At 50.6% G+C, this 269,368-nt stretch overlaps 3 protein-coding genes and 1 non-coding gene across 6 annotated transcripts; 2 read left to right on the top strand and 2 right to left on the bottom strand.

Annotated features, from left to right (window-relative positions):
- The first annotated feature begins 34,978 nt into the window (after positions 1-34,978).
- Positions 34,979-154,842, top strand: PEPD (peptidase D). Of its 2 annotated transcripts, NM_001080318.2 has the most exons (15): positions 34,979-35,024; positions 43,625-43,808; positions 45,607-45,734; positions 53,052-53,115; positions 58,594-58,641; positions 59,950-60,011; positions 68,395-68,439; positions 79,172-79,247; positions 80,324-80,370; positions 130,198-130,266; positions 131,730-131,807; positions 142,358-142,506; positions 150,335-150,519; positions 153,688-153,879; positions 154,316-154,842. In NM_001080318.2, the coding sequence occupies exons 1-15, from the start codon at positions 35,008-35,010 to the stop codon at positions 154,451-154,453; spliced, it is 1,482 nt and encodes a 493-aa protein (NP_001073787.2). In that variant the 5' UTR covers positions 34,979-35,007; the 3' UTR covers positions 154,454-154,842. The 2 variants fall into 2 exon arrangements, with proteins under 2 accessions (NP_001073787.2, XP_010813106.1); XM_010814804.4 differs by lacking the exons at positions 130,198-130,266; positions 131,730-131,807.
- Positions 154,843-158,234: 3,392 nt separating this feature from the next.
- On the bottom strand, positions 158,235-167,987 carry CEBPG (CCAAT enhancer binding protein gamma). Of its 2 annotated transcripts, XM_010814806.4 has the most exons (3): positions 167,797-167,987; positions 166,250-166,447; positions 158,235-161,770 (listed from the first exon to the last, which is right to left on the bottom strand). In XM_010814806.4, exon 3 carries the CDS (start codon positions 161,673-161,675, stop codon positions 161,226-161,228), a length of 450 nt encoding a protein of 149 aa, XP_010813108.1. In that variant the 5' UTR covers positions 161,676-161,770; positions 166,250-166,447; positions 167,797-167,987; the 3' UTR covers positions 158,235-161,225.
- A 10,530-nt stretch (positions 167,988-178,517) lies between these two features.
- On the bottom strand, positions 178,518-178,589 carry TRNAW-CCA (transfer RNA tryptophan (anticodon CCA)). Its single transcript has one exon. It is a non-coding gene; the product is annotated as a tRNA-Trp (tRNA).
- Positions 178,590-243,439: 64,850 nt separating this feature from the next.
- On the top strand, positions 243,440-244,670 carry CEBPA (CCAAT enhancer binding protein alpha). Its single transcript, NM_176784.2, is given in 1 exon segment — positions 243,440-244,670. A coding segment is annotated over 1 exon segment (1,062 nt). The 5' UTR covers positions 243,440-243,607; the 3' UTR covers position 244,670.
- The last annotated feature ends 24,698 nt before the right edge of the window (positions 244,671-269,368 follow it).

Here is a 269,368-nt window from a genome sequence, read left to right as displayed (position 1 = left end):
TCATGTCCATGGAATATTATTCAGCCATAAATAGGAATGAAGTACTGATACATACTACAGCCTGGAAGGACCTTGAAAACAGTATACTAAGTGAAACAAGCCAGACACAAAAGAATAAATATTGTATAACTGCTCTTATATGAGGTTCCTAGGGTAGACAAATTAGTAGAAACAGAATAGTGGTTACCAGGTGCTGGGGGAAAGGAGATGGGGAGCTGTTCTATAATGTAGAGTTTCTGCTTGGGATGATTAGACTGTTCTGGAAACAAATCGCGGAGATGGTGGCACAACATAGTGAATGTAACACTGAGAGCTGCTGAATCGTGCACTTAAAAATGGTTACAATGGGAAAAACGGTTAAAGTGACACGTTTTATGTTATGTGTGAAAGAGAAACTGTCACAATACTCTATGCAGTGAGAAAGGGAAAGTGTTGGTCGCTAAGTCGTGTCTGACTCTTTGTGACCCCATGGACTGTAGCCCACCAGGCTCCTCTCTCCATGGAATTCTCCAGGCCAGAGTACTGGAGTGGGTAGCTGTGCCCTTCTTCCAGAAGATCTTCTCGACTCAGGGATCAGAAACACAGATCTCCTACACTGCAAGTGGATTCTTTACCATCTGAGCCACCAGGGAATTTTACTGCAATTAAATCAGTCACAAACTGTATCTAGGAAAAAAAGAAGGAAAAGCAAGGGCTCTGAGGCATGTGAGAGTATATATGTGTGCAGTATTGTGTATCAGAGTGAGTGTGTGTGTCTCCACTGAACCAGGCAGTCTGGAGAGCCAGGAGTCCCAGGAGCCAGCTGGATGTTCTGGCCCCAGCATCTCTCTTGGTCCTTCCTTCCTGAGCAGTGGACCCATCAGATAAGCCCCGGGAATGGAAAGCATCGCTTCTCCCAACCCACCGCAGGTAGACACTGAGGCTTTCCCTGCAGCTCCCACTGCCATTTAGGACAGAGACAGGGCGTGGCTCAGAAGTTAAAGCATCTGCCTGCAATGTGGGAGACGTGGGTTCGATCCCTGGGTCAGGAAGATCCCCTGGAGAAGGAAATGGTAACCCACTCCAGTATTCTTGCCTAGAGAATCCCATGGATGGAGGAGCTTGGTGGGCTACAGTCCACGGGGTCGCAAAGAGTTGGATACGACTGAGCGACTTCACTTAGGGCCTGAATCCAGCAAAGAGAGAAGGCTTCCTTGGGGCAGGGTGGTTAGGCTCCCACTGCCTGTTAGCAGCTTGGACAGATGTGGTGTCCTGGGGCAGAAGCTGATTTAGGAGAGAACACTTGCTCGGAGTAGGTGGGAGGGGTTCACACTTCTGGCCACAGTGGCTGATGGTGTTGCAGGGCTGGTGGGCACTCAGACCTGCTGGGCTCTCAGTGCAGGGCCTGGAGGCTTTGCGATGTGGAGGGAATGCTGAGGTCCATCTGCTCAGCTGAGACTTGGAAGATGCTGAGGAGCACCGCGGGCTGAGCACCATCAGTTGTGTTAGAAGCCCCCAGGAGGGGCCCTGATGGAGAAGGAGAGTGAGGTGTCTACACCGGGAGAAAGCTGCTCCTACCACCCACGAGCCTCCCAGTAAGCCCCAGGCCCCTCCTGGGCTGCGAAGTCTTCTGCTAGACCCTCCCTGCTCTCTCTTTTCACATACGTTATTTTCTATTTTTTCCCCCCATCTATGAATAGGCATGTGGTATTATGTAACATAGTTTGAGTCTTCCTGACAGACTGTTGGCTGCCTATTTATCAATGGCAACTATTTATTGGTTGACAATGGGAAATAATGATATTCACCTGACCAGTGTTCTCTTAAAGCCGTTTCTGTGACAATCAGATCAGATCAGTCACTCAGTCGTGTCCGACTCTTTGCGACCCCATGAATCGCAGCACGCCAGGCCTCCCTGTCCATCACCAACTCCCGGAGTTCACTCAGACTCATGTCCATCGAGTCAGTGATGCCATCCAGCCATCTCATCCTCTGTCGTCCCCTTCTCCTCTTGCCCCCAATCCCTCCCAGCATCAGAGTCTTTTCCAATGAGTCAACTCTTCGCATGAGGTGGCCAAAGTACTGGAGTTTCAGCTTTAGCATCATTCCTTCCAAAGAACACCCAGGGCCGATCTCCTTCAGAATGGACTGGTTGGATCTCCTTGCAGTCCAAGGTACTCTCAAGAGTCTTCTCCAACACCACAGTTCTAAAGCATCAATTCTTCGGCACTCAGCCTTCTTCACAGTCCAACTCTCACATCCATACATGACCACAGGAAAAACCATAGCCTTGACTAGATGAACCTTTGTTGGCAAAGTAATGTCTCTGCTTTTGAATATGCTATCTAGGTTGGTCATAACTTTCCTTCCAAGGAGTAAACGTCTTTTAATTTCATGGCTGCAGTCACCAATCTGTAGTGATTTTGGAGCCCAGAAAAATAAAGTCTGACACTGTTTCCACTGTTTCCCCATCTATTTCCCATAAAGTGATGGGACCGGATGTCATGATCTTCGTTTTCTGAATGTTGAGCTTTAAGCCAACTTTTTAGCCTTTGACTGTGTGGATCACAATAAACTGTGGAAAATTCTGAAAGAGATGGGAATACCAGACCACTTGATCTGCCTCTTGAGAAATTTGTATGCAGGTCAGGAAGCAACAGTTAGAACTAGACATGGAACAAGAGACTGGTTCCAAATAGGAAAAGGAGTTCGTCAAGGCTGTATATTGTCACCCTGCTTATTTAACTTATATGCAGAGTACATCATGAGAAACGCTGGACTGGAAGAAACACAAACTGGAATCAAGGTTGCCGGGAGAAATATCAATAATCTCAGATATGCAGATGACACCACCCTTATGGCAGAAAGTGAAGAGGAACTAAAAAGCCTCTTGATGAAGGTCTGTGACAATAATAGGGCCCAATTACATTTTTTCTTTCAGTCACTTCTAATAGATAACATATTGGAAGAAATAAAAATATCTGCGTTCCACGCTGCTCCTGACAACAGCCACGGCCGCTGATCGGGGGGACACTGTGCTTGGTGCTGAGTAAGCACTTCCCTCTGCATCCTTGTAACACACCCAGGAGACGGGTGCTACTGCCCTCCGCCTTCATAGAAGTTACATCAGCTATAATTCTTTAGATCATAGGGACTAAAGCCTGGCTCAAATAGGCTTAAACAAAAATGGGATGTGCTGGCTCCTAACCACTGGGAACAGCCCTAGCTCTAGGGCTCTGAATGGACACATGCTTGGCCCTGAACCAATCCCAGTGGCTGGGGAGTGTGACACTCTGATTGGTTACTCCAGAGTTGGCATCACAAATTCAATGGACATGAACTTGGGCAAACTCCAGGAGATGGTGAGGGAAGCCTGGCGCGCTGCAGTCCATGGGGTCATGAAGAGTCGGACGCAACTTGGCGACTGAACAACCACAACCAGGGTTGGTAGGGGCCATCAGCTGCTCCAGAAGCAGGACAACAGAGAGTGGGGGGTTCCCAGAGAAGAATGAGTCACCAGAAGGCAGATGACTCCGGCTGGGTGGCAAAACCCACCATGAAAGCCAGATGTGAACTAAGGTTTGGGCAGCTCCAGAAAGCCCCACTTCTCCAACTTCCTAAGGTGTTCTGGGGTCACTGGGCTGGCATTTGTTGTTGCTGTCTAATTGCTAAGTCATGCCTGACTCTTTTGTGACCACATGGACTGTAGCTGACCAGGCTCCTCTCTCTATGGGGATTCTCCAGGCAAGAATACTGGAGTGGCTTGCTGTGCCCTTCTCCAGGGGATCTTCCAGACCAGGGATCAAACCCACGTGTCCTGCGTTGGCAGGCAGATTCTTTACCACTGAGCCACCAGCGAAGCCCCTAGATCTTTACTATTTGGCCCCTGACTGTGGCCCAGGCCTTGGGGACCTGTTTCTGTCAGCATCTCTTCTGCTCTCTCTTCTGGGAGGTGCAGGATGCTGGGGCGGGACAGCTTCGTCTAGCACAGGGAGTCCCATCGTCTAGCGATGGGGAGTCCCATCGAATTGTCACTGCAGTTACATAACTTAAGTATATGAGATGTCATTATTTTTTTAAATATACCAATAAAATTGTCTCTGATTATTTTAGTCACAATACAAATAGCCTCAATTAGAGCAGAAATAGGGCGCGGGTTTACGGCTCACATGAATCTGAGAGCAACCTCAGTTCTGAGACAAGAAAGCCAGAAGCTCCTGCCTGCCCCTGCCATGAATCCTGCGGCAAAATGTTCCCGATTCCAGCGTGGGCTCTGCAGTCACCTGTACAAGGCCCGGACTCCCATTGCTGGACTGAGACAGGGAAGGTCTTCAGCCCTGCAGGAAGTCTGCACGCCAGGCTAAGGACTCTGGTCTGTTTACAGGTCCGCACCCCTACCCTGCAGCCCGATTGTCTGTCCCTCTGTTACAGCCTGAGACCTGCAGGGCCTGGACTAGCCCCACTCTGGACCATACTCCCAGGCTCTCCTAGGCGTTTAGCTCTGTTCTGGCCCACCCAGCCCTCCCAGCCAGCCTGACTCCCAGCTTCCGTTTTACAACACAGCAATTTCCACCTTCTGCCTCCAAAGGCAGCCCTGTTGGAGAGGCCCAGGCCCTGATCCAGCCAACCCCTCCGCACCACCTCCACCCCACACACATTACAGATGGAGAAACTGAGACATCAACGGAAAAAATGGGCCAGGGTCAAACAGCAAAAGACACAGCTGACCAGGCAGCCTCAACGTTCTGCCCCCGTCCTGGGAGCCACAGGAGAGGCCAGGGCAGAGGTGGGCAGCCAGCCTTTGGCTGGAAGCCTCACGGTCCTCCCCACCCTGCTCTCCTCCGTCCCTCTCCTCTGAGAATTGGCACAGCCACTGAGACCCTGGAGAGCCCAACCCGGCCCCTTCTATGTGGTCAAGATGGAGGAGACCTCATCATGCAGTTATCGTCACAGACCGAGACTGTAAGCTGGGCTCAGCCATGGAGCCCCCAGCCCTGGGCGCACTGCCTCTCCCCTCAGGAGACTCACTTGTGTATTGCAGATTCAGTACATACAGCGGGAGATCCCACTTGACCGGAGCCACCCACCCAGGGAACAGCATCAGGGCCTGCGGACAGACAGCCAGCGCGCTCCCGTCCCACGGCGACACTGGCTGTGTGTGGCCGTGTGGCTTCTGCGGGGCTGCGGCAGGGGAGGGGTGTCTGATACATGGGGAGAGCAGTGCCCCTCAGCCCCACCCCATCTGCTCTGTCTGATGAACTTGAACCTCTTTCTCTCAAACATCTGTGAAAATGTGTTGGGGATTTTTAAAACTGGAAATTGTAGTAGCAACACAGATGAATCGGGAGAGAACTGAGATCTTCACAAAGCGACTTTTCCCATCCCAGAAAGGATCATTTCTCTCTAACTGGGCATGTCTGTTTGTCCTTTCAGTGTTTCAGGATTTTCTTCATCTGGGCCTTGTGTGTTTCCTGTTCAGTTTATATACTTTGTAGCTTTATTGATGTTGTGAATGATCCTCTTTTTTTCCCCTCCCATTTCATTTCCCAGGCAGCTATTCCCTAGTACTGGGCAACTTATGGTTTTTCCTCCATGTACCCTCCCTCAGTCCACTTTTCCAGGCTTTCTCCATGGATCAAATTGTTGTGCAATTAACATTCTTGGATCATTTCAGTAAACATAAACATATTGTCTGCCAATAATGAGAATATTGTCTTCCTAATTTGGGGGTTTTGTTTTCTCTCCATTTTCAATTTTATTGTGTTGGCTAAATACCCTTGTTTATATACACAGCTATGTATAAATTGGATAACTAACGAGAACCAACTGTGCAGCACGGGGAACTCTCCCCAGTGCTCCGTGGCGACCTCAATGGGAAGGAAATCCCCAAAACAGGGAATATATGTAAACATATAGCTGGTGGCTCAGACGATGAAGAATCTGCTTGCAATGTGGGAGACTCAGGATCGGTCCCTGGGTCGGGAAGACCCTCTGGAGAAGGGCATGGCAATCCACTCCGGTAGTCTTGCCTGGAGAATCCCATGGACAGAAAAGCCTGGTGGGCTACAGGCCACGGGGTCTCAAAGAGTTGGACACGACTGAGCAACTAACACTTTTGCTTTCTTCACTTTTCATAGCTGATTCACTTTGCTGTACACCAGAAGCTAACACAACATCATAAAGCAGCTCTGCTACACTCATTCCCCCAAGAAAACCTCATGGATAAAGGGACTAGCCTCCATCTTCTCAGTGAGGCCCTGGAGATGGACCCTTATGAGCCCTGTCAGCGTTGCCCGGGGCTGCCCCTCTCAGCACATCAACAGTTTCAAATGCCTTCCCTTCCCCCAGACTCTCTCTTTCTTCTCAGGGATCTCCAGTATCAGGCTGGGAGTGTGTGTGTGTGTGTGTGTGTGTGTGTGTGTGTGTGTGTGTGTTAGTTGCTCAGTAGCGTCCGACTCTTTGCGGTTCCATGGACTGTAGCCTGCCAGGCTCCTCCATCCACGGAATTCTCCAGGCAAGAATACATGGCATGGAGTGGGTTGCCATGCCCTCCTCCAGGGGATCTTCCTGATCCAGGGATCAAAGTCTAGTCTCCTGCATTGCAGGTGGATTCTTTACCCTCTGAGCCACCAGGGAAGCTCCAGGCTGGGGGTGGAGGTGGGCAATCCTTCCAGCCCCTTGTGCTGGAGACTCCAAGGGAGATTTTCCTGGCTTGTCCCCGCGTGTGTCTCTTCTTGAGGACCCATGGCCCCTGGGCACCACAATGCTGACCAAAGGGATGAACTTCTTTCCTGAATTAAGACCAATCTGGATATCTCCTAACAAGAGCTGTCAGGCCAGGGGGCTTCATGATCCTGGCCATAGAACCATGGTCCCTCCTCCCAACTGTGCTTTCTGATCCTCCATCCAAAACGTGTTAGTGGGCACTCATTGCTGGCCACACCCAGCACAGCGACTGGGGGTCTAGGGAAAACCAGATAAGGATGGGGGAGGAGACTCACCCTCTGTACAATGAGATTGGCTGGGTACATGGTTTAAGAATGGTGGGGGAAGCTGTTGGGCTCGAAGGTAAGAGCAGCCCCTCCTGCTTGGCTTTGCAGTTGGGTGAAGCACCCTGGGGGCAGGTGGGGGGTCACCTGGTGGAAAGAAGGGAAGAGTGTGACAGGTGAGCAGACAAAAGCCCAGAGTGTGAAAGAAACACCTACTGCCCAAGTCCTGGGTCCCAACAGGATTCCAGGTTGGACGGGAGAGGACTTGAGGCTGTGGGCAGATGGGAGTTTGGGCAGGGAGGCTTAAGGTAATGAGCTTGAACTTCATCTGGAGTGTATCAGTCTGGGGCTGAGGAGCCCATGTAAGAAAGATCACAGTTGAGGGGAAAGGGAGACAGAGGACATGCTGGAGGATTCTCCACCATCCCTAAACTAATGGTATTTTAAAAAATAATTTTACTGATTTATTTTTGGTTGCACTGGGTCTTCTCTGCTGCTTGGGTTTTTCTCTAGTTTCAGAGAGTGGGGGCTACTCTGTAGCTGCGGTGCATGGGCTTCTCATTGCGATGGCTTCTCTTGTTGCAGAGCGTGGGCTCTAGGCAAATGAGCTTCAGAAGTTGTGGTGTGTAGGCTCAACAGCTGCCATTTCTGGGCTCTAGAGCACAGACTCAACAGTGGTGGCACACAGGCTTAGTTGCTCCACAGCGTGTGGGATCTTCCCGGATCAGGAATCAAACTTGTGTCTCCTGCATTGACAGGTAGATTCTTTACCACTGAGCCACCAGGGAAGCCCCAAAGGCATTTTGATTTGACCAGTTAGAAATCTGAGATAAAGTCAGGTGATTTGGTTCCCACCACACTAAGGGAAGGGAAACAATGACAACCCCAGCTTTGGCTTAGCTCTGGCTTCCAGAGATCAGGGGAGGATACACCACAAGGGCAGTTGCCTGCTCAGATAAACCTTCATCATAGAATTGCATCATACACTAGTGATATTAAAAGGAAAAGTGTGCAACTATTAATTAGGGTAAGAAAAGTTAGGGTGACCCAGATTGCAATGGTAGCAGCACCGACATTTTAGCAGCTGCTGGCAGGATGTCTCTCCTCTCTCAAAGTCCTGCACTTTCTCTAGGAAGTCCTTGGTACTCAGCCAGCCAGGCCCTGGCAACCATGCCCTGGACTCAGGCCTGGCCAAGTGGATCTTCTTTCCTGGGAAACAGAGGTGGTGAAGCTGAGTGCCCTGTTCACAACCAGCCCCGGGAGAGGAGGAGCCTGGAACTCTGGCCCCAAGGCCTTTGGGCCACCCTGATTTTGCTCTGCCCCGTTTTTGATCCAGGGACCACCTTCATGGTATTGGTGTAGGACTGTCCAGCACCCATTCCCTCCTCTCGGGGTCTTGATTCCTCCTGTGTTCTCAGCCTGCACGGCTGGAGCTGTGCCCTACATGGGGCCAGCTTGTGACCCAGGACCCAAACCCGTCAGAATGCTGTTCCTCTGTGATGTGTCCTGTGCTGTGTGTGTGACTCTGGCCACATGGTCAGGCACCATTAGAACTAACCCCGGGGTTTTCATCTGAGCCACTGCGATGCAGTGCCTACAGTATCTCAATGGATCTACACCTGGATGGATGTGAGGAACTACCTGACCACCACCTGGAGCCCATGAAGGTCCTCAATGGGGTCAACCAGAGCCCAGAATCCATATTCTGGTGACAGTGGCTGAATCCAGCCCCGCCTAAGGCTACTCTGCCCAGGACAGGGTCTGCTTAGCTCATAGTGGACTGGTGTCTTGCCCCTTGCCACCCCAAGAGACTTTCCCATGCCCAGCATCCCTCCAGCAACCCCTTCCTCCACTTCTCTGGCTTAAGTTAGCCCGAAGGGGTTTCAGCTTCTGGGCAGAGAATCCAGCCCCAGAGGACAGCTTTGTTCAAGTTTACAAGAATGGGGAGACTCTAGGACCTCCCTGTGGCCCAGTATCTAAGACTCCATGCTCCCAATGTAGGGGGCCTGGGTCCAGTCCCTGGTCAGGGAACTGGATTTCCCATGCCTCACCTAAGAGTTCACATGCCTCTACTAAGACCTGGTGCAGTCAAATAAGTAAATGAATAAAAATATTAAAAAAAAAAAAAAAAAGAAAGAATAGGGAGACCTAGCTCTAGGAAGGCCCTGGAGCTGGCCCCAGTACAGGAACAGATAAACCCAGTGTTGTCTTTGGGGGGAATTCCTCCTAAGACAGACCCTGGGATGGGCCTCAAGATCACCTGGGGTACATGATACCCTGGGGCAAAGTGGCTTGAGCGGGGGGGCCTTGGTGGTGCTTGGAATGGAGGCGAGCATGCTGGTGCGGGACACCCAGGGGCCAAGGGCCTGAGGCAAGACGAAGTGAGGAGGCCTGGGTCCTGAGGCCTGGCTGTGTGGAGGTGGGTGCAGGCTGGCAAGCAGACGGGGGAGTCTGGGTTTGACACCCAGGAAATAGGACATCATGGCGGTATGATTTACTCCAGATGGGTGATCATTGATTTAGGACTCCTGACAGGTGTGCTATTCTGAAACTTGACAGAGAGAAACATTAAGTCCAGGAGTCCCCATTCTGCATGGAGCAATCCCATTTCTCTACGCCTGGTCAATTCTACAGCCAAAGCACTTTTGTCCCCTGGAGGGAGTCAGGATGGATTTGAATTAACCAGGAAGTTCTTTGACTGCTATTTTAAAACTTCTCTCTGCTACCTGGCCTGACATAATAATTACCTGCCTGTGATTTATCTCCAGCAGATTATGAGCGATGATAGGGTTTGGGGTGATAATTGAGTGTGTCAAACACCTCACCTCCTCCCTCGTCATTCAAGCTGAAACAGCGCTGGTTTTCTCTCTGGGCTGCTGGTGTTTGCTACCACCTTGCCGAGAGTGGGTTACAGAAGGAGGTGGGCATTTTGCAGTGAGTCCCGTCAGCTCACCTAGCACCCTGCTGTGCTCAGTCAGACTCAGTGGGGGTCTGTCCAGCTTGGTCTTGGACCAGCATCTTGTAAGTCACCCCTTAGATGGAGACCCACAGCCCAGATGCTAAGCCACACCTCTGCTCTCACCTTCTCCCAATATTTCCTGGGTTCCTACTGTGTGTCTGGCGCTGTTCTGGGGACACCTCAGTGAACCAAATGGAAAGATCCCTGCCCTCAGGGAGTGGGAGGGAGCATGAGGGGCAGGGCCACAGAGACTCTTAATCAATCAACAGGAAAGGACCTTCAGAGATAGATGTGCTAAAGAGGAAATGCGACAGGACTCAGGAGGGCCCTGGAAGGCAGCATTGGAAGTGGGAGCCAAGGATCCAGCCAGGAAAAGGCTGGGAGGAACAGATCAAGCAAAGGGAACAGGGAAGGGTGGGGGAGGATGGGAAGGAGATGGGGGGTGGGGGTGAGGGGAAAGTGGGGGGTGTGAGCTCAGAGAGGTTGATGGGGGCTGAGAGCAGTCTCCTGAAGCTGGGGGTGAGGTTGCCCCAGAAGGGAAGCCCCCATCCTCCCCTAGAGGAAGCCTTGGGGAAGGGGTCGCAGTGTGGCCAATAGGAAGCCCAGGATGGAGTTCTGGAGAGTCTGTAACCAGCACCATCAGCGGCTCCTGGAGGCAGAGAGGCTACATAATTGCAGGGCCTGGTAAGGAATGAAAATGCTGGGCCCCTTGTTCAAAGAACAGGGAAAAACCTTTCCCATTCTTCCGCAATCTCTCTAGCCACCTGTCATGGGGTTTTAAATTTTGCTACTTAATGCTGCTCTCCCTTGGGCATGGGGAAACATGTGGGGTGAATGCAGATCCTCATGGGTGCTCAGCATGCCACCCTGAAATTCAGAGCTTAATCTGGCCTCCTGCCTATGCTCAGACCCCCAGGAGTGGAGGGTGACAGCAGTCGCCAGATAGGGCACAGATTAGGTGGCTGGGAAGTGGGAGGTGGTGGAAGGAGGTAACTCTGGGCCCCAAAACATGTTCCATTATCCCTTTGCACTTCACTTTACAAAGCGCAAGTTCAAAGATAAAAATTATTAAGACTCTCAGGAGTAGGGGACTTCCCTGGTGGTTCAGTGGTTAAGAATCCTCCTTCCAAGGCAGGGGACACTGGTTCCATCCCTTGTTGGGAATTAAGATCCCACATGCCTTGGGGCCACTAGAGAAGCCTCCTGGCTGCAACTAATGAACCCATTTGCTCTAGAGTCTGTGCACCCATGTTCCACAACTACAGAAGCCCCTTCCCACGCCACAATGAAAAGCCTGTGTGCCTTGACAAAGGCCCAGGGCACCCCCCCCCCCCAAAAAAGAATCTCTAAAGTGGGAGGTTCAAACAATGTGGTATAAGAAAGGTGTTTTCAATGCTGTCTCAGCAGTGGCCAGTAGGTCTCTGTCCACACAGGAGACTTACCTCCACCCCTCCCCTGCTGAGGAAGCTTGCAACCCTTAAGCCCTGCACCCTGAACCCTGGCTGGCTGCAGCAGGGGAGTTGGATGGGGGTGCCTGGCTTGTTGGTGCTTGTGGTCTGCTGGGCACAGGGCCATAAACCATGGGGTGGTCCCACAGTGGGTATATTTCCTAAAAGGTCTCAGACCTGGGCTCTGCCCTGGTTCTGCCATCAGCTTCCTATGAGTCCTTAGGAGAGACATCATAATTCATCTTGGCCTCAGTGTATTTATCCATGAAACGGGCATAATGCCTTCTTTGTTCGAGGGTTCTGAGAGCTATGGTGAGTGTTGTGAAGGACCTGGGGGTCAAGCAGCTGCTTGGCTGGAGCTGGACTGCTGGGTCACTGGACTTAGTAGCCACATACATTAAGTTTCCATTGGCCCATGGGGAAGGGAGAGAAAAGAACTTAGAAAAATAATAATATGTAACTTCCTGGCTCGAAGAAGAGAGCAGTTGGTAGGTATCCCATTTATCAGGATGGGGAAGCGTAGGTGAGAGGGGGCAAAATCCAGAGTCTGGGTCGAGACATTCTAGGAACTGGGGCAGCATCGGTTTCTAGAAGTTTGCTCAGCATGGTTCCTTCTGCATCCTCTTCTGATGACAGAGCCTGTCCTTGATGGGCTGTGGAGTTGGGTGAGGCTGATTCCTAGCCCTGGCTTGAGTGGGTGTGACCTGACCTAGACCTGGCCAATGAGAATACCTCATTCTCTAGGCCACTCTGATTGGCTCAGTGGTGGGCACGTGACCCAAGTCAGCCAACCAGAGTCTTCCCCAAGACTTCATGGGGTGAGGCTTTCTCTGTCTTCGGAAGCTGGGATGTGGAAGTGATTTTGAAAACACGTGTGGCTTTGTTGGCTGCCAAAGGGAGTCAGCATGCCTGAGAATGAAACTGATAACACAAGGAAGCTGAGCCAAAAGAGGGAGGGTAGACACCTGATGAGGTTGCTAGAACCTCTAGATCCTGCTATACCTGAAGGAACGCAGGCCTTTGGACTTCCCAGTTGTGCAAGTCAGTCCGTTCCTTTTTTCATACAACACTATCGAGCACTTAGTAAATGTCCAAGACTGTACTGGGCACTGTGGAAAGAACATGAGTGCCGACAGACGTGGCAGAGCTCTTCAGAAGCTTACAACTTGATCTAGAGAGTGTCTGTCCAAGCCATGACTCTAACCGGAGCTTGTCAATTGAATCTTTGAGACTGTTGTGAACAACAGAGCAGATAGTATCCGTGAAGAGCAGGCTTATGAAAATGCAAGAAACTAAGGGAATGATATAAGGTGTAGTTTTAAAACAGTTCTGTGTGAAAGCAGAGAAACAGTGCTGGTGTGTAACTTTTCAGGGCCTAGAGAATCTGTGATAGGTTGGCTTGTCCTCTGTGTCAGCTCTTCTGAATGATGATTATCCTATAAAGATAATATAAGCATACTAACAAACATTTGGAACACAGAAAAATATCCCTTTTAAGCCCACAGTCCTAACACAGCTGTGGTTCAGTTCAGTTCAGTTCAGTCGCTCAGTTGTGTCTGACTCTTTGTGACCCCATGAATGCCAGGCCTCCCTGTCCATCACCAACTCCGAGTTCACCCAAACCCGTGCCCATTGAGTCGGTGATGCCATCCAACCATCTCATCCTCTGTCGTCCCCTTCTCCTCCTGCCTTCAATCTTTCCCAGCATCAGGGACTTTTCAAATGAATCAGTTCTTCACATCAGGTGGCCAAAGTCTTGGAGTTTCAGCTTCAACATCAGTTGTTCCAATGAACACCCAGGACTGATCTCCTTTAGGATGGACTGGTTGGATCTCCTTGCAGTCCAAGGGACTCTCAAGAGTCTTCTCCAACACCACAGTTCAAAAGCATCAATTCTTTGGCACTCAGCTTTCTTTATAGTCCAACTCTCACATCCATACATGACTACTGGAAAAACCATAGCCTTGACTAGATGGACCTTTGTTGGCAAAGTAATTGCTCTGCTTTTTAATATGCTGTTTAGGTTGGTCATAACTTTCCTTCCAAGGAGTAAGCATCTTTTAATTTCATGGCTGCAGTCACCATCTGCAGTGATTTTGGAGCCCAAAAAAATAAAGTCAGCCACTGTTTCCACTGTTTCCCCATCTATTTCCCATGAAGTGATGGGACCAGATGCCATGATCTTCGTTTTCTGAATGTTGAGCTTCAAGCCAACTTTTTCACTCTCCTCTTTCACTTTCATCAAGAGGCTCTTTAGTTCTTCTTCACTTTCTGCCATAAGGGTGGTGTCATCTGCATATCTGAGGTTTTTGATATTTCTCCTGGCAATCTTGATTCCAGCTTGTGTTTCTTCCAGTCCAGCGTTTCTCAGGATGTACTCTGCATATAAGTTAAATAAGCATGGTGACAATATACAGCCTTGACGTACTCCTTTTCCTATTTGGAAACAGTCTGTTGTTCCATGTCCCTTTCTAACTGTTGCTTCCTGACCTGCATTCAGGTTTATCAAGAGACAGGTCAGGTGGTCTGGTATTCCCATCTCTTTCAGAATTTTCCACAGTTTATTGTGATCCACACAGTCAAAGGCTTTGGCATAGTCAATAAAGCAGAAATAGATGTTTTTCTGGAACTCTCTTGCTTTTTCCATGATCCAGCGGATGTTGGCAATTTGATCTCTGGTTCCTCTGCCTTTTCTAAAACCAGCTTAAACATCTGGAAGTTCACAGTTCACGTATTGCTGAAGCCTGGCTTGGAGAATTTTGAGCATTTCTTTACTAGCGTGTGAGATGAGTGCAATTGTGCGGTAGTTTGAGCATTCTTTGGCATTGCCTTTCTTAGGGATTGGAATGAAAACTGACCTTTTCCAGTCCTGTGACTCCATTATTTGGAGAGTATGATGGTAGAGACTTTGGTGTGGTTGATTAGCCAGTGTGGTGTATTCATTATTCCATACTTGGCTCACTCTGGGCCCCAGGCCTGGCCTCAGAGGTGAGGGTACGGTGGTAGAGTGACTTGGAGGTCAGACCCACTGGGTTTGAGTCCTGCCCTATCTGTCTCCAATGCTGGAAATTTGGGTTAGATCCCTGGGTCAGGAAGATTCTCTGAAGGATGGCATGGCAACTCACTCCAGTAGTCTTGCTTGGAAAATCCCACGGACAGAGGAGTCTGGAGGGCGGGCAGCAGTCCATGGTGTCTCAAAGAGTCGGACATGACTGAGTTACTAACACTTTCACTTTCTATTTGCTTAAGAACTGTGTGATCTGGACAAGTTGCTTAGCTTCTCTGAGCCTCAGTTTCTTCATCTATAAAATGGGGATAATAATGGTACCTATTTCATCAATATATCAGGAGACTGAAATGAGATGGAACTGAGAAATGCTGGTCCTCTCCTTGCCCCCCTGCCTTAGCCACTGCATGTGCATGGCCACACACCTCTGGTCCTAGCTCTGCACCATATCCTGAGTCCTCCAGCAAGAGCCACTGATGGGGTATCAGGGGGATGTCACTTCCATAAGGAAAGGCTGCCTATCTCATGTAGGGATGTGGTGGACAGGTGTGTGCTCTCTGATTCTCTCTACACTCTTTAGGATGGGTCTGGGGTCAAAGCAAATGTCAGGGATGAATCTCCTGTTTCCTCCTGGGTCCCTGCTGCCCTATAGGCTCCTTTGAAGGCAAATCCCCTGATGTACTGATATGGAAAGCATCTCCCATGTATGGCTTTTCAGGAGGCCCAGCTATGAGGGCTCACAGTCCCACCCTTGTTACCAGAGAAACTGAACTCCTCATGGCGCCTGGCTGACTGCATCCTGCTCTGCACCTGGTCATCATGTGTCAGCCTTCACTGTCTGCAGGGAACTCAACTGATGCTGGGAGAAATTATTTACACACAGCCACCATGGGGACACTATGAATTAGGAAGCTCAGGGGCTTCACAAAGCCTGCTGTGTGCCCAATTCAGGCATGTACCACCCCCAAGCACACGGGGCCACTCATTCAATACCTTCCTAGGTTGGGGTCTGTGCAGGATGCCAGGCTCTCTGAGATGTCAACAGAAGATGCTGTAGTCCCGGAACCCGGGCTACAGGAGGGGCTGGAGCATTGTCTCTGCCCAGAGAGGGGACTTGCTAGCCAGAGATCACACAACAAGTCGAGGGGCAGAGCCAGGCCTTGAATCCAGGCCCCTTGACCCTGAGCCGAGTGCTTATCTTTAGGAGGAGTTGACAAAGACAAGGAGGGTGTGTCGGCCAGAATTGGGAGGGGGCTCTCAGGTTCCTTTCACACTCCTGAGACTTCCCTGGATGGCCCTCTTCCCCATGATCTGTCTTATCATCCTGGAGATGCCAGCATGAGTGCCAGGGAAAAGGGTGGGTGCCTGCTGAGCCCAGAGGTAGTGGGTGGAGTGGTGGTTCCCCCAGAGATATGTCCACCTGGAGTCTTGGAATGTGACCTGATTTGGAATAAAGATCTTTGTGGATGTTGTTAAGGATCTCAAGATGAGATCATAAACCCAATGATGGATGTCCTTATGAGGACAGAAATAGAAAAGACACAGAGCCTGAGGGAGAAGACCACGGAAAACCAAAGGATACCAGGGCCTTCCAGCTAGGAGAGAGGCAGGGAACCATCCCCTCTCAGAGACTATGGAAGGAACCAGCCCTGCAGACAGCTCAATTTCAAACTTCTAGCTTCCAAACCATGAAAGAATAAATTTCTGTTGTTCTAAGCTACCCAGTGTGTGGTAATATGTTACAGCAGACCTAGGAAGTCAATACATCTGGGGAGTCCAGCTGAGGGCAGGGTCTCAGCCAGCCCAGCTCCTCCTGAGTCTCGGAGGAGCTTGGTCAAGGGCAAGAGCTTCATTCTGGTAGAGGTGGGGATGAGCTCGCTTACATCCTGCCTGCCTTCCACTCAAGCGTGAGTTCTAGAGGATGTCCAAGAAATGCAAAGCCAGACCGTAGATAAAGGCAGTAAAGCTAGATCTTCAGGAACCACTGCAGTAGGAGAAAGGGACTCTAGTGTAAAACTGAGCTTGGGTCCTCCATGTAGAGGCCACGGGGCGTTTTAGAGGGAGGATGAAGGGGTAGGGAGGGCTTCCCAGGTGGCGCTAGTGGTAAAGAACCTGCCTACCAACGCAAGAGACATAAGAGATGTGGGTTAGATCCCTGGGTCAGGAAGATTCCCTGGAGGAGGGCATGGCAACCCACTCCAGTTTTCCTGTCCAGAGAATCCCATGGACTGAGGAGGCTGGTGGGCTACGGTCCATAGCATTGCAAAGAGTCGGACACGACAAAAGCAACTTAGCATGCAGGCACGCACGCGTGAGGGAGTAGGAAAGGGGACTGGCAGGGGTGGGGAAGAGTCAGGGAAGTGAAAAACTGCAAAAAACAGGCAGGAGCTGGTCAGAGTGATTAGGCCCCTGGGTTTGCTCACTGGAGCTTATGGAAGTCAGCTCCTATCCTCCCCCAGACACCAGGAGACACGGGTCCCATCTTCACCATCAACTGGAACACGTAGTAAATTTATTTGGCAGTCTTGAGCTTTCCCAGACAGGAGCTTGAGGAGGGGCTGGGCTGTTCCAGGGATACAGTCTTGAGCTGGTTTTTTCTCATCCTCTCCCGTTGGTGTGGGAAGTGCATGAAGTTGTGCTAAGAGGTCGCATTCCTTACAGGCCAAGGTGGACGAGGGCTCAGAGGAGGCTGAGTTTGGTCAAAGAGAGAGTCTTTGTCAAGGAGATAGAGGCAGATGCGAGCCCCCTCTCAGCATGGAGGAAAGACAAGTCAATAGGCCTCTGGAGAGAGTGGGGTGAGTTAGAAGGAAGGACATCTGAGCAGACAGGGGGCAGAGCTGTCAGGGAAGGAAGGAAAGTCCAGACTGGACCTGAAGATGATGAAGGCAGAGCCAGCAGGGAAGCTGGCCGGGGAGCAATATATCTGATGTATGAGACTTGGAAGCACAGGAGCCAGTGAATCAGGAATGTGGAATTAGGAGAGGTGAGTGGGGACCTTGAAATATGGGACCTGGGCTGACCACAGTGGGCAGGTGGAGTAGTGCCAACAGCCGGGGTCCCCATGTTGGGACCAGATGGAGCATCGTTAAACCCTCTCCAGGTGATGCTAAGATGTAGCCCTGCTTGAGACTTGACTGATTTATCCTAAGGGGAATGTGCCCCTCTGAACAGCTGTGAGCAGCTGGGAGGGACGAGATCAGATCTCTTTTATTTAGAGGATCCCTGGGCAGAAGCTGGGAGAGTGTCATTGAAGGTTCTGGCAATGACCTAGGGAGAGAAGAGGAAGCCTGGTCCAGGGCAGTGGGCGTGGGAGCGGGGAGGGATTCCAGTGGTACTTGGAGGAGAGCTGGCAGCATTTGGTGACATGGGATGTGCCTGTGAAGGTGAGGTTGAGGCAGGAGGTAGATGCCCCTCCCCCCATCTCTACCCAGAGTAAAGCGATTGGAGATGCATTCCCTGTGGACCGAAACTCTAAAATATCAACAGCAGGACAATTCAGAGAGGAGATTGGCCCCTGCCCAGATAGAAGATCACTATTTCTCATTCTCGAAGTCAGGAGACCTCCCTGACTACACAAGGAGCAGAAAGGCTCCTTGGAAGTCAAAAGAGGAGTGATGCTAAGATGCTCTACCCATAGCCCTCTTTGGTAGACTCCATCTTGGCTAAGAGATGCATGTGCATCCTCATGGGAGGATCCAGAGATATACCAAATATGGACCTTGAGCCAGGCAGATCAAAATGATTGACCACAGGAGACCTGGAAGGAATGCACCATAAAAGGAATTCAAACTTCCATAAGCGTGCAGTTCATGGACTTTCCTTCTAAGTCTGCCCATGTTTCTGTCTACATGTATTGTACTCTTTTTTCCTTCTAATAAATACTTTACTTGTTTTGCTACTTTCCGTCTTTGTGGGAATTCTTTTTCTGCAAAGCTGAAGGGCCAGAGTCTTGTTCCTGACCATGGGTGTTTGGTGGTGCTCTGATCACTGAGACCTGACCTCAATCTCTGGCTGGGAACCGAAGCCCTCCTTCAAGCTGCTGCAGGCTGAGGTCACTCAGGATCAAAGTGACACCAGATTTCTTTGTGGACAGCTAACTGCATGGCTACTAAGACAGAGAATCACGATGGGCAGAGGGGCCATCAAGGAGTGACTGTGTGAGGCTATTTATCTTGCATGCCTGACTGGTGCTGTTGGGAGACACAGAAATAGAGCCAAAGGGAGTCTGACCTGGGATGAAGCTGCGGTAGTTGCCAGCACGCAGGCAGCAGTTAGAGATGGAGGACCTGCAGTAGCATCCTGGGGGGTTTCATTTTTTGAGGAATGGCTTGAGTGTCAGCAGTTGGAGAAGGTCCAAAGAGAGGCAGAAGGAAATCAGGAGAAGGTGGGCAGCTGGGAGACAAAGCAAGAGAGAGTTTTAAGAAGGAGAGAGTCATCCCCGTCTCCCTAAGATGCCAAGAAGCCGGGTAGGATGAGGCTTAAAGATGCCCAGTGGATCTGGAGGGACAAAGAGCATGGGCTGGACCAGGTCGGGCTGGCTCTCCTCCTGTCTCCTTCTCCTGGTCCCCAGGCTGAGGCTTGCCCTCTACTTGGAGCTTCAGGCAGCCCAGGTGTCAGGGGAGAAGGCAATTTTGGGGGCTCACAGGGAGAGATTTCCAGCAGGATGTAAATGCTCAGCTGGCTTTAAAACAGGAACTTCAGAGGTTAGGTTTCTTCTCCTTTCCTGCCTTAGGAAGAGGGAATGCAATTTTCCCCCTCATCTTCATGTCCTCTTCCAGGACAGCCTGATTAATTATAGGAAACGTTCATTCAAGTGTCATGTACAGACTGAAAAATGAACGCTTCCTAAATGTACAGCTCTGTGCAATTTCACAAAATGAATATGCCCATGGAGCCACCCAGATGAGTCCAAAAACCTCTGTAGCTTCAGAAGTCTCTCCAGGCACTACTGGCCACAGGTTACCATGATTTTGACTTCCAACAATTTAATGAGTTTTTCCAGTGTTCTTTTTAACTTTTTTCTTTTTCGCTGATTTTGTTTTTATTTTCTTATGAGCAAGTAACACATTCCTCCCTAAATTCTCTGAGGAAAGAAAAATTCTACCAAGTAAATTTAGAGATCTAACTGGCTTAATTCAATGAAACAGGGACCAGGCATCATCCCATCCAGCAGATAAAAAGGAGCTCCAAGGAGCTGCACAAAATGGAAGACTTTTATAGGCAGAAGGAGGCAGGCAGGAAAGTTATTCTAGTAAAGGGCGAGTTATTTCTAGGCAAGGTCACCTCCTGTTGGGGAGGGGACCCCAATCTCAGGAGTGCTGGCCAAGTAATTCCAGATTGACTGGTCAAAGGTCACCTTCCTGGGAGAGGCTGAAACTGCAATGAGGTTAGGCATTGTCTTAGTTTGTTGATGTTGGGGCTTAGCATAAGTGACTCCATTTTAGCCTTTAAAAAAAAGTGCAAACCCAAAGTGATATAAAAGAGTGTGTCTACTGAAAATTCTGGCTTCTATCCCTGTTCTTTTCCATTCCCCCTACCTTACAGACCACGAGTTGGCAAACTTTTTCTGAAAAGGGCCAAAGAATCAATATTTTAGGCTTGCAGTCCCTGTGCGCTCTGTTGCAATGACTCAGTTCTGCCGTTGTCATGGAAAAGCAGCCGAAGAATCACACAGCACGTGCTCTTCTGTCAGGCTGATCTCGCTCACCATCATGTTTCTGAGATTCATCCTCCCCGTGGCATAGATTCCACTGCATGAGAGTACCACTCTATTTATCCAAGCCACAGCTGATGAGTGCTTGGGTAGTCCTAGTTTGGGGCTTTTCTGGACAGGGCAGCTATGAGCAGTCTTGCCTAGGTCTGCCATTTGACAGATGCTCATGTTTCTGCTGGACGAGCACCCAGGAATGGAGTTGCCGGGTCAGAGGTGGGCACTCCATTTTAAGGTCTCAGATGAACAGCTTCCTAAGTCATCCAAGCTGAATGTGAAGATGGAGACACAATTTGCAATGACTGGTGGAGGGACAAAGACGATGAGAGAGCAGGGACCGTGGGCAGCCTTCAGGAGACAGGAGCAGAGTGGATGGGTGGGGAGTCAGTGGAGAACTGGTGTGAAGTTGGTTGGGAGACAGAAGATCCTGCCTGGGGACCACCCTTGCCTTCCCTCTTGTGGGACTCCATTGTCCCTGTCAACTGTGCTGGGGAAGTCTGTCTTAAAGTTTCCTTGATCTTGGCTGCCAGGAGAATCAACTGAGATTTTCAAAAATCCCAAATGTTCTACCTCCATTCCTGGAAATTCTGATTCAGTTGTGGTGTAGTGAAGTGCAGGCACTAGCAGCTTTTAAAGACTGTCTGGGAGATTCCAGGGGAGCCAGAAAAGAGGACCACCGGGCCTCATGTAGAAGTGGTCCCTAAGATCAATCTACCTGCCCACTGAAGACCACCCACCCACTGGTAAACTTTGTGTTGGGCAGAGCTCCCGGATATAAACAACAAGACTGGACTTAAGTAAGTGTATGCTGAAAGGATATCCTTGGGAGGGTGTGAGGCTGCTCTCAGACCTCCTGGGACCTGGGCTGGAGAGGAACCCATGGTGGGCCGCCTTGGGGACTGCTCACTTCCTGCCCAGCTGCCTGCTCTGGCTCTGATGGCAGCTCTCCTGCAGCCTCTGTGAACCTTTTCTGCCTGAGCTGCACCCTGGACAGGACAGTGGCCGGGCTGTACTTGGGGCCTGCACACCCAGCAGCCCTCGAAAGGAGATGGGGGAACAGGGCAGCCCCAGTGACAGTGCCCAGGGGCCCTGGCAGTGTCAGGGAGGGGTGGAGAATGCTCTGCCTGTTCTGGAAGGGGCTAAACTGGGCAGGATGGACACTCCCTGGTGGACAATGGTCAGTGGCTCCCCACTGTGGACCTTTCTCGCCCTCTCTCCAGTGGCCTGGATTCACCAGCAGCACTAAAGCCCTAGACACACAGGACCCAAGTGAACTCTTGCCTGGGCCCCTGGATCCAACAGAACAGAGACTGAACAGCGGTGTCCTTGGCCCCTTCCCTAAACTACCCTGCTCTTCTCACCAACAGCGTGACCTTTACCAGCCAGTTTGCATGGTTTCCCCCTCTTGCTGTGGTCACTGCTGGCATTTGCTGGCTGAGGGTGACAGTCCCTCTGTGAGCTGGCTTTGAGATAGGTCAGGGTAGAGCATGTTTCCCCCTGGGGCCACCCAGGAGGATGAAATGTGTCAGGTCCCCAAGGAGTCCCCAGAAAGCCCTCTGGAAGCCCGGTGCCCCTCCAACCTCTGAGGTCTATGGGAAGAAGTGGGGGCTGGCAGGGGGGCCTGTGGAGCAGCTCCAAACCCCCACCCTCCACGGACTGGGCCACTTCCCTCACTTCCCTCCCTCTCACTGTGGGCTCAGGTGCTAGGAGCAATCTCTGAATCCATGGAAACCACACAGGAGACAGAAATCAGAAGGGAGGAGGGGGCTGAGCACTGTCTTGAAAATCCTGGGGAGGGAGAGGGGAAATAGTCCTTTCCTCATTAGTTAAAGCCTGAAACACCACATTTTTCTCCCTGGCAGTCACCCCATTGAGGATGGACTGGCTCCCCTTTCTCACTGGGGCATAGAAAGGACAACAGGGAGATTGCTGCTCTGGGAAGAGCCAGTAGGTCAGGAGGGTGGGGAGATGGGTCAGGGGAGGGGAGGAGGGCCTGGGGAGCAGGTGTTGGGGGGACTGTGGATCAGGCCGTGGTGGGTATGTGGAGGTGGGGGTCAGGGCTCAGGGCTCTAGGGCTGGAAAGTTGGGAAGCAGGGTTCAGGAGTGGGGAGAAGCAGAGGTGCGGAGGTAAGGATGGGAGTTGGGATGTCGCGGGGTGGAGATACGAGGTTGGTCATATAGGGTCTGGGCTCCTGTGAGCCAGAGTCGTCCCCCTGTCCAATGGCCCCAACTTTCCAGCTGTCCTCTAGCACTGCTCTGGAGTGCTGTCTGTGATCCTCATCAATAATATTAATAACCAGACCTCTTCCTGCAAAACACAAACCAACCACCGGTATCCCCTCCCAGACAGAGTCTGACTGTGCGACTGGGGCCCCAGGAACTGGGAGGTGGGGTTGGACCAGGCTAGAAGCTGCAGAGGGTGTTGGGGGCAGCTTTAGCAGAACGCATGGCCCCACCTAAAAACAAGCTCCCCAGTTTTCAAAGGAGCTCCACAGAGTACAACTAAGATATGTTCTTTTTTAAAGTGATTTTATGTATTTGATTTTTTTAATGTGCACCCCTTTTTTTGAAAGGTTTTATTGAATTTGTGACATTATTGCTTCTGTTTTATGTTTTGATTTTCTGGCTGCGAAGTATGTGGGATCCCAGCTCCCCAACCAGGGATCAAACCTCGACCCCCTGTATTGAAAGGCAAAGTCTTAACCACTGGACCTCCAGGGAAGTCCCTACTACTTTTTAACGACACCAATGCCTGAATATAGTCTCCTTAAAAAAAAAAATTCGGCCGTTGGAGAGAGGCACAGCCCCTCCAAGTTGCCTCACAGCCCCTTCTGCTGTCTCTGAAGACAGCACCGGTGTATCTTGTTCCAGACTTCTTAAACACTTTTACAAGATAAACACATGTCCGCAGTGAATTCACAGAACTGTCTATTGTTTTACAGGCTTGTGAACATAATGATACAACACAGGATGCACTGTTCTTCAACTTTTCACTCAACAAAATGCTGTTGAGATTTTTCCAAGTCGATACCTGTAGATCTAGGACATTCCTCTTAATGCGTCTCAAACGTGAGAGCGGAAAAGGGTTCACGTGTGGATTGAACGTGCCAGACGGCTTCTAGTTTTTCGCTATCACAAATAATCCTTCAGTGAGCTTGCTGGTTTATGGCTTCTCCCTTTTAGGAGGCAGAATTTCTTTAGGGTAGATAATGAGGACTGTGACTATAGGTCAAAAGGCTTTATTTATTTTTAAAATTTTGTTTGTTTATTTTTGACTGTGCTGAGTCTTTGTTGCTGCGTGGGCTTTTCCCTTGTTGCAGAGAGTAGGGGCTGTTCTTGGTTACAGTTCATGGGCTCCTCGCTGCGGTGGCTTCTCTAGTCACGGAGCACGGGCTCTAGGGCATGAGGGCTTCAACGGTTGTGGTTCCCGGGCTCTAGAGCACAGGCTCAGTAGTTGTCTTTCTAGATCAAGGATCTAACCCGTGTCTCCTGAATGCAGGAAGATTCTTTACCACTGAGCCACCAGGGAAGCCCAGAAGGCTTTATTTTAAATTTGGAGGGGGGCAGGTTATAGCTGTTTGCAAAGGGCTTCCCTGGTAGCTCAGATGGTAAAGAATCCGCCTGCAATGCGGGAGACCTGGTTTCAATCCCTGGGTTGGGAAGATCCCCTGGAGGAGGGCATGGCAACCGACTCCAGTATTTTTACCTGGAGAATCCTCATGGATAGAGGAGTCTGGCATGCTATAGTCCATGGGGTCTTAAAGAATCAACATGACTGACTGACTAAGCACAGCACACAGCACCAAAGTAGGTTTGCCGATTTATTTTCCCACAGCCTTAGAACACTTGATGGGTTACAGGTTCTTTAGGCAATAGGAACAGGGTGTCCATGGGCACCAAGGGTCCCTTGGCCAGTCCACTGTGCTTTTCCAATTGGGCCATGGGGAGGGCAGGAGGAGGGGCCTCACGGGAAAGTGGGGCGTGAAAGGGCCCTCACCGAGGGGAAGGGAGGAAATAAAGGTGTGGATGATGGAGGTGATGAGCTCAGGACCAATGCCGGGTGCCCATGCCTCATCCCTGGAGAGGCAGTGAACAGGCCCGGCATAGGAGTGCATGTGACCTGAGGGCACAAGAGAGGCTGAGCCGCCTTGGGTTACCATCCACACAGTAAGCCCCAAGTTGGCCACGAGCCACCAGTGATTGGAGTGCTGATTAAAAGTCCACGTGCCTGAGCCACACCTCAGCCCACCAAATCCAGATCTCTGGGGGGTGGGCTGCATGTCTGCCCCACCCTTCACCGCCCCCAACAACCACAGTGAGAGAGCTTGGAGCCTGTCCTGTGCTGGGCAGGCCTTCCCCAGGGGACTTGGACCCCTTTAGAAGGGGGTTGTCTTAGTCTTCACACAGCTAGTGCCCTTGATGATAGAAGGGACAGTCTGCTGTTGGTACCAGACCCAAAACTAAAACTGGTTCTCCCTACAGCCAGTTCTGTAGATGGGTTCAAGGAGCATCTGCAAAGATTCTGGGAGCTCTTCTCAGCCCAGTTTGGGCCTCCCTGATGGCTCAGATGGTAAAGAATTCACCTGCAATGCAGGAGACCTGGATTCAAACCCTGGGTCGGGAAGATTCCCTGGAGAAGGAAATACCCACTCCAGTATTCTTGCCTGGAGAATTCCATGGACAGAGGAGCCTTGTGGGCTACAGTCCATGGAGTCACAGAGTCAGACATGAATGAGCAATTAACACTTTCACTTTCTCCTCTAAGCAGAGGTGGTGTCCTGGGTAGATGATAGGTTGTTTCTTCTCTCAGGCCCCCTTAAAGAAGGCCTTGCTGCCCACCCCTGACCAGCCCTGCTGCCCTGGTCACTGCCCAGTCTCCCTGGGAGGAAGCTGGCAGAGGCCCCAGGCTGGGCGGGCAGCTGGCCCTCTGGGTGGATTCGTGGTCTGGGAGGGGCCGCATGCGCAGAAGCTCCTGCCTCCAGCATTTCCACTGTGAGATGATTTTCAGTAAATTCTCCTTCAAGCCCTAAATATTGATCTCCAAGCTCTGGAAATAAAATTGTAATTTTCTCAAAGACAGTTTGAACAGAACGTCCACGCAGGATGAGGAAGCAAGTGAGACCCCTGCCGGCTCCTGAAGCTGCCGGTGAACTTGGCATCGGCTACGCACCGTCTGAGACTGAACACAGTGGTAGCAACATCTTGGGTATCTGTTAGTCTTTTTTTTTTTTTTTTTTAATTTTATTTATTTATTTGGCTGTGCCAGGTCTTAGTTGAGGCACTTGAGATCTTAGTTGTGGTATGTGGGATCTAGTTCTCTGAGCAGGGATTGAACTCAGGGGCCCTTGCATTGAGAGTGCAGAGTCTCAGCCACTAGACCACCAGGGAAGTCCCTCTGTTAATCTTTTCAACTGATACTCTGGATAGAATGACCAGCACTTGGAAGTGGGGCAGGTGTTCAGCTTGGACCGTCCGAGCCTTGGATGCAGGCAGGCGTCTCTGCAGCAGGAGGCTGGTTTTCATCCATGTGAGAAGGTGCTTTGCTTTGAAAAGAGCAGAGCTCACCTCATGTCCTGTGCTCGACCTCCCTAGAGGTTTGGGTCTGTCTGAGCAAGGGTAGCTGGGGCTTCCCAGGTGCGCTAGTGGTAATGAATCCGCCTGCCAATGCAGGAGACATAAGAGACATGGGTTCGATCCCTGGGTTAGGAAGATCTCCTGGAGGAGGGCATAGCAACACACTTCATACTCTTGCCTGGAGAATCCCAAGGACAGAGGACCTGGTGGGCTTCAGAGTACAGTCTATAGGGTTCCAAAGAGTCAGACATGACTGAAGCATGCACACGTGAGCAAGGCTAATCTAGGGGTGAACTCCCTGCTGACTGTCACCTCTCAGCTACCCCTCCAGACTACCCAGCTACAACCCCAGGCTATATGCGCCCCACACTAGCCTCGCTTTGGGGTGTGACAGTGCTGGCCAAGTTCCCAGGCCGGGCTCACTGGTTTTTGGCTCACAAGAAGCTCCATCAACTTAATCATTTGGATTTAACTGGTTCCAGTACAATCTCTATGACAGGAGCCCTCCATCCCCCTTAAAAGTCTCTTTTAGGCATTTCTCAGCGGCGGGGGGCGGGGGGCTGGTCCTCAGAGAGAGTCTTACAGAAACTCAGAGACCTCCCACTTCCTGTGCTTTAAGTCGGTTGCCCAGGAAGCCCCACCAGCGTGCCCCTGTCTGCACCACCACTGCCCAGCCTGCCTCGTGCAGCCACAGAGCCATGTGGGGGGTGCAGCCACATGGTGCGGCGACCACCTCTGGGTGCCGAGGTCCCTGCAGCCAGACTATGCTCCAGGTAGGGCTGAGGTGATGGTCACACTTTCTCCCCAGGGCCCCACAGTGGGTACTGCTGGGACCCTGCACTTCCCAGAGCTCTGTGTGGAAACAGCCCCTCCAGCAGCTGTCCCCAGCCTCCCCCTGGGGTGGGAGTCCCAGGCTCCCCTCCCTCTGCCCTGTGTGATAACCAAGGGTCACAAACCACCCAGTGCAAAGGCTCCAAACAGCCAGTTAGATTCTGGATTCAGGGTCTGGCTCAGCGGGTTTCTGCTGGACTCATTCATGGGTCTACAGTCAGTTCTCAGGTTGGCCGGGAGCTGATAATCCAAGCCAGCCTCGCCTGTGAGTCTGCTGGTCAGCAGGCTGTCCAATGGGCATCTTACATTCTGGCAGGCTGACCAGGGCATTGTCACCCAGTGGCGGGGCTCCCAAGAGCAGCAGGAGGATTCGGCTCCAGTGGGTGAGCCCCTTCTGAGGCCCCAGCTTTTTCGGATGTCTTATTATCCAAAGTCACGTGGCCACTCCAGATTCAAGGGCTGGTGAAATAGACTCTGCTTCTGGATGGGAGGGGCTAAGCATCACTAAGCAAGGATGAGGACGCAGCAAGGAGAATTTGAGGGCGATTTTGCAATCTACTGTGTGTTCCTAACCCCTCTCACAAACCTCCTTGTAGCCCCTCTTCCCTACAGGCAAATCCAGGCCTACAGGCAGAGCCCTGCTGGCTCTACAGGCGGGACCAAAAACCCCAGGTCCAGCCAGGGAGACCCTCTCTGCAGCCTTCCTTGCTCATCTATTTCCCTGCATCGCTTAAGCATCTCTGTGTTTGGCTGGACTGCCAGCTCACATACAGGGACCAGGACTGGCTCACCATGGCCAGGCAGCCCCAGGACCCAGCCAGTCCTCTGGAAGGGGTAAGTGCTTACCACCTTGGCTTGCAGATACGGACTCAGCCATTTGTGTCAAAGTTGCTCTGTAGGTGGGCAGGGCTGAGAGTGACCTCATAGGGCATCTCGCCCACCTTCACGCCTTAAGGATCAGGGTCCTGGTGCTTTCCTGTTGCCCCTACTTCTCACATGACCACTGAAATAAGGACAACAGCCATCCTGAGTTGGGGACTGTGCTGAGTGTCTCGTAGAATCACCCAACTAATCTCTTCAACAATCTTCTTAGCTAAGACCCATCACCCACAGTTTATTGAGGAGGAAGCTGAGGCTCAGAGAAGTTGGGTAACTTGCCCAGTGCCACATAGTGAGTCAAGTTTAAGAAAGCCAGGAATGGAACCTAGACTTCTGCATCCACATTCCCAATCTCTATATACATGCTATTGGATAATAAGCACCACAATAAATATCAGAAGTGACCCCCGCCACATTTGTTTAGTGCTAAACTGTCGCCCGGGCTTCCCTGGTAGCTCAGCTGGTAAAGAATCTGCCTGCAATGCAGGAGACCCCGGTTTGGTTCCTGGGTTGGGAAGATCCCCTGGAGAAGGGATACGCTACCCACACCAGTATTCATGGGCTTCCCTAGTGGCTCAGATGGTAAAGAATCTGCCTATAATGCGGGAGACCTGGGTTCGATCCCTGGGTTGGGAAGATTCTCTAAAGGAGGGCATGGCAACACACTCCAGTATTCTTGCCTGGAGAATCCCCATGGACAGAGGAGCCTGTTGGGCTACAGTCTATGGGGTTGCAAAGAGTCGGACATGACTTAGCGACTAAGCACAGCACAGCAAATAGTCCCCCAAGGGCCCCAGAGTTCATGGCCTCCTCTGCCCCTTGGAATTGCCTTGTTAAACAAAAGCACCTTTTCGTCTCAAAATGGGGAAGTCAGGGGACCCAGGCTTCTGATTTTGAAGTCCACATGCACTTCTTTTCTTTCTTCACTGCACAATTTCTAACTGGCTGTTCATGCTTGGGGATATTTGCTTGGCAATGTTACAGAGGCAGGACCAGCTAAGGCCTTTAGAGTTGAAGAAATGAAAAAATGATGTATCCTCTCATGTAAACTGAAAAAAGAAAAAAACCATGAAACAAGAAAGTCACTGTTGTGTTGAAATGAAAATTGCTGCCTTCTAGACTTTTAAACTGCAACATTCAGGACTAGTCTGTCCAAGTTGAACTTTTCCAGATACTATTCGGGGGCGGCTGCCGGCCCATTGGGACCTGCAGTACTGTGTGTCACAGGGACTTATGTACATCTCCCAGCATTTTAACCATCACCTGTTTGGAGAATGGGACTCAGTGAGATGCCAGGCACTCAACCCTTCCTTCCCCATGGCAGAAATCCAGAGGGACAAGATGGTCAGAGTGTGGGCATGACTCTTGGGCTCAATCAGCCGCCACCTTGCCTTCAAAGAGCTTTGGTTGTGCAGAGAATGAAGCCAGGATGCTGTGATAGTCCAGGGTGATGTCCAAGAATAGGGGTAGTGGTAACAGTTTGGGGCAGCAGTGTGTGGTGTGGCCTGGCTGTGCACTTAGCTACCAGCCTATCTGGTCCCCTTCTGTTTCCTGAACCTGCCTCTCCTCCATATTGTTTCCTGACATCCCCCTGCCACATCCTCCTCTACTTGAGGTTGGCCAGACTCAGGGACTCTTGGCTACCAAGAACCCTGATGAGCATGGAGCTTAAAAAGGGAAGAGACTGCGAAGAGGTAGGTAGGCAGCCAGCCAGCCTGGGAGACTTGGCAGTCACAGGAGGGGAGTGGGAAGGGGCTGCCGGAAGGGAAGGGTGAGGGGGACGGGGGGAGACAAGGCACTGAGAAGGAAGGGTAGACAGGTGTCAGGTCAGGAGAGTGAGCAGTCACAGGTCACTCCAGTCCTGCAGGTGGCGCGGACAGGCTAGGTGGCCACTGGGGACATGGTCTGTGGGTGATTTCATGAAGAGTTGAAAGCAACTCCCTGACAGTAACCCAGGAGACAGGCAGTTGTGAACGTCAGAGAGGATTCAGTAGCTTGCAGCTGGGTAGAAGGAGAACCCATCCCCCCAGGAGATTTCTCTCCAGGACACAAGCCACAGAAACCAATTTCCCTGCGCTGGGACGCAACACTCCTACCTCTGAATTTTGTTCATTTTATCAAGATTTTGAAATGTGGTAAATAAAGTTACACCAATGAATAGCCTCGCGCAACATGGCAAATGCAATAAAGGTGAAAGCAATAAAAGGTGGAGAGACCAGCCACTAGGCACCGATATGACTCCTAAGAAATAAAAGTAATTATCACCTGCACAACCCGGCCAGCCCATTCCTCGTGCACGAAAGAAAACCATTTCAGAACTTTATTTCCTATATTGAGTGTTGATAATTGGATGTATTTATAAGTCTCTCTGGAAGAAAACAGCTTGTGATTTCAAGATGAGAAAACAGTCTTCCAAACAGTGAAAAACAATATATCCCCCATTTTCACACACACACACACACACACACACACACACACACACACAAAGAGCTTGTTTCCTCCTCTGTTTTTAAGGTGCTGTTGGAATGATTTGCCTTTCCGAAGGCACGGTTCCATTTCTCATCTTGAATTGCCTCATAGACCCTGGCAGAGCACACAGAGGGGACCACTTCATCTGAGCCGGTGACGGGGCTTCCTAGGGAAGGCCCCCGGGGCTGCTGCCTGCCTCTTTTCTGCAGGAAGATGGATACCCAGGTGGGCTGGGCGGGGCCAGCGAGGGCAAGAGGAGTGTGAGGTGGCGTGGGGGCTCCTCGGGGGGCTGAGGGATGGTGGTGACAGTTGTGGCGTGGCCTGGAGGAGGCAGCAGGCCAGGCTGGCCCCCGGAGTCGGAGAGCTACGGCTGCTGCTGCTGCTGACGTTGCAGAGGCTGAGGGCTGGGATCTGCCAGAACCATGATGGAGAGGTGGCCTCCTGGGCATTTCATTTCCATCAGACGCCTTGCTTCCCCACTCGGGAAGAGGTTGGGTTAGACTATACCACCCCCGCCTCCCCTTCTCACAACCCTCTCTTCTTTCTGTTCAGTCTGTTTACTACTGGTTTTCTGAGCCCCATCTTCCATTGTCAGAAAAAACAGAAACACAGAAACCTCACATGCCACCCCGTGTGGGGTGTCACCCTCTGAGGCTGGTGCCCCCATACAGCTGGCACAGAGCCTCTTGCCAGCTCCTCCAGCCCCAGACATGGACTCAGACCCCACTGCTCTTCTGCTCAGAAGCCCTCAGTAAACCCCCACTCATCACATACCCCCTGCTCTAGGCCCTCCCAGATGGTGGGCTCCTTGGGGATAATGCTGGGGGCCCCTCTTCCTCCTCTGCTCCCAGACCTCCAGGATCTGCACGTGGGACAGCTTGATAGCAGGGGCAGAGCCAGCATCCAATGTGGTGACAGAGAGCCTTCCGGCAGACCAGCATCCTCAGTATGTAGTAGAAGATGGAACGCGCCCAGGTCCTGGCTCTTCCAGGGATGCCCCCGTGAGGCCCCGAGTCAGAGTCTGGCCAGTGGCCACCTTCGGCCAACCATCTCCAGGCAGCCAGCTTTCAGTAGTGTCCATGGAGCTGCAGGAGCATGGTGCCTGGGTCAAGCAGGGTGGGCAGAGCAGGGAAACCTGGCAGGACATGTTCTCACAGGGACAAAGGGAGCCCTGGGAGATCCAAGGAGAAGGTTTCCTGGGGCCAAGTTCCTTTGTGGGCTCTGGCTGGGGCGGGGCACTTCTCGAGAGTCACAATGCCCCGGCCACCGGACCGGCTGAGCGCAAACACCTCTCAGCCACTTGTAGGTCACAACGAGGGACGACTATTTCAGCCAAGGGTCTGTGACCTCAGAGGGGACGCTGCGTGAGGCCTGAGAGTGCTGGCTGGAGCTCTCCCTTGCTGATTTATACACTCTCACTCCAACCCTCTAAAATCAATCTTTCCCCAATTGCCTCCTGGCTCCCAGCAGTGTTCAGGGTCGGCCCTGCATGAGTAACTATGCAATCTTCTCCCATTCCCAGGGCTGCTTCTCTTGGAGCCCCTGCCAGAGCCCTGATAAGGAAGGGGTGGGAGTGGGGGCAGCCCTGCCAGAGCCTCTGATGGGGAGGGGTGAGCAGTGGCGAGCAGCCCTCTGTGCCAGGCTCACTGGCAGGGCAAGCCCACCATCCAGACAGATATGGGTGGGCAGGAATTAGGGGCAGCCCTCTCCCTCCAGGACTGCCCGCAAACAAGGGCATTCCACTCAGTCAGTAGGTGCCCTCCCCCTATTATTTTGTGACTGTTTAGGATAATTACTTCTTTTTCATATTAATAAACGCTCAGAGCTGGCAGCTGGCTTAATTCTGACATATTTTCTGTCAAAAGAAAAGGTGGAGGGGTGGTGATTAGCTCCGGGGCAGGTTTTCCTTCCACAAAAGAGCATGAGAAGCTCATTCTGCTCAGTCTTTGTTGTTTTTAAAAACTGTCTCTTATTAGAGAATCAAGTTTCTCCAGCTGACGGTAGAAAACTGCTTAATGGAAAAGAGGGTGGGGGAGTCCACATTCTCAGGGCGCTGGGCTGGGCAGTGGGTGTGGCGCTTGCATCTCTGCTCAGCTCCCTGGAAACGGACAAGAGGGCAGATAGATCCTCTCTGGGGTCCTGCCTGGAGGAAGTGGGAGGCGGGAGGAAGGATGGGGGTCCCTTCCTTCCATCAAGTTTCCTTGGCTTTATCTGGGTCAGGGAGGTGGGGAGGGCTGTCTGGAGGAGCCGCAGTCTTCCATATGACTTTGGCCATTTTAGTTGTGCCACAGGCTGAAGGTGACTGGATGTTTGCTTGTGAAGTCCAACAGCAGCCCCATGAGGCAAGAACCATTAGCTCCCACCTGACAGATGAGGAAACCAGGGATGGCGCTGGGACTGGAAGCAGGCATGCTTCAAGTCACCCACCCTGCTTATGCTTTGATTTGCCCTCTCCACCTATTTAAGCACAAGCTGGAATCAAGATTGCCGGGAGAAATATCCATAACCTCAGATATGCAGATGACACCACCCTTATGGCAGAAAGTGAAGAGGAACTCAAAAGCCTCTTGATGAAAGTGAAAGTGGAGAGTGAAAAAGTTAGCTTGAAGCTCAACATTCAGAAAACGAAGATCATGGCATCCGGTCCCATCACTTCATGGCAAATAGATGGGGAAACAGTGGCAGACTTTATTTTTAGGGGCTCCAAAATCACTGCAGATGGTGACTGCAGCCATGAAATTAAAAGACGCTTACTCCTTGGAAGGAAAGTTATGACCAACCTAGATAGCATATTGAAAAGTAGAGACATTACTTTGCCAACAAAGGTTCATCTAGTCAAGGCTATGGTTTTTCCTGTGGTCATGTATGGATGTGAGAGTTGGACTGTGAAGAAGGCTGAATGCCAAAGAATTGATGCTTTTGAACTGTGGTGTTGGAGAAGATTCTTGAGAGTCCCTTGGACTGCAAGGAGATCCAACCAGTCCATTCTGAAGGAGATCAGCCCTGGGATTTCTTTGGAAGGAATGATGCTAAAGCTGAAACTCCAGTACTTTGGCCACCTCATGTGAAGAGTTGACTCATTGGAAAAGACTCTGATTCTGAGAGGGATTGGGGGCAGGAGGAGAAGGGGACGACAGAGGATGAGATGGCTGGAAGGCATCACTGACTCGATAGACGTGAGTCTGAGTGAACTCCTGGAGTTGGTGATGGACAGGGAGACCTGGCGTGCTGTGATTCATGGGGTCACAAAGAGTCGGACACGACTGAGCGACTGAACTGAACTGAACTGAACCTATTTAAGTGGCTGCTCTCTTCCCAGCTTTGTGGGGGCAAACAGCAGCTGTTTCTCTGTCTCACAGTCCCCGGTGGTTCTTTAGCTCAGCCACAGTGACCCACATCCTCGTCCTGACAAAGAAACAAGAGGCACCCCAAATGCCAGGTCTTCAGACAGAAGCTACTTCCAGCTGTGAGATAGCTAGGGGCTGTGGGCATGTGCTGTGCTCATCCTCCTGTCCACCCACATCTGCACAACCTCGTGTGGCCCAGGACTCAAGGGGTACCCCTTCCCACCAGTCCTGAGCCCCTTCCTTTACTGAGCAGGCGTGAGTTACTCCTAAGTCTGCATGAACTCAGCCCCTGTGTGAATTTGGGTGAGTTATTTATCTCTCCGAGCCTCAGTTTCCTCATCTGTAAAATGGTATTAAGGACAAAGCCTACTTCACAGGGCTATTGCAAGTATTCAGTAAACTGACATTTGCAAAGCACTGGGGCACAGTAAGTGCTCTATACCTGTTAGTGTTACTATTATTCTAAGGTACCAGCAGCGTAGGGAGCTGCCTTGTGTCAACTACAAATTGGCACTTAACAAGAGCATTGCCAACAACTGAACGACAAAGGCATTTGCCATCTACCTCCATGGAGATTGAACCCCACGCTGCCATAGCTGTTGACCTTCAACAACCCCTGAGGGAGTTCAGGTTGGAGTGAGGCACTCCTTGCTCCAGGGAATCTGGTGGGATACGTCTTTAGATAGCTGGATGTTTTTAGAAACAGATTTTTATGATCTCAATTCTTGCATCTTCTCCTGTTTAGAGAAGCACTGAGTCCCTTTATGGTGACATCAGATCTTCATGACTAACAAAAACCCTTTAGTAAAATGAGTGCTTCAGGGTATTGAATGCCCCCTTCACCAAAACCTTATATATTGACCTTCCCCCACTGCTGCTTTGGAACAGTCTCTCAGAGCTATCTGAGACGCTGCCTCCCAGGCTGCAGTCCTCATTTTGTTCCAAATAAAACTTAACTTGTAACTCTCAACTGTGCATCTTCTTTAGTCAACACTTGGAATATCTACTCACCATTCCCCTTCCTGCCCCACTTCTCAACTCTTTGGAAGACCCTGCACCCAACAAGAGTGCACAGCAGGGCAAAGGCGGGGAGGGGGGGGGTGGGCGGGGGAGGGGGGAAGTGACCCTCTGATAGATTCTCCATCCTGAACTGTGCTCTCCCTGTGGCTACTTCTCCCTATCCCTACTCACTGGCCACCCTGCCTTCAGGTTCTTCTCCACCATGCAATTGAGTGAGCTTAGAAAGGTCCCAACAGATCTAACTCCCTAGCCCCGTTTTCAAGGCAGTGCAAGATCTGACCCTTGCTCACCTCTGAGGCTGCACCTCCCCTCTTTCCTGGACACTGAACTTTTAGGTTACTTCATTTGCCCTGGCCTTTGCTCAAGCCATTTCCCTTCTTAAGCCAACCACTGTCACCTCTGCCCGTTACTAGACTGGGTCAGAGGCTCCTCTCTCAAGGTGTCTTTCCCCCTGGGCAGGCTGAGACGTCGAGTCAAGGGCAGCATCAAGGTATTCACTGCCTTGGGTATGTTCGCTTCTACTTTGAAAAGGCCTCTCTGTCCGCACCCCAGCCGCACCCGTCTCCTACGGGCGACCAGACAGATTCTCCACCTCCTCCAGGGCTCCACCTCCTCCAGGGCTCCGCCCCTCCGGGTCGGCGGGGAGCCCTTCGCCAGAGGGGACTGGACAGGGGCTCTCGGCCCCGCCCATCAAGCCCCGCCCTGGCCCCGCCCATCCAGTCCCGCCCCCCCGAAATGGGACCTGGTAGGGCTCAGCTGACGCCCCATTTCACGTGACGCTGGAGCTGGGGAAGCATGGCGGCGGCCACCGGGTGAGTGCTGCCGCTGTCCCTGGCCCTTGGCCGGCGGCGCGGAGCGGGGGCCTTGGGCCTGCCGATTGGACAGCGGGTGAGAGCCCCGCGCTGCCAGGCCGCGTACCTGCCGGGCGTGCAGTATGGCCGTGGGCAGCGCGCTTCTTCGCGCGGGTCGGTCCTCCGAGCGCTGGGCGTCTGGCTGCGAATCCCCTCCCTGGCCGCTGCCCATTGCCTTCAGGGCCGCCGTGGCGCTCAGGCCCCACCCGCGTGTGTGGTGTCCCCACTGTACGGCCGAGTTGGGTCTCGGATCCACGCTCGCGTTCAGTCACGGAACTCCGATGGGAAGGCCGCGTTGCCAGGGTGCTGGGGACCTGGGGATCTGGGGAAGAGGCAGCATTTGAGATGGCCTTGGAATCCTCTCCCCTAGCTAGGCAATTCCACTCTTCCTTCAGGGCCCAGATGGGACCTCCTCAGAGAAGCCTTCTCGAAGTACTTTTCCCACTCTTAGCTGCTGCTGCTAAGTCAGTTCAGTCGTGTCCGACTCTGTGTGACCCCATAGACGACAGCCCACCAGGCTCACCCGTCCCTGGGATTGTCCAGGCAAGAACACTGAAGTGGGTTGCCATTTCCTTCTCCAATGCATGAAAGTGAAAAGTGAAAGTGAAGTAACTCAGTCGTGTCCGACTCTTGGCGACCCCATGGACTACAGCCCATCAGGCTCCTCGGTCCATGGGATTTTCCAGGCAAGAGTACTGGAGTGGGGTGCCATTGCCTTCTCCACTCTTAGCACCACTTGGTAAATAATATAGTACCTTAAAAAAAAAAAAAACCAACGAACCTGTTCTTGTCTTCTCTCCGTTTAGAGTGTGAGATCAGGGCCTTTGTCTCCTTCACCCCTGGCCTCATTTGCCTTGCACACATGCCTCATAAATTCTGCCCAATAGAAGAATGGTGAGTTGTCTTGGTGGAAGAAAGTGTGGACAGATGGGCCCACTGAAGCGTTGGGGAGTGTCCCAGATGAAGGAACATTCCAAACAAAGGTTGAGAGTGTTCCAGGGACAGGGGACAATGGCGTGTGTCCCTGTGCTGGAGGGCATGGTGTCCTAGCTGGCTTTTCTAGACTTTGTCCTAAGGGACTGGGACATTCCAAGGGTTTTAATCTGCTCAGATCTGCCTTTTAGATAACTATCTTCTGAGCTATGTGTGAGTTCAGGGCAAGACCTGGGCCTGGAGATGCTGGAGCTGGAAAGGGGTGTGGTAGATAGAGCGAAGGCATTGCCCTAGATGCTAGGCCAGAACTGAGATCAGAGTGGGGAAACTGGTGAACTAAATGGGTGTCTCTCTTTGGAAGGTAGGGAGAATGGCAACAGAAAATGGCCCCCTTAGTTGGCCCCCGAGGTTGGGAGAGCTTAGGACATACAGATCAAACACATAATAGGCCCCTGCTGTATTCCAGAAAGTGTACTGGGCCTACCCCTAGGCGTTCACAGGCCACCTGGGTATATGTCATCCATCTGTCTGCCTCTAGTCTTGATGAGTGCCTTGGACGGGCACGGGTTCTGAGCTCAGGGGAGAGTGTGGGTGGGCTTCACTCCCTGGATGGCATTTGTGCTAGTCCTTGAGTAACCCTCAGGCAGATAACTGTGCTTGCTAAGTCTCACATGAATGTCACGGAATCCTTGAGTACCCCTCAGGCAGATAACTGTGCTTGCTGTTTCACATGAATGTCACGGAATCCAGGGTCAGATCCTTGAACCCAGCCTGTGACCCTGTCTTAAAGAGCAGAGTGAGCAGTAGGTGCGGGCCACCCAGATGTGGTTCTATTCCCACTGTATCTGGGCTACCGTGTGGTCACAGGGAGTTCCAGTTGCTACATTTGGGTTCAGGGCTCCGTGCTGGTTTGAGGTCTGCTGTGCTACCAAAGGTACAATGAGCCAGGCTGGTGATTGGATGGGCATGAGCCTAAAGCTGGCTGAATCCTGGAGGGAAGGACTTTATAGCAAAGCTGATTCTCTGGGCCATGTGCAGTAAAAACTGACTGACAGAGGTCTTGGAGAGGTGTGTAATTGGCAGGGAGACCTGAGAGGTAGCTTCCAGAGCTTGACAGGCCCTCCTTGGCAAGAACCACCCTAGGCTGGTATTGGTTGCCCTGCTGGACACTTGGAACCCAGCAACTTCCTTAGGTGGAAGAGGCTTTGAGTGTGTTTCCAGCAAAGCTGTGTCCTAGTATGTCTGGGGACCTTGAAGAATGGCTTTACTGCTGTCATTATAGTTCTTCAAGGTCCCCAGACATACTCAGGGCATATCAGAGCATCAGGCATAATGAGGCACCGTGCCACCGAGTCATAGCCACAGGCTCCCCAGGAGTTGAATTTGGTTGCCTATAGAGTCCTCCCTGAACATGGAGCTTCCCTGGTGGCTCAGTGGTAAAGAATCCACCTGCCAATGCAGGAGATGTGGATTTGCTCCCTGCATTGGGAAGATGTCCTGGAGAAGGAAATAGCAACCCACTCCAGTATTCTTGCCTGGGAAATCCCATGGAGCCTGGTGGGCTACAGTCCATGGGGTCTCAAAGAATTGAGCACGACTTAACGACTAAACAACAAGAGTCCTTCCAGATCCTGGGCCCAGGGAGGCCAGGAGGCTGAGGTGCTTTTTTGTGCTCCATGTGATTTGGGGAGCAGTGGAAGCCCTATGCTAGCATCTCAGGTTCAACTGGAAACTTGAACTGCTACTCTGAGGAGTGTTTCAGGGTTGATCCTGCTTTGCCCTACCAGCCTGGGCGAGGACTTCAAGATTGAGACAGGGTTCCACAGCCCCCAGAGGGTCTGCTGTGAAGTCACCTCCACACCCCCACCTCCATCCCAGGACACTTGGTGGAAGGTGTCTTCTCCTTGAGTCAAGCTTTGCATGGACAGAATTGAAACTGCTCAGCTTTAGCCAGAGCTGCTGTATCGGTACCCTCCTGGCTTTTTCCTTTCTCCTCCTCCCTCTGGCCATTCGCTGGCTGGCCCTGGACTGCCCTCCTCCTCTCACATATTGTTCTCATACTTGCAGGCTCAGCTCAGGTGGTACCTCCTAGAAGCCTTTCCTGACCTCCTTCCCCCCACCGCCTCCCTGATTTGGACCTCCAGTCAAAGCTTCCTTCTCAGAACTTCAGAGAATCCCAGTTTTTCCCTGCTGGCAGGATGCTTTTCTGCATCTGCATGCCTGCCCATAGTGGTCAGGTGAGGGGTTGCTCCCCTTCATGCCTCTGCTGGCATCCTTAAGCCCAGGGACTACTTCAGTGTGTGTCTCTAGGGCCCCGTGGCCGCCTTGTGATTGGTTCTGGGTGACATGGTACCTAATGATTGCTCTATATTGGTCCAGCATGCCATCCTGCGTTCCATGGAGCCCTCAGAAATTGAGGAAGGGAGCTGTGGGCGGGAGTGGGGACAGAACTCTGAACAGGATGAAGGAATATCTTTAAGCTCTGTGAGTGACACTGGGGGTGGAGGGCTGCTGCCCAGAAGGCTTTTGCCCAGCGAGGAGCAGCAGGTGAGCTGTCCTGGATATGTCCCTGTGGGTTCATAGGTCACACTGGAGTCAGCATTTCTGGAGAGCAAGTATCTGGAGGAGTTAGATTCTGAATCAGAGCCTGTCTCCACCCTGATATGAACCTTGTGCTCTTGGAGAAGAGACAATGGGCTGACCTTGGGGGCTGGGGTGAGGGGTGGGTCTGTGGGAGGCAGACTGGCTAATGAGGGCCCCTTTGCTCTCCCAGGCCCTGTCTGAGGCCTGGTCTGCCTCCACACAGGTCCCTGGGTGTGCTTAGCCCTGCTGACCTTCCTCAGGAGAAGGGTAGGCAAGGGTGGGAGATGCCGGCCAGCTGCTGGGAGGCCCCTTCAGCCAGGGTGAGACGGCCAGCCTTGCTGTCAGTCAGCCAGAGGGTTCAGTGCCTGGCCTGAGCTGGAGGCTGTGGCTGAGGAATTAGGCTGGTCCTTGGCTGGCCTCTCTTGCTGGGAGCTTAGCAGCATGGCCCCATTCAGAAGTGGTGTCACATCACAGGGCAAGGATGTTGTTCTTATCCATGCTATGGACCCATGGGCATCCATGAGACCTTTTTATCCCTCCCAGCATGATTCCCAGGTGGCTCAGTGATAAAGAATCCACCTGCCAATGCAGAAGATGCAGGTTCAATCCCTGGGTCGGAAAGGTCCCCTGGAGAAGGAAATGGCAATCTACTCCAGTATTCTTGCCTGGGAAATCCCATGGACACAGGAGCCTGGCATGCTGTCGTCCATGGGGTTGCAAAGAGTCGGACACGACTGAGCGGCTAAACAACAACAACAACATGATGAAATAAACTACAGAGGAGGACTTCCCCGGTGGCTCAGACGGCAAAGCGTCTGTCTACAGTGCAGGAGACCTGGGTTCGATCCCTGGGTTGGGAAGATTTCCGGGAGAAGGAAATGGCAACCCACTCAGTACTCTTGCCTTGAAAATCCCGTGGATGGAGGAGCTTGGTGCAGGCTACTGTCCATGGGGTCGCAAAGAGTCGGGCACGACTGAGCAAATTCACTTCACTTCACAAGGAGAACCAATTATATAGGAACACAGTTACTAAGATGTTAGGAAACAAATTTGTGGTATAGTAATATATGCTTCTTTATTAACACCTTAAATAGTAAAAGCAGCAGGTCTAATCTTAATGTTGAAGTAGTGATGAGTAAAAGTGGTAATCTTGAGATATGGTGACATCAATAAGGTGACATGAAAATACTTCTGATTTCTGTTGATAGATTCTTGCACTGCTGATACTGTTGTGGCTTTTGCTTATGTTAATAACTGAAGAAAATGTTAATTTGAAAGAGAGATTAGAGAAAATAAAGATATAACTTTTTTTTTTCCCATTCAAGTAAGTGGAGTCCCTAAACTCTGTGCATTAATCCCTTGGGTGAGAACCCAGCAGGTAGCCATTGAGGGAAAGGAGAGGTGGCTCGGTACTGAATTGGGGGACAGGAGAGGTTTTCCTGGGCATCAGTGTCACACCTTCCATGGGGCAGGTCACTGGCTGTTTCCTGGGCTCTGGCTGTTGACGGGGTGGGCTGGCCCATGAGGGCTAGAGCTTGTTCTGTGGGTCTCTGTGATACCCTGGAGTCTTTATCTGCCAGCCCCTACTATCTCCCCGGGGCGTTGCCCCTGCCCTTGGCTGCCTGCAGTAAAATGTGCCTTATTTACACTTGGACTTGGAGATGACCTGGCTTTTGCCTTTTAAATTCCAGATGCCAGTTAGCAAAAGCTCCAGCAGAAACCAGGTGGGGATGTTTTATTAGTGCTGCTTTTGCTGAACTTGCAGGGAGAAGCCACCTGTGATGGCTCTGAGCCCAACATTCTCTCTGAGGGTTGGTTTATGCCATGAGAAATCAAAGGGCATGTCTCTATACCCCTGGATTCTGGGGTGCCCTGCAGTAATAAATGACTGCAGCCGTCGGCCTGCCTGGGGGCTCTGGCCAGGCTGCCCTTCTCTGTTCTGGCTGAGCCCATGCAGGATTAGGTAGTATTGTCGATTTCCTTTGCAGCAGCAGCTCATGCTCCCAGGGAGGGTAGCTTGTCGAGTTTCCTGTCTTGACCTGGACTGCTTGGCCCTTGGGCCAGAAAACTCCTGTCCAGGTGCCCTGGGGAGTTTAGGTCTCTCAGAAAGTTCTGGATAAGATGAAGTGAAAGTCGTTCAGTTGCGTCCAACTCTTTTCGACCCCACAGACTGTAGCCTTCCAGGCTCCTCCGTCCATGGAATTCTCCAGGCCAGAATACTGGAGTGGGTAGCCATTCCATTCTTCAGGGGGATCTTCCCAACCCAGGGATCAAACCCAGATCTCCCGCATTGTGGGAGGATTCTTTACCGTTTGAGCCACCAAGGAAGCCCAGATCAGATGACGCCTAGCCCTTCTGAGAGCCTTCCAGGTTCCAGGGATCCAGGGATGCAGTGTCAGCTGGTTTTGTTGTTGTTTCGTTGCTAAGTCATGTCCGACTCTTTTGCAACCCCATGGACTGTAGCCCACCAGGCTATTCCATCCTTGGGATTTTCCAGGCAAGAATACTGGAGTGAGTTGCCATTTTCCTTCTCCAGGGGAGCTTCCCAACCCAGGGATCGAGCTCACATCTTCTGTATCACAGGCGGATTCTTTACCACTGAGCCACCCCAGGAATTGGTACCTGGTGTGTTTAAGGAGGGAGGTGGGGCGGGGGTAGGCAGAGGGAGCTTAGGTGGGTGGGCTCTGCAGGCTGGGGGCCGAGGCTGGGCATTTTTAGGCACTGGTGCTGTTGAGGCTGCATGGGTCTAGGCAGCTTTGGCCGGGGCCTCTGCAGCGGTGCTGCCCCTTCTGTGCTGTCAGGAGTCCAAAAAGACGAGGCTCTTTCCTGAGCCCACCCTGGCTTTGCTGAGTGAGGGGAAAGAATTGGGGAACACAGGGACTCTGTGCAGGGGTGCTGGTGGCTGCACTTTCAGTTCCTGACGGCATGGCCAGCTGGGATGCTGGCCTGTTTGTGAGCCGTCACCCCTTCCTTTCATCCTGGTGCTGAGCATGGCAGGCAAGTGGCCTGGCTGAGAGGAAGCCCTGGCCCCTTGTGTCCACCCTCAGGCTCTAGTCCCGTCAGCATGTTGGGGTGGGCAGGACCTCCCTACCCTTCCTGGACAGGCTGGTCCAAGGGTGGGGCTTCCTTCCCCTCTGGGGCTGATGTGGCAGCTTTGCACAGCTGTGTGGGTGGCCCCACGCTACGACAGTTGCTCACTCAGCAAATCTTTATTGAGCACTTGCCACATGCCCAGCACAGAGCTTGATGTGGAGCGGCACGGACCAGAGCAGACCCAGCTCTCTGGGCTCGTGGGGTTTCTGTTCTAGTGGACGGAGGCAGACCTCACCCATGAGCACCGTCTCTCACTGCAGCCCCAGGCAGCGCCCCCTCTCTCTGGGCTGTCCCTGCCCTCCTGGACCTCCGCTGGCCAGAGAGCCTGCAGGGCCTCCCCCCGCACAGGTCACAGGCCCCTGCCTAACTCCTGCCCCCTGGCCCCGACCTTGCTGGCCGCCAGCCCACGCACTGGGACTACCCTTCCTCCATTTAGTCATTCATACAGTGCTGTTTTGGGCTTCGCAGGTGACGCCAGTGATAAAGAACCCACCTGCCAGTGCAGGAGATGTAACAGACCTGGGCTTGATCCCTGGGTGTGGAAGATCCCCTGGAGGAGGGCATGGCAACCCTACTCCAGTATTCTTGCCTGGAGAATCCCATGGACACAGGAGCTTGGTGGGCTACGGTCCATAGGGTCGCAAGGAGTTGGACACAACTGAAGTGACTTAGCATGCATGCAGCACTGTTTTAGGGGCCTGGAAGGAGGCGGTCCCCACCCTCACGGAGCTTACATTTTACCTGGGGAGACAACGAGCAAGTAAACTATTAGTCAGTGATGCGTGCTCTAGAGAGGTGGGAAGAGGATAGGTTTGGGTGGGGTTGTTGGAAAAGCTTTGGGGAAGAGGGGGTTTTTCTGCAGAGGCCTGGATGAAGCGAGAACATGAACCTGGTCGGCACTGGGAGAGGGAACAGGAAGGTCCCAGGTGGGAGTGTTCTTGGGCTTTAGGGAAGAGTATGATGCCTGTGCGACCCGCCTCAGCACCTTGTGGCTGGGAGGAAGTCTGCACAGGGTTCTAAGTGCGCTGGGGCAGCCAGGACATGGGGAACGGCTGGGTGACTCTTGAGAGGACTTTATTGCACAGAGAGAGAAGTAGATGCTGGTGGGTGTAGGGGTCAAGGGGTGTATTTTTAACTTATTTATTTTAAAGATGGGTGAGGTTCCTGTACATCTGAATGCTGAGAATGGTCCCCAGAGGGGAAAATTGATGCTGGAGCAATTCAGGGGATTGGGGGGGTGGGGAGAAACATGAGGGGTAGCACAGGCCATGCCCAGGTGGAGGGGAAACCTCAGCCCAAAGGCCGCAACTTCCAAGTCCATCTTGTCATGGTTCCCCCTCAGTCATTTGGCACATACAGGCCTGGCTCGCTCAGTGCCTGGTGCTGAGTGCCGTGTGTGTGTGTGTGTGTGTGTGTGTGTGTGTGTGTGTGTGTGTCTTGTGCTGAGTGCCGTGTGTGTGGTGTGTGTGTGTGTTGAGGACAGGAAGGTGTCCCAGCTCAGGTGAGGAACAGCCTGGGCTGCCGGGTCTGTGACCTACAGAGAAGATGCAGCCTGCAGACATGTGGGCAGGGATCCAGTGTTGTCTGGGCCAAATATAACATGGATGAGAAGCTCCTTGATGGCAGGAACTGGAGGGTAGGGGATGTGTCTGGGCATCGTTATAGAGTTTCCAACCGTGGGCTCATCTGTCTACTGATTAAACAGACCCAGCTGCTCCTCATCCCACTTGTCTGACGCTCAGGGCCAGGAGGGGAGGGTGTGGCTGACAGCCCCTGTGGTCCATCGGCAGCCCCACGAGGAGCTGTTCCCGGGTCACACGCAGATCGAGCTTGGATCAGCTTGCCACGTACTCGTGGGGGTCTGGTGCCAGGCTGGGCCCTGCGGCCGCCCCAGACTGTGCATAGGACACGTGCCTGGCGGTGCTAATAGAAGCCTGCTCGTGTCTTTGCAGACCCTCATTTTGGCTGGGGAACGAAACCCTGAAGGTGCCGCTGGCACTCTTCGCGCTGAACAGGCAGCGCCTGTGTGAGCGGCTGCGGAAGAACACGGCAGTGCAGGCGGGCTCCGCGGTGGTGCTGCAGGGTGGCGAGGAGACGCAGCGCTACTGCACCGACACCGGCGTGCTCTTCCGCCAGGTGAGCCCTCCCGGCAGCTTCCCGCCTCTCTGGGTGTGCACTGGGCCTCCTGTGGGCCGTCTGCCCTCTTCCAGCATCAGGCTCGGTGGGTCTGGGCAACTCTGCGCTCCTGAGGGACCTGGAGGAGGTTCTCTGAAGGCAGGCCAAGGCTGAGGTCCCCAGGGGGGCCCCACTCCGGAGGGCAGAGCTGTCACCAATTAGCCTCAGCTCTCTCAGATCAGAGTACAGAGGGATGATGTTCCTGGGGAGCAAGCAGGCAAGGCTTCCTGGAGGAGGCAGTATTGGGTGTGGATCCTGAAGGCCAGCATGCATTCTGACGGGTGGAGCTGGGGATGGGTGTTCTAGGTCGGGGAATGGTATCCACAGGACTAGACCCAGACAGTGGGCTGGGCAGCCTTCCCTGGGCCAGGAGAGGTGCTGATGGGGAGGGCCGAGTTCCTGCGACCAGATTGTGCCACAGCAAGGAGAATGGACTGGCGCTGCAGAGGTCCTGGGAGGAGGAGGCATGGGAACAGGGTCTGAGCAGGAGTCCAGCGCCCCGGCATTCATCCCAGCTTCGCCAGTGCTGACCTCTTGGGTTTGGTTTCCTCCCCTGGGAAGTGATCCAGGGGCTCCGCAAGGTTCTAGAGCCCTGGGGGATGGCGGCGGGTGGCCAAGCTGTAGAAAGCCAGCCTGGACGTGATGGCCTCTGGCATCACTCAGTTCCCAGGGACAGGAACAAGGACAGTCATAAGAGGCTCACCCAGGGGGCCCTAGGCTGGCCCCACTTTACAGATGAGGAAACAGGAGCTGGGATTAATTAGAACCCATCTGCCAGCTCCAAGTCTCCCAGAGCAGGGGTCTGACTGTCGAACATCCAGGTCAGGGAGCAGGCAGAGGAATGGGAAGGGAGCTGAGCATGGATCGCGGGCAGCAAGGCATGGCCTCTGCAGCTGGACAGTGTCCACCCTGTGGGGCACAGGCCTATATCCACTGCTGCGAGCCATGGTGCACGCAGCATCTTCCATGGAAAGAAAGTGTCTCCTACTGGAGGGCTTCCCTCTGCCTCTTCGTTCCTGTCGTCCCCGGGTTGCTGGAGACGTGGAGGTCTAAATAAGTTTTCTCTGCCTCGTCCTGATGCTTCTTGAGGTTTCCATAGTCTGTGGTTTAAAAACCAATCTCCTAAATTCAGCTGTTGGCTCCCTTACTGATGTTTTATGCAAGATTAATTTTAGAAGGGCGCCTCCTCCACTTCATACCTTTACAACGATATTTTAGCTCCATGTTTAATGCTAAACACTGAAGTCATCAGCTGCCCCGGGGGCGGGAGAAGGAAGGAAGAAGTCTTAAATGGAGGAATCTACTTCTGAGCAGATGCCTGGCCTGGGCGTCTTAAGTCAAGGTGGCACCTTGCCTGCCTGCAGGCAGTGGGGGTGGCAGAGAGGTGGGGAGGGACGGAGGGATGCGGGTAGGGCGTTGCCAGATCTGTGATGCTCATGGGCACCCGTGTCTTAACCTGTCTCGTCTGGGATCTGAGGGAAGTGGCCGGGGAGGTGGGGGTGGCGGGTGGGGCTGGGACACGGGCATGAAGCAGGGTCCGAGCAGCCAGCCAGAAGGAAGGAGAAGATGGCAGTTGGTTGGAGGGGGCACAGTGCTGAGATGCAGGGCGGTGTGAGCCTGGGGTCAGACTTTAAGAGCCGGTGAGCCCGAGCCGACTCTCTGGGGTGTGGGAAGGAGGGCGCTCAGACTCTCCACCTCTCTCCTTGTGCTTTAAGTTTCCATCCTGCCGACTGGGTGACCTGCGTCCTTGTTCCCACAGGAGTCCTTCTTTCACTGGGCATTTGGTGTCACCGAGCCGGGCTGCTACGGCGTGATCAACGTGGACACCGGGACGTCGACTCTGTTCGTGCCCAGGCTTCCTCCCAGCCATGCCACCTGGATGGGAAAGTAAGGAGCAGTCTGGGGCTGCGACCGTGCCGGCTGACCACTGGCTGGCTGGCTGGCTGGGGGCGGGGGCAGGGCCTGGCCTGTGAGTGGCAGCGGGGGAGGGTTAGCAAGGGGCAAGGGTTAGTGGGCAAGTGTACTGACAGTCTGCTCTGGGCCGGAGCCCTGTGCCCTTGGATGGGAAGGAGCGTCAGAGCCAGAGCTGCAGACTGTCTTCACGTTTGTTTGGAGGTGCTGTTTGTTAATACTGAAATTCCGGATTCCCAGCTGTGTTGAGATGCCTGAGGCCTTGGCTCTGGGTAGGGGAGACCTTCACTCCTGTGTAGCGTCCATGGGAGGTGGCCCCACCCTGGTGTGCTGGGGTTGGCTCTGGTCAGGGAGGACAGCCTGGGGTCCTTCTCTGAGGCCTGTTACGGATTGCATGCTGTCACGGCGTGCCTCCCATGCGCCGGCCTCTGGGCTAAGCCATGAGGGGCTGAGGATGTAGGTAGGCCCTGGCTCCGGTGGCTCAGCTGGGAGACAGGGTCATGCTCTGGGGCTATGCTGTGTGACAAGCTTGGGGCCAGAGGCCTGGGTGAGGCTGAGAGGCTGCCACACTCATCATCTGGGGTGTCTGCCAGCGTCAGGACCCTTGGCCACATCCACTGCTCCCAGGAGCCATTCCTGCTGGCTCCAAGGTGCTGAGGCGGAGGCTGTACTTAACTGCGTATGCTTGAGGCGATCAGAGGATTCCGCTAGATGCTCTCCACCTTCTAGCGTGTCATTTCTGCCAGGAGAGTGCTTATTCTGGGCTAATGTACAAATTGCAGCCTTGGCTGCCTCGTGGTCCCAACGCTCATTGCCAGGTAGGCTGGCGGGTCTGTGGCTGGTTTGAGTGACAAGGCATCTGTGCAGAGGGCCAGGGTAGGGCCCCCCAACCTCAGTGGGCTTCTCCGGGAAGCAGGTCTGACCACTGTCGGAGCCTCCAATGCCTTATCTGTGGAACAGCCATGATGCCACTCACGAGGCATCACGAGGGCTTTAGTCCATTAGTCACTGTGCATGGTTACACTGTGGGATGGTCACTGTGCCGTGACACTGGAGTGAGGCAGCAAGGGTGCTGGGGACAGGCAGCTGGTAATGTCCACAGTATTTATGGCCATTCCCTATGGAGAGTTGGAATCGTGTCCCTCCTGCCTGACTCGGTCAGGATCTGGGTCACAGCCTCAATGCATAAACGTGCCTGGGTCACTGTGTGACTTCTGAGTGAAGTGAGTGTTAGTTGCTCAGTTGTATCTGACTTTTTGTGACCCCATGGACTGTAGCCCTCCAGACTCCTCTGTCCATGGGATTTCCCAGGCGAGAGTACTGGAGTGGGTAGCCATTCCCTTCTCCAGGGGATCTACCCAACCCAGGAATTGAACCCAGGTCTTCTGCGTGGCAGGCGGATTCTTTACCATCTGAGCCACCAGGGAAGCCTGTGACTTCTGAGGCTAGACTGTAAATTATGCTGTAGTTTCCACCAGGCTCTTGCTCCTCGAGCCCAGCTGCCATGTGGTGAGGAACCCAGACTTACCTGTGTGGAGGGCCCAGAGCCTGGCTGCCAGCCAGCACCACCCGCTGGAGCCTCAGCCCTCTTGAAAGTCTGTCCCGAGCCCTGACCGTCAGGGTCTGTGAGCACGATACATGGTTTTTTACTCCACTGTGGGTCAGGGTGGCTTGTCACAAAGCCCTGGTGACTGCAGGAGTTTCCTGGTGAGAGTTTAGATCTAGTCTGGGTGAGAAGATTCTCCCAGAGCCCTCCCTGCACCCTGAGGTGATCACAGAGCTGTAGCCTCAGCCCTTCCTGCCAGTGGCATGTCCGGGGCCCCTGTGCCTGGGCGGCCCCCGTGGCCTTGGCCTGCCTACCCTCTCAGCCTCCCCATGGCCCTGCCTCCTGGCCCCAGGTGTGCTGAGACGCCCATAGTGTCAGAGATGCAGCCCCATGAGACGTGGGTGTGGACAGTAGTGAGTTTCCATCAGGAGGCGTGGCGGGGCTCTGAAGGTGTCACCACTTCTGACCACTGATGCTACTTACACAGGGCTGACTCTTGCCAGAAGTCAGGGAGTGCCTGTCCATGGGGTGGAGTGGACATCCTCCAGGCTGTGGCTTCTTCCCTGGGGATCCTCCAAACAGCTGAGCAGGTCTCACCCTGCCTCCCCACAGCCAAATGGCATTTGGGGGGTTTTGTTTTGGCTGCTTGGCATGACATGTGGGATCTAGTTCCCCGACTAGGGATCTAACCCTTGTCCCCTGAAGTGAAAGTGCCGAGTCTTAACCACTGGACCACCAGGGATGTCCTAATATGAGGGTTTAAAACTCCAGACCTTACTGGTCAGGGAGCAGCCGTTAGCGGTTGCCTGTTCTAGAGCATAGTCTTCAGTAATACAGGGATGATCTTCTGCACTTTGACCATGGCTGTGTTTCAGAACTGCTGTTAAAAGTTCTTCTCTAATCTGTCCCTGCTTTGCCAGGGCAACTGACTGTGTGGTACGGATTTTGGAGGGTACACATGGGTCTGCAGGGTGCATCTCCCTGTTGGAAAGGCTTTAGGTGGTCTGGGCAGGCCAGATGGAGCAGGCCGGTCCCCAGGGGCATTCTGGCTCCGCAGCAGAGAGCTAGCCCCTTGTCTCTGGCAGACCTGGCTCCCTTCCGTGCCTACCCCATCCAGCCTTCCCCTCTCTCTGCTCTGGTGTGACCTTCTACTAGTCTGCGTGTCCCAAGCCTTCGGGAGAGAAGGCGGCATGTTGGGAACAGGGCAGTGGAAGGGGTGGGCTGTCTGGGGCTGGAGTGGGGAGCGGCCTAGTCTGATGTGCAGAGCTGATCTGACACTCCTGATCAATAGGGCGGGAGCGAGGCTGGCGGGATTACCTGGCCTTTTCGATCAAAACCCACCAGCCTGAACATTTGACCTTCAGCTCCTCAGCTTCCTCCTGAGTCTCTCTCTGATGGCTTTTGAAAATCCTGCTGGCAGATACTGCAATCCGAAGTCGCCCAGGGAAACAGCACCCCCGTCTTCACATTTGCCGCTTCCTGTGTAAACAGCCTGTCCTGTCATCAAGGCTTCAGATGTGAGGGGCCCGTGGGAGCTGGGGGCTCAGGCTGTTCCTCACCCCAGGCCGTTGTGGGGACGGGAATGCAGTAGCTTCTATTTTGTTTTTATTTGGCATTTTTGCTTGTACAAGTCTGGTGGTTTTTTTGATGTGAGAGTGTTTCCTTTCATTTCCGTCAGAATCCAGCTCAGCTGATGGCAGTTTTGGCCCCCGGGCTGTCTGGGGTCCTCTGAGCAGGTGGGAAATTGGCACCCTGGGGAAGCTTCAGCACGGTTGGAGGGTGAGCGACTCTGGGCCAGGTTGGGGGACCCCTCCTAGGACCTCAGCAGCCTGGCTGTGTTCTGCTCCCACCCCTGGCTGAGACCTCTGGCTTGAACGTGAGAGAGTGTGGCTGGCCTGGGGTTTGTAGGGAGGAGGGAGCTGTGTCTGGGGCTGAGGCTCTGCACATGGCACTTCCTGGTGTGGGAACTGACGTGTGTGTGCTGTGTGCTATGGCGTGTGTGGTGTGGTGCGTGTGTGGGGTGTTTTCACAGCCCCTGTCCCCGACCCTGTACACACAGTTGGGTCACAGGATGATGGCTGCCTCAGCCTGTCTGGTGGCCTGGTCCTGGCTCCCTTGCCTTCAGGGTAGTGATGACGGGTGCAGGCCTCCCAGAGGAGGAGGACCAAGGGAAATCCTTTGGCTCTGACCCCAGGCGGTTTGTGAGGAACCTGACCCCAGGCAGCCTGAGGCCTGGTGAGGGGTTTTGCTGGGACACTCAGCCAGGCTCCTCTCCATCACCTCTGCTCCCGACACCAGCCTCTCTGAGAAGTGCCGCCTTGCCCCCAGGATCAGTGACCCGCACTATGGAAAGCCCTGCCCTTCTCTCTCAAGCTAACAGAACCCCGACATGGTTGCCCCCTTCATTCCGGAGCTGGGGCGGGGCTCTGGGCGGTGAGCAGGAGAAGACTGCAGGCAGGCTCCAGCCCCTGGACGTGGATGCTGACGGCTGTAATTCGGCCCTGTTACTGGTTCATTAGCCACGTGCAGGTGGTCAGCTTGCCAGCTAGACCTGTGCTTGGAAATTTCATTTTCTAGAGGGTCCCACTATGTCTGCCCATGGGTGTTAGTTGAAAGCTTCCTTCTCAGGGGAGGCCCCACAGAGGGTGCTGGCACTCACCGCGCCCGCCCTGACCCTGAGTCGCCTGCTGGGCCCAGCTCCAGTGGAGGAGGCCTGCATGGGCCGGGACCGCGGACACTGGCTCCTTCCTGAAGACGTGAACCCCTTTGAGAGGGGGCCCTGCCTCCTCTCTCCTGCCAGAGCTTCCCCTTCCTTTTTTGTAAATTTTTTTTAAATTTTTTTATTATTAATTTTTTATTACCAAAAATATTTTGCATTGAGGTATAGCTGATTAACAATGTTGTGGGAGATTCAGGTCGCCCCTTCCTTTTGAAGGGAGAGTTTCTGGGGTGGGGTTGGCTTCCCTGCTGGCCCAGTCTCTCGCATCCAGTTGCTGCCACTTGGATCTCCCATACGACGGGATCTGGCCAGAGCTGCCCTGCTGGGCTCCAGACTGCAGTCAGGGCAGCGTGCACCTCTCTGTGTGGCCGCAGCCAGCCCAGCGCTCAGTGGGCATGGAGTTGCCCAGGGACCTCTCCTGCAGGGTTCCTGTGGACGTGCCGGTCCTTTTCCTGTCAGTCCCTCTGGTGGCTGGCTTGACATGGTAGCCTGGCACACTTATCTCTTACGGTGCCATTTAAATGATTTTTACTAGAATTGGCCCCAAAACATGAAAAATAAGTACTATTCAAACTTAACTATCCCTGTCCTTTAGGAAGAAATGGCATGCTAAGTGCCAGAGGAGATGCAGTTGGTTATTCCTGCTGACAGCCAGGCCTGTGGCTCGTTGGGTGACTCGGGGCCCTTGAGGCCCGTGTGCACTCTGGACTTGTTGAGGGGGGCAAAGGGCGTTTGGTGGGGCTGACTTCCAAACTCGCTTCCTCCTGGACATCAGAGCAGCAGCGTCTGGCTCTCCTGTGGGCTGGCTGGCCCCTCGTGGCTCCTTGGCTCCTGTGGCAAGTGGAGTGGCCCATCGCTGGTGGGTGAGGGGTGGACAGGCAAGCACACAGCCCTGGGCGACCCATGGGGTCCTAGCTGCCTTGTGCTTCTCTCTCCTTTACTCCCTCCTCCACCCCCTCCACCGGTTCCTCCCTGTTAAGACCTTGACCTCAGGCTGAATACATGGAAATGTTCCCAGGTCTCCAGTCTCCTGGGTTTCTGCTGAATCCTAATTGCCAAGAGCCGCCTACCCCCCGCCCCTCCCTCCCTGCTCCAGCCCCGCACCCGGGCAGGGCCAGCAGGAGCACGGTTCCTGAGGTGTCCCTTGGCAAGATGGCTTGGAAGACCTGGGAGGGTTAGGGTCCCCGACAGGAGGTGAGATGAGAAGCTCGGTGTCCAGGCTAATGGCTGAGACTCCCCTCTGTCGGATCATCCAGGCCGGCCTCGGAAGCAGGCCCTTAGCTCTTCCTGACTCATTTGGGAGTTTGCTTTTGATGCCTGTCACAGCTGGAGCAGATGGAGTGATGGGGGCCCACAGGTGAACTGGGGACCCGCCGAGGATGTTGAGTGTCTGTCCTTAGCTGGGGCTGGAGTCACAGCAGTCAGCAGGAACATGGTGACGACACCAAGGTCCCTACCCTTTGCCCTTCTGGCCTGTGCTTCTGTGTGTGGCTGGCCTGTGCTGAGAGTGTCACCCCGTGGTAGCAAAGGGTCTGCGAGCTCTTGGCAGTAAGCCTTGGAGCCAGGACCTTCAGTGTCCACGCGGGGTGCTTGTCATCAGTTCCTGCCCCATGTAGCTGCTATGGTTGGTGCTAACGGAGGCACCAGACTTTGGCCATTTACCTTTGAGTCCTGTCTCAACCACAGAAGCTGATGCAAGTGGATCGTGCAAGTTTAATTAATGATGGGAGCTTGACACCCAGTGCCCACATCAGAGAAGCCAGAAGGGAGGTGAAGCAAAGAGGGTTCTGGAACACTGAGCTGCCCATTGCCAGGGACCACTGTCTCCCCAGCCCAGCTCACCCCCTGGGGCTGTGAGTGCCCTTCTGCTAATCCCCAAGGCCACCTGTCTCTGGATCATGCTCTGTGTTTCCTGGCCACAGTCTGGTCTGGGATGCCTGTTTGGGTGAAAGGAAAATTTCCACTCAGAGAGGGGATGGAAGTCTGTTTTCTGGGTAGTGATGCTGGTACCTTGGAGGTATGTGGGGCTTGCTCTCAGAGGTGGTTGTCTCCAAGTGCCCTCTCTCCCTTATCCCCCGTGCCTTATCCTCCCAGGCACGCTGTCCTTGGCACCGCCCCCTGCCTGTCTGCTCATCCTTGAGAGCCCAGGAAACACTCTAAAAGCCATCTGCTGCTTCCTCTGAGGCCTCCTTTGGATCTGACACTTGGTGACTAGAGTACCCCACATCGCAGGCAGGAGAAGGGTGAACCCTCTGAGCTGATGCAGTGCCCAGGCATGGGATGGCACAGGGCAGTGTGTGTGTGTGAGACTAGACTTGGCTGGGACACCCTTCTCCTGGGTGGCTGATGCTCCTGATGTGAGCTGTGTCACCAGCAGTGACATTGATTCATTTTCCCACAAGAGGCTGGGGGGTGGGGTGGTGCTTGCTGGACCCGCCAGCCCTGCCCAGCACAGCCGTGACCACGGTCAGCACACGCGTGGCCGTGAGGTGGGCGGGGGCGACTGAGCCGCCTCCGCTCTGGGTCTTTGTCTCCTCACCAGCTGACTTTTTAGGGACGATGAGGAAGCTTGAGTGTTTCTCATCACAGTGAGTAATACTGTTATTGACTTCTTTAAAATGTTAATTTTTGATTTTTAAACTTTCTTTTAAAGAGGCTCCGTGGGGGCCTGGGAGGCGGCTTATTTCACTCCCCAAAGAGTAGGGTGTGCTGGCGGGCTGCCCCATGGACTCTCCCTGGAGGGCGGAGGGAGGGTCGTCCTCAGCTACTTGCTGCAAGCGGTGAGGGTCACAGACTCAAAGGAAGAGCAGAGGTCGGCTGGGAGAGGTGGAGGGAGGCAGGCGGGGTTCAGCGGTCTCTCTGTGGCCCATTGTCCTTTGCCCCCCTTCCCCGAGTCTGTGTTGGGCGGGCTGGCTTGGTGCCAAGTGCTGGATAGGGTAGGAATGGGCCCTAGACTGGGGGTGGGAAGGCAGCCGGGGCCCAGCCAGGGCCAAACCCTGACCCTGGCCTTCCTTGTGCTTCTTTTGAGGATCCACTCCAAGGAGCACTTCAAGGAGAAGTACGCCGTGGATGATGTCCAATACACAGACGAGGTCAGTAGTGGCGACCACTCCCCCTGCCGCAGCCTGGCTTGACATCGCGGGACAGCATGGTCCAGCCACCAGCTCCCTTAGCAGTGCCGGAAGCGTCTGGTACCTGGGAGGTGGCTGCTGAGCTGCTCGGAGGAGGCTATCTCTCAGGCTCGGCTGGGCCTTCACGTGTCAGGAGGCCCTCTCGCAGGCCCTCATCAGCTGCAGATGCTGCTGTCAGAAAAGCCCCAGGCTGCGAGAGGCCTGTGGTGTGGGATGGACTTGGAGGTGCCCTGGCTATACTTTTATTTATTTATTGGCTGTGTCACACAGTTTGCGGGATCTTAGTTTCCCAACTAAGGATGGAACCCGGGTCACGGCAGTGAAAGCGTGGAATCCTCACCACTAGGCCACCAGGGAACTCCCTGCAGCTTTAATCTTTTCCCACTGTGCTTGGCCAGTAGTGTGTGGCCAGGATAGGGATGCAGCTGTCCTCCCGGGGCTCTGAGTCTGTCCGCAGTCCAGGCAGTCGGAAGGGGCTGCCCCTGACTCCGGGGCTCTGAGTCTGTCCGCAGTCCAGGCAGTCGGAAGGGGCTGCCCCTGACTTGCACTGCTGTCAGAGCAGGGGGAGACGCCCATGCTTAGATCCTCTCCTTTGGTGAGTGTGCCCCTCCTGCCTTTGTAAACCGCATTGTAACATTATTGCCCTTTGGGACCTTGACCTTCTGGGTCTCTTGGGCGTGAAACCTGGAGGTGGGCAGCCTGGGCCTGGCCCTGGGGCTCAGCCCACCGACTCAGAGCCTCCCAGCCACTATCTGATGGTTTTGCTTCTATGACCAGGGGGTGGGCAGTGGCGGGAAGAGGGTGAACTCAGCTCCACTTACCCTGTGATTTCTGGGGAGAAGCAGAACTGGCCTCTAGATGAGGTAAAACAGAAGAGGTCTCGAGTGTCAGGACAGGAAAGCCTATAATGATGGTCTAGGATTACAGCCCCACAGACCAGCTCATTCTGAGTCTGTTTAGGAAGCAGAATCTTAAGTGAAGGCGTCAGTGGAGTTGAGAGCAGGGAGCTTTCTGCAGGCCCCCCCGTCATCTGTGTCATCGGCTTTGTTGTGCCTGTTATTGCTGTGGATCTTACTGGAAACGAGGGCTCCTGGGGACTGGGAGACAGGTGCTTCACTTTGGGGTAGCACCTGCAGGTTCCAGGAACCTCAGTAGCTCACACGGATTCCCTCCTCCCTCTGCCTTGTGCTGTGGGGGCCAGAGTCTCACCCTGATTAGAGGAGGAGGCCAAGGCTCCAAGCAGTGAAGGGCTTCATCCACAGCCCCACCAGTGTGGAGTACTAGACTTGGATGTGACCTCAGAGCCTGTGGACCCCAGAGGCGCACCCTCCACCCCTGCCTGTGCCCTGTCAGAAGTGATCGGGTGCTGCTGGACATGCCTGTAGAGCTGACAAGGCTCCCAAGTGCTTTGGATTTTCTGTGGCTTGAATTGGAGCCCAACCAAAGTACAGATGCCTGAGCTGGGAGGCACTTGAGGTGCCTGGGGCTGCTCCATCACGGACCGTGACAGGAAGCCCTTTGTGTTGGGCCGGTTCTATGAGGCTCGGCTCGATCTAGCCCTCAGACAGCCTTGGCCATCTGCACAAATCATAGACAGGAAGCCGCTGACACTTGTCTCCTCTGCAAGAAGGCAGGAAGCCCCCACCCCAGGCCATGTCACTCGATACCACACGCAGGTGGCTGATGTAGCAGACCTGGCTGCCTAGTTCCCTCCTCGTACAGGTGATTCTGAGTTTAATTGTTGAGAAGGTCGACTGAACGGTGGCTCCCCTGAGAGGGTAGGGCTTAGGAAAACCTTGAGAGGGGCTAGGCATTGCCGTCAAGGTGCAGTGCAGAGGCTGTGTGCCTGGTGATGGGAGCTGGCCTGGCAGAGGGCAAGTCTTGTGTCCTCTTTTGTGGCACCAGACAGGTGTTGCCAAGGTCACTGACTCAGATACAAGAGACCTTGGTGGCAGCCACAGCCAAGGCAGTGGCTGATACCTCCCATCTCCCCACCTCAGTGGGTAAAGGCATCGGGAGTGGTGTGCCCCCGATTGCTCTGTGGGACTGCTGGCCCCAGGTTACCAGATACCCCAGTTGTTCATGAGTAGGTGCACATCCATGTTGTTTGTGGTCATTCCCCACATTTAAATTTTGGGAACAATTTGACAATTTTAAATGCATTGCTGCATTGAAAAACCATCGTGCAGCCCTGTTTCAGACTGCCATGAAGAGCTTTGCTTTTTGCACAGTGAACCCAGCTTCCTGGAACAATAGGAGCTTGTTTTGACAGCACTGGTCAAGGATCATCCAGCTCCCTTTTCTGGATCGTCACCCTTGAAGAGTGGCCAGCAGGCCTGGTGGAAGCCTTGGGTGCGAGGGTGCAAGAGGGAAGCCTCTGACTGTCCCCAGGGACGGATCCTTGTCCACAGGGCTCTGAAGCATTCTGTGTTTGCTGTCCACCTCAACCTGCCGGAGAGGCCAGGCTACCTGGGAAACAGGTGCTGTGGCATGAAGCAAGGCAGGGGTGTTTAACAGCACTGGTTTGTGAGAGCTGGTGGGTCTCCAGTGACCGCTGCTCCATGGAAACGAGGCCCTGTGTGGCCGGAGCTGTGTCATCCTGTACGTGGAGTTGCATTTCCCGCTGGTGACGCATAGCTGCCTCCCGTCACCTTAATTTCAGAGGCGTGGAATCAGGGTGTGCCGATGAGAGTGTAGCAATAATGGGTCTCCACAGGGAAGGGCGGATGCAACTGCCCAGCTTGGGGAGGTTTCGCAGCCGCAGAAGTAAGCAGAGCCCACTCAAGAGGTTGTGATCGATAAAAGACGCTGTCCTGCCAGGACCATCAGACGCCTGGCCCGCCACGTCAGACCTCCTCCATCCGTCTGCTCCTTCTCCTCCATTATTCCCCACCAGCACATCCTGAGTCGTAGCTGAGAAGAAAACCAGCAGCCAGCACATTTGTCATCCTCCCCTCTCCCAAGGACAATAGCGCCTACAATCCCCAAGTGCCTGCTCGCACTCTGGCTCTGCTGCAGCAATTGACAGACCCGCTCCACGCTGATGAATGTAGACCCTTCAGTCGCCGTAACAACACACCCAGGGCCGACAAGCACGGCTCCGGTTCCTTCTAATGAGCCGCCCCCTCCTCAAGGAGGGCCTGGGGAGTGTCAGTGACTCAGCGTGCTGTGGTGCGTGCAGCTCCGGGGCCGGGCTTCAGTCATTCTCAGAGCAGTTACTGAGCAAACAAGGAGGGCCTGGGGAGATGGAGCATCGGTGGGAGGGTGGTTGGTACACATCTGGGGCTCATCAAAACCTTGACAAAGTGTGGGGCTTGTCAGACAGCAGTTACCCTAAATCAATTTTTTTTAAGAAAGCCATTTTTTAAAGGTAATTTATTTTAAAGAAATAAAGACTCTATACCAGGGATGTCCATCGTCATGATTTATAATAATCATTAGGAATAATGTAAGTGCCCACAGAGGAATGAGTAAATAAACTATGCCAGCTCTGTTAAGAGACTAGGACATGGCGCAACTCTGTGCTCTGCTGTCTTTTAACTGGTGAACCTGGGCAGATGAAGTCTTAAGGTTTTTATTTTATTTTACTGTTTATTTTGGGGCTTCCCAGGTGGCTCAGTGGTAAAGCATCCACGTGTCAATGCAAGAGATGTGGGAAGAGATGCGGAAAGAGATGTGGGTTTGATCCTGGGGTCGGGAAGATCCCTGCAGAAGGAAATGGCAACCCACTCAAGTATCCTTGCCTGGGAAATCCCAGAGGAGCCTGGCGGGCTACAGTCCATGGGGTCACAGAGTCGGAGTCTACTGAGCAACTGAGCATGTGTGCACACAGTGTTTCTTTATTTGGCTGCATCAGATCTTGGTTGCAGCACACAGGATCCTCACCGCGTCATGCAGAGTTCACTGCGGTGCACGGACCCTCTGGTTGTGGTGCGAGGGCCCTGGAGTACGCAGGCCCAGTAGTTATGGCGCGTGGGCTTGTTGCTCTGCGGCATGTGGGATCTTAGTTTCCTGACCAGGGATTGAGCCCACATCCCCTGCATTTCAAGGCAGGTTCTGGGGCCACCAGGAAGTCCCCCTGAAGCTTTTTCACTGGTGAAACCTGAATTTGCAGCACTAGTTTCACGGGAGGTTACATGAGATGAGTCTGCAGTGACTGACGCAGGCCATGATCAAGGTCTCCCTGGACGTTTACCATCCCCCTCAGTAGTGACTGGTAAAAATGGCATGCTTGAAGAATATTTAATGACAGGAAATAAACGAAGCGCGTAACTTCATATGATCCAAATGTCATTACAGATCTGTTTTTATGTGCATAGGTAAAAAGTCTCAGGGGATGGTTTTGTAGGTGTATTTTATCTTTTTTATAGTTTTCAGTATCTTCCAGGTTTTCTCTGGGAGCCTCTCAGTATTAAAAAGCATGTATATTACATATGTCAAAGCTTATCAAAACATGAGCTTCAAATAATGTGCAGCATAGAATATGTCAGTGATGGCTCCATAATGCAGTTGAAACAACAAACAAATCCCTCTAACTCTCACCCTGTGTCAGAGTGTCAGAGTTTAGGGTGGGAGCATGGGGAGGGGGCTCAAATACAGTGGGAGCTGCCGTGGCCAAGATGCAGAGTGGACTGAGGGGTGGAGCCAGGAGAGGAAGCAGGTGGTCTCACCAGAGTGGCAGGCACCCTTGGATGTCATGGCAGATGCAGTGTGATGGGCATGTTGCCAGGGGAATGAGGGCTGTTAGGGGGCAGTAGAGGAGGGAGTGAACCAACCTGCCTGGGAGAGGGCAGGGACCCAAGTCTTGAGTACAAATTGAGGAAGCAGCTGAGATGGGGAAAAGTGTGCCAGGCAGTGGTGAGAGCCCAGGCACAGGCACAGCGGTGAGATGGGGATGAGCCTATGTGGCAGGGATGGGGATGGGCTTGTTCAAGGGGGTTGGTTAGGAAGCAGCCAGCAATCAAGGGCCTGAGTGGGCCATGGGAGGGATGGAGAGCAAGGATGTGGGGTCGGGAGTGGCTGAGTCCATGTGGTCAAGGGGATGAATGGGGGCTGGGAGGCGGGTGTCCACCCAGAGGACCAGAGCCGGGTGGGGCCATTGCCTAAGAGCTGGCTGGAATGGGTCTTTTGCAAGGGACCAGGCAGATGAACAGAGGTGCTGCCCTTGGCGGGCGGGTGGGTCTGGCTGTTTGGAGCTGGGGTCCATGTGGATCCCGGAGGCTGGGCAGCACATGGGGAAGCATGCCAGGTTTAAGCTTGAATCCCTCTCTGCCCCGATAGCTCTGTGGCTTTCTGAAGTCCCTTATTCTCTGTAAGTTTCCTGTTTGAAGGATGTGCTTGATCAGCGTGAGCTGTCAGGCCTGAATAACCCTGGTACGTCACCTCCATCAGGCTTCATGCAGTGGCACTAAAGTGGATGTTTTCTTTCTGACCTTTCAGATCGCCAGTGTTCTGACATCTCGGAGCCCCTCTGTGCTCCTCACTCTGGTAAGTGGCTGGTGTTCAAGGACCAGGCAGAGTCTGTGTATGGAGAGGGGCTTTGGGGAGCCGGTTGACTCTGCAGAGGTCAGGGCCTTGGGGTGGGATGGAAAACTGAGAGCAGCAGTCACTGGTGATCAGTAGTGACACCTCAGTCTGGATTACTAATTGTGTCCAGGATCACACCCTCCCTTCTTCAGTCGCCTTGGGCTGCGTCCTGTCCTGAGGCCACTGTGGACGAGGCACCGTGCATATTCCAAGAGTTAAAACCGGACTAGAGGATGTAGTTGGGTCAGGTTGAGCTCTCGGGGTTTGTTTATCAATTTTCTTCCACCCTGTGTCTCCCTCATTGTTGATAGAATTTGGGAAAACACACGCTTTGCATCAGCCCATGAAGGTGCTGGGCTGTGTGGCGTCAGATTTTGGACCGGGGGCGCTGAATGACAGAGGACCTGCAGCAGCCTGGGGCTGGCAGAGGTGCACAGTGCCCCTCAGCGGGGCGAGGGATGCTGGGGCTGTGAAAGGCTCCGAGAAGAAGCCTGCCTTCATACGCTTCTTCAGCTTGGGGAGCTTCCATTATGAAGAGTGTACAGAAAGTGACCCTTCTCTCCTTTGTTAATTGATTTTTACAGGAATAGTTTTTTCTAGGTTATTTTTGTTAGCACTTCACATGGTCTCTTTTTTTCCACCTGCTGTTTTGATGGCTGAGAAGAAAAGTTAAGATTGTGGTCACAGGGGGTCCAGTGTGTTTTATTTGGGGGGACGCAATCAGACATCCACCTGAAGGTCTTGAGGAAGAATTAAAGGGAGATTTAAAAGGCCTGGCCTCTCTGGGGACAGCATGTTTTCCTCTGAGTCTTTTGTTTTCTCTCCTTCCCCGTTTGAGTTCTACTTGGAGTCTCCTTACAATTCAGGAAAGGAGAGGAATGTAGCAGAGTCCCTGCATCACCGGGTCAGGTCACACCGGCATCTCTGGCAGGGTCAGATTTGACAGTGTTCTTGGGACACTGTCCGTGAGGAGCGTGTGTGCACACACGTGTGCAAGGGAGATGGGCCAGGCCTGGAGGCGGGGGCCTGTGGTCGGTGGTGGTCCCAGGCAGCCTGAGCCAGGGTCAGCAAAGTGCTTGGACTGAGGAGACCTTGGTTTCCTCTGCTTTTCAAGCTACAGCTAAGAAGGGGGGTTGCCCTTCTGCTGGGGCCTGGCCTTTCAGGAAGGGATGGGTTGGCTGGGCCAGAGTGGGGGCTCCCGGTCCTTACCCAGTCCCACAAGGCCCCGTGTGGCAGTTCTATGCTCTCACTCTCCGTCTCTCTCCCCAGCGTGGCGTCAACACCGACAGCGGCAGCATCTGCAGGGAGGCCTCCTTCGAGGGCATCAGCAAGTGAGTCCTGGGGCCCCGGGAACATCAGCTCACATCTTCCCCCGCAGGCCTGACCCAGTCTATTTATATAAACTAGACACAAAGCACACAAGCAGGGGACTTCCCTCGGCGGTCCATTGGTTAAGACTCCCTACTTCCTATGCAGAGGGCGTGGGTTCTATCCCTGATCAGGGAGCTAGATCCCACATGCCGCAGAGCATGGCCAAAAAGTTAAAAAGAAAACCCAAAAACCAGAAGGATGTTTATAGAAAGGGGCTCAATTTGGTACTTTTGAGGAAATGCTTAGAAAAAAAATTTGCTTACATTCAGTTCAAGTTTGACTTTAAGGACCGACACTACTTCCCCATGAAGCTCCATCATCAAAGCATCAGCGACCGAGTGCTTAGGGAGCCCTGGCCGCTGGGCACACTCAGGGGGCTGTGCACACTCAGGGGGCCGAGTGCACGCAGTGGGCGGCTGTTTTCCCTCCAGGTACCTGCTCTCAGCCCCCTCCCCTCACTCCTGGCCGATGAACCTCTCCCAGTCTGGCCCACAGGTTTCTCCTGTGCCCCCTGCTTCCCCAGTCCTGGGCAGGGGCCCCTGCCTTTCCTGCCCTCACTCCCCAGCATAGCCCCAGGCGGGGCCCTGGAGCCCTGCTCCCCCCTTTAGGGCTCTACACACAGGAGGGCAGATGTTGGGCACAGAGCACAGTATCTCGCCTGTTTTGCCACCCTCACACTCTGTCCCCCAAAGAATGTGGCCAGCCAGCCACCCTTGTGTCTCTGGGCTGGCTGCTGACCGGCCCCGGCACGGGGGTATCTGTGGGGCCCCAGGCTGCAGCAAGTGAGCCCTTGAGGAGAGCACCTACCGCTCGGGGCTGCCGAGTGTGGCCGGCTCGCTGGCCTGTTCCTCCGGCCCCAGCCCCTCCCGCACCTCCCGTGCTCTGCACCAGGGCGGCCCCTGTCGTCCTTTGGTGGACCGCGGCGGTGGCAGAGGAGGCGCCTTATAACTATGTATGAGCCCGAGCCTTGGGAGTTTGTGCATGTGTGTGATGTCGGGTGATTAGCAGGGATTATGAGCTCATAAATATGTATCACTTCCCCCAATGATAAGAGCGGTGGGGTCGGGGGAGCGAGTATCAGGTTTGCTGCTTTTCATTGCACGAATCTCCGCATCCTCTCGGGAGTTCCCCAGAGCGGCCTTCCTCCCACACCAGCAGGTGATTAGCCCAGCTCGTTGAGATGCTGGCCATGGAGCCGCCGTCTCTTCCCCGGGCCCTTGAGAGGGTAGTGCGGGTGCAGCCAGCTGCTTCCCGTCCCAAGCCTCTCCTGGTCCCCCAGCACCGCCCGATGCCAGAGCTCCCGTGCCCTGTTCACCTGCCTCTGCCAGCACCATGGAATGTCTCTGGTCCCGCGGGCTGGCCCCTCTGGTCTCAGCGTGGGTCGCCACCTCATGGGGGGGCCCCAAGCTGGGAGGAGGGAGGGCTTGCTACGTGATGAAATGAGACCCCGCTCATCCAGAGCCTGGCTTGGAGCCAGTGCTTAGTAAACAGTTACCCATGAGCAAACCCCCATCATGCCCCAGTGCCTCTACAAGCCTCAGTTTCCCCAGCTGTGTAGTGGGCCAGTGGACTTCACGATCTCCGATGACAAGATTCCCTGATGTCAGTGAGCTGTCGGACTTCTCGGCTGTGGGGTCTTTGCTTGCCCAGCCCCCAAGCCAAGGTCTCTGTTGTGGAGAATGCCTCCTTAGCATCCTGGGCACAGGTGGTAAGGCTGGAGTGGCTCCTGGCTATTCCCTAAAGTTTTCTAGGGGGAGAGGCAGGGGACCCTAGTGACATCATCACTGTCAGTGAGCAATGAAAGCTGAGGCCCCCTCCCCACTCCCCCTGGGAGGATTCCCGCTGTGGACCAACCCCTCCCTCCATGGAGTAGACCCAGCCTCTGTTCCCTGCTGCCCCCGGAGTCCCCACGGTCCCTGCCAAGAGCCCAGAGGAGCCTGTGCTTGGCCAACACCCCACCCCACTGTGGGACGCTTTTTGGAGAGCCAGGGCCTGCCTTATCTTTGCACACGCTCTCAGGCACTAGGTGGGCCCTCTCCAACCCATGGTCCAGTCCAGACAGGCTGGCTACGGGCTGCTCCCCAGGCCCCTCACTGCTGGGCTGAGTGCCACCCCCACGCTGGGGGGATTCATTTCCATGCCCACGTGGCAGCAGAGTTCTCTGACTTGGCTGCAGGTGAGAGCCCTCCCTGTCTTGGGGTCCCCAGGCCCACCTACAGTGCTCACCCCTCTCCTGTCACCTCATAACTCCCTCTGGGCCCAACACCCCATTGTGGCACCCTCATGTAGCTCTGCCCTCGGGGTTGCTCCGTTTGGGTACCCTCACCCCGCACGCCGTGGTCACTGACCTCGGGTCCCCTGCCAGTGCCTTCCCTGTGGAAAAGTCACGTTCATCTTCCTGGGGTCTGGGTGCAGTCCAGCCACTGCCAGCACTCTAGTCCCGCCATCTCTCGGACCCTGTTGCCGGGCTGGAGGGGCCCTTGTCCTCCAAAGCCACTGGGCTCAGTGACCGAGTTCACCTGCCTGCTGCGAGCCTCTCCAGCTGTTTTCGGGGATAATAATAGCCTGTTTCCTAAGCAAGATGAATCTTGCTGTCGTCCCAGTTTCCAGTACTAAGCTGCTTCTATCTTCGGTCACTTCTCACCGCCCTAATGAAGCGGCTCATTCCTGGAATTTTGTTTTTAACCATTTTGAACTTCTCTGCAAACCCTCCTACCTTAGATCCTTATTTGACCTCTGGCAGAAGTTCAGGATCTGGCCTCTCAATTTGTCCTAATGGGCCACCCCCTGCCACCTTGATTCCTTGACTTGGGGTAGGAGGGAGCTTGTGGCAGAACAATGGCCTCACCTGTCCACCCATGCCCACCCTCCTGCCCTGGTCTAGCCGAGTGGTCAGCCTGGGACCTTGTCTCCAGGTGTGGCTCCTCAGGGTTGGCTGCCTCGGGCTTGTCACCTTGTCGGGGTGGGGGGGTGGGGATGTGGGTTTGATTCTGGGAGCCTTTAGGCCTCCCTCAGCCTTCCCAGGTCAGGGCCAGGCCTCCTCGGCCCACAGCAGGGTTTGTGCCAGAAATCACAGTGGTGGCTTTGGCAGAGGACTGGGAGCAGGGAGGCAGAGGTGGGCTGGGGGTGGTAGACATGTGCTGGGATCTCCCCATGGCCTGGGGCCTCTGGACTCATCAAGGGGTTACCCTCTGCTTCTGGGACACTCCCCACCCTCATGGGCTCTGGTGGGCTTTGTTTTTTTTTTTTTAACATAATTATGACATGCTCGTGTAGAGAGCTCTTAACGCATAGAGGCGAAAGCAAGGTGGGGCTCTGTCCTTCCTGGGGAGGAGGGAGTGCTGTACTGGGCTGAAGCTGGACTCCGGCCCAGGCCACAGCTCCCACGAAGGTGTAGGAGAAGCAGGCCCCGCGGGGGTTCTGGACACAGGATAGGGTCCAGCGTTCATTGCCAGGTGTTGGCGAGGGCAGGGCGAAGGCTGGTCTGTGGAGAGGACAGCCCCGCAGTAAACACGGCTTGTTCCCGTGGGTTGCACGTACCACCGTGGGCTACCGTAGTGGATTTCTGCACCCTGGGCACCAAGGCAGACATGATAAGTCTCTGTTAGCAATCTGAGAGGGTAGACTTGATTTTCCTGAGAAACAGACAGACCCCAGCTATGAAGGGAACGAGATTGTCTGTGGGGGCCACCTTCCTGGCCGGAGACTGTTCCTCCCGAGGCAGGCAGGCTGCCTGGGAGCCTCGGGCGGGGGCCAGAGTACAGAGCGCTTTGTTTCATGCCATTGTCTGACAAAGAAATATGGTCGATATTTTATATCAGCTGGTAGTTCAGGATAAGCATATTTCTTATCTTTTGGCATTTACTTAAATTGCCTTGCGTACTTGAAGACAATCGGTTACAAATTAATTCCATTTAAATAAGTGGTTAAATATGAAATTGCTGAATTTGGGGGTTATTAATGCAGGAATATTAATGTTCAGAGATGTGAATTTTTAAACCCAAGAAATAGAAGGACATTATTAAAACTTGACAGTTACAATAAAATGCCAGTCTGTGATGTGGGGACCAGCGGCTTTCTGGTTCCTGTTAACTTATGTATCAAGGTAACAGTTCAGATTGAGGTTCTGATTATGGCTCATGGAATTTCTGTGAGTCTCCTGAAGAGACAAGAGCCCGTCCCAGCCCCCAGAGCTGGTGGAGTGGGAGGCCTGTTCGGGGCCTGCTCTCCATCCTCAAGTTGGAAACTGTAGGGAGGAGTCTGGGGGCTGGGGCAGGGCTGACTGGGCCCACACTGCTCACTTTGCATCATCCAGCCCACAGGTGGAGCCCACCAGGGAGGTATCCTCTGCTTCTAGGGTACTCCTCACCCTCATGGACTCTGGTGGACTTTTTTTTTTTTAACATAATAATTACATGTTCTTTCTAGAAAGGTCTAACTAGCACAGAGGCAAAAGCAAGGAGCGTTCCAATTTCATGACCCTGAGTTAAAAATTGATATTGTAGTAAATATCTTTTGGACTCTTAAGTGTGTGTCTGAGTGTTTCTCTGAGTGTTTTTGTGTCTGAGTGTGCCTGTGTGTGAATCTGCATATTTCTGTATGTGTGTATATTTGGATGTGGACCTTTGTTAGTTTAAGTGTATGCCTTTGTGTGTCTGTGTGTGTTTGTCCGTGTCTGTGAATATACATCTGTGTGTGTGTCTGCGTGTGCCTCTTTCCTAAGCAAATGTCTGCCTGTGTGTGTCTGTGTGTTTGCATCTGGGTCTTTGTGCTGGGTCACCTTGCTGTTCGTGTGTGTGTGTGAGCATGTGTGTATGTGTATGTATGTTTTGTGATGTGAGATTTTATTGGCATGTTTGGCTTTTGAAGAGATGGGCCATTGCTTTTCCCAGCATCAAAGTGACATTTGGCAGAATGGGAGACAGAGTCTCTATTGCCGTCTTTATTTATGTCATCTGCTTCTCTGTTCTTCACTCTGCGCCACATTGGCTGTCTGTGGTCGCTTTGATATTTCACAAGTAGGGCTTGATTCTACAACATTTTGCTTGACTTCTCAGGAAGTAGTCTTATTTTTCTAGTTAGGGATCCTGAAAGCTTTGATACTGTGGACACCTCTCAGCCTGCTAGCGCCTCCTTCTCTCTCCTCTCCCCTTTCCCTTCTTCAGCCAGGAGTGGGGGTACTAGCTACACAACGGAGGCATTAGATAGGTGCTTTCCAACGCCCGACACTGAGGCCCTGGAGGATTTCTGATTGGTCACAATCCTGTACGCCCTGCGTGCAATCTCCTGGCTTGAGATGGAGCAGGACTCAGAATCCCGAGGGTCGAAGGCCGGCCAAGGCTTCTCTGCTGAGGCCCATACGTTGTGCTGGGCTACATTGCACTTCCCCCGCTGTCTCACTGACAGCTTGAGCTCTGAGTCATATGTGACACCAGTGTCAGGGATTTGCCCCAACCTGATCTTTTTGTTTCTTGGGTTCCCTTTCCAATTATGTTCATTTTACCAAAGAACAACTTGGTTTTTCTCAGTTACGTGTTTGCTTTCTATTTCATTGATTTTTGCTTTGAAAAGTTTCTAATCTCTTTACATTTTGTTTGTTCTTTCTCTAGCTTCTTGAGAAAGAAGAAGGCATTTCTGGGATAGAAGTTTAGATCACTGGTTTTCAATTTTCTTTTCTACTATCTACATTTAGAGCTTTAAATTTTCCTCTAAGCACTGCTTTAGCTGCAGTTCACCAGTTATGATATTTCATGTTTTTATTTTCTAATTTTATTATTATCTCTTCTTTGAAGAGTGGATATTTAGAAGTTTATTGCTTAATTCTCGATTTTGGATTTTATATTTTTCTTTCTGTTACTGATTTCTAGTTTAATTCTATTGTAATCAGTAATGTTCTCTGTATTTCAGCCCTTTGAAATTTATTGAAACTTTCTATATATGTTCATTATGATAAGTGTTTCATGTGTACTTAAAGAGAGCATAGTCTGCAGCATGTAGGCTGTAATGTTCTGTATATGTCAATGAAGTTAAGTTGATTAATATATTGTTCATATCTTCTGCGTCTTTACTGATTTCTCTGTTTGCTTGTACTGTCCTCAGAAGAGGTAATGTGAAAATCTCAAACTATTCTTGTTGATTTATCTGTTTCCATTTCTGTTCTGACATTTTTTATAAATCAGTTTTATTAGAATAAAATTTGTATGTAATAAAATTAATTATGTATATAGTCAGTACGTTTTTAAAAACAGCTTTGTCAGGACATAATTCGTATACCTTCCAGGTGACTCACTTAAACTATACAATTAAATGCTTTTATATGTTTATAGATTTGTGCAATCATCATCACAGTCAACTTTAGAATATTTTCATCATCCATAAAGAAACCCTATATCCATTAGCAATGATTCCCTTGCCCACCACTAATCTACTTTATGTCTTTGTAGATTTGCCTACTTTAGCATTTGATATAAATGGAATCCTGCAATACATGGCCTTCTATGTCTGGCTTCATTCACTTCCTGTTTTCAGAATTCATCCATATTGTAGCATGAATCAGTACTCTGCTCATTTTTATGGCTGAAAAATACTCCAGTCTCTGGATGTATTGGTTTCTGTTTGCATAATATGTCTTTTCCTATCCTTCCACTTTCATCATGTGTCTGAGTCTAAAGTATCTCTTTAGAGCATGTAGTTGAGTTATTTTTTGCATCTGTTCTGTCAATCCTTGTCTTCTAATTAGAAATTTTAATCCATTTACATCTAAATTACTAATAAGGAAGACCTTTTTTTATGCCATTTTGTTTCTAGTTTTGTGTGTCATATATTGTTTTTATTTCTCAGTTTCTCCATTACTCTCATTCTTTGTGTTTGAGGTTTTCGCAGTGTTGAGTTTTGGTTCCTTTTTTATTTTGCTTTCTGTCTATTTTATTTATTTTCTCAGCGGTTACCCAGAGGATTACAAATGATCTCTTAAACTTATAATAATATAGTTTGCATTAATAGCAGCTGGTTTCACTAGTACACAAGAATTATGCTGACTTCCTTTGTGCCGTCACTGCATACAGACTGCATCTTTATCATCTTGTGGTGATCTACACAGGTTTATAATTATCGCTTTATGCAACTGTCTTTTAAATCAGATAGGAGAAAACTAGGACTTACAAACAAACAATGCATTTACCCTTTCTATACTTACCTATGTGATTAACTTTACCCCTGCCTTTTTTCTTCTCATATGGATCCTAGATACTCTCCAGTAACTCCTTTCACTACAGTCTGAAAAATCCCTTTTGATATTTCTTGTAGGCTAGATCTTCTAGTTATGACTTCTCTGAGTCTTCATTTATCTGGAACTGTTTTTAATTTCTCTCATTTCTGAAGCATAGCTTTGCTGGATATGGAATCTTGATTGACAGATTTTTTTTTTTCCCTCTGTATTCTGTCTTCTGGCCCCCGTAGTTTCTGATGAGAAATCAGCCATTAATCTTACTACTGAAGATCCTTTGTATGTGATAAATTTATTTTCTCTTACTGCTTTTAAGATTTTCTTTTGACAATGTGATTATATGTCTGGGTGTGGGTCTCTTTGAGTTTATCCTACTTGGAATTCATTAAGCATTATGGAAATTAACACTGGTGTTTTTCATTAAATTGGGAGAGTTTTTGGCTATGATATTTTCAAATATTCTGCTTCACTATCACTCTCCTTTTCTTCTGGGACTTCTATTATGTATATGTTGATATACTTGATGGAAGCGGCTATGCTACCTGTCTGTGAGGGTGGAAGATTGTGTTTTGCAGCCAAGCAGCTTGTTCTCCAACTGACTGCACTTGGAGAACACAGTCTGAGCTGCCAAGTCTGCTGCAGGAAGTGAGCAGCAGGCCTTCTGTTGTCCAGAGAGTCACGAAGTTAAAGTTCTCTTGATCAGATCTTCTCTCCGTATGTCTTTTATTTATTTACTTATGGCTGTGGTGAGTCTCCATGGCTGCATAGACTTTTCTCTAGCTGTGGCTCGCGGGAGCTACTTTCCGATTGTGGGGCACGGACTCCTCATTACGGTGGCCTCTCTTATTGCAGAGCATGCGCTCTAGGACACTTAGGCTCAGTAGTTGTGGCTCCCGGGCTCTAGAGCATAGGTTTAATAGTCGTGACACACGGCTTAGTTGCTCCGAAGGATGTGGGATCTTCCTGTATCAGGGATGAAACCTGTGTCTCCTGCATTGGCAGGCGGATTCTTTACCACTGAGCCACCAGGGAAGCCCTCTTGATATGTCTCGAATTAAGTATTTCTTGCTGGGAGATGAATAGACCATTGAACTAATGGACTTGTTTTCTCTCTCTAGGTTCAATGTCAACAATACCATTCTTCATCCAGAGATCGTGGAGTGGTGAGTATGGCTTGTGGCTGTTTGTTGTGCTCAGCCCAGGAAGGGGAGAGACCCCGCTGTTCCCACCCACCCTGTCTCAGGGAGCCCCTTAGACAAGCTGGTCCCTAGAAACTCTTCTCTCAGCCTCTTCTGTTTTGTTCTTTTTGTCAGTTGGTCTATTTTTCCAGAAGGGCACAAGTCACTCGAATGTCAATTATATTTCTCCCTTTCTTTATTTATAACTTTTTTTTAAAAAAATTTTACCATAAAGGAGCCAAACTTACATAGCTCAGTTGAAGTCAATAGTGAAAGGAATAAAAATAAACATCATACATAATTCCATTACCCAAAAGGTAAACATGTTTTCCTTATGTCATGCGTATGTCTTGACTCGTTGGCCTCCTTTTTATGTGTCTTATGTTGCCCACTTTATCCCCTGGCTGGTACTGGTAGTCCCTACCTGCCGTGTTCTTTCTGTGGGGTCACAGCGGGGCGAGGTGCCTCCACTTGGGTCCCAGAAGAGACCCTTCAACTCTGATTGCTGCCAGTTTTCCTAAGCCATCGAGTTGCTCTTGGATGGCACTAAAATGTGTGTTATTTGTCATATGGCTGCACTTATTGTGAAGGTAGGAGAGAGGAGAGGCAGTGCCTTTGCCACGTCACCCCCTGACTTCGAGGCGTGTGGGTGCCTCACATCTGACCCTAGGGCCATTCGTCAAGTTCACCATCTGGTTGGGAGACCTCGCTCATCTGGTCTTGGGGCCTGGGAACACTGTGGCCTGAGGGTGAGCACGGGTCAGCTCATGAGGTTGGGGGCAGTGTAGAGAGGGGGAGAAGGAGAGCGTGATCCAGGCCAAGGGGCCACTTGTTGAAAGGCTGGAGATGAGAAAGCTTGGTGGCTCCGTGTGGCCAGCCTAGGGCCACACACTGTGGAAATGGCCCCTCAGAGAGAGGGGCAAGGGCCGGGCGGCCCGTGCTGTCTGCCCAGACTTTGTCTTGAGACAGTAGAACCAGGAGAGTGGTGGGATCAGGTTTGCATTTTTTTAAGTCGTGGGGCAGGAATGGGAGCTGCCAGTTAGGAGGCTGCTGCAGGGTCCAGGTGGCTGCTGGGGAGCGGGGGATAGGTGGCAGAGTTGAGAGGAAAGGGCAGGCAAGCAGAACGCTCCTGAGAGGAGCCGGCCTTGATGCCCGAGTGAAGGGCACAGTTGAAGGTGACTCTGGGTTTTTGTCCTAATTAGCTCTGGGTATTGTGTCACTGAGAGGGTGCCGGTGCTGTGGCAATTGAGGGACTTGTTTGTGGTGTGTTGAGTTTGAGGCAGGTGCCGGTGGGAGAGAGGTTGAGCCAGAGGTGAAAATCTGAGGGCTGTCGACTGGCATCGGTACCAACCCTTGGGGGAGCTGGGGGCGGGTGGGCCAGCAGCTCTGTCGGCAGCCCTGGCCCAGTGCCCGGCCCGGCCGCACACTTGGAGCATGAGGGCCTTTGTCCTGCCAGTTCACAGCCACCTCTTCTAGTTTTCTTTTTATTTTTAAAATATTTATGTATTTCTTTGGCAGCGCCGGGTCTTAGTTGCAGCAGGCGGGATCTTCCTTACGGCATGTGGCATCTTTAGTTTCAGCATGCAGGAGCTGTTGCAGCATGCGAACTCTCAGTTGCAGCCCGTGGGACCAAGTTCCCTGACTGGGACTTGAACCCAGGCCGGCTGCATGGGGAGCACAGAGTCTTAGCCAGTGGGCCACCAGAGAAGTCCCCCATCTCTTCTTGTTTTTATGAAGTAACATGCCCGGCCCTTCTGTAACCCGCAGCTGGTAGAAGAATAAATCCTGGATGCCCAGGAACCGTGTCCACTCCTCCACATGACATCCCCCACAGCTGCTGACACTCCGGATGCTTTGGAGGCCAGGGCTGGGTTGTGCACCTCACATCTCCCGAGGGACAAGTCATTAGTTTGTAATTTTGGAACAAGCGCACTTTAATTCTAGTGACATTTCCACTGCTCTGAGGTAGATCCTGCACTGATAAACTACTTCCTGGTCTTATTAAAGCCTTCAGCAGAGAGGACTTACTTGGCATTTGATGGCCATGGAACTATTTTAGAAATGTCACACCATGCTTACGGCCTCAGGGGTGTGTTTAGCAGCGTGGGTTCCGGCCTCTGTAGTGACTGCGGTCATTCTTGGCAGGCTCTTTGGGAGTCACCACCCTCGCCCTCCTCTCTGGTTACTGACGGAAGGACTCTGGGTGGGATGGCTGGTAGGCCCCTCATTTACAGGAGAGACTGGCCTTCCGTGGTGTTAAATTATGGCTCATTGATGTGTCTTCGGGCCCTGTGTCCTGGCTGCTTTTACCACCCTCTTTCTCTCGGCTCCATGGAGAGAAGTTACCTGCGTTGATGGAAAAAGTGTCCAGTCAGGTATATCCAAATTCTATCCCCAGCCACCCCCTATATGCCCCCTTGCCCCCTGGGAAGTCACTTAACTTTTGTGAGCCTCAGCTTCTTCATCTGTAAAATGGGGATGTAATGCCTGACTCACAGCATGGATGTGAAGATGCATGCTGCCTAACAATTACCACAGACCGAGTGGCTTATAAGCAACCAAAGTTTATTTCCCCCAGTTCTGAAGACTGGGAGGTTCAAGGCCAAGGCACGGACCCACTGTGGTTCACAGACGGCATCTTCATGTTGTGTCCCCAAGTGGCAGAAGGGGTAAAGGAGTCCTCTAGGGTGTCTTAAGGGTGCTAAGCCCCATTCGTGAGGGTTCCACCCTCATGACCTAAAGCACCCCGCAAAGGTGCTACCCCCAAATACCATCACATTGGAGATAGGTTTCAACCTATAAATTTGAGGGGAACACAGCATTTAGTGTATAACACACCACACCTCAGTTTCCTCCACTGCAAAGTAGATGCGGTCTCCCTTGGTGAATGGCTCAAAGACTGAGGGCAGAAGTCAAATGACAACACATCCTAATAACAACGGCAGTCGCTTTTTTGGGGCTGCACTGGGTCCTCAGGGCAGCCCACAGGCTCTGTAGTTGTGTGGCACCCGGCCTTAGCTGCCTCCCAGCGAGTGGGGATTATGGCTTCCCAGGTGACACAGTGATAAAGAATCTGTCTGCCAATGCAGGAGATGCAGGTTCAGCCTCTGATTTGGGAGGATCCTGTGGAGGAGGAAGTGGCAACCCACTCCAGCATTCTTGCCTGGGAAACCCCATGGACAGAGGAGCCTGGTGGGCTACAGTCCATAGGGTTGCACAGAGCCAGACACGACTGAGCAACTGAACACGCACATGTGGGATCTTAGCTCCCCAACCAGGGAGTGAGCCCACGTCCGACGCGTTGGAAGGTGAATTCCTAACCCCTGGACCACCAGCTGGCACCTTTTGAGGCTTCCTGTGTGCCACCCCTCACCTCATTTGAAGAGACATTTTATTTGTGTTATAAGGTAGGATTCTGATCATCCCCATGCTGCAGGTGGGCAGACTGAGGCACAGGGAAGTGATTTGCCCAAGAAAAAGCCGGGAGCTAAGCCCAGGCCAGTGGCTCCAGGCTCAGATGCCGCCCCATGTGGCTCTGAGGAGCCTCTTGTGGTGTGCGGGTGCTGCCTGAGTGTCAGCCACTATCAGCTGGTTCATTCTTCGCCACCCAACCTGCTCAGAGCCCCTGGAATAGATCTCATGTGAGGCCAGGGTAAGGTGGGGTGGAAGAACCACACCGTGCCACCCACACGCACCCCAGCTCCTAGGTGGCAGCTGGCCTGGGGATTTGGGATCCTTTCCAGAGCCAGTCTGATTTGGAGGCCTCTCCTAGCACAGGAGAAGCTTCCCTTCCCTTTGGGTGTCATTCATTTCCTTTCTGTGACTGCTTTTATTGTTTTCCATTCACTCGAGCAGTACCTTTTTGATTTCTTGTAAATTCCACTGTAATCATACTCTTCTTCCCCCACAAACACGAGATCATAACTGATCATTTCTTTCCTTGCGCTGGGTATTACAGTGGGAACATGGAGGTCAAAAGTTGAAACTTAATAAGAGCAGACGTCTCACTTCCATAATTTAGGCTGTGGTTCTACTTTCCTGTTCGGCGGATGATTAAATTGATCTGAAGGTGGATGAGGAAATAAAAGGAGATGCCTCTGTGCTGTCTAATAGCTCCGTGCTGTGGGTTTCAGTTCAGCACCTCTGGAAGCGTCACAAAAGAGCAAGCATGTCAGCCATCGTCACGCACCTTCTCGGGTTTTAAGTGATACCACGCTAGCTTGAGTCCTGTGCCAGTGCTGGACACCCAGCAGAGGTGGCCCGTGCGTATTCATCAGGCAGTGGGGAGACCCTTCTGTTTCTACTGCCCAGGAGACAGTGAGGTGTGGACGGTTTGGGGCCGACGTGCACCAGGATTCTGCATCCTGGGTAACATGTCCCAGATTAGAAAGGGTATGTGGATGATGACCTAGATTCTCTGGTGTGTATATGGAAAGTATTCCGGTAGGATTGCTGTCTTTGCCTCCCAATGAGTAGGCATTTAGCCCTAAGTCAGCCAGAAAGCGGAGTGGAAAGTGGGGACCTGAGGTTAGAGGGAGAACCTGGCTTACTGTGGGCCAGAAGGCTGGACACAGGATGTCGGGGCGTCAGGCCCTGGTCCCAGCCCTCCCCGCACGTGGCACACGACTGCCTGGCCCCGGTCAGTTCTCAGGCACTCTCAACTCACAGCTGAGCTCAACCACTGTTTTCTTTCTTCGCGGCTCTGGTTTCTCTGAGAAGACGTATTGATCGAGCCTCCTGAGAATATGTAATTCCAACCAGCTCTTTCCTTTGCCTCCCTCCTGTTGTTCCCGGATTTTACCCTTTGCATCCCTGGGTCGCGGCGTAGGGAAGGAATGTCCTGGGGGTCCCAGGGTATTGAATTCCTGTCCACGGCTCCCTCAGAACTTGCCTCTGCACATCCATCTCCGGGAGACACGGAATTCCTGTCCCTTTCAAATTGGTTTTTGTTCAACACTGTGGCACTTAGATGCTTAGAGACTGATTTTGGAAATCCTTCATCCTGTCTTACTACTGTTTTAATCAGTGGAGCATTCAGACCTTGCTTAATTGATGTCTTAATCCTGGGTTTAATGCCCAGAGGCAGTTTTGTGACCTGTGAATATTTAAGGGAAAGAAAAAAAAAAGGACTGCACAAATGAATCTCAGCCTGGTCCAGTTATTGTCGTTTCAGGCCTGTGGCCAGGGATTCTGGACCTTCAGCCCCTCCTCTCCCTTCCGCTCCCCTCCGCTCCCCTCCGCTCCCCTCCGCTCCCCTCCTCTCCCCTCCTCTCCCCTCCGCTCCCCTCCACTCCCCTCCTCTCCCCTCCGCTCCCCTCCGCTCCCCTCCTCTCCCCTCCGCTCCCCTCCGCTCCCCTCCACTCCCCTCCGCTCCCCTCCTCTCCCCTCCGCTCCCCTCCTCTCCTTTCCTCTCCCCTCTGCTCCCCTCCGCTCCCCTCCTCTCCTCTCCTCTCCCCTCCTCTCCCCTCCTCTCCCCTCCTCTCCCCTCCTCTCATGTGGGGCTTCCTTTCTCCTTGAGCGGCCTCCTGATGTGGTGGTACTCACAGGCCTGGCCACGAGCAGGGGCTCTGCCTGAGTGTCCTCACCTCCTGCACACATTAAGCACCTCCTCTTGCTGCTAGAAGAGCCTGAACTGCCTTCTGCCCAGACATCTGAAGGGGCGTCAGTGCCATCCTATGCTGAGCATTGTTGGTCCTCTGATGCCTCATGGAGGAGGTGACCTCCACCCTCTCCTGGGGATGGACACTTCGCAGGTGATGTTTCTAAGCCCCATGCCATATATCCTCGGGCTGGGCAAAGCTGGGACTCAGTGTGACACTCAGCATCCTTCCGTCACTCCAAGGCTGCTGGGTCTGCAGAGGCCAAACCACAGCAGAATCACCTTTCTTGCCTTTTTGTGCTCGGCAGTAGAGGAAATAGCTTTCTCAGTCTCAGGGCAGCGAGTCTTCTTGCAGATGAGGAGAAACTGCGGAACACTGGAAAGTCTTACTGCTTCCTGCCACAATCCTAAAAACAGTTTCTCATGCTTGTGTTGTGCAGTTAATGGGGCCAGGCTGAGACCCCCAGCACCAGGGCGAGACATCAGCCCTAGAGTACCCATGGGCAGTCGGGTTAGCCAGCACATGCAGCTGTCTACTTTCAGGGCCCTTAAAACTTGGATTCAACAGGGCCAGGCCTGGGCTCAGCCAGGCTGGCTTCACTGGAGAACTGCCCTCTCGGGACAGTTCACCCTGGTTCTGCTTGATGTTTTTTTTTCTTTTTTTTTTTAACATGACTGAAAATATAAGTCCTGAGTAAATCAACTAGAGGCCGAGTTTGTCATCTTCCCCAAAGTGAAATTGGAAAAGAAAACAGGACTCTGGGCCTCAGATGGCTCAACATGCTTATCACTTCTGTTGGAAGGGAGCTTGGTTTTGGGCTCCCAGCGCCCTCTCTCCTTGGCTGGTGGAGTCTCTTCCCTGTTTATTTCAAGACTGAGGGTGTCCAGGCTGCAGAGAGGAGGGGAGTGGAGAGCCTGGGAAGTATATATGCTGCCAAAGCAAGTGTAAGAGCCTGTGAGGTGGGCTCCTGGGGCTCAACCCCTGGGGCTGCCTCTTCCTACCTGTATGGCGGGGGGCGGGCAGTGGTGGGGTGGGGGTAGGCTGCTGAGGCCTGGGGAGGCTGTGTCTCCCCGTCCTGCCTCGGACTTGCCAGGCTGGGCGACATCCCACGCTGACCTGGGGAACAACCCAGGGTGGGCGAGATGAGGGAGGCCTCTTTTTCTTTTTGAGATGAGCCATTCTCTCTCCTGATTGGAAGTAAGGTGTTTTCCAGCTTTGGTTTTAATGCCCAGGTCCTGTCTGTCTGCTCTGGGCCAGGCACTGTTCTGACTCTGGGACCCTGCTCTTCAGGACTGTGGACTTTAAAGGGAGACTTAAGTGAAAAAGAAATTACAAGCATGATCGCTTACTGCACAGGGAATAGAGGGAGGGAATTTTGCCTGGTGAGGGACTGGATGGAGCCAGCCCTGAGAAAGGGGCATTTCAGGTGGAAGCCAGAGAATGAAAGGGCAAGAACCAGTTCCAGGCAGAGGGGTCCCTGGTGGGGGACGGGGAAGGAGGCTGTAGCTAGGTGATGGAGATAGGTCATGTGGGCCCTGGAGAGCCTCAGGGTCACCAGATGGGGTTGTTGAGACGCTGATGATGGGAAGGATTGAAGGCAGGAGAAGAAGGGGACGACAGAGGATGAGGTGGTTGGATGGCATCACTGACTCAACGGACGTGAGTTTGAGCGAACTCTGGGAGATGGTGAAGGACACAAAAGCCTGGCGTGCTAGCAGTCCACAGGGCCACAAAGAGTCGGACACGACTGAGCGACTGAGCCACAACAATAATTGATTTACAGTGTCATGTTAGTTTCAGGCATGCAGCACAGTGATCCAGTTATTTTTCACACACACACATATATTCCCTTGTAGGTTATTACAAAATATTGAGTATAGGTCCTTGTTTTAACTTCGTCTGGACATCTGGGGACTACTAAAGGTTTTAAGCTGGGGAATGCCTGGCCATATTTGCATTGCCTGAAGAGCCACAGCTGTGGTCCAGGAAGCAGACGGGGCTGGAAGCCAGAAGAGCTAGGAGAGGTGGTCCAGGCTGGAGAGAGAGGGGTGGGGCAAAGAGAAAGGAGCAGCACGAGAGGTTGTGGAGTTGGGATCATAGCCCTTGGTCATCAGTTGGACGTTGGAGTGATGAGAGAGAGGTTGCCCAGGTCTGTGTATTAGGCAGTAGAGATGGGGAGCTGTGGCTGGAGGTGGGAGCTCATGGAAGTGTGGGAGTCTCTCCCTCGCTGAGCTGGGAGTGCCTTGCGAGTCCTGCAGGTAGAATGCAGCTGAGAGGCCTATATCCAAGCCAGGGGTTTGGGAACAGGTTGTGCGGCAAAGCTTGGGGGTGGGGTGGGGGGGTAGGGAGGGGATGACCCAAGAGAGACGGAGGAGGTGAGGCGGCTGAGGATGGGCCAGTGGAGGCAGGCGTCATGGTGCCTCTTGCTTTCAGGAGGTCACTGATGCCTCTGGGCTTGTGAGAAGGTCATCATCCCACACATTGGTGGTTGGGGAACTGGGAGAGTGGCGGGGGCCTGAAGGAGACAAGGAGAGGGGACAAGCCAGGGAAGAGGCTCATAAAAGCTCTTCTCCCAGGGCAAGGACTGTCCGGGTTTCCTTTCTGGAAACGGGGCTAGGGGGTGGGGAGAAAGCTTGGCCAGAGGAGGAGGTGAGCAGTCATGGAGCTTCCAGGAAGAGTGGCAGGTGCTGAGCCCAGGCTTGCATCTTGCGGGGCTGAGTCTCACTGATAAGAGGGCACGCTTCCCTTGTACCGGGTTGGGGCGCGCACTGGAGGGATGGCTTGGGAGTTTGGAGGAGAGGCAAGAGCACACCTGCCCACCGGCCTCTGCGTTCTCCGGGAGGTAGGGGGTGAGTTCATTCGTGTGCGAAGGAGCCCTGGGAGGTCTCCGTGGTGGGGGAGGTTGAGAGCAGCCTGCACGCTCTGCTCTGAATCCTGGCAGACCTAGAGACTGGAGGCCGGTGGCGGTGGTGCCGTCTGTCCACCCAGCCGAGTGGTTTCCATTCAGCCCTCCTGTGCTACACACACAGGCCTGGGCTGGGGCTGGTGCCTCTTGGGGCTTTGGCCAAGCTCGTGCTGATGGATGGGCACAGAGCCTAGGGGTTTAAGTGGCAGCAAGAGTGTAGCTAGAGCGCTGGACCAGGCTGAAGAGAGGTGGAGGGCCAGAGGCTGGGCAGCCTGGGCCTGGTCCCCACGGGTGTTGTCACTCTGGTCATCACTGCATCGGAGAATAGAGAGCTCCGCTCCCGTTCACAGATCTTAGGGCTGGTGTTAAGTAGGGCAGGATCAAAGCACCAGGGACCCCTGGGTTATCCTGCGAGTGGATTTGGACCTCACCCTCCGGGGCACAGGAGCCAGCTTTTGGTTCCCCAAGGTGGCACTGCTCACAGCACCTGGAGGTGGAGCCAGAGTACCTTTATGATGATAAAGAGCAGGCTGAGACTTCCGGGTCTGGTCCTCAATAAAGAAGGAGTGTTTGTTTGGACAGAGTCTCAGCGGGTGGGTGGTTGATCTTTCCCGCGTTCCCCCAGAAGGTTTTATAGGCTTAGGAAGGTGTACTTGTGCTGTACAATGCCTTCCTTCCTTCCTGATGAGAAATGGCTGGTGGCTGTCCAGCTGGGCACCATGGAGACAGCGTGTGTTGGGGATTGCATCTGGTGGAGATGGGTGCTCCATGCCATCCTCAGCCACCTTGGCTGAGACTAGCTCAGAGCCACTGGGCTTCAGAGGAGGAGAGTGGTTAGACCAGGTGCATTCTGGACAGAGGGGCAGGCGTTAATCTATCACCATGACAGTATGCGGTGCTGATCTTGTTTTTGGCTGTGTCGGGTCTCAGTTGCAGCACGAGGGATCTTCCATTGCAAAACGCGGACTCTCAAGTTGCGGTGCACGGACTCTCTAGTTACAGCGCACAGGCTTAGCTGCTCTGTTGCATGTGGGATCTTAGTTCCCCCACCAAGGATGGAACCCGGGTCCCATGCATTTGAAGGCAGATTCTTAACCCCTGGGCCACCAGGGAAGTCCCCTCCCATGCTGATCTTGAGGGGGCTTGAGCATGTTCCCATTGTGAGAGGAGAGGTGGCCGTGTGGGCTCTTTGGTGAAGCCAGGTCACCTTTCGTAAAGTGACCAGCCTTGGCCATCAGGGATGTACCAAGGACTCCACGCACGTCAGGGCTGGACCGGGCTGCTGTTTAAACGCTCATGAGCTGCTGTTTAACCGTTCATGACCTACAGTTGCTTATTTCAAATGAGTAGAAATAGAAAATGAATATTTATTTAGCTTCTCTACAGGAGTCTGACTTAGGCTCCTGATTGATTGCAGAGACCAGAAACCAAACCAAATTTGGGCAAACTAATGTGAGTTTATAAGGAGGACCCCCCCTGGAGTGCAGCTGGCAGGAGGCACATTTGAACCTTGAGGGGATGGCAGGGTGTCTTTGTTGCATTTCCCGCCCCGTCCTGTTCCCACCATGACCCTGTCTCACGCTAGGGGCCTGAGTCACGTGGTTTTCCAAGGCTGCCTGACCTGTGGGCTAGGTGAGGAGGAAATGGGAGAACTCTTGAGCCATCTGGGCAGAGTGCTGGAGTCAGCACACTTGAGATTCAGGTCCAGCAGCCTTGCCATGCTGGAGGAGGGCACTTCAACCCATTCTAACATTCTTGCCTGGAGAATGCCGCGACAGAGGAGTCTGGCAGGCTACAGCCCATAGGGTTGCAAAGAGTCACACACAGCTGGACTTAGCATGCATGCGTGCAGTGTTACCATGCAGCTGTATTCCCATTTAATGGATGAGGAAACTGAGTCCACATGAGGCAAGCTGTCTCTGGCCACAGAATCTGGGCTTCTGCTACCCACAGTGGCTTTCCAATGTCATCACTGGAAACAGCCCACACCCCTGAGGCTGGCGTTGGGTCTCCAGGGCCATGCCTAGCTCAGTTTATTATCCCTGAGGCTTGGTGGCCCATCCTCTGCCCACCCCCACGCCCACGCAGCCCGTCTGCAGCCCCAGGCTCCTCTTCAGGTGGTGCAGCGTGTAGTGCAGGGTCTCCCTGGAGGGGTCAGCCAGCTCCCACTGGAAGTCACTGACTTGCTGCTTTGTTTCTCTCCTCTCTGCAGCCGGGTCTTCAAGACGGACATGGAGCTGGAGGTTTTGCGCTACACCAATAAAATCTCCAGTGAGGCCCACCGGGAGGTAAGCTGGGCGCTGGCTCGTTGGACCTGCCATTCGGGAGGGCCAGGGAAGCAGCCTTGCTCTGTGAGGGCCGAGAGGGGAGTGTTGAGATGGACGGTCTCGGGGTGGCACTGGTCCCCAGGCCACACCAGCAGGCAGGGGTGCCCCTGCAGGCTGGAAGCACAGTGCTGGCTCCTTACTGTTCCCCAGTAGGGACAGGACACGCAGGACAGAGGCTCTGCCCCAGTTTCTCACCTTAAAACTCCCACTGTCAGAGAATTTCCCAACAAGAAGTACCCGCTTCTGGGAGAATAGGACTCTACCTCCTGGCATCCTGACCGTCCCAGCTCCTGTGAAAGAATCTGTGGTCCCTGGGACTTCCCTGGTGGCCCGGTGGGTAAGAGACCACCTTCCAATGCAGGGGGTGTGGGTTCACTCCCTGGTTGAGGAACTAAGATCCCACATATCACAGGGTGTGGCCGAAAGTTTAAATAAATAAATAAAACCCTTAAAAAAAAATAATCTGTAGTCCTTATCCACGAATCAAGCACATTTGTTACCATCAAACATTTTCTGAAAACACCCTCACATGTTTTTTCCCCAGACCTTTCCACTTGACCCGAAGAAAGTTTATTTCCCAAAATGAGTCTGGCTGAGTGGGCTAGCCCCTTGCCTACTCACTGACCTCTGTAGCCCTGTGTCAGGAGACGGACGGGGATCCTTGGGAGCAACGGAGTCTGTTGCTCCAGTTCTTGTTGTCTGTGTTTTATAAGGAGGGAAACCTTCTAGGATAGTGGCCATGGCCTTCTGAGCAGTAAGTATTCACCCAACACTTCTTGGTTAAATCTTCACTCGCCTGCCGAGGTGTTTATTGACTGCTGAATAGAAGTGCTCCGGAGTGGTTTAAATAAACTGTATGACTTTGGAGCTTTTAAAAAAAAAGAGTTCTAATTTGTCACATTTCTGCACCACTGTGCGCACATATCTTTCTTTTTTTTAAAGAAGTGATTCTTTGGAAAAAGTGCTATACATTATTTATAAGGCAGTGTTACTTATCTCCTTAATACAAATGTCTTTGCTTAATATCCGTCCTCCAGGTAATGAAGGCTGTAAAAGTGGGAATGAAAGAATATGAGATGGAAAGGTAAGCTGCCGTGTTTCTCTGGGTAAAGATTAAAATGTAAAAAGCGGTAATTGATGTTCCCAGAGCGAGTTAACAGATGAGGCGCGGCGGCCGGCGCACAGATTGAGCGGGGATTAGGGGCAGACTCAACGTCGTGGGCAGAGAGGATTTCTCTCCTCAATGGGGCCACCTCCCTGCCTCTTGGCAGAGTGTTTGATGGTAATGGTCTTTGATTACTTTTCAGGGTGGTTTAGTGCCCCAGCATTCCACTCTTGGACTTTCTGCCATTTGTGGGAAACTTTACCAAATAGCTGCTATTGTGACTCTGAAAGCCGCTAGTAAAACAGCTTGCCATTTTTATGTGTAAACACTGCCATTATGTCTGCTGTGCTTGGACGACTGGGTCAAGGGATGGATAAGTGGCTCATAAAGCGTTCTGGAGAGCTCCGTCGTCCTGTGGCTGAGCCCGTTGCCAGCCGGGGGCCGTGAGGTGGGGCGGGGGCTGCCCCTCTATCCTGGGTGTGGCCCGGCCAGTTCCTCAGCCCCACTCCGGGACCCAGGGGTCAGCAGGCTGCTCCCCAGGGCATGAAGAAGCCCTGGAGTCAGCCCCAAGCTGCCCCAGTGGCTGCCTTCCCACCCGCCTCCTGGGGCAGGAAGCCCCCATTCCCAAGTCTCCCACTAGTGGCCACACGACCTGGGAGCCCCTATCCTGTGGAGAGAGGACACTGAAGAGGCTGCCATTTTTCCGCGAGTGACATAATAAGAAATACGTGTTTTGTCTCTACCACCAGTTCCTGGCACAGAGTTTGTAAAACCTTTGAGATCCCCTCATAGAGAGGAGCATATGGTTATTTACAATAAGCCCCTCTCCACCACACCTGAGTTTATACTAATGAGTGAGTGAGTGTGAAAGTTGCTCAGTCATGTCTGACTCTGTGACCCCATGGACTACACAGTCCATGGAATTCTCCAGGCCAGAACACTGGAGTGGGTAGCCTTTCCCTTCTCCAGGGGATCTTCCCAACCCAGGGATTGAACCCAGGTCTCCTGCATTGCAGGTGGATTCTTTACCAGCTAAGCCACAAGGGAAGCCCAAGAATACTGGATTAGGTAGCCTATCCCTTCTCCAGCGGATCTTCCTGACCCAGGAATCAAACCGGGATCTCCTGCATTGCAGGCAGATTCTTTACCAACTGAGCCCTCAGGGAGGCCCCTTATATTAATGAAGGACCCTCAGAGTGGGAGGAGAGAGGCACTAGAGATGAGACTGAGTTCTGACTGTGATTTAATCAGTCGTGTATCCAAGGAGGTAATGGCACTTCCATAAAAGCCCTAAACCACAGAGTTCAGAAAGCATCTCGGTTGGTGAACGTGGGGAGGTGGTGGGAGGGTGGTGCCCCTGGAGAAGGTTTGGAAGCTCTTCCCTTCCCCTGACACCTGGCCCTGTGCTGCTCTCCCATTCAGCCCTTGCTGAGTTTTATCTTTCATAATAAAGTGGTTGTAGCAAGTAAAGCACTTTCCCGAGCCTGCAAGCCATGCTAGCAGACTATGAAACCCAAGGCAAGGCTTGGTGGGAACCCCTGATTTCAGGCTGATCAGTCAGAGTTTAGTAAAAGGGGCCTGGGCTTGGGCTTGGTGCCTGCAGAGGGGCCAGTTTTGTGGTATGGAGCCCTTAATCTGTGGCGTCTGCAACTAACTCCTGCAGTCAGTGTCAGAAGGTGTCACAGAGAACTGGAGAATTGCTTAGTGTGGAAAACCCACTTATTTGATGTCAGAAATGTTGTGAGCACAAAAAAAATGTTTTACCCTGTACCATCCATCCTGGGCTGCGCCTTCCTGCCTGGCCTTGTAAGAGCTCGGTGCTGCTCCCCTTCCCCCCTTGCAGGGCCCAAGTCTACCCGAGGTGCCCTTGGGGTTGGCCTGCCTCCACAGCCCTAGCCTATTCTGACAGCCCACCTCATCAGTTCAGGGTGAGGGTGAGGTGCAGACAGAGTCAGCTGTGGGCATCATGGACATTCATGGTCATTGTCATCCTGGGCTTTGGAGGTAGGCATCTTTTTCTCCAGTATAATAACCTGTAAAGGAGTCCTCTGTATTTCTCTCCTCTTATCCTGGGAGATAAGAGGTTAACATGGCCTCAGAGGCCCCGCTGCTGTGCCTTCCCACGAGAGGGCACAGAACTGGTGAGTGTTCAGGGACCCAGCTCTGTCACTCCTGCCAGAGGAGGACTCTTGGCTCCCTGTGGTCTCCTGCTGCAACATGGTATCTGCCCTGGGATTCCTATGGGTGTGGGCCCTGGGTCAGGGGCCAGCCACTTGAAATACCTCCTCCTGCTCCCTCACTCCCTGACCCCAAGCAATAGAGGCCTTTTTTCTTTTTCTTTCTTCTTTTAATGAGAAATTTCAAATACTCCCCAAGTAGACTCACTGGAAAAGACCCTGATGCTGGGAAAGATTGAAAGCAAAAGGAGAAGAGGACTGCAGAGGATGAGATGGTTGGATGGCATCACCGACTCAGTGGACATGAGTTTGAGCAAACTCCAGGAGATAGTGAAGGACAGGGAAGCCTGGCGGGCTGCCGTCCATGGGGTCCCAAAGAGTCAGACATGACTGAGCGACTGAAAAACAGCACCTACAGAGGAGTGTAATGAACACCCAAGTCCCCATCAGGGCTTTTGTTTAGTTTTGTTTTGCTGGAGTGTTTAAAACCAAACCCCAGACATGGAGTCATCTCACCTGTAAATACGTCAGCGGGTGTCTTAGCAGATGAGGGTACTTTTTTCCTTTTCACATAACCACTAAGTTAACAGTCATCTTTAATATTACAAGTGTCTAGGTCACATTGTCTAAAGCTGTGCTTTTTGAGTTGGCCTGTGTGAGTTGGGATTCAACGTCTACATGTTGCATTTGGCTGTCATTTGAAGGAGAGCCTCTTGACAAGCTGAGCTCTGGTGAGAGCTTACATCTGACTACACACTGCTTGGTCTCCCACCACCACCCCCCCCCCCCCTGCCCCCTACCTGTCCCAGGCCGGCCCCACTGCCACCTCCTCTGGGGATCAGGGCACACCTCCGAGAAATGATCCTGAGGCTCTGGGCCAGAAGCAGCCATCCTGAGGGTGATGAGGGGCATTAATCCAGCTCAAGTGCCAGGTGGGTGCACTGTTGTGCACCTACTGTGTGCTCTGCCCACCCTGCGGCTGGCCATGGGGGATACAGATGGGAAGCAGTGCCTGCCCTTGCAGCCTCAGCCAGGCAGGGCAGGGGGGCATCTGATCTGTGGGTCCCTGAACCCTGAGAGCAGGGGGTTCCTGGGGTGAAGGGTGGGGGCGATTTTCCCCTTGGAGAAAAGCTAAGGCAGAGATGAGAACACGAGATGGAGTCTGTTCCTGAAGGGCAAGGGGGATGGGAGAGGCAGGACAGGTGACCCTGGGGAGCAGATGATGTTGCCCCCCGACTAGAGGCAATGGGAAGGTGGTTGTCCTGGGAAAGATTGAAGGTGGAGGAGAAGGGGACAACAGAGGATGAGACAGTTGGATGGCATCACCAACTCGATGGACGTGAGTTTAAGCAAGCTCCTGGAGTTGGTGATGGACAGGGAAGCCTGGCGTGCTGCAGTCCATGGGGTCGCAAAGAGTCAGACATGACTGAGTGACTGAACTGAACTGTCCTGGGACACTGTTGCATCTTGGGGTGTCCCTGGCCAGATTTGAGGAGGGTACCCCCTACTGCCGGTGCCACCACTCAGTTTTCAGTGGTGAGGTGGGCCCACATCTCTGCCTCAGGCTTGCTGTACCCACAGGCACATGTCTGTCATGGCCCGGGATGCTGTTTTGTGGCCTGTGTCCTTGGAGCCTAGGAACTTCCCCTTAGAGGGCCCAGCATCTCATTAATCTGCAGCGTCCGCCCCACAGTTGGTGTCAGGAAATACACTTGGGTGAGTTAGATGGATGGGTGCACAAGAGAAGAAAATGTCCTGAACTACTTTTCTCCTGTCCCCTCTGCCGGCTGTAAACTTCAGCGTTCTTCTCTTGACTGAGTGGGAGTGTGAGATCTCGTCTGAAGTAGGTGGAGGTTCCCCTGGAGGTGTGGTGCTCATTACACAGGCTGGACTGATGCCTGGGATGGTCCAAGGCAGCGACTTCCCTGCAGGCCACTGACCCCCGGGTTGGAAGTGTCCCTAGAATCTTCTGGATGTTCTTCTGGGAGCATGGCCAAGCCTCAGCCCACAGAAGGGGGGACTCAGGGCAAGAAGCACAGGGGCCCTTGCATGTCAGGATTGAAGGGGGAGGAGACAGGACTGACTTTCTGGAAGGAGGGCACACCACCCCCAGCACGATGGTGCTCAGACCCAGACAGGGGCTGCTGGCCAGGAGACCCAGTTCTAAGCCTCGTCTTCTTGTTTTATCATCAAAGGTTTGTCATAAAATCTTCAGGGCACATTAGAAAAATGGAAGCGACTCACTGCCATTTATTAAGACTCCCCCCTCCTCCGCGCTGTGCCTGTGAGCAGGGTTCCAGAGGAAATGAAAATCAGTTTCCGCAATTGAGGTGTCGTAAATTGTATTAAACCGATGAGACGTTAATGTTTGGGTAAATCGGGCGCTAACGGCATCTGACTGCAGGCCCAGTCAGGCAGCGCGCTTTCCCGCCCCGTATTATTTCATGTTAGTGGCGTCACCGGCTTGTAGCGGCCGGCGTGGGGCTGGCAGCTGAATCAATTACCTGCAAACACTAATTTAGAGCACGCTCAATTGGCTGTGTAAGCAGGTCCAGGTTCACATTTGCCACGAGGAGATTAATAACTTGACGTTTTTTGACAGTCTGGGACCTTAATTGAAATTGCGCTCTCTCTCTCTCCAAGCGGTGAATGGGGGCGTTTCGGGCCCTTTCCCGGCAGCTTCCCGGGGGTTGTGGGTGTCACTGACTAGGCAGAGGGGTCTATGAGGGCCACAAGAGACAAGCACAGTGCTGTCCTCCTCCCCTGGCCGGGGTCCTTCTCGGCAGACCCTGTCTGGGGACCCCCGTCAGGGCCTGATTTTCCCTGTGCCCCGTCACAGACGGCAGCCCACGGTAAGAGTCTCCTGTCTTCTTTGAGTCACGTGTTGGTGACCAGCTGCCCGGCCGGGCCGCTCTGCACTCAGAGTGGCCTTGCTTCTCCTGCCCTTTGGTCAGAGGGAGGAAGTCACAGTTCTGTGTGTTCCGTGTGCCCGCTGGGCCCGGACTTGGGATGGGGAGACGGGACCTGGCCTGAGGGGCTTCTCCCCAGGGCTGCAGGGGGGCTCCCCCCATATGCAACCCCTGCACATACACGTCACACAGACACACCGCACCACTCATATCACACACACACACACACACTCTTACCACATGTCCTGTCTCACAAACACCCCACCACTTACACCACACACACATTCCCCACTGCTCACACCACATATCCCACACATGCACACACACTCCACCACATACTCTGCAACACATCCTCCCACAAACTCCCCATCACTCACACCATACACACACACACACACACCCCACACCATATATTCCACAAACTCACATCCCGTCACATATGCGCACACACCCAGCACTCATACCACACACACACACACTGCCACACATTCTCTCACACACACGCCAGCTCTCACATCACGTCACATACCTCACACACACACACACTCCACCACATACTCTCACACACACTTGCACTGCAACACACACTCCCTCACAGACTCACATCCCGTCATATGCACACACACCCCACCCCCCACACACACAGCACACATATACCCCACGCCACACCATACACTCACGCGTGAACTCCCTCCAGCCATGTGTCGCTCGCTGGATCTGGTGGTTGAGCTTTCAGTTTACCCACCCCAGGGAATGGGCTGCAAAAAAGAAAAAAAAAAAAAAAAACCTTGCTGTGTTCTTGTTAAACAAGGCCTGTTGTTTGTTTTTCCTGAGGATTAGAAAATGTTACTCCAGTGAGGATAATTGGAAGGTGGGAGAGTTTACCGGAAGCCTCACAACCCTATGAACCCGTGGTGATTGTGGCCGCAGAGAGCGTAGGCAGGTGTGGAGAGGTCTCTCTCCCACCCAGGCCTTGCCTGCACAGTTGATCCTGACTGCCCTGCACCCCACTGCCAAATTCTCTGCAGTGCCACCCCGCCCTCACTGGTCTGGCCAGCTTCTCAGATCTGCAGAAGCTGCGTCTCCCGCTCTCGACCTGTGGCCCTCTTCTTTCTCTGCCCGTCCCTCGTGGTGCACCTCGTGGCCCCTGAGGGGCCATCTCATAGACTTGGGCCTGCATGGTTCTCCTCTTGCTCTGGGTCTTGCCCAGGGCTCTCCCTGCCCAGCACGGTGGTCAGGCATGGCCCTGTGTGTCTTTGGCCACCCCGTGGGTCTCGCTGGAGATCCAGGTTTCATCGATGATGCAGACACCAAGAGGCCCTTATTGCTTCCTGCTTTCCTGGAGGGTCTGGAGATGTTACCTGGAGTGGTCCAACCCAATGTGGTCTCAGCCTGGACAAGCTTGGGCCTCCGTGAGACTGCCCTCTGTTTATTACCCTGGGAAGCTACTAGACTTTTGCCTGGGGCCTCTGGGGCAGGCCTGGGTCCAGGCAACCTCTGAGACTAGAGCTGCCAGGTAAGTACATGTGTAATGGGCCCTCTCCGTGGGTCTGGCTGCTGTCTGGGCAGTGAGTGTCTCGCACCCTCCACAGCAGACATGATTCACTGTCGCCCACCATCCTGAGGGATGCGGCTGTGGCCTGGCCCGCTGAGACCCCCAGGTCTGGTGTGGCCAAACCGGCTCTTTGCCTTGTGCTGTGAGGCCGGTGCGGGTTTCCTGCCAGCACTTCCTCGGCTGTTGGAGATGGACCACACACAGCCCACCACGAAGGGGTCAGGAAACCCCCGTCTGTTCGGTGCACCCCTCAGGAAGGCCGTCCATGAGTCCTGCCCCCCCACCAGCCGTGCATGCCTTGGTATTCAAGCTGAGCCCTTTCTGAGAAGTCAGAGCTGTCTTGGGTGGAGAATTCCTGGAATTCTGAACAGACTTGACCTCACCCTGGCCCACCCAGTATCAGAGAGGGGAACTATGAGGCTCTGCAGAGTCTGGTGTCTGGAGTGTAGGTGGCCCTGGAGGCTGGAAGGCTGTGGGGATCTGTGGCTTGAAGCCTGGATGGCTCGTTTTGATTGAAAAATAACTGAGAAATGGGCACATTTAGGACATAAACCAACTGTCTGGTAAGTGGCTCAGACTGTAAAGAATCTCCCTGCAATGCAGGAGACGCTGGTTAGATCCCTGGGTCAGGAAAATCCTCTGGAGATGGGAATGGCAACCTACTCCGGTATTCCTGCCTGGGAAATCCCATGGACAGAGGACCCTGGTAGGCTACAGTCCATGGGGTCGAAAAGAGTCAGACATTACTGAGCGACTAACACTTTCACTTTCAGGACAGAAACTAGACTGCTTGCTATTCAGCCAGAAAGCTCAGCAAAGAACTGGAGGGAAGGGCTTCTGCAAATATGCACCCTGGTTAATGCAACTGTAATTAGGGCTTTTGGGGGCAAACCCAACAGAAATAGGCATTTTCTTTTCACATGCCAGGGGAATTGCCCCTGGAGAACCCATTAAATAACAGTAGTGCTGGTTGGCATCTTTATGGATTTGCCTCTTGTATGTCACCATTGAACCTGGTGCTGACTGTTGATTTTCGATAAATATTTATCATCAGTGTAAGGAGGTAGTGTTTTCTTCCTGGCTTGCTAAGAGATTTTATCAGGAAAGGATGTTGAATTTTATCAGCCTTTTGTCTCTGTGTTTTAAGCAGTTAATAAACTTTTGACTTCAGAACAGTTTTAGATCACAGAAAAGTTACAGGAATATTACAGACAGTTCTCTTTTTCCCCTATCACTAATGTGCTTGTGATACACTGTCACAGCTAATGGACAGTGTTGATACATTATCATTATTGAAAGTCCATACTTTATTCCAATTTCCATAATATCTTTTATTTCTTTTATTTATTTGCACTAGTGCAACATGCGGGGTATTAGTTCCCTGACCAGGGATCGAACCCGTGCCCCCTGCAGTGGAAGCCCTGAGTCCTAACTACTGAACCACCAGGGAATTCCTTCCTTAGCTTTTACCTAATAACTTTCTTCTGTTCCAGGATCCCACATTACATTTAGGCTCCCCTGCTGCTGCTGCTAAGTTGCCTCAGTCGTGTCCGACTCTGTGCAACCCCAGAGACGGCAGCCCACCAGGCTCCCCCGTCCCTGGGATTCTCCAGGCAAGAACACTGGAGTGGGTTGCCATTTCCTTCTCCAATGCATGAAAGTGAAAAGTGAAAGTGAAGTTGCTCAGTCGTGTCTGACTCTTAGCAACCCCATGGACTGCAGCCTACCAGGCTCCTCTGTCCATGGGATTTTCCAGGCAATAGTACTGGAGTGGGGTGCCATCGCCTTCTCTGTAGGCTCCCCTGGCTTGCGGCAATTTCTACAACTTTCCCTGTTTTCAGTGACCTAAAGTTTTGAGCGGTCAGGTATTTTGCAGACCGTCCCTGTTTTAGTTTTTCTGATGTTTTTCTCCTGGTTAGACTGGAGGTATGTGTCATTGGGAGGAGGACCCCAAAGGTAAAGGGCCACTTTTATATGTCATCATTGTGAGAGTACATGCTCGTGACCTGACTCATCACTGATACTGACCTTGATCACCCGACTGAGGCAGTGTCTGTCGAATCTTTCCACTGTAAACATACTTGTTTTCCCACTTTCCGTACTGTATTCTTCAGAAGGAAGTCACAGTATGCAGCTGATGCTTAAGGGGCGTTATGCTCTGTCTCCTTGAGTGGGGAGTTTTCTACATACACTGTTTATAATTCTTCTGTAAGGGAGATTTGTCTCTTGTTTCCTGTTTATTCGGTGGCTTATTTGCTTCTATCTGTATGGATTCATAGATATTGTGTTTTATACCTTGGGTTATAAACCAGTATTACACTATGTTATTGCTTAAATCGTTCCAGCTTGGCCATTGGGGGTTCTTTCATTAGGCTCCTTTGTCCCTCTGATATACCCCATAATTTTGCTTCTTGAGTGCTTCCTTCCTTTCTGGCCCTGCAGGATGCTCCAGGCTCATCTTGTATATTTCCTGCTCCATCCCTCAAATCAGCCATTTCTCTGACAAGCCCTGGTTGCTTTTACTGGAGCACAGTATCAGATACCAAGACTGGGTGTCCCTTAGATGAATTTTGTGAGCAGACTTCCCAGTGGAGAGCCAGCCTGGCATCCCTGGTACGCCTTACTTTGTTGTGGTAGATTCCTGTTTTAATAAGCTGCAGGACTGAAAGGGGAGGCAGGGTACTCTGGTGATTAGGGCATGGTCTCTGTAGACTGGTGTCCTGGGTTAGGGTCACAGTTGTGCCATGGTTTCCTCGTCTGGAAGAAAGGGTAGTAATAGCACTTCATAGGATGGTTGGGAGGATTTGGTGAGTTGATTAATACATGTACACTATATAGAACAGTGTAGGTAGTGAGCATCATAATGGTGGTTTTGATGATATTCTTTTACTAGCATTGTATGTAGGTTCCAAAATAAGGGATTGAGGTATACTTCTATTTTTTCTTTCGCTGTGTTGTTTCTTTGAGATCATGATTTGGGAAGCGCTCCACTTTCTAAATTGATCCATCTTAACAATTTAGAAAGCGTCGGGGCTGTCTGCTCCTTGAAGGTGTAAAGAAGTCTTCTGATGCTGTCAGAACCGATTGTTTCTTTCGGGAGAATTTCTCTGATACCTTTTTAAGTTTCTCGCAGAGGATGTTTTATTCTGACTTTATCCCTCTTCAAGTCAATACAGTACATTTTCCTGGAAAGTTTTTGTTTTCATCAAGAATTTTGAACTTCTTAGAAGCAAGTTATCAGTTTTATTCTCCTAATTTTAAAAACGACATTCTCTAGGGAATTCCGTGGTGGTCCAGTGGTTCAGACACAGTGGTTCTCTGCCAGGGCCCAGGTTCAATCCCTGATTGGGGAACCAAGATCCTGCTAGCCACAGAGCATGGCCCCCACCCCCACCCCCAAATCTCTGTAACTATAGTTGTATTTCCTTTCTCATTCTTGTTCTTTTTTATTGATTAGCACTGCTAAAACTGTATCAGTTTTATTGGTATTGTCATAAACCAGCTATTAAACATATTTATTGGTTCTGCTCGTCTAACTCATGGATTCCTAGTTTCAATATTGGTTCCTTTCTCCCCCCACTTCCTCACCTTGTTTTGAACATCTGTCTTTTAACTTGTTTAGCTGAATCTTAGTTTTTTGTTTTTTCTTCTTTAATAATATGTGAATTTTAGCTATTATGTTTTTAAATACTGTCTTGACCATATCCTAAGAGGTTTTGATTGACTCATGTTTTAACCCCAGAAATAAACGAAAAGCATTTCTTTTCATTTTTAGGTAAATGTGGTTTGTTAACTTTTTGTTATTAGTTTCTGGTTTTATCACCGTTGTAGTGACAGATTGTGGTCTATGTAAATTTTGAGATTTTTCTTTGTGACCTGTGTAGACGTCTTTTTGGTCAGTATTTTATGGAATACTAGAAACTATTTTTTTAATTTGTATATTACTGACTTTGGTGTACATTAAATCAGGTTTCTTATCTTATTCCAATCCTCTGGCTCCTTCCTTATTTTTTATATTTAAGATTAAGAGAAATGGTTTTATGATTCTCTTTGTGACTCTTAGTAGCTCTTGTTTTGTTCATTTCCATCCCAAGTTGTTTGATGCCTAAAGCTTGATGATTATGACATTTTTGTGATATTTTACCTTTTTATGGCTTTTAAGAACCATTTTGACCTAATTAATCCTTTTCGTCTTAAATCTGACTTAAACTGATACTGGTTTTGCCATTAAATGTTTTCTTTGTGAAATTTGCCTAATATATCTTTGCTTACTCCTTTATTTTAAACTTTGTTCATTGGTTGCCGTTTATCTGTTCCAAATGGAGCCCCTCTAAGTGTTAGGAGAGCCAATGCCATTTGTGGTGATGACCAATATGTTTGATTTCTCATCAGAGTCTCCTTTGGCACATTCTGGTTTCTGTTCTGGCTTTGGGAAAAAAATTTTTTTGTCTTTGGAAAGTTGGTGAAATTTCCTTTGTTCTTTTTTATGCATTCCACTTTTATTGTAGAATATATCTTTAAATTAAGAAAAAATGACCTGTATTTCTCTCCATTCTCTACCTCTGTTAAAAAGTTAATTAGGTTCATAGTTATTTAGTTGTCACTGTTGCTGAATCCAGTGTGGAACCGTATTTTGCCCTGTGTTCCCCCTTTCCTCTAAAGCAGCAGTCCCCAAGCTTTCTGCCACAAGGGACCAGTGTCATGGAAAAGAATTTTTCCACGGACCAGGGTGGGGGAATGGTTTGGGGATGATTCAGGCACATTACATGTATTGGGCACTTTATTTCTATTATTATAACATCAGCTCCACCTCAGATCATCAGGCATTAGATCTCGGAGGTTGGGGACCCCTGCTTTAAAGCATTTAGTTTAACCTTGAACGTCAGAAGATCCTTTCCTTGCCTCCTATGTGAAGGATGGCTTCCCAGGTATTGAATCTCTGTTCTTTGAACACATTCCCTTCATTGTTGCTGAAGACCTTAGGCAAATTATATGGTTTTCCTTTCTAGGGAGCTGTTAATTTTCTTGCCGTATGCATATAGGATTTTTTTTTTTAATTTTCTGTTTATTTATTTTTGGCTGTGTTGGGTCTTCGTTACTGTGCAGGCTTTTGTCTAGTTGTGGTACACAGGCTTCTCACTGTGGTGGCTCTTGTTGCGGAGCAGGAACCCTAGAGCGCACGGGCTTCACCAGTTGCATCTCTCGGGCTCTAGAGCACAGGCTTAATAGTGGCCCACGGGCTTAGTTGCTCCACAACATGTGGGATCTTCCTGGATCAGGGATTGAACCCATGTTTCCTGCATTGGCAGGCAGACTCTTTACCACTGAGCCACCAGGGGAGTCCCGCTTACAGGATTCTTGAGTGCAGCAGTATCTCCCAAGGATCTGTCTCTGCGCTGTTCTGTGCTTCAGCCGGACTCCAGGAGTAACTGTTCCGCCAGCCTCACCAGCTGGGTGGGAGCCCTGTAGGCAGCACCTGGAGAGAGGTGTGAGTGGGCTTGGTGTTAGCTGACCGCTCTCTAGCCAGGCGGCGTGTGTGTGTGCAGAGGGCAGCACAGCTCAAGTGGCAGGACTCCAGTCAGGTGTGTTCTGACTTGGGCCAGTGAAGCGTCAAGAAAAGAAGCAGTCACACCTGCACACAGACCAGACAAGGTGCTGGAGGACACAGCCTGTCGACTGTGATCCAGGTGACAGGTCCGGTGATGTCATCAGCAGCTCTGTGGAGTCAGGAACAGCTGGGCCACCAGCAAGGACAGGCCAGAGGCGGTGGCCGCACGCACTCTCAAGTGAGTGTGTCACGCGCTCTGTATTTCCTGTCTGTTATCCCGCTGGTCACTCCCCATGCTCAGGCATTTATCCCCCAGGTCATGTTATCTGAGACCTGTGATGGAATTATTTATCATGTCACCCTGGACAGGTTTCACGCCCCCATCTTTCTGTGGCTTCCTTTCTTCTTAGTAATAGGCGCTAACGTGGTGACCCATTGGGTGCCAACAGCTGTGTAGACAAGCCTGGGGTTGTCCCTACGAGCTCCCGAATGGTCTAGAAACTGATTCTGTAATCTGAACAATGAAACCTTTCTTCTCCTCAGGGCCTTCATTTAGGGCCTCATTCCACAGGTATTGGGTCACTGGCCATTGTCTTGGGGCTCTCATCTTTTCTCTTACACTTCTGCATTGGTGGGAACTTGGCAGGCTTGTCTTCCCATTCACTTCCTGCCACCCCCTTCCAGAAGCTTTGCTCCTCCCAAATACACCCATCTTATAACCTGGCCACCATGCCTGTGGTCTTGGAGAGCCCCTCCCTATTACGGCCCCTTCTCCATCCATGACTGTCGGCTCTTGCTCTTCAGATGTGCTGTCCTTGTGGATCCCATAAAAACATGGGCTCGAGACTCGCTTTTAGACTTCCTCCCGTTTCCCACAGGGAGATTCACTTTGGCTCCTTCTGCGCAGCTGAGAGCCATCTGATTGACCCTGAGATGCTGGGTGCTGTTGAAATGGCTCAGGCCCAGAAGAAAAGGAGAGGAAGGTTAGGGTTGTCTGTGGATTCACTGTCAAGATGAGCCACTCAAAGGTGCTGAGGAGGGCGTGAGCCACACCGGGGGTGCAGCGGGCTTCCGCCCTCTGGCAGTGGGAGACATCTCCCCAGCCCTGGCTGCTGCTGGAGTTGGTTTAGGCCATACCCCCGAGCTGGCCTGCCTCCCCCTGGGGCCCTGGTGAGATTGGCCTGCAGCCCCTGTGGGCTTCCATAAACTTCTGTCAGATTAAGGTCTTGTAGGAGAGGGGTTAGAACCTCTGGTGTCCCCACTATTTTCTACCCTGTCCAAATCCAGAGGTTTATACTGGTGGGTAGCCCTTTGGGCTGGACCCAGGCCATAGGCAGAGTTAGTTAACTCACACAATGAGATTTTGTTTTGTTTTGGTCACTCTAGTTTAGCAATTAAAAATCAGGAAACTTCTCTGGGTTTCCCTAGACATTGAAATTAATAGTATTCTTGGACCGGAGCTCCCACAGAGCAGCAGCCCATAGGGCAGAGCCCTGCTGCCTCCCCCAGCACTAAGGCAGACCCCGCCCCCGCCTTTTCTCGTGGCTCTCATGCCACTGGCTGTTTCATAGTTGAGAAAGATTTCTCAGATACCAGTGTCTCTATAAAAACATGGGAAGAGAGAAGATAGTCAAAGGGGTCATGTATTTCAAGAAAAATGGAAAGACTATGGGAGAAAAAGAAAAAAAAAAAGGCCACTCTCATTTTGTGGATAAATCTCTGGTCAACTTCACTCCTTTACAGGTTACCAGGCAGGTGCCCCCAGGCCTCTGAGTAGGTCCTGGCCCTCAAGCACACCAGGGAGTAGCTTTTCTGCTTTTCTGTATAGGAGAAACCCCATGGCAGATAGATAGGAATGGGGAGGGGTGCTGTGTGTGGGTCAGGGGCCCACCTTGGAGGGCAGTCTTCCCTGCCTGGGTCTGATGATCAGAACAATCACTCAGGGTCTCAGGAGCGTCCAGTGAGAAATTACCCTGCAAGAGCCATTATTTCAGTTTGGATCCCCAAACAACCAAACAGTTGCGATTTTGCTGCAAGGTTTGGTACAGTTTTTAGAATATTCTCATCCAGACCTATTACATTCTGGTGCACAAAGATGCTCCCTGTGGGATCAATTATTCTGGGCTGGGAGTTTTTCCCTGCCAGCTCTGAATTCTGTAGATGTCATGAAGGGTTTAATCCAGGAACTCTGAAAGCCCGTTTCCGTATCTGCCAGCTGACTTGTGTGCTTTTAAAACCCAGAGGCAATTGATGGTGGAACCACAGAGAGGCTTTCCCGCTTAGAGGTTCCAACATCAGGTGCCATGCAGGAGTGCCCCCACCTCCACCCACGCTGGGCCAGGCCGGCCTCTGTGCCCTGCGCCCGGGCTCCCCTTGGTCCCTGGCCTGGAGGGTGGGCAGGTGCACCTCTGAGCTTCTCTGATTGTGGAAAGGCCTGCCATGGCCTTTCCTCCCACAGCTGCCCCAGAACAGGGGAAGAAGGGTGCAGGGTTGGGTAGACGGTCAGGAGATGGGCTCTTGCAGCTCCCATGGACCTGGGACTTTCCGCATGCTGTGCTTGAGGCTTGGAGGACATGAGGATGTCTGGGAACCAGGCTGCCACTGCCTGGCTGGGATCCAAGGCCAGTGTTGGTGACCGACCTCAGGCCAGGGCTCTGGGCTCACCTGTTGTCCCTGTGGAGCGTCCTGGGTTCCTTCAGGCCCCTGCACTGTCACGACTCAAGTTCCCTCTGTCCCTTGCTTCTCCAAGGAGAATAAGACGATGGCTCTGCCCTCGGTCATGGCCCTGGGCAAAAGGTTGGTATCCCCCAGCCAGCACCTGCAGGAACCTGGTGTGGTTACCGCTGCCCCCAGACTCAGCGGGCTGCGTTTATGTTAATTCCACCATTTCGCTGGAAAGGCCAGTTCTGCGGTGGCCACTCCTCATCCCCGCTCTGCTCCAGCATCCTGCATCTGTGCTTCCCACCACCACCCCCTGCCTGGCATCCTCCTCAGATGTGTCTCACCCACAGCACCGGGCTGCACTCCTGACTGCTCCTTGGGTCCCCTCGCTTGCTGAGTGACAGTCCCCTGCCTTCTGTGTCCAGGCCTGGGGTGCGGCCCTTCTCATGTCCTGACCTTCAGGAGCAGCACAGTGGCCTGGGTGTCCCGGCCAGGGCTGGGCGTGCTGTACCTATCCCTCCAGCCTGGGTTGACCATGGCTTCTTGGTGGACATTCCTGCCCATCCAGCCCCCTACACAGGCAGGCACCTGGTAGCTTTTAGGGTTGGGGCCTGCTGGGCTTGTTTTTCTGTTCTACTTTGTCTTGATGTTCATCCCAGCAAGAGAAGTGGGGTTGGACTGCTTGATCTAGAGCTGGGCTGTTGGCTGTGGAGATGGGTACCCTGGGTGGGGGAGGCTGCTGTTGGCTGGGCCCTGCCCCCTTGGGTGGTGAGCAGCCCTTTCGTGGGTAGGGGTCTCTTGGGAAAGAGTTACCAGCTGCAGGACTGGGGAAAGAGGGTCCTCCTGCATTCACAGTTTGAAAAATGGGATATCTCCTTGTTCCCACTAGCCACAGCTGGCGTATATCCCTAGGGCCATGGGTGACATTCTGCTGAGGGGTAGGAGGGGCTTGACCGAGGCATGGGCAGCTGGTGCTGGCTGCAGATGGACCAGTGTCACTGTCGTGCAGGTGAAGGGACACAGGAAGGAATGTGCAGGGGCCCACCTGCCAGCGTTACCCGTGGGATAACAGTGTGGTCGGAGCCTTTTCCCCCAGCGGGGGTTATTCTGAATAGGCTCTATGCAGTCCATATATTTTCAGCATGAGCTGGAGTCTTTGAATCATTTATCTTGGCAGCTCTTCTTGAAACTGGAGAAAGGTAAAAATTCATCTAGGTGCTGAGAAAGGAGCCCAGAAGAAGAAAGTGTCTGGTGGCTGCCGTGATGGGTGGCGTGCCTGGAGATAGTGCTGGTGGCTCAGAGATCAAACAGCTGAGAAATGGTTTCCCAGGAAGAACTCGGGGAATTCTAAGTAGGTAATGAGTAGTGACTTTCTTTTGATTTACAGCAAGACTTGGCAATCAATCCGTAATGCTTTGAAGAGGAAAGAAATGAATCTCCGAGAGGCTGCAGTCTGGATGGTTCAGAGTGGCCGCCCTTCCCTGGGGTGGGAGTGGAGGGTGTTGCCAGAACACCAGCCAGGGGCCGGCTGGGTTGGGGGGCAGGGGTGGGGGTGGTCTGCTTCTCTCTTCTGCTGTGGAGACACAGGACCCTACTGGCAGGCGACAAAACTGTGGCTGGAGCTCGCCTGCGGGCTGGGCTTGTCACGTCCTCTCTCTGGCCTCTGAGGTCTTGGCTCTGTCCTGATGGGACTCTGGTTCAGCTTTCAGGACATGGGCAATTCAGGCCCTGGTGCTCTGTGGCCACAGCCTCCCCGAGAGCTTCTGGGGACTGCTCAGCCTTCTGCCTTCCCTGGGGTGGTTTGCTGGCACTGCCATAACAAAATATTCTGGGGTCTTCAGCCACAGAAATCTATGCTCGTATAGCCTTGTAAGCTGTGAGAGACCAACATCAAGGTGTGGGGAGGTTTAGTTTCTTCTGAGGCCTCTCTCCTTGGCTTGCAGACAGCCACCCTCTCCCTGTGTGCTCGTGTGGTCTCTCCTCAGTGGGCAGATGTCCCTGGTGTCTCTCTGTGCCCTAATCCCCTCCTTTAAGGATGTCAGTCAGATTGTATTAGAGCCCCCATGATGGCCTCAGTTTAATTTAATCACCCCTCCAAAGGCCCTGTCTCCATACAGTCACATTCTGAGGCACTGGGGTTTGGGCTTCAGCATAGCAATTTGTGGGGCACAGAGCTCAGCCCCTAAGAGTGCACCGCTGACATTCCAGAGAAGACAGACAAGCAGGAGAATTGTACGTGGTGACAATTTGGAATCTAGGAAGGAACAGTGAGCCGATGGCCCAGCACGATGGTTGTGTTGAGGCCGAGAAGGGCTGAAGAGCCAACCTGGCACTGACCGTGTGGTGAGGGGTGCAGGGACCAGGGCCCGGTGGGTGTGAGAGAGCAGCGGTGGGCCAGGTCTCAGTGAGACACCCTTCGGGGGTGTCTGTGAGTGGGTGACGTGACCTACTGAGGCTGTGGCTTTGGGTGGCGAGCAGACAGAGGCGGCCACCGGAGAGCAGTGATGGGGCTGCGTGGGGCCAGGCTGGGCGGCGGGGCAGCGGGAGGAGAAGGTGGGTTGGAGGATGTTTGGGGCTGGAGCTGAGGGTCTCGCTGACGAGTGGCACATGAGGGTGAGGGGGAAGGAGTGGTGGAGTCCCAGGCTCCTGACTTGCCTCCTGGCAGTCCCGGGCCAGGCTGGGCAGGCCGAGTCACGCCTCCCCGACGTCCCTCACCTGTCTTCTTACAGCGGAGTCCGGTCCAGGTAGCTGCAGGTGCCACTCCCCCAGATGCCCGCTCTTCTCTCTCCTGCCTCCTACCTCCCAGGCACTGTAGTTTCGGCCCCCAGCATGCAGAGGCTCCGCCTTCAGGCTGTGCTTTTATGACGTCCTGAGTTTAGATGGGAGAGAGACTCCCTTGGGCACTGCACTTTCATTCAGGGCCTGGCTGTATTTCACGTTTGCCTTGAGTGTGGTGTGTGAAAGAGAGTGTGTGTGGGTGTGGTGGTGGGGTGTCGGTGTGTGTATAGGGGTGTGTGTGTTTGTGTGTGGTGGTTTGTGTGTGTGTGTGTGGTGGAGTGTGTGTGAGAGTCTGTGTGTGTATGGTGGTGCTGGGGTGTGTGTGGGTGTGTGTGTGGTGGTGGTGGTGGTGGGGTGTGTGTATGTGGTACGGTGTGTGTGGTGGTGTATCTGTGTGTGTGGTGGGTGGTGGGGGTGTGTGTGTGTGGTGGTGGTGAGGGTGAGTGTGTGTGTGGTGGTTGTGGGGTGTGTGTATGTGGTATGATGTGTGTGGTGGTGTATGTGTGTGTGGTGGGGGGGTTTGTGTGGTGGTGGTGGGGGTGAGTGTGAGTGTGTGTGTGTGTGGGGGGTGTGTGTGTGGTGGTGGTGGGGTGTGTGTATGTGGTATGGTGTGTGTGGTGGTGTATGTGTGTGTGGTGGGGGGGTTTGTGTGGTGGTGGTGGGGGTGAGTGTGAGTGTGTGTGTGTGTGGGGTGTGTGTGTGGTGGTGGTGGGGTGTGTATATGTGGTATGGTGTGTGTGGTGGGGTGTGTGTGTGTGTGGTGGTGGTGGGGTATGTGTATGTGGTATGGTGTGTGTGGTGGGGTGTGTATGTGGTGGTGGTGGGCTGTGTGTGTGTGTATGGTGGTGGTGAGGGGGTGTGAGTGTGTGTGTGTTTGTGGTGGGGTATGTGTGGTGGTGTATGTGTGTGTGTGGTGATGGTGGGGTGTGCGTGTGAGTGTGTGAGTGTGTGGTGGTGGTGGGGTGTGTGTATGTGTATGTGGTGGTGGTGGGGTGTGAGTGTGTGTGGTGGGGTGTGAGTGTGTGTGTGTGTGTGGCGGTGTGTGTGGTGGTGGTGGGGTGTGTGTGTGTGTATGTGTGGTGGCGGTGGGGTGTGTGTGGTGGGGTATATATGTGAGTGTGTGTGGTGCTGGGGGGATGTGAGAGTGTGTGTGTGTGTGTGTGTGTGGTGGGGTGTGTGTGTGGTGGTGGTAGGGGGTGTGTGTGTGTGTAGGGTATGTGTGTGAGTGTGTGTGGTGGAGGGGTGTGAGTGTGTGTGTGTGGTAGAGGGGTATGTGTGTGAGTATGTGTGTGTGTATGTGGTGGTGGGGTGTGTGTGGTGGGGTATGTGTGTGTGTATGTGGTGGGGTGTGTGTGGTGGGGTATGGGTGTGAGTGTGTGTGGTGGTGGGGGGATGTGAGTGTGTGTGTGTGTGTGTGTGTGTGTGTGGTGGGGGTGTGTGTGTGGGGTGTGTGTATGTGTGGGGGGTGTGTGTGTGGTGGTGGTGGGGGGGGTGTGTGTGTGTAGGGTATGTGTGTGAGTGTGTGTGGTGGAGGGGTGTGAGTGTGTGTGTGTGGTGGGGGGGTATGTGTGTGAGTATGTGTGTGTTTATGTAGTGGTGGGGTGTGTGTGGTGGGGTATGTGTGTGAGTGTGTGTGGTGGTGGGGGGATGTGAGTGTGTGTGTGTGTGTGTGTGGGGTGGGGTGTGTGTATGTAGGGTGTGTGTGTGGTGGTGGTGGGGTGTGTGTGTGTAGGGTATGTGTGTGAGTGTGTGTATGTGTATGTGGTGGTGGGGTGTGTGGGGGGGTATGTGTGTGAAAGAGTGTGTGTGTGTGTGTGTGGTGGTGGGGTGTGTGTGGGGGGGTATGTGGTGGTGGGGTGTGTGTATGTGGGGGGTGTGTGTGTGTGTGTGTGTGGTGATGGTGGGGGGGTGTGAGTGTGAGTGTGTGTGTGTGTGACGTGTGGTATGTGGGGTGGCGGCAGCAGCAGTCCCACAGGTGTTTCCAGAGGCCTGGGCCCTTTTGCACTTCCCATATCGAATGAGGAGGGGACAGTGCGTTTCGTCCTCCCAGCAGCCTTCTGCATGTAGGGACAGTTGCCTCTTTCATAGGCAAGGAAAGCGAGGAACAGAGAGGCTGGGTGACTTTTCCAAGGCCCTACCATTGACACTCAGAGGAGCCAGGACTGGAGCCCCAGCCGATGGCTCTAGAGCCTGCAGCCTTTGCTGCTCAGCCGAGGCGACCTCTGCCCGGGGGATGGGGGCTGCTTCTTTCACCCTGGCAGTGATCACTGCACAGTTCAGGGGACCGGAAAGGCCCACTTCTCTTCTGTGGGAGTTCTTATTTGTTTAAATATCTATGCAGATTAAAAATGATGGTACCTATCACTTTACGAATTAATTATGATGACATATAACCTAATGCCAGAGTTAGGGGGTGGGTGGGATCTGGAGCCAGCTCTAGGTATGGAGGAAGCTTCTGCCCCCTAAATTGGAAAGAGATTGCCTAAGAAGTGGCAGGGCATTCAAAACACCCCCTACCCACTCACACTCAGTCAGGGTCAAGGCCATTGTCTGGAGGCCAGGGCGTGGCCTTCAGAGGTTGCTCCAGCATCTAGAAATGTTCTCTGTGGCCCTTTAGAGACCACAGGTCCAGAGCAAAGGGACAGGCTGGGCAGGGAAGTGGTGGGGTAGGCATGGGGGAGAGGGCAGAGGTCACCAGCAGGGATGGATGGCTCTGAACTGTAGACAGAGCGGGAAGGACAGGCCTGGTACACAGCAGGTGCTCAGTAAGTGTTCCTGAGGAGGAGGAGGACTCCACAGGCTCCTCACTTAACTTTTGGAGCATTCAAGGTCCAAGGAGTGTCCAGGCTGGACGGGGCTGAAGGCAAGGTCACACGCCACCCCCACCCCGCCCCGCAGCCACGCACTCTTCCAGGCGCCTCGCTTCCTGTGGATGTGGTCTCTGGCCCTGGCGAACCTGACAGCCCAGAGGTTATCAAGGAATCGGGTCCGCGCCCCTGGGCTGGCAGATAAGAGGCCTGATGGTGTCGCAACAAGGCGCGTGTGGCAGTCGTTCACAGGTGGTCTCAGGGCCAGACAAAGGCCAGCCTCATCAGAAGGATGTTCAGACGGCAGGCTGACGAGGCCATCTCCAGGGACCCAGGAAAGCCAAAGCTGACCTCTCTGGGTTTGGTGGAACCTGCCAAGCCAGGTTCACTGTCCCTTCAACACCAGGATTTTCCAAAGTCATTTCCAGATGTAGTGGGGGTGTCTCGAAACTACCTTTAGGGTTGTGCACTGCAGGGAGCTGATGTGACCACGCAGAGGCTTCACCGGAAGGGCAGCGAAGCCCTCTCACCTGTCTTGGCCGAGCAGGCTGACAGATGCCCCCCACATACTGCCCATCCTTGGCAAGCAGGCACCGCCCCCCCCCCCCCGGGCCCATCCTGCCCACTGGCCAGCAAGTATTGGCTCAGCCTCAGCTTGCCTGTGCCAGCTGGTTGGATTATAGACCTTTATTGGGGAACCACAGGTGCCAAGCAGTGTTCTAGGAGCAGGGAGATAGAAGAGAGGGAAACCTGTCTGTGGAGCTCTGGAAGGAAGATAAACAAATAAATAAAATGTACAGAATATTTGATGGTGACAAATTCTACGGAAAATGGAAAACCATGGAGAGTGATAGAGGGAGTCCTGGGAGTGATTTTGTGTGTTTGTTTTTTGTATTTTTATTTTTGACAGCACCCTGAGGCATGTGGGATCTTAGTTCCCCAACCAAGGATCAAACCTGCACCCGCTTCCATTGGAAGGGGAGTCTTAAGCACTGGAGCACCAGGGAAGCCCCTTCTAGGATTGACTTGCAGTTTTGAGTAGGGTGGCATCACAGCCTTCCAGAGAGGTTGCATAGGACCCAGAGGGGCCCCTGGCCACAGCAGAGTGGCAGGGAGGAGAGGGCTGGGGGTGAGGGCCAAGAGGTGACGGGTTGGGCAGAACAGGGAGAGACTGATGGCAAAGAGTAGCCTTGGGCAGCTGTGCTGAGCCGAGACTGCAGTGGGGCGAGAGCACCAGGAGGGGCCTGGAGAGGAGGCCCCTGCAGCGGTGAGAGGTGACGGGGCCTCAGTCCGGGGTTGGAACGTTCAAGGGGAGAAGCGGGCAGGTTCTGGGCGTGCCTTACGCTGGACCTGGTGAACCCGAAAGCTCAGAGGTTATCGAGGAACCCTGTCTTATTGGAAGGTAGAGACCAGCAGGGTTTGTTGTCAGATCAAGGTTGGCTACTGGGTTTTTGACATGAGTATCTGGAAGGATAGAGTTGCTATTAAACGATGGAGAAGAAAAACATTAGAAAAAAGAATCAGGCTCATAGCAGCTATTGTGTAGAAATTCCCATTACTTCTAATTTACTGAATGAAGGGGAAAAAAATCTATCTGTGATATTTTCAGGGACTTTTGCTCTAGTATGGGTATTTAAACAATAAAAACTTAAAAGAAAAAAATAATGAATGATGGGAGGGGGAAGTCTGGCTGGGAGAGGCCAGACTGCCTCTCCCTGTAGAGATGGAGGCAACAGAGGGGAAAAGTTCATCTCTAGCCAGGGTCACCGGGCCTGTGACAGGTCCCTCTGGATGTCATTTAGAATCTTTATAAATGAACCATTGCTGTGCTTCAGGAGAAGCCAGCATAAAGTCATTCAGAACGTTTCTCGGAACCGTTTTCTTGTGAAGTTCGGCATTTTCTCTGGGGAGCATATGAAAGGCATTCAGCGAGGTTCAAGGGTGGCGGTGCCTGAGAGGCCATGATCCGATTTAATCGCAGGCGCTGACAGTTGGGGTCGCCGGCCACCCTTCACAAGGACGGCGCCAGGCTGTGTGGCCTGCAGACCCCTGACGAGCCAGCTGTGGTGGGCATCTCGTGGCCGAGGCCTCTCACCGGGCGGTGTTTTTGAAGAGCCCGCAGGAAGCTAACACACTGCCTGGGCCCAGGAGCCCTGCTGGGTCCCCCTCCCGAACCCCCGCCAGAGCCCCAGCTGCTTGGGGAGGCTTGCCAGCCTGTTCTGTGTCCTGCCCCCCAACCCTACCGCCCCTGTGCACGGGGAGAAAGCCTTTCTCTGAGGCTTTGGCTCCTCCATGAGAGAATTTGGAGGCTCTGGGACTGCTCCCCAGTCCCGACAGAAGTCATGGCCACCAACAGCTGGGGCCCCTTGTCTTGGGTGCCCAGCCAGCAGAGGCGGAGCCAGGAGTTGCAGGAGGTGTCGGTGCCCCCTGGGACCTGTGGGTACATGTGAGGTGAGGCAGGTTATGGGAGCCCCGGCCAGGTTATGATTTTCCCTCCCTGGACCGTGACCTGTCTGGAGCAGCCCCTCAAACCTCCCCTCCAGTTCCCCTCCAAGAGCAGCCACTTTTTAAATTTTTGGCCATGCCACATGACATGCAGGATCTTAGTTCCCCGGCCAGGAATTGAACCCATGCCCCCTGCAGTGGAAGCACAGAGTCCTGACCACTAGACCGCCACAGAAGTCCCAAGAGAGCAGCCTCTCTTGCACTGCCAGGGAGGAGAACTGTGTCACCGGCCTGTCCTGGAGCACAGGCTCCTTTTGGTTAGAAAGCATCTTAAATTCTTAGAGCGAAACGCCTCAATCCCAGAGGTGTCTTTGGTTGGGCTGTGGAAGTTCTGCTCCGGGGAGAGCAACCAGTGCTGGGAGAACATTTTGCTTCAGTGTCGCTGCTCTGCCAGGGCCAGCTGTTGATGAGAGCAGGACCCTGCCATTCCCACCTCCGTCTCCCAGGGGCCACTCCAGTTTGGCCTGGCCAGCTGGGCAGTGGAAGAGCTCCCGTCCAGCAGGGCTGGGGGCACAGCGGGCCCTGGCGGAGGGAGGTCTTGGCCTTGCAGGAAATAGGACTAAAGGGACCCTTTGACCTGCCTCTCTCTCGAACCCCGCAGGCTCCATTTTCTGGCAGCCACTAAATCATGCTGGCCTGGGGCCAGAGAACGGAGCAGCCCAGTGTGCTGGCTGAACTCTGAGCTGGGGCAGGATCCTAAGACAGGTGTTGTTTCTCCCGCGGTCTGGACACAGCACGTGAGTTGGGGTGTGGCATCCCTGCCTCTGACAGTTCTTCCCCAGACCTGGGGGCAGATGGCCGTGTTCACCGTGTACCCAGCTGAATGTCTATACCAGAAGCCCGTGTGCTCCGGGGTGGTGGTGGAGGGGGGTGGGCTGCCCTCTGAGCACCCACCCCAGTTCCTGGATGTTGCGCAAAGTCTCGCTGGTTGGCGACACCCTTGAGGGCTTGCCTCCTGGCAGTGGGTCAGCCAGTGGGACGTGGAGGGAGATTTCCAGCTGCCCAGGAGCATCAGCCATTGCTTTAATGCGTGTCTCTCCTTATATTTCACGGTTGGACACTGCACTCCATCATTCTCTGTATTTATTTTTTCTTCCCATTTCACTGGCTCTGCTGTGATGTGGTGGTTGTTGGGGAGAGCTGAGTATCGGACCCCACGTGTTATCGAGGGTTGGAAACTGACATGACATGACAGGAAGTGGTGAGAGTCAGCAAGAAAGCAGGCCTCTCTCTGCATGGCCCACACACCTCCAGAAATCACTGTCTGAGTGGCTTCTGATACCACCACCCCCCCCAAACCCCCTGTCACTGCCTGCTTACCTGAAGTGGAGAATTTGGTTGGATTTATTCCGATGGGCTCTGTGCACTTAGCAGTTGAGAAAGATATTTGTCATTTTGCTATACAGCATCAGACACACGGTGGCCTAGACGATTGTGACAACAGAGAGTGCAGCCGCCGTCTAAAATTTCAGCATTATTTATGATGCTGAGAACTCCCGGGTCTATGGTATCTCCTTAATCCAGTCTAAATCTAGAGCCCTGTCTCCCAGGCCCGCCCGCGTGTCTCTAATGGCTGTTAATAACAGTCCTCCAGGCGCCCCGTTTGCTGAAGGAAAATCCATCTGAAGCTTTTGCATCTCATGTGGCTGTTAAAAATTGACGTTTCTTTATTGATGTAACTGGTTCCTGCCAAATACTTGGGGACAAATAAAAGTGATTGAACTCAGAGATAAGCAGAGAGCCATTTGTTCATGGAATGGCTGGCCAATTGATGCTGCTAGTTAAACAAGCTATCATTTCAAAGAACCTTGAAAGAGGAAAAAGTAGACTGTTTTGAGAAGTTGGTGTTCAGAGTGCCAAGGGCGGGCGACACACGTATTGTGAGGGTCAGACCCTGTCCCCTTCGCCCCCTGAGCTCTGGCTGCCTCCTGGGCCTTGTTGCTGACCCCTCACGTGTTCTGCCTCTGGATTTCCCACTCGCTCTGCCCCCTCCTCCGGGAAGTCCTCCGGTGAGTTCCGTCCCTTTGGCTGTGCTTTGTCCAACTTCTCGTTGCCACGGTTAATCAAGTAATGTCCACCTCTCCGTGGATGAGGGCCCAGGTCTCCCTCATCCTGTGGTCAGAGTGTGTCACAGCTGGCATATAGTAGGTGTGCAACAATATTGCCCACAGACCTAGTGGACAAACACAGGAGCTGGGCATGATGAGTCTCTTCTGGCAGCTTCCCATCCCGGGCCCTCCTGGGATGCAGGGGTGGGGGCAGGCAGGCGCTCCGGGGAGCACTGGCCCGGTTTTGGCCTGTTGCCTTGCGGAGAAATTACTTTAGAGCAGCAACAAGTGTGGAAGATCGAGGAGACAGTATCATTGATTTTCCCATAAAGGTACAATTTATAGTAAGTAAGAGGAGCTTCCTGGCGATTCCTCACCAGTGGGCCCCGAGGCCCTCTGGGAGGAGTGGACCATCTCTGGGCTGACCTCATCGGGGGCAGCCACTGAGACCGCCGCCCCCCCTCCCCCGGCCCCCGACCCTGCGATGGACACTTGGCTCATGGCCCACGCCAGGGGAAGGTGTCTCCTTAGCGTGCAAGAGCACTGGAGTTCTGGACTGGGCTGGTCTCAGTCAGGCAGGAGCAGCCTGGGCTGGGCCAGTGGAGATGCTGGCGAAGGCTAAGTCTAGCCTCCAGGTGGGGTGCTGGGGGCCCGCTGGGAAGGCTCCAGTCTGAGCCCTCCTGCCCCTCCCTTCCCTTCCCCTCTCCTGGTTGCAAGCCCAGAAGTCAGGAGGAGCTCTGAGCCACTTTGACCTCAGGCTTCTCCTTGCCGCCCCCAATTCCATCCACCTTTCCTGCTCCTCACTGCTCCTCAGTGGCCAGCCTCTCTCCTCCACACCTGCTCTGCCTTCCGGTGACACTCGTTGAGGGGTACTGGGTTCCAGGCCCTGGGAAAGCAGAGGAGCTCCTGAGAGCCCAGAGCGGGGCGGGGTACCCACCTGCAGGCTGGAGGGAGCTCGGGCTATTGGGAGCACCTCCCTGGGGCCAGCGTCGGAGGCCAGGCAGGGGCCACCGTGGGCATGTGGTGTGGGGACCCCCGGGGCAGCCCTCACCTCGCAGCCCATGGCTGTTCGGACCCCAGGATGCTGACGCGAGTGAGTGGAGGGTCACAGGATCAGCACGGGGGTGACGACATCCAGGCTAAGCGTGGTCCTCATTCCAGTTCACGGCTGAAGGGACCTGGGCCTGAGAGGCGCGCTCAGGAGCCAGGACCCCTGCTACCACCAGGGCCGGCCGGGCCTGCCACTGAACCAGGGGGAGAGTTCTGGGGGCCTGTGTCTCCCACCCAGACCCAGACCCGATTGTTCTTTGTTCTGGGCTGAGGCCAGGTGAGGGAGGGGCCCGGCGCCCCCGCCTCCTGACCGCCTGTCCTTTGTGAGGGACTGGGCAGCCGGAAGTGGCAAGGGAGGCCGCCTGCTGAGTCGCCCGCCCCGAGGCCTCCGCTCGGCTTCTGTTTTCCATCACATTAATTGCATTTATTATTCATAAACTTCTAAAACTGGCCTCTGGGGCCTTAATTTTCCAACCTCCCCTTGCCCCCACACCCGCTGGCACAGCTGAGCCTCTGTGTTGGGGCTCACCGGGGATCTGCTGTGGCTTTGAGTCAGGATCAGACACTGGCTGACGCCAGCCCAGGGCCCTTTGAATCGGGAAAGGAAAACAAAGGACCCACAGCTTGGCGTCTTTCCAGCAGCCCTGGGAGGCTGGGCCTCTTCTCTCCTCTGCCTCTCCTCTGCCTGGAAGTGCAGGGTAAGTAAGGAGCTGTCACCTCAGCCGCCTGCACTTGGCCGCCCACAGCGCCCAGGGCTGTCCACCACCTCGGCCGTCCCACATCGTCCCTCCCACATCGTCCCTCGGCATCTGTTCTGGCCCATGCTCTAGTTGTCCCTGTTCCCTCGTGCCGCAGCGGGCCTGCGTCCTGAGGCTCCTTCCCAGGGAAGCTAGTGTCTCTCTGCTTCCTCTCCCCGGCTCGTCCTCACACGTTTGCCTGTCCAGGGTCTGCACGCCACCCCCACGCCCGCCCTGCCTCAGTCCATCGTTCAGAGTAGGGAGGGCTGGACCTCGCATGTTACTTACTGGGCTTCCTCCTGCTCCTTCCTGACTCTGTTCCCAAGACTGAGCGGCCACTCAGAAGACATGACCTTCCCAGCCACTTCTGGATGCCCCCAGCGGACACGTTTCTCTCCTAGCTGGACAGCTGTGTGTTGTTCACTCCCTCTCCCTTGTTCTGGATCATGGGTCCATGTCTGCAGAGGTCTCTACCTGTAGATGAGGGGACCTCAGAGTCCACCTGCAGCTCTGTTTCTCAGGAACGTGTGGTCCTGCTTCTGGGGTTGGGGGAAGGCCAGTCATGCCATCATCCCGTGGGTAGGTCTGGCTTTGCGTCCTAAATCACTCAGTCATGTCCAGTTCTTTGTGACCCCATGGACTGTAGCCTGCCAGGCTTCTCTGCCCATGGGATTGTCCAGGCGAGAATACTGGAGTGGGTTGCCATTTCCTTCTGCAGGGATTGAACACGAGTCTCTTATGTCTCCTGCTTTGGCAGGTGGTTTCTTTACCACTAGCGCCACCTGGGAAACCCAGGTCTGGCTTTCAGAGAAGGCAGTTTCTTCCAGCTTTGCCCAAAATGACCGAGGGAGGCAGGACCCAGGCCTGGTGAGGTGATGAGGCTTCACCCTTGGGTTCATTCCTCTAGTTCATAAAGTGATGGGCTTGAAAGTTTCTTCTGCGTCAGGGAAAAAGTAGCAAACGTGAAAAACAGAGGCACTGGAGGACTGTTGGCTGCATCCACGGAAGCTGAGCATTCCTTACCTGGTGGCTAGCAGGCCCGCTCAGCTCGCAGCAGACACGCCTAGAGCCGCACAGGAGAACGCTGTACGGCTGGGAGTTCCTAAAACCAGCGGGACCCGAAGCCTGCCTGTGGAGGTGGATAGATGATGGTGCGTTCACACGATGAATACCATTGCGTCGTAAGAACCAAAAGGTCTCTGCACACAAGACCAGGGTCGGGCAGCTCCCATGGGGGCAGTGTCGAGAGAAAGGAGAAACATTCCATTCCTTCAGGTTCCCCAGCAGGCAAAACTCAGGTGATGGAGGAGCAGAGGGCAGGGAGAGCCGTGTGCCCTGCCAGGGGACTAGAAATGTTGAGCGTCTTGATCTAAAGGGTACATTTGTAAAGTCTCGTCTGTCTGGACCCCTACAGTGTGAGCATTTTTTCTGTGGTGGTGGTTTAGTCACTAAGTCATGCCCAACTCTTATAGCCCCATGGACTGTAGCCTGCCAAATTCCTCTGTCCATGGGATTTCCCAGGTATGAATGCTGAAGTGGGTTACCATTTCCTTCTCCAGGAGATCTTCCTGACCCAGGAATTGAACCTGGGTCTCCTGCATTGCAGGCATTGTACTGTATGTATGTTCTATTTCAATAAATAGGGTTACCAAAAGGAAAGAAATACTAAACAACTCTACACAAGGCAGGCTGCTGCAGTATCTAGGCAAGAAGACTGCTGCACGTCTCTTGTCCTGAGTGGCCCTCGTACTTTCTAAATTTATAGGCGTCTCGGGAGCCACAGGCTGACACAGTAAGATGACCATTTGTGTGCTTCTAGAATGATTCCCTTGGCCAGTGACAGGGAGAAAATGAAAAGTTAAGTGTAATTTGGGTAAGCACCACCCGGGCTGTCTACTAAGGCCGGGACCTGAATATTGAGTCTATTAGAAGCAAAAAGGGACAGCATTTTTTTTAATGTTTCTCGTTTGACAGGAAGGTTTTTAAATATGGGACATTAGTTAATAAAAAGTCCCCAGAAGCCTATTATAATATATTACCTAATTCCTATCAGTTCGTAGTCACTGAAATAGGTAAAAAGGGAATGCAAAATTAATATATAGTTATTATTAAAATTGCCTTATAAATTAGTTAAGTCCCCTGGAGGTACCAAGTGGGCATCATTATTCTAAGACCGTCTGAAGGGCCTCCGTGTGCCCCGTGTGTGTGAGTGTGAGTGTGAGAGTGTGTGTGTGTGTGTGTGTGTGTGTGTGTGTGGAGTGGGAATGCCCAGCCAGGACAGGAGCACTCCGTCTCCGTACTTTAAGGATAAAACCCCTGCTCACCCTGGAAGAGGCGAGAACTAGCAGCCAGACCACAGACATTTCATAGAGAAATCTCTTCTCTAGTTGGTGAAGTTTCTGGGGAGGCTGGCACTTTGTGGCCTCACCAAGCCTGTCCTATACCCGAGCGAGGAAGGCCGGGAGAGACAACCAGATTCAAGTGATAGAAGTGGTTGGAAGCCACATACAAGTGTTTGTGTAGCTCCCTAATCCCTGGGGACAACCAGTTGTCTCAGAACTGGGGTGGGAGGTGTAGGCCCAAACAATTCCCTTAAAGTATCCTCCCCCAGCACACCCTGCTTGTGGCAGGCCGGGGGAAGGGTCTGATGGCATGCTCCCGGCCACAGCAGCAGCTGGGACAGCAGAGAGGGACCAGGGGCCTCTGGGAGACGTGTGTGCATTTGACTCAGGCAGTCGGGGGACCATCTCCAGGCTACAACGTGCAGGGAGCCCCCGCTTCCTACCTTTGCCATGCAGCAGTGTGTTGCATTGGGGATTTAGAAGCTATGAATGGAAATCCATTCGACTCTGAGCTACTTGCTGAATTCAAGTGCTCTTTCCAGGGGCATTAGGTGAACGTCAGGTCTTCCCTGGTGGCTCGGACAGTAAAGAATCTGCCTGCAATGCAGGAGACGCAGGTTCAATCCTTGGGTCAGGAAGATCCCCTGGAGGAGGGCATGGCAACCCACTCCAGTATTCTTGTCTGGAGAATTCCATGGACAGAGGAACCTGGCAGGCTGCAACCCATAGGATTGCAAAGAGTCTGACACGACCGAGCAACTGTCACTTTAACTTGTTTTTTCACTTTCATGCCTAACGCGCGTCCTGGGTAGGGTTTGACCTGTACCTGCCGACTCTGTTTACACTAGCAAGCTTGCCTCCACGGGACAGCCCAGTCCCCAAGGCGTAGAAGCTTCCTTTTTCTCCCAGGAGAGAGAGAGAGCTGGGGTTTCCCAGCAGTTCCCTCTACCCAGAGAGAAGCCAAGCCCTGTGTGTTTCCCAAGGGGGTGGGCAGGTGGTCCAGGAAGGGCGGTGTGCACGCTGGGGGCAGACAGAGGGGGTCCAGCCAGTCCCTGACGTCCCCAGCTCACACTGCAGGGTGGGTGCCTCCTCATGCAGACAGAATCCCGTTTCAGAGAAGACAAGTAAGTGGGCTTTTGAAGCAAGACTGAGCAGACATTCTTGTGGCTTGAATTCTTCACACCCCATACCCAGGAGTTCCTGCAGAGTTTGTTTCTGAACCGTGGGTCCCTCAAGCCAGACTGAAGGTTTCTCAAGGTACTCAGTATGGGCAGCACGCAGTGTGCACTAGCGACCCCTTGTGGCGGCTTTGTAGCACCATCCTAGTTGGTGGCTTTGCGGGTCGTGTCCACTGAGCCCAGCACATGGGTCTTTCAAGAGGCCCACTGGGGCTGGTGCGGCAAGGCTGGCTGCAGGGGAGCTGGTCTTTAACAAGTAGCTTTCATTTCTTCCAGAAAATATTGTCAAAATGAAAACAGCTTTCTTGGATGAAAAGATGAAGAGATATTGTTCGTGCCAGCAGGAAATTCAGTCAGCACAAAACATTAGAGGCAAGCTATGAAAAATCTCCTGTGATGCAAAGGTTCACTCACCCCTGTTGCTTCAGTAAACATGTCGTGGATCTCTCCGGGGGCACAGACACACAGACTCAGGTCTGCTGGGATCACACCGGGCAGAGTTTTCCCTCCTCCTTCTGGGAGGTGGAAATCTCTCCCATCAGTGAGCCGGGGCCTGCTGCACCTGCCAGGCTGTGTCATAATCCGCTTATCCAGCCCTCCGCCAGGGCGGCCGGGTGCTTTCCGACTTTACGGTGTGAATGACACTGTGATGATCAGCCTTATCTATCCCCCTCTTGGGTGTTTAACTGATAATCTCTTCAGGGGTAAGTTCTGGGGTTGGGGCGGGGGTAGGATTTTGATGCGCGAAGCGTAACTGCCTTCTCACTGTCCCCCCACACAGCTTGGGTGACCTTAGTGTCTGGTGAGCACATGCTGCGTGCTTCCTGGGGATTTTCTCATTTAATCCTTAAGGTGGGGATGGCATCCTCTGAACTTTATAGCACACTTTATAGCACACAGAGCTTTAAGGAACTGGCCCAAGATCCCACAGCAGACAGATGGGTCTTAGAGGAGCAGATAGCCTCTGTTCAGAAACCGAGTTCTCACCTACCGAGCTGGACACACACACACGCAACGCATCCGTCCTTAAGTGCCCGAGTGCCCGCCTGGGCTTCAAAGTTAATTAGTATTGTTTTTATTATTAACCATCTTACCAGCCTGATAAAGTATCCCACCTTTATTTGTACTTCTTTCTTTGCTGGTGAGATTAAAGTTCTCTTAAAGGTATTTTCCTGGGCATTTGGTTTTGTGGCTTGTGTGTCCTTGGCACAGTTTGCCCTTGGGACATTTGTAGGTTGACTTTCTACAAGAACACTTTATAATAGGGCTCTTTGTGTTACTGTTCTACCCGTTAACATATTTTTCCCAGTTTGATATACAGAAAATTCAAATGTAATAGTCAGATTGGGCTTTTCTTGTATAGGTTTTGCCTTTTGCATAGTTAGGTCATGGCTACCACCTCAGCACAGTTCAGTTGTTTGCCTGTGTTTTCATCTATCTTTATGATTTAATGATTTTTTTAACAACATTTTCCGTATGATTATGAAGTATTTTGATACTGGTAGGTGTAGTTTCACATATCCATGTATCCGTGTGATTTCATTTTTTACTTTTAACTTTTTATTTAAAGTGCGTTTACGAGTGATGAGCAAGCGAGGATCCTGGCCGTTGTGCCCTCACAAAGTGACTAGTTGATCCGCTGTCTTTGGAATCATGTCTTTTCCCTCTTGATTTATAATTTCACCCTTGGTGTTGTCGTTCGGTTGCCAAGTCGTCTCCGACTCTGTGACCCCATGGACGCAGCACACCAGGCCTCCCTGACCCTCACCATCTCCTGGAGTTTGCCTAGTTTCATGTCCATTGAATCAGTGATGCCATAATTTCACCTTTACCGTGTTCTAACTCCCGTGTGTGTTAGTCAGCATAGGATAGGCTTTGCTGCAGTAACAATAAAACCCCAGATCTCAGTGACTTAGCCCAGGAACAGTTTGTTTCTGGCTTATGCTGAGGTCTGATCAGGCCCCGTGGCCTTCCTCCAGAAGTGTTGGGTCAGTTGCATTGTCCGACTCTGTCCCCTTTGAGAGGGGAGAGAGAGCACGGAGAACATGCGTCCACTTAAGTCTCGTAGGAAGCAGCACACGTCCCTTCCCCTCCTACCGCCATTGACAAGTCAGCCCTTGGTCCCAGCCTAACTGCAGGGAATCTGAAAAACGTGCCTAGAGAGAGGAAGTGGAGTGGTAAACATGTGGCCAAGTCTGCACCCGGGGCTTCACTTGGGCAGGCGAGGCTTAAGGCTGTGAGTGTGTACTCGTGTGTGTGCATGTTCTGTTTTGGTCATTAGGCATGTGCGGGCTGACCATCCATGCCACCTGTTACCCTTTCCCCTAGATGGGGACTGACCGCGTGCTCTTCACTGTGCCCAGCCTTGGGTACATGGTGACCTGGGCCTGCCTCTAGGAGCTCCCTCTGAGCCTTATAGGGGGAAGGACAGGCACTGTGATGCACGCATGTGCAAGACTACCAGCCATGAGGGCGTGCTGGGGAGCAGGGGGTGGGGAGAGGAGGAGGAAAAGGCTCACCTGTGGAGGGCTTGTGATGGGGAGAGGAGGGGGAGGCTGCAGAGTGGGCAGATGAGCCCTGAGAGAACCTGGTTAAGGCTAGCAGGGCAGCCACGTGGCCTGGAGGGAAGCACGAGGAGGGGCTGCAGTGGTGCTGGGGAGAGGAGACCTGGGGGGCCGAGGGGCTGGCAGGGGGCAGTGCTGGAGGTGGAGCCCAGGAAGGAGAGCTCTGGGCAGGCCGGGCAGGGTGAAGATGCTCCCTGCGGTGGTCAGCGTGCTGGGACGGGGAGGCACGCCTCTCAGAGTGGCCCCTTCTTCCTCATGCTCCAGGCTCTCGTGAGTTTTTCTGAATTTTGGTGACTGATCTGGTGGCTCGTGCAGTTTGCTCCGGTGAGATGCTTTGCAGGGTGTGCCGGGAAGGGAGTGCAGACGTCTAGGGGCTTTTCTGCCTCGTGACTGCGCAGCAGAAGGGGAAACCCTGACCCTTATCACATAATTGGCATGTCTGCCTCGCTCAGACCCAGAACCAAGAGAGCACTTCCACACCAGGCAGTTTGCTGGAATTAGACTGCCGTCTGCCAGGACCAGGGCATAAGAGCTCCTCTAAGCACCTCTGCTGCACTCCAGCTCCCTGCAAGGGGATTTCACACCAGCTACTAGTCTACTGGCTTTGGTTAGCAGCATTAGTACCATGAAGAAAGATCATTTAACTTTGCATCAATAGGCAAAGAATAATTAAAATATAATTAAAAGCATGAATTCTTCTAATTATTGGCTTTATATAATGTAAATTTAAAAACAAGACATCTGTTAAGGCTTTCTTTTGAATCTATCCAGAAACCCAAGAGAGGGGTAGCATTTTAATTAAAAATGGATTATTTCAAAAACACTTCAATCACTCTGTCATCACAGGACTTGGCCCTTATTAATTAGCTATTGATAAATAGGTTCCAGTTACCAAAATATTTAATTCATGGGGCTTAGAGGACTGCTTTTAGGAGCCTGCCCTGCAACTCTGGGATGGCATCAGCGGGAGGAAGGTTCAGACCGCAAGAGTGAGTTGTTTTTTTGTGTTCGTTTTTTATGGGTGTAATATCTTTATTTTATTTATTTTTGGCTGTGCTGGGTCTTTGTTGCTGAACAGGCTTTTTCTGCTTGCGGCAAGCGGGCGTCTCACCGCAGTGGCTTCTCATTGTGGAGCATGGGCTCTGGGGTGCTCAGACTTCAGGTTGTTGCGGCCGTAGGCAGGCTTAGTAGGCTTATTTGCCCCAGGAGTGACTTCTTAAGTCACCTCTCCTGTCCCCTTGGGCCCCGAGCAGACATCCCAGAGCAAGTTGGGAACAGCGGGGGGCGCTGTAGTGGTGGGAGACGGCCGTGTCCTCACTGTGCTGAGCTGTGGCCGCAGCCCCACTCATCAGTTTCCGAGGGAGCACCTGTGTGGCCCCTGCCGTGCGCGAGCCAAACCTCTGGCCCCTTTGCCCCCCACCCCCGACCACACCCCATGCTTGCCGAGCATCCCCACAGGCAGCACCTCCTCTTTCCAGGGCCGATCATTTTATAAGGAGAGCTTAAGTGCAATTCCCATTTGTCATCCTAAGCAGATGATGACTTTCAAAGTGATACATAACATCCTCCTTTGTTCCTTCAGCTGAGTGTGCCTAAAATAACGTTTGGAGTCCCGAGTGAGGATGGAAAGGGTCACAAGAAGAGGGGTCTCGGCAGCTCACACCAAATAGTCAACCCTTGTTGTCCAGTTGCTAAGTCGTGTCCAGCTCTTTGCGACCCCGTGGACTGCGGTACACCAGTCTCCTCTGTCCTCCACTGTCTCCTGGAGTTTGCTCAGATTCATGTCCATTGAGTAGGTGATGCTATTTAACCATCTCATCCTCTGTTGCCTCCTTCTCCTCCTGCCCTCAGTCTTTCCCAGCATCAGGGTCTTTTTCAGTGAATCCGTTCAAAGTATCAGGTGGCCAAAGTATTGGAGTTTCAGCATCAGCCTCAGTCCTTCCAATGAATATTCAGGGTTGATTTTCTTTAGGATTGACTGGTTTAATCTCTTTGCAGTCCAAGGGACTCTCAAGGGTCTTCTCCATCCAACACCACAATTCAAAAGTGTCAATTCTTTGGCACTCAGCTTTGGCACTCAGATGGTCCAACTCTCACATCCATACACGGCTACTGGAAAAACCAGAGGGACTAACAAAGTGGTGTCTGCTTTTCAATACACTGTCTAGGTTTGTCATAGCTTTCCTTCCAAGGAGAAAAACTCTGTTAATTTCACGGCTCCAGTCACCATCCACAGTGATTTTGGAACCCAAGAAAATAAAATCTGCCGTTGCTTCCACTTCTTCCCCTTCTATTTGCCATGAAGTGATGGGACCAGATGCCATGATCTTAGGGTTTTTTTAATGTTGAGTTTCAAGACAGCTTTTTTTAGTCTCCTCTCTCACCCTCATCAAAATGCTCTTTAGTTCCTTTTCACTTTCTGCCATTAGAGTGGTATCATCTACATATCTGAGGTTTTGGTGTTTTCTCTGGCAATCTTGATTCCAGCTTGTGATTCATCCAGCCCAGCATTTCACATGATGTACTCTGAATATAAGTTAATCAGGATGACAATATACAGCCTTGAAGTACTCCTTTCCCAGTTTTGAACCAGTCCATTGTTCCATGTTCAGTTCTAACTATTGCATCTTGACCTGCATTCTAGTTTCTCAGGAGACAGGTAAGGTGGTTTGGTACTCCTGTCTCTTTAAGAATTTTCCACAGTTTGTTGTGATACACACAGTCAAAGGCTTTCGAGTAGTCAGTGATGTAGAAGTAGATGTTTTTCTGGAACTCCCTTGCTTTCTCCATGATCCAACGGATGTTGGCAATTTGATCTCTGATTCCTCTGCCTTTTCTAAACCCAGCTTGTACATCTGAAACTTCTTGGTTCACATACTGCTGAAGCCTACCTTGAAAGATTTAGAGCATAGCCATACAAGCATGTGAAATGAACACGATTGTACAGTAGTTTGAATATTCTTTGGCATTGCCTTTCTTTGGGATTGGAATGATAACTGACCTTTTCCAGTCCTGTGGCCATTGTAGAGTTTTCCAAATTTGTGGACATACTAAGTATAGCATTTTAACAGCATCATCTTTTAAGATTTGAAATAGCTTAGTTGGAATTCAGTCACCTCCACTAGCTTTGTTCATAGTAATGCTTCCTAAGGCCCACTTGACTTCACACTCCAGGATGTCTGGCTCTAGACAATAACCCCATTGTGGTTATTCGGGTCATTAAGACCTTTTCTGTATAGTTCTGTGTATTCTTACCACCTCTTCTTAATCTCTTCTGCTTCTGTTAGGTCATTACCATTTCTGTCCTTTATCATGCCTATTCTGCCATGGAATGTCTCCTTTAAATCTCCAATTTTCTTGAAGACATCTCTAGTCTTCCCCATTCTATTGTTTTTCTCTATTTCTTTGCACTGTTCATTTAAGAAAGCTTTCTTATCTCTCCTTGCTATTCTCTGGAACTCTGCATTCAGTTGGGTATATCTATCCCTTTCCCCCTTGTCTTTTGCTTCTCTTCTTTCCTCAGCTATTTGTAAAGCCTTCTTAGATAACCACTTTGCCTTCTTGCATTTCTTTTTCTTTGGGATAGTTTTGGTCACTGTCTCTCGTACAGTGTTACAAACCCCCATCCATAGTTCTTCACGTACTCTCTACCAGATCTAATCTCTTCAATCTATTTGTCACCTCCGCTGTGTAATCACAAGGGATTTTATTTAAATCATACCTGAACAGCCTAGTGGTTTTCCCTGCTTTCTTCAATTTAAGCCTGAATTTTGCAATAGGTAGCTCATGATCTGAGCCACCGTCAGCTCTAGGTCTTATTTTTGCTGACTGTATAGAGCTTCTCCATCTTCAGCTGCAAAGAACTAGTCAGTCTGATTTCAGTATTAACCATCTGGTGATATGCATACGCAGAGCTGTCTCTTGGGTTGTTGGAAAAGGTATTTGCCATGACCAGCATGTTCTTTTGACACAGCTCTGTCAGCCTTTGCCCTGATTCATTTTGTACTCCAAGGCCAAACTTGCCTGTTATTCCAGGGATCTCTTGACTTCCTAGTTTTGCATTTCAATCCCCTGTGATAAAAAGGACATCTTTTTTTTGGTGTTAGTTCTAGAGGGTGTTATAAGTCTTCATTGAACCAATCAACATCAGCTTCTTCATCATGAGTGTTTGGGACATAGACTTGGATTATTATGATGTTGACTGGTTTGCCCTGGAAATGAACCGAGATCATTCTTATTGTTTTTGAGATTGCACCCAAGTACTGCATTTCAGACTCTTGTTAACTCTGAAGGCTACTCCATCTCTTCTAGTGGATTCATGCCCACAGTAGTAGATATAGTGGCCACTTGAATTAAATTTGCCCATCCCTGTCCATTTTACTTCACTGATTCCTAAGATGTCCATGTTCAATCTTGCCATCTCCTGTTTGACACAACTTATTTGCCTTGATTCATGGACCTAACATTCCAGGTTCCCATGCAACATTGTTCTTTACAGCATCAGAGTTTACTTTCACCACCAGACACATCCACAGCTGAACATCATTTCTACTTCTTCATTCTTTTTGAAGCTATTAGTAGTTTCCCTCTACTCTTCCCCAGGAGCATACTTGACACCTTCCAGTCTGGGGGATGCATCTTCCAGTGTCACATCTTTTTGCCTTTCCATACGGTTCATGGGGTTGCGTGGCAAAAATACTGGAGTAGTTTACCATTCCCTCCTCCAGTGGACCATGATTTGTCAGAACTCCTCACTGTGACCTGTCTGTCTTGGGTGGCCCTGCATGGCATGGCTCATAACTTCATTGAGTCACGCACCCCCTTCGCCAGGACAAGTCTGTGATGCATGAAGGAGAAATAGTCAATATGCTGCTCCCCCAGAACACACAGGTTGGGAAGGGCCATTTCTACCAAGGGTCTGCCTGGGTCCTGCCAGTGTCCAGGCCTCCCTTCCTGGTTCTTTTGACTTCAAGCTGGGCTCTGTGCTTTCTGGGAGCCTGGGAGCGGGAGAGGGAGCCAGCGCTTGACATGAGAAAGGCATTGACATAAAATGGTGCTTTCCAGAGAAACTTCTATTTGAAATGACACTTATGAAATATTTTAAGATTGTAAGGCTGAAAAGGAAATTTGATGTTTGGAAATAAAGTGGCACTGGGCTCTGTAGCACCCTAGAGGGATTCAGAAAGCAGAGCCCAGAGGGATTCAGAAAGAAGGGCTTGCTCTAGGCATGCTATCCCGACTGCACTGGGCAGAACCCAGGACCCTTGTCTCCCGTAGGGTTTGTATTTAGGAAACACCTGTTTGGTGAAAGATTCCAGGTTTTGTTTTTTCCACTGGGGATGGGAGGAGAACTCATGGAATGGGGACAGTTGTGGCAAATGGTGCCCCAGAGATACCGCAGGGTGGAGTAGGGCAGCCTCCAGGTGGCATGCAATGTGCCATGCAACCGTGGTCCTGAGTAGGCATTCCGAAAGGCGGTCACTGCCCTGACCAGGCTCCGTCAATGATCCGGCCTGATGAGGAGCTGTTGAATAAAGGAACGTGGAAAGCAAGGCTCTAGCCAGGATCCTGGGCTGAAGGGAAGTTCTCACTAGCCTGCACGTGATAGGGAGCAGAGCATTGTGATAAGAGCTTGGCATCTGCTTGTCTGAGGCCCTCGGCAGTCAAGTTTGCTGGCTTTGTTCCCTGAGCCCCCTCAGTACCCCCAGGGCTAAGGACAGAGGGCCCGTTTGTCCTTTGGCCTTTGTCCACGGGGTCCACAGTGACCTGGTATCCAGGCTGCTGAGCGAGGCGCAGGAGCAGGTGGGGGCATGGGTGAGAGCCTGGGTTCTGTTGGAGTCCATCCCACCAGCTGTTTTCCAAAGGCCGGCAGATTTGGGGGACACCTGGGAACGGGGAGCATCTGGACGGCATCCTCCCACCCAGAACTAAAAACAGGCTTTTCCTCAGAAAACTTCTGCCCTGTTCTTGTATTATTTGCTTAATAGTTGACTTACTTCTTTCTTGAAATATACTTTAAAAGAAAGCTTTGTATTCCTATCAGTGTAATTTGCCATAAGTAGAAGGTGACTTTAAAATAAAAACCTAGGGTAAAACGTGTTTATCGGTGTACCCCATCCCATCATGTCATCTCATGGACCCTTGTCATGCTTTGGGAAACACCAGCTGAAAGAAAATCCCTTCCCTCCTCTCTCTGTGTAAGGCCGGCCCTGCCTTGCGCCTTTCTGGGGAGGGGAGGAGTGGGTGCTGGCCTCCCTTGGAGGGAAAGTGGCCTCTAGATCCTGCTGAACAAGGATCCTGTCTCTCCACCTCTTCCTGTCGTGCAATTTGAGCCTCCCTGGCTGATTCCTAGGGCGGCCTGGTGCATTTTTAAAGGGGAAGTTTTCGGTTTGGGGCCAAGAAAGATATTCTTGCTGACATGGGGAAAAACTAGTGAGATTGGGTCAGATGAGAGCAGACCCTGTTGATCTCTGAGGAAGGCAGAGAACAGTTAGCAGATTGTGCCTGTGTTTATAGGGTTCTTCCAAGGCCTTCCAGAGCTGGGGGCTCTCACTTGCTCAAGAGTGCCACAAGTTCAGTTCAGTTCAGTCGCTCAGTTGTGTCCAACTCTTTACAACCCCATGCACTGCAGCACACCAGGCTTCTCTGTCCATCACCAACTCCCAGAGCTTGCTCAGACTCATGTCCACTGAGTCAGTGATGCCACCCAACCATCTCATCCTCTGGCATCCCCTTCTCCTGACTTCAGCCTTTCCCAGAATCAGGGTCTTTGCCAATGAGTCAGTTCTTCGCATGAGGTTGCCAAAGTATTGGAGCTTCAGCTTCAGCATCAGTCCTTTCAATGAATATTCAGAACTGATTTCCTTTAGGATTGACTGGTTTAACCTCCTTGCAGTCCAACTGGAGTGGATAGCCTTTCCCTTCTCCAGGGGATCTTTACAACCCAGGGATCGAACCCAGGTCTCCCGCATTGCAGGCAGATTCTTTACCAGCTGAGCCACAAGGGAAGAAGCCCAAGAATACTGCAGTGGGTAGCCTATCCCTTCTCCAGCAGATCTTCCCGCCCGAGGAATTGAACTGGGGTCTACTCCACTGTAGGTGGAAGTTAATTGTTATTTTAAAAATCTGTGTTTCTGTGTTTAAAAGTGTCTGAAAAGATATTCAACAAAACATGTGATAGAAGTGATTTTGCGGGGAGAAGATTATGGGCGATTGTCATTCTTTTTTTCTTTTGTGTAGAAAATGTCTAAAATCACATATGTGTATATGCCGACTCTATATATGTTGATGATTAGCAGTCTGAGGCAGCCAGGGCTTTGACAGCTGAGAGGATATAGTGCTTTATCCAGGAATTGATGTCGAGGAACTCAGAAACTCCAACTAATCGAGCATGTCAAGAATAAAAGGGAATATTTGTTAATTGAATGTCGTGTTATGTCTTCAGTCATGCCTCATACAAGATAGGCAATTCAGAATTCCCAGTTACCCAATTAAAATGCTAATTATCTCATACCTTGATAAGGCCACTCTCTCTGGGGGAGGAAGAGTGGCCTCTCCCTGATGCGGCCCTGCTTCCTGCCCTGACCACAGCCATCTTTGCAACTGGTTGGATCTCCTTGCAGTCCAAGGGACTCTCAAGAGTCTTCTCCAACACCGCAGTTCAAAAGCATCAATTCTTAGGCAGTCAGCTTTCTTTATGGTCCAACTCTCACATCCATACATGACCACAGGAAAAACCATAGCCTTGACTAGATGGACCTTTGTTGGCAAAGTAATGTCCCTGCTTTTTAATGTGCTATCTAGGTTTGTCATAGCTTTTCTTCCAAGGAGCAAGCATCTTTTAATTTCATAGCAGCAGTCACAGTCTGCAGTGATTTTGGAGCCCAAAAAAATAAAAGCTGTCACTGTTTCCCCATCAATTTGCCATGAAGTGATGGGACCTGACGCCACGATCTTTGTTTTCTGAATGTTGAGTTTTAGGCCAGCTTTTTCACTCTCCTCTTTCACTTTCATTAAGAGGCTCTTTAGTTCCTCTTCATTTTCTGCCATCAGGGTGGTGTCATCTGCATATCTGAAGTTATTGATATTTCTCCCGGCAGTCGTGATTCCAGCTTGTGCTTCATCCAGCCTGGCATTTTACATTATGTACTCTACATATAAGTTAAATAAGCAGGGTGACAATATACAGCCTTGACGTACTCCTTTCCCAATTTGGAACCAGTCCATTGTTCCATGTCCAGTTCTAACTGTTGCTTCTTGACCTGCATACATATAGATTTCTCAGGAGGCAGGTAAGGTGTTCTGATATTCCAATCTCTGTAGGAATTTTCCAGTTTGTTGCGATCCACACAGTCAAAGGCTTTGGCAGAATCAATAAAGCAGAAGTAGATGTTTTTCTGTAACTCTCTTGCTTTTTCTATGATCCAACAGATGTTGGCAATTTGATCTTTGGTTCCTCTGGCTTTTCTAAATCCAGCTTGAACATCTGGAAGTTCTTGGTTCATGTACTGTTGAAGCCTAGCTTGGAGAATTTTGAGCATTACTTTGCTAGCGTGTGAGATGAATGCAGTTGAGGGGTAGATTGAACATTCTTTGGCATTGCCTTTCTTTGGAATTGAAATGAAAACTGACCTTTTCTAGTCCTGTAGCCATTGCTGAGTTTTCCAAATTTGCTGGCATATTGAGTGCAGCACTTTAGCAGGATCATCTTTTAGGATTTGAAGTAGCTCAGCTGGAATTCCATCACCTCGACTAGCTTTGTTCATAGTGATGCTTCCTAAGGCTCACCTGACTTCGGATTCCAGGATGTCTGACTCTAGGTGGGTGATCACACCGTTGTGGTTTTCTGGGTCATGAAGGTCTATTTTGTATAGTTCTTCTGTGTATTCTTGCCACTTCTATTTAGTATCTTCTGCTTCTATTAGGTCCAAACTGTTTCTGTCCTTTATTGTGCCCATATTTTCATGAAATGTTTCCTTGTTATCTCTGATTTTCTTGAAAAGATCTCTAATCTTTTCTATTCTATTGTTTTCCTATATTTTTTGCATTGATCACTGAGGAAGGCTTTCTTATCTCTCCTTGCTGTTCTTTGGAACTCTGCATTCAGTTGGGTATATCTTTCCTTTTCTCCTTTTGTCCTTTGCCTTTTGCTTCTCTTCTTTGCACAGCTATTTGTAAGACCTCCTCAGTCAAGCATTTTGCCTTTTTGCATTTCTTTTTCTTCATGATGGTCTTGATCACTGCCTCCTGTACAATGTCACGAACCTCCATCCATAGTTCTTCAGACACTCTATCAGACCTAATCCCTTGAACCTATTTGCCATTTCCACTGTATAACTGTAAGGGATTTGATTTAGCTCATACATGAATTGTCTAGTGGTTTTCCCCTACTTTCTTCAATATAAGTCTGAATTTTGCAATAAGGAGTTCATGATCTGAACCACAGTCAGCTCCCAATCTTGCTTTTGTAGAGCTTCTCCATCTTCAATTGGAAAGAATATAATCAATCTGATTTTGGTATTGACCATCTGGTGATGTCCAATAGAGTCGTCTCTTGTGTTGTTGAAGAGGGTGTTTGCTATGACCAGTGCATTCTCTTGGCAAAACTCTGTTAGCCTTTACCCTGCTTCATTTTGTACTCCAAGGCCAAACTTGCCTTTTACTCCAGGCATCTCTTGACTTCCTACTTTGGCATTACTGTCCCCTTTGATGAAAAGGACATCTTTTTATGGTGTTAGTTCTAGATGGTCTTGTAGGTCATCTTAGAACCAACTTCAACTTCAGCTTCTTTGGTATTTGGCATGGACTTGGGTTACTGTGATATTGAATGGTTTGCCTTGGAAATGAACAGAGATCATTCTGTCATCTTTGAGATTGCATCCAAGTACTGCACGTCAGGCTCTCTTGTTGACTCTGAGGGCTAATGTATTTATAGATCTGGACTATCCCACTTGAGCCGTGTGGTGTGGGGATCCAGGGTTTCTTCCTCCTGTGTGTTGTCACCATCCTGGGAACCAGTCATGTCCTGCCCCAGGCACCTCATTCTCCCTGACAAAGAAGGTGCTGGAGAGGGTCAGAACCAGCCCCTTGCCACGTAGGTGATGGTCCAAATCTTCATATGTAAATCCCTTGAAGATCAGTAAGGAAAAGGTGAACATTCAGTTTTCTTTTTTAAAATACTTTTATTTTAAAGTAATTTACCTATTTATCGGCTGTGGCTGGGCCTGTGCTGCGTGGGCTTTTCTCTCGTGCAGTAAGTGGGGGCTACTCTCCGGCTGGAACGCGTGAGGTCCTCATTGTGGTGGCGCTCCCTGTTGTGCGCGCAGGCTCCAGGTGCCGGGCTTCAGTGGTTGAAGCATGTGGGCGCAGTAGTTCAGCTTCTGGTCTCGAGAGCACAGGCTCAGTCGTTGTGGCACACTGGCTTAGTTGCTCTGTGGCCTGTGAGATCTTCCCAAACCAGAAATCAAACCCATGACTGCTGCATTGGCAGGCGGATTCTTTACCACTGAGCCAGCCACCAGGGAAGCCCAACGTTGAGTTTTCTAAATGAATGGAAGGAATAAATATGAGTAAATAAACATGTAAACATGTTCAAACTTGCCAGTTAATGAGACAGCGAAATCCTGTTTGTTTTGCCTGCCAGACTCTCAGTCCAGTGGCCGACAGGCCCCGTGGTACATGGCTCAGGACCCTGGAAATCCTCATGAGCTTTCTGGGGCCTGTTTGGCAGAACATTCCCTGAGATCAAAACTACTGTGCATATGATCAGGAATTCTAGGAATTTAGCCCGAAGATAGTAAAAAGGCATATGGCCACGGGTGTCCATCATAACACGGAGGTGGAAGCAACCTAGATATCTAACAGCGTGAAGTGAGTTAAGTAAATTATAGGCTGTGTTCCTGCTCACACAGCCACTTACTTATTCAGTCATTCAACAGCTATACGAAAATCTCCTGTGTTCCAGGCACTATTCCAGGCTCTGGGGGTTCTACAGTGAACAGAACAGACAAAAGCTGGCCTAGCAGGAGGCTAGAGAGGATGGAGGGATGCAAAGATGGATGAAGGAATGGATACTGGTGAAAGAGTGTTCTTTCCCCCAGGGAGCTCAGGACAGGTGTCCTTGAGGAGGAGACATGAAGAAGCCTAAAGGAGAGAGAGCAAGCTATAGACCTCTGGGCCAGATGTTCCAGGCAGAAAAAACAAGGCTCGGCTGGTGGTCCTGCGGTGGGAGCTTGGCTGATGGTCCCATGAGTAGCAAGGAGGCATATTGAGAACGTGAGCCGAGACTCAGGAACGAAAGGAAGTGGATTGCTCATGGGAAGGTGGGGTCTGAGCAGAGGAGTCCTGGGAGCCCATTTACACTGTTAAAGGGCTGCACTCTGGGGGTGAGGGCTGAAGCAGGGGCTCCAGCTCCGCCACTGTCAGCGTGTCCCAGGCAAGAGAAGGTGCACCAGGGACGAGCCCTGGGGGGAGTGTCAGCTTCTTGTCATGGAGACAGTCGCGTAGACATGTATCTGTTGACTGGGATCGACACTCCAGCCCTCATCCTGGCCTGAGTGGGGCCACTGGGATCCTCTTCAGGTCAGTTGGGCTCTGTGCACAGGTATGAAGTGGAAGACACCAGTGAACACATGGATCCAGCTGCCTGGAAAGACTGGCTTTATCTGCTAAAACTGGACCTACACAGAATCCAGCAACACATAGCATTTCTACTCCTGGCTATGTGCTTGACAGGGATGTGTGCATGTGCCCCAAAAGACCGCATGAGAATGTTCTCAGCAGCACTATTCATGATGGCCACGATCTGGAAACAACAGGAATGCCCAGCAACAGAGTGGGGCACATTCACCGGGCGGAACACTGCCCTCGATGAGAAGGAGCAAGTGACCATGACTCATTGTTGGGGGTTGGTTCACCCGTGACGTGGAGCAGCTGGGGAGGCCAGACTCAGAGGTCTTGCTGTTTGATTCCATTTACATCAAGTTCAGAAACAGGAGAAGCTAACCCACAGTCTTGGAAGTCAGGCTTCCCATGGGTGTGAAGACCCAGGACCTCTGGGTGCTGGGTACAGAGACACTCACTTTGTGGCCAGCTATTGTGCCCAGCCCTCATGATTGTCCTTTTCTCTGTGTGTGTCAGACTTCAGTCAAAAGGTGACTTTATTTTTTATAAAGTTTGAAAGTGAAAGTCGCTCAGTCGTGTCCGACTCTTTGCGACCCCATGGACTATACAGTCCATGGAATTCTCCGGGCCAGAATACTGGAGTGGATAGCCTTTCCCTTCTCCAGGGGATCTTTACAACCCAGGGATCGAACCCAGGTCTCCCGCATTGCAGGCAGATTCTTTACCAGCTGAGCCACAAGGGAAGAAGCCCAAGAATACTGCAGTGGGTAGCCTATCCCTTCTCCAGCAGATCTTCCCGCCCGAGGAATTGAACTGGGGTCTACTCCACTGTAGGTGGAAGTTAATTGTTATTTTAAAAATCTGTGTTTCTGTGTTTAAAAGTGTCTGAAAAGATATTCAACAAAACATGTGATAGAAGTGATTTTGCGGGGAGAAGATTATGGGCGATTGTCATTCTTTTTTTCTTTTGTGTAGAAAATGTCTAAAATCACATATGTGTATATGCCGACTCTATATATGTTGATGATTAGCAGTCTGAGGCAGCCAGGGCTTTGACAGCTGAGAGGATATAGTGCTTTATCCAGGAATTGATGTCGAGGAACTCAGAAACTCCAACTAATCGAGCATGTCAAGAATAAAAGGGAATATTTGTTAATTGAATGTCGTGTTATGTCTTCAGTCATGCCTCATACAAGATAGGCAATTCAGAATTCCCAGTTACCCAATTAAAATGCTAATTATCTCATACCTTGATAAGGCCACTCTCTCTGGGGGAGGAAGAGTGGCCTCTCCCTGATGCGGCCCTGCTTCCTGCCCTGACCACAGCCATCTTTGCAACCGTCCTTGCCTCTAGTCGGCTGGTTCTCCTTTTCCAAGGTCTCCGCACCCCAGGGGCCTCTTCCAGAGCGCCAGCTCCTGGTTTCCACTGGCCGGCCTCAGGCACTGTCCCTGGGGTTGTGTCCTGGCAGACCCGTTCCCACTCCATCTGGGCTGCCTGCACAGATGCATCCAGAGCCCTGGAAGGCCCAGTGCAGCATCAGCCAGAGCAGAAGGCCTTGCCCCGCCCAGGCAGCTGCTGTTCTAGCGCCCCCATCACTGACAGACCTGAGGTTTAGAGGCATCAGGGTCAGAAGCCCTGCATGGACTCCAGGCTCACAGGACTCCTTCAAGAGGTTCTCTGACCACAGCACATCACCATGCTGACCCGCAATTTTCCTCATTGGCAAAGTCGGAAACCCTCTCCTCCCCCCGAAGGATGGTCGGAAACACCAAAGGCTGCAGGAGGCTATTGGGTCTTTCTCGATGGCTGGGCCTGTGCCGGGTCGTGGTAAAAGCAGCAGCGGCCCCAGTCTGGTCAGGGCTTGTCCTCTGTCCCTGGTGGGGCTGCATCGGTGCCAGGGGAGGTCTTAGCCTGCTGTTTGCTCTGTTATTGGAAGTCAGGGGGGGCTGCTTCTCAGCCTTCTGCTTGCAGTGTCTGACGACTCCTGTGGACTGTTTTCAGATCCCGAGTTGTGTATACGTACCTGTGTGTGAGTATATGTGTGGGTACATGTATTTACATGTATGTACACGTATGTCCGTACATGTGTGCTCTCCTGCCTGGGTAGAGGTGCGGCCAACAAGTTTGGCTTTGTCCGTTTGGCTCCAGGTATCACCGGTCAGGGACTAAGTTTTTTGTTGATTTCCTGGCTTCAGGGTTTCCAAAACCACGCAAGTCCTTCACCCTTGAACCTGAACCCCGTGGAGGACAGACCTATGCTGCGAATTCTGAGGAAACCTTCACTGTTTTTCCCAGAGCCCAGGAACACTTCTGCACTGCATCCTGTGACGCTGGTGAATTTTCTCCAAGTCCATCCTTTTGCAGAGGGTGCATCCTTGCCCTGCCCCCAGTGTTATGTCACAGGAGAGCTCAGTTCTGGCCCCCAGCTCTGGTTTGCCTGAGGTCTCCTCACTGTCTCCATGTGGCAACGAATGCCAAGGCCTCCAGGCTCACAAGACTGGCAGCTTCCTCTTATGGCCTCACCTCTCTGCTTGTCCTGTGGACATGGCTCTGCTTCTCACATTTAATCTTCAGCTCTGCGGGTTGGGGGTCAGAGGGTTTCTGGCTGCAGACTCTGCCTTCATCTCACCGTGGCTGCGGATGGGCTCAGTGGTAGCTCACAGCCGGATTCAGCCGTGGACGTGCATCATCAGCAGTTGGCCCCTGCGGCAGCTGGCTCCCAGTTTGCCCTCTTTTCTGTAAAGATCGAGTGGGTCTTTATGGAGCGTCCTCCCATTGCCACCTGGTCTGGGAGCCATCCGTGGGGACCAAGGTGGCTCTGCTGTTGCTGCGATCTGTCCTCCAGACCCGTTCCCACCGAGCTCTGACCAGGCCGTTCAGGAGCCTCAGGTCGAGCCTGTAGCCCCAGTTTGGAGCCTCCTCCCACCCCCACCCCTTGAAAATCAGAAAATTGTTAAGACTTGGGCCCTGGGCCACAGCACTTGCCCCAGAATGTGGGCACCTTTGCATGTCCACAGCCAGGGCTGAGGTCCTGGGGAGAGGGGTCCCTGAGGGGTGTGAGCCAAAACAGGGCCTATTGTATCTGTTATGCCCCCAGAACATGGGGTGGCTTTTGTGTCACTTCAGACAAGTTCATCTGAAACAAGATCAGGTGCTGGAGTCCAGTGTGAAGGACTGAAGTCCTTTTGCCGGAGACTGGATTTCCAGCATTGGTGTTTGCAGCTCTTCTTGCGGGTGTGGAATCGTGTGACTGGCAGAGGCAACCCCAGCTGCAGTTAGCTGATGAAAACTGGGTCGGCCATTCCTGAGTCTGGCACTTCCGTGAGCCGTGCGTTTACTCTAAAAGGCTTTTTTTACTTAAGCGGGAGCCTGAGCGTGCGATGAAGGCTGTTTCTATCGAGTAGATTACAGGGCAGGACAGTCCCCGCTGCTGAGACTGGGAGCAGGTGGGGGAGCCCGTGCCACCCCATTCTAGCAGGTTCTGGCTTGTTCATCTGCCGCCCTTCTGCCTGTCCCCGTCTCTCCCCATCACCCGGAGAGCAGCTGCTGCCCCCTGACCTGCTTCTGTCTGGGCAGGGCCTTGTCCCCCAAGGCTCAGGGAACCGTGCAGCTCCATGGCTGGTCAGCATCCCCCAGTCTCTGGCGGGCAGCTGCACGGAGTCCCGGTGTCTGAGGCCCCAGCATCTTGGCAGGCCATGTGGAGCCGCCGTGGGGCCCAGGCTTGGCCCAGCTGTCCTGTGGCCTCAGTAACGGAGGCTGAGTTGGCAGCAGCCGCCTGAGCACTCCCACCATGACTGCGGGGGCGGCTGGTACCTCACACGGCTTTCCTCACCTCCCTGGCAGTTCCTGGATTCTTTTGTGTTGAGGAAATATTTCACTTGCAGATACCCAATTATCCTGTGAGATTTGTAAAGCCAGTCTGAAAGCTGACTGAATAGAGCAGAACCCTTCCTGCATAACAACTATTTTATACCCAATCATAACAATTACACGTAATTCGTGTTTACAGTGCCTGAAGATTAGACTCCTCCGCACAGACATTCTCTTAAACAGGCCCAGAACATGCAGGGCAGAACTGCCACTTAGCGTGCCCACAGGCGGCCTTGGGGCTCTGAGCACAGCCCCGTGGTCGGTCTCCCCCGCACTGGTGGTCAGTGGGTGGGGTGGGGTCTGCCTGGACCTGCTTCTCAACTGGGGCCATCCAGAAGGCTGGGCCCAAGCTCTGGTGAGAGGCCTCAGGGAGGGGGCAAGGGCAGCCCCCCAGTGTCACCCCCTTTCCCAGCTGGGTTCTGTAGAGATGGGGCCCTTGGCACACTGAGGCCCCTGCCCAGACAATTTCTTAACCTGCTCAGGTCCTAGGGTGTGTGGTGAGGGGAAGGGTCAGGGGCCTGGCCTCTGCAGAGCCCTGGGCAGCGTGGTCTCCCGAGGGTTCCAAACACTGCTCACGTTTGTTGATGTGGCAAGTCTGGTCCACCAGTCACCCCCAGGATCTGCCCCAGGGGGACAGGGTGAGGCTGGCTCATCCTCTGACCTCCCTCACCCCTCCACTCCTGCCCTTGCTGGGCTCTGCTGACAGCCGAGCTCCCGGAGGCCTCCACTGGCTCTGAATGTGTCTGGGCGCAGCCTGGAGGCGGGCTTCCAGTTGCCAGCAACCTGCTCTGGGCTCTCATCTTCCCTCCAGACCTTGCTCCTGGCCTCCTCAGCTCAGGGAGGGAGCTTGTCTAGGGGACCAACTGGTCGGCGCCTGCCCCCAGACTCTGCCTCTCTTCCCCTCCCTGGAGCCCACCCAGCCCTGCTCATCTACACACCGACCTGCCCCCCAGCCCCAGCCCCAGGCCAGAGCCCAGCAGCCCCTGTTCTCCTTCCCCTGCACCCCCCTCCAGGGTCAGGCTCGGGGTCCCGGGCAGGTCCTGCACTGGGACCCAGAGAGCTCTCATCCCTCCCTGGCTGTGCACCCAGCCCCTCCTGGTGGGGGAAGGATGTGACCACTGGAGGAGGGAGTCGCAGGGACATGCCCCCTCCAGCCCTGCAGAAACAGGGGGCCCCCCCAGCCCGTCTCCCCACAGGACCAGACCTGTCCTCCCGATGGGCCTGAAAGGCTGGCACTGGAAGTGGCCAGCTCCCCCAGCCTTGCTCCCTCTCTGTGCTGACCTCTGTGCTTCAGTGGCCCATGGCCTCCAGGCTACCAGCCACTGACTCACGCTGGGGAGCTCAAGCCTTCCTGTGGGCGCAGCCGAGCAAGGCCTGGGCTGAGGATTTGCACGTGGGTGCGGGGCGCACGTACTCTGATGACCCCACTCTGACCCGTCCTCCTTCGCCCGCAGCCTCTTCGAGCACTACTGCTACTCCCGGGGTGGCATGCGCCATAGCTCCTACACCTGCATCTGCGGCAGGTAAGCAGCCACCTGGGCCACGTGGGGATGATGGAGGGAGGGGGTTGGGGGAGAGTGAGGGACCCCACCATCCTCCGGCCTAGATGCCCCTGTCTGCTCCCCTGCCCACGGCACCTCGTAAGCCTGGGAGTCACTCCCCGCTCCTAAGGCTCTGGGAGCGGAGGTTGCTTCCTGCCTGCCCTGGGCAGTTCAGGGTGCAGAGGGGAGCCAGCCCACCACTGCCTTGCCCTCCCATCCCATCTCCTGCTGGCGGCTCCTCCTGGGCCCAGCCTTCCTCTCCCCCTCCACACTGGCAGCTCTCAGCATGTGGGGACCAAGCCGTGTCCTCAGACTGATGGCTTCTGTGTGCAGGGTGTGTGGAGGGAGGTGTATCAGGGAAGGAGGCTGTGGTTGTGTGTGTGTGTGTGTGTGGCTGTGTGTGCATGCGTGAGTGTGTGGCTGTGTGGGAACAGCACAGCCGTGGGTGGGTCTGGGTCCCTGCCATGGGGGCTGTTACTGTAGGTGTGTTTATGTGTGACGTGGCTGGGGGGAGGGGGTTCTGTGTGTGTGTGTGTGTGACCTGTGCACTTGGCTAGTGTGCTTGCAGGTCCAGGGTAGAAGTGACCATGCATATGGGGCAGCTCATAGCAGTGAGCGTGCAGGCCTGTGTGTCTTTGAGGGACACGTCCTGACCGTGGGGGCCCCCAGGCTCACCCCATCTCATCTCCCTGTGTTCTCCCCTTGGGTCAGAGGGTCAGGCCTCTGCCCAGCCAGGATGGAGCCGGCAGCTCTGCTGGCGTGCACGTCCTTGGCACATGAATAATACATGTGAACATCTCAGTCCTTGGAAATGTTCTTCTCTGGTGGATAGAGAGAAAAATCATTATTTCTACTTTTATGATTCCTGAGACTCCCAAACGGGGCCATAAATATTATACCCAGGTGGTTTTTTTTTTTTTTTTTTCCCTTTGGACAGACTTAAAAGTCCTTTTTTCTTAAAGGTATCGCTCATTAGAGAAGCGCTCTCAAGCTGCGGAGTGGGGAGCCGCTGGCTCCCTGGCTGTGGTCCTGGCCCGGCCCAGCCAATCTCCGTGCAGCCCCGACATAGTCCCGGCCCTTCCCACTGGGCCTCCCCTCCCCCTTTAGCCACCAAGACACCCGGATTCCTTGGGGTCCCTTCCCCTGGCCTGCAGGCCCTTGCTCCCACATCAGGCCCACATCCTCAGCCCCAAGGGCACCTAGCTGAGCAGCACTCAGCTGAGGTGGCCCCATCCTGAGCCCAGAGGCTGGCCACCAGCTTTGTGGCTGCAGGACGCCAGCCACTGTGCCCCTCACCCCATCTCAGCCTATGGGCCGGGTCCACCTGGCCCTAGACCTCTGCTGCAGGGTGGATGGTACTGCCCACGGGGCAGGGGGTTGGGGCGCCAGCCCCTGGGGCCTGCTGGGTGAGAATGGGCTCTTGACCTGCCCCTGATGCTCCGCAGTGGTGAGAACTCGGCCGTGCTGCACTACGGACACGCTGGGGCCCCCAACGACAAGACCATCCAAGACGGAGACATGTGGTGAGTGGGGCCAGCCCCCCGCTCCCCTGGCTGGTGTGTGAATGGTGGGGCCAGGTGGGACCCAACCCCAGGCGTGGCTGATGGGGGCCCCTCAGTTCCAGCCCGGAAAGGCTGGCCACAGCACGGTCCCTGGGCCTGCTCTGGGTCTAGACTTCGCTGCCAAAGCTTTGTCCTCCATATCATCTCCTCTCCAGGACCAAGGAAGCCCTGAGAGGGGAGCAGGGGCCAAGTGCTGTGAGAGTAAGGCCCCACCTCAGAGGAGGACCTGCCCTGTGACCCAGCACCCACCACGCTCGCGTCTCCGGCTCTGTGCTGGGGGGGTGGGCACGTCAGTTTGGAGCAAGGGAGACCCCTAGGGAGTCCCCTGCCCTCTGAACCTGCCAGGTCCTGCCTCACGACTCCTTGGCACCAGCAGCCACTCGTTCAGGAGGTTAGAGGGGGTGCTTGGCCCTCAGGACTGTTTGCCCACGTGCTCACCGCTCCTCACGGATTCCTGACTGAGCAGATGTGGGCAGGACCCACAGCCTCCAACCCTCCAGTGGTTCTGCTTCCAGACCCCCAGTGTGTAGGGCTCCACTGGGCATACACCCCTCCCCTCTGGGCGGCCCCTCTGGCCTTGGCAGGGGCCATGGGCACCCTACTGACCGGGAGCGTCCCTGTCCTCAGCTCATGGGCACTTGTATTCCCCACCCGTACTCTCCACCACCCAGACGTCGGGCAGGGCCAGTCCAGGCTGCCGGAGGCTGAAAGCCACCCAGAGGCCACAAGTCCCATGGGGCCTCCTGTCTTGTCCTTGAGTCATCCCGCTTTGGCCACAACCTGCAGGTGTGGGCCGGAGAGCTGGTGCACACTGACCTCAGTTCAGTTCAGTCGATCGTGTCCGACTCTTTGTGACCCCATGGACTGCCGCATGCCAGGCCTCCCTGTCCATCACCAACTCCCGGAGTTTGCTCAAACTCAAGTCCATTGAGTTGGTGATGCCATCCAGCCATCTGATCCTCTCTCGTCCCCTTCTCCTCCCGCCTTCCATCTTTCACAGCATCAGGGTCTTTTCCAGTGAGGCAGTTCTTCGCATCAGGTGGCACGTTGCCCTGTCTGGTCCTTTGGTCCTTTCCCTCTTGCTCCTAAGGCAGCTGAGCCCCTCTCCACCACTTCCCACCAGCACCTCATCCGCCTCGGTTCGCACGTGCCGCCCCGCAAGGCCTTGGCCCCACTCTGGTATTCTGGTCATGCCTGCACACCGGCCAGGACCCGGCCTCAGGCTGGGAGTTGGGGGACCTGCACGTGGGGGCCTCGCCCACAGCCATCAGGGGATGTGAGCCAAGAAACAGCCCATTCCGAGCTGTCACTGCCCAGTGTTCTCAGAAACCCACCCAAGCCCAGGGTGCCCCCTGCCCCAGGGCGCCCCAGCGCCACTGGCTGCGGTGTCCACTCGCCTGGGGTCAGTAGCTGGGTGGGATGTTCTGGCTCAGGACCCTGTTGGCGGGAGCCCCCCTCAGGCTTCTGGGAGGAAGCAAAGCCTCCGGGTTCCCTCTCTGAGCCTCAGTCTACTGTCTGTCGGTGGAGATGGCATGCAGCACTTGGCCCGCACGGGGCAGTGGCGGGGACGTGTCAGGACCACAGGTGCTGGTGGACACACGCTCCCAGGGCCTGAGCTCACAGACGGAGCGACAGGAGCACGCAGAGGGGGACACCAGCGTGCTCACAAAGGTCACGGCAACCCTGCTCACTGCTCTCTCCACCCCCAGAGAGTCTAAAGCCCTTCCTGGTGGGGGTCAAGGGCGTGCAGCAGCCTGGATGGGGCTCTGGCCCTGCCTGACACGAGGTGCCACTCATGATGTAGATCCTCTCACTCTGATCCCAGGAAGTGGGTGTCTCCCCCTCCCCCCACCACGTGTAGCGGAGCCACTGAGACACAAGGAGCGTCCAGGTGCAAAGCCAGAGGGATTTGGGGAGGGGTCAGCTGCCTCCAACTTGACTCAGCTGGAGACTAAGGAAACAGGGGGAGCGGGTGCGGGGGGCATGCCCCCTGGGTCACTGGTGGCCCCAAAGGGAGACCAGCTGGTGTCTTCAGGGACTCACGCCTCCTAGAATGTGTCCTAATGCTTTTGACTCTGCGGCATGTTCCTGGCTAAGCCAGGACGTGGGAACCCAGCCCCCTGGCAGGCAGAGCCCCGGTCACACAAGCAGCCACAGCTGTCCCTGCGGAGGGTCCTGCGCCAGGGCCGTGTGGCTCCGAGTCTGTCTTCTCTGTGAGTTCACATAGCCCAGAGGAAGTGGTTGCTTCTCCTCTCTCTATCTGTCCCAAGAGAGTCCTCACCCATGAGAGGCTTGTTCCAGCTGTGTTCTGGGGGCGCCTGGCGCACTGGGGCCTGGCTGACTAGGGGCACCGTGCATCAGGCCTCCATGCGTCCAGACGCTGTGTCCCCGACCCTTCTGGGCAGCGTGTGGCACCCGAGTCGCCTGCCACTTGAGAGTCAGGAGTGATCCAGAGAATCCCACAGATGTTAATGCCAAGCCCAAATGGGCGATTTTATTTTTCTAGTGCTAACTTTGAAATGTAGCCAGTAGAATAATTATGAGTTTATTATAGTCAATTTATTATGCAGCATTTAGAACAACATGTTTTGTTGATTACTGCTACTGCCAGATTGCTGGCGGCATTTATAATCCATTGTTTTATTGAAATTGATCTGCCGAGCGCCTACTGTGTTCGGTAAATAATAAATCACTCTGTTATCCCAACATAAAAGTCACAGCACTTCATCGTAAGGTATGAAACCAAAATATGAGCCTGGTGTAGAATTTTTCCTGAACTTGAGTGTCTCTCTCAGCCGTGACTGTTCTCCAGGTGCCCGTCATGTGGTACGCTGTGGGTCTCAGTTCCTTGATGTCAGGCGAAAATGCCCCAGGGATATTTAACATTTAGGAATGGGCTGTTTGGGGGCCAGGAGCTGATCCAAGGCAGTCAGACTCTGCTGGAGAAGGTGGGGAGTGGATGCCAAAGGGCATCCCTCTCCCTCCAGCCCCAGATGTGTGGCGATGAGCACAGAAGGTCCCTGGTTCAAATGCCTGCTCCCTTCCCCCCAGCTGAGTGATCACCCCTCTGAGCCTCAGTTTCTCCATCTGTCTTTGTGGGTGAGAGCACCCAGCTCTGGGAGGACTCACTGATCATAAGGGTGAGCATGGAGCCTGTACAGGAGGCCTTGGTGGGATTGCTGCTACACACCAGAATTCCTAGAGCCAGCAGCGTGCCTGTGCCCCGAGGCCCGCCTCCCAGCAGCGCTTCCTGACAGAGACTGGAGGCAAGAGGCCCCAGCGGAGCACAAGATGGGCCGGTTTATTCACACAACTCTCGGGTCACGTGGTTGCCTGCTCTGTGTTTTCAGCCCCTAAACTGTCCTCGAGGCGTGTGGGGCATGTAGCTGGCCAGGGCCGCATTCCACTCCTCTGTCCTTCCGATGCCAGGCTGCCTGGGAGCTGGGCCAGGAAATCGGGGCCTGTATGTTAGATGCGCTGGTTCTTGCTCCATGTCAGACGCATCACCCAAGAGCTGAGAAGGGGATTTTGAGGACCACTCCTGACACCACACCAGCCCCACCCACCCCCGTTTATCTCAGCTGGATGATGCCAGGCTTGCTCTGCATGGATCCGAAGGTGTGGGGGGAGCAACGACTGGACTTTGATGCGGCCTCGGGTCCCCACGGGCCTCCCTCTTGGCTGGTTCAGAGGCGCACAGCCTCCTGTGGGGCTACCCGGGGCTTATCTGTCGCCTCTGAGAGCCCTTTTCCTGCTGTGGCCCTCAGGGCTCACCATGAACCCCATCACCAAGTCGCTGCCCTCCTAAGCCTTTAGTTGCTTTGTTTTTATTTTAAGGCAAAAGCAAGCAGACCTTCTAAAACACGGTCCCAGAAGTGTGGTGCACTTCTGATGAACACCCTTCCCAAGCTCACACGGGACCGTGTCTGAAGCCATCAGAAGCCTTCCTGGGTGGGCACCCCGGAAGACCCCTCCCCACCAGATCAGCCCCGAGCCTGTGGCAGTGAGGTCATCGTCCTCACCGTGCTCAATCGTCCTTGGCTGTGGCCGAGGTCATCATCATCTGAGCCCTCAAGCACTGCCCCGTCCTCCCAGAACCCACCTGGGCTTTCCCTCCCAGAGTCTCCATGGCGGGTGGAGGCACCCAGGGCTAGTGCCCTGCGCACGGGCCAGGGAGTGCCACTGTCCCCAAGGAAGCCATGTACTCAGACTTGGACCCTATCTTGTGCTAGACTCCCTGCCTCCCCCTTGGCGCAGCAGGCACACCTCAGGGGGCAGAGGTGGGGAGGGTCCAGGGTCTGCCTCTACTGGGCTCTGATTTGAAAAACAGCTGAGACACCCCCTTCTCACCTGCCACTGCCTCCTCCTACCATTTGATTAGGAGGCAGGGTGTTGGTTCCTGGGGTAGGGAGCCCAGTGGCCGCCCTCAGAACCTTCTAGATGCCCCAGTTGAAGCATGCTCAGGCCTGGGTTGCCCAGCTGCAGGCAGGATGTGGCTGGTGGATGGCAAGCCGGACCTCCCAGCACTGGCCAGAAGAGGGCAGCGTTGTTTTAGGACATGCCAGCCGGCCAGGCTCATCTCTGCTGGCTGTGTGTGTTCTGTGTTCTGGGGCCTGGGAGCCGGAGGCCATCCTGGTTAGTTGGGGAGAGGCGTGTCCCAGCCCCACTCAGCAGCCACTCAGCATGCTGCTGCTGCTGCTAAGTCGCTTCAGTCGTGTCCAACTTTGTGCAACCCCATAGACGGGAGCCCACCAGGCTCCTCTGTCCCTGGGATTCTCCAGGCAAGAACACTGGAGTGGGTTGCCATTTCCTTCTTCAATGCATGAAAGTGAAAAGTGAAAGTGAAGTCGCTCAGTCGTGTCCGACTGTTAGCGACCCCATGGACTGTAGCCTACCAGGCTCCTGCGTCCCTGGGATTCTCCAGGCAAGAGTACCGGAGTGGGTTGCCATTGCTTTCTCCCACTCAGCATGCTAAGTTGCTTCAAATGTGTCTGACTCTTTGTGACCCCATGGACTGTATAGCCCACCAGGCCCCTCTGTCGGTGGGATTCTCCAGGCAAGAACACTGGAGTGGGTTGTCTGCCCTGCTCTCCAGTTAGTCCCCTGATCATTCCACAGGTTTGATGTGGACTAGACATCAGTTTAAACTGCTTGGGGAACTCCCCCCACCACCTGCCCCTCCATCACACCAAGCCTGGGGCTACAACCTGCATCTCCATCACGGACATCCACCCCCCCCCCCACACACACACAGGCTTTGGGGTGCCTGCTGCTCACTTGGGGCCCAAACAGTCCCCTTGGCATTTCTGGGGCTCCTCTGGCAGGAGTGGGAACAATTCTGCCTGTTCCTGGGGACCCCTTGGTCTGATATGTGTCTGGCATCTGTGTGCTGCTTCCTGGGGGCAGACAAGTCATGCCTGGGTCTCCTCCCCAGCTAGCAGAGGGGCCGCAATGAGGGGTCCCCAAGTCCTCCCTTGTCTTGGTGCCTGAAGCCTTGGTCAGCTTTAGAGAAAAAGTGTTCCCTCCAAGCCCAGCCCAGGGCACCACTCCCCCGACTTTGCTGTCTTCTTAGAGGACACTTCTGGAGAAGGAAATGGCAACCCACTCCAGTATTCTTGCCTGGAGAATCCCATGGACAGAAGAGCCTGGTGGGCTATACAGTCACCAGCCAGCCCCATCCTGAGGAGTTGATAGTCTTTGGGACATGCCCCAGTCCTGGGGGCAAGAGAACACTCTCAGAAGGGCATAGGCCCTGGTGAGCCATCTGTCCAGACCCGTGGCCGTGGCCTTCAGCCTGCCATCTGGGTTGAAGCAGCCTTTGCATTCTAACCCAGTACCACACAAGCAGATACACCCAGGCAGTAACCAAGCGCCCTCACCATGGGATCCGCCCCGTGCTGTCTGTTTCTGCTGCTGCCTCCACATCCCACATGGTTGACGTCACAACCCACAGTGTGGAAGCCCCAGTCCGGTCAGCCGGGGTGCTCGCAGACACCATGGGACACTGCTTACCGAAAAGTGGAACGAAGCATGTGCTGTGCGCGTGACACCGACTCACTGCCTCCCCCGGCCCCGGGGAGGCCACTCGGCAGCAAGCCCAGGGTCCCACCCACACACGGGGCCGGGGGCCGCGTTCTTCCTGGGGTCGTGGCCCACACTGGGCTCTGCATCTCCCCACATCCTCCGCAGAAAGGTGACAGCAGTTCCATCCAGACACCGGGAGGCCCGCAGCACGTGCCGACTCTTGGCTCTGGGCTCCTGGGGCTGGTTGCCTGGATGACTTCCTGTCTACCTGGGCCCCACAGGAGCAGCTGTCCCGTGGCTGGGATGGAGAGCAGGGACGCCCAGAAGGCAGTGGGAAGAGGTCGGCCTGGGGAGTCAGTCCCAGAGCTCCAAGTGGAGGCCTTCATCCCAGGGCTCGGCACCGCACGGAGGGTCTGGCTGGGAGCCAGTGGGTGACCTGTGGGCCTTGTGTGGCCACCACCAGTGGGAAAGTCACCAGTTCACCTTCCTCTCTGTCTCAGGCTGAGGTCTGGAGGGGAAGCAGGAGATTCCTGCAGCTCAGAAATCCCCCAGCCTGGTCCAGAACGCCGACTGGGGCGGGTACACGTCGGGGTCTGAAATGGTGCGCTGCGGTGAATAGACGTACAAGTGAGTGCACATGCGTGGGCATGTGTGCACTGTGCCTGTCTGGGTGAGAGGTAGCCGAGAGCGAGGCCACAGCCCTGGGGAGTAAACCAGAGCTGCAGCCTGTGTACACAGTGACCTTGCCGTAAAGACCACAGAGTCCCCCCACCAAAACTCTTCCCAGGCCTCATATCAGAGGCAGAACCAGCTCGTAGGTCTTCTGCCTGCGGTGGGGCGGTGGGGCGGAGGGGATGGAGGGGACCTGAGGAGGGCCTGGGTGGGCTGATGGTGGCAGGTAGCCCGGGCCTGAAGTTGCCCGGGAGGAGCCAAGGGAAGACAGAACCTCTCCTCCAAGCCAGAAATAGAACCAGATGAACACATGTGAGGAATGAGCCACCAGCATATTGCTTGGAGATGTGTAATACCTCCCCAGATGGCTTAGATTATCACACGCGTTCACTCGGCCAGAGATGGTAGGGTCCCCGGTGGGTGTCCCCAGGCAGCTGGGAGGAGGGCTCCTCGTGTTCTCTGTTGAGCCAAAGTATGAGCGAATTCTCCGTCATCAGCCTGCGTTCAGAGGACGAACGGAGTGGACACAGAGGAGCTGGGGGAGATGATTTATAAAAGCGATGGTTTTCATCCCTGGATTCCAGAATGACTTGAAATCTGAATAACTAATACATGTAGGAACTCTCCGAGGGAGATTTAAAAACAAAAAAAAGGCAGAGAAAGATGGGGAACTGAGAGTGCAAAAATAGACGTCAGCCCCGTGCCCGAGCATCGCTGGGCAGGATGGAGCTGGCTGGCTGGGTGTACACTTCCTTCTCCAGAAAGTGGATGATTTTAAAACAAAAAAACCCAGCCGAAGGTTTCTAGAAGCTGAACAATAAAGCCAGACTGGCTGGGGTGCTCACCCCCGCCTGCCGTGTTTTTGTTTTTGAGAACTTGGTCAGGAGTCATGCCTGCCCCGGGGAAGGGGCCTGTTTTCACTGCTCCGGATGACTCCAGCATTTGGTGTGCTCTTGTGGGCTTCCTGGCTATTTAAATAGTTTAATTTCTGTTTTCCTTTGAGTCCTGCACAGCCTCATAGCACTTTCTGCCTGGGGGGTGCTGCTGCAGGTCTCTTTCTGATGTGGTGGCCCCCAGGAATCTGTGTCCCCACGCCCCTGGCTCTCTCCCATCTGCTCAGGCCATTCCTGGTCCTTCTGAATCAACAAACCACAGACCATTTTCCTTTGTTGCCTCCAAGGACCCCAAGTAAGAATGCTCTGCTCCCCGGGTGAAGTGGGGCCATGGCCCCACGCGGTTCCACTCCCAGGCCTGCCTGCGTGCCGGCCGCGGAGGACGCAAACCCGCAGCAGTGGTGGCAGCCATACGGTGAAAGTGGGACAACCCTGAGGCGCTTGAGGCCGAGTGCCGGAGCGAGCACAGGAGAGCCCATCTCCGGGCTCCCAGCTGCTGGCCCCAACTCGTGACTTTGCCAGGCCAGTGTTCAGAGCCTCGGTTTCCCTGCAGTTTAAGGTTCTGATGTGCTCCGCCCTCCTGGCCAGCTGGTGGGAGGGGAATGTGCCCGAGGGCACGAGTAAACCTGCAGACAGCTGTCACCCCAACCCCCTGGTGCAGCAGAGTGCCCTGGGGAGCAGATGCTAGGCGTGTCTGCTGGGGCCTCTCGCCCTTGGATCCTTGGCTCCCACACCTGGGCTGGGCGGGTCTCCTCTAGTGAGCCCCAAGTCCCACACACACACATTGGCCCACCCCAGGGTGGGTCCCCCAGAGTCTCTGACCTTGACCCAATCTGAAGTCCCTCTGCCGTCCTGGTGGGCTCTCCCCACCACCACCTGAGAATCACCTGAGTTGTTATCTGTTGACACTGTTTATGGTGTTTTGCAGTCGGAAAAAGACAGGAGATTAAAAAGTGCCCAACTGGGGACTTCGACTTTCAGCAGAGCGTCTTGAGATCCTGAGCATTCATGATTTTCCTTTAGAAACAATCCTGTTTCTGTGGATTCCCTATTGCTGCCATCAGGCCGCGTGGCCGACCCCCGGCTCCACCTGTAGGTCCAGTTGCTCGGGGTGGAGGTCCCCTGAGACAGGCACGCAGGCAGCTCCTGGAATGCAGGTTGAGCCGTCGTGTTTACCATTGAAATTTGAGGGTTTCAGGAAAATAATTTTATTTCTTTATTTTTGGCTGCGCTGGGTCTTCATTGCTTTGAGGGCTTTTCTCGAGTTGTGACAAGCGGGGTCTACTCTCTAGGTGCTGTCCAAGGACTTCTCATTGCAGTGGCTTCTCTTGTTTCAGAGCATGGGCTCTAGGGCATACAGACTTAAGCAGTTGCGACTCCTGGATTCTAGAGCACAGACTCAATAGTCGTGGCGCACGGGCTTAGCTGCTCCGAGGCATGTGGGATCTTCCCAGACCAGGGATTGAACCCGTGTCTCCTGCGATGGCAGGCAGACTCTTCTCCACTGAGCTATCAGGGAAGCCCAGCATTGGGGTTTGAGAGGCTCTTTGCATGGCAGGTGGGGCTCTGCCTCGGGGCTCCAATTTTCCGACAGTGGCTGCAGACTGCCCCCCATGGGGCGGAGCCAGGCACAGAGAGGGCAGCGCCACCCACCTCCGCCCCTCCCGACTCCTGGTCCCTAGTTCCGAAGGTACTGCAGGGGCCTGGGCCTGAGGCTGAACTGTTGTCCCCCAGTCTGTCTTGTCACCATCAGCATCATGAGTTGACCCTGACCCCATTATGGTCCAGCCCTGGGCCTGCTGTTCAGTGTCCTGCTGGTGAGGGGACAGGACAGGGAGGCTGCTCATTCTGGGCACCCCACTACTGTCTGTGGGTGCCCTGGTGAGAGCCAAGCTTGGACCCAGCAACACCTCCCTCATTTTGTCTTATCTCCGTGTGGAGGGTGTGTGAGGCAGGATTCTCACCTGCCCTTGACAGTAGGGCCAGGCGGCGAGGGTGTGGGAGCCCGGCTCCCCGCACTCCGGCCCAGGCCCACGGCTCGGGGCCCTGTCACGGGGTGTCCAGAGGGCAGCCCAGAGGCCCGGCCTCCTGACTCAGCAGCCTGCTGTCTGTCCCAGCGCCGCCCTGCCTCTACTGGCAGGGGCTCCCGGCTCCTGCTTCTCCCTTCCTCCCACACTCTCCACGCCCGCCTCTGTGCCTCCTGGTCTCTGCTCTGTGACCCAGGGATGCTGGGGGCCAGGCAGCCCCCAAGTTGGGGACTTGCTGGCCAGGCCCTGGCAGAGCACACTGCCTCTCACCACCACCCAGCAAGGAGAGGACCATGCTCCTTGGACCAAGGGGACCTCAGAACTAGAGCAGGGCTGTTGGCTGGGTTTTCACTGGGGCCTTTGGGGCTGTGAGAGCTGGGCGCTGCGCGTCAGCCCACATCTTCTGTTAGGCAGGTGCATCTGTCCTGAGGTCCCATCCGGCTCCCATGAGCATTGCCCTGTGGCTGCGGCTGTGCCCATGCTGGGTGCAGGGTGGCCCCTGAGGGGAGGTGGCGCTGTCAGAGTGCCTGTGTGGAGGCCAGGTGGCAGGTGGGGCCTGGGGATACCTCCACACCTCCCTCAGGGCGTCCGCACAGCCAGGCATCCAGGGGCCTGGCCAGCGGGGGCCGTGAGGGTGTGGTGTGTGGGCAGCCACGTTCCCCCCAACCTTCCTGCTCTGGAGCGGGAGCCTCCCGGGGTGCCCCTGGGTCCTTTACTGCTTGCGCACCGTGAGGAGACAGCAGGATAGGAGGGCCCCACACTGCTGTCTGCACAGGCCGTGTTGCAAGAAGTCTCTGGTTCAGCGGCCTTAGGTGCTGGGCAGGACGGAAGCGTGGCTGAGAGGGCGCGGGTGCCCCCGGGTGTCCCACCGGCCTCATGCCCACTCTCCTGGCAGCGTGTTCGACATGGGCGGTGAATATTACTGTTTCGCTTCTGACATCACGTGCTCCTTCCCTGCCAACGGCAAGTTCACCCCAGACCAGAAGGCCATCTACGAGGCGGTGCTGCGGAGCTGCCGGGCCGTCATGAGCGCCATGAAGCCAGGTGAGGGCAGGGGCGGGGCCTGGGGGGAGGACCACCTGGCTTGGGGATGCCAGTGGCCAGGGGGCGGGGCACCTCTGAGAAGAAGGGCCGGCGCTTTGCAGTGACCTGACTCTGTCCCCACCTCTCACGCTCAGCCAGTAAGGCTCCAGATGCTAGCAGGCCCCCAGCGCCACTCCTGGGAAAGGGGGCTGGCCACTAAGCAGAGACAGGGCTGAGGGGGGTCGGGGAGCTCAGCCCGAGGCCACCCCCTGTCCCCTCCGACCTTCTCCTCCTGCACATCTCCCTGTCCACACTGGCCGCTGGGATGTCAGCATGTCCTCTGCCCTGTCGCACAGCAGCAGCTGCTCCAGCGAGAGCTTGGCAGTGTGGACACTCGCCTGTGGTTGGGCGTGGAGCACCCTCACTTGGGGCTGCGACTGGGTGGGCAGGAGCTGAGTCTCTCTCCGGTGTGTGGGGAATGATGAGCAGAGGCTGTGGGGCCATCTGAGGACCTGGCCTGACAGGCCTTGAAGGCTGGACTCTGAGTTCATAGTGGAATCAGGGGGACTGTGGGGGTCAGATTTGTATTTCTCCATGGAACTTTTACAGTCAGTCCCCAACACACGAACCTTCAAGTCGTGAGCTCTCAGAGATGCCAGTGTGCGTGCGCATGTCCAGCCACTCAGATCAGTTCACGTGTCTGGCATTGTCTATAAAAGTCAGGTACCTAAGCTAACTTGGTCGGACTTCACGAACACGTTGTCAGAACTGAAGTCATTCGTATGTAGGAAATTTACTGTATTTACAAAGGGAAAAAGAAGGAAAGATCCTGAGCCCCTAAACTGTAAAGGCCCCTGAGTGTGGCCCTTGAGGGCCCGGAATCTGACAGCTCAGCCTGGAACCCCTGCCGCCCCGTTTCCAGTTGTTGCTGGCCGGGTGCTGCTTGTGAGGGTTCGTCAGCGGCTGCCGCCTTCAGAGGAGGCAAACTGTGAGCGGGGCTTTCCGGATGCCCCCGTCCAGTGCTGGGGAGCCAGGGAGGGGTGACGGGCCCGCACTCTCACTTGTCCGGCGGGAACAAAGCCTGGTGATCAGATGAGTCCAAAGATGAGGAACTCAGATACACCCGAAAAAGGAGACAAGGAAGGAAACCTGAAAGCTCAGCTCGGAACAGGTGACCGCATCCGCAGGACTGGCCTGGTATAGCAGCTGCAGAAGAAAACAGCATCTTGCGCTGTTTAAAAAGCAGCAGTTCTCTCTAGGTAGGGGTTAGTATGGACACTTCCAGGGCGGACTGTTGCATAAGGACAGAGGAGTGCAGAAGGTGGGGAATTCACAAAAGGTGATAAAGAAGAGGGCGAGGGGAGTGAGAACATGGATTCACAAGTGCTTGTAAATCCACGGGGGGGAGGGGCAGGAAGGGAGCCAGACAGACAGACTGGGTGGGGCACGGCGGGGAGGAAGGGTGCTCACCGGGAGCCTTTTATACTTTCTGACCTTTAAACCCCGGTACATGGCACCTGTTACCTGTAAAACTCCACCTGTGTGGAGCCATCACCCCGAGTAAGGGGCACCATCTCCTCCTCCCCTGATATCCTTGCATTACGCCAGGGAGAGAAGGAGTAGAAGGTTCTGTTCAGCTTTGAACATTGGTTGTTTAAGTTATAAGCGTTTTACTTGCTGCAAAAGGTTTGGGCTGGTGAGAGTGCATGGAGGTGCACGGCCCCAAGACCCTGGTGCGCCCACAGCCCATGGCAGATCCCTCCAGGAGCATAAAGGGACCTGCATGGACCCGAGCCTGGCTCCAGGCTGTGCTACAGAGGGTGGAAGGCTGCTGCTACACTCCACACTGGAGACTGGGGCAGGCAGTGAGGCTGAGGCATGGCAGTGGTTGTGGGCAAGGTTGGCGGGATGTTGAGCAGGTCGGGATTTGGAAGGACAGTGTCTCTCCTGGGGCTCTTTGCTTACCTAGGAGCTCCAGGCTTCACACTCCTGGCCCTGCTTAGACCCATCCTTGTGCTGGGACAGGGCGGGGGAGACACCACCCACCCACAGGCAAACCTGCTGGGTCCTGGGCAGGATCTATGTGGCACCTCCCCAGCTGGTGTCCTGGCCGACTCAGTCGACCAACAAAGCCACCCCACTTCTGCTCAGAAAGTGGCCAAGTCCACAGGCCAATCCCCAGGGCCTGTGGGGATTGCACTGAAAAGGGTCTGGTGCATGGTCCCAGCACCAGGGTCCTATGGGACTGCCTGGCCATGTGACTTTGGGGGCGGTTACAAGGCTTCAGGCCCCGCCAGGCCAGACTCAGCCGAGATGGTCCCTGGGGACTGTGAGGCAGGCCTCCCCCGGCACACAGCGGGGCACAGGCCTGGCCTGCACTGGGGGCCTCGAGGTTCCTGTGGCGGGGGGGATGGAGCAGAGCCCCCAGCGAGCCCCCCACCCCACAGTTCAAGACTGTGACACACTGTTCCCTGGGGGGCATGCCAGGAAGGCCTGGCAGGCCAGGGGTCCTGTGCTCACAGAGCTGCCCTCAGAGTGGGGTAGGTCACCTCCCCATAGTAGCACAAAGGCCGTGGCCAGGTCAGCCCCGTGCCCGGTCCTAGCGGAAATGCCCCTGGTTTGTGGGCTTGGCTCCTGGGCCAAGACAAACACCCTCAGAGACTGTGTGACTGCTTCCTGCGCCTTCCAGGGACGAGTGAATGGAGACAGCCAGGGTCACAGCAAGATGCCCAGAGGAGAGGCAGGGGCCAGTGCTTAGGCACACAGGGGTCCCAGGGTACAGCTCCGGGACTGAGGGAGGCAGGCCAGGGGTCAGCGGCGGTGGGGGGAGTGTCCCACCCTGCCACTCAGACGCAGCCTGGGAAGGAGGGCTGAGCTCGCTCAGAGGCTGCACGAGAGAGCAGCAGAGCCAGCCAGGCAGTGGTGGCACCTGGGGGAAACACCACCCTCACCAGCCCCGTGGTGAGGTGGGGGGTGGATGCAGCGGCCACGTGCCGGCTTCTGGCCCATGCAAGCAAATCTCTCCAAAGCTTCCACATCAGGGCAGGCGCCCATCCTGGGCCGGCCACCTGTCTCCACAGGCTCCCATGGGCTTGCTGATGGGACACCCAGCCCCCATGAGAGGAGGAGGTGCTGTGGGCACGGCGGGGACCAGAGCCAGTGTCTGAGCTGGCCGCCGGACAGGGCAAGGCTGTTCATTCTGCAGACTCTGGTCAGGGTCCCTTTGCCAGCTTTGCCTCCCTCCCTGGTGGGGGCAGGGGCTGCAGTGTCTGGACTCCCCTGAGGCCTCGCCTTAGAGATGGTGCAGGACACAGAGGCCCAGCAGGCAGAGATGGTGGGACAGCATGCCGTGCAGACCAGGGGCGCCCTAGGGCAGAAACCAGCACAGCCAGGACTGTGCTTGGTGAAGGCCCTGTGTCCCCCTCTGGCCTGAGAGAGGCCCCTCTGCTGGCCAAAGGGCAGTGGGTGAGTTCCCGCCCTCCCTGGCCTCTCTGCCAGGGTTTGGGGTGGGGGACCACACGGGGACCGCGTGGGGCGGTCATGCTTAACTCAGCATCGTGGCGCCGGCTGCCCAGGCGCGTGCTGCCCCTGCCCTTCTGCAGGGTGAGTGGGTCCCACGAGGTCTTGGCAGCAGGCAGGGCTGTGTGGCGGGGTGGGCTGGAAGCCCTCCGCCCCGCGCCAGTGTGGCCTGCCAGATGCTTCCCTGCAGCCCACGGGGCCTGCCCTGGGACCCCGGCCCTGAGCCTTCCCTCCTGCACCCCCAGGGCCTGGCGCGCGGTCATCCCCCGAGGGCCATTGTCTTCGGATGAAGTGAGCTCTTTGTCTGGATGGGCTGTGAGGATGTAGCTCAAGGGGCTCTCCGCTGCCTTCCCGGCTCGGCTCCGGGCCTCAGAGCCCCCAGGGCTGTCACACTCTGGGCAGGAGGCCTCAAAGCCATGATGGATGCTGCTGAGGCTCCCAGGAGCCAGGCCAGGCAGCACGCCCAGCAGGCTCCCGGCCCATCAGGGGAAGGTGTGGTCCGATGGGGCCAGGTGGGCACAAAGACCAGTCGGTGACTTGAGGCTGCTTGGGATACGTAGTGGGGCCTAGGCACCAGGACTCAGGTCCCTCTGACCCAAAAGGCAGGTGGTACAATGCAAAATGCAGATGCTGCCTTGCTACCCTGGGCCTGAGTGCACAGAGGAGTGGGGTTGGGGGCACACGTGAATCCTGGGTCCATCAAGTCATAGCACTGGCTGCGAGAGAGCCACAGGGAGGCTGGGGCTCCCGGTCAGGCCATGTGGTTGTCAGACTTGGAGCAGGGCATTGGCCCCGCCTTCTCAGGTTTCAGAGACCATTCCGTGCCTAGCTCGGGCAGCAGAGGAAGAGGCAATCGGGGAGGGCTTCCTGGAGAAAGCCTCGACACAGAGGTCCACGGGAGGCAGGGGAGTGAGACTGGGAAGATGAGGTGTCCCAGCCGAGAGAACGGCAGGTAGAAGGCACAGGGGCACCTCAGGAGTGGGTGGGGGTGAAGCTGGAGAGGGAAGCCAGGCCAAGGAGCTTGGGGCTCAGTTCTCGGGGCGGGAACTGGCCTGGTCTGACCCATGCTCCAAAGAGATGGCCTGGTGTCCCAGCCGTGTACAGGAGGCAGCGGGGGTGAGGAGTGGGGAGGAGACCGGCAGGGGTCCAGGAGAGGTGGGGGCCCATGGAGGCGTCGGGGTCAGGAGAGGTTTTGGGAAGAGAGGATGAGATTCGGTGCTTGCTGGTGGTGGGAGGGCAGGCAGGGCAGATGACCCGGTCTCTGCAGTGTGATCCCTGTGCAGTATCCCTAGTGTGAGTAGGCTCGGGGGAACCCCAATCCTCCTGGCCAGGCCTGTGGGCTCAGAGGTGCCCACGGGCTGCAGAGGCCAAGGAGCTGGGGCGTTGGGGCCTTAGGCGGGCAGGGAGACCCTGTGGCCTATGCCCACCCCTGCAGCCTAGCCCAAGGACAGTAACCTCCACTCATTTCAGGGGCCCCTGCCCTGGCCGTGGGTGTCGTAACCACCATCCGGGCCAGACACTGGGGCCAAGTTGCTGGAGGTTTAATCACTGTCACAACCCTAACCACACACAGGCAGAAACTCCCACTCCCGGCCAAGAGAGCCGTGTGCACGGCCTTCCCCAAGGGCGCGCAGGCGAGGAAGACTAGAGGCGCCGCGGGGACCGCCGGGGCCTGCACGTCCGGCCCCCACGAGGGGCCGCGAGGACAGGAGGGGAGCCGAGCTGCCAGCGCAGAGCTTGATTTATACCTGATTCCCCCCGCTGCCTGGGCCCAGCCGAGACCGCAGCCCCGCGCTGTGGAAGGTAGCCAGGTTTGAAGTCAGCCTGCTTCCCGGGCCTCTCACTTGGCGACCCGAAAAGGCCCTGCCCAAGAGAGATGGAGCCGCCCTGGGGCATCGGCCCTTCCCGGGTCCCGGGGGCCAGGCCGAGTGATGGGAGCGGAGTTCGCAGGGTTACTTGGGGGCTTACTCTTAGGCCCTGGGCAGGGGCGGGCCTTAGGAAAGAGCGTGCTGCACGCCCACCCCTGGACCAGCACCCGCTCTGCCAGGCTGTGGTGTGCCCTGGAGAGGCAGCCGCCCTCCTGGTGGAGAGACCCTAGAAGCAAGTGAGCATACTGTGCCCGGAACAAGGTGCAGATTGGCTGGGACAGCAGAGTGATTGTGATGGGGGAGGTCACTCCAGGAGGGGCTGATGTGTACGCTGAGACCTCGAGCAGGAGGGTCACAGGCCAGCCGGCTCTGGAAAGGGTCTGCCGTGCAAGGACCTCAGTGTGCTTCTAAAGCAGGGGTCCCTGGCCCGAGGAGGGCAAGGTGGGTGAGTCGATCTTAGGAAAAGAGCGGTGGCCGAGGCTGGGAAGGCTTGGCTTCTGCCCTAGGGACGCAATGATCATAAAGGGTCGAACCTACGGTCTGACTGGCCACAAGTGATGGGTGAATAGTGGCAGTTTTGGGAGCTTAGTGAGCCGGTCCCGAGTAGATGCCAGAGCCTCTACAGCCAGCTTCTGCAGCCAGTGTCGTGGCTTTTTGACAAAGGAAGCGTCTGAGGCTCCCGGAGGTGAAGGCCTGCCTAGGCCACACAGCATGTGAGCGGCCTAGCTGGGACCTGGTTATCCAGGTCTCTATTTCAGGATGCCAAACCATCAGAGAAAAGCTCCCCAACGCTGGCTCCACCCCAAGGAGTGCAGACCCAGCCACCCATGGCGACGTGGTCGTAACCTGGTCTGGACTCCAGACCTCAGGATGCCACACCCACTTCATGGGCCGGGGCAGATAGAACAGGGCTGGACTCTAAGGAGGCTGTGTATCTGGACAAGACTGGGCTTCCTCCACCCTTGGCCTCCCTGTGTCTTGTGCCGGGGACTAGCCACTGCCTGGTGATCGGGGTGCAGCACCACCAGCTCAGACCCTGGGTCCTGGGGGTTCAGGAGGTTGGATCAGCCCCAGGCCTCTAGCCAGCTCGAGACCCCAAACATGGGCCCACCGTCTCTGGCAGGATAGGGGGACACCTGGGGGACTGGTGCCCAGCAAGTGTCTGAAAAGGGAGGGCCTGTGTCTCATCTCCCTCTACCCCTTGGGCCCATCATCTGCTCCCTGTCAGCCCCAGAGGCTCAGATCCTGGTGGCCAACCCCTCACCAGTGCAGTCCAGCAAGGCCCCTTGGGGTGTGGAATCCTAGTGCTCCCCTCTTGGAGCCGAGATCATCGGGCCATGGCTGAGCAGCCCCTTGGGAGCCAGGGTAACGCCCCACATGGAGGGGCCACAGGGCCCAGCCCTGGCCACCCTCTCTGGGTGCAGGTCCCACCCTGTCCTCCTGGCCTTGTTCGTCCCAGGGCCGCTGGCCTTGGCTGGCACATGGCCTGCCCCCAGCTCCACCCTCGTAAGGTGGGGCAGGGAGCATTGCCAGCCTAGGTTCTTGTGCTCAGTTTGAGCACCCGGTGCCGTTGCTCTGTGGAGGCCCAGTGGGCAAGGCGGCCGCGCCCCAGTGACAGCGAGGCTCCTGGAGGCTGCTTCCCGAGGGCCTGAGGCTCCAGCCCTTCAGGGCCTCCCTGGGGGCCAGGCGGCTCCGAAGAGCCTGCAGTCCTCAGAACTCGGTGCCTGGGGACGCTCTCCATGGTGACCTTTGCCCCAGAAACATGGGGCCGGGATGAGTTTGATTAGAGCCCAGAGTTTGGACATCTGGGCAACCACAGAGATGCTCACCTGGTGCTGGTAGCCACAGGGCCACAGACCCCTGCCGGTTTGCCGGTGAGGCTGTGGCAGCTGCACCTTCACCCCAGAAACCTTTGCTCCCCACAGCAGCTCCAAGGATGACTCAGCCCCCCATGTGGGGGTGTGCAAGGACGCCCCTCCCCCACCCCCACCCGAGCCTCCGTCTGGGGCTCACCGAGGCTGCCCCGCACCAGCTCTTGGGGGCACGTGCTTTTCTCCTCCTGATGCCAAAGATTTTACTGGGCTCCCAGGGACGGCGGAGCCTGGTGGGCTGCTGTCTCTGGGGTCGCACAGAGTCGGACACGACTGAAGCGACTTAGCAGCAGCAGCAGCCTGGCCCTGGGAGCAGACACCACGGGAGCTGGGCCCCTGCGGGTGACCGTGGGTGAGAGGAGCCTAGCCCCTAGGGCACAGTGGAGAGAGAGGAGGGGTCTCAAGTCCAGAGCTGTGCTAAGAGAGCCCTGCCGGGGGGCAGCCTGGGCCACATCGGTCTTGCCCCTCGCCTCAGGCTCCCTGGCCTCAGCCAGTGCAAGGGCTCCCTGTGTCCCCCGCAACCTTGCCCTGGGAAGCTCTGGCCAAGCTGCCAGAGGCCACAGCTTATTGCAGCCTCCTTCTGAGCCCCAGGTGTCTGGTGGCCCGACATGCACCGCCTGGCCGACCGCATCCACTTGGAGGAGCTGACCCGCATCGGCCTCCTGACCGGCAGCGTGGACGCCATGGTCCAGGTCCACCTGGGAGCCGTGTTCATGCCTCACGGGCTCGGCCACCTGCTGGGCCTCGACGTGCACGACGTGGGAGGCTACCCTGAGGTCAGTGTGGGCGCGTCGGCCCCAGCGGCCTGCCTGTGGGCTGAAGCTGGGCCTGGCCCTCCCAGGGTGGGGTGGGGCTCCGGGACATTGCCGCAGTGTAGGGGGACAGGCAGGATGAGAAGGACTGGGCTCTTGGCAAGGCCTGCTGCCCCTCCTCCCCCTTCACTCAGGGGTTGATCCTGACCCAGGTCACTGCCCCGATCCCCCCCACACCCAAGGGCCCTGGTCCTTACATGAGGGCGTCTCCCCTGGTGGCCACCTCCACAGAACCTGGCGGGCAATGGGTGTGCTCTGCACAGGGCCTGGGGCCGCACGCTGGGGGCAGCACCTGCCTTGAAAGTGTGCAGTGCACGGGGTCCCCAGAGGGCCATGGGAGCCCCGAAGCTGGGTCTCAGTGATGGGCTGGCAGTGCACCCGTCATGTCCTGCCTCTGGCTTCATTCATCAGGTGTGATGAGGCTCCTCAGGCTGGTGGCCAGTCCATCCTGAGACGAGCTGAGCCCAGCGCCCCTTGCAAGTCCTGCCCCACCCTCTCCTGGTACAGCTTCTGTCCCCCTAGATGCCTGGGCCAACAGGGCCCCCATGGCCTCCTCGTCTCCAGGAGGCATGCTCGGCGGGACAGGGAGGCTTGTGTGGGCATCTCCAGGCCAGGCTTTCCCCTCCCCCTCCTACTGACCAAGCCTCGAAAGGACCACCCAGACAAAGCTTGAGGCTTCAGGAGGCTCTGCTGGGCAGGTGGCTGCAGCCTCCACAGGCCTCTGGGTGGGGGTGAGCTGGCCCTGCTGTCTGGCCGGGTGCCTGAAGCACAGTGGGGTGGATTATGCAATCGGTGCACGCCCTGGGGCCCACCAGCCAGTTAGCCAAGATGGCTTGGCCCCTTAGCTGCAGGGTATTTTGAAAGCTCTAAGAACGATTTTTTGGGGGGGAGAAATTGCTCAAGAGAAGCATTATTATTCAATTATTTTTTCCTCAAGTGTAAACAGTTAAATTTGGAGAAACAAAATCAGTTTTAATTTCCTAATTTCTGTCCATCACACTGTGCGCAGGGAGCCAAGAGCAGAGCCTTCCAGACATTGTTAACTAAGGTTCGTTATTCATTAGTCGCCAAAGCGCTTTTTTTCACCAGAGAAAATTGGCAGCAAACTGTTTTCATCTTTTCCAGTAAGCGGTCCTTTGTGCTCACGGAGTCTATTCTTCTGACAGATAAACATTGTGGAAAAAATATGGCTTTTCCTATAAAAGTCATTTGTTTTATTTCAGGCCTACAGACACATCTGGGTCTCCTCTGCCTGGAGCCCAGTGCAGTGGAGGCCCCGTCAAGCCCTGAGCCCAAGCGGAAGCCGGCGTGGACCCGGCGTGGGCAGGGTCCTCCCACTCCCAACAAGGCTGAAGTCCCCAGGCCTGAGGGGCTTGGCCTCTCCCCTTCATGGGGTCTTCTCCCAACTCAGCCCCACCTCCATCCTCCCAGCCCTGATCTGGCTGTCCTTGGTGAGGCCTATAGGGCAGACTCCTGGGAGCAAGTGTTCTGCGATCCCTTCCATTCACCCCTCACCTCCAGTCTGACCAGTGGTCCTGAAATCTGGAGAGAAGGCCGTCTGTACAAGTTTGAGCAAACCCCTCACCCTTGGCGCAGTTCCACAGCCACCAAGGAGATCAGGGAGGTGAGACCTCGTCAGCTCTCTGCCTCCTCCAGGCCCCTGACTTTGACAGCCTTGGAAAGAAAGGGTTGGCTCTTGGGGGCAGCATGAAGGGAAGGGAGGAGAGGGGCTGCCCAGGGGGCAGACGCAGGCTTCAGATAGCAGGAGATAGGCGCCTGCTACCCAACCCCCAGCGCCTCTCGCCTGAGCACAGGGATCCTCATCCCAGACTGTGCCCTCCTGCGCCCCCTGCCCTCCTGCCCAGACCCTCCAGGCACATAGTACTGTGGGGTCAGGTACTGCACCAGACGGGCGACTGTGCCCAGGGGTCACAGGGCCTTGGTGTCCCCTCATCACCTCCATCCCAGCCTGGCTCACACCTGGTCAGGGTGGCCGTGCACACAGTGCCCCGCTGTCCCCGCCCTCGTGGAATCACGGTCACAGCCTTCCCTGCTGTGCCCAGCCATGGATGGAGGCTGAGCCAGCCCGTTTCTGGTTACCTTACATGAACCACTAATTGAAGTCTGATGTTCTTGGCCCCCAAACAGTCAGAAATGACAGTTCCATCTCCAGCAGCTGGGCTTCCAGCGTAGAGCCACGAGCGGGGCAGGGCAAGCTCAGAGGCCGACCAGAAATCATGCCTACTGCCCGCTTGCTTCCAGGACTTGGGGAAGGCAGGGAGATTTCTGCAAGTGTCCTAGCTGCCACCTGCCCCGTTGGCCACGCCCCTGTGAGCGCTGGGGGAGAGCTGAGAGCCAGTCCCACGGCCCAGCGGAGGCCCAGCACATGGGCGTGGTGTGGAGCTGCCCCGTGTGCTCCTCGCGGCCCACACCCCCAGGCCATGCACACGGGCTGAGTGCATCTGTGCACACACGAGCCAGGGCCGGTGTCCTGCTGACAGCACCTGTCCCTCTTCCTGGAAAGCCACGCGGAAAACCTGGGCCTCGGCTTGTAGGGAGCCAGGCCCAGCACTTCAGGGCTGGTTTCCACTCTGCCTGGAAACCAGCTGCCTGGAAGAAAGCTGCAGCCTGGGAGGCCCTGCAGCCTCCTAAGAGCTTTTTTGGCTTCACAGGTTTGGCTTCAACTGCTCCCCTGGCGGGGAGAGGGCCTGGGTGGGGCAGCCGGACCCTCAGCCAGCCCCCTGGGTCAGCAGGGGCAGCATGCCTTGGGTGTGTGCACAAGTGTCCGTGGGGCACAGTTCTAGGGGTGACAAGGAGCAGGAACACAAGAAATCTGGGGGAGCGTGCAGAGAGCAGAGGGCTTTATCTGAAGGACCGTGGACGGCCCAGCAAGTCCGAGTCTGGGCTGGAGACCCCCAAGGTCACAGAGCCTCCTGTGGCTCCAGGGGGACCCAAGGGGCCAGAGCCAGGCCCCACGTGTAGATGCCTGCACGGACAGGGGCGGGTGTCCTGCACGCTCGCCCGTTTCCATCTGTCTCCCGCTGAGGTGGTGGCCCTGGCCTGGGGCTGCACCCTCCTGGGTCCCCGCTCACTGCCCTCTCCCCTCCCGCCGCCCCCCACCCACCTACCCAGGGCGTGGATCGGATTGATGAGCCCGGCCTGCAGCGCCTGCGCACGGCCCGGCACCTGGAGCCGCGCATGGTGCTCACCGTGGAGCCGGGCATCTACTTCATCGACCACCTCCTGGACGAGGCCCTGGCCGACCCGGCCCGCTCCTGCTTCTTTAACCGCGAGGTCCTGCAGCGCTTCCGTGCTTTTGGTGGGGTGAGTGCTGAGTGCTCCCAGAACGCCCCCTTCCCTTCCCCCGACACCTGTCACCTCTTTGTCCTCCAGGACAGGAGGCACAATCTTGACTCTCCTCACTTGAGAGACACCTGGCCCACCCTTTCTCATGGTCTGTCACCGGCCCTCAACACAAGTGACCCAGATTCCTACAAAACCCCTGCCCGCTCCAGGGACTGCCACCCATCTAGCAGGGGGCAAGCCAGGGTAGGCGGGTGAAGGAGCATATGTCCTGTGGGAGGCGCCTTCTGCCCAGCAGCTGCCCACAGCGGCCTTGAGGCCAGTGCCCCATCCTGGGCCATGCTGCCCACTCCACAGAAAGGGCTCTTCCCACTCAGCCTGGAGCTGTCGGGCGTGATGCTCAAACCAAGCGCGCCAGAGCAGCTCAGAGATAACGAGTGTCCATCCTTCTGACCAGGTCCGGATTGAGGAGGACGTTGTGGTGACTGACACTGGCATGGAGCTGCTGACCTGCGTGCCCCGCACGGTGGAGGAGGTAGAAGCGTGCATGGCGGGCCAGGACAAGGCCTTTGCTCCCTTCTCTGGCCCCAAGTAGAGCCACGGGTGTGCCCCGGGGTAGGGGGCTGGGCCCCAGCCTGGCAAGTTGCCTCGTGAAGGGAGGCCTGCTGATCAGCCCCAGTGGTGCTCAGAAATCACACGTGACATCATCAACCTTTGATCATACCCAATATGCTGTTTCCCTGGAGAAACTTTCTTACTACTCTTCTGTGGGATCACACCCTTCATCTAAATGTCTTTACTTTGCTTGAATGTCAGTGGCTTTTTGAATGCTAATTTTTAATTATCGCATTATTTTCAATAATCCGGTTCTCTTTACTAGCAACTAAATGTGTATTTTGCTGTCATTTGTATTCTGCTCAGGATGTTTTCTCTCAAAATCAATACACAGAATGGAATTTGCAATAAAAGATTTCCTAAAATGGACCTTTGTGCCCATACCCGCCCCCCCCATTCTTTTTTCCCTTTGCAGATGAATACACGCTTAGACCTGGGAAGTGACCCTGCAGAGCCCTCTGGGGGCCCGAATGTGTAGATGGGGTTGTCTTGCCTCTGCACAGGTGCAAAGGAGGACCGTAGCGTAAGAAGCCTTTTTGATATGGGTGGCATAGTGGTAAAGAATCCACCTGCCAATGCAGGGGACGCAGATGCGGGTCCAACCCCGGGGTTGGGAAGATCCTCCAGAGAAGGGAACGGCAACCCACTCTGGTATTCTTGCTGGAAAATCCCATGGACAGAGGAGCCCGGTGGAATACAGCCCATGGGGTCACAGTCGTGACTGAACACGCACACATGCACTGCCTCAAAGCTGGATTCCCGAAGTGGCCAGAACTGTGTAGCACTTAAAGCACAGTTACCTGAGAACCTGAGACTTGTAGACTCCTTGTCCTTGGTCTCCTTTTCATGTGAGGTATGCTAGTAAAGCCAGCATCTGTTTGAGACACTACCGTGTCAGGCAGCACCATGGCAAAGGTGAGCTCTCTCGTTCCTTCCACGTTTGCCGAGTCCATTTGTCTCCCATGAGTGGAAGCCCACTGGCTGAGCTCCACTTTGAGGCACTGGAGCCACCCGGGCCATCTGGCTCAGTCCCTGCCAGTGGCCAGACACCTGGCCTTCCTCTGCTTGCCCAGCCTTCCCACGGTCCCCCAGACCCACCCCCACTCTGCAGCCAGCTTCTAGAATCCTGCACACCATCCCAGGCTTGTCTCTGCACATCTGGGAGTTTCTGAGCCAAGATGAAGGGCAGGTGAGAAGGACAGATGTCACAGATGAAACCTTGACAGGATGGGGGAAACCATAGCCCAAGCCAGAGACTGTTTTTAAGTTATTGAAGAGAGGAGTACAAACTGATTCCTTCTATGCCAATAATAAGAAAGTGCTTGTGATGTGGCCTCATTAAAATAAAGCAGTATTCGTTTCAAATCACTATTTTTATAAGTTATAAGATTTGTAACATCCAGTTTTTAAGGTTTCCTGCTGACAAGCAGATTATGATTATTCATGATATTGAGCATTTTGAGTAATGGCTGTCTTTCTGAGGGTCAGTTTGAGTTTGCCAAATCGTTCTCACCCCCAGCTGTACCTGCAAGCCACATTCTAAGCACAGGGTTTCAAGTTCCCCCCACCCCCAGGATAAAACCAGTTAAAATTAGGTTGGAACTCTTAAGTGGACATTTTAGTTGTGTTAACTGAAAAATACATCTTTCTCCTTCCTCCCCTTTAGATGTTTTAATACCAAACCTGCCCATTTCACATAACGTTTGCTCTGATTATCAAGCAAGTCAATAAAAAAGTTCAAGGAGAAATCTCAGTAACTAACTGCTCTTCGTCCCAGAGGGACAATGGGGACAGAAATGGACCTTGGACCCAGGTGGGCGAGTCAAAGGGCATTCTTTGCAGTAGGACTCAGGAACACAGTAGTCACCTACTTCGCCCCACGTTTCAGAGGCTGCGTTCAAGTCCTAAGTCTCCAGGTTTTGCAGAAATTTGTACAGCTTCAGAAATTCATTAGAGACTGTTCCACAAAGCCATACAGTGCCAAAAAGCCTTTCCAAAATCCAGGAAAAGTCTAGGTATTCATTCAAGAAATGAGTATCTCCTATACACCAATGTTGGCATAAAAACAAGACCTCAGCTCTCAGAGCCTGGAGTCTCAGAGACTTCTCCTTAAACATGCACAAACAGATTGTCTCAAATGCTGAAAAGTGCCAAGAAGGAAAGTAGAACAAGATTGACTTTGCCTAGAAAGCCAGGGGCCTCAGATAGAAGAAGGGTAGGAAGTGAGAAGTAAGAGGGATGAAGCCACTGCAGAGCTGTGCTAAGGCGGCCGGCCCTGGGGTAGAGTGCTGAGAAAAGCCCTGTCGTCAAAGCAAAGTGATGCGATGATGCAGGAGAGTTGGGGCAGGGTGGTGGTAAAGGCAGCAGGAGCAGACCCACATCCCAGGGAGGCTGGGTTTCACCGAGTGTACTGGGGAACCACGAAGATCTGGAAAGTGTGGAAGATTCCGGGGAGACCAAAGCCAGGCCAGAGAGGGTGATGTCTCCTGCAGAAGGTGGGGCAGGGGAGGTGAGGCCGGGGAAGTCCGGAGACTCAGGAGGCAGAGCTGAAAGGTGGCGATGTACAAAGGCATCTGGTCCAATAGCTGCTTCCCAGGAAGCAAGTCTTGGGTAAATGGGCTGCCAACAAGTGTGATGTGTGACGCCTAACAACTCCATTCTCTTCCAAGCCCTGTTCTCTGGACACCCCTGCATACCCTTCAAGTCTGGAGTGCTGGGAGGAGCGGGGACTTTGCAGTAAAAGGGTATTCAGGGTTGCTGTTCTTCCTAGAACGTGTAAAAGGCACATGCGCTCTTCACTCCCAGACAGCCACTGAGCAGTAGGTCTAAAGTGCTTTTATTGAAATAGGGCTGGCACCCTCACAACCATCTTGATACAGAATTTCCTGACAAGTTGTTGGATGCTAACTTACAACTAATTCATAAAAATGAAATGGGACGTACTACCCACAGAAATCATTACTGCACTACAGTTTTCATTAAGATGCAGTAAGTAGAAATCTATTTCCCAAGACATGAAAATAACTGAAGGATCATAGAAGACAAGGATCTAGATGGTGTCTTCCCTTGAAACACTCAGATCAGCTTTTCTCAGGCTTGTATTTATGAACTCCTTTTTACAGACACTCAGATGAAGACAGTGCATGTACTATACACTGTACTGTGAGGGGAGAGGCTTGACTTTGATGTCCCATCGACCTCAAAGCCCAAGAACTGATTTCGTACCCTGAAGGTGGAGGCTGCACTCTGAGACACTGGGTGTCCAAGCAGCATGCGTGTTTCTGCTCCCTCTGTTCTGGTATATACTCTTACATTAGGTGACAGAGAACGTAACAGAAGAGGCACTCTAAATTCAGAGACAACTGTGTTCCCGTCATTAAGGGAAGCCTAGACGTGGTTGCTGAACAGTAAAAACTCCTGCCTGCCAATGCAGGAGATCCAAGAGACATGGGTTTGAGCCTTGGGTCAGGAAGATCCCCCGCAGAAGGAAATGGTAATCCACTCTAGTATTCTTACCTGGAAAATCCCATGGACAGTGCCTGGAGGGCTACAGTCCATGGAGTTGCGAAGAGTTGGACACAACTGAGCACAGCAGAGACGGGACAAAAGCGCCTCTGCGTGCCCCCACACCCGCCTCACCCCTGCCTTGGGCTGAGCACATAGAGGCTGCAGGCATCCATCTGCCTGCTCCTCAGAGCTGGCGAACAAACTTGGATTACTTTCTTGGCATCTAACAAAGAAACCCACAATGAAATACAGGCATTATTCCAAAGTTTTTTTTTTTTTATTTCAAATCCATTGAAAGAAATAAAATTATATTTAAAAAAATAGAGTTATCTCACAAACTGAGGAAAGCCAGGAACAAAAAGAACAAGTACTTTTTCCTGAGAGGCAGATCTAACAGCTATAGAATGGACTTTATTCCTTCCTAGCTTTTGTCAGACGAAAGTTTTCTATTTCTAAGGCATCGAAAACACTCCTAGTGCTTCAACGGGGTTGTTCAGGTACAAAGCTTCAAACCTTCTAACGGGGATTAAGAAACATCAAAAGCTGCTATGATTTCCTTCCTTTTAACCTCAAACATTAAAGTGTACATACTTCTACTTCTTTATGTAAATTTGAGAATTTCACACTCATGACCTGAATTTCAAAGTTCTGGTCATATTTTATTAAAATCTTACTACTTCTTGCTAAGAATGTCCAAAGCATGAGCTCACACCCCAGTAACTAAAAGGGACCGGACAGCAGGAAGCACTGTTCACTGGTACCACCCGCAGCCAGGACCGGTCAGAAAGCACCCACCCCAGAAGACTCAGAGGCAGCTAGAAATTTACACTGAAGCCTAATTCCTAGACCACTAGACCTGCCAGCAAAGGCAGGTCATATCCTAATGGTTCATACGAAACCTACAGAACAAAAAAGTTACAAGTCCTTTACAATTCCCAAAGCTCTACACTTGCCCATTCCCCATACTTGGGTTCCCTCCATTTTATACTGATAAACCTATCAAATGAAAACCTTTCATTCCCAAACACTTCAGTAAGACAGTCAAGGCCATGGTTAACATTTTTTTACATTATGCATAAAACTGCACGACTGCTTGTGCTAGTTCTGATTTGCATAGGTAAAAGAAAAGTTTGAATCAATTGTTCCAAAAGTTCCAATCTTACTTTCTTATTTGAAATAACTGAGTACATTCCTGATGATTTCCCTAAAGCTTCTTTTCCAAGATAGTTAGGTCACTTCATATAATGGGTAAGGATAAATTCCATGTGGACATTCATTTCTGAAAGATACTGTTTAGTAAATAGATTAAAATGTCTGTAGCACCTCTTATAGACGCTTGAAGGTTCAGGAGACCTAACTGCATCCCCAGTGAGGTGCTACTGAAGATTCAGCAGGATTCTGGGGCATCTCCTAGTTATTTAAAACCTCTATCAACCTACAAGTTGATTGATACTCCAACCAAGGTAACCAACGTTGGACCCTAACAGCAACCCCTATCCTGTCTCCTGGCTCTATCGGGAGTTAGCCATCCTGGGATGGTGGCTCTCATGGGACAATACTGGGCTCGTGTCACATGCAGAAGGGATTCTTGGCCTTTGTTAATGGCTTTGCTGAGCTGCAGGGCACTGTGATGTCTGCTGCTGACCAGAAGGGCACAGACGCCACTCTTCCATCCACCTGAGGGTGCAACTTGAACTGCATCCTGGTTACAATGTCCCAGGGTCTTGGTGTGAAACAACAATGCGGCCTAAAATGACCACGTTCAAATAAGACAGCTGGTAACTGTTTAAATCTGATGTGACTCAGCCTCTTGTCACCAGCCTGGGTCATCCAAAAACAAACACTGGAAGAAGAAAAAAACAGACTCCAACAAATTTGAGCTAGAATTGCATTCAAAGAAAAACAACGGCAATCAAAACTACCAACACTGATATAATCCAGATCCTAGAGATTCCCATTCTAGCGACTGCCACTTTTTAGTAATCAACAGAAATATCAATATCCTGAGTTTTATCAGTATTTTCTTGCTAAATAATTTATGGGACATAAATGCATACAAATGAATAAAAAGTGGTACAAAAGTCTGGAATAGAGCCCACTAACTAAGAAATGTCACAAAAACAATACAAAAAGATGTGTTTAAGTGAAATAAATTAACTGCTAAACCTTATACTTTCAAGTTTTGTTAGGCTATTATTTTGGGAAATGGCATGGAGTTGACATGTGTTTTTCTAATAACCAGTTGGTTAAGGTCAAATACAAGTGAGCCTTCACAGGAACTTTTTGCTTTCAAAATCCTCGGCCCCAGTGCAACGTATGTGAACAGAGAAACTACCTGCTGAAATTAATATTCAAAATCCTAACCCGCAATTTGGGTGGACATAAACTGTTAAGATGCTTTGATTTACTAACCAGGCTGTGCAAATGGTGTAAAAAAAAAAAAAAGCTTACTAGTGTCTGCAGAAGCTAAAACTGATACGGAGTTTCTCTAAACCATTGTTTTGTTTAACAAAATAATGCCAATCTAATAACCCAAAGGTACCCCAAGAGTGTAATTCTAATATGCTTTGCTTTTACTTTTAAAAAACCTAGTTGCTTCCTAAATGCTATTTCTATTTTTAAGCCAGTTGGCTGCATACTGCCTTTAAAATGCAATGGGGTTTCTTTACGTAACTTGTCATCACTATTCAAAAAACTAGTATTTGTTGGGTAAAACTAGTTATGCTGAAACAGGGTTTATGCTATACATAAAATCACTCCAAATTATAAAGTGATTGGTTTCTATTAGCCCTAAGCATTTTTAATACATAATTTAGAAACGAGTCACAAATAGATGAACAGAGGTCGCATTCAGCTTTCTTTCATCCAATTAACCATATCCATTAAAACCAAGACTCTTCCGCACGACTTGCCAGTTCCCCATTCCTTTTGTCAACCTAAAAAAGAAACATTTTTTTGGGAAGTCAGCATTTATTAAGAACATCAAGGTTCCAGGGCAGTTTTTTTTTTTTTTACCATATACCTTTAAGTGTTTTTTATCCCCACAAAAATCCTTATCATTTAAAACCAGATATTCAAGTTACACGTCTAACATTTTTAGCTAATCAGCTCTTCAGGGCTGACCCTAGAAAACAACCTTCAATGGATCTCTGAATAATGGCGGTTCAGCCGCTGATGAGAGAGGTGTAGGTAGTCCCACCTTAAATGTTCAAGCCACAAGGTGTGAAGTTTGGAAGGGGTGAGCTCTACTGTCCTGCCTTGTCAGGATTTGTCGTATTTTCAGTGCTACTGGGTTGCACGTTATCTGCGAGGTTGTGTGCGTGCTCAAGAAACAAATCTTTCAGTACACTTAATTCCTTAGTCAGCAATTTAATTTTTGCTTCCAACCGTTCATTCTCTTCCTTGAGCTGATTGACTCTCTGCAGCGTATCCTGCGCTTTCTGCTTGCTTTTCAACCGGCTCTTTTTCACAGCCATGTTGTTCCTCTCCCTGCGCTGACGGTACTCGTCACTGTTGCGATCCATGGGTGAGCTCTTTTTGCTCTGCTTGCTGGGAGGCACAGCTTTGCCTCCACCCCCAGGGCCGGCGGGCACCAGCTGAGGAACCTGCTGTAAGCCGCTGGCATGAGCCTGAGTATGGATGACACTTATTCCGTTCACGCCCGGAGTGCTGTTCTGCTGCGATACCTTGCTCATTTGGGCACGCTCCCTTGTCAACACAGAACAAGCAGAATGAAGACAAGGTGATCAATGGTTTCCACACTGAACTGCCAAGAAATCTTCACATGTACCTATTTAAGAAAAAACTGCATTAAAATATTGGAAATGACAAGATCAAATGAGATCAAATTCGCATGTACTTAACAGCAGGCCAGTATTAACTGACTATGCTGAGAAGCATCTACAACAACTGCCAACTGTTCCCATGTTTCAGAAGTCTAAGTCACGTAATTTAGAGAAGTAAGTAATACACAGGCACCACACGGCCAAATTTAACCCACCTGAGTCCCTGAGGGGACTGCCCATCTGTGACTGTTATCAAAAATGGGAGGAAAAAACAAAGCGGTGTCACTAATTAGGTGGAGCATATGAATGACAGCCCTTGGCAGTCTGCGAGAGAGAACAATTACAACAGGAGAGACAGTGCAATAAAAGAGGGGCAATGGCTCAACTGCTGGTCCAAGTCAAATCAGAAGGCGGGAGCAGAGCGCCCAGTCCGGCCTCCTCGCGAACGCTGCACTGCCATCTCTGCGTGGCCCTTACTCCAATGTGCAGAGACTGAGCCATCAAGGACCTAACTGTTCTCCCAAAGCGTATCTGTATGGGATACTTTGAAAATGTGTTTTTTGGCTTGTTTTTATTTTCCTAATGACCTCAAATGATGGTAGTTTACAGAGATTTCCTAAGTTAGTTTCTTGGCTCATTGAGAGCCAGTTTGAGACACCCAGTTTGCTTCCCCATCTCATCAAGCTTCTAGTGTTTTCCTAATTCTTGACATAACTAGTAAACATATCTCAACACTGTCAACCTGATGCCACAAGGAGAGAAACAAAGGCCCTGATGATGCATCCAAGGAGGTGCAAGCTGGGAGTCAGGCTGCACCAAGAGCCAGGGCAGCGGCAGGCCTGCACCCGGCTGACGCTGCTCAAGCAGCACAGAGGGCAGGCCAAATCTGCAGTGCTGCCACGAGAAACAGTCAGTTTCAGAAACCAGTCATATTCGGATTACTCTGAGTCCACGCTGGTCCTAAAACTGCCTCAAGATGTGTCAAAAGGAGACCTAGCCTATCATCACGAGGCCACTTCAAGACAGATTGTCTAAACTGAGTGAATTATGCCCACCAAGAAGTCACACGCTGCTGGAAATGGAGGAAGCAGTGCAGGAGCCATAAAACGACCCCGTTCTCTTTCCACAAAACTGCATCAGTGGAAAAACCTGAAGCCACAACCATGAACAGCTTCAAATGAGTACACCTCACAATTCTTAAGAAAAGCTTCGCCCAAACCTTTAGCGAGTCATTTCTGTATTGGCCGTTTTTCAAAAGGCCATGTATCGTTGCTTTCCATTGTTTTTCAGGCCACAAAGGCAGTCCTGAGCTAGAGGGGTCATCTGTTCTCACTTCGGTACTAAGGAAACACCAAAAGCTTCCTTCCAAACCATGATGGATATCTACTCCAAGTTTATCTTCAGTAATGAATATTTCACAATTTCCCTTGATAATTTATCATGTTGCCTATTTTTTCTTCCAGTTGACAAGTGGCAGTTCACTATAATTTGCACCACACTTAGCATTAATAGTGTTACTGGCCATCTATACTATTGCCTATCTACTGGTCTAAAGTGAAGTGTTTACTCAATTTTTAAGAACTTGTTTAACACCTCTCCTGGGATTATCTCAACAATCAATGATTATGTTCATCTTATTTATCTTCTATATACCAACTGGGTTGTTAGTCTTTAAAGCTAATCCCTAATGAACTCAGAGATAACAATAATCTAAAGAAGTAGAGACCAGGAACCAAGTCGATTCTCATCCTGGCTCGCACATCCCCGTCCCACTCTGGACACACCCTTCCCTCTCTGGGCCTCCGTTTCCCCCTCTGCAAAGGAGGGATGTAAAATGCCCTCTGACACTGACACTCTACCATGAACTCCAGTCACCAAAAACACTTATTACAGGCTCCAAACTTAGTGAAGTTCATGCCCGCTTTTGTTCTCAAAGACACCAGAACAAGGAAGGGCACTTTCACCTCTGTCTGACTCATCTTGCCAAGGTACTGAACTCAGCAGACAAGGTTTTGAAAATGAGTCCTTGGCTTGTAAAACAAACAGGAATCATCAAACTGGTAAAATATGTAAGAAAGGGAAACTGGGAGATTAAAAAAAAAAGGAGTTATTTTTATTTCCCCAACCAAAGACAAGCCAAGAAAGCAGTGCTCAAGGTGAAGAGTTATCCACCATGGAAAGGGGGTCAAAGAGCTAACTGGGGCTAAGACTTACTCCAAACAGATTGCCAATTTTATTTTTTACACTGAGTAAAACAGCTACCTTGAAATGCTACATACAGTTTACAGTTCTGCAGTTTACACTGTTATCTGTGCTTTTGTTTCTTTCACAAACATTTAACGAGCACCTACAAAGGAAAATAAGCTTATTTCAAATCTGGATGTTCAACCCTAAACGAGAAAGTCTGGCTCCTACGTGGACAAATGCAGTTCCAAAGTTCAGTCCACAGGAAGCAGGGCGGCACCTTGCTTCCTTGCTGTGAATCCCTCTGGCAGGAGGCAGAAGGAAAACTGAAACGCAGCAGTTCCCAAAAGCACGGTCCCTGAACCAGCGGCATCAGCATCCCCTTGGCAGACATGCAAATGCTCAGGCTGCCCCAGACGCAGGCACCAGCAGTCTCAGAACAGGGCTAAGCGCTCGTCTTGACAGGAGCCGCAAGCGACTCTGGTGACACTGACGTTTCACAGCCACTGCCACAAACCAACCACAGATCTTCAGAAAGATGGACTGAGTGGGTACCATTTTTAAATTCAAATTTCTTAAATCAAGTGACATTCATTCAAATCAGGGATACACTGAAAACTCAAAATGTTAGAATGAGTACAGCAAAATCAAAATTTTCTCAAGTTTCACTTGGGACAATAAATGTCTCAAGCATTTTCCTAGCCCTCTTGTCATTTTTTTCCATATATATACAATGAGATATTCCTCCTCTCCTCCTTCCCAAATAAATGTTTAATTTCAATATCCCCAATGAAGATCTACACTCCAAAATATCCAGATATTTGTCCCTTGTTCCAAATCTGTTCAAATCATTGGTATTACTGGTATTCTACCCACCCGTCTCCCCCAAAACACCTTACTCCACCACCCCTCTCCAGTCTATGCCACAGTCACCTGAGGCTGACACCATCTCTCAGGGGCATAGCCTGCCCTGCGGCAGCAATGTTCCCCCCAGCCACTGTCTCCAGAGCAACTGAACACTCAAACCTGAGTGTGTCGCAGCCTCTCACTGAATATTCTTCTGTGGCTTCCACACACAGATCAAATCTCTTCAGGCCCAGCTCCCTTTCTCATCACCCCTCAACAATACTGGAAGCCAACATCACTCCCCTAAATGGTCTGCACTTGGTGCTTTTGTCCAATTTGTTCCCCTAGTTTCTCTGTCAATGCCAGCTCCACAGTGTGGCTCCCTGTAGAATAAGCTAGAGGCAGGCCTCCATCTTTGTCACCATACGCCCAACATCCAGTGGTGGTGCTCAAGAAACATTTGTTGAATACAGTCTCAAAAGGCTCAGAGAAAACATTTATTTATTTAAGTGTCTGATATAAAAATAAGATTCTCTAGCATTAAAAATCTCTTAAAACAACCATAATTAAATTGAGTGTTACTAAGATACCCATAATTAAATTGAGTGTTACTAAGATAAGATGCCTGCAATGCGGGAGACCTGGGTTCGATCCCTGGGTCGGGAAGATCCCCTGGAGGAGGGCATGGCAACCCACTCCAGTATTCTTGCCTGGAGAACCCCATGGACGGAGGAGCCTGGTGGGCTACAGTCCACGGGGTCGAAAAGAGTCGGACACAACTGAGCGACTTCACTTTCACTTTCTTTTCAAGATACACACAGTCTTACGATCCAAAGTTCTTGGTCTGTCTTAAAGGTATACAGGAAAATAAAAACATTTGCTACTCTAGTCCCCAGCCTCTACAGTGAAGGTCATTCATGTCTGGTCTTTGCTTCATTCAGTTGAGAACCTTTATTTTCCACTTTGTCCAGTTACGTTTTTCCACACCCTCAAGTTCTTAGGCATGTGTTGCCAGGGTTTGGCAACTCAGTACTACAAATGAAGTGAAGTAAGCCGTCAAACCCTAACACACACCCAAATGAGCAGGATTTCTACGCATTTGCCATGCTGGCTTCATGACCCAAAACAGGGGTCCACAAACGAGTATACTCCTTCAGGGAGCCTATAAGTGGTCCATTGGAGTATGAGAAGAAAATACCTTTTGTCTTTTTTTAATGTCATCGTTTTACTCTAGTTTTGGTGTCATTTACAACACACACCAACTATTAATAACACACCACACTGTTTATAAATATACATCTTTTAGAGTCATGCTCTTTTTTCTTTTTCTTTTTACTGATTGGTCGGGAAAACCAAAAAGGTAGGAGACCAATGTACCTATCAGCATAAGAACCCACAGGAGCATCCCCTACCCCCGGCCTAAGAACACACAAGAAACATGGAATCGTGACTACCTGCGTTTACCATTTCTGTGATCAGGTGGGGCAATCTTAGGCCATAACACCAAATTCAGCCACATGAATTCTGCCCTATTCATCTTCACCTAGGGCTCACCAGGTGCTGTTTAAATCCCTAGGGATGAAACTACCTGTCCAAGATCAGACAACTTTGCCGAGGGTTATGACACGATCTTGAGAAGTTAGGAGGATATTCTGGGGGTAAAAAAAAAAAAAAAAATTAAGTTTAGGTTCTACCTATGTTTTTCAGGCAGGTATTAAAATGGCTGAATCTGCCAAGTGTGCCCACCAAAAGTAGGACTCAAGAAACTGAAAAGTTCTTCAGCTCACTAGCATCCTGTAATTATTTAGCCTTGTTTACACTAAGTTTTTCCAAAACAGTGAATCAACTTTAAGAATAGCTTATCCCAAATACTACTCAAGTAGTAACAGCTAACCAGATTTTAACTTTTAGTTATCAAGGGCTTTTAAAGACTAAATTTCTTAGTAAAGCAAGCCTCCATAGTATTTTATTTCAAATGTGTCTCTGAGCATCCCATATCCTACCTGAATTAAAGGATAATCTCTTCAAACAAGAATTCAACTGACAGCGTATCCTGGGAGAGAGACCTACCAACTTTTGGGTAACCCACCTATGTTAAACACCTTTCTGAAACGGACACATTTTATGTAAGATGCTAGATGACAGCACAAACCTCAGATCAGAGGAAAGCCAAGCAATTAAACCTTCTGAAGAATAAAAACCCACAAGCTTACTTCGAAGAACAGATTCTCATTCCCCTCAAACATGCATTTCCATCCTCTCCACCTAGGCACCTCGGCTAGCAGTTTTCCTGTGTTCCCTCCAAACACGCTAATGAAGTGCTTCATTTCTTGCCCTCCTCTTTGCTATTCAACTCTTGGCGGCTGCACGTTCATCGAACTTGTGCTCAACAGTCAACGCAGGGTATATATTCGAAGTACAGCTCCATAAGGAAACACAACATTATTTGAGTAAAGTCATATATTTCAAAATCAACTGCTTTCCCTGCCTACTTTTCTACCATCTTCTGAACTGGATTCCCGACTGCCCGACACCGAGCCGTTTAGGACTTGCAGGAAATAATCCCAGGTGGCACTCAACAGGACGCGATCCACCTTCTGCTATTCTGGGAACACCCTTTATCCCCAGGGGCCAATACGAGCCTGGCTAGTCACACTGCAGAAACAAAGAGGGCCGGGTTCTGGAGTGGGGCACAGCCGGGCTCGCATCCCGTCCCGGGCCGGCAGCAGGGGCGCCGGGGGAACGCGGGGGTCGGCGGGTGGCGCCGCGGCGCTGGGCCGGGGCCAGGGATGAGCTCAGCGGCCCCGCCGAGTGTTGCCGGCAGGTTGCATCAGACGCCGCGCGGGGCCGCCGCCCGCGCCGCGGGCCGCGCGGGGCCTTCCCAGCAAGCCGGCCGCCCAGGGCCGGGCTGGGTCTCCTCCGGCTGGGGCCGCGCCCACGCGAGCGGCCGGCGGCGCCGCGGCCTCCTCCTCCTCCCTCAGCCCGCCCGCGGCCTCCTTACCTGGCCCCTCCAGCCCGCCCGCTCCCAGGCGGCCTCCACTCCAAGCGGCCCCGCACCGCGCGGCCCGACCCGACCCAGGCCTCGCAGCCCGAGAGTCAGCCAGGAGGAGCGACGGTTACGAAACCGGCTGCCTCCGCCCGTTCCGCCGCCGCAGCCGCCGCAGCCGCCACCACCACCGGCTTCCCCTCCTCGCCGGGTCCGCGCGCGCGGCCGCTGCCGTCGTGACCAATGGGAGCGCCGTCTTGCGGGGGACACGCCCTTCCCCCCGCGACGGGCAGGGTCACCAGCCAATTGCGGGAGGTCTAGGCGCGGGAGGCGGGCACGTGGCGGAGGCGTATCCCACGGTTCGGCGGGGCAGGCGGGGCTGGCGGGAGAGGCTGCCCGGAGAGGCTGCCCGGGGTTCCCCGGGAGAGCGCGCTGGGCGGCTCTCCGAGGGGTGGGCGGCCGACAGCGGGGAAGGTTCGGTGGAAATTGGAGAACCAATTAGTAGCCTCGAGAAGGGAACACCTGTCTTTGGAAAGCACAATTTCCTGAGATGATGTTTTGAATCACCGATTTCTGTTTTAGTTTCACCACGTCCTCGGGGAGCCCCGCCTCGGCGTCGCTCCCTGGAACAGTTTCCCGGAACGGCCCACCAGGCTCGCCTCCTGGGACGCTGGGCGCCCGACGGACGTCTCACCGCCAACTGCCAGCACCACTCGGAGGGAGCCTGGAGAGAAGACCTGGACTTCAGGGCGGTGAAGGCAGCTGCAAACTTGTTGAAAGACGAAGGGAGCAAAACTTTCCCAACGTAGGATTAGTGTTGATGTCACATTGGTGCAGACTGTGGTTATGGGGGAATGCATTTCCACGATCCATTCTCTTGTGCTGTACTGTCCTCCAGGTGAACAGAGACGTGATCTCAAAAAATGGATGGCAGTCCATCCTTATTTATCTAAGACAATTCACAGGAGAATCTGAAAGCGTATCAAGACCAGGAAGCAGCGCTCAGGGTGAAGGCAGATAGGTTTGATTGCTTCCTCTTTAGCACTTCTTATCGTCCAAAAACTGGAGTCTTTGAAAGAGGAAACGTTTCTTCATCACCCAGGCCACGGCACCAGCTCATCGCATAAGACTGTTTCGAGGAATCAGTGAAGAGATGATAAAATATTTGCAAAAAAATAAAGATAGTAAAAATCAAAAGGGAGGCAACTGCAAATGAGCACTGATAACCACAGAAGCACACTTGGTAGAATGACACAGAATCATGAAAAACACTATGTTCTTTCACTTTGGCCCTTAGTGTTCCGAGTTGAAATTTCTTTGATCAAGATTTTAGCACTGTTAAAACTGGATTCGATTTTGTTGCTCACAAAATCATAACTACACCCACTCTTTCCTAATCACTTAAAAAACTGTATAAAAAATAAACTATGGGTAGGTTCATGTATCCTCTGGTTTGCTAACCACTCTGCCAAGCTGCTCCAGCATTCTGCCTGTCTGTCTGGGCAGGCCTTCTTCCACATTCAGCAGGTCTAGTCAATGCCAAGGAGACTAGAGTATTTATTTCCTCCTCAGCTGGTAGCTGGTAATTCTTTCTTCTACTCGGTTTACACGTATTTATTTGGTGCCAATTATGTGCTAAGCTGTTGGGAATCAGCAACAAACAGTCCCTGTCCACACGGAGCTTACACTTAGAAACATTCAGTAATCACACAGTTTTCTAATGACTATTTTCACTGTTATTTTAAGAAAGAAGTACAAGATGTTGCAAGAGATTATGAGAAGGGAATCAAACCTGGTCTATGGGTTAGGGAAACCCTGTATGATGAGTAGGATTTGCCTAAGTGGTACAGATAAAGGGAATGTGTCTTCAAGTCAGAGGATCTCGCTCATCTAAAGGTCTTGTGAATTCGCTCAGTCGTGTCCGACTCTTTGAGACCCTGTGGACTGTACCCGCCAGGTTCCTTTGTCCATGTAATTCTTCAAGCTAGAATACTAGAGTGGGTTGCCATATCCTTCTCCAGGGGATCTTCCTGACCCAGGGATCAAACCCTGGTCTCTCATATTGCAGGCAGACTCTTTACCCTCTGAGCCACCAAGGAAGCCCCAAAGGTCTGGAGATGGGAGAAATTTAAAGCCAGAGTGGCTAAAGCACAGTGCCCCGGAGGAGAGTGATGAGATGGACAGGACCTTGTGGCCTGGGAAGGAATCTGATTCTTACCCTAAGAGAGATAGGAATCCTCTGAAAGACTTGCTGTCATTGTAAGGAAATGAGGAGAGCCTGGTGGAGCTATTTTTAGTTTAAGGAGATCCACAAATTTCTTGCATGTCACAGGGACCCAAGCCACTACAATCAAAGAAAAGTTTCCTGCATAGATCTCTGCCTCACTGATACTCAATACACAGTCTACAAATCCAGAGAATTTGTAATCAAGTAGTACCGTTCCTTTTCACTTTCATGCATTGGAGAAGGAAGTGGCAACCCACTCCAGTGTTCTTGCCTGGGGAATCCCAGGGACAGGGGAGCCTGGTGGACTGCCGTCTCTGGGATCGCACAGAGTCGGACACGACTGAAGTGACTTAGCAGCAGCAGCAGCAGTACCTTAAAATCCCCTCCAAAGGACTTGAGAAGTAAGACCTCCTATAATTGAATAGGCTAATTACCTGAGAGCGACTTCGATTAACTACTTAGTTACCTAACAGATATGGACTCTAGTGTCAGGCTGTTCTGTTCACAGCTGCACCTCTTACTGGTTGTGTGACCTCAGGCCAATAACTTAACCTCTGTCTCATCTGCAAATGGGGAGACCAACGATGTCTATCCAATAGAATAGCTGTAAGAATTAGAGTTGATAAAAGTTAGGGCCCTAGAACAGCCTGGCTGATACAACGCTGTTGTTAGTGTTGTTTAGTTGCTAAGTCGTGTCCAACTCTTTTGCAGCCACATAGACTTTAGCCCACCAAGCTCCTCTGTCCATGGGATTTCCCAGGCAAGAATACTGGAGTGGGTGCCATTTCCTTCTCCAAGGGATCTTCCCAACCCAGAGATTGAACCTGCATCACCTACATTGGCAGGTGGATTCTTTACCACTGAGTCACCAGGGAAACCCGATACATGGTAGGAGCTTAGAAGTATCAGCTATTATTACCATGATGCTCATAACTGAATTACAAACCAATTATATCCACAGAATTATAGTAAACTACAATACACTACAAAACAAAGTCACACTGTGCTTAATATTACTTTGATGATTCAGGCACTGAAGTATTCACAATATTGAAGATGATGTTGACTCGATAGGGTATCTCAAAAGGCATTTTTTAAAGGATAGTTCCCTTAGTTACCACATTTTATCATTTCATTTCTTTCCACCTTCTCTTAGTATTTGAAAGCCAGACCAATAGAAGTTTCCCATGGAAACTTAAGTATTTACCATAAATGTATCTTAAGTACTCAGAATGATATTTAAGTATGATAAATGTGTATCTGTAAAGTTTCTGAAAAATTAATATACCAAATTAACCACCTTTGACAGATCTGGACCACAGCTATAATATTCTGAGGATTGAGATAATGTCTATCACAGGTTTGAGTCTCAATAGATGGTTTTTGTGCTATATTAGCAATTACATGACAGTGATTGGCAATTATTCCTCATTGGTTGGGGCTCTTTTGATAGGAAATAACTGAAAACCAACGCTGAGTATGCTTAGCACAAAGAAGGATTTGGTCAAAGATTTTAGGGCATTGCACACATTATTCCTTCTTCACACAGCCACTGACGGCCTCAATGTTCAAAGCTTTGGTCACTACAGAAAGGCCCGCTCACCTTACCAGTTTCTGTTATAAAAGTCCTAGACAAGGACTTGGGGGCTGGTCCAGCTGGATCAAGTGCTCTTCCCTGGAATGGTCAAATGGCTTGGAGCAGGTCACCTTGTACTAACATGGCAGCTGTGGATGATAAGGCAGAGGCAGCTCCCAGAGGGAAAGAGGGCACTGAGCAGACGAATCCACCAGTGTCTGCTTCAAATGCCAGCTCACACTGTGGCCACTCTGATGGAGCCTTAATCACTCTGGTTGTCTGATTTGTTCTTTCCTGTATCATATGATCCCCATCCTGGAGGACAAGATTTAAACCTCCAATTTTACCTTCAGAAGCACCATTTGGAATAACAGCTAAGATGCTCAATGGTTGTCTTAGGACATCCCCAAATTTCATAAGTTGGCCCTATGTGTGAAAGAGAAAAATCTGACATAGTTTAAACTAGAATAGTGTCAATGTCTGTTATAAAGCACTTTTCCACATGTCAGATTTCATTATTCTATCAGTTAGGATGTCATCTGTACCTAGAACCTATTATACAGAATTAAGTAAGTCAGAAAGAGAAAGAAAAATATCATATACTAATGCATATATGTGGAATCTAGAAAGATGGAACTGATGAATCTATTTCCAGGGCAGCGATGGATAAACAGACATAGAAGACTTACGGACATGGAGTAGGCAGGGGAGGTGGATGGAGAGAGTAAGATGTATGGAGAGACTAACATGGAAACTTACATTGCCATATGTAAAATAGACAGCCAATGAGAATTTGCTGTATAACTCAGGGAACTCAAACAGGGGTTCTGTAACAACCTAGAGGGGTAGGGTGGAGAGGGAGATGGGAGGGAGGGGACATATGTATACCTATGCCTGAATCATGTTGATGTTTGGCAGAAAACAGCAAAATTCTGTGAAGTAATTATCCTTCAGTTAAAAAATAAATAAAAATTTAAAAAGAAATGTCATCCATGCATTTTAGAATAGTACATAGTATCTGTGCACACAAGGATTGGTGTGTGCTATGGTGTGTACTGTGTAAACACATGAAAATAGGTCAGACTGTCTGCATACATGAGAGCTGTGTTCACAAGAGGGGTGTGACATCTGTACATATCAGGAGAGGTAACTTGTATCTACTTGTGGATCCAGGAATGTCTTATATCTTCACCCCTCTGAAAAAGCACTAATTACCTGTTTCATGTTGATTGTAATGCAAATTACTCTAGAGCCTATGAAATACAAAACTGCAGATAAACAGAGGGTCATTTGGGATTTGTTCATTCGTGGGATATGTGACGCCAGTCTCCATCATAGTGGTATGATGGGTTCAGGAAACGGAACAAGGTGATGCTGGCTAGCATTTACCTAGCTAAAGCTCTGTTCCCCCTCTGCAGAGGGGGTTAACAGTAAATTCCTCATAGAGTTGTCATGAGAATCAAGTAAACTGCCATGAAAAAAAGCTAGCATACAGCTAGCATGCAACATGGCAGGCACAAAATAATCTGTCCATCCACAAAGAATTTGCTACCTAAGACCTGGTTCCTGGTGTCTAATAACATCCTCCAGTAACAGCAATGGGGCTCCTTGGAAAAATGGCTGATTTTAGGACTGAGGCAGGAAATACACAAGATGAGCCTGGAGCATCTTGCAATGCCAGAAAGAGTGGAAGTACTCAAAAAGCAAAATAATGAGGTAGGTGTCTTCGCTCAGGCTGCCATAACAAAGCGCCATAGACTGCGTGGCTTAAACAACAGAGGTTTTTCTCTCACAGCCCTGGAGGCTGGCAAATCCAAGATCAAAGTGCCAACAAGGTCGACTTTATTCCAAGGCCTCTTTTCTTGCTATGAAGTCAGCCACCAGCTCACTATGTGCTCATGTGATCCTTGTATGGGATACAGGAGAGAAACATGCTCTCCGGTGAATCTTCTTATAAAGGCACTAATCCTATTATGAGGGCCCTCATGGCCTCATCTAACCCTAATGTCCAAATATCCACCTCTAAATACAAACATGCTTGTGATTAAGGCTTCAACATGTGAACATGGAGGGGCAACAGTGAGACACAAACATTTAGTTCAAAATAATGTGTCAAGGAGGCACAGAACCCCGATGCCAATGTGAGTAGCAAAATAAATAACGAAGAGTTGAATTATAACCCAGGATATAAAACAAATGCCCAAGAGTTCATGTTCTTTTTTTTTTTAATTTTGGCCACCCCATGAGACATATGTGACCTTAGTTCCCCAGCCAGGGATCAAACCTGTGCCCCTTGCATTGGAAGGGTAGAGTCTAAACCACTGGACCACAGGAAAATCCCAAGAGACCATGTTGATGTAAATAAATGAACATCAGAAAAGAGATGGGTCTCCCATGCAGAAGAATTCCAAATAATTTATGTAGATACTCTGCCCTCAGATTGGGGGGGGGGTCATAATTCTTCACTCTTTATGGAAGAACTGCACAAAAAGACTTTCTTCTGAAGAGCAGAGCATGAAAGGGAAAAATAAAGAGAAGGGTTATAGAGGAGAAACCTGATGACACGACCTCAGTTGATTAAGGTCGACATAAATCAAGCATAAACCATGCTGCTGTGTTGCTGTTGTTCAGTCACCAATCATGTCCAGCTCTCTGCAACCCCATGAACTGCAACACGCTATCTGTCCTTCACTATCTCCCTGAGTTTGCTAAAATTCATGTCCATTGAGTTAATGATGCCATCCAACCACAGCATCTCATTGCTATAATGAGTTGAAAATGCCACTTGACGCCCAAGGATTCATGATAGTCTAACTATGAGGAAGTTCAGCTCAATTGCTGAATCGTGTCCAACTCTTTGCGACCCCATCGACTGCAGCACAACAGGCTTCCCTGTCCATCTCCAACTCCCAGAGCTTGCTCAAACTCATGTCCATTGAGTCAGTGATGCCACCCAACCATCTCAACCTCTGTCATCCCTTTCTCCTCCCGCCTTCAATTTTTCCCAGCTTCAGGGTCTTTTCTAATGGGTTAGTTCTTCCCGTCAGGTGAGCAAAGTACTGGAGTTTCAGCTTCAGCATCAGTCCTTCCAATGAATATTCAGGACTGATTTCCTTTAGGATTGACTGGTTTGATCTCCTTGCTGTCCAAGGGACTCTCAAGAGTCTCTTCCAACACCACAGTTCAAAAGCATCAGTTCTTCGGCACTCAGCTTTCTTTACGGTCCAACTCTCACATCCATACATGAGTACTGGAAAAACCATAGCTTTGACTATACAGACCTTTGTCAGTAAAGCAATGTCTCTGCTCTTTAATATGCTATTTAGGTTTGTCATAGCTTTTCTTCCAAGGAGCAAGTGTTTTTTTAATTTCATGGTTGCAGTCACCATCTGTAGTGATTTTGGAGCCCCCCAAAATAAAGTCTGTCACTATTTCCATTGTTTCCCCATCTATTTGCCATGAAGTGATGAGACCAGATGCCATGATCTCATTTTTTGAATGTTAAGTTTAAAGCCAGCTTTTTTACTCTCCTCTTTCACTGTCATCAAAGAGGCTCTTTAGTTCCTCTTTGTTTTCTGCCATAAGGATGGTGTCATCTGCATATCTGAGGTTATTGATATTTCTCCCTGCAATCTTGATTCCAGCTTGTGCTTCCTCCAGTCTGGCATTTCACATGATGTACTCTCCACATAAGTTAAATAAGCAAGGTGACAATATACAGAGTATATTGTACCTGATGTACTTGATGTACTTCTTACCCAGTTTTGAACCAGTCCATTGCTTCATACCCAGTTCTAAGCATTGCTTCTTGGCCTGAATACAGATTTCTCAGGAGGCAGGTAAGATGGTCTGATATTCCCCTCTTTTAAGAATTTTCCACAGTTTATTGTGATCCACAGAGTCAAAGGCTTTAGCATAGTCAACGAAGCAGAAGTAGATGTTTTTCTGGAATTCTCTTGCTTTTTCTATGATCCAATGGATGATGGCAATTTGATCTCTGGTTCCTCTGCCTTTTCTAAATTCAGCTTGAACATTTGGAAGTTCTCAGTTCACCTACTGTTGAAGCCTGGCTTGGAGAATTTTGAGCATTTCTTTGCTAGCGTGAGATGAGTGCAATTGTGTGGTAGTTTGAACATTCTTTGGCATTGCCTTTCTTTGGAATTAGAATGAAAACTGACCTTTTCCAGTTCTCAGGCTACTACTGAGTTTTCCAAATTTGCTGGCATATTGAGTGCAGCACTTTAACAGCATCATCTTTTAGGATTTAAAATAACTCAGCTGGAATTCCGTCACTTCTACTAGCTTTGTTCATAGTGAAGCTTCCTAAGGCCCACTTGACTTTGCACTTCAGGATGTCTGGCTCTAGGTGAGTGATCACACCACTGTGGTTATCTGGGTCATTAATATCTTTTTTGTGCAGTTCTTCTGTGTATTCTTGCCACCTCTTCTTAATATCTTTTGTTTCTGTTAGGTCCATACCATTTCTGTCTTTTATTGTGCCCATCTCTGCAGGAAACATTCCCTTGGTATCTCTAATTTTCTTGAAGAGATCTCTAGTCATTCCCATTCTATTGTTTTCCTCTGTTTCTTTGCATTGATCACTTAGGAATTAAAAATGAAAGTCACTCAGTCATGTCCAACTCTTTGTGACCCTGCTGCTGCTGCTGCTGCTGCTGCTAAGTCACTTCAGTCGTGTCCGACTCTGTGCGACCCCATAGACGGCAGCCCACCAGGCTTCCCCGTCCCTGGGATTCTCCAGGCAAGAACCCTGGAGTGGGTTGCCATTTCCTTCTCCAATGCAGGAAAGTGAAAAGGTAAAGTGAAGTCGCTCAGTTGTGTCCGACTCTTATCGACCCCATGGACTGCAGCCTACCAGGCTCCTCCGTCCATGGGATTTTCCAGTCAAGAGTACTGGAGTGGGGTGCCATCACCTGACTGTACATTCCATGGAATTCTCCAGGCCAGAATACTGGAGTGGGTACCTATCCCTTCTCTAGTGGATCTTCCCAACCCAGGGATCGAACCCAGGTCTCCCACATTGCAGGCGGATTCTTTACCCTCGGAGCCACAAGGGAAGCCCAAGAATGCTGGAGTGAGTAGTCTATTCTTTCTCCAGTGGATCTTCTCCACCCAGGAATCGAACCGGGGCCTCCTGCATTGCAGGCAGATTCTTTACCAACTGAGCTATCAGGGAAGCCCTAGGAACTAAAAACACCAGACAAATCCCAATAGATATGCATGCTACAAAGTGTCTGACCAGTACTCCTCAAAATTGCAAGGTCACTGAAACAAGGAAAGTCAGATGAAGTGTCACAGTCTGGAGAATCCTAAGGAGAGATGACAGTCAAATGTAATGTGGTTCCTTGGGAGGATCCTGGAACAGAGAAAGGACATTGGGTAAAAACTAAGGAAATAAGAATAGAGTATGGACTTCATTTGATATTGTGTCAAATTTATCAGTACCCCTTCTAAAGTCTCCTCAGCCTTGGCCAGCCTATCTCCTGGCCTAAGAGACTTACTTGGTAGGGTAAGCATCAACCTTAAGAAATCTATACCCTTTATTTCCATGTCCTTTTAAGGCTTTGACTGCTGTTTTTGTCCATTAGGGCTTCCCAGGTGGCTCGGTCGGTATGAATCTGTTGCAATGTGGGAGACCTGGGTTTAATCCCTGAGTTGGGAAGATCCCCTGGAGGAGGGCATGGCAATCCACTCCAGTATTCTTGTCTGAAGAATCCCCATGGACAGAGGAGCCTGGCAGGCTGCAGTCCATGGGTCTCAAAGAGTCAGAGACAACTGAGCAATAAACACAACACAGCACTTGTCCATTTATCATCAAGACCAGCAGGGGAATCAGTAATGTAAAGGAAACACAGTAGAAGTAAACCAGAAACTAATGTTACCAATTACTTATGAGGGGTAGATGGGACAGAGATAAAAAGAAGGGGAGAGTGGGAAGTGGGTAGAATGGATGAGGGAGTGACTGAGACCTCTGTGAGTATGTTGTTGTTGTCAGTCGCTCGGCTGTGTCAACTCTTTGCAGTGCCATGGACTGCAACATGCCAGGCTTCCCTGTCCTTCACTGTCTCCTGGAGCTTGCTCAAACTCACGTCCACTGAGTCGATGATGCCATCCAACCATCTCATCCTCTTTCACCCCCTTCTCCTCCTGCCCTTAGTCTTTCCCAGCATCAGGGTCTTTTCCAATGAGTTGGCTCTTCATCAGGTGGCCAAAGTATTGGAGCTTCAGCTTCAGCATCAGCCCTTCCAATGAATATTCAGTACTGATTTCCTTTAGGATTGACTGGTTCGATCTGTGAGTATCCTTTTTGTACAGCTCTGACTCTGAGAATTGAGGTGTGGTTTCACAAACCCCAGGAACAAATAATTAACATCAGCCAAGATGTGTGGAGAACCCAAAATGCAATACAAATAATAACCAATAACCTAACTGTACTGCAAATGAACAATATAACCACACTATGGCAAAGAAAGGAACTAACCTGAATCGCTTCAGAATGTAATATTTTGAATGGGTAGCAAAATACAAAAAGAACTGTACACAAACAATACACACTAGTTACTAGGTTATTCAAAGGAGTATAGGTTAGAAATTCTGAAACTATTTTATGTATGTGCTGTGTGTTAGTTGCTCAGTCATGTCTGATTCTTTGTGACCCCATAGACTGTAGCCCACTAGGCTTCCCAACCCAGGGGTCAAACCTGCATCTCCTGTGCCTCCTGAATTACAGGCAGGTTCTTTACCATCTGAGCCACCAAGGAAGCCCCGTGTAAGTGCTGCTGCTGCTGCTAAGTCATTTCAGTTGTGTCCAACTCTGTGCAAGCCCATAGATGGCAGCCCACCAGACTCCTCTGTCCCTGGGATTCTCCAGGCAAGAATACTGGAGTGGGTTACCATTTTCTTCTCCAGGGGATCTTCCCAACCCAGGGATCGAACCCGGGTCTTCCGCACTGGAGGCAGACGCTTTAACCTCTGAGCCACCAGGGAAGCCCAATGTAAGTGCTACTGCTAAGTCGCTTCAGTCGTGTCTGACTCTGTGCGACCCCATAGACAGCAGCCCACCAGGCTCCCCCATCTCTGGGATTCTCCAGGCAAAGAACACTGGAGTGGTTCGCCATTTCCTTCTCCAATGCATGAAAGTGAAAAGTGAAAGTGAAGTCGTTCAGTCATGTCCGACTCTTAGCAACCCCATGGACTGCTGCCTTCCAGGATCCTCCATCCATGGGATTTTCCAGGCAAGAGTATTGGAGTGGGGTGCCATTGCCTTCTCCGATGTAAGTGCTAGGATTGAGCAATTAAGTAAATATATTTGGAGAATGAGAGCAAGTTTCTCACTTTGAGAAAGGAGTTACAAATAGGAAAAGAGCAAGACTACAATGAACCCTGTATTTTTGGATTGGAATCAGAGGTTATCAGAATGAATTCATGATTTGTTGTATATTCATTGATTGATAGATATAGAAATAAATACACATATATGTGTAGGCATGTGTGAGAGAATATATATATTCTCTCTCTCCCTATCTGTTGTTGTTCAGTCGTTCAGTTGCATCCAACTCTTTGTGACGCCATGGACTGCAGCATGCCAGGCCTCCCTGTCCATCACCAACTCCCAGAGCTTGCTCAACCTCATGTCCATTGAGTCAGTGATGCCATCCAATCATCTCATCTTCTGTTGGCCCCTTCTCCTCCTGCCTTCAATCTTGCCCAGCATCAGGATCTTTTCTAATGAGTCAGTTCTTTCCATGAGGTGGCCAAAATATTGGAGTTTCAGCTTCAGCATTAGTCCTTCCAATGAATATTCAGGACTGATTTCCTTTATGATTGATTGGTTTGGTCTCCTTGCAGCCTAAGGGACTCTCAAGAGTCTTCTCCAACACCACAGTTCAAATGTATCACTTCTTTGGCGCTCAGCTTTTTTTATGGTCAAACTCTCACATCCATATGTGAATACTGGAAAAACCATTGCTTTGACTATACGGACCTTTGTTGGCCAAGTAATATCTCTGCTTTTTAATATACTGCCTAGGTTTGTCATAGCTTTTCTTCCAAGGAGCAAGCATCTTTTAATTTCATGGCTGCAGTCACCATCTGCAGTGATTTTGGAGCCCAAGAAAATAAAGTCTGTCACTGTTTCCATTGTTTCCCCATCTATTTGCCATGAAGTGATGGGACCAGATGCCGTGAACTTTTTTGAATGTTGAGTTTTAAGCCAGCTTTTTCATTCCCCTCTTTCACTTTCATCAGGAGGTACTTTATTTTCTGCCATAAGGGTGGTGTCATCTGCATATCTGAGGTTATTGATATTTCTGGAATTCTCTTGCTTTTTCTACGATCTGGAAGTTCTTGGTTCACGTACTGTTGAAGCCTAGTTTGGAGACTTTTGAGCATTACTTTGCTAGTGTGTGAAACGAGAGCAATTTTGCGGTAGTTTAAACATTCTTTGGCATTGCCTTTCTTTGAAATTGGAATGAAAACTGACCTTTTCCAGTCTTCTGGCCACTGCTGAGTTTCCAAATTTTCTGGCATATTGAGTGCAGCACTTTCACAGCATTATCTTTTAGGACTTGAAATACCCCAGCTGGAATTCCATCACCTCCACTAGCTTTGTTCGTAGTGATGCTTCCTAAGGCCCTCTTGACTTCACACTCCAGGATATCTGGCTCTAGGTGAGTGATCACATCATGTGATATACATATATACATATATTCTCCTAGAAGTGTGTGGTATACTGTTTGACCCAGCCATTCCAATTTAGTCATTTATTCCAAGAAGATCATCATATGTACATGCAAAAATATAAGGAATTACATTGTATCATTATTTACAATAAGCAGAGAAAGAGAGAGAATTTATCTAAATGTACATCTGAATGAGTCCCAGCGAGTGGTGACCCCAGTTCTCAAAATCAACAAAAAGGAATGAAGCAACGGAAGAAAAGACATGTCTAACATGGGTTATTGACTGAAAGTAACAGGATTATAACTGGCACTATTATTGGATTTTTTGGGTAACCTTTCTTTTTTTTTTTTTTTGTCTTCTTATCCCTTGAGGAACTGAATGCCTGTTTGTATGGATTGCACTGTAATTTGACCATTAGGGCAGAGAATTCTATCCATCCCACCTGATCTCAGGTGTTGATGAAAAATGTACTCCTGTAGGCTTCCTTGTGGTTGAAGAAAACCAAGATTAATGACTTGTGTTCTCCCTTTTAAAAGTTTGCTTATCTTACACAAACTTAGCTTTGGAATATCTATCTATATATATACATATATGTGAATATTCATTCATGAATATATATATTCATTCTCAGACTCTCAAGATTTGTACACTTCTAAGTTGGGCTTCCCTGGTGGCTCAGATGGTAAAGAATCTGCCTGCAATGAGGGAGACAGGTCGGGAAGATCCCCTGGAGAAGGAAATGGCAACCCACTCCAGTATTCTTGCCTAGAGAATCCCATGGATAGAGGAACCTGGTGGGCACAGTCCCTGAGGTCGCAAAGAATCAGACATGACTAAGCAACAAACACACAAATTTAAAAATTGACCTTAAAAAGATCAGTCTCATTAGAGTCATTCTTTTGTATAAACTGATACCAAATTATGCATATTTCTTATTTTTAATAAGGATTTATACAGTGGAATACATATTAAACTGTATATATTTTCATAAGCTTTTTAATTAGAAAAACTGTGAATAACTTTATAGTAGTTACAAAAGCTTATATTTAATAAAGCTCTTTTTATTACTATAAAGCATATAGTTGCATATATTATCTAGAATTTGAATGTTATAGGATTAGAAACTTGTGAAAACCCAGAATTATAAATACTGTAGAAAATCATAAAAAATCACCAATGGATGGAAGCTACCCAAATGTCCATCAGTGGATGAATGGACAAACAACATGTGGTATATATATATAATGGAATACAAGACAGCCTTAAAAAGGAAGGAAAGCCTATAATATACTACATGCTTGAATCTTTCTGTTTTTAATTAAAATGTTTTAATTTTTACACAATTTTTAAAGGTTGCTTTCCATTTACAGTTACTACAAAGTTTTGGTTATATCCTCTGTGTTGTACAATACATCCCTGAGCCTATCTTACACCCAAAAGTTTGTATCTCCCTCTCCTTCACCCGTATATTGCCCCTTCCCCCACCTCTGGTAACCACTAGTTTTTTCTCTATCTCTGTAAGTCTACATCTGTTTTGTTGTATTTTTTAGAGTCCACATAAGTGATACCATACAATATTTGCCTTTCTCTGACTTCTTTCACTTGGCATAATGCCCTCCAAGTTCATCCATGTTGTTGCAAATGGCAAAACTTTTTTATGGCCAAGTAGTATTCCAATTCCCCCAGTAGCTCAGCAGTAAAGAATCCGCCTGCAATGCAGGAAGCGTAAGAGATGTGGGTTCGATCCCTGGGTCAGGAAGATCCCCTAGAGGAGGGCATGGCAACCCACATCAGTGTTCTTGCCTGGCGAATTCCATGGACAGAGGAACCTGGCGGGTTATGTATGGTCCATAGCATTGCAAAGAGTTGAACACAGCTGAAGCGACTTAGTATGCATACAGTTTTCCAATAGGTGTGTGTATGTGTGTGTGTATATATATACCACAGCTTCTTTAACCATTCACCTGTTAATGGACACTTAGGTTGTTTTTGTGTCTTGGCAATTAAAAGTAATGCTTCTATGAACACTGGGTGCATGTATCTTTTTGAATTAGTGGGTTTTTTTCAGACATATACATACCCAGGAGTGGAATCCCTGGGTCATATGGTAGTTCTATTTTTAGTTCTTTAAGAAGTCTCCATACTGTTTTCCACAGTGGCTATACTAATTTATATTCCCATCGGCAATGTATTCCCTTTCTTCGCTTTCTCCACATCTTCACTGATATTTGTTGCTCTTAGCCATTCTGACAGGTATGAGCTGAAATTGTGTATGGTTTTGATATGCATCTTCCTGATAATTAGTAATGTTAAACATCTTTTCTTGTGCCTGTTGGTCATTTGCATTTCCTGTTTAGAAAAATGTCTATTCAGTTCTTCTGCCCTTATTTAAATTGGGTCATTTTTTGATGTTGAGTTGTACGAGCTGTTTATATATATTTGATATTAATTCCTTTTCAGCCATATCATTTGCAAATATTTTCTCTCTTTCAGTAAATTTCTTTTCATTTTGTTGGTGGTTTCCTTTGCCGTGCAAAAACTTTCAAGTTTAATTATATCCCATTTATTTTTGCTTTTATTTCTTTGACTTTAGGAGATGGACACAAATTGGTTCAATTTATTGCAAAGAATGTCTTGCCTAAGTTTTCTTCTAGGAGTGTTATAGTATCTGGTCTTACATTTAGGTCTTTAAGCCATTCTAAGCTTATTTTTGTGTACAATGTTAGATCAAATTCTAATTTCATTCTTTTACATGTAACTTTTCAGTTTTCCCAGCACCACTTATATAGAAGATACTGTCTTTTACCCATTACATATTCTTGCCTCTTATGCTGTAGATTAACCGACTGTAACAGAGTGGGTTTATTTCTGGGTTTTCTGTCTTGTTGCATTGATCTATGTGTCTGTTTTCATGCCAGCACCATACTGTTTTGATCACTGTAGCTTTGCAGTACAATCTGAGGTCAGGAAACATGATTCCTCCAGCTCTGTTCTTCTTTCTGAAGATTGTTTCTGCTATTTGGAGTCTTTTGTGTTTCCATACAAATTTTAAAATTACTTGTTCTAGTTCTGTGAAAAATCCCATAGGTATTTCGATAGCAGTTGCACTGAATCTGTAGATTGCCCTGAGTGGTGGTGGTGGTGGTGGTGGTTTAGTTGCTAAGCTGTATCCGACTCTTTGTGACCCCATGGACTGTAGCCCACCAGGCTCCTCTGTCCATAGAATTTTCCCAGGCAAGAATCCTGGGGTGGGTTGCCATTTCCTTCTCCAGGGGATCTTCCCAACCCAGGGATCAAACCCAGGTCTCCTGCATTGCAAGTGGATTCTTTACCAACTGAGCCACCAGGGCCTTGGGTAGCAGGGTCATTTTAACAATATTGGTTATTCCAATCCAAAAACACAGTGTATCTTTCCATCTGTTTGTGTCTTATTCAATTTCTTTCATCAGTGTCTTATAGTTTTCAGAGTACACATCTTTTGCCTCTCTAGGTAGGTTTATACCTAGCTATTTTATTCTTTTTGAGGTGGTAATAAATGGCATTTTTTCCTTAATTTCTTTCTGATATTTCATTGTTAGTGCATAGAAATGCAATAGATTTCTGTATATGAACTTTGTATCCTGTGGCTTTACCAAATTCATTGATGATCTCTGGTAGCTTTCTGGTGGCATCCTTAGGATTTTCTGTGTATAATATCATGACATCTACAAACAGTAACAGTTTTACTTCTTTCTTTTCAAGTTGGACTCTTTCTATTTCTTTTTCTTCTCTGAATGTTGTGACTAGGACTTCCAAAACCATATTGAATAAAAGTGGGTGAGAGTGGGCACTCTTGTCTTACTCCTAATCTTGAGGGAATGCTTTCAGCTTTTCGCCATTGAGTATGACATTAGCTATGGGTTTATCAGAGAGTAGGACATTAGCTATGGGTTTATCATATATGGCCTTTATTATGTTGAGGTATGTTCCCTCCATGCCCACTTTCTGGAGAGTTTTCATCATCAGTTCAGTTCAGTTCAGTCACTCAGTCGTGTCTGACTCTTTGCGACACCATGAATCGCAGCACGCCAGGCCTCCCTGTCCATCACCAACTCCCGGAGTTCACTCAGACTCACATCCATAGAGTCAGTGATGCCATCCAGCCATCTCATCCTCTGTCGTCCCCTTCTCCTCCTGCCCCCAATCCCTCCCAGCATCAGAGTCTTTTCCAATGAGTCAACTCTTCACATGAAGTGGCCAAAGTACTGGAGTTTCAGCTTTAGCATCATTCCTTCCAAAGATATCCCAGGGCTGATCTCCTTCAGAATGGACTGGTTGGATCTCCTTGCAGTCCAATGGACTCTCAAGAGTCTTCTCCAACACCACAGTTCAAAAGCATCAATTCTTCGGCGCTTAGCTTTCTTCACAGTCCAACTCTCATATCCATAATGGATGTTAAATGGTTACCAAAAGTTTTTCTGTATCTATTGATATGATTATAAGGGTTTTATTCTTCAATTTGTTATTATGGTATAACACACTGATTGAGTGATTTGCAGATATTGAATCTCTGGAATAAATCCCATTTGATCATGGCATATGATCCTTCTTAATATGCTGCTGGATTTGGTTTGTTAATATTTTGCTGAGAATTTTTGCATCTATGTTCATCAATGATACTGGCTTTACTGGCCTGTAATTTTTTTGTGCGTGTGATAGCTTTGTCTAGTTTTGTTATCAGGGTGATTGTGATCTCTAGAATGAGTTCAGAAGTGTTCCTTCCTCTTACATGCATAAATATTGAAGACATTATGCCAAGTGAAATTAGCCAGTCAAGGAAAAATACTATACAATGCTGTATAAAGGACAAGTAGTACACAATTCCATTATATGAAGTATCTAAAGTAGTCAAATTTATAGATATGGGAAGTAGAATGGTGGTTACCAGGAGCTAAGGATAAGAAGCCAAGAGGAACTATTGTTTAATGGATATAGAGTTCCAGTTTTGCAAGAGAAAACATTCCAGAGATCTGTTTCACAGCATTATAAATATACTTAACACTACTGAACTGTACTTTTAAAAATGTACAGTTAAGAGGATACATTAAATGATATGTGAGTTTTTTGTGCTTTATTATTCAGTCGTGTCCAACTCTTTGTGACCCCATGGACCCAGCCTGACAGGCTCCTCTGTCCATGGAATTTTTCAGGCAAGAACACTGGAGTGGGTTACCATTTCCTACTCCAGGGGATCTTGCCAACCCAGGGATGAAACCTGTGTCTCTTGTGTCTCTTGCGTTGGCAGGTGGATTCTTTATGACCGTGCCACCTGGGAAGCCCCGTGTGATTTTTTACCATAATATAAACAAACAATACTCTTTAGTTTAAAAAAAAAACAAAACAGATGATGCTGAGCTCTCGAGCTAATAGAGGAGATATGTATTCATTGATTTCAATATCTACATCTTATCTGCTATGTGCCAGGCACTTTGCTTAATGTTGGGGTTAGATGGTGATTAAGAAATGATCTCTGCTCTCAAGAGTTTTCAGCCCAGATGGAGACAGAGAGAAATAAACAGTGTGACATGGGCTCTACATAGTATAGGTGCCAAGGAAACACAAAGTAAGGGAGCTTCCTCTGGGCTTGGAGTGGTGGTCAGGAAAGCCTTCCCATCTTCTTTCCTGAGTAATGAAGTAATGGAGTAATGAAGGTAAGTATGCATTAGCCATGCAAATGTGCAGAAGGAAAGAATAGGTGAAGGCATAGTGAGGAAGCCAGGGACAGTGAGAAGCATGGTGTGACCAGAGTTTAGGGTTGGAGAAGGCTGAGGAGACTGAAAATGGCGGCCTCCTGAAGGAGTTTGGATCTCATCTTGAGATCAGTAAGAAGCCAGGAAAGCTTTTTAAGGAGGGGAATCATGTGTTCAAATTGGCATCTTAAAAGGATTATTCTGGCAGCTACAGTGAGAAACAGATTGATGAGGAACAAGACCAGAGGCAAGAATATTAGCAAAGATTTAACAATAAGGAAGTGACAGGTGACCTTTGAGTAGAATGAGAAATGAGTGGGAGGAGAACAAATGATGAGTTTGCACAACTTTTTCTAGAAATGTGGCTTTGAACAAGAAGAGATAGCAAGGCAGCTGCAAGGAAATATGGAGTGAAAGTATGTGTGTGTGTGTGTGTGTGTGTTAAAGTGAGAGAGAGATAGGCATGTTTAAACACAGGGCAAAAAGGAGCTATTCCCTAAGGGCATGGGAGGGGTGGGACCAGATCTCACTAAATAGAGCTTGGTAGAAAGAGGGTGGGGCTCTCTCTCCATTTTAATATCCCATGTTATGGTTTGTTTTTATTCTGGAACAAAGATGGGAAGTTCATCCTGGAGGAATAAATGGAGGGATGGTTTAGGTATACAACTAGAGCTAAGAAGAATAGGAAAGAGAACTGACTCTGGAAAAGTGAGACTTGAGAGCAACATGGGGCCCAGCAGATGCTGAAGATCATAATTCTGTTCATTGTGTTTTATGGTTGTTTCTATAGAACATAAAACTAAAGATATTTCTCTAGAATCTGATCTGTATGCTCTGCCTGACCTCAGCCTGTGTATCTAGACTCAGAGGACCTTAAAGGGTACCCTCTGAATTCACTACAGGCTTGGGGAAAAACACTGAAGAGATACTTGTCTTTACCAGAAATCAAAATATACTATTAAGTTATAGCTATTAGAACAGTGTGATATTGGCCCAAGATTAGACAAAGAACCCCAAAGCAGAAATTTAGAAGAAAGAAAATGTGGCCCTTTAAATTACTGGGGGAAAAAAGGATCAGTCAACAAACAGGAAAGTGACAAGTAGCTATCTGTTAGATGTTTATCACATACTACACATGAATTTTTGGTTGAATTAGGGATTATATATATATGAAATTCTGGATGAATTAATCTGCCTGCAATGAGGCAGAGCTAAATTCAATGCCTGGGTCAGGAAGATCTCCTGGACAAGGGAATGGCAACCCACTCCAGTATTCTTGCCTGGATAATTCCAGAGATAGAGGAGCCTGGTGAGCTACAGTTCATGGGGTCACAAAGAGTCAGACACACACACTCACACACTCACACACACACACACACACACATATATTTCCAAATCATTAAAGGAAAATATTTCTATACATGGATTGCACAAGTTTCCTAAATAATTCATAAGACCTGGAATCCAAAGAAGAAAATATAAACAGATTTGACTATATACAAATAAAAAAGCAAAACATAAAATATCTTGTATGACAGAAAAAAAAACAGAAAAGAAAAAAAGGAAAAGTTTAAATAAGTAAAGGATAAGCTACAAACTGGGAGGAAATATTTGTAACTATATGAGTTTCTACAGATCAAAATGTACTCTCTGCATTTGTCACAGTTCTCATAAATTGTATTTACATATGTGTTGATTTATTTTCAGATTCTCTGTTCTCTTCCATTAGTCTGTTTGTTTTACCCTTGTGCTAATGTGATCACTGTCATACTATGGTAAAATAATCAGTTTTTACATCTAGTAATATAAATTCTCCAAAATCATTCTTCAAAATACAAAATGAAAAATTGGTGATAATATTCTTTTTCTTAAATTTGATGGCTACACACTCTGATACTTGTTATAGTAGTTGTTACTTATAACTCATATTTCACAAATATTAATTTATAGCTGCTTAATACTTCAGAACACTTAATGGAAAAAAACCTTTTATGTGCTTAATATAGTAATAGCATTAAATTTTATAGAGTCAAAAATTAAAAACAAAAGGGAAAAATGTAAAAAACCACATTTTAGTAGAATAATTTAATATACCTTTATTCTTTGACAGACCAAGGAAAAATACATGGAATTGAACAGGCACAGATGGTAAAATAGCAAACAAAAACTCCAAAAAAGCTAGTATAAATACATTCAAAGAATGAAAAAAAAATCATGCTGTAATAATTAAAGAAAAAGATACTATTGTCTCATCAAATAGAGAACACTGACAAAGAGATAACATTACTTAAACAGCAACACAGAAATCCTGGAGTTGAAAAGTACAATACTCAAAAGTAAAAGTTTCACTAGAGCGATTCAACAAAAGATGTAAGCTGGGAGAATTAAAATCAGTGAAACTTAAGATGGGTCAGTATTGACTATCCTATCAGAAATACAAAGTAGAAATAAAGAAAGAAAAAATTGACAGAGCCTCAGAAAAACGTGAGCCACCTTTATAAGCATATATATACATACATAAAGGAATTCACAGAAATAAAGGAGAGAGAAACAAGCATTAAAAGTACTCAAAGAGACAATGGCTGAAATTTTCCAAATATGATGAAAAACATTAACCTATATTGCCAAGAAACTCAACCAACTCCAAGCATGATAAACAAAGAGATTCACATCCAGACATATCAGAGGTAAAATGTTTCGAGGCAAAGGCAAAGATAAAACCATGAAAGCGCCAAAAGAAAACAACTCATCACATGCAGACTCCCTAGTAAGATTAACAGCAGACTTTTCGTAAGAAGCAATGGAGAACAAAAGGCACTGGGATGATATATTCAAAGTGCTGAAAGTAAAATATTGTCAAACACGAGTCTTATACCCAGTAAAATTATCTCTACAAAAATGAAAATAAAAGAAAGACATTCCCAGGTAAACAAGCCTAAAAGAATTTATTGATAGCACACCTGTATGACAAGAAATATTCAGGCAGAAAGCAAGTGACTGCAGACAGTAATTTGAAAACACACACATGCACACATACACACACTCAGAGAGCACTGGTAAAGGTAAGTATGAGGCAGTTGTAAAATAATACATAATCGTATATTTCTTCTCCTGTATTCCCTAAACTGAATTATAAAACTATGGTATATGGTCGTGTTGTTGAGTTTATAACATATAGACATACACTATATTTGACAATAACATTACCTAGAAGGAAGGTGGGAGCAAACCTATATTGGGGTAAGGAAGGCATAAAGGTGATAACTCAAATCTACAGTAATAGATGAAGAGAAAAGAAAGGGTAAGAAGGTAATATAAAAACTCTATAAATATATATTTGCTTTCCTTTCTTTTCTGTTTCTTTAAAACACATGATACTACATAAAATCAATTATAATTATGTATTGTTGGGTTTTAACATATAAAGTGTAAAAAATTAATATTCAGAAAACTCAATTACATAGAGTCAGGAGACCAGTAGGGGGAGCTCTCATGTCCTGTGACAATAGCAGAACTCAACAGGAAGAAGACTCCTTCTTTCCTGGCAAGGACTCAGCCAACAGAAAGTCATGGACTCTACTTACAAGTGCCCTGTCAACTTCCTCTACCCCTCGACCCTCCCCCCCATAAAAATGTTCTCCTTTCCTTGCTGTGTGGGGACTTGCATGTGGCTTCCCATGGCTACAGACCCCAAATTTCAATTCTCTGCCAATCTCAAATAAATCCGTCTTTGCTGAAGAAATTTCTAGTAGCCTATTTGTTTCAGGTCAACAAAAGACATAAACTTTATAACAATAATAGCATACAGAAGAGGTGGAATGGAGCTTTTTAGGAGTAAAGTTTCTATGTTTCACTGTAACTAAGTCATTATAAATCTGAAGTAGATTTTGATCAGGTAAAATTTAAGAGTATAGTGATTTCTGTACAACTCTGAATATATCAAGAAATACTGAATTGTCTACCTTAAATCTGTGAATTGTATGGTATGTAAATTATACCTCAATAAATGTGTCATTTAAAAAGACATGGAAGATCTGAATAATAACATATAACTGCAATCTAATAGATAAAACATATCAATGCTCTGATGGCCAAAGTACATGCAATCTTTCCAAATACCCAGGGAATAGTCACACACACACAAAAGAAGTTTACATTAGGCAATAAAAACAATGTGAATATATTCCCCCAAAGCAGAACTTTCACTTATCCACAATGCAATAAAACTAGACGATAAATAAAAAGGATCAACATAATAAACTTATAAATAAAAATAAAATAATTTTTAAAACATTTTGAATATAATAAATCTTTGGAATAATAAAAATGGCAATTTCCTTATGTTTAAAAAATATTATGAAAACAGTATATATTAACTTTTGAGGGGATTTATCTACTCAAGAAAATACAGTTTTAAAGGCTTTGTTTTTGGTATTTTTTTGGCTACAAGAGATCTTTGTTCCCCCATCAGGGATCAAACCTGCGCCCCCTGCTTTGGAGGCTTGGAGTCTTATCTTCTCGACCATCAAGGAAGTCCCTAAAGACTTGTATTATTGGAAAAAAATAAAGGAGCAATCATTTAGTTTGGGGAAGTAGATGGGGGATTTCTTTATCTGAAATCCAATATTTAGGAAGTTGCTCATGGAATCCAAGGTAATCATAACATGGAAATATTCATGGTCATGGTAAAAGGATTGGCCATGGTTAACATAAACTCATATTTCCTGACCCAACAGGAGAGCCATTTTGCCCTTCATGTTACCATTTTGAGCGATCAGTCTCTTTGTGGCAAAGGAATGGGATACACATACAACAGATCACCACAAAATGAGATTGAAAAAAAAAACCAGCCCAGATTCCTCACAGTCTGTGTAAGACATATTGATTGCTTGTATCACAAGCAAAGCCATTGTTAGAGGTGGACGGGGCACGATTCAGACAGGTCAACAACTGAGGAAGGAAATCGATGGCTAAAGGATACTGACATGAAAAAGAATGAGCTAAATAGCAAAGGGAGGCTCTTGGGATAATTAATAAAGTCACCTTCTTTGTCCTCACACTGTGACAGTCTAAAGGGAAATCCACCGAGGATGAGCACACACAATAAACAGAACCTCCCCCAACATCACCTGATTCATTCTTTGTTCATATTTAAGAATTGCCCATGATTGGCAGTGAAGCCCATTTTCTGAAACACAAAATAAAACCTTTGTAATGCTTATTCAATTTTCAAGGCAAAGCCCTAATCTCATATATTTTCACTATACTATGAAATTTTGGCTCCTGTTTTAAATGGATTCACTCCAATTCCCCTTCATTTACTTTTAGTACTATTTTTTCCTAGGATAATGTGGCCTCCCTCTTCCCCCAAATTAACATTTCACCAGCAGTTAGTTCTTTAGTGTGGATATCTTTTTCTGATGGCTGAAAAGGTGAAGGCAAAAAAAAAACTGGGGGTGCATTTTGGAACTAACGAAACAACTCAGAGATGGAGTTGGTGCTGAAGGAGTCCTCCAGGTAGGGAGCACACAGTGTCAACTTCAGTTTTGCCTGGTGCATCAATGGGGTACTGGAAAACAGAGGATGCCCTAAACAAGAAACAGGCTGTGTTGACAGAGTGCAGTAATACTCAGACATTTGGGCCCAAACACCAATTTCCCTTGAATCGTCAACAAAAACCATATGGAAGTCTTATCTTTTGACCTGCTCTGTTCAGCCACTCGCCTCTCTCTTGCCTCACAAAGGGCGTTCTCCTCTGAAGAAACCAGCTTCTCTTGATCATTGCCAATACCTGTACAGGGCAACAGCACCCGAGCCTCACAGGGATGCTCCCTTGTCTTTTAGAAGCCACTCGAGTCACATGTGGAAGATATCGTTCAGCTGGCCCGCAGTACAGGTGTCCAGACAAGCAGTTTATTCCCTGGAGTGGTGAATTCCAAACTTCTGTATGCAACAAAACAAGCATCTGATGGGGCAGGTGGCATGTCAGGGCGTGTTCTGGCACTTATTTTTGTATTCGTACTCCAGACCTACATACCACTACTCAACCGTGACTCTGATAAGGCTTGTGGTATTTTTTTTTTTAAACGTGGTGTACGACTTCCTTGTGGGTCGAGTGGTTGAGAATCCACCTGCTAATGCAGGGCACATGGGTCTGATCTCCGGTGTGGGAAGATCCCACATGTGAAGGGGCAACTAAGCCCGTGCCCCACAACTACTGAGCCCGAGAGCCTAAAGCCTCTGCTCCACAAGAGAAGCCACCATAATGAGAAGCCGGCACACCACGACTAAAGAAAGCCTATGTGTAATGATGAAGGCCCAGTGCAACCAGAAACACACAGAGAAATAATTTTTTAATGATAAAATATTTTAAAATTAAAATAATAAAGATATAGCGTAATACGTCTTTTTATGGGGAAAAAGAAAGAGTTTGGTCTCAGCAGTGAGGGACATATGGCTGCCACATTTTATTTTTTGCTTCACTACAAGTAACCTGAGTAACTTTTCCAAGAGAAGTTTCAGAATCAATTATTTTTTTCTCTTCTCCTATTTTTTAAAGTTTAGCAATGTGTGGAAAAATTAAGTTTTTAGGTTAAACGTGAGAATGAATTTTAAGCTCTCTGCTCCTTTTTGGATGCACACCCTGAGGCAGTAAATCAACTCCAAGTGGACACCACTGGGTAAGGGTGGTTGTCTCCAGTGCCCGAAGGTGAATGGCCTTCAGCTTCCTGTTGATCATGAACTGAAAGAAAACTCACCATCCAGCCTCACTGGGTTTGTTCACCCATGGATTTCTGAGCCACATCATCCCTGGGATCTTTCCCTCATTGCTTTTCCCAGCTGTGGGATTTTCTAATTTATGGTACAAAGCTACTCATGTGATTGGTTAACCTGACCTGTATAGTTTTGCTTCAAGAAATTACCTCAGGATTTTAAGTGTTTTACATCAGATGTTGAATATTTAATGCATGACTAAACTGATGAGTCACTAATAAACACACAAAACTTGATTTCCCTCTGGGAATGCACCATCCCTTTTTGTAATTCACCCCATACATATATCTGTCATGGACTAAAAGGGTGTGTGCAATTATTTCAGTGTGGGAGAATCTCAAGATGATTAGCTACAACCACGGTGTTTTAAAGGTGTGACTGTTGTGGGCACAGCCAGATAATTAATTAGATTTGAACAGTCTGAGTGCCAATGTCTGTCCTTGAAATTAATTGAAGGTCTTCCAAAAAGAAAAAAGGATTACTTATGTCCTTCAGAACATAAATCAAAAAAACTTTAAAATGTTTCAGTAATTCTTAAAATGTCAGGAATTGCCCTAGTTCCCTGTGCTTAAAGGGATTTATTAAGAGTTATTTTCCCATGACAACTTTTAAATGAAAAACTCCAAGCTGAAAAAAAAGGAACTGGGATAATTGGCTTGGATGGATTCAAGTTCCAGTTCTGCACTGTAACTCTGGGTGCAGAGAGTTTAAAGGGGCAGATGTGCTCTGAAAATATACTCTGTGAATTCGTGCATTGCACTACGGAAGGTAATGAACAGTGCTGAGATGTATAGCATTCACCCAGGAAGTGGGTCATCCCAGGCTTCATTCTTTCATGGTTTCAGGACCAGGCACAGTGCTGTGGTTTTGCAGATGAGATCTTGCCTGTGTTCTGAGCCAAAATATAGCCTCTCCCTGCACCATCCCGCAGAGCAAAGCCAGCAGGGCACCCAAAGCCCTGGCATCACCCTTCTCCACACCTCAGCCAGAGCCCCTTCTACCTGGATGGCTCCATGTCTCCCAGGACTCCATGACTCCAGGTGGCTCTTGTGGGATTACTAAGCTTCAGAGTAATGAGGAAAACACCAAAATGTCTCAACTTTATTAGGTAAGCATCAGACACTCTGGGGCAATGGGAAATGGCAACCCACTCCAGTATTCTTGCCTGGAAAATTTCATGAACAGAGCAGCCTGGCAGGCTATACAGCCCATGGGGTCGCAAAGAGTTGGACACCACTGAGCATGCACACAGATACTCTTCAGACTGCAGAGAGATCATCAGAAAACGTAAACAATTTACGGAAAGCAGATTTCACTTTCTGATTCATTGATGATTGTCCCTAGAACCTTTTGTTTGTTTCCATTTTTTTAAACAAACTATATCCAACAATGTGAAATGCAGAGGAAAAGGGTAAAGGAAAAGATACTTTTTTTTTTTCCAGTAAAGGCCAGACAATAAACTTAGGACTGTATCAAGTACAGTGAGGTTTAATGGGAAGCTCTCATGGGGTCCCAGCTCTGATGGAAGACAAACGTGCTCTCAGGGATGTGCGTCACTTCCTCAACCCTGGAGCAGCCCAATCAGGACGGGGCTGCTTCAGTTTGGCCTCTGTCCACCCTGGTCTTTGCTGCCAGCAGATGGTCCGCCATCCTTGCGTCATTTACTCCATATCCAAGGTCACAGCAACAGGCCTGCAATTGGCCAGAGTGTGGGTCCCACACCTCCCTGCTTCCCCCCATCATTTCAAGCGAGGAAGCACTCACCTCTTCAGCTACCATGGGGACTGGGATGCACAGCGAGGCAGCAACCTATAGTTATATCCCTGTGCACAGATCACATGGTAGGGGAAAAGTCATTTCTCGCGAGAACTGAGATCCGAGTGCAAATAGAAGCTGGGCCAAATCCCAGCCTGGCTGAAAAAGTAGAGGACCAGCCGGTGCTTGGACTGCGGGAGCCCGACCCAGGAGGGCTTCTCCCTCTTCCAAGCTCCCACAGCATCTCTGTGGATTCCACTCACTGGTCATGTCACATCCCATGCCCGGGTTCATGAGTACCTCCCAGCGAGATGGCAAGCTTCTCACAGCCATCTCCCAGGAAGCCTGCACAGCGCTATGAACATAACAGTTACTCAAAACATATGTGTTGACTAAGAATAGTGAAACCAATGACATATGTGAGTATCACATGAAGTCCTATTACACTGTTTTCTGGAGAAATAGCCAAGTGTCGGGATAAACCCCGGGGCTGAGCAAACCCATGTTCTCATCTGAGATCCGTGTGACCTTGAGCTAGTTTTTCTCTCCTTTCTGGGCTTCAGTTTCCTCATCTACGGTCTGGATGATAATACCTACCTTGAAGGATTGTTAGGATAATCAGAGATAGTGCAGGCAAAGCTTTGTGCCTGGCACATAGCAGGCATCCAACATACAAGTTTTAACTAATTGTAATTGGACATGGACTTGTCATGGACTGTTCCTCACACAGATATTTCATGCCTTGATTAAAGACAAATGTGTTGTGCCTTTAAGTTCTTCTTTAGAGAATCTTGGATTAATTGCCAATTTGCTTTACATCATAGAATATGTATGTATTACATGCACACTTTTTTAAAATTTCCGGAATTTTTAGACCTGGATATTAGAAGATCAACATTCATTAATAACTTGTTTTAAATGGTATGATGAAAAGAGATAGGGAAACCCAGTTCTGTGTCTGGAAAATATGTTAACATTTTGGATAACAGCAAAGACCTTGTATTCAAAATTTTTAGTTTGATTTGAGGCAAGAAGGTGAAAAGGCTTGGCACTTGGTTAATTAAGGTGCTGAGTTTTCAAGTTGTCAGCAAGCATTGTACAGTGTACAAGGGACAGTCCTCAGCATTTAGTATATACCAGGGAACAAACCAGAGGGAGAGCTCTCCTTTCTTGGGGTCGTCTTCTAGCAGGGGGAGACAGGCTACAAATAATAGAAAACAGAGCTAAACTGAACACTATATTAAAAGGGGCTAAGCATTGTGGTCCGGGGGACGTGGAGGAGTAAAAGGAGGACTGGGCAAAGGATTGCTTGAGTGCTCAGTCGTGTCCAACTCTTTTGAGACCCCATGGACTGTAGCCTGCTAGGTTCCTCTGTCCATGGAATTTCCAGACAAGAATACTAGAGTGGGTTACCATGCCCTCCTCCAAAGGATTTTCCAAATTCAGAGATCCAACCCTGCAGTGGCAGGCAGATTCTTTACCACAGAGCCATCTGGAAAGCCCTGGGCATAGGATTGAGTATATTTAAATAGCATGGTCAGGGACTTCCCTGATAGTCCAGTGGCTAACACTGTGCACTCCCAATGCAGGGGACCTTGGTCCCTGGTCAGGGAACTGGATTCTACATCCTGCACCTAATCCCCAGTGCAGCCAAATAAATAAATATTCTTAAAAGATAATCAAATAGGATGGTCAGCCTAGACCTGGGTGAGGAGCTCCATGGGAGATCAGACTCTAGAGTCTGAGACAGTAAAAGACCCCAAAATATGCCTTGAGGACAGAATTATCTAGAATAGTTTTCTACAGGTGTCATATTACTCTGAAAACTGCCAGGTTCATTTCTTTTCTCTTAGGACATGCTATTGTAGACATGATCACAGTCGTTCTTTGGGGAAATGTCTTCACCCCTCCTCCCCCCTGCCCCTTTCTTTTTAAGGATTATATATAGGATTTGTGCTCAGAGAGGCAGCCAGATGTATGCTGGGAGAAAAAGTAAGTTCCTTTCTTTTAACAGGGAGATATTTTTTAATTTGAAATTTAAGCAAAACTCACCCAAGCTATATACCAAGTGAATTATTTTTCTTAAAGGAGCCTATCGATCCAAAACAGGTCCAAACAAGAGCCAGTGGGACACACCTGGGAATAGAGTTCGTACCCCTGTGTATGGATTTAGTAACCACCACTCCTCTTTCCAAAAGCTCCCTTGAGCCCTGGCAGGATTTTGCTCTCCTGAGCCTGGAAGAGCAAAAAGAGTCATGGCATCGGGCCAACAAGGCACCAAAGCACCAGAGTAGGAGGAAATCCCCACTTGCAACTACTGGGATATTCATAAAACTGAGATTGTCATGAAAAAATTCTGTTTTTGGTACACAGTTCTCCCAGAATCACATGAGGCACACAGATGCCAGATCTTCAGTGTTCCAAGGATAATTCTTCAGTTGGCTCAATTTTTTTTTTCCTGTTACATCAAAACTAGAGAAATCTAAAGCTGCAGCTTTGAGTGCTCAACTCTGTCCCTTGGGACACGGAAGAGGAGGGGCAACCTGGCTTTTGAGTCTCCATGGTATCCAGGAGGAGAGAGGAGAAAGAGAGGGGTTTGGGAATGGTGACTGCAGACTCAACTAGCTTTGGGGCACTGAATGCCCCTGTTCAGCTAAATAATCAGTTGGGAATAAAGAAATTAAGTCCTTAAGAGGGATCTGTTCTGAAAATTCATTTTTGATCCTGCTGGGATCAAGACAGTGTCTGGGTAAAATGTGCTGGACTCTATTCTTGTTCTGTTCAAGCAAGTTGTTTTCTTTCCTGAATTCCTCCTCAGTTCTATAATAAAAAGCAGTCCCTTATCTGAGCTCCTCTTTCTAAGAATAATCGATGTAATTGTTCTTTTGACCATGGGAAGTTCAGTCTTTGGGGGAAACATTTTCCAAACTGTTGCTCAGGAGCTGGATTACAAATGCTGTCAGCAGCTTGGAGAGCCTAACCCAGATTTGTTATTCGTTACCTCCTACCTGGTGTGGACAGACAATAGGGACCTTGCAATTTTCCTGGCCTAAGTAGTGATTTAAAAATCAATTGCAGACCTGTATCAGACTCGCTTGAGGTGCTTTGCCTTCCTCACTTTTAAACATTTTATTTTGGCTGTAGTGGATCTTTTTTGTGGCCCCCAGGCTTTCTAGTTGAGGGGTACAGGCTTAGTTGCCTGCCTTAGATGCAGGGATCTTAGTTCCCTGACCAGGGATCGAACCTGTGTTCCCTGTAATGGAAGGTGAATTCTTAACCACTCGACTACCAAGGGAGTCCCCGCTTTGCTTTCTTTGATAAACTGAGATACTAAGAAAGGTTGCACAAAGTAAGGACCCAGGTCAAGGAACAGAAGCCCCCCTTCATGGTTTCCTCCCCGCAGTCACTGTCCTAATTCTTCCTCCAGATGCCATGGAGTAGTTTGCCTAGTTCTGAAGTTAATGCAATTCTATAGATTACACAGAATGTACATTTTCATATCTGGCTCCTTTCATTCAACATTGTGTTCATGAGATCCGTGTATGTTGGGAGTAGCAATAGATAGTTGGTTTTTATTTTTCTATAGAATTCTGTTGCATGTCCATACCAAAATTTGGCACTTCCCTAGTGGCTCAGTGGTAAAGAATCTGCCTGCCAATGCAGAAGACACAAGTTTGATCTCTGAGTCGGGAAGATCCCCCGGAGAAGGAAATGGCAGCCCGCTCCAGTATCCTTGCCTGGGAAATCCTATGATCAGAGGAGCCTGGTGGGCTACAGTCCAAGGGGTTGCAAAAAGTCAGACGTGACTTAGAGGCTAAACAACAAGGAATAATATACCAAAATTTATCTATCCAGTTATCCACTGGATATTTGGTTTGTTTCCGGTTGGGGTGATTATGAAAACCTCATGAACATTCTCTCTCTCTCTCTCTTTTTTTAAATTTTATTTGGGCTGTGCTGGGTCTTTGTTGCTGCCAATGGCTTTCTCTAGCTGCAGTGAGTCGGGGCTACTTTCCAGTTGCAGGGTGTGGGCTTCTTGTTGCAGTGGCTTCTTTTGTTGCGGAGCAAGGGCTCTGGGTGTACAGGCTTCAGTAATTGTGGTGGACAGGCTTAGTTGCCCCACAGCATGTGGGATCTTCCCGGACCAGGGATTGAACTGTTGTCCCCTGCCTTGCAAGGCAGATTCTTAACCATTGGGCCACCAAGGAAGCCCTCCATGAACATTCTGGTACATGCCTTTTGATGTGTGAATGTCTGCGTTTCTGCTGTATATCCACCTAGAAATGAATCATCCCTGGGGCATAAGAGGTATGTCTGCTCGACTGTACTCAATGTTGTCCACCACTTTCCAAAGCAGTTTTGTTAATTTATACTTGCGGGATGGGCTTCCCAGGTGGCTCTAGTGGTAAGGAACCCGCCGGCCAATGCAGGAGGCATAAAGAGACATGAGTTCCATTGCTGGGTCAGAAAGATCCCCTGGAGGAGGGCACAGTAACCCACTCCAGTATTCTTGCCTGGAGAATCCCATGGACAGAGGAGCCTGGCAGGCTACAGTCTCTGAGGTCAAAAAAGAGTCGGACACGACTAAAGTGATTTAGCACGCACGCACACACGTACTTCTGGTATATGAGAGTTCTAGTTTCCCCAGATTATGAGCTGAATTGTATCTTCCTAAAATTCATATGTTGAGGTCCTAACCCCAGTACTTCAGAATGGGACTATATTTGGAGACAAGGTCTTTAAAAAGTAGTTAAAGTCCATGTACCCCAATGTTCATCGCAGCACTGTTTACAATAGCTAGGACGTGGAAGCAACCTAGATGTCCATCGGCAGACGAATGGATAGGAAAGCTGTGGTACACGTACACAATGGAATATTACTCAGCTATTAAAAAGAATGCATTTGAATCGTTTTAATGAGGTGGATGAAACTGGAACCTATTATACAGAGTGAAGTAAGTCAGAAAGAAAAACACCATTACAGTATATTAACGCATATACATGGAATTTAGAAAGATGGTAACAATGACCCTATATGCAAGACAGCAAAAGAGACACAGATGTAAAGAACAGACTTTTGGACTCTATGGGAGAAGATGAGGGTGAGATGATTTGAGAGATTAGCACTGAAACATGTATATTACCATCTGTGAAATAGATCGCCAATGCAGGTTCGATACGTGAGACAGGGTGCTCAGGGCTAGTGCACTGGGATGACCCTGAAGGATGGGATGGGGAGGGAGGTGGGAGGGGGGTTCAGGATGGGGAACACATGTACACCCATGGCTGATTCATATTGGTGTATGGCAAAAACCACTACAATATTGTAAAGTAATTTATAATTAAAATAAATAAATTTTTTTAAGTAGTAAGGAGGGTGGCCTATAAGTCAATATGATTGGTGTCCTTATAAGAAGAAGAAATTAGAACATAAATACACACAAGAATGTGAAGCATGTGAAGACTGAGGGAGAAGATGGTTAACTACAAGCCAAGGAGAGACGCCTTCAGGAGAAACCAACCTGCTGACACCTTGATCTTGGACTTCTAGTCTCCAGGACTGTGGGGAAAAGAGTTTCTGTTGTTTAAGCCACCCAGACTCTGCTACGTTGTTATGGCAGCCCTAGAAAACAAAAACACTCCACTCCATCTCATCACCAACACATGGTATTATCAGTCATTTTTGTGTTAACCATTCTGGTTGGAGGGTGCAGTGATATTTTATTGTTCTATTAATTTGCATTTCCCTGAGACCTAATGAAACAGAGCACATTTTTCTATATTTATTGGCCACCTGATGCAAAGAGCCGACTCATTGGAAAAGGCCCTGATGCCGGGAGAGACTGAGGACAAGAGGAGAAGGGGATGTCTGAGGATGAGACGGTTGGATGGCATCATCAACTCAATGGAAATGAGTCTGAGCAAACTCTGGGAAACGGTGATGAACAGCGAAGCCTGGCATGCTGCAGTCCATGGGTTCGCAAAGAGTCGGACATGACTGAGTGACTGAGCAACAAATTGACCGTTTGGACATTCTTTCGGTGAACTGCCAATTCAAGTCTTTTCCTATTGCGATATCTATTTTTTGATTTGTAAGAGTTGTTTCATATTCTGTGGATAAGTCCTTTGTCAGACATATGTCAGCAAACATCTCTCATTCTGTGGCTTGTCCTAGTATTCTTTTCATAGTGTCTTTTGATGAGAAGAAGTTCCTAATTTTAATATAATCCAATCTGTCAATCTTTTTCTTTATGTGTTGTGGTCCGTTTAAGATAGCTTTACCTCATGGTAATTTAGATCTTCTTCTATATTTTCTCCCAGAAGCATTGTTGTTCTGACTTTCACACCTAGATCACTGATATGACAGGACTTCATTGTTATGAGTGATCTGAGGTAGTGGTCAAGATTCGTTTTTCCACCTGAAGATATCCAGTTGATTGGCACCATTTATTGAAAAAGCCATTTTTCTCTTACTGCTCTGCATTTGTCATCTCTATCATAAATTAGATGTCTATATGCGTGTGGATTTATTTCCAGACTCTTTGTGCTGTTCATTGGTCTATCCCTGCGCTAATATCACACTGTCATATTATTTTAACCTTATAGTAAGTCTCCATATCTGGCAGTATAAATCCTCCAAATTCATTCATTCTTCTTCAAGGCTCTCTCTACTATTTTTAGCACTTTGTATTACATAAATTTAAAATCAGCTTGCCGAGTTCCTATACATCTACTGGGATTTTTATTTGGATTGCATTGAATTTGGAAAGAATGGACATTTACAAAATTGAGTTTTCCAGTTCATGAACATGGCACATCCCCTAAATGTACTTAAGATATTTTTTTTTAATCTCAATTATGCCTTTTTTGCTGTCACTGCAGAGGTCTTCTCTTTCTTTTGATTTATACCCATTTATTAGCTATTTTATACCATTATAAATGTTACTTGTCTGCTACCATTTTATTGTCTAATTGTCTGTTGCTGAACTTAGAAATATAATTAAGTTTTATTAACTTCGTATTCCATAACTTTGTCAGACATTGATTTCAACAATTTGTCTGTAATATTTTGAGTTTCCTATTCTTTGCGTTTCCTTTGGGTATACAGTCACATTGTTTGTAAATAATAGCAGTTTTATTTCTTCTTTTTAAATTCATATTCCTTTTGTTTTCCTTTCTTGCCTTTTTGCATTGCTTATGCCCTCTGGCACAATGTTGAATGTAAGTGGTAATAACCAATACACAGATGGCTCCTGACTTACTATGGCCCCGCTTATGATTTTTATACTTTGTGAAGATGTGAAAGTGATACACATGGAGAAGGAAACGGCAACCCACTCCAGTAATCTTGCCTGGGAAATCCCATGGACAGAGGAGCCTGGCGGACTACAGTCTGCATAGTCGCAAAGAGTCAGACACGACTGAGGGAGGGGCAGCCGCTCGCTAGAGGCCCCAGAGCTTTTGATGGCAGAGCCAGCACTGTGACTGAGGACTCCCGGCTCCCAGACCTCTCTCACCAGATAGGAGCGTGGAAAACTAGAATCTAAAATACCCCTGAGGGCTTTCCTGGCGGCTCAGTGGTAAAGAATAGCCCCCCTGCCAAAGCAGGGGACGTGAGTTCCACCCCTGGTGTGGGAAGACCGCAGCTGAGCCCATGCATCACAGCCACTGGGTCAGGGCTCTTGAGCCCGGGAGCTGCAGTACTGAGGTCTGTGGGTACCAGAGCCCGTGCTCCGCAACAAGAGGAGCCACTGCGGTGAGAAGCCCACGCCCCGCCACTGGAGAGCAGCCCCTGCTCGCCACAGCTAGAGAAAAGCCCACGCAGCATGAAGACCCTGCACAACCATAAATAAAATCATTAAAAAAAAAAAAGAAAGTGATACATACTTAGTGGAAACTGTATTTTGAATTTTTATCTTTTTCCAGGCTAGCGATATGCAGTTAGATACTATTTTGTTATGCTGGGCAGCATTGGCATAGCCACAGGAGTTATCCCACATCAGCCACGCAATCACAGGGTAAACAGCAACATGCTTACAACCATCCCATGTTTATCACCTTCTGTTGTTGTTTAGTCACTAAGTCGTGTCCCACTCCTGCCAGGCTCCTCTGTCCATGTGATTTCTCAGGCAAAAATACTGGAATGGGTTGTCATTTCCTTCTTCAAGGGATCTTTCCGACTCAGGATCAAACCCGTATCCCCTGCATTGATTGGTAGGCAGATTCTTTATTGCTGAGCCATGGAGGAGCCCCACTTTTAGTACAAGTAGTCAATAAACTACATGAGATACTCCCAATTTTATTTTAAAATGTGTTAGGTGATTTTGCCCAGCTGTAGCCTGATCTAAGTGTTCTGAGTGTGTTTTAGGTAGATTCAGCTAAAGCTACAATGTTTGGTAGGTGAGCTATATTAAATTCATGTTCAACTTACAATATTTTCAACTTACAATGAGTGTATTGGGATATAACCCCTTCGTAAATCAAGGAAGATCTGTATTTTTCTTGTTACCACTTTCTGATAGGGGTTTCAGTATTTCACTTTCCTTCTGGTGTTTTTAAATACCCTGCAAAAGGAAGTTTCCATTTCTCCTTAGTTTGCTAAAAATTTTTACAATGAATGTGTTGAATTTCATTATATGATTCTTCTGCATCTATTGATATGATTCCATGGTTTTCTCCTTTAATGATTGCATGAAATTATTTTTTCACTCTTTTTTTAAAATTTATTTTCCTTCTTTTTCTAATTTGACTGTACCCAGTCTTAGGTGCAGAACTTGGGGTCTTCCTTGCAGAATGTAGATCTAGTTCCCTGACCAGGGATTGAACCTAGGTCCCCTGAATTGGGAGCTTGGAGTCTTAACCACTGGACCACCAGGGAAGTCCTGATGGTATGAAATCAAATCAGTTGATTACACCAACCTTTCATTTCTTGGTCTTAGTACATTATCCTTTTTCTATGATCCTTGATTTAGTTTAATAATGTTTAAGATTTTTACATCTAAATACATGGGAAAGATTGGCTTTTTCTTTTCCTATAATATCCTTGTCAGTTTTGGGATCCAGGTAATTCTGCCCTCATAAAACAAGTTGGGGAGTGCTCCCTCTTTAAGTCGTCCCCCCCCAAATAAATATTTATTCTCCATAAATGTTCAGTTACATTCACTATAAATTCACTCCATCTATACTTGGAGTTTCAATTGTGGGATGATTTTTAATCATGGATTCAATTCATTAAATAGGTATAAGATTACTCAGATTTTTGTTTCTGCTTTTCACTTTTGGTAGGTTGAGGGTTTTGTCCCCCTAAATTTCCAAATTCATTAGCATAAAAAATTTATTATCATCTTATCTTTTTAACATATGAAGATTGACTATGATATCTTCTTTGTCAGTCTCATACTGGTACCTTGGGATTTTTCTCTCTTTTCTTGATTTGTCTTACCAGGTGTTTATAGACTTCAATATTGTTTTCAAAGAAATAATCTTTGTTTCTTTTTCTTTTTTCTTTCTTTTTGGCTGTACCATATTGCACATGGGATCTTAGTTCCCCAACCTGGGATTGAACCCCCTACATTGGAAGTGCAGAGTCTCAACCACTGGACTGCCAGGAAAGTCTCTGTTTCTTTAATATACATTTGTTTTTCGTTTCATTGGTTTCTATTCTAATCTTTATTTTCTTTGGATATACTCACTTGCTTTCCTTTTCCTAGCATTTAAAATGGATACTTACATCGTTAGTTTTCAGCCTTCTTTTCTAACATAAACACTTAAGGTATGAAAAGCACAGTTTTATCTGCATCCATACTTCCATTTTAATGTATTTATTATCATTTAGTTCAAAATACTCTCTAACGTTCATTGCAATTTCTTCTTTCACTCATTAGATTTTTAAAAAATGTTTCTTAATTTCTAGCATTTGAGGATTTGGGTTCTAATTATTGATTTCTAGCTTAATTCTATTATAACAACAAAACATATTCTGTACAATTCCAATCCTTTAAAATGTGCCCAGACTTGCTTTATGGCCCAAGAGCTGGCCAATTTTCTTGAATGTTGCAGTATTCTTGAAAAGAATGTGTATTCTGCAGATGTTAAAAGCAATGTTTATATCTGTTTAGTTCATTAATCTTATTACATCTTATATTGATATATCCTTATTGTTCTGTAAGTCTTATCAGTTACTGAAAGAAATCTGCTAAGCCCTTCTCTTGATGAATGTAAATTTGTCTGTTTCACATTTTAGTTCTACTCATTGGCTTTATCCATAGTGAGGCTGTGTTATCAGATACATATAAATTTAAATTGTCATATCTTCTTGGCTATTGACACCTTTCTCATTAATCTTTCTTTGCCCTAGTAATGCTTTTTATCTTAACATATTTTTGTATGACATTTGCATAACTGCCTCCACTTGGTTTTGGTTTGTCTTTTCTATGTTTCCCATCTTTTTATTTTCGTTTTTCTATATCCTATATTGAAAGTGTCTTATTAGCAACATTGAGTTGTACTGTGCTTTATTGTTCAACCTGATAATCTTTGTCTTTTAATTGGAATATTTCACCCTTTTACATTTGCACAATTAATGATGTGTGCTAAGTCACTTCAGTCGTGTCGGACTCTTTGCAACCCTGTGGACCATAGTCTGCCAGACTCCTCTGTCCATGGGATTCTCCAGGCAAGAATAGTGGAGTGCATTGCTGTTTCCTCTTCTAGGGGATCTTTCCAATCCGGGGATCAAACCCACGTCTCTTACGTCTCCTGTGTTGGCAGGCGGGTTCTTTACCACTAGCACCATCTCAGAAGCCCACAATTAATGATACATCAAGATTAAAATCTACCATCTTAGTATTCCTCTTCCACTCATTTCTCGTGTGTTCATTTTTTAAAACTTTTTAACATTTTTTAGATTAATGAGTCATTTTTACCAGTTCTTTTCCTCCCTCTACTGATTTGTCAAACATACATTATTTTACTCTTAAAAATCTGGAGATCACAATATGTGTCTTCTATTTTTTATAGCCTAATATAAATTAGTACATTTATTTCTTCCTGATTGATTAAAACTAAATTTTTAATTTTTTAACTCCCGCTTTTTCCCCAGTGGTGGATGCTTTCTGTGCCCCACTTAAACCTCCTTGGCACCATTTCCCTGCATGTTGACCCCGTTTACAACTCCCAGCGTCTGTGACTCAACTGGCCCGAGGGCGTCTTCAGATGCTGAGTGTCAAGCAGGCGAGAAGAGTGCCTAGAAGTTAAAAACTGCCTAAAGTAGTCCTCAATGAATTGCCTATCAACAATGGTGCGTAAACATCCCAGCTTCTTTGCCCTTCAGGTGAGATTAGCCTGATCTCCTCTGGTCCCAAAGGTTTCAGGCAGGATTAAGCTCCAGTTACCCCTAGTGAGTGTTCGTTAGATTATACGCTCTTCATTGGTCCCCTCCCTTCCAGACCTCACTGCCCCAGCCTCATACTGATACAATCTGTGTTAACTCCCCAAATAAATTATCTGAACTCAGATCTTTGTTCCAGGATCTGCTCTGGTGAACTCCCCTTCCACCATCACCAATGACACGTGATACTGTGTCATTATTTTTTTATTTTGTGTGTCTGTAAAACTCATAAGTCATTGTTATTTTTGTTTTATGTAATCAGTCTTCGCTTGAGATTTACACACACATTTCTCTCGGCCATTCTTTAATCCTTCCTGAATTTCCACCCTTAACTCTGGAATTATTTTTCTGATGCTTGAAGAACTCCTTTTAGCCATTCTTCTAGAGTGAGTATACAATAGCTAATTCTCTCTAAATGTTTGTTTGCCTAAACATTTCTTATTCATTGACTAAATATTTCTTCATTTCACCATCTTTTCTGAAGCATATTTTCACTGGATGTGGAATTCCAAGCTGGCAATTATTTTCTTTCATCACATTAAAGCTCTTATTCTGTTTTCTTCAGTCTTCTATCCTTTCTATCAAAAACTCAGTCATCAATTTCATTGTTTCTTTTGGAGAAAATGAGTCTTTTTTTCCCTCTGAGTACTTTTAAGATTTCTCTTTGTTTTAAATTTTTAACATCTTCACTATGATTTGCCTAGCTATGGCTTTCTTTGTATATGTCTAGCTTGGGATTCATTCTCTCTTTCCTCTTGTTTTGGGACCCCAATTATATAATGTTAAACACTTTAAACAAAATGTCTTTTTCAGTATTTTCTGTGTTTCCCTTTTCCCATATATAAAATTAATGATCACAAGTACACCCTTTATCACCTTGGCACCCCAAAGCATCTCTTAAACCATACTTAATCTCCAGATAAAGACAGTGCTGCTGCTGCTGCTAAGTCGCTTCAGTCATGTCCGACTCTGTGCGACCCCATAGATGGCAGCCTACCAGGCTCCCCCATCCCTGAGATTCTCCAGGCAAGAACACTGGAGTGGCTTGCCATTTCCTTCTCCAATGCATGAAAGTTAAAAGGTAAAGTGAAGTCACTCAGTCGTGTCTGACTCTTGGCAACCCCATGGACTGTGGCCTACCAGGCTCCTTCATCCATGGGATTTTCCAGGCAAGAGTACTGGAGTGGGGTGCCATCGCCTTCTCCATAAAGACAATATCAGGGCCATAATTCCACCAAATATGGTACAACAATTCTGCAAACAATGAAAAATACACTAACTCCTTCCTGAGAAGAGGTAAAGTCCTGGAGTGATGTTTACTCTTTTCCTGATTAACTTTAACTTGAAAATACGATTTAAAAACTAACAATAATAAAAAAAAAATTAAAAAAAACCTAACAATACTTAAATGCTATAAGGTAAAGTCAATACTTGTGTTGCACAATAAGAGAATAAGAGAAGGAAGAAAATAAAGACATTTGTTATACACACACAGACAAACATATTCATAATAATATAAGGAAATACTCATGATAATTATAGTCCTTATTTTTGTACTGGCCAAGTGGGTATAGCTGGTATTTATAATTACCTTCTGCTACTGCTCTTTTGATATTCCTTCTGCCTTCAGGAATCACCTCAGCTGGTTGTGGTTCTTTAGCTGGTAGGGTGGCCCAAAGCTTTATTCCTGAAGGGTCTGGACCATTAACAGTCCTATCTGGACTGGGTCATTGTGGTTTTCCATTGGCCTTAATCACAAGGCATGGTAATGCTAAGAGATGCCTTTGGGGATCTCCTGTATTCCAGACATACTCTTCCTTGCTTCTGTTGTGGAGTAGCAGCTTCAATTTCCCCTTGGTAGTCAGGATCAGTCACCCTTGTCATCACAAGCACAGTAACTTCTTTCTTTGCCTGTTGATTCAGAGGCATGAAGAGTCCAAAACGACCAGGTGGCAGTCTTAACTTCCAGCTCAATGGAATCATTGTTGTGACTCCTGGGAGAAGCATTCCTCCCATGGCATTAAGACCTCCAGGCCAGCAGAGCATACCCGTGTAGGAACAGGAAGCACTCATTGTGCTAGTGGGTCAGCAGGGGTAATAGTGAGTGGTGCCATTCCCATTCCTGCCTCTTGATTCCTAGACCTGTGAATCCTGGCTCTGGGGGAAACAGCATGATGTTTTGGATGTTGATTCAGAGCATATATACCCTTCTTGCAAACTTGGCCTCAACACTGCAAGATAACTGCTACCTAGCCAGTGCTGTCATTAAATCTACAAAAGGCCATTCCACCATTCTACCAAACCAGTTGCTTCAGGATGGTGAAAAGCATGGTAAGACCAGAGAAATCCAGGACTGTGAGCCCACTGTTACACTTTTGCTGTGAAGTATGTTCTTGGGATTTCCCTGGCAGTCCAGTGGTTAAGACTCCATGCTTCCACTGCCGGGGGTGCAGGTTCAATCCCTGGTCAGGGAACTAAGATGCCACCTGCTGTAGAGTGTGTCCGAAACAAAAAAGAAGAAACACTGCGTGAATGATGAATAAGATATTCAGTCCACAGATGGGAGTTTGGGCCCAAGTATTGTGTGCAGGGAATGAAATAAACACAGAGAAAGTGTCTATTACAGTAGGAACAAAACATCGCCCCTTACATGACAGAAGCCGGTCAGTGTAATCAACCTGCCATCAGGTAGCTGACTGATCACCTCGGGGAACAGGGCCATACCCAGGACTGAGAGTTGGTCTCAGTTGCAACCAGAGAGTTGCGATCAGTGACAACAGTACCTAGTCTAGCCTTGGTGAGTGGAAGCCCATGTATAACTCCATCCCTGCCAGTATGGAGGGAGGCTGCTTTGACTGGGAGCCCATTGGGTGATGGCAGGAGTGGCTAGGGGTTTCCACAGAGGCTGAGTGGTCCCCAAAGAACCCATCATCTTATCTACTTTATTATTAAAATCTCCTCTGAGGTCATCCTTTGGTGAACATTCACACGGAATAAAAAAAAAAATCTTCATATTTTTTACCCATTTGGAGAGGTCTGTCCACATAACTCTGCCCCAAATATCCTTGTTACCAATTTTTCCTATTATGTTCCTTCCAAGTTCCCATCCATATAGCCAAACCGTTGGCCATGGCTCATGAATCAGTATAAAACCACATGTCTGGCCATATCTCCTTCCATGAACAATGAATCTGGTGCACAGGTAAAAGTCCTGTCCACTGGGAAAACTTCTTTTCACTATTTCTTCAGGATGTCCCTGCAAGGGCCTTAGCACCACAGCTGGCCACTTTCGGATAGTACCGGCATATCATGGAGAACCATCCATAAACCAAGCCTAAGTCTTCTCTTCTGCTGTCAGCTGAGGGTAGGAATCTTCCCTTGAGGCCATAGGTGCAGGCTGAGAGTTCAGCCAATCACAGTGGTAATCCGGCGAATCACAGGATAAGATTTGGAGTTTGATTTTCAACCATCTCAGACCTGCAGGAACAGGAGTTAAGGTCCTCCTTCAGGGCACACGTAGGAGCTTTACAGAGATAGTACATGCCTACTGAATATCATCATAATACAGAAAGATTTAAAGCAAAAAGTGAAAGTTCACTGTCCCTTCTACCTCTTTCTCCCAACTCTCCCTCCACAGGGATAATCACTGAATTAATCTGGGCTGTGTGTGCACATGTGTGTTTTCAATTTTTAAAATAAGAACACTGTTTTGCAACTCTTTTTTAAAATAGTCATTTATTTGGCTGTATCAGGTCTTAGCTGTGGCATGCAGGAACTTCATTGGTGCCATGAGGACTCTGGTTGTGGCTCAGTAGTTTCGAGGTGGGGGCTTAGTTTTTCCACAGCTTGTGGGAGCCTAGTTCTCTGACCAGGGATTGAACCCACTTCCCCTGCATTGCACGGTGGATTCTTAACCATTGGACCACCAAGGAAATCCCTGCAACTCCTTTTATTTTCTATTAGTAACATATCCTGAACATACATCCATGTCATTGTATGTAGATCTACTTATTTCTTTTAACAGCTTTACAGTGTTTTGTGGTAAAGGAGACATCATAATTTATTAGAACATTTATTAATGGACATTTACAGTATTCCCAGTATTTTTCTTTTACAAACAATGCTGTGGTATCTTTGATTATATACAATTGCTATATTTTCTGTGTGTGTGTGTAATTATATGTTTCTGTAGAAAAGATGTCTAGAAGTGGAAATGTGTGGGTCAGAGGGTGTGTGTGTTCTTTATTTAGGTGGACAGTGCAAATATGCCTTGTAAAATTCACAATACGTCTTTTTGGCTGTGATGTCGGCATGTAGGATCCTGGTCTTTGGACCAGGGATTGAACCCGTGAACCTTGCATTGGAAGCTGAAGTCTTAACCACCAGAGAAGTCCCATGATATTTTAAAAATTATATTTGTTTGTTCTAATGAGACTATACCAGGTAACTAGGCCACCAGAAAGGGCTAAGGATTCCTTTGTTCTCCATGGTCAGGACATGGATTGGCAAACTATGGCCTGTGGGTCAAATGTGGCCTGTAGCCTGCTTTTGCCACATGTGGCCTGCAGACTATTCTTATATGGTCCATGAGCTAAGAATGACTTTTACATTTTTAAGGATTTGTTAAAAAAAAATCAGAGACGAACATGCAGCTGAGACTGTCTGTGACCCACAAAGCATAAATATTTACTATATGTCCCATTGTGGGAAAAGTTTCCTGACCGCTGGTCTAGAGCATCCTATTTTAGCTTTGATGTGCATTTGAATCCTGGAAGCTAGCTTCTGAGATCTAGAGTGGGGCTACAGCTCTGACAAGATCCTAAGCGATGCTGCTGATCCCTGGACCATGCTCTGAGTAACAAGGCTCTAGAGCTGCACTGTTCAAAAAACTAACACTTGCAATGTGGCTAGTGCAACTAAAGAACTAGGTTTTTTGTTTTATTTCATTCTAATTCGTTTATATTCAAAATTTAAAGCTAGTACTTGATTTAGCGACTAGAAATCTTTTAAATACTCTGGTACGTGACTCTACTGTCGATTTTATGAAATTTAAATACAGATCAATTATTTCCAATAAAAATTTAGTGTCCTAATTGAGGTATTCTAAGTGTTAAATGGACACTAGATTTTGAATACTTTGTATGAAAAAATACTGTAAAATTTTGCAACATATTCATATATCAAATCATTATATTGCACACCTTACATGTACCCAGAGTTTTATGTCAGTTACAGCTCAATAAAACTAGGAAGGAAAGACTGTAAAGTACCTCAGTAATAATTTTTTTATTGATTATATGCCAAAATATGTTAATATATTTGGTTAAATTTAAATTAATAATTACGTCTTTTCACTTTTTTCATCCAGCTTTCAGAAAACTTTAAATTACATACGTGGCTCATGTTCTGTTTCTGTAGCACACCACTGGTCTAGAGTGGCCGAGGCCTGTGCTTCTGAATGCATGCATCAGGCAAAGGAACCAGGTTTTATCAGTCAGTGTGTGGGTGGCACGACAAGAGAAGCTAGCTCATGGAAAAGGTAAAGAATATAACAATTTGTTGGGAAAAGTATGCATTTTTCCAGAGATTCTTGGGTGGGTAAGGGACTCTGTACCTCATCCCCCGAGAATCCATCATCCTCACCAGAGGCACAGGATTCTTACCCTTCATGGAACTGATGCTTTAATGCTGTGCATTTCAGTGCAGTCTTTTTTTGTGTAATGGGTCAGTCTAGACCATCCTGGAAATACTGAGCCTAGTGAGTGCTGAATAAAGTAATGAAGGATCAGGTGAGTTTAGATGCCTTGCCTGAAGCCAGGAGAATAGAGAAAATGTTCATTGAGAACGTTCTTCAACCAGAAGATTTGAAAAACTTTGAAAATAAACATCTATAAGTAAAGGAAAAAAAAAAACATGAAAAGGAAAAGAAACAGCAGGAGGGGCTGCTGAAGAATAGATTCTACCAGCAACCTAGAATCTTCTTTGGGACAGTCCTTTAATTGATGGGGTCAGATCAGATCAGATCAGTCACTCAGTCGTGTCCAACTCTTTGCAACCCCATAAATTGCAGCACACCAGGCCTCCCTGTCCATCACCAACTCCCGGAGTTCACTGAGACTCACGTCCATAGAGTCAGTGATGCCATCCAGACATCTCATCCTCTGTCGTCCCCTTCTCCTCCTGCCCCCAGTCCCTCCCAGCATCAGAGTCTTTTCCAGTGAGTCAACTCTTTGCATGAGGTGGCCAAAGTACTGGAGTTTCAGCTTTAGCATCATTCCTTCCAAAGAAATTCCAGGGCTGATCTCCTTCAGAATGGACTGGTTGGATCTCCTTGCACTCCAAGGGACTCTCAAGAGTTTAAAAGCATCAATTCTTCGGCGCTCAGCCTTCTTCACAGTCCAACTCTCCCATCCATACATGACCACAGGAAAAACCATAGCCTTGACTAGACGAACCTTTGTTGGCAAAGTAATGTCTCTGCTTTTGAATATGCTATCTAGGTTGGTCATAACTTTCCTTCAAGGAGTAAGTGTCTTTTAATTTCATGGCTGCAGTCACCACCTGTAGTGATTTTGGAGCCCAGAAAAATAAAGTCTGACACTGTTTCCACTGTTTCCCCATCTATTTCCCATGAAGTGGTGGGACCGGATGCCATGATCTTCGTTTTCTGAATGTTGAGCTTTTAGCCAACTTTTTCACTCTCCACTTGTAAATGCATGTTTATCATAATTGAAGGTGTGCGTTTAAGCCAGCCCACAAATATCTGACTTAAAGACCATCTAAGTTCAGAAACCAGAGGACTAAATTTAAATTGAGTAATGACACAGAAAAATAAAATGGAAATTATTTATAATTATGCTGCTAATTGAGTTTCTTCTGCTTCCTGTCCCTAAAAGAACTATTTATGTTCTCTTTAAACATGTACGCATGCGTGCATGCTGAGTCACTGTCGTGTCCCACTCTTTGTGACCCCATGGACTGCCACCCACCAGGCTCCTCTGTCCATGCATGAAGCTCAAATAAATACTTTTTTTTGGAAAAAGAGTAAGAAGGATGTTTCACTTTACCAAAATTTTCTTTGCTAAGTATTTATTTTAGGATCTCACACAGAGTAGTTTTTGAATAGAGCATCACTTAACTCATAAAGAAAACCCCATTGTCATGATCGCCATTAACTAAAGAACGTGAAGATGACAAAACTTTGATATTATAAATAAGATAATAGGAAAATGTAACTTGATTTGCCCAAAAGAAACTTATTTGATATAGAATCCTTTTATCAATACATGCATGTGTGCTAAGTCACTTCAGTCATGCCTGACTCTTTGTAACGCTATGAACCGTAGCCCACCAGGCTCCTCTGTCCATGGGATTCTCCGGGGAAGAATACTTGAGTGGGTTGCCATGCCCTCCTCCAGGGGATTTTCCCCACCCAGGGATCAGACCTGCATCTCTTACATCTACCTGCATCGGCAGGTGGATTCTTTACCACTAGCGCCACCTGGGAAGCATAAATAAACTGAAACGTGAAAGTCGCTCAGTGGCGTATGACTGTTTGCAATCCCATGGACTGTAGCCTGCCTGGCTTCTCTGTCTATGGAATTCTCCAGGCAAGAATATTAGAGTGGGTTGGAATGCTAGAGTGGGTTGCCATTTCTTTCTCCAGGGGATCTTCCCTAACCAGGGATCGAACCCAGGTCTCCTGCATTGCAGGCAGATTCTTTACCAACTGAGCCACTAGGGAAGCCCACAAGTTTACCTTCTCCAGGGGATCTTCCCAACCCAGGTCTCCCGCATTACAGGCAGATTCTTTACCATTGAAACTGAAGCTGGGGTTAAAATGGATGGAGTGTATTTTTACTCTTTTGAACACTTCATTCTCCAAGAGGTCCAGGTAGACAGAGAGGCAATATCACAGATGGTGATAGTGTTTAGGGATTAATTTAAAGCTGCTGCTGCTGCTAAGTCGATTCAGTTGTGTCCGACTCTGTGCGACCCCATAGACGGCAGCCCACCAGGCCCCGCCGTCCCTGGGATTCTCCAGGCAAGAATACTGGAGTAGGTTGCCATTTCCTTCTCCAATGCATGAAAGTGAAAAATGAAAATGAAGTCGCTCAGTCGTGTCCGACTCTTAGCGACCCCATGGACTGCAGCCTACCAGGCTCCTCCGTCCATGGGATTTTCCAGGCAAGAGTACTGGTGTGGGGTGCCAAAATTTAAAGCTACTTATCATTAAAAAAAATATTAAAGCCACATCTGAAGTTACATAAGACAAGTTCACAAGACACTGAGCTGGAAGGTGCTGCCAAGCAGAAGTGCTAGTGGGTATTTGGGGTGGACTTTGCTCATCTTTGTTATCCCTTGTTTAATCTTTATTGTTTTGAGCTGTGCTGGGTCTGTATTGCTATGCAGGCTTCTCTCTGGTTGCGGCGCCCGGGCTTCTCATTGCAGTGGCTTCTCTTGTTCTGGAGCACAGGCTTTAGACATTCTGTCTTCAGGAGTTGTGGCACGTGAGCTTAGTTGCCCTGTGGTATGTGGAATCTTCCCAATCAGGGATCGAACCCCTGTCCCTGCATTAGCAGCCAGATTCTTAACCACTGGACCACAAGAGAAGCCCCTATTACTTGTTTATTCTTTTGGTATTAGTACAAGATTCTTTTTTGAAGGACCAGCTTGGCCCGGCCAAATCAGAGCCATAGTGATTGGGTGAACATATGCCATGATCACATGACCCAGGCTAGAGCAATTAACATCATCTGTTGGGAATTAGAATGGTGACAGGAATGAGAAGGTCAGAAAGTGGTTGGAACTGATTCACCTTAGCAGCAGTGGCACCTGGAACAGACGGTCGTCAGTTTCTGCTCTCTGGAGTTCTGGACTTCCCCTGCATGGTCTCCTTTACAATGTTGTTCTGTTAAGTTAACCAGACTTAGTTTCCGTTGCTTATAAACAAAGACCTTGCTGCATTCTGGACTTAACACAATGAGAAAATACATTAGGAGGTAATTTAGCCCATCTGTAGACCATCATTAGGCAGAAATGATCTCAGAAAGGGTCAAATCCGGCTTAGCTAAACAGAAATAGTATATTCCATAATGTCACCTACTAAAAAACTGAGTGTCTACTAAGAAGTTCTCTCAAGAAGTTCTTCCTTACATCTAATTTTAAATTCTCAGTTCTCAACTATATCCATTTAATGCTATTATTTAATTATGTATTTATTACATGTTTATTAGGTAACAAGAATGGCAACATGTCAATGCAGAGGGATGACTACACGGGCATTCATTATACTCTTTTCTCTACTTTTGTAAAGTTTGAAAAGAATGTCTCTCATGTTTAAGATGGTCAGTTAGTTCCTGCTCTCTTTTTAAAATACCTCTCATATGTATAACCGGAGAAGGCAATGGCACCCCACTCCAGTACTCTTGCCTGGAAAATCCCACGGACGGAGGAGCCTGGTAGGCTGCAGTCCATGGGGTCGCTAGGAGTCAGACATGACTGAGCGACTTCACTTTCACTTTTCACTTGCATACACTGGAGAAGGAAATGGCAACCCACTCCAGTGTTCTTGCCTGGAGAATCCCAAGGACGGGGGAGCCTGGTGGGCTGCCGTGTATGGGGTCGCACAGAGTCGGCCACGACTAAAGTGACTTAGCAGCAGCAACATATGTATAACAGGGTAGCAATACTATGGGAATACAAGACAAAGTTCTACTTTTTTGGAGTGTATTAGGTAAAAGAATGAAAATACAGAACTCTTGGTCCATGTAGAAAAGCTTTTGTGAGCACAGATGTGGAACAAAGATCCCTCAGAGGCAGATGAACTTATACTGACATCCGGGAGCCAAATGCGCACAGAGTGGTAAAGATGCGTGAACTCCATGAGGCGGGCACCAAAGTGAGTCCTAGCCACTTGCAAAGCTTCAACTTTATGACTGTTAGAGGATGTGCTGTGTGTGTGTGAGTGTATGTATGCGCTCAGTCTCTCAGTCGTTTCTGACTCTTTATGATCCCTTGGACTGTAGCCCACCAAGCTCCTCTGTCCATGGAATTTTCCAGGCAATACTGGTGCTACTTTTAAGAAATCTGATTGAGTGGCCCAGCCAGCTGGCTGCTGGAGCACCAATCATGAGAAGACAAATAGAGAAACATGTTTGCCGGAACACCTCCAGGCAGGGGTGGGGTAGGGGAAGGTGCTCTGAATGTACATATAAAGAATCCACTGATAAACTGCTTGGGTTGGGGATTGAGACCTCCATGGGGCATGCTCTGGCACGAGTGGGTGACGGATAGTCTGCCCTCTAAGGCACATGGGTCCCATTACCTGCAGGACTAGCGTAGCCTAGTGTTTGAAAGCAGGCATTGTCATCAGACGATCTGGATTCAGATCTTAGCTTTACTACTTCTTTTTTTTTTCTTTTAAAAAATTTTCAAAGCTTTTTTTTTTTTGGTAAAATACACATAATGTAAGATGTGCTATTTTTACTATTTTTAAGTGTACAGTTCGGTGGCACACTCGCGCTGTTGTGCAATCTATCTCCAGAAGTCTTTCATCTTGCAAAACTGAAACTCTGTGCCCATTAAATAACTCCTGACTCCCTCCTCCTCCCAGGCCCTGGCAACCACCTTTCTACTTTCTGTTTCTCTAAATTTGACTACTCTATTATTAGGTAACTCACATAGGTGGAATCATACATCATTTGTCTTTTTATGACGGGCTTATTTCATTTAGCATAACATCCTCAAGGTTCATCCAAGGTTAACGTGTCAGAATTTCCTCCTTTTTTAAGGCTGAATTAATATTCCATTGTATGGAGACGCCACATTCATCCACATTGCTGCCCATTCATCCATGGATGGACACTTGGGTTGTTTCCACCTTTTGGCTATTATGAATGACGTTGCTATAAACACGGGTGTAGAACTATCTCTTTGAGACCCTGCTTTCAACTCTTTCAAAGTGGAATTGCTGGATCGTATAGTAATTCTCTTCTTACATTTTTTGGTTTCGTTTCTTTCTTGGCTATGCTGGGTCTTTGTTGCTGCACAGGCTTTTCTCTACTTGTGGCAAGTGGGGGCTACTCTGCAGTTGTGTTGCATGGACTTTTCACTGCAGTGGCTTCTCCTGTGGCAGTGCATGGGCTCTAGGGTGTACTGGCTTCAGTGGGGGGCAGCACTTGGGCTCAGTAGCTGTGGCCCCCGGGCTTGGGGTTTCCCAGGTGGAGATAACTGATAAAGAACCTGCCTGCCAATGCAGGAGACCTAAGAGATGCAGGTTCAATCCCTGGGTTGGGAAGATCCCCTGGAGGAGGGCATGGCAACCCACTCCAGTATTCTTGCCTGGAGAATCATCATGGGCAGAGGAGCCTGGAGGGCTACAGTTCATAGGGTCTCCAAGAGCAGGACACGACTGAAGCAACTTAGCACGCACGCACAGGCTCTAGAGCTCAGACTCAGTAGTTGTGTCAAATGGGTTTAGTTGTTCCATGGCCTGTGGGGTCCTCCCAGACCAGGGATTGAACCCGTGTCTTCTGCATTGGCAGGTGGAGTCCTTACCACTGAGCCATCAAGGAAGCCCTATTTTTACGCTTTTGAGAGACTACCATCCTATTTTTCACAGTAGCTGCGCGAGTTTTCTGTCCCATCAGCAATGCATGAGTGTTCCAACTCCTCCACATCCTCAAGAATCCTTCATATTTTCCTTTAATATTAAAGCTATCCTAATAGGTAAACTTGGAGGTTTTAATGCTCGCATCTGATTTGGAGCATATAGATCTGTAACCTGTGGCAGAGGGTAATGATAGTAACCACAGTTGGTGGTAGGAATCAAAGAGGTCTCAGCGGGAGAAGGTCACCAACCAGCTAATATCAGAGAATGTGAAAGAGCCACCAGGAGACAAGGCTGCCCAGATGAGGGAAGTACAGTAGAGCCACACCCAGAAAACTGTGCTTAGTTAGGGCTGCTTTCTACCACAAGTATGTAGAGAAAAGGCTGGCAGGGGACAAAGAGGAACCAAAGTTATTAAAAGAATGGAGGAATTGATCCAGAACAAAGACTAAAACTCCAAGGGGGTAGTGTGGGTCATCAGCGTCCACTTTTTACAAGTATATGATGGGCAAAAGCAGCAAGGAAAAAGTTTTTAAGGAAAAGGATATTTTAAATAGGGGAAATATACTAGCAATATGACAAAGACTTTAAAAGGAGAATTTGAGTTCAATATTAGACCAAAAAAAATTAAGATAAAGTTATACAAAATGAGGAATGGTTTCACCACAAAGTGAGGAAGTACTATTTTTGGAACTCCTTCTGCTGAAAGAATGTGTCTTATTGGAGGGAAAGTTCAATCTTTCCACAGATCAATCAAGTAACAGAAGAATGTTCAATCTCTGGCTTCTCTGATATATATGTATATTTTTTAAGCTTGGTCAGGTTCCCATTTCCCTATTCCCAGTTGATGTCAGAAAACTCTCAAAATTCAAATCCAGTGCATCTGAAATCCAATTTATATTCTTCCTTCTTGCCCACTCCATGTCTTTGAAGAATTCCCCTGACCCCACAGCTTCCCCTGCCACCCCTCTTGCACTTTGGAATCACCGCCATGCCTCCTTCCTTCACTGACCCAGTCAGGGGTTTCTTCTGACTGGCGTTCTGAACTTGTATCATTCTCCACTGCTCCGGCCCTGATTGAAGGTTATGTATAGGGCGTGGCTTATCCACAGAGCATGCCAACAACTTCCCAGCTCACCTCTAGTCTCCATCCCCCATTTATCCAGCACTCTCAAACCCCAAGGCTACCCCACCACCCACTGCTCTACAGCTGGTCAAGCCCCAACCCATCCCTGACTCCTGGTTTCCCATTAGAGTAGCTTGAAAAATTTTAAATGACCTTCAAGGCAAATTAACCTCCACCCTATAAACAATCACTGCTTCCTGGATTCACCATATGTGGTTTTTTAAGCTACAGTATTACTACATCGTAAATCATATATTCTTCAATATAAAATAAAAAGTTAAAAAAAATAAAAGTTACAATATTGGAAAAATAATATTATTTTAACAGCAAAAATTCAAGGCAAGATTTCCCACAGTCTTGTCGGTTTGTATACATCCATGGTATCCTCAGGGTTCCCTGGTGTTGCAGATGGTAAAGAATATGCCTGCAATGCAGGAGACCTGGATTTGATCCCTGGGTCAGGAAGATCCCCTGGAGAAAGGAATGGCCACCCACTCAAGTATTCTTGCCTGGAGAATCCCATGAACAGAGGAACCTGGTGGGCTACAGTCCATAGGGCTGCAGAGTCCGACACGACTGAGCGACTTTCAGTTGACTTAATGGTATCCTCTGGTCCTTGTCCATATGCTCAGTCCACGTTTACAGACTTGTGGTAATGTTGATGGAATTTTCTATCTTATTTTACATAACATGATGTAGGGAGTACTTTTCTATTTTGTTAGTAATGTTGCCAGATCATTTCCCCAAAGCATTGCTGCAATTCACATTTCTACTAACAATGTGTAAGAATATCTAATTTCAGTTATTCTTACCAGTTACTCTTTCTCATTTTTGACAATCTGATGAGCTGTTTTCTATAAAAGAAATGTACTTCAGTTTCTTCACGTTTATTCTCTCTTTGAATTTCTCTTCCTCTGAAAAGTCTATTAAATCCCTTCTCTATTTATCTGTTGGGTTATTTTTCTTTCCAAATGGAGGCTATTTGTGTACTGAAGACTTTAACTCTTCATCTGCCACGTGTACTGCAAGTTCTTTCCCATTATAGATCTCTCAGCCCCGCCCCCTTAGTCCTGAATCAGAAAATGAAATGTCATTTGTCATGTCACAGGAGAATGCATCCGATTTGCTGCCTCCTTGGACACCTTGCCTTACCATTCACCTCCTCCCCAACAGGCTAATTCCCTTCAAAATAGAGTGATGTGTAAGTGTCTTTGTTCGTGTGAAAGGCTGGAAATGAAAGGCCAAAGTCCCTGACTGAAAAGGGTTGGAGGTGGGGTTGAGGAATGATGTAAGACGTGATTGGAGAGATGAAGCAGACACGGGTCACACAGGGCCTTGTAAGATTTAAGTGCGAAGGGAAGGTAGGAGCTAGGTTATGTTTTTGAAAGGATGCCTGTAGTTGCTGGATGGAAAATGCACTAAAGAAGCAAGACTAAAAGCAAGGAGCCCAGTTAGGAGGGTATGACTGTGGTCCAGGTGAGAGGCAGTGGTGGTTTGGACTAGGGGACAGGCTATGGGTGCAGGAGAGGTTGATAGACACATAATGAAGGGTTAATGTGGTCAATAGATTATGCTAAGACACGAAGCATGAGACAGAGATGGAGAGATTAACTCTTGCTGCTGCTGCTGCTAAGTCGCTTCAGTCGTGTCCGACTCTATGCGACCCCACGGATGGCAGCCCACGAGGCTCCCCCGTCCCTGGGATTCTCCAGGCAAGAACACTGGAGTGGGTTGCCATTTCCTTCTCCAATGCATGAAAGTGAAAAGTGAAAGTGAAGTGGCTGAGTCTTGTCTGACTCTTAGCGACCCCATGGACTGTGGCCCACCAGGCTCCTCCATCCGTGGGATTTTCCAGGCAAGAGTGCTGGAGTGGGGTGCCATTGCCTTCTCCGGATTAACTCTTGAGATTCTGGCTTAAATCACTGGGTAGGAAGATCTGATTGGGAGGGGAGTTCAGAAGGAAAATGAGATTCAGTCTTAGTCTGTGAACTCAGAGCCACCTGTGAAACCAGATGAAGAGGTGAGATGTTGGAAGATGGAGCTCAGACTTGGTGTTTGGCTTGGAGATATGAATTTGGAAATAAGCAGCAAATAGATGGTATTCAAAGCCAGGGGAAGGAGGTGCCAATAAAGGAGACTACCAAATCTGGGAGCCTGGCAGGCACACTGAAACCAAAAGAGGTTTCAGTAAGTAGGTGGGACGTGGCGCGTATATTGGACTGAGTTGGAAAATTCATAAAAGGTGAGCAAGTAGAGATGGCATATGGAGACAACTCTGTCAAGGAGCTCAGTTTGAATAAAGAGAAATGGGGAGGTGGGTAGAAAGGGTGTAGAGTCAAGAGCACTTTTGGGACTTCCCCGGTGGGTCCAGGCTTCATCTTCCAAAGCAGGAGGTGCCAGTTTGATCCCTGGCTGGGGAACTAAGATCTCACAGGCTTTGTGGCCAAAAGAAAAAAAAAAAAAAAAACAGAACAGAAAACAGAAACAATATTATAACAAATTCTATAAAGACTTTTTAAAAATGGTCTACATAGAAAAAATCTTTTTTAAAAATTTAAAAGGAGAGGTGTTTTGTTTTCTTAAGTGGGGGATATGAGAGCTTGGCTGAATGCTGAGCAGGGATCAGCTCAGGGAGGTGCTGAAAAGGGGAGAGGAATGGGTCCAGAGCATGAGGAAAAGTCTTGACTTAGGGCAGGAGGAGGTCACTTCCCCGTCACAATAGAAGGAGGTGAAGGAGAAGATGAGAATGTGGGAAGCCTGTAGATTAGACATAGGAAGGGATCCTGTTTGGTGAGAGTGGACTTGGGGTGGAGGGTGCTGGCAGAAAGCGAAGCAGGAGGGGAATGGAGAAAGAGAAATATTTACAGAGCCGAAAAAAGAAACCAGCCCTTAGATTGCTAAGAAGAGTGAAGAAAAGGCCCATTTTATGAAATTTCAGAATGCCAAAAATAAAGAGAAAATTCTCCAAGAGAGAGAGAACCAGATCACACACAAGGAAATGATGAGCCTGTTAACACCATATCTCTCATTGGCAACACCGAAAGCTAGAAAACAACGGAATGCCGTAAAGAGAGTTTCAAGAGAAGTTTAACTTTTGAACCCAGAGCTCTATACCAACATTCAAATAGAAAGGACAAAATAAAGATATTTTCAGTCACCCGAAGATTCATCAAGTTTACACTCCCAGACACGTCCCTGAAAATCTCCCAGCAAGTCAGACAGTAGAGCCATGAGAAATATATGTGATACTAAAAACAATGCCAAGCAAAGAAATGAGAGTAGAGGGTGTGCTTATAATTAAGTATAACTAATTGCTGGGTGTTTTTTTTTTTTTTAAGGGCAGTCTGAAACTCAAGTTCAGCTGCTTATCAACATAAGAGGAGGTGGTAGAGAGAGAGAGGAGGGAAGTGAAAGTCCACTGTGTTCTTCCCCTCCTTCAGAGGAGGAAATAGATACTGATTACCTCTAGTTACTGAAATCTAGTTAAATCTAGTTATTACCTCTAGTTATTGTAATTGTAATCCTAAAAAGAACAGAAGATGTATACAGTCTATCTATTCTAATCCCCAGAAGGAAAGAATGGAAAACAACAACAAAACCTATTAATTCAAAGAAAAGACAACTTTCTTAAAAGAGGAGAGTGGAAGAAAGGCAACAGAAAAGGAATCCTTCTGTGCAGAAATAGAAAATCTAAACAAAGATGGTGTTAACAGTGCTAAACATATCTCATTGAGAAATTGAAGAATGAGTTATTAGAAAAAAGATTAAATGTCTGATCAAGACTATCTTCTCTTTTCCACCCCAACTGGAAGGTGTTGTTGCCCAAAACATGCTGGCATGAAACAATGACTTATTTTGCTCATGGGTTCTGTAGAGCAGGAATCGGGGCAGGGAACAGTGGAGGGGGGTGGCCTGTCTTTGCTCCCGATGTTTGGAGCCTCACTCACATGTCTGGCAGTTGGTGCTGGCTGTTGACTGGGCCTCTCCATGTGGCCTGGGCTTCCTCACAACATGGTGGCTGGGTTCCAAGGGCAAACATCCCAACAGAAAAGGAGCCAAGTGGGAGCTGGAAGTCTCACAGCCTCACTTCATTCTGTTTGTTAGAGGTGAGTCACAAAGGCCAGCTCATATTCCAGGGGAGGAGAAATCAGGCTCCACCTCTCATGAGAAAAGGGTCAAAGAATTTGTGGACATGTTTTAAAGCCATCATAATAACCAAGTGGAATTCTTCATGATAAAACCAAGAATGCACTATATAAACAAACTTTAAAACTGCGATTCTACAGCAAAATATGATGAGGTACTTAACAAAGATAATATACAGCTACACAGACAGACTCTTAAATAACATTAGTCTTGGCAATTTGTCAATAAACTCTTTGGGTTTTTCAAGTTCCCTTTTTTTCAACTCTCAGATCAGGTAAATTCTATTAGATTTACAATCAAGAAAACCTAGCTATTTGACATATGGACAAAACAAAATCAAAATAAATGATAAACAGATAATTTTAAAACTTTAAAAATGGATGTAACAAATATACCAGATACCCTAAAAAAATAATTGAGGGCGAAAATGTTAGGGAATTTCATATTCACTAAACTTATAAGTAACCAAGAAAATAGAAGTTAAAACAGCAATGAGATATCAAAATTTTAAAGTACGAATAATGTCCACTGCTTGCAAGGGTATAGTGTTAGTCACTCAGTCATGCCCGACTCTTTGCGACCCCATGGACTGCAGCCCACCAGGCTCCTCTGACCATGAGATTTTCCAGGCAAGGATACTGGAGTTGGTTGCCATGTCCTTCTCCAGGGGATATAGGGGGATGTATTTATTCTCTATTGTTAGGTATGTGAAATTGCACACCCTTTGGGGGGGACTATTTGCAATATCTATTAATTTTAAGCCCCACACCCTTTGACCCAACAATTTCACTCTTAAATATTCAGCCTATATACATCTTTACTAATGCAGTACTATGTAAATACCATGCAGTATTTTTTAAAAGGAATATCTATATGCAATAATATAGAAGATTTAGAAAACACAACATTAAGTGAAAAAAGCAAGCAGCAGAATATATAGAGCTCAAGACTTCTTATTTTTCAAATTACAGAACTAAATAATATATCTACAATTTATGTCTATACATATGCAAACACAAAGAAAAGTATAAAAAAAGATTTGTATTAAACTGGTAACAGAGGCTTCCTCTCTGGGTTAAAAGTAGTGTTAAAAGTCTGGAATAAGAAGGTAATTAAAAACTGAATCATTTTCAGTCATATTGAAATTAACACAATATTGTTAATGAACTCTACTCCAACATAAAATAAAAAACATTTTTAAAGGTAATTAAATTTTTTTCCTCTATATCCTGCTGTATTTTGGATTTCTTAAACATAAAATATACATGTGTTAACTTTAAAAATTAAAAACAAAATGAACTTTTAAGAATGTTTATAATTTGCCATACAGTTCACTCAGTGTGCAATTTATTGGTTTTTAGTATATTCACAGAGTTGTGCAGCCATCATTATAATCAATTTTAGAACATTTTCTTCAGCCTCAAAAAAACCCTTTATCTACACCTGCCCTCCAATCTTCCCATCCCCCTCAGTCCTGCTGCTGCTGCTAAGTCACTTCAGAGTCCTATGCCACGGCAGCCCACCAGGCTCCATGGTCCCTGGGATTCTCCAGGCAAGAATACTGGAGTGGGTTGCCATTTCCTTCTCCAGTGCATGAAAGAGAAAAGTGAAAGTGAAGTCATTCAGTCGTGTCCGACTCTTATCGACCCCATGGACTGCAGCCTACCAGGCTCCTCCGTCCATGGGACTTTCCAGGCAAGAGTACTGGAGTGGGGTGCCATTGCCTTCTCAGAGTCCTAAGCAACCACTAATCCATTCTCTGTTTCCACAGAGTTGCCTTTTAGGACACTTCATATAAACAGAACCACGAAATATGTTATTGTTTGTAACTGGCTTCTTTCACTGAGTGTAATGTTTTCAAGGTTTATCTGTTGCAGTATATTTCAATACTTCATTCCTTTTTATAGCCCAGCAATATAGGCTTCCCTCATAGCTCAGTTGGTAAAGAATCTGCCTGCAATGCAGGAGGCCCTGGTTCAATTCCTGGGTTGGGAAGATCTCCTGGAGAAGGAAATGGCAACCCACTCCAGTACTCTTGCCTGGAAAATCCCATGGATAGAGGAGTCTGGTAGGCTACAGTCCATGGGGTCACGAGGAGTCGGACACGACTGAGCGACTTCACTTACTTAACCTAATATACCACTGGATGGATATATGTGCCATGTCTGCTTTATCCATTCAGCAGGTGATGGGCATTTCAGTTGGTTCTGCATGTGTGCATGCATGGTCAGTCGCTTCAGTTGTGTTCAACTCTGTGCGACGCTATGGACTGTAGCCTGCCAGACTTCTCTGTCCGTGGGATTCTCCAGGCAAGAAGAGTGGAGTGGGTTGCCATGCCCTTCTCCAGGGCATCTTCCTAACCCAGGGATCAAACATGCATCTCTTACATCTCCTGCATTGGCAGGCGGCTTCTTTACCACCATTGCCACCTTGGTTCTACATTTTGACTATTATCAATAATGCTACTATACTGTGCACATGCGTGCATAAGTTTTTGTGTGTATATATATTTTCATTTCTCTTAGGTATAAATCCAGGTAGATTGGGTCAGATGGGAGACCTATGTTCAACTATTTGAGTAACTGCCAGACTGTTTTCCAAAGTGGCTGTACCATTTTACGCTCCTCCCAACAGTGTATAAGGTTTCCAATTTCTCCACATTCTCAGTAACACTTGAGTTATTTGTCTTCTGATTTCTAGTGGGTATGATGTAATATCTCATTGTGGTTTTGATTTGTTTTCCCTGATGACTAATATTTTGAGCCTCTTTTCGTGTACTTCTTGGCCCTTTGTATATCCTCTTTGGAGAAATGTTTAATCTGAATAACAGTTAACAATTGCCCATTAATATTAATCTAGTTAATACAATTAGATTACTTTTATTGTTGAGTTGTTAAGAGTTTTTCATATATTCCAGATACAAGTCCCTTATCAGATGTATGATTTGCACGTATTTTCTTTCATTGTGTAGATTAGACTTTTACTTTCTTAAGAGTGCCATTTGAAACACAAAGTTTTTAATTTTGATGAAGTCAAAATTCATCTTGCTGCTTGTACTTTTGGTGTCATGTCTAAGAAACCATTGCCTTGTCCAAGGTCACAAAGATTTACTCCTATGTTATCTTCTAAGACTTTTATAGTTTTTGCTCTTACATTTAGGTCTTTGATCCATTTTGAGTTAATCTTTGTATATGATGTGAGGCTAGGCTAGGCTAAGTCACTTCAGTCGTGTCTGACTCTGTGCGACCCCATAGACCGAAGCCTACCAGGCTCCCCTGTCCCTGGGATTCTCCAGGCAAGAACACTGGAGTGGGTTGCCATTTCCTTCTCCCATGTGACGTGAGAGAGGAGTCCAACTTCATTTATTGGCATATAGATATCCAGTTGTCCCAGCTTCATTCACTGAAGAGAAGTTTTTCCCCAACTGAATAGTCTTGGCATCATTATCAAAAAATTGATTTACCATAGAGATATGGGTTTATTTTTGGACTCTCACTTCTGTTCTATTGATCTAAACATTGCATGCCAATATCACACTGTCTTGATTACTTTTGCTTTGTAGTAAGTTTTGAAATCAAAAAGTGTAAGTTCTCTAAACATTGTTCTTCTTTTCAGGATTATTTTGGCTCTTCTGGGTTCCTTGGGTTTCATGTGATTTTTATGATCAGTGCATCAATTTCTACAAAGAAACCAGCTGAGGTTCTTTGGTTTGGGGTTTTTGTTAAATAAGTGGGTGGCAGAGGATGACATAGTTAGATTGCATCAGTGACTCAGTGGACATGAATCTGAGCAAAGTCTGGGAGATAGTGGAGGACAGGGGAGCCTGGCATGCTGCAGTCCATGGGTTGCAAAGAGCTGGACACGACTTAGCGACTGAAGAACAAATAAGCTTGTGCTGGGGTATAACTGATTAACAATATTGTGATAGTTCCAGGTGAACAGTGAAGGAGACTCAGCCACACACATGCATGTATCCTTCCCACCCCCGCTTCCCTCAGCAACCCTAAGTTCATTCTCTAAGTCTATGAGTCGGTTTCTGTTTTATAAGTAAGTTCATTTGAGATTCTTTATTCTTTAAAAGATTTTTTCGATGTGGACCATCTTTTAAGTCTTTATTGAATTTGTTACAATATTGTTTTTCTCTTTTATGTATTGGTCTTTGACCACGAGGCCTGTGGGATCTTAGCTGGGATCCCAGGGATCGAACCCACACCCTCTGTACTGGAAGCTGAAGCCTTAACCACTGGACCTCCAGGGAAGCCCCTGAGCTTCTGCTAGGGATGGCACTGAATGAAATGAACTTCTAAAGTGATAGATATTGTTATGTTATTGTTATTATTTTACAAGAAATAAGAAGAAAGTCGCACTTGACCAAGGGGTTTCATGAGACTTGACTTAAGGGAGTTAATAAATGTCAGTGTGTCATCATCTCGGTCTAGAGTTGCCAAATTCTCACCGTATAGTTTCCTACATAGCTTTCAAAACCATGCTTCCTTCTCCATCTCTGCTCTAAAGTTACAAGGTACATCCTTAACTTTTCACAGTCTGCTCAGAGTTTGTTTTATACCACACTTCACATGAAATGTAAAAAGTTTGTAACCATGTAGGTCCATTTACATCCCTGTCCTTCATGTATAATTAGTTGTTATAATTATTTAGTTATAATTTAATTTGTTAAATATTTAGTTGTTATAAATACTTTGTTGTTATAATTATCATATCCACACACATTATAAACCCCATGATATAATGTTATAAATTTTTAACGTTATTTGTATATTTTTTGTATTTTAAAGACGTTAAGATGACAAAAATAAACTCTTTTAGTTAGCCACCTATTTACCATTTTCAATGATCTTCATTCCATCTCATAGAGTTGAGTTTTTAATCTGGTTTCATTTTCTTTCTGTCTGAAGAACTTCCTTTAGCATTTCTTGTAATGCAAAGCTGCTGCTGACAGATTCTCTTTAATTGTTGCGTTAGTTGCTCAGTCGTGCCGGACTCTTTGCCACCCTATGGACTGTAGCCTGCCAGGCCCCTCTGTCTATGGGATTTCCCAGGCAAGAATACTGGAGTGGGTTGCCGTTTCCTCTTCCAGGGGATCTTCCTGACCTAGGGATCAAGCTCGAGTCTCCCGAACTGGCAGGCGGATTCTTTACAACGAGCCACCAGGGAAGCTCTTCTTGAAGGATATATTCACTAGGTAGCCATTTTTTTAAAATTCTTTTTTCAAACATTTTCTGTCCCTTTTTTCCTCTTTTCCTTCTAAGACTCTGATTATAAGTATGCTAGACATTTTGATGGGCTTCCCAGATGGCAGCAGTGGTTAAGTACCCACCTGCCAGTGCAGGAGACATAAGGGACGTGGGTTCAATCCCTGGGTCAGGAAGATCCCTGGGGGAGGGCATGGCAACCCACTTCAGTATTCTTGCCTGGAGAATGCTATGGACAGAGGAGCCTTGCGGCTACAGTCCATGGGGTTGCTAAGAGTTAGACACGACTGAAGCAACTTAGCACGAACGCAGACATTTTGATGTTGCCCCGCCTGTCCTTGAAGTACTGTTCATTTTTTTCAATGCGTATGTCCTTCAGGTTGGATAATTTCTATTGATTTACCTTCAACTTCACTGACTCTTCTGTAATATTTCTTCTGCTCTTAAAACCTCCTAGTGATATTTTAAAATTTATGATCTTGAAATTTTTATCTCTAATACTGAATTTTCAGAGAAATTTTGAGAATTTCCATTTCATTCTCTTTTTATAGTTACCATTCTGCTGAGATTCCCTATTCTTTTATTTATGGCAAATACATTTTTTTATGTCCTTTTGGACTTCACTTTCACTTTTCACTTCCCTGCATTGGAGAAGGAAATGGCAACCCACTCCAGTGTTCTTGCCTGGAGAATCCCAGGGACGGGGGAGCCTGGTGGGCTGCCGTCTATGGGGTCGCACAGAGTCGGACACGACTGAAGCGACTTAGCAGCAGCAGCAGCAGGGCATAGTTGTAATAGCTGCTTTTAAATCCTTGTCTGCTATTCTCGTATCTGAATCATCTTGGAGTTGGTCTTCATTGGCTATCTTTTTTCTTAGACTGTTACGTTTTCTTGTGTGTGTGTGTGTGTGTTTGTTTTTGTTTTTTTTTTTTTTTGGTGTATCAGGGAATCTTGACTGTATCCTGGATGTTATGAAAGATACGCTATAGAGTCTCTGGCTTCTGTTGTGTTTCTCTTAAGAAAATTGGTTTAGATTTGAGCTTGTAGTTAACTTGACTAAATTCAAACTGTAAATTTTGTCTCCCCCCTATAGTGGGTGGAAGCTCAAATGCAAGTCCAATTCTCTTAGCCTTAGCTGGCTGCTTGGTGTCTGCCCCATTTCTGTGCAGCTTAAGGGTCAACCGGAGATTTAGACTCCCTCTCCCCTTTCTCCAGAGAAGGCGATGGCACCCCACTCCAGTACTTTTGCCTGGAAAATCCCATGGACGGAGGAGCCTGGTAGGCTGAAGTCCATGGGGTCGCTAAGAGTCGGACACGACTGAGTGACTTCACTTTCACTTTTCACTTTCCTGCATTGGAGAAGGAAATGGCAACCCACTCCAGTGTTCTTGCCTGGAGAATCCCAGGGACAGAGGAGCCTGGTGGGCTGCCGTCTATGGGGTTGCACAGAGTCGGACACGACTGAAGCGACTTAGCAGCAGCAGCCCCTTTCTCAGATTCCCGTCTCCTCACTCTCCAGTGACTGTGGAGCCCTAAAATGTGTCCTCTGGTTCATCAAGCCAATAATAATCCAGGTTCTTCTGGCAGACTTTTAGCTACCCTTCATGCACACACTGGGCTTCCCTGGTAACTCAGCTGGTAAAGAATCTGCCTGCAATGCAGGAGACCCTGGTTTGATTCCTGGGTGGGGAAGATCTGCTAGAGAAAGGATAAGCTACCCACTCCAATATTCCTGGGCTTCCCTGGTGGCTCAGCTGGTAAAGAGTCTACCTGCAGTGTGGGAGACCCAGGTTGAGAAGGGAACAGGCCTGGAGAATTCCATGGACTGTATGTATAGTCCATGGGGTCACAAAGAGTCAGACACAACTGAGCGACTTTCACTTTCATGCACACACTGGGGCCTGCCTTTAGGCTACTTAAAAAGAAACTCTGTGGTGTCCTTTTCTTCCAAGTGCCAACTGCTTTCCAGCATCTGCCTGCTTTCTTCATTCTCCAGTATCTTCAGATAGTTGGTGTTAAGATTTTGTCTAGAGTGCATAGCTGGATATCATTGGATGTTCTTGACTGATTCTTAAGAAGTCTATGGGCAGAAAAAATATGGCTCAGAATCCCTGATCTCATTGTTAAAGGGAGTTATTTTTATCCTATATAATATGGCTTTCTAACTCCCCCATATTTAATCTTATTTTATTTCCTTACTGGGACTGCTAGTCCTCAACATTTATCCAAGTGCTTTTAAATGCATGGGTTATTTTATTTAATTCTCACAACTCCTCTATAGGGAAGATGACTTTATTATCCCCATTTTATAGATGAGAAAATTGAGCAAGAGAGATTTAGTTGCTCATTAAAGTTGCTGTGCACGAGTGGCGTTCAAATGGGCTGCTCACTCTACAGCCTGTTTTCTTTCTCAATCCGGCTACGAGACACAGCTTACACAGAGGACAAGTTTTCAGGACCAAGGCCATAGCTGGAGGGAGAAGGCGGAAGGAGTCATCTATGTCTTTGATCTTGGCCCAGTCCTTGTTAGTCATCCAAGTCAGAGGTTTATCCCAGCAGGGCACAACCAACAGAATCCACTCTCGTTAACGAGAATGAAGTCCAAGAAGAGTTCAAGAGGATGTTAGGAAGTTGGCAACACCTCTAGAAGAGCCAGGGGACAGAGTATGGGGGCCGTGCAGCCACTTATACTGCCCACAGCATGCAGGACGCTGGCTGTCTCTGAGCTCCCCTCCAAGGTGAAACTCCTCAAACCTTCCATTCAAGCCCTGATGACTATCACCCGTGTGCTTGTTGTCTTCCTGCATACTTCATCCTCACTGTGAAGGAAGCAGAGAGAACGCATTTCTGGCTTCTGTGTGGGGAGATGGGACATCCCTGAATGTTAGAAGGGTGTTGAGATGCTGCTGGGCAGGCAAAGAGTTCATTTCATGTGCACATTTCCTGTCAGTGGGCCACTGGGCAGATTCTGTGTGACCTGCTTTCCTTATAGTAATTTCTCCCAGTAAGAGGCCTTAGAGCAACCCCTTTCTATGCTGCCCAACTCTGAGTTTCTCTCCAACTCAAAAGCCAAACTCTGCAAGCAGATGGTTTTATGGGAGCATGACTCATACAGGTTTTGTTTAACTGTTATTGCACCTTGATGATAATAAAATAACTGCATTTGGAATGTAAGCTAGATTTCCTAGCTATTATAATAAAAACTGGATTCTAAACATATACCTGTGGAAACTCTTGATTTGTTCAGTGTCACCTCCAGTTGTTGGTCAAGTAGACAAGGATTGATAACAGTGTCCCTTTGGTTCCCAGGACTCTGCATTGGGATCTGAGCCTTGGGGGTGGGGGTGGGGGGCGGTTATCTAGCCAAAAGGGAGTGTCTGGAAAGCTTAGTGGGTTATGTACTTTTCAAGTGACCTTTGGAATTTTGACTGAAAATGGTAGAGACAGAAGCAGTCGGAGGGATGGGAAGGGATAACCCTGCTCTGCCTGCTGTACCTCAACTGCTAAATCAATACAGACAGGAAGTTCAGTTCCATATTTCGGGGAAATGGGCTCAGGTTGTATAAAAGTTTTACTGTAACTGACTGGTTCATAGATTTTCTTGGGGACACCAATGAAAATAAAGTATTGTTTGGGCCTTTATGGTCATTTAGTTCTGTTCAACTATATGAAAACTAAACTAAAACCCTGTCTCATCATCCTAAGGCTAGTGTTTTCAGGGTATATTCAGCAGTCATATGATTTGGGATTTTTGGAGCAATCCCAATTCCTTACTGTTTAGTAACTCTTTGAATCTTTCATATATCTATATGTGTATTAAAAATTCTCATGCATTTGCAATTCCCTCTCTACTTTCCCTGCTGATGTGCTCTTCCTGAGATGTTCTAGACAGAGATAGCATAAATGTAGACCCTCCTACCTTTTACACTAATGGAAGCACACTTACTGCACTGTGTGCGTATGTATTTGTATATATTCATATATACACCCTGGAGAAGGAAATGGCAACCCACTCCAGTATTCTTGCCTGGAAAATTCCATGGGCAGAGGAGCCTGGTGGGCTACGGTCCGTGGGGTCACACAGTTGGACATGACTGAGCAACTGAGCACACACACATTCATATTTACAACTGTGTTTTATACATACGTATATGTGAACGAGGGCTTCCTAGATGGCTCAGTGGTAAAGAATCTGCCTGCCAAGCACGAGATGCAGGTTTGATCCCTGGGTCAGGAAGATCCCCCAGAAGAGGAAATGGCAACCCATTCCAGTATTCTTGCCTGGAAAATCATATGGACAGAGGAGCCTGGCAGGCTACAGTCCACGGGGTCATCTGAGTCAGACACAACTGAGTGAGCAGGCACACATATATGAATGAATGTATCAGAGCTCTACGTGTTCATGGACAGATTTTCCTTCTTTTTCTTAACAGAGCTGCAGAGGATACTACCAGCTATCCCATGGTTATCTAACTAGTCTTCCATTCAGAGACAGACACTCCGTTGTTTCCTGTCTTTTGCAACAATAAACAGTGTTTGGGTCAATATCCATGCACATACCTCTTTGTGCACATAGGAGAGTTTATGGGATTGAATCTCTGTAAGTGGAATTACTAGGTGAAAGGTTAAATCACTTCCAAATTCAATAGGTATTGCTAAATTGGCCTCCAAAGAGATTGTATCAATATACAGTCCTACCTGTTTGACCTACCCACTTATGAGTATGGCACATTACACCTGTCCAACTGGTATAGCTTTAATTTGTATATCTTTTATTCAGAGTATTAGCACTTTCAAGCATGTTTAAAATTCATGTGTACTTTTTATTTTCTGTTTAATAAACTCTCTAACCGTGCTCATTTTCTTTTGGACTATGATTCTTCTTCATATTGATTTGTAGAATTTTCTTATATATAAATTATCATTTCTAATACAAATGAGCTTTTCTCTTTTTTGTAAAGATGACCTTGTTATGTAACAACCTAAATGGGAAAAGAATTTCAAAAAGAAAAGATACATGTCTATAATATACACATAAATCACTTTACTGTACACACGAATCGCTTTATTATACACCTGAACTATCACAGCATTGTCAATCAACTATATTCCAACATAAAATACAAAGTTAAAAAAGAATAAAAGTTGAATTCTCTGCAAAAATAAAGACAACTTGTCAAACATAGAACAAAATGTGATTCAGTGTCTATAACTAGGTGTGGCTCTGCAGATGAACAAATTCATAAATCAGAAACAATTCATTCTTACAGCATGGTTCCAAATTTTATTATTTGGAAAATACGGTCATTAAAGAGCATTTTGAAGTAATTTACTGAAATATGCAATCCATTATGGCATCACACATTTGCAGAGTAAATCAAAGTGACTTTAAAACATTTTATAGTTTATGAAACTGTAAAAATTATAAAACTATAAAATGTACATGGCCTAAAACATTTTTATAGTTTATAAAATTAGAAGAGTAATAAATATACACTCATCTCTTTTAAGGCCAATATATGGGTTGGCCAAAAAGTTCATTCGGATTTTCCTGTACGCTCCTATGGGAAACTCGAACAAACTTTTGGCCAACCCAATACATATGTGCATAAATTTAAAAGTACAAGTTACTTGTGTTTCTACCAAAGCAGCAGCCCTGTTAACAGTTTTGGTGTGTATTCCTCCTAACGTCTTTCTCTACAGCAACAATAGGTATTTAAACAATGTTTCCCCCCAAAGTGGAAGCTACATGCTGTTCTGTAACTTGATTTTTTTCACTTACGGATTAATCTTGGATGTTAAGAATGGTAACTTTTGCAAATCAGTTTTTTTAACCTCTGTACGTTGACAGTATATCACCATAGATACAGCTTCCTTTGGGAGTAATCCCGCCCCAACTAATGGGCTAGAACAGATAAGGCCTTTAGAGACATATCAAGTAGCTCACTCTGTGCAGATCATTTCTCCTGCAACTCCAGGGTCTTGCACTTGGGGGACAATTTATACATAGTTGGAGGAGCCTAGACTGGAGGGGAGGTTGCTGAGAATAATCCCAAGGAAAGAGGGCTCACATTGAGGCCTTAAAGGAGCCAGCACCTGAAAACTCATTTTGATTTTCAAAAGATTTGTCTTCTCACCTAATTAAAGGTGTTTTTTTTGTTGTTGTTTTGTTTTTAAGATGCAACCTTGAATAAATCTGCAAAGAGGAGTGGGGTCAAAACAGTGGGTGGACAAAAGTGGGTTCCTCTATTTGCAGGGCAGGAATAGAGACGTCGACATAGAGAACAGACCTGTAGACACAGTGAGAGGCAGGAGAGGGTGGGATGAACTGAGAGAGCAGTGCTGAAACATACACATTACCATGTGTGAAACAGCTAGCCAGTGGGAAGTTGCTGTATAACACAGGAAGCTCCACCCGGTGCTCTGTGACAACCTAGAGGGTGGGATGGGGTTGGGGGAAAGAGCTCCAAGAGTAAGGGGACATAGACATACTTACAGCTGATTCACGTTGTTGTATGGCAGAAACCAACACTACCTTGTAAAGCAATTTCCTCCAATTTAAAAAATTAATTAATTAAAAAAAAAAGTGGATTTCAAGGAGACTCACCCTATCTCTCCGGAAGTGGGGTTGTCTGCTCTGCACGCTGGAGCAGCTCCGCCTGCAGGAGGCTGGCCTGTTCCCCCAGGTGGATCTGCTGTGCATCACCTCCAAGGACTGAGTCCTGCCCTCCCAGGGCCCCGGTCAGAAGGGGTGCCTACAGGTAGGAAGTGCTCTGAAGTGAAGGTGGAAGGGCTGCTCCAGGATTGTCATGCAGGGCGGAGAAGTCTGCTTTATACAAACACACCCAATGCAGAAGGCCTCCACTCACCAAGCCTTGTGTTCTGGCCGGGCTGCTTCTCTCCAGAGAAAGGGACCCTTTTTCTTCCCAACAAAGGCACTTTCTGCTCAGCCAAGCCCCCGGGGGCTGCATGTGCCTGGGGTCGGGGGGCCTTCTTCCGAGTCAGCCCAGACTCTCCAGGCCCTGGCAATCTTGCCTGGCACAGCTTCAGGAGGCTCTGGATGGTCTGCCTGGGACAGCCCTGACCCAGGGGGTTGGGTCTTCCCCAGCATCCTTTGGGGCCACCCTTGAGCTGCTCTCCTACTTGGGAAGAAATTTGAGTTCTGGGAGGGTGGCCGGGTAGCAGTTTTCTTGAATAGAATCCATTCTGTGTTCATTCAACAAATATTTGAGGCCCTACCATATGCCAAGGCCTGTTGTAGCTCTGGAAATAGGCAGAACAGGACAGACGAGGTCCTGTCTTTGTGGAGCTGGCATTCCAAGTGGGGGAAGCCAGACAGGGAACAAGTCAAATGAGTAAACAAGATCATTTTCCAGAGAGCTCTGTGAGGAAAAGAAAATGCACAGTGGCCCAAGAAGCAATGGGAGAGGTGGCTCGTGAACAACACGTCCCTGAGCGGAACCTCACGGAGAAGGTGAGGCTCCAATGACAGGAAGGAAGGAGCCATGCCAACATCTGGGAAGAAACCCCAGGGAGCTGGCAGTGCAGCGCCCAAAGCTGGGAGCCCAGTGGGCAGACAAGGAGAGTCTGAGGTGTAAAGAGAGGAGAGGTGAGGGCCAAACCGTGTGAGACCTTGTGGTCAGGCCGAGACGCTGCCCGTCCTCTTCCACAGGCGATGGGCAGTCCCAGGAGGGGGAAGCAGGTGAGCATCATGATCCAAGGGTAACTCAGGCCGTTCCCCGGGGACAGTTAGTGGGCAAGGAGGGCAGCGGGGAGACACTCAGACACTGCTGCATGGCCCAGATGAGAGTGTGGGACCAGGATATCTGTGGGGTGAGCTGGAGGGAAGACATAAACTGGGCTACAGGCTTGGGATTACTGCTGACTGATGTGTCCTGGCACAGAAGCAGGGCCAGAAGCAGTGGGATCACCGCCCTCCTGTTTGCACTGAAGGGTGCTGGCCCCACCAGAGTGCTGAGACCCTGCCTCGTGCATCCTGCATAGCGTCCTTCAGCTCAGGCTCCCCGAGCTGGACCCCCAAGCAGGACCCCCCCACATTAGAAGGCCCCACTCACACCTTCCTCTGGATGCTCCCTTCCCTCAGGGTGAGGACCCTACAGGCCAAGGAATTTCCTGCCCAAACAGCCCAGACCCAGCTCCTGGTCCTCATGGACCACTTTACCAGGCACTCGCAGTGTACACACACCGAGATTAAGGGGTGACGGGAGGGCAGCAGTTTTCAAGGGGGTGGGTAACGTTGGAGCCCTGCACTGGGCATCTACACCCACCTGACTAAGGACTGCTCTGGTGGGAGATGGCACAAGGGGTGGGAAGAGAAGGGGGTGTCCTGATACAACCATGTTCCAGAGTCCCAGTTCTAAATCAAAATCTAACCTTCTAGGACCCTGTGAAGATTTATTTGTCAAGGCAGGAAGGTAGAACCTATTTTATCTAACAGTTTCTTCATTTGATTGATAATGTCTAATGTTTAAACAGATGGTGTGGGGGCTGCCATTTGTAATCTTGTCCCTGATCTCACAAAAATGTGGGGTGGGCTCCCACCCACATCCAACATCTTGCTTTCTGGAGTGTTCCCCAAATGCTGGATGGGCAGTTCTGGGCCCCATTATCTACCAAAGGAGTTTTGTACCGAAATAAAGGACTTTTCCTAATTTACTAAACAAAATTAAGATAATGGAGAACTTTCCGAATTTTTAATTTTGACTCAATTTTCTTTTTCTTCAATCTTTGCCTATCTGCTAGTAGTTGCAAGCACGTATACAGGAAACATAACAAAAACCGTACATACACATTAGAGGGGACAGAAATTGAGAGAAAACTAGAGACAGCTGAACCTGACGGTGTGGGTCTTCTATGGGCCTGAGTAACTCGTGGTTTTGATTTTGTGTGGTCAGTATAGCCATCTTTCCTAACAGTTAAATCACTTCTAGCTCATGGTGACAGAATCAATTATGCCTGGTCATATGCTGTCTGACTTCTCAGGGCTGTGTCCTAGAACAAGCTGAGAATGTGCTGAGTGAATTATTGCCCTCAGTTTACAGAAAAGGCTAAGAGAAATTCCATAGCTTTCCCGAGGTCACCCTCGTATTAATAAATGGTGAAGTAGGGGTTGTAACAGGTCTGAGGAATCCTCCACACCACCTGACCTCTTGATGAGACAGAACACCTAGTCTAACGGTAATAAGAGTGTCTTCTCCTGAACTTCCCTGATGGCCCAGTGGTTAAGGATATGCCTTCCAATGCAGGGGAAAGTGAAGGTCGCTCAGTCATGTCCGGCTTTTTGAGATACCATGGACTATACAGTCTGTGGAGTTCTCTAGGCCAGAATACTGGAGTGGGTAGCCGTTCCCTTCTCCAGGGGATCTTCCTGACCCAGGAATCAAACTGGGGTCTCCTGCATTGCTGGAGGATTCTTTACCAACTGAGCTATCAGGGAGCCAATGCAGGGGACATGGGTTCAATCCCTGGTCTGGGAACTAAGATCCCACATGCCGTGAAGCAACTATGCCTTCATGCTGCAAATAAAGAGCTCACATGCTTCAACAAAGACCCAGCACAGCCAAAATTAAAAATAAATGAAAAGAGAAAAACAGAACCTTAAAAAAAAAAGAATGTCTTCTCCAAGTGCCCAGATTCTGTTCATAAAAAACACTAGACTTTAGGTTGACTGTCCATTGAGTTCATATGTTTTACCATATGCACTTGTATTAAAAAGTAACTGGTATTTTGTTTTGTTTGTCTACATTTTAGAAAGGTCTTTGAGAGTATTTTATTGAATTGCCACATTGGATATACTAAATTAGCCAGAGGGCAAACCATGATGGAAAATTATAGTTCTTGTCTTCTATCTTAATTAGAGCTTACTAATTATCTTAACTAGTGCTGCTTTGGTGGAGAAGGCAATGGCACCCCACTCCAGTACTCTTGCCTGGAAAGTCCCATGGACGGAGGAGCCTGGTAGGCTGCAGGCCATGAGGTCGCTAAGAGTCGGACACGACTGAGCGACTTCACTTTCACTTTTCACTTTCATGCATTGGAGAAGGAAATGGCAACCCACTCCAGTGTTCTTGCCTGGAGAATCCCAGGGACCGGGGAGCCTGGTAGGCTGCCGTCTCTGGGGTCGCACAGAGTCGGCCACGACTGAAGCGACTCAGCAGCAGCAGCAGCAGCAGCAGCACTGCTTTGGAGTGATCAATCCTACATTTGTTTAGCCGTAGATGAAGTTGGTGGCTCAGATGGTAAAGAATCCACCCACAGTGAGGGAGACCTGGGTTCGATCCCTGAGTTGGGAAGATCCCCTGGAGGAGGGCATAGCAACCCACTCCAGTATTCTTGCCTGGAGAATCCCCATGGACAGAGGAGCCTGGTGGGCTAGAGTCCATGGGGTGGCCGAGAGTCAGACACAGCTGACCACCTAAGCACAGCACAGCACAAAGTGAGAAACTAAATCAAGAGGGTTCATTCTGGCTTTGTTCTTCAGAATTTGATTGATTTTCAAACATAGGTACTAATTCTCTTGTAGGCATTGCATTAGGAAGGTTGAATCAAAGTAAAGTAAGAACTTCCTCACTCTGTCTTTTCAAAATGATCAGTGTTATGAGTGACTCTGAAACTCTCGGAGCACTCAAAACTCAGGACCACGATTCAAGGGAGGGTTTGGCTCTCACCTACCCTCTCCCCACCCAGCCTGCCTGCCCCCAGCTCAACAGCCTCCTCCCCTGAGCTGTCTGGAGCATAATTCACACCTATGAATGGCATTTTCACTTCTATTGCTATTTTGTAAAAAGTAGAACCAGAGCCAGCACATGCTTCTTCTCTCCCAGGGCCCCTGTGGTGGCAGAAGTCAGGTCCCGGGAGCTGGTGGCCTCGACGCGGGGTCCCTGCCCCACGTCCCCCCACTAGTCACACTGCAGTCAAGGCTCATCGGAAAGCCCTCCCTCCACTCCCTCCTCATGGACGGCCAAGTGCCATCAATTAAGACGAAGCAGAAGGATTGTAAAGATGGTCAGATTTATGAGCCTCTCTTATTACTGGCCCTGTCTCAACTGAGTGTTAGCCACAGCACGATCTCCCTCCCAAGTGACTCCAACCAAGCACTGGCTGCCCACGTGTCCCATCGGGCCATGCCCTCTTCCATCTGTGGGCGCCTCTCATAGAAAGAGGCTCCAGTGACCCTGGGCTCTCCCCCAGGTACTGCAGCCACTTCTTGTTTCATGTCTTAGACGGCCCCACGACTCCCCCTCACCTCTGGGCTGTCCACCCACAATCCACTGTGTGTGCGTGCACGCTCAGTCGCTTCAGTCGTGTCCGACTCTTTGTGACCCTATGAACTGTAGCCCGCCAGGCTCCACTGTCCATGGAGATTCTACAGGCATGAATACTGGAGTGAGTGACCACGCCCTCCTCCAAGGGATCTTCCCAACACAGGGATCAAACCCAGGTCTCCTACATCTTCTGCATTCGCAGGCAGGTTCTTTACCACTAGCACCACCTGAGAAGCCCCCACAAAGCCACATCTGCCCTCTAAACTCCTTCCTCTTCATCCCAAGGTGTTCTCTTGGCTCTCAAAGGAAAAACTGGACTATGGAGGTGGATCTTGGCGGCTGTTCCTGGGTCATGGCCTGGCAAATCAGGCAGGGGTTGTCCTGTGGGTGGTGAGACCCCACAATCCCCGGGGCTTGGGGGGGACCTTCTATTTTCCTTCCATTACATATCTTGGGGGATGGTGACCCCAGCCAGAAGCCAGCCATTCAGACCCACCCAGACTCCAAGTTCTGACATCTCATTCAAATCTCATCTAATTCATATCAAAGGATAGTCCCTGCCCTCTATCCCACCTCCTGGGGCCTCAGGCCTCCTTTACTTCTCATCTGGTCCACCATCCCTTCTCCAGCCCCTGGTAGAGTGGCTTTTCAGGAAATCAGATTGGATCACAGCCCTCCGCTGCTAAAAAATGGACAGAAAATGCCTGTAAGAGAGGCTCTCTCCTTCCCCGCAGTCTCCCTGGCCATGGACCCAGCCTTATCTAGGCCCCTCCCCAGCAATACCTGCACTCCAGTCCATCCAACATCTTGTCCTTTGTCACCAGAACATGACATGCACTTGCAGCCGCTCCACCTTTGAACATGCCGTCCTGCAAATTGCACCTCTCTTCTAGCAAATTCCTGCTCATCCTTCAAGTTGGAGCTCAAAGGTCCACTCCTACAGGAAGCCTTCTCCTATCCAGGTCAGCTTGAGCTGCCATAATAAAAACCACAGACTGAGGACTTAAACCACAGAAATGAGTTTTCTCCCAGATCTGGAGACTGGAAGTCTTTGATCAGGGTGCCAGCATGGTCAGGCTCTGGTGAGGGCTCTCCTTCTGGCTTACTGATGCCACCTTCTCCTTGGGTCCTCACATGGGGGTGATGAGTGGCAGGAAGACGCTTCCTCTTTTCCTTTTTTTTAATAAGCCACTAATCCTATCAGACTAAGACCCCACATTTATGACCTCATTGAACTGTATCTACCTCCTGAAAAATCCATCTCCAAATATAATTACACTGGGGGTTGTGGTTTCAGGATATGAAGTTGAGGCAAATACAATGGCAACCCACTCCAGTACTCTTGCCTGGAGAATTTCATGGACAGAGGAGCCTGGTGGGCTATGTCCCAGGGGTTGCAAAGAGTTGGACACGACTGAATGACTAACACTCCTAGCACGTCCTCAGTTGGTTGCACCCTCCTTCAAAGCCATATCTGCCAGGGCAGGATGTTCCTTTACCACAACACACTCACCCTTCCTCTGAATCCATGTCTCCCAACATACATCTGACAAAGTCATGGATTTGTTGCCTCTACCCAGTCCCACTTCCTGCTCCTGCAGCACTGCCTCCTCTGTGAGGAGGCCCCTGTCTTTTAGCAGACTTTGGATGACAACGTGTCTGTCTGCCCAGCTGTGACCAGAGCTCTGAGAGGGCAGGAGCTGCTTCTCCCTCACCTCTGGGCACTAAACACCTTGCACAGAGCTGGCCTGGTGGGGAGCTTTCTGCTTCTGCTATGGGAAGACCTACAGCCCTGGCTCTGATCCCTGCCTGGTATCTCTCACTCCCACAGTGAGGTCTTACTGCTGCTGCTGCTGCTGCTGCTAAGTCGCTTCAGTCGTGTCCGTCTCTGTGCGACCCCATAGACGGCAGCCCACCAGGCCCCCCCACCCCCATCCCTGGGATTCTCCAGGCAAGAGCACTGGAGTGGGTTGCCATTTCTTTCTCCAATGTATGCAAGTGAAAAGTGAAAGTGAAGTCCCTCAGTCGTGTCCGACTCCTAGCGACCCCATGGACTGCAGCCTACCAGGCTCCTCCGTCCATGGGATTTTCCAGGCAAGAGTACTGGAGTGGGTTGCCATTGCCTTCTCTGAGGTCTTACTAACAAGGTCTTATTCCAATGCTCCCCCAGCCCAGGAGCCTCTGCAATTTTCTTGGATCCTAAGAGGAGACTTGCCTGCTGTGTGCACAGGGCAGCAGATGTACAAGCTAGAACAGGTCATTGTTAGTAGCCCTCTCTTTGTTCCTGCACCGGGGCAGACTTATTTTTAGCATCGCAGCGAAAATGAAAATCCCATTCCATGTTTTCCCTCCAGGTCTCCAGAGGTACACGGTGTATAAATGGTCCTGCACCCTGGGGCAGAGAGCAGCTCCTCATATAGGCATTTATTGAATACATCCACTTTTACTCCCAGGCCAAAAGTATCAAGCTGAATATATCTTATGTATGAGCTCTGGACCAAAACATGAAGCAGTTGGGTCATTAATCATGGGTAATATGTTGAATAGGAACTTGATTAAAGCACAGTCTGCGTTCCCCAGACGAAGCTGCTTCTTTGCTGTGACCACAGTGGAGTTTAGCCTCCCCCGGCCTCGCTTTCACGCTGCGCCTCCTTGAGGGCTCCTGGACGAGTGGTGGCGTCTCGCCAGCCTTTGGAAGCCCGCTGTCCGCGAGGGGTCGTCACCGGCTCAGCCCCAGGGATTCTCAAGCAGGCAAACTTCCAGATAGAGCCCAGACGGCGTTGGTCTTCGGGGCACTTAGTCGATAAGGGCAATGGGGACTAGAAGCGGGAGCAACTTGCGGGCTCTCGAAGCCCCAAGGGAGTAGGCTGTCTCCGCGATCCCTAAGCAGAACGCGCGAGGCGCCACGTGGCTGGGGAAACGCGCTGCCTTAAACCCCTTCCCCCTGCAGCAGCCAGGGCGGAGGCGGCGCGGCGCCCAGGGGTCACAGGGGCCCGGCCACCTTCTTCCTCAGGATTCCAGGGACCCAGCGCCCTGCGAACCAGCCTGCAAGGCTCTCTCATTAGGTGCTTGGACCCAGAGCCGCAGAGATTCGGAGACCCCGGCTCTCTCCACAGCCCCGCTCGCGCCTTGGAGAGCACCTGAATGGGGAGTAGGGGAGAAGGTTGTGGGTTCCAGCGCCGTTGATCGCCGGCCCCGCTTCGGGATCCCCGTCTCGGAGTCAAATTCTCCTCCTCCCCCTATGCGTCTCCCCTCGCCCGGGTACCCCAGCCCCGGAATCCAGCTGGGCCCGTCCCTCTGGGGAAAAAACGCGGCCCCGCGCCGGGTAGCAGCGCCAATTCCGTGCACCTAGCAACACCTAGAGCTCCGGCAAGGAGAAATAATTAACAAGAAAGTTTCCCAGCCCGGGCGGGTGGACGAGCCGAGTCCTCTAGACTCCCGGACTGTGGCCGCCTCCCCTTTCCTCTGCTCCCCGCGGGGTCCTAGCGCCCGGCACTGCGGGCCCGTGTGACCCTGGAGTACTTGCGCGTGTGGGGAGGGGGGTGGGTGGAGAGGAGCGGAGAGGTACTTTTGCGCGGAATCTGTGCGGGTGCCTGGGTATCAGAGACGCAAAATCCCGGTTCTCCTTGGCATCTCCAAGCGGCAGCGTGCACTGGGCCGCACGTCCGAAACTGTTCCCTGCCCCCCACCCCTGACCCCTTCTTTACGCAACCTTCTTGCAGAGTACGCGGACCCGGACGGAACCGGTTCCAGCTTTTAAAGTGAGTCCGCGCCAGGGAAGCTCAGAGACCAAGACCTGCCTCTCCGCCCACCCCAACCAACCCTAACTCCCTGTGTGGCGTCGGGTGTTCCCGGGCTCCCCGATCTTTGGCTGGAGGTGGGTCCCCTGGAGAGGCTACAGGAGGGGGCCCTGCCGTCGACCACTGCTGCGCGGGGGCGACAACTCTACCCTGGGTGGGGCACCGCGCGCGGGTCTCGGTTCGGCGGGCGACGCAGGAGGTAGTAGGCGTTGCCCCGCGGCCCCTCCCAGCCAGCGCTGAGCTCCAGCCCCACTCGCCGCCCTCTGCAGCCCGCAGGCGCTAAGACCCAGGAGGCGCTGCTCCGTTGTCACCGTTTGCACACTAGAGGGCGACAAACCGGTATAAATGCTGGGCCCGCGCGGGCCTGGCCATTCGCGACCGGGAGCTGAGCGGGCGCGAGCGAGTAGGGGCTCTGGGTGGGCGGTGGCAGCAGCGGCGCCCCGCGCAGGCTGGAGGCCGCCGAGGCTCGCCATGCCGGGAGGACTTTAGCTCCCCCATGGAGTCGGCCGACTTCTACGAGGCGGAGCCGCGGCCCCCGATGAGCAGCCACCTCCAGAGCCCCCCACACGCGCCCAGCAGCGCCGCTTTCGGCTTTCCCCGGGGCGCGGGCCCCTCGCAGCCCCCCGCCCCACCTGCCGCCCCGGAGCCTCTGGGCGGCATCTGCGAACACGAGACGTCCATCGACATCAGCGCCTACATCGACCCGGCCGCCTTCAACGACGAGTTCCTGGCCGACCTGTTCCAACACAGCCGGCAGCAGGAGAAGGCCAAGGCGGCCGCGGCCCCCGCAGGAGGCGGCAACGACTTTGACTACCCGGGCGCCCCCGTGGGCCCCGGCGGCGCCGTCATGCCCGGGGGGACGCACGGTCCCCCTCCTGGCTACGGCTGCGCGGCAGCCGGCTACCTGGACAGCAGGCTGGAGCCTCTGTACGAGCGGGTCGGGGCGCCGGCGCTGCGGCCGCTGGTGATCAAGCAGGAGCCGCGCGAGGAGGACGAAGCGAAGCAGCTGGCGCTGGCCGGCCTCTTTCCCTACCAGCCGCCGCCGCCGCCGCCGCCGCCGCACTCGCACCCGCCGCCCGCTCACCTGGCCGCCCCGCACCTGCAGTTCCAGATCGCACACTGCGGCCAGACCACCATGCACCTGCAGCCCGGCCACCCCACGCCGCCGCCCACGCCCGTGCCCAGCCCGCACCCAGCGCCCGCGCTCGGCGCCGCTGGCCTGCCAGGCCCCGGCGGCGCGCTCAAGGGGCTGGCCGCCACGCACCCCGACCTCCGTGCGGGCGGCGGCGGCGGCGGCAAAGCCAAGAAGTCCGTGGACAAGAACAGCAACGAGTACCGGGTGCGGCGCGAGCGCAACAACATCGCGGTGCGCAAGAGCCGGGACAAGGCCAAGCAGCGCAACGTGGAGACGCAGCAGAAGGTGCTGGAGCTGACCAGTGACAATGACCGCCTGCGCAAGCGGGTGGAACAACTGAGCCGCGAACTGGACACGCTGCGGGGCATCTTCCGTCAGCTGCCCGAGAGCTCCCTGGTCAAGGCCATGGGCAACTGCGCGTGAGGCGCGCGGCGGCGGGACCGCCCTGGGCTGGTCGCCGGCTGGGACCCAGGGAGTGGCTTCGGGTCTCCGGATCTCAAGACTGCCCGAACCGCGTAAGCCAGGACCAGGAGATTCCGGTGCTGCCTGAGAGCCTGGCCTGCTGCGCGTGCCCCTTGCCTTCCTCTGCGCCGGACACGGTGCGTCTAAGATGAGGGGTCAGGCAGAGAGGAGAAGCGCCATGGGGCTGAGCCGGGAGCCCGGCAACTCTAGTATTAAAGGAATAACCCTGTGCCTTGGAAACGCAAACTCACCGCTCCGATTCCTACCGAGTAGGGGGAGCAAATATGTGCCTTGTCAATTTATTTGGAGGGTTCTTGCCCCCACGAGAGGAGGGGTGCAGGCCCCCGGCAGGAGGAAGGTTCAGGGAGCTGAGATCCCGATAAAGCCAGCACTGGCGGCGGCTCCTGAGCGCCTGTCCTTGGAGGGGAGGAAACACAGGGACTTGGGGCTTTGAACCTAAGGTTGTTCCCCTTGTTCTGCGTGAAGGTGGAGGGTCCCTAGTTCCTTGCCTCTGAACTCCCAGCCTGCAAAAGGCTGGGCTCTCCCGGGCAGAACTCACTGAGATGGATGTCACCAGGTGACCAGTGGGAGCCTGCGACCCCTAGTCAGATCAGAAAGCTAGGTCGAGGGTTAGCTAGGAGGACATATGTTCATGGGATTGATGGCCTGGTGGAAGAGGGGAACCTAGAGATCTGGTCTGGGGGTCAGTAGGGGGTGGTGAAGGGACACTGGGACCATCAGCCTTGTCTGTACTGTATGTCGCCAGCATTGCCATATACACATGAAGCACAATCAGTCCATCCCAGAGGGACCGAAGTTATGAGAAGCTTTCCAAATATTTTGCTTTATCAGCCGACATCAACACTTGTATCTGGCCTCTCTGTGTCCCTGCGGTGCCTTGTGCAATGTGAATGTGCACGTCTATGCTAAACCACCATTTTATTTGGTTTTTGTTTTGTTTTGGTTTTGCTCAGAAACTTGCCAGAATGAGGCTCTTCGTCAGCAGCTGCAGGGAGGGTCTGCGGCTGTCTTTCCTTTTGGTTTTGGGATTGTTTTTGCTCCCAGGGGAACCAAAGAGGCGAGGTGGGCTTCCCCTTTCCCCTCAGCTCTCCCTGGGGGTGGCTGTGGGCCTCAGTCCCCGCCGGCCCTGGCTGTGGGCAGCCTGGTCCCCCCAGAGGCCCTGGCTCCGGGTCTGGAAGGGAGGCGGCCTCAGCCAGCGTTCACTCACCGATTCAATCGCTGGGCCTGGGAGCGGGGAGGGCGGCTTTGGTTCTCTTCTTTGGGGAGGACATAGAGTTTCATGCTAGATGTTTTATGTATTATATCTATAATATAAACATATCAAAGTCCGTTTTGGTGTCTTTTTAAAACTAGAAAATCTACTTCCAAGGTTTTTTGTGGGCCAGGTCACATTTGTGAATAATCACAGCATATTCTTTGGCTGAGAGCCTGACTTTCATTAGCTCTCCAACCATCCTGAGCCCCTCTTTACATTAAGGGGGTGACTTCTCCCAACCAAGGCAAATAAATGGCAGAAGGTAGACAAGGCTCGAACCTGAGAAGGCCAAAGCCTGGAGAGGCTCCGGGTATGTGGTGGGAAGAGGGGTGTGCCGAGGTATCATGGGGCCTTGGTGTGGCCTCTCAGCCCCTGGCAGGAGAAGAGGGACTTGGAGAGGGGGCCCTCTGCCTGAAGTTGCCACAGCCTCTCTGGAACGCGGGCAGACCTGGCCCAGGAGCTCCAGGCTCCAGAGGCCCTTTGACCACACTGACTTCCAGATCACTCACAGCCCCAGCTCTGGAAGCCTTGCTCACACCTGCCTTTGCCCCAGCCCTCCGGCGGGACCGTGGGCGGGCAGGGAGAGGCCACAAGCGGTAAGGACCCTCCACCCCTCCCCGCTTGCTCAGGCCCACATGACTGCTGCCTCTCCCAGTGGGGGCCCTGACAGGAGCCCTCCACGGGCCCTCCTCACCTGCCCTGCCCCAGCCTACCCAGGAAGGGGGACCCACAGCAGGCCTGCACTGGATGTCTGGCCCTTCCCCACACACTGCAGGAAAGGCAAGGAACAGGCCCAGCATTCGCCTCCCCACTGCACCCACCCTGAACCAAGTCCCTGACTCCAACAACTGCACCATGAGGACAAGTATTCAGGACCCCCCCACCCGCCCCCAGCAGCAGTGCTGCCTACCAAGGGAGGGCACACACTCATGTCCGCAAGAAGAGGGCCCAGGAGGAAGTAACCCAGGAGACCAGCAGGGCTTTCAAGAGTTGACTCTCTCTGAGGGTAAAAGGCAAAACTCTTTGCCTTCTGTTTTCACCTCGAGACTGTTTACTTGAGCAGCTGACACCGTATGCCAACGTGGGCTGTGACCATTTCAAGAAATTACACATTCTTTTTAAATTCTGAAAATTTTCGCTTCACCTCCCGTGTGGTTAACGGGGTGACTTAGCTGCCTCCCACCCCACTCCCCGACCCCCTCCGCCGCCCTATCTCTCGGTCCCTGTCTTGCCTCCTCCTCACCCTTGGCCGCCCTTGGTGGAGGAAAGGCCGCGAGCCCCAGTGAGGAGGCGGCAGCCTGCCCCGCCGCCTGGGAACCAAGGAGGCAGAGCCCCACCGCCTGCCTAGAGGCCTGGGGCAGGCCACAGCTTGCTAGGCCCCAGCAAACCCTCTCTGAGTTCAGTGCTAATTCCAGTTTTTCTTGTTTGAGGGGGCCAAGCCTCGGCTTCCCCCTTTGCCCCCAGAACAGATCCCAAGACAAATGGGGGAGGGGCGCCCCTCCTGCCTCACACCTCTCTCTGGTTCCACTGTCCCAGCTCCAGGGGTTTCCTCTTTCAAAGCTCTCTGCTCAAGAAAGGGCACCCCTCCTGTCGCAGACCCTGAGGTCCAGGGCAGGCTTTGTTGGGAACAAGACAGCCCCAGGAAAGGGGTGGGGCTCATGAGGCCCCCAGTAGGGTCCCCAGTAGACAGAGCAACCCACTTGGGGGGAGGGGGGAGCATGGGGTGAACCTGCCTGGCATGTGCCCTGTGCCAAGGCAGAGGGGCCCCCACGGAGAGCTGGTCCTTACCACCCACTGCTTCCTGAAGGGGCCCTCATGGTTCCCCTCCTGACTGCAGCCTTCATGAAGACTTACTTCAAGAGTCTGGCATGAGAACACACCCCACGTATTTATTGGATGCCTACTGTATGCCGGGGGGTGGGGTTGGGGAGGCACGAACAGTCCTGTGGACCCGAGATGCGCTTCAAGGGCGACAGGGCAATAAGGGGAAGTTCAAAGTGGAGCAGAGGCCCCCAGGGAAGGTTTCTTGGAGGCAGCAGTTTTGACCAAGACCCGGCCATGGGCCAAGTCCACTATGTCTGGCTGCCTCTCCTATGAGGGGTGACAGGGACCTCAGCCCCACAGTAGGTCACTGGAGCCCAGGGTCCCCTGAGAGCGCTGTTCGGGGGAGCCAGCCTCCAGGGAAGGAGCAAGGGCAGAAGGAGATGGGAGGTACCCCTTGGCACCAGATGCCTCCTGATGGTTGAGCAGTGTCGCCATGTCACCCTTATCTCCTGGATCTCCTGGGAATCTGTGAATACGGGGTTTGGCCCTGACACCTGTGATGAGCCACTGGGACTGCTGAGGAGCGTCTGCCACTCCCAGGTCTCCCGCCCCCACCTTCCCAGGCAGGAACCTGCCAGTCTCCTCTCAGAGAGCTGTCGATTTCCTGGGAGAAAATGGGGAGTGGGGAGGAAGCAGGAGGCCACTCATGGAGCAGGTCAAGGGTGAGCAGAAACCCTGGCATTGCTCAGCCACGAAGCTCAACTTCCAAGCACCCACAGACCTTCCACCGACGCAGGGCCGCGTCCGTGCCGGGGCCAAGGCAGTATTCCTTCTGTTCCTTCCTACGATGGCAGGAAGGGCAGGGCTTTACTCTTCTTCAAATGAAGTAAACCACCGGTGCCTCGCCTTCGAAAGGTCTTTCTTGTTTCTCTGCAAGTCTCTCGCTGTCTCCCTTCTCAGGACACCCCCTGCCCCTCACCCTCCCCCAAATGCCTTTCTGTGGATGGAGGATTTGACGCAAGCAGAGACATAGGAAAGATACAAATTCACTATCAAAGCATCCTAGCCCCATCCCAGAGCAATTAAAAAGCCAGATGGAATCTCTGGGAAAACGGCATTAATAACGCGAACAATCTGTGCAGGCCGGCAGGGACCCAGGAGCTGCGGGCGGGGGCGGGGAGAGGCTGGGGTGCTGGAGTGTGAGCTCAGAGCAATGGCTCCGCTCTCTGTGGCCAACCAGGGAAGAGGCCTTCACAAAGGATATGTCTAGGCCTAGGTCTGGCCACAGCTGGGCTGTCCCCTCTGGCCCCTGCAGGGCCCACTGTGCATTCTGGATCCTGGTTGCTGAGAGCCAGGCAAATGTGGAACCCATTACTCAGGCAGCCACAGCCTTGGCCAGCCCCTTTCTGGCACCCAAGAGCTTTGCTTCTCTTCACTTTTGTTTTTGTTTATTATTTTTCTAGCCTTCTGGCCCCACCCATCTGAAACAGGCCTCCCTGGGTGCGTGTCGCCCAAAAATTTCCTTTCTCTTCATTAGCTGTGTCCAAATCTGCTGCCCATTCTTGAGGACAGCAGGAGGTGGTGCTGGGGACCCCCGTGGGGCCTGAACCCCAGGCACTCCCCTTCGATTGCAGAGTGGCAGGCGGTCCTGGCAGAGCCAGCTGAGCTCTCAGAGGCTGGCATGATTGCTAGGAGAGCAGGGCACAGGGGGTCTCTTCTGCCTGGCTGCCTTGTGGGGCCTAGAAGGGGCTGAATGAACTCCACAGGCAAAGAAACTTCTGCTGCTCTGAAGCCTTTTCTAGGCCGAGCCAAGGCAGACACTTTAGTAGCCCCATTTTCCAGACCATGGTTTGGAGCCCCACCCAGGGTGGACTTAAAGATGTAGTTTTTTTATAGCCATCAAGTTGGGATGGGAATCGGTGTTATTAAAAACATCCTTTGTGATTCTTACATACCCAGAGAGCCACTTTCTGAACTTCATCTTCTTGTTCCCCATCCTTACCCTCCACCTTCACCCTCCCTGGAAGCCGTTCTCCTCCAGGTCACTAGAGCTAAAGCACGCAAGCTTGCCTGGGATCCTGCCTTTCTTGGCCCCTGGCTGAATCTGGCCCCCATGGACATCCACTGTCTGGCCCACAACAGGTCTTCAATATGTGTGTCTGAACTCACGGATCTCTCTGCAACTCATCTCTCACCCTTAAAAAAAAATCCACACCCTCTCCACTCCATGCAGGGTCTGGGGCAGGGGGGGTTGGTCTGAGGTTCACCAAGCAGGGGTTGGAGGGTCGGGAGGCAACACAAGGGCACCAGAGATAAGGCTCCCCCGGGCTGGCCCACTGTAGGTGAGTCGTTGCTTCTACCAAGTTAATTTTTAAAAGCAAGAATCCTACGAAAGGTGACCTATCCAGTTCTAGATAATCTTCAACACGTCTGTGTGATTAGCTCACCTCCAAGTCTAGCTGGGCCCCAGCAAGATGGTTGTACTGGTGGGGAGTATACAGGGAGGAGGTGGGATTCCAGGAGAAGGGGGAAAGGGTTGGGGGTGGGCAGCATGCACCAAGCCTGCAGGGGCTGCTCAGAGACAGCGGGCAGCTGGGGTCATGGTGTTTCTGATGGAAAGATCTTTCAGCCCTGTATCTCCCCTTTTGTGTTTCCCTAGGGTGACTGGCAAAGTCGTTATTGAGAGACTGTGGCCCAAGAACGGAAAGCATCGGTGACCAAATATGGTGGCCTAGAATCAGAACATGTCACCCAAGACAGGGTCAAAAGGGAATCATCAGGGCCTGACCCAAGCCTACTTCTTGGCGGGTGGCAAGAAAATATTCCTGCTTCTTGGCAGGTGGCAGCCAAGCTTTCACCAGGAAGTAAGCCTGTCCTTCCGGAGCAGCCCCTGGCCCTACCCTACCTAGCCAGGGAGGGCTCAGCAAGTCCACCCCCTTCCCCCAGCCAACACAAGTGTTTTCCCTGGAGCCCCTGGGAATCCGGGCTGCTCTGGCTGGTGAGGAAACATGGCTGATTTATGGCAGCCCTTCCGGCTCGCACACCGGGCATCATCTCAGCTGGATGTGACAGCCCCAGTCCCCGAGAACAGGGACGAGAGGTGTCAGAGCTGGGGTGCCTGCCCCAGAGGGAGCCGCTGTGGCCTTCCACATCAGGTTCGGACCCGTCTCAGGTAGCCTCCTCAAGTGATTTACAATTTGCAAACACGTTTCATTTGATTCCTCAGTTTTGCTAGAGCAATTACAGTGACTCAGCATGACAAATCACTCCCAACACGGTATCTACGCACTGTTAGGAAATGCATTTCCTTCACTATTTTGCCTGGTGCGGCAACATTTTAAAAATAGACTCATTCACTGTACTTGAAGGCAATTTGTTCCAAATTTTCCCACTAATTTGATTTTAATCTGATATTTAAAATTCGTGTGGCCACATTCCCACTGATTTATAGGGAATAAGCCCTACCTGGCAGCAGTTTAACTGGCCTTCATCCAAGAGTCCACAGGACGAAGGATTTATCCTGGGACAGTACGAAGGCTCAGGAGTCTGTGCTGCTTAACTCTCCGTCTAGTTCGGCCTTACAGGTGCTTCTCGCCTGGGGCCAGCGAGTGTGGGCTGGAGGTCACTGCCACTCTCCTGCAGAGCCCTGACACACAGTAGGTCAACAGTCCTTGTTGAGTGGATGGATCCAGCCCAGATGACCTGGCATGATACACCGACCACTGAGCTGGGTGCTAGAGGAAAGCACTTTGTTCACACTTGATGAATAGCAGTTTCCTCTTGCTCCCAACTCCCAGCTCCCTAGGGTTGGGATGGGCCACTGGAGCTGGGCCTGAGGCACTGGCACCACCCGACTCCTGGCTTTGCCTCTTAATGTCTGTGGGGGCCCTCACCAAGTCTCTTCATTTCTCTGGGCTTCAGTTTCCTTTTATGCAAAATGTATGCAAAACAAGTCCCACATCATGGAGCTGTTGTGAAAGGTAAACAGGCAAAGCTTGTGAGACACTTGGCTCAAGCTGATGAGATTGCCATCTCTGAGAGTTAGGGCAGGAGGCAGAGTGGGCGCGAAGGCCACGCCCGGTCCCTGAAAACTCTCCTGGAAGGAGACAGTCATCTGAATAATTTAGGGCAAAAATCCTTGTACCCAGAATAACCAAGTTCCTGAAGTCACTTTAATGTCGCTTAGATTTTTTTCCCCAGGAGACCTTCCATTTGCTCAGGAAGCATTTAATGAGTTCCTCCTGGGTGCAGAACCCTCTTCCCTGTGACCCTGAAGGGTGAGCGGAGGTCTGCTCTCAGCAGAGCAGGTGAGAACACCCTGTGTGTGTCATAGTAGAAGTTTCTTGATACTAGTGTAGAATTCTATGGGATGACTCTTGGTTAGTGAGAACAAGCATTCTCACACTTGGGGGGTATCAGCTTCCCCAAGTCCTGAAAGACACCCCCTCCCCACTCCCCTGGTCGTTCCCTCACTAACTCCTTTCCATATGGGGGGCTGGGACCCCAGCTAGGAGGGTGGCCTTGCCTCCTCCATTACTGCTTGATGGCAGTGGAGGGTATGCTGATGTGTAGGGGACATGGGGTTTGGGGGGACACCTCCCACACCCTTGCCTCCTTCAGCTCTCCACTGGGTCACAGCAGCCCTTGCCCAACCAGCTGGTTCCCATTTGCCAACCTAGCTCAAGTCCAGGAAGTGAGGGGAAGAGGCTGCCCTGGGCCCTGTGGGGTGGCCGGGCTGGGCTCACATGACCAAAGCAGTCCCTGGGGTCCAAGGAGGCTGAGAAGGCCTTCCCCAGAGCTGGGGCCCCCAACAGGAAAGAGCTCTGGAACTGACCTTGCTTCTCCCTTGGCTGCTGGGAATGCCACCGTAAGAGTAACGAGTTAATGAGCAAACTCCTCAGGAGAGGGAGGCAGGCAGCCTTCCTCTGGGGCACCTCCACACAGGAAGCAGTTGGCTGCAACTTGTCAAAGGAGGGCTGGAGAAGAGATAGGCTACCCACTCCAGTATTCTTGGGCTTCCCTTGTGGCTCAGCTGGTAAAGAATCTGCCTGCAATGCGGGAGACCTGGGTTCGATCCCTGGGTTGGGAAGGTCCCCTGGAGAAGGGAAAGGCTACCCCCTCCGGTATTCTGGCCTGGAGAATGCCATGGTCTGTAATAGTCCATGGAGTCACAAAGAGTCGGACACGACTGAGTGACTTTGACTTTGTCAAGGGAGGGCAGCAGGGAACCAGAGGAGCCGGGAGGCCCTCAACCATTGGCTCCTCCACAGCCAGCTCAGCCTGGGAAGGAGAGCGGGCAACTCCCTGGGGTGAGTGTGGCCGTGGGGTGCGGGCAGGGGTGCAAGAGCGCACTGTGGGCATATAGACTCGGCTGATTCCAAACCTCCGGCTGGAGGTGCTTTCAGGCCCAGGAGGAGTGGCGGGTACTCCCAAGAGCAATTCCCAAGTTCACCAAGGCCTGACCTCCATTTGGGGAGCAATGTCACCTGGGAGGGTGTGTGAGTCATGGGCCAGGCCCCTGAGCCGAGGAGGGGAGGTGGGGACGATGGCTCTGAGCCTGAAGTATGTCAGAGGCGAGATGAGCATCTTGAGTGATGTGCCGTTTATGTGATTATGTGGGGCAGCGCTGCCCAGGGTGTGTGTGAGGCAAGCTGGAAAGGACAGCAGTGCTCTCAGGTCCTCTACTTGCCAACTAAGCTGTATGTATCCCAGGCTCCCTGGGGCCCCAGATGCTCGCCAAGGAGCCCGATCTGCCAGGACCAGTGATGAGACCCAGGGAAGAGGCAGGACCACCACCGGGGCCCCTACGCTCTGCATCCGGTGGGAGAGTTTCACCCTCTCCACCCCCAAATCCACCCAGGGGAGTGAACTGCTCATGTATTCCTAAGTCTCTCCTTACGGGCCATATTCCATGACACCGTCTCCCTCCCCTGCCTTGGCCCAACATTCCTCAACTTAATCTACTTGAGTTTTTCATTTTAAAAATTAAATCAACTGCACGTTTCTTGGAATATCTTTGAGGATTTCAAAAATTGGAAGGGCATGTCCAAGACACCGCAGAGCCAGGTGTGGGGGCCTGCACAAGCACATCCGTCCCCCCCCACCCCCCGTCACCGTCTTCACTCATCATAGGCTTTCCCCATGAGACAAGCCGCTGGGATGGTACCCCCAAGAGCACAGTGGTTTGGAGAGACCTGCTGCTGGGGGTGGGGAGGTGGTTACACAGGGCCGGGCCTGCATCGCCACCCAACCGGGGGCGTGAGACCGTGAGTGTCCTTGCCTGCTCACACACCGGCTGTGTGACCGAGCACAGGTTTGGCAGCCTCTCTGTTTGAGCGTGCCTAAGAGGTGTGCCGGATTCCCAGAGGCAAGATGATGAATGGGTGTCCCTGCAGAGCAGAGCAACCACAAGAACCTGATCCCAGGACGAGTCACACTGAGGAGGACGAGGACCAGGCCACCTGGCAGCAGAGAGGGTGAGTCAGAAACAGAGTAGCATCGACACACATGCCCCACCAGGTGTAAAACAGACGGCTAGTGGGGGCTGCTGTGTAAAGCAGGGCGCTCAGCTCCGTGCTCTGTGATGACCTGGCGGGGTGGGATGGCGGGATGGGAGGCAGGCTCAGTGGGAAGGACATCCTGTATGCTTATAGCTGATTCACAGCAATAGCAGAATCTAACACAACATTGTAAAGCAATTATCCTCCAATTAACAATAAAAAAAAAGAAACAAACTATCTGTCTGCCAGCCAGGTCACTTTCCCACTTTGCTAAGAGAGCTCAGGCTTAGAAGCCACAGGGAGGCAGGATCAAGGGTTGGGCATTTCCCCTTCTGCCTCTGGAGCCCAGCTTCAAGATCCAGATAACAATGCAGACAGTAGTGCTGCATGGCTCCTAGTGGGACCCGGGGTTGAAGGACCCTCAAGTGGGGCTGGCATCATCAAGGTTTCTTCTGCTATGGCAAGAGGACACTCTAGCATCACCTCTTCTTTTAGATCCAGGCCCCTTCCACCTCTCCCCAGCCAGGATCAGATCAAATCAGCCAGCGAGTCAGTAAGTCTCCACCAAGCCCCTCTGAGAGCCAAGATAGGAGTCTAGCCACAGGGAGACCCGGGTCAGAGGAGAGAAGAGGCACAGTGTCTAGGAGAAGGAGGTCACCATAAGTACGGAATGAGAATGCCACCCACCCATGCCACTGCACCTCCAGTTGACCGTGGAGGGACCCTAGGGATTGGCATTCTGCTATCTCCCAGTGACGGGTCAGCAAGGCCTGCAGGAGGGCAGAAGGGATAGGAGGCTGAAGCCAGGGTCATCTCAGGCCATTCCCAATTGTTCCTAAGAAGGCAGGGGTGAACTGCAGAGGCAAGGGACAGGCAGGAGTTGACTTTTCACTTTTTTCGTGTCTTTTACTGCATTGAACTTGGCATTGTACAACATCATGGCCCTTGGCCAAGAGCAAACTGCGTCCAGAATCTCTCATTAGTATTCTTTGAGCTCGTCTGAAACACGGAGCTATATCACCAAAGCACAACTAACCATTAAATGGTTCAATGCCTTTCTCGTGTGTTCATTCATTGGTTCCAGAAAATTCTTACCCAGTAATCCTTAAAGCATTGCTTCTTCTCCACTTCTCTCCTCTCCTTAGGGGACAATATCAATCATATGTTACACCTTCTCTTCCTCTTTTGGAGAAGGAAATGGCAACCCAGTCCAGTGTTCTTGCCTGGAGAATCCCAGGGACAGGGGAGCCTGGTGGGCTGCTGTCTATGGGGTCGCACAGAGTCAGACACAACTGAAGCGACTTAGCAGCAGCAGCCACATTTGTGATCATTTCCTCGGACTTCTCTTCTAATTCCCCAATTCTCTTCTCAACTGTGTTTCCTCAGCTATTAGACCACGGAGTTCTTAATTTTGGTCATTGCAGTTTTTACTTCTAGAGACTCAACTTGATTCTTTTGCAGATCAACTATGTTACTTTCCATAGATTCTCATTCCCTGCAGTTATTTGTAAGCATATCATATTTCTTTAAACATCACATGCACAGTTTTTCTCATAGACAATAATCTGAAGTCTTGAGGGTCTATTTCTGTTTCCTGTCGAGTCTTCTAGTTTTTGCTCTAGTGCCTCATTTTCTTGTGTGTCTAATCTTCTTTGTCCACGTGCCGATCATTGTTTTAGAAAAAGTTGTTCGCAAGAAAAATCTTGGATTTAGCACAACAATCCCTTCTGCTAGAGAGCATTTTTATCTGCTCCTGCCAAACAGTGAGGAATACGCCTAGTTCAGGGCCACCTTATTCCACCTGTAAGGCTAGCTCACCTAGGAGAAAAAACTTAGATTGCAAACTCACGTGAGGGCTGGTCTACTTCTGGTTCACCCTTATCCTGAGAGTGTAGCTCTTGGAGTTCCATATCAGCATGGGGAGTGGGGTGTCTTATTATATGGGCCCACCTGTGTGAGCTCTGAGATTTGATTTCTGTCTCTCTCATTCATGAGGCTGTCAAAACAAAATTCAAATTGGTTGGGATCAGACAAGGCCTCAAGGGAAAAAAGTGGCTTCTCCTCTTGCTTACCTGTCTGGATTCCTTTCTCACCCAGTTTTGGCCTGGCAATTCCCTTTGATACTGCCAATGCTTCAGTGCTTTTAATACATTTTAAAATTCTATCCAGCATTTTTAGTTGTTTTCAGTGCAAGGATGGGCCCATATCACCTAACCTGCCATTACTGGAAGCCGGAAGTTCTCCTTCAGTCCTTTAGCAAGCAGTTGTGAGTGTCTACAGTGTGCCCAGCATGTGCTAGGCAGAGCAGAAAACTAGACAGACAGAGTGGGCTCTTGCGGTACTCACCAACTGTCTCTCTAGGGAGACAGACAATAAACAAAGAGTTACTCAATTGATTAGTTAACTACAGTTGTAAGGCATATTGCGAAGTAAGGAGATTTGGGAGTGACGAGAAGGAGCCCTTGCTGGCTCTGTGGGCTCAGGGAAGTCATTCCTAGGGATGCGGGTTTTAAGCTGAGATCTGAAGAATTGGTGGGATTTATAAATAGTCGGGGGCTGGATGGACAGCATCCAGACGGAGGGAAACGCATGTACCAATCTCTGCAGTAGGAGGGAGCATGGCCTTCTAGGTCCTGAAGAACATCCTCTGTGGCAGCCACAGTGCCTGGCACAGGGGGTGGAGGATGAGAGGAGAGGCCGGAGGTCAGCTGGGTCAGACAATCAGGCTCTCACAAGCAAGGGTTCAGACTTTGGTCAATAAGCCAAAAGCCTCAGGAGTCATGGAGAACATTAAGATCAGGCTTGCTTATTACAGTGCGTCTGCTAAAGTGCAGGGGTGGGCACCGGGCATCAGTCAGGCCATTGAGGACGCTTTTTAGCCCAGAGGTGGACAAATTTGAGGGATGGTTAAGGGAATAAGAGAAGAAGGGTTTCCGCCAAGCTTGACCATTTTGTTATCCCAGAATGCCTTCCCCAATCCTGCTGGTTTTTGCCCTCAGATCAACTTGACACCTGCTCTGTCTGCTCTCTGCCCTGTGAGTCTGGCCTAGGTGGGCCACACCGAGGGCCTCCTGGGCCTCTGGCTTCCTGTTGGGTTTTGCCAATGGTAGGTACCAGCCGGAAGTGAGACAGAGGAAGGAGAGAGAGATGGGGGGTGTTTTAGCTCTGCTCTCTTCCTGCTGCAGCACCCCATCTGCAAGTTGACGAGACTGCAGCCCCGCTCAGGTGGCCAGTGCTCTGCCCTCCATGGGTCCAGTTCTCCTGGGGCTCTGGCAGCACGAATGCTTGCCTCACCTCTGGAGCCCTGTGCTGGTGCCTACTGCTGCTGTGGCCTGGGGGCCTCCTTAATTTCTTCAACCTGGATCACACCCCGCCAATGGTCCCCCATTGTTAACATCCCTCTACTGGAAGTAGCAAGGTTGAGTTTGGTTTTCTGCCAAGGACCCTTGAGTGACCACCAAGACTCAGGTTTTTTCGCTTTAAAGAATCTGGAGAGGCAAATCTGTCTGGCAATCCTGGAGAAGGGCCAATCCCTCGTGGCAGCCAAAAGGGTGGTGTCAGAGCCACATGAAGGCCCCGCCAACATCTGCATTCCGTAAACAAACACCCGTGTGCATCCAGGGAGAGCCAGAGCCCAGTGACAACCACGGCTGTGACAATTTTATAGAGCCCCCATATCAGAGAGGACAGAAGTAATTAGGAAAATCATAAACATTTCTGGTGTTTTCCATCCGGCCGCTGGGAGCTCCAAAGATGTTGCTTTCCAATCCGCAGTCACATTCAGGTTCCAGACACTTCTTAAAAGAAGTGTCCGAGTGGCTAGGGTCAGAGTGCATCTGATTTCTGGGTGAATGTGATGGGCCTACTGCTGAGCTTAGTTCTGGAAGAATCCTGACCCCGCTCCCTGTTCTCTTCCTCCCTCTTCTCCACTTCCTGCTTGCCCGCCTCCCTCCCAAGCTGAAGCTCCCTCTCTTCACTTTCACTTTGGAGATGTGTGCTTGGAGCGCCAACCTCCACTCAGAGGTTGACAGATGCCGAGAACTGTGCTCCCGAACATCGAACATCGTGGGTTCATTCCCACCCCTCCCCGTCAGCCTCTGTGCTGAGGGCAGAGAGCCGAGGGCAAGGAGAAAAAGATGAAACCCAACCTCTTGGCAGAGGTTGCCTGGGTGGAGATGAGTGGTCAGGGAAGGCCCCCCTACCCCTGAGGAGGCAGTGTTCAGGGGACACCAAAGTGATGAGAAAGATCCAGGCGCTCAGAGGAGCAGAGCAAAGGTCCAGGGAAAGGCCTGAGAGCTGGGATGGTGGTGGGGAGGGGGAAGGGGCAGAAGATGAAGCCGGAGAGCCAGGCAGAGACCAGCCCGCTGGTAGCTTTGGAGTGGAGCTGCCCCACATCCCAGCTGCTGTTCTAGCACAATTGTTTATACCACCCCCTTGACTCACAAAGTGTCCCTGCTTATTCAAGAAATGACATGCTCTTCCTTACAGGACAGAGCAAAGAAATCTAGGTTTTTCATATTTTAATGGCCATGGGAAGCCATCAGAGGATTTCAAGCAGGGGAGGGACAGAATCCAAGCTTTTTCCTTCATTCACCAAATGTTTACCGAGTTGTCCTCCTGGGCTCTGGGGCACAGCACTGAGCCCCACTTGGCAGACCTGCCCTCATGGAGTTTACATTCCACTGTTAGAAACGGTGACACACTTCTAACAAAAGGAACTAACTCTCCACCCTCGGTGCCCTCAACAACTGGAGGCGCCCATTGGACAGAGGGAAAGATGAAGCCAAAGGAGTATCCTGATGGTTAGTTTTCTACATGTAATCACTGGAAAATCCTAAGCTACTTTCCATGAGGTCTGCTCCCAAATTTGCCCCTGAGGAGGTTTCCATGGGGAGCCACTTGTAATATGGCTTGCCCTTGACTCCCCTTTCACCCACATACCTACGTTTCTGTGGTCAGTGAGCCTGGACATGTGCGGTTTGCTCTGACAGGGCCCTCACTCCAGGCTGGTCCTTAGCTCTAGGTAACAGGCTTACAAATGCTCACAGAACCCTAGCTTGAGTGGTCTAAGCAGAAAGGACCATTTGATACTGGCACCTCTCACCCCAAATCTTGCCTCTGTGCCAGGCATGGAGCCAATGAGGAAGAGAAACCTTGGCCAGATGTGTCTTCAGGCACAGCTGGATCCAGCAGCTGGATTGGGTCATCAAGAGTCCTGTCTCACTGCATCTCCTGATTTGCCATCCTTCATGCTGCCTTCAGTTTGCCTTAAGAAGTCCCCAGTGACCCGAAACCTCTAAACAGACACCCAGCAACCCAGAAGAGAACTTTGATTTTTTTATTAGTTCTGTCAAAAGTCCTAGAATTGGGTTCTCTTGGACCATAGGCTCCTCACTGAACCAGCTACTATCTCCAGGAAGATGGACGACCCTAACTGGCCAATCCTAAGTCGTGTTCTGACGCCTGCCACAGACCCTTTGGGAGGGGGTCAGCTCCACTCACACTGCATGGACTGAGAGTGGGAGAGCAGGAGGTGCTCCAAGGAAAATCCAGGGGTTTGGAATGAGAGAAAATGAGGCAGGCAAAACAGCTCATGCCCACTGCCCTGTTGTCCCTGGGAGAACAGAGCCCATGAGTGACTCCTTGCTTCCAATCAAAAGGCAAATTCACCTTCCCTGGGGGTGGAAGCTGGGGGTGGGGGGTGGGTTCTGGCATCAGCTGTTGTGACTCGGGCCCCAGATCCACTCCTGACTTCTGCCCCACCTCAGGCTGCCAGCAGCCTCTTCCCATAGGCAGCACAGATCCTCTGGGCCCCAGGCCATCCATGAGATCTGTGACTCTAGTGGAGGCGGGGCTGCAAGGTACCTGCTCCCGCTCAACACCTACCTGGGATTAGAAGCTGTAACCTGAGTCCTCTGGAGCCACCCGGTCCCATTCCCCCATGGGTTAGTCACTCAGTCATATCTGACTCTGCAACTCCATGGACTATAGCTCACCAGCCTCCTCTGTCCAAGGGATTCTCCAAGCAAGAATACTGCAGTGGGTTGCCATGAGAAGGGATCCCAGCCCTTCTCCAGGGGATCTTCCCGACCTGGAATACCTTGATCCTAGCCTTTCTGAATGGCACCCCACTCCAGTACTCTTGCCTGGAAAATCCCATGGATGGAGGAGCCTGGGAGGCTGCAGTCCATGGGGTCGCTAAGAGTCGGACACGACTGGGCGACTTCACTTTCACTTTTCACTTTCATGCATTGGAGAAGGAAATGGCAACCCACTCCAGTGTTCTTGCCTGGAGAATCCCAGGGATAAGGGAGCCTGGTGGGCTGCCGTCTATGGGGTCGCACAGAGTCAGACACGACTGAAGCGACTTAGCAGCAGCAGCAGCCTTTCTGAGGGCTTCCCAGGTGGCTCAGTGGTAAAGAATCCACCATCCAAGGCAGGAGACACATGGGTTCAATCCCTGGGTCAGGAAGATCCCCTGGAGAAGGAAATAGCAACCCACTCCAGTCTTCTTGCCTGGAGAATCCCATGGATTGAGGAGCCTGGCGAGCTACAGTCCATGGGGTCACAAAGAGTCGGACAGGACTGAGCGACTTAACCACAGCAACAACAAGCCTTTCTGAGACCTCCAACCCTTGGGCAGGAATTCTGCTTCCAGTCCTCGGACCAGAGTTGGGGGAGGCCAGAGGAGCACAGTGGTAGGTGGGGACGCTGACTATGTGGGGAGTTAGGAGAGGACTGCTGTCCTTCTGGCCTTAAGAACTTCCAAAGGAACGGGTTGCCCCTCACGCATCTTGTCACTTGGATGCTGCTCGATGGTGGGGAAGGAAGGTCTTTTTCATTGAGCACCAGTGACCTGCAGGTGCTTTTGTAAGTTCTGCGGCTGCTCTGAGGATGGTCCCACACCAGCCTGTCCAAGGGACGAGGGGGTAGGAGGCTCTGGAGGTCCACTGGACTTCAACCAGATTCTCTGACTGTACACGGTGAAACCGGTACCCACCATGAGGCCACCCCGTTCCCAGCCTCCCTCCTGCCAAAGAGAATGGGCCGTGAGGTCAGGGAGGGAGAGGCTGAGGCCTAGGGGATGAGAAGGAGGGCCGTCAGAAGGGGCACGGCACTCATCTCCTCTGGGAGGGTGAGAGCCCCCAGCTCAGGAAGGGAGGGGGCGCTGCGGCCCAGGCTGGCGCACGGGAAGCCCCGCCAGGGACCAGGAGGAGGGCTTCCTCTCAGTGTCTTCATGCCACAAGATGTAAAATAATCCCCTCGGCTCAGAAAAACACATTTTATGGCCATGTGACTCATTTCCCACAAAGCTGGGTTCAACCCCCTCCCCCCGCCAACCACGTGTAGAGCTTTTGTTTTGAAAAATAAAAAGATATGTTGAAAATTTCAAGATGACTTTTAGACATAAATTGTTCCCTTCCTCACCCCCGTCCCAGACCCCCCTCACCTAATTTCCCAAACACTGGCTGCCAGAGCCTCGGGAGCATCCGGTCCAAGTGGGTGTGGGGTGACTCTGGGCAACATGGCCCCCAGGTCCAGGCCAGAGAATGTCTGCTGGGCATGGAGATGGGCCGAGGGGCCCTCCAGGGAGGTGGGCCTCCCTGGCATCTGCTGCAGTGCCCCGATCCTTCTGGTTTGGGGTCCCCTGTGGGCCCCAACACCCACTCCAAGCCCTGCTATATCTCCAGGCCTGGGCCCCTCTCCAGAGTTCCCGGGACGCAGGTAAGGTCTGGCTGGTTCCTCCCCTTCCCGAATCTCTAGGCCAAGGGTTACTCCCAGGTGATCTCAGACACCCAGCTGGGACTCGCCCCAGCCCTCTCTGCTGCATGGCTCCTCCTGCGGCCAGCAAAGAGTGGTGCTGAGCCTGACTGCCCCCGAGGCCCCAAAACTGAAGCACAGGGGCCCTCTGTTCCCCCAGGTACATCAGGGCTTTCCATTACCCCACAGGCACCCTGGGGCTCGGCCTCCCGGCTCCCTCTTCCTCTGCCATTCCTTTAATTTCCCAACGACCTTGAGCCGTGGGCATCAGTATCTCCATGTCTCAGGCAGGAAACAGAGCCCCAGACAGCACGTGACCCTTGTCAGCTGAGGAAAACCTGAGGGCAGACGAGTGGGCAGCCTCATGGTTCCTGCTGACTCCCAGATAGCCGAGGAAGTGCACCAGGGTCGGAAGGGCAGGGCTGGGTGGAAGGCCCCTGGTTTCTGGCATGTGGCACAGATATACCTAGAGAACACCCACCCCGAGAGCCAGCCTCCCGTCTTTGCCGGGCAACTAGCGCATTCAAGGCCCTCGACACAGCACTCGGGTGGCCACCCACACCTTCCTGATCTTCCCAGAGGGTGGCCTCTGGAAGCTTCCTAAGGGTCTCCAAAGGATGGGCAGCAGCCTGTAGCCAGGCAGGGGCACCCACCAGCCTGAGCTTCCATTGAACCTGTAGCCCAAGCCGGGCAGGAACCCGCCACTCTTGGGCCGAGCAACTCAGCCCATGGGCTCAGGCTCCTCAGATTCAGGACGAGACAGAGCCACTCATTCCCCAGCCTCTGCAGCAAGCCTCCTTGGGGCCCACGACTGTGGGCCAGAGTGCACCCAGAGCACACTCCCCCCAAGAGCTGCCCGCTTCTCATCCATTGTAGCCCACAGTCCACAGTGGGGTGCCACCAGAGTTCATGGTTCTCCAGGGCTCTGGGTCCCCACCCAAGAGCAGGAAGCAGCCGTGGGAAGCAGCAGGGGGCTGGAGTGTCTTACCGTCAACGGCTCGGCGGAGAAGACCCTGGGGTTAACCAGGGGCAGGCATGGGGGGAGTGTGGACTGGGGTCGTCCAGGCTGACTTGGGCCCTGAGCATCAGGGGAAGGGCCAGAGGCGACCTGGACTTCCTTAACCACAAGAAAATGACTCAGCTAAATTGAGGAAGATTTCCGTTTCGGCAGACTACTTTTTCCACTATGGTAAGAGTTTTTACCCACAGGCTCCAGAGGAGCTGATACCCCAGAGAGGGGCTTAGGGAGTTTCGATTTGAATAGTCAATGCTGATTCTTAATCATTATTTTGAAAAAGCAGCTTTTGGTTTTCCAGCAGGTGGTTGGGTCCTGGGGAGTGAAGCCAGGTGTGTGTGTGTGTGTGTGTGTGTGTGTGTGTATGAGTGTGTGTGTGTATATACACAACTGCTTGTTTGTGCCTTGAGGACACTGGGGCCCGAAAGAAGAGATCTAGTCAGGAGTTTTTCCCTTTGCCTGGAGACAGGTCTTGGCCAGGTCTGCAGAAATGACGAATTTTCCAGCCCTCTGAGCATGTTGACCTGAACAGAACTAATGGCTCCATGGATTGAAGGCTAAGTTTGTGCCAGGCAGCAGCGTTATATAGGCACAACACACTCCTGGATGGGAAAGCAGAGTCAGATGCAAACCCAGGCAGCCATAGTAGACACTGATCACCACCCCCACCTGCCCTTCCTCCAGCTGCTGGTATCTCCTGACATTTTCCAGGCTCATCTGCCATAGCAACCTGCAGCTCCGGGCCCAGCCAGGACTGAGGGCTTCCCAGCTAGGGTCCTGCTCAAACTCCAGCCCATCAGTGATCAGAAGCTGGGCCTTGCCCTGTATTCTGAGATGTCAGGTCGGGGCATCTCTAATGCAGCCCTGGCTCTGAGTGACCAGCCCATTCTTGAGGCCCAAGAATGGGAGATGACTGCTAAGATCTTCCCAGAGCAGAGGGCCCAGCCCTGTTCCTGCAACTTCTAGCCTAACGAACATGATGAGGACAAATCCTGGTCCAGGTGCTTAGTGAGGAAGAAGGCCAGTTGATCTGGGGTCCTCCCACTTCTGGTTCAGCCCAGGTGGGCTTCCTGGCGGTGGGTGCCAGCAGTCTCTGGACTGAATGACAGCACTGATCACAATAAGGGCCTCCAGGACAGTGACTGCCCAGGCTGGAAGATGCTCCTCCCTATCCTCCCGAAGGAGATCCGCTAGTCAGCTCCCAACCTGGAAAGATCCACAGCTGAGAGAGGGTCCTTCTTTCTCACTGCCCCTTCCAGGAAAAGCTCTTCCCTGAGATCCCACTGAGAGGGGCGACAGGGCCATCGCTGGCTGACCTCGATTCTGCTGGGGGTCACCACACATCTTGTTTCACCAGCTGGGCTCAGTTTCCCAACCTGGAGTGGAGTGGGGGGTCCACTGCCTAGGCAGGAGCCTTGCCCTCCACTTGCTCGGGGAGCCTCAGGGGACAGAGCTGGGCCTGGCCAGTGTGGCTCTGTGGCCAGCGCTCGGCTTCTGCCTGGGGCCAGGACACGTGTCCAGGCTCTGCGGCCTCCCCATGGTCCAGCCCGCTGGCCAACCTCCTGGGGGAGGAGCAGGGGCTGCAGAGGCTGGGGGAGGAGGCCAGGCTAGTGGCCCCAACGGGTGCTGGCAGTTCCAGGACAAAGGGCAAGATGCTCTGGCTGGAGCAAGGGAGCAGGGCAGGGAGCAGCATGAAGATGAGAGCTGGGTGGAGTGGCCGAGGGGCCTGAGCCCAAGTTCTAGGCTCAGTTCCTCCTCTGGGTGCCCCCCTGGGAGACAGAAGAGGAGAGACAAAAATGGGGAAGGGGCTGAAATAGGCCAAGACTAAGGTAGGGGAAGGAAAAGGAACAGAAAAAGAGTATCAGAGGAGCAGCTTAAAGAGGAGGTCCCCAGTCCAGGAGTCCCAGCTCTAGTAAGGAGATTTTCTCCAGGCCAGGGCCCAGGGGTCAGGCAGGAGCCTTGGAGGTGGGTCTCCCTGTTTATAGTCCTTGCTCCCTTCCGCAGAGCCCCACACCTCCGCCTGCCCTGCAAGGCTCACACTAGATGGCCATCTGTGAGTGTGTCATCCATGTGCGGTGTCTGTCATAGGCATGTATGTGCTGTATGTGTATGGTGTGTACCATGTGTCTGAAGCCCTCTGCCTCTAAGACGCTCACCTGCCCAGAGTCTTGGGGACAGCCTAAGCGCCAGGACAAGGCCTCTCTCTGAGTTCAGCCTCCTTGGTGGGGCTGAGTCTCTGCCCCTCCAGAGGCCCACCCAGGTGTCTCACTTGCCCTGAGAGGGGCGCAGAGGAGGCAGTCCCTTCTCCTTAGGTTCCCCCTACACAAGAGGTCCTTGGGCTCCCAGGAGCCACGCAGCCCCAGGTGGAGGCGGACCAGAGGCCTCTGACTGACTCAGGTGCAGAGTCAGCTCCAGGCCTCTGCAATGGACAGAGACTCAAGGACTCCCAGAGTGGGCCACAGAGTGTTTGCTGCATGCAAGGATCAGTGTGTGCATGTGTGTGTGTGTGTGTATGCTTCCACACAGACATCAGGCACAAATGTTCATATTCGTCCCCTTGTTGGTGAGCTCCAGCCAGTTAGCCTCACCCATTTGCCCATCATCTCCTCACCCAGAACCTCCAGTGGCTCCCAAGACCCCAGGGTACCAAGCTCTCTGTCACTAACCTGGTCTGGCCCTTCCTTCATGCTAATTCCTCCCTCAAAGCCCTGGCTACAGCCAGGCTGGTTCCCTCATTGGCCCTCGTCTTCATTCACTTTTTCTATGCAGAAGTTTAGCAGCATGTATATTTGCAGCTAGTGTGTGTTTGTGGCATCTTCTCTGCATGGTCTGAGTCAGGTGTGAGAATGTGCAAATTGGGGAAGAAACCCGATTTGCATTGCTGTGAGCAGAAAGGAAATTCATCAGCTCCTGTGATGAAAAAGCCCGGGATGGTACTGACTTCAGGCACAGCTGGTTCTCAGCTGTGCAAATCCACGTCTCTCTCCCAGCCCTACTTCCCACTGTGCTCCTCCACACCCACCCCCACACACCCACCCCCACCCTCAACACACAGGCTCCCAGCAGGACAGCCTCCAGGCTCACATTCCCTGCTTTGCCACCTAGGGAAAAGAAAATGATTTTTCCCAGTATTTTCAACAGAAGTCTCAGGGCTGACACCCATTGGGCAAGTCCAGGGCACGTGACCAACTTCCGGAGGCCAAGACTGGGGCAGCCCTGCCTGAACCACGTGGTCGGAGAGCAGGAGAGAGCTGGTTCCCCAGAACAGCCCTAGAGGAAGGAAGTCGACGCTGGCAGCCTGGGACACCGGGGCTCAGATGACTGTATCCATGAGTGAGGATCTGGGGCAGGGAGGGACATGAAATATTCCTGTCCTGGGTCTCACTCCAAGCCAGGATGCAGTCTAAAATCCTGGGGCTGGCAAGTCTGGGATTGGTATGCCATTGCTTGCAGTGCATATGGGGAAACTGAGGCCCAGAGGGTCAGGGTCACACCGTCAGTTAGGGCAGAGCCGGAGCTAGAACATGAGCCTTTTGACAGGTGATCCTAACTGTCTACACAGGAGCGTTCAATGCAGCCCAAGCTGCTTGCTGTGTGCCTGGGAGAGAGAGTCTGACTTATTGGCCTGGGGTGTCCATCCCAGATCAACCGGTCAGACCTGGGATGTGGGTCCTGAATGTCAGTGTCCACAAGCATCACGTCACAGAAGTTTAGCACTGAACCCCCAGGTTGTGCTGGGGGTTCCAAGCTCAACGAGCCCTGGCAGTGCTGATGCAGGGGGCTGAGACCAGGGCCAAGACATCCGTCAGCAAACCCTAGTCCAAGAAGAGGCCCTCCACCTCAAAGGCCAGGAGCAGCGGGGAAAGGTGCTGAGAGATTGAGTGCTGGGGCAGGAAGAGATGGTAGGCAGATCGGTGTGGGGGTCAGAGAGACCCAGACATCCAGACCACTAACCACTGCCGCAGCCCGCAGCTGGGAGGGGGAGGGAGGCCTGGACCGTGAGGCCAGAAGAGGTCAAGGGGCAGAGAGGCCATGATGGGCCCAGTGGGCTGCAGCAGGTTGAGGACGCTTGGCCAGAAAGGCCTGTTTACTCAGAGGCCCACGAGGTCAAGGCCCGAGCCCGGGGTTAATTATTAACGGCCACCCGGCTTGTGGCTGTCCGGTGTGGTGGAAGCCAGAGACCAGAGGCCCGGAACCACGCCCCGGGTCACCCCGTCCAAGAGGGTCCCCGAAGCACTCTCCTTCCCTCGGCTTCCAAAGGCACCCCCAGCCACTCAGACACCCTCCTTCCCAACTCTGGCCAGAGGGAGGCCTGTTTTTCTGGCAGGGGAGAGCCGGGGTGCTAGTATCTGTGGGGGAACAGGCACCAGAGGCCTGAGGTCACGGCGGGATGGGGGGTGGACTGAAGGTGCTCTGGGGACCCCCAAAGGGGTCGTCACTTGTGGGGACCCTGAGCCAGGATAGCTGAAGTCCCGGTCTTACCCGACCATCCTAAAGGAGCCAGGACAGGCAGTTCCCTGAGCGCTGGGGACGCTTCCTCCCTCCCTACAGAGCAGGTGCTGACAGAGGCCAAATTAGCGGCTTTGGGGCTGCAAATCCCCGCTTTGTCCTGCAGATTAAGCTCTCCTACGGGGCTGGAGAAGGGAGCCTGAGGGGCCAGGGCTGGCCGCCCACCTCTCCAGCCTCAGCCCAGCCTCCCTCCCAGAGCCCACTCCCTCAGGATCTTATCATGCCCTCCCCAACCCCAACCCCAGGCAGCCTTGCCCTCATCCAACCCTAGATACAGGTTTCACAGGGGGACTAGAGTGATGGGGCGTGGCGGGGCAGATCAGCACCCCCAGTCCCCACCTTGGAAGGAGGGGACCTTGTTGAACCCAGAGGCTGACTCAGTAAGTCCACAGCCCAGGACTCTGCCTTTCTCAGGAATGATGGAGGGGTCAAAGCTCCTGGTCCCCCCAAGAGAGGCAACGCTTCAGAAGGAGCCCCCAAGAGGCAGAGCTCTCCTGAGACTTTTTACTCCCTCCTAGATTGGGACCATCAGCCTTGGAAGATTTTCGGTTTTATCTCTGGAGGCTGTGGTGGATGGGGCCTGTGGAGGGAGAAATGGGCAGGGAACCAGACAGACGTCCTGGCTTCACCGGGTGGGGCCCCTGGGACAGCGGGTTCCTGGGGGCACTGGAGGTCCCCCTTCCCTCTGGCTGTGCCCTCCCCTCCAGGATGTAAAGGGGACACCCAGGCCCAGAGCCCCAGCCTGTGTGGCCCCCTGAGCATGTGCAGAGCATCGGGAAGGGCTTTAGGGCAAGTCCTCCAGGCCCGCTCCAGGCAAAGCATTTCTGTAGCTGCCTCTGGAAGCTCAGCCCAGACGGCCTTCGGCCCCAAGGAGCACAGCCAGCCCAGACCCTTCAGCGTCCACTTCAGGATACAATTGTTCCCTTTTTGAGACACCACTTCTGCCCAACCAGGAAATCCTGAACCAAGGCTGCCCGTCCCTCCCTGAGTCAACACTCGCTGAGAAGGGGGTGGGGGAGAAGGGAAACAGGCCAGGGGACACGGTTCGAGCCACGCCAGCCCCAGGAGTGCGGACCACACACACACTCACAGAGATATGCACACAGGTGCACGCAGATCCTCCTCATGCGCTCAGTTACCCGTACACATGAAGACACCACGCACACACAGGCACACACTGTACAGACACACCCATACCTCCTCGTCGTTCACACCCACACACCCACGCACACTCAGAGTCACACATGTACACACAGATGCACACACATGCCCAGGCCTTCCTGTCCCCAAGCTCCCACACACACCCACAGACCCAGACCACCCCCCTCCATTCTGCTTGCCCGGTGGCCTTCACCCTGTTTGGTGCCCTCGCTTGAAGCCGCTAGCCACGCGGCGCCCAGGAGCCTGCTGCTGGCAGCCTAGGAAGTCTGAGACCAGGATCGAGTACCTGAATCTCACTCAGGGTTCTGTTTTAGGGGGCAGATACCGCCCGGAACATCCTGGCACCTCTGCAGAAACAGGGACAGGGAGGAGGAGAGGCAGCCGGGACCAGACTGGGGCTGGAGGTGCCCACCACCCTTTCGTGGGAGGGGCACCCATCAGATGCTGATGGCCCTCTCATCAGACCAGATGCTGGCTTCCTGCAGGCCTGCCTAGCTAGACAGACCCTGGGACAGGGCCGTGCCTGGCAGTGAACTCTCAACGTGGACTGGCTGGACAGACAGACAACAGCTGGGTGACAGTGGAGAAGCTCTCTGTCCTCTGGGCTGGCTTCCGGGCCCAGGGAGGCCCCTGCCACCCACCACCCGGCTCACTCCACAGCACTGAGATCTTGC

The sequence above is a fragment of the Bos taurus genome, chromosome 18, assembly GCF_002263795.3.
Source record: "Bos taurus isolate L1 Dominette 01449 registration number 42190680 breed Hereford chromosome 18, ARS-UCD2.0, whole genome shotgun sequence".
Lineage (NCBI taxonomy): Eukaryota > Metazoa > Chordata > Mammalia > Artiodactyla > Bovidae > Bos > Bos taurus.
This window is presented reverse-complemented; position numbering and strand designations above follow the sequence as displayed.

Excerpts from the sequence above, each read along its gene's own strand:
- PEPD (NM_001080318.2), top strand. Across the intron at positions 68,440-79,171 it reads CATCCAGAGATCGTGGAGTG|CCGGGTCTTCAAGACGGACA; the intron begins GTGAGTATGGCT and ends TCCTCTCTGCAG. Across the intron at positions 130,267-131,729 it reads TACACCTGCATCTGCGGCAG|TGGTGAGAACTCGGCCGTGC; the intron begins GTAAGCAGCCAC and ends GATGCTCCGCAG.
- CEBPG (XM_010814806.4), bottom strand. The coding sequence starts at position 161,675 with ATGAGCAAGGTATCGCAGCAGAACAGCACTCCGGGCGTGAACGGAATA.